Raw genomic sequence first — 244,351 nt, forward strand, 5'->3', positions numbered from 1 at the left:
TCATTTAAAATCGCTGTCTTATATTACACTCAGCGGGTGATTAACAATTTATCTAATTGCTCCCGATGCCAGACATTCAGGTCACCTTCTGCATCGTTTCAATGGAACGCCCTCGGGTTTGCTGTAGTCTCTGTTTGCAGATCAGGATTAATTTCTCACTTTACCAAATGCTCACAGCAAACTTCAGTGTCATTTCTGTGGCATGTTTTGCCCTTGACTTAGAGTCACTTACGAGCAGCTGTGTCTCCCCTCGCGTCTCTGCCTGGAGGGCCGGGCTCCTTGCCACACTGACTTCCCACGCCCGACCTGTAGCCCAGTCCCTTCTGTTTGAGGAAGGTTTACCGGGCTTTGTCCCACAGGTTTGCACATGGTCGATTCTCACATAATGTGTATTGAATAGCAAACTATTTCTACAGATGGAGCCCCAAGGGAGAACCTGGCGGCTACCTGCCTGTCATCTGTGCTAGAGGCGGCGCAGGCCCGGGTCAAGACTCACAAGATCTACGACCTTGTAACTTAGCTCCTCAAGCCTCTGTCCCCTTACGATGGAGGTTAGTACACGCCTAATAAGGTACAAAAGAGGTTAATTATGGTGCCTTCCCCACGGGGTTGTGAAGACGATTCAACACAGCAGGAGTCAAATGGCCCAGCGGCTGGGGTGCCATTGACGTCAGCTCTCAGTGCTGTTATCGGTTATTGTTTTCTGAATAAAATAAATGAAAATTTTTAAGTAAGTGCTAAGCTCTTAGTGGGTACCAAGTTGAATTGAATTAAATAATTTCTCACTTAGTATAAGAGAGAGAAAAAGAGAAGAACAGAAATGTCTTACTGATACAGTTTCCTGAGCCTTCGCAGGGCCCGACCGTCCAAGACCATTGGCCAGGTGTCCGGTGAGCGAGTCTGAGAGGCTTTCCCAGGACCCAGGGGTGTGACGATGACACAGCTCTTGGTGACCGTACAGTGTGCTTTGTCTGAGAGGCTCGGGCTGGAACTGTGTTCCTTGTGTATGTGACTCTGGTTTCCAGATGGAGAAATTGCACCATGGGGAACCATTCTAAAGCACTGACACCGTATTGCAGGCCACAGGAGGGAGCGCATCACCTGCGAGCCAGCCCCAGGTCACTCTAGAATATTGATAGGTGTCCCGCGGTGTCTGCCCAAAGCCACCACCCTTCTCCTCCGGCTGCTGCTGCATCTCCCTATCTGTGTCCGTGACACTTTGAGCGAGGATGCCCTCCGCAGCGGGGCTCCCACACTCCAGAAGGACGGGAGCACCTGGTGAGATGTTTAAAGGCATCTTCCCTGGCCCCCACAGACACTGACTCAGAGGAAACAGAGACCAAGGATCAGAATTCTCAAGCTGCCTGGGAGGCTCTGGTTTATTTGATTCTCAGACCACACATTGAGAGAACGTTTCAGTGGGTGCTACAAAGGTTCTCCGAGTGAGAGAGGTGACATTGTGTTCCTTGATTCCGTCCTCTCATCGCTAAGCGGCACCCTCTCTTTAAACTCCACTAATGCCACGATGTGAGGATACCTCTGGGTTTGAAAAGCCCATGTTCCAATAAAACCGCCCGTCACAGCTCTGGAAAAGTACCGGCTTCCGTCACCCCCTTCGTTCATCCTAGAAATTTCAGAGCTCTGCAAGATACACGATTATTTTATTTAAGACTTCAGATAATTCTTGTTGCCAAAATGTTTTGAGATTGGCAAATTGCTATATGAGCTCTCAGTGGTGTTATTGTACTAGATTTCCCGACAATAAAAATAGGGCTTTTCATGTCATCACTTATAGTAAGTACAGCTAATATTAAGTATAATAAAAAGGGACTTTCTTTTCTCAGAAAGAAAAATGTTACTCAAGACCTGCTCAGGGAGGGGACTGAAAAATAAAAGAACGATGCTTTTCAACATGTGTACTTACTATTAATTGCATTTTCAGCCTTTGACACGTCGCTAATTGAAGGTTCGTTTTATTTTCCATGATTAACTTCAGCAGTTTTTATCAATTACTTCTAACCAGCATGACAAAATCGATTATTCATTTGTTTGGAATTATTCATTTTATTTGAATGAAATGGCATTACAATCACCTCGCTGCCTTGTGTCAAATGTGTTATAAGAACACCACGTGCTTCAGAGGTACGCCTCACTTGCACACGCGTTTTAATACCTGTGTGGATGTGTATACACATACACAAACACGGAACAAGAGAGCGCTATTTAGTGGAACGAGTTTCACGCTGGATTTATTTCCTGTGCCTATGATCTTCTCATGAGTTCATCTTGGGCCAATCACTGAAGCAATCTGAACCTCGGCTTTCATCAGAAAGAAAATAAGGAGTGTGTATTTTCAAAGGTGAGAGGGCTCTAGGTAAAAACAGAGATTTTCCCAAGCGCTGCTTTGGGGTCCCTTTACCAGGGTACGTCTGGAGGAGAGAGTCAGCCCCCCAACCCCACCCAAGACTTCCCTGCGGTTTTGAGGGTACAGGACACCGACAGTGAGGCTGGAGTAACGGCAGCCACCTGTGAGGATCTGCAAGGGCTCAGGAAGGATTAAGAGAATAGGCTCAGGGGGCAGCAGCCAAACCCCAGCAATGCCCACACGCGCTGATGCCCACACGCGCTGGCCAAGTCTGGGGCGCCCGGCGGAGCTGGGAGCTGCAGGAGCACACGTGAGATTCCACACCTGAGGGCAGGTGAGGAAGGGTCAGTGTGCCCGGTCAGGGGACCACAAACATTTTACACTTCCCTTGACTCTGCTCAGAGAAGAAGTAGGGTGTTCATATCTTTAAGTCTTAGATGACAAAACAGAATTGCAAGGCATTGAATGACTTACATAGAGGTATATGTACGTTGTAGTATAAATGATGATCGCAGAACTTGTGTTCTAAATTACAATTTAAACACAGCCCTATATGCAAGATAAAGCCAGCGCGTAGCTACTGCTACACACCTATTAGAATGGCTGGAAGTGAAAAGATTGATGAGGCCAGAGGTGGAAGAGGATGTGAGGAAGTGGAACTCTCGTACACAGCTGGTGGAATGCAAGATGGTGCCAAAACATCGGAAACCAGCTTGTCAGTTACTTTACTAATGCCACCTTCCGACCACCTGTCTCCTCCCGGCACTTCCCCCAAAAGAATGAAGGGCTTGTACACAAACATTCATAGCAGCTTTATTTGGAAGAGACCCAAACCGTAAACAACCCTGGTACCCATCAACAGTTGGACGGGTAAATAAACCATGGCACTCATGCAACGTTACTCAGTGATAAAATGTGTGCTGCCGTCCACAGCGAAGTGGAGAAATCCACAATAATTATGCCGGTTGATAGAAGCCAGACCAAAAAAGAAGACACGTTGCGTGGTTCTATTTACATAAAATTCTAGAAATGAGGAAACTTCGGGGTGTGACAGACATGTTCATTTTCTTGATTGTGGTGACAGTTTCACAGGTACATTCATAGGTCAAAACATCCAGTTGCACAGCTGAAATAAGGGCAGTTTATTGTATGTGAACTCTACCTCATTACAGCTTCTAGGCGAGAATAAAAAGCCCTGGACAACAACGAACTCTCCTGTAACTTTGTCAGTATGATTTCGGAATGTTTGGTCTCGTGAAATACTTGTAAGATTTCCAGAGATTCCTGGGACCATTGTAACTCTTTCTTCCTGGGTTCACCATTGGATCAATTCTTGAGGCTTCTTACCTGACTCGTCACCTTGAAATATCAGTGATGTGTGAGAGGGTCATGAGTGAAAATCCAGGCACATAGTTAAATGCCCAGAGGAGAAGGGCCGACCTACCTCTTTGAAGGGACCAGGACAAATTCAGGGCCAGAAGGCAGTGCAGAAAAAACTGGAGCTAATAGAATTTAATTCTCTGTCGAGCAAGCTATTGAGACAAGCTTGGGCTATGAAATCATAATTCATAAGAACCTGTCCTGCATCACCTTCAGGGCTGCGTGGACCATCAGGCACTCAGGAGAAAGGCGAGAGGAGGTGCTGGTCACAGGGATCCAGGAGGGTCTGTGCAAGTTCACGGCACACGGCCGGGTTCAAGAGGCTGGTGCGGGGAGCCCAGAGAACCCAGCCAACTCCTCCAGGTACCCCGATCCCAGTCAAAGCGGTGGACACACAGGGTAAGTATTCAGTAAAATGTAAGCGCATTCATGAGCGATCCCAGATGATAAGGAGGTGAAACCACTTTTGCTGTAAATCATAACCGCCAAGCACAGTCTCAGCAGGGGCCTGTGTTCTTATACAATATTCTTTTTATTTGGTGTCATCATCAGAGACAACATTGCAACAGGTAGGACAGGACCTGACCTTGTAGATCTTGTAGAACTTGTGTCTTCTGGAAAGATTGCCCAAGTGGGAGGTAGGAGACTGACATTAGCTAGATGCACCATCTTAAAATGAGTCACGTATTCTTTCCAGGGCTTCGTGTCCTCGTCTTTTAAAAGGGGGTAATGAAACAAACAGTGTCTATCTCAGAAGATTTTATAGGTTAAAGGAGGATACAAATATAATGAAAACTAGTCTGAAAAAGTTTAAGGACCACATAAATGTAAGATATAGGTAGTCAAAATCTTTACATCCGATAATAAAGAACACTTCTTTACATAGAATTTGCTGAGTTGAACTAATATCTATATGCCAATTGGAAACATGAAATTAGTAGACATCAGTGGTTTTATTCTGGCAGGTACGTTTCAAACTCTTTCATCCAATTAAGGAATAATGAAATAGCTTAACACATACTCACTAACTTGAAATTTCCCCACTATTGTTTTGGGAGTTTATTTCTAAGCAAAGTTCTGATTTCTTTTCAGGAAGGAATTTCTTTCACTTGCCACATCAAGAGAGTGAAAAATGCCTGCAGAGCAAGTGCACCTTGTGAAAAAGGGTTTGAGCAGTGGGGACACTGAGCCACGTGGTTTCAACCTGCGATGCCCATGACTCATCTCGCAAGCCCGCCTCATGGCGTCAGAGCCCCTCTGGCTTTGGACTTACGGGCAAAGCAAGGGACTTGGGCTCTAGTCCTGGTTCTAGCACCACCCACTTGTGTGATCCTGCGAAAACGACTTCCATTCTCTGAGGCCTCACTGATAGCAGGAGGTGTAAACAGGAGACCAGTCCTCATGTCTGTGAGCCTGTGATGTGACTGGGAAGAATCACGTTAGAGTTTCTCCCCTTTAGCACATGTGCTTTGAGTCTAAAGACATGCGGCTGCAGGATGTACCACCGCCAGTGGATGGAAACTGCAGACTCAGATTTCTGTTGAACACAAATCCTTGTGCTTGGGAAATTAAGTCTGTTTGAGCATAGACTGGGGTAGGAGATGTCTGCTCCCGATGGCTTTGCAAGCGGCCTCTTTGAGGGGGTGCCCTAACCCCTAGGCTCCAAACACACATCAGTGGTAGACAAAGCAAAATCAGAAAAGTTGCCTTGAGACGGCATTTCTCAAAATCAAGAAAACATTTCCCTGGATCAGAAGCAGAACCCAAACAGAGCCAGTCGTACCAGGCGCTGATCCTCAGGCAGGTGACACAGACAGAAATGCTTCATCCAGCGAGCGGGACCAAGCCGGCCCGCGTGCTATGGGAAAGGGCAGCCTAGTCAGTGTTTCCCACGCTCACGGCCGACAAGCCACTGTACCCGGTCCACGGCTATGGAGCTGCTGCTTGATGCCCCAACCTGGTCCAGGTCACTCGTTCGTTCCGTGACCGCATCCGCCTCCAGCGTCATGTGCACTGGGAGCTGGGGGAAGGGATGCGGGGCGAAGGGGGAGGATGCCTCACAGAACTGCTCACCCTGGTGAGAGGAGTGAGCACAGAGAGGAAACAGGCAGACCAAAGCTCCCCGCCACCCTCCCCAAGGATAAAGGCAACGATAATTGCCTCCACCCTTGCCCGACTCAGCCAGTTTTAAACAAATAGTCAGAGGGATGCTGGTAAAATGTGTGCATTTCTCTGTTAGAATTTTCCCTGGCTCCCATTTCTTTCGGCAGAAAACCACAGCTTCTCTCGTGGACCGCACGTGCCTCCGTGGCCTGGGCCTGCTCATCGCCGCTCCCGCCCCATCTCCTGCGTCCTTCTCTCCTCCCCCATTCCGAGTGAGGCCAGACTCTCCTGCACCCCTCCCCTCTACGTGCTGCGCTCACCTTCATACTCTGCATTAAAGGTGTGCTTCCAGGAAGGGCACGTTAGCATCCCTGGGAGCTCTGAGGCCCCGCCCAGACCTACTGAACCTGAGTCTGCATTGAGCAAGGCCCCCGGGGACCTGCAGGCACACTGAGGTCTGAGAAGCACGATTCCAGCAGGCAACATAATTTACTTCTTTGCGATACTTGTTGTTTACGGAGCTAACGCCCTGTACTGGAATGTTGGTTCCACAGGTTAGAGATTTGGGTCTGTTTTATTCATGAAAACTCTCAGAGGCAAAAACAGGGCCTGGCACAAACGTGAGGTGAGTGAGGGTTTTCCTATAAATATTTGGAAATGCATTTCTTTCCACATTACCTGTAGGAGCCAGGGATCAGATTAGTAGTTTTAGATTCAAGTCTGGTGGAGAACAGTGTAAAGTTAAGAATTTATTTTTTTACTTCTGGGCATTCAAAACTATCAACTCACTGAAGAATATGTTCAAAGAATAAAGCACGAGGAGGGGTCGGGAGGGAACAAATGTGAAACTGTTTAAGACCGTAGAAATGTACGGAAAAAAAAGAAGCCGAGAAACACAGACAGCCTGTAGCATCTGTCCTTGACGTGTCACCGGTGTCTGCAGCTGCTGTTCCCTTGGTGGGGCAGCGGGAGGAACCCCTCGCCCTCACCTGTCTGCGCAGTGAGCCCAGCGGAGCCAGAGTCTCTGGGGTCCCCTTGTTCCATATCCTGGGAATCCACCCTGCCGTCATCCTGTGAGACCCTCACGCTCATTTCTAGGAAAACAAGCGCCAGGCGGACACCACTTCTTTCCCTTTCCTGGTCTGTGGTCCTGATTCCTTCCTCGATCAACCCTACATTTCAACTGCATGCACCAAAAACTCATCTGTGTTAAACCCTGGAAGTTTCCCCGAGGTGTTGTGCGTGTGTATGCGTGTGTGTGTGTGCGTGTGTGCTGACCCCATGGCAGGCACTGAGTCCTGGCCTCCCAGTGCCGTGGCCGGGCACATCCCGCGTGCACACACACAGACACACACACGACGGCCTGTGGTGTCCCTTTCCTGTGAACACACTCCAGCCTCAAGCTGGGCCAGGGGTGGCGGCCTGACACCCGTGTGTCTCCTCTTGGCCCCAGCCACAGCCTTACTGTCCCTCCTTAGACTTTGGGTCCTCACTGGAAACTGTGTCAATGGGTGTGTTTAGCAGACAGAAGCCCCAGAGGTCCAGCCCTCCACTTGGGGATGAGACCCAAACCAAGGAAGGCAGACGTACAGGGACCTACTAGGTGCTCACGCTGTGGGCTAGGCTGCCCAGAGTGCTCTGCTGTGCCACCCTAGTTTTGCGGGCTGTTCAGTGATGTTATTTGGAGAAAAGTTTTCAGAGCTAACGAACTTGGGAAGCACTGAGTTAAATCAAGTTGTATGTGTGTCTTTTACTCAGTGCCTCTCAGAGTCTTATGCAAATGTGCCTAGGAATTTCCAAAGAAGACGATATAATGTCAGGCAGCTCCCGTACTTATATGGCCATGCACCCCCTTTTTATAAAGAATTATATTTTGTGCAGATCCAAACTACAATGAGAGATGCCTGTCACACTAGTCAGAATGGCCATCATTGAAAAGCCTACATATAGGGCTTCCCTGGTGGCGCAGTGGTTGAGAGTCCGCCTGCCGACACAGGGGACGTGGGTTCATGCCCCGGTCCGGGAAGATCCCACATGCCGCAGAGAGGCTGGGCCCGTGAGCCATGGCCGCTGAGCCTGCGCGTCCGGAGCCTGTGCTCTGCAACGGGAGAGACCACAGCAGTGAGAGGCCCGTGTACCGCAAAAAAAAAAAAAAAAAAAAAAAAAGCCTACATATAATAAATGCTGGAGAGGGTGTGGAAAAAAGGGAACCCCCCTGCTCTGTTGGTGGGAATGTAAATTGGTACAGCCACTATGGCGAACAGTATGGAGGTTCCTTAAAAAATTGAAAATAGAGAGCTACCATATGATCCTGCGATCCACTCACGGGCATATATCCAGAGAAAACTCTAATTCAAAAACATACATGCACCCTTATGTTCATAGAGACTATCTCTCTGGGACTATCTCTATTGGCAATAGCTAAGACATGGAAGCAACCTAGGTGTCCACCAACAGATGAATGGATAAAGAAGACGTGGTACATATACACAATGGAGTATTACTCAGCCATAAAAAAGAATGAAATATTGCCATTTGCAGCAACATGGATGGACCTAGAGATGATCCTACTGAGTGAAGTAAGTCAGACAGAGACAAACGCCATATGACATCACTTATACGTGGAATCTAAAATACGACACAAATGAACTTACCTACAAAACAGAAGCAGACTCGCAGATATAGAAAAGAAACCTATGTTTACCAAAGGAGAAAGAGGGAAGGGGTAAATCAGGAATTTAGGATGAGCAGATACAAGCTACTAAATGTAAAGTGGATAAACAACAAGGACCTACTGTACAGCAAAGGGATCTATATTCAGTATCCTGTAATAAACCGTAATGGAAAAGGGAATATGTGTATATGTATGATTGATTCACTTTGTTGTACACCAAAAACTAACACAACATTATAAATCAGCTATACTTCAATTAAAAAAAAAAAAGAAGTGTATTTTGGAAAATACCTCACAAGTGCAGGCCTCAGAACCACTGGCCACGTGGCCCGGCCCATCATTTCACAGAAGCGGACCTGGGGCCTGAGAGAGGTGAAGCCACCTGCTCCAGCGTCCCACTGGAGTGTCTTTTACACTATCTCAGCCGGAGTAAAAGACAAATTATTGTTCAGGTGTTTAGTTGACCATTAATTCACCTCAACCAGTGATCTTCATAGAGAGACAGACTTGAGGGCAAAAACAAGAATGTGAGAAAAGGGGCTTTCAGGTAACGAGCTTTGTAACAGCCAAATATATGCTGTGATTCTAATCCCAGTGGAGAAATACATTAGAGAAAAAATCTTCACATATATTGTACTATCAAGTTTGAGGGTTATGCTTGTTATCAAGATAAATAAAATTGAGGAAACAGAAAAAAGTAATAAACACAATTATTAATTGTAAATTTTCTCTAAGAGTTATGATTCAGTCTAAAGCATAATTATAATCTTTACCAACCTCCTAAGAGTTGATAAAATTTAGAGTAAATCGTATAATAATTTGGTTTATTATCCTGATATTTCTTAAAGCAAGATATAATATTTTGACCGTCGTACATGCGCTGACAGGACGGTTTTTAATCCCACCACTTTTACACTTAATGGTAAAAAATTAAAATGTTGAATCATCTCCCGGCTACTGTAGAGCACAGAGAACCCTGTAGTATGTAACATCCTAAACGGGAAAAGAATTTGCAAAAGAATAGATACAGGCATATGTAGAAGTGAATCCCTTTGCTGTACACCCAAAACTAACACAACATTGTTAATCAACTGTGCTCCAATATAAAATAAAAAGTTAAAAAGAATTTAAAAAATCATCTCCTGGCCAAATTATCAGAAGTTCAGAATTAGTGGAAACTGTACTCTATGTACACCTACTGTGGGAAGACGGAGGCCACAGTTTTTTGTGTGGGGTCCCTACTATATGAACAATACGAGTCACTCAAAGCCAGCCTGCTGGCATCATTCGGCTGCCCGATTTCATGTGATGCCATGAAAGAAGTTGGGTACCAGCCGGTGAGAGACTACTGGGTGACCCTCCAGGATGACCCTGCTGTGCGAGACCCAGAGCTCTGGGCATCTGGTCAACCCTAGGCAGAGGATGGAGGGTAGTGGGCTGGAGAGACTGTCCCAAAGGTAGAAATGATGTCTGGCATCCACGCAGTCTCAGACCAGGCTCAGGGTACCCTGCCATCCCCAGCCTCCACAGGCGGGAGCCAGCTTGCCTGGATCAAAGGGTGGTACTGACTTTCTACATCAAGGATGTAAAGGAAATGAATACATAAAAATTCAATATACTCACAACTTTCCAGGACTATCTCTCTGGGCAGTAATTAAACTTGGAATTGAAAATCAAAAGAGACAGGACTTCCATTCCTGTCAGACCTTCATTTTGAATCTCTTTGATGTGAACCACTTGCATTTCCTGCCTCATTCATCACTGCAATGCTTCCTAAGAACTCCCTGTGCCGCATTGCCGAAGACATGTTTCTAACGGAAGGTAAGGCACCAACTGGCCTTTTTCCGTCTCCGCAGGAAGTTTTTAAAGCATGTCTTTCAGTTAGGCACAGAAGTGAACCAAGCTCTGAGGATCCATTTTTCCACCCGTGGTGACATTAAGGACCATGGTGATTGGAGCCTGATGGACAGCATCTGGCATCTATGCTCGAGGGTAGGCGGGTACCCAGGCCACAGGCCTGTACAGTCACCCTCGTCCTTCGCACGACCACACCGGCGTCTGTGGGCCCTGCAGCGAGTTCTGAATAATGCAGGACGTGGACAGGGCTGCGCCCTCCGGCCACACAGCAAAGAGGAAGCATGATGAAACTCGGTGCCTGGCCCTAAAATTCCTCCCCGGTGTCCCCACAGTGCCAAGCAGCTGTCCCCAAGGCTGACTTCCTGTGGGTGGAGCACCGTCTGGCAGCCAGCCTGACCCGGCAGGCAGCAGGCCCAGAGCATCTGTGTGTATTTCGGTACCAAATGTACAGGGCGATCCCTCCCATAAAAACAAACATTGGCTGTTGTGTCACCCGTCTTCAGAACAGGATCAGACCCCAGGACCCCAGGCTCTGCCACACTAAGGTTCCAGGTCAGCGGGGTGGCCGGAGCGTCTTCCGTCAGGTGTGTTTGCTGGTTTTTCCTAGTTCCTTGCGGTCCATCATTTATGTCTGTCTCCCTGGATCCCAGGGGCGTTCCTGTTGGCCGTCCCTGCCCCGTCCTGGTCCCTGGCCTTGCCGACTGTGAGGGTTTGCTGGGAAGGCTGCTCTGGCAGTAAAACCAGCAAGCCCGGCAGCAGCCTCTCCTGTATCCCTGTCTGCCTTTGTGGAGACCAGCGTCATCCAAGTCACCCCGAGACAGCGTATCTGAATCAGTCCCATGGAGGCCGCAGGTCGCCTTGAAACGCTGTGTTTCTAAATCCCATTCGATGTGAGCAGCTGACACATGTCAGCAAAGCCTACCAAGAAAATAGGAAAACTTCTAGATGTTTCCCTGAGCAAGAAGCCTCATCCCCAGGCTGCTTCTAGAGAGCTATTCCCTGTGAGTAGGACGGAAAACCCCTGGAGAGAAAATCTGCATTGCGGACCATAACCTGGTACCTCTCTCAAGCCTGCGCTCACCTCTCTCCCCTAGTGAGGCCTAGCCTGACCTCCCCTCCACTGCCCCCAGCACACGCACACTGGACGCCCCGCCCCAGCCCCTCCCCGCTCTGCTTCGTCCTTGTAGCACTTATCTCCTTAAAAATGTCCCTATTTACCAAGCCCGTCGTTTACCGTTTGCTAAGGTGAGGGGGCAGGAGTCTGCTTTGTCCCCTGATGTATCACCACAACCCACAACCCCATCTGCCCCTAAGAAGATGCTGGTGGATATTGGTGCCATGGCTCTCACACGGAGAAAAAGTGAAATTAGATTGTGATGGGGTTTTTAACTGGTTAAGACGTTCTACGTCCAGATTTTTGAAAATAAAATACCCAACAGAAGCGCGGGATCTTATCCTATTTTATCCTAGTTTAATGAACAATTTACTTATTCAGACTCCATATTGTGCAGACTCTATTCTGGATACAAGGAAATAGAGAGGAAATGGTGTGTGTGCGTGTGCGTGCGTGCGCGTGTGTGTGTGTGTGTGTGTAGGGGATGGAGATGAAACCAGAGGGCAGATCCAGAAGATGGGTCCCTTCGTACCAGCCATAAGCCTGAGGCCGTTCTCCTAGAGCTCACCCTAATCCTTCAGAGCCGAGGTCTCGTCCCCCGCTACTGATGATGTGAAAACCTCCCATGGGGTCTGGAATTGCCCCAGAGCTGGAATCACCACGTACCACGCATTATTTGGTCCATAAAAATGAATCTCTGCGGGCAGGACATTTCACAAAACTTATTGAAGGTGACCGCTGCCTTGGGCAAGTGTCCTGGGGCCACTTCCTCAGGCGTGGCGTGGCCACTGGGGTTAAGGTTTTGTACATCAAAGCCCGTCATCAAGAGAGACACCCTCAACCTTCCCTAAATGACAGTTAGTCTCCTAAAAGAGGACACCAACGCCAGCTTCCATTTGTTTAAAGCAACGATAACGGAACCAGGAAGTTATTTAGGGCTCAAATGCTTTCACCCCTTTCCTCCTCATTTAGCTGTTCCACGTGCAGGGTGAGAAGGAACCTATGATACGGTGAGACGAGTCCAGATTTTAGAAGCAGGGGCCTGTCCCATGACTCTACCACCACACCAGCTGTTACCTAGAGCAGGTCACTTAACGTCTCTGGTTCTCTCATCTCTGAGATGAGGTTGCCTGGAGCTCACCCATGAGTTTTGCTTCTCCTACAGCGAGTCCCTCAGCCTCAGTCTCCTCATCTGTAAAATGGGAACAGAGCCTTCTTCACACAGCATAATGCTGGCCTGGAGCAGGCACACAGCTATCTGTGTTTCCCTTTCCCACTTCCCATCCTTGCTTTTCCCAGTGTGACGGTTCCCTCCCTCCGCTTCCTGCCTGTCGGAAGCCTCCTAATGGAAACTCTGCAGGGGGTGGAAAAATACTGAGGAAAACTACACGCAAGCCTCCCCCCACTCTGCATTCCCAGAGGCTGGGATTCAGGAGAAAAATCCCTGGGGACCTATTCATAGAGACATCCACCCCCCAGTGAGCTCCTTCCGCAACCCCTGGCTGCGTCATCGAAGCCCCATGGCAGCCTCACCCTCCAGACGGATGCTTGTCCCCTCTCCTGTGGGTTCAGGGAGGCTGCGCAAACCTTCAGTTATGGGGTCCGGATTCTGACCCAGGCATGCTTGACTCCAAAGCCCACGTTCTTTCTTTGGCTCCCCAGCTACACAGCAAAGGTGGCTCTGCCTTTAAGCCAGGCCTCCAAATAAAAGAGCCCCCTCTACCACTGGGCCGGCTGCTGGAAGGTGCCCTCTGACCCTGTGCGGGTCCCATAGGGGATGGGCAGCCTCCCCCCACCAGCTGCCTGGCTGTCTCCCAAACACCTGGCAGGGGCAGCAGCAGCGTTTGGGAACCGGTTGGAAATGCAAATTCTCAGCCCCATCCCAGACCTGCCGAATCAGAACCTCTGGGATAGGCCCCAATCTGTCTTCACAACCCCCCAGGGGGTTCTGAGGGGCTGGGGTTCTGAGGGGCTCAGGTCTGAGAACCACAGGTGCATGACACCAGGCCCTGTGTAACTTAGCGCCAGGCTGTCGGAACAGGGACTTGAGCTCCAAAGCCTGACATTCTGAAACACCTCGGACCCCCCACCTTGGTGGGGAGCCCTGACCATCGGCCTACAGCATGCATGGGGTTAGGGGGGCACAGGGGCCTGAGGACAAGGTTCTGTTCCCAGCAAGAAAAGACGTTGCCTCCCCCAAATCAGTGCCCAGCCAGACGGACCAGCCAAGCGAGGCCCAGTCCCTGGGGGAGGGTCAAACATGGGGCGCTCGTGGGCAAACGCCAAATGCAGAGGACCAGAGAGGCTCTAGGTGAGGGCTGAGAAGGCTCAAGGTGAGAGCAGAGTGGAGGTGTCTAGAGGGGCCACAAGCACAGCTGGAGAGAGACCCCGGCCACCTGCTGCTTAGGAGGTAGACGCAGGGCACACGGGGTGCCCGGAGATGAGGTGGACCTCAGCTAGGCAGGCAGGACACTTGCCAAGCTGGCTCAAGGCAGGAATGAGTGGCCAGGTGTCTCCTTGATTATTCTCCTGTCCAGTCCTTCCCTGGTCCGAGGTCAGCACACAGGTGGGGATGGGCAGGGCTGGGCAGGGGTGGAGGTGGAGGTGAGGGACGAGCCCCTTTGTCAGAATTCCTCAAACCGGGGCGATAATCAGAAATGTCACTTTCAGTGGACATAGCTGCTGGGATAATGAAACGCATCATATTTGCTGTGAGGTGTAATGTTCAGATCAAACAATAAAACACACACGAGCGTTTTTATTTCTCAACGTAACGCAGTGAAAGAAACCGTATTTTTAGCCGATGCTCGTCATAAGCTGGAGGTCAACCAAACCCTCTCTATGCTTTTCTGGAATCACGTGATTCAGTCCATGTCTCAGGCCAAGGCAGGGGAAGGAGTGGTGACAACCCTGGGGTTAGGAGAGGAGGACGGTGCCGAAACCAACTGGAAAGCTTTTATCTGGGACTACCAATTCTTTGTCATTTCCCCCTTACAAAATGTGTCACCATGCAACGTGAGATTAGAGCAAAATTACAGATTACAATGAGAACATGGTCCAGGCAAGGAGTTTCTCGCTGGCAATACTCTTTTTCATTTTATGAAAAATGAAAAATTTTCATTTTATGAAAAAAAGCCCTATATTAAGAAATTAAATTATTTTAATATTTGGTACCTCATGGGTATGTTAAATATCATTTATTAAAATGCTTTTAACTCAGGAAATGTTCAAATGAAACGTGAGGCCCCGTGCAAATCAAATTTAGATCATTAATTCTGACGTTAGTGGAGAAGCATTGCCAGGGAGACGGCGCTACGGAACGTTTTTATCACAATAAGCACAGCATCTGCCGGTGGGGGCAAGGAGGCCAAGAGAAGAGGCAGAAGACGGTCGGTAGAGGGGACGCAAGGGGGAGGCCTCCGGGCACAGGGAAAGCGGGGGCGCTGACTGGAGTGAGGAAGGTCTGAAGCCCCTTAGCATCCTGAGTGACTCAAGGATGGTCCTGGGTGCCTAGAATGTTCCTGGAGGGGGGGGGGGCGGGGGCACTGCAGGGGACGAGGCTGGACGAGCAGAGAGCTGGCCTCCTCCCTCCTCTGAAGTGCTGCCCCCCAAACCACGGTCCACCCTCAGCCGGACCATCCTTCATCCCTACGTCCCTCCTCACGTCACGTCGAGGGTAACATCCTGCAGAAGGCTGAATGGCCACTGACCTGGTCCAGACCTCTCTCCCGCCCTGTCTCCACCCACCCGCTCCTTGGCTGCAGCCTCCCTGACTCCTCGAAGGACCAAAGACCACTGCAGGCCTCCTGTCCCCAGAAGCGCCTGGCCTGCAGCCTCCCTTCTCCCCTCCCGCTGTGTGCTCTTCGCCCCGCCCCCCCACCCCCCCACCCCCGCCCTGTGCCTCGCTCCTCCCATTAGGGCGTGAAGTCCGTCTCTGCGGACCGAGTGCAGGAACCCGCCCTCGAGAGGCGCCTCTTCACCCCCCAGGGTCACAGCAGGTGCTCAGTCTGCGGTGAAGGAAGGAGCGGAGAAACAGCGGAAGCCCGTTTGGTCCAGTCCCGGGCTCTCCATCCTGCCACCCCGCAACCGGCCCATTACCACAGCCTGTCCTTCTGAGGCAGCTGTCGCCTCCATGACGAGCTTTGCTTCTGGGGTCAGAAGCCCGAGATTCAGACCTTCTGGTCGCACCTGCTACAGGTGGCCTTGGGCTGTGAGTTCCTTCCAAAGTCATCTCGTCATCTGTAAAATGGGATCGCAACTTCACTCACCCAGCTGTGGGGATTCCAGGAAACGCACTCAGCCACGTGGACAAGAAACACTGACATTTATTGAGAATTCGCTGTTTGCCAGGAACTATTGTGAATTTTCTGAACGTATCGTCCCATTTAATTCCCACAGCAACCTAACTTCCCCAGTGGGGAAACTGAGGCTCACAGTCACGGCAGCACGCGGGGGACAAGCACGAGCCCAGCGTCCGCTCTGCCCTCGGAGCCCTGAGCCCACGCGCTGTTTACAGAGTCAGGGAGCTTCTCAGAATAACCGCAAAATAGGAGAATCAGCCACACCCAGAGGAGTTTCCCGCTTCGCTTCTCACGTCAAGGAGGTGTCCAGCTCCCTGGACATCCGAAAGATTGTGGACACAGCTTGCGGGGTCTCCGAGAACATGCTCTCCCCCTAAGAGCTGAGGGGACAGCAGTGACTTCCCTACGCTCTAATCAGCCTCGGGGAGCTGGTTTGCTCCTCAGAAAAGGCCAAGGAGGGACTCGGCCAGGCCACCAGGAATGCCTTCCAAGGGAGGCTGTCCTAGTGCTTTTCTAGGACCTGCCTCTTCCCAACAAGAGGGCCCAGACTTCAACCCGCCATGTCCCTGCTGAGTGACCATGTGGGTGACTGGGAGTGAGAGGGAACTCTACTCAATATTCTGTAATGACCTATATGGGAAAAGAATCTAAAATGAGTGGATATAGGTGTACGTATAACTGATTCGCTTTGCTGTACAGCAGAAACTAAGACAACATTGTAAATCAACTCTACTCCAATAAAATTTTTTAAAAATATGATACAAATGAACTTATTCACAAAACGGAAACAGACTCACAGACAGAGAAAAAATTTATGGCTACCGAAGGGGAAAGGAGGGGATAACTTGGGAGTTTGGGATTAAAATATACACACTACTATATACAAAATAGGTAAACAACAAAGACCTACTGTAGAGCACAGGGAACTATACTCAGTATTTTGTACTAACCTATAACGGAAGAGAATGTAAAAAGAATATTTATATACATATGTATAACTGAATCACTTTGCTGTACATCTGAAACTAATGCAACATTGTAAATCAACTATATTTCAATAAAAATTTTAAAAGGAATTTGTATTGCTCAGACTTGTCTTTTAAGCCTATTCTGGGAGGTAAAACATGAATCAGTGTATGTTCATCTTTTCTAAAACATTAAACACTGAGACCTCATTTACCAAAAGTTATCCTTGCATATATAACTCCCAGTCACTTCTCATATAAAGTTTTATTAAACTCTGTAATTCAGTGCCATTTTCTCTTGAAGGAAGATTTATGTTTTTGTAGGCTGTGACGGATAAGGTAGTAGTTAAGCGACCCTGACATCGCACGGTGCATTTATGACCTCGGGCAAATTACTTTACTCCCTTAGTCTTGGGTCTCCATCACCATGAAATATGGAAGAAACAAAATAAGTCCACCTCACAGCACGGTGTAGGGCATGTTAGAAGCACACAATAGATGGTAGCTGTCATTATTTTAACTTCAGCTTTATTTTTCTGTGAATTGGAAAACAGTGCAAAAAATTATGGGGAAGTTTTTATACCAAAATTTTCTTATACCTAAAAATACTTTTTTCTTCTGGTCTTGGGAATTAAGAACTCATGGAGAGCAAATAAGTTAGGAGAGGAGACAGCTTCTTCTTTCAAGTCTATGAATAAACCAATCCTTAGTTAACGGCTGTTGAATTTAGAATTTTCACTCTTCCCAAGGAGTCCAACTTCAGTTTTCTGAGAATACAAAAGGCAAGGCTCACTATAAATCCATGTGGGATGACATGAGATGTAAATGTGAGGATTATTCTCTGATGATGCCTTATCTTTCTGATGGTTCTTGAACAGAATCAGTGTCTATTACGGTCCTTAGGGAGGAAATAATCAGCTAGAACCCATCCAGATCTTCCCCCAGACATTGAATTGTATTCTATTTAGGCTCAAGCCTTACTTCATTAATGTAAATGAAAACCATTGAAAAAACTCAAAAAGATATTCTTCAGGGTTTATTATGCTCATTAGGAGATATTTCTGATTATGCCTCAACTTCAGGAGTAGTTTGATTCCAGCTTCTGTTGAGTGCCCAGCATCTGTCATCCACAGACCTCTCTGGGTACCTCCTACCTAGACAGACCTGTGCCACATACTGGGCACGAAAAGACGAGTCTGAATCAGCCCCTCAGAGCGGGGTGATGGCAGTCAGGCTCCGGGGCGACCCTCCAGGAAGCTGCCTCCTGGCATTCGCGTCTTTGTGTGCTCCTTCCCTCACTCTTCAGGGTGGGTCTGTGCGACCAAAAGTGCAGAAGCGATGGTGAGTCCCCCGGAGTCCAGGGTATTAAAGTCATTGGCCCTGCCTTGCTCTCGTGGACCCCTCACTCATGGAAGGGGCTGCACGTTGTGCTGTGGAGACCCCCCACTCCGTCAGGAACGGGGAGGATCTGAGGCTGTGGCATCTCCCGCCACAGCCCAGGGACTGAGCTTGGAAGCAGCTTCTCCAGCCTCAGTCACGCCTTCAGATGAGACAGTCTTGCTGACGGCTTGACTGCAAACTCTTGAGAGACCCTGGGCCAGACTCTCTTTGGAGAGAGAGAGAACTTTAAGTACTGATAACTTTCCTTCCCCAGAGCAGCTTCCATGGGTTTCTTTTTGCAAATACATTTTAAGGCATCCTTTTCTGGCCCTGCCTCCACGGCATATAGAATGAGACCATGATTATAAACCCGAGAAACAAAAACTGTTTAAAAATGAGTGCTTGAAAACAAAACGACATCTGTCCCTCTGCCTATGCCCCGTGGGGAAGGAGGGTGGATACAAGGTCACAATAGCACAGTTATGAAAATTTTGCTTTTTTACTGAAGGAACGTTTGACCGTGGAAAACAAATTACAAATTTCATCCCAAATCATTAAAACTATTAACTCTGAGCAATGAAAAACATTTTTTAATTAAAAAGAAAACAACCTGCCCAAGGAGGACCACGTTGAGTAGCCTTCTCAAGAGCTCCAATCCGAGGCCCCTCTAAACAGCAGAGGATAGTAGGTTCTCATGAGCTGCCCGTGGCTCGGGTGGAGAAGGATGCTGAGACCACTTGTGGTTCCTGGCCTCTGCAGTGGCAGAACAGCTCCTCCACCGAGAGGCAGAGGCTGCCGTACGGACACCTGCTTGGGCTGCTCTGGTGGCATCACCCCTGCCCCATGTGACCTACAACTTCTAACCTGCCATGGGAAACGGAATGACCATGTCTGCAACTAAAATGAGGGCGGGCAGGCTCCGGGTGAGGCCCTCCCGTGGGTGAAATTCTTTGGTGCTTCCACATCTGTACTCTCTGGGGCCCGGAAATCCAGACAGGATTCCCACTTGTGCTGGAGCAGCCTTGACAGTGACGTTCACACAGGCAGGGCTGTTTGTACACACAGCAGCGGTCCCTGAGAGCTCAGACAGTCTTCTCTGCACTGGTGACCGATCCTTCCCCCCCACCTGCCTGTCCACCTGCTGTTCGATACATGGGCAGCTGACGCCAGGACCTCAGCCACGGAAGTCTACGACATCCTGGCGTTAGCAGTGAGATCTGGTAAGATCTAGGCCTGCCTCGGCATCACACTGTACAAAGTTATTTAATAAAAAGGCAGGGCTTCCCTGGTGGCGCAGTGGTTGAGAGTCCTCCTGCCAATGCAGGGGGCACGGGTTCGTGCCCTGGTCCGGGAAGATCCCACATGCCGTGGAGCGGCTGGGCCCGTGAGCCATGGCCGCTGAGCCTGTGCTCCGCAGCGGGAGAGGCCACAACAGTGAGAGGCCCGCATACTGCAAAAAAAAAAAAAAAAAAAAAAAGGCAAAATTTCGCATTCATCCATTTGACAAATATCTGGTGACCACCTACTGTGTGCAAATGCTTGAAGAGTGGGGACAAAATGAGACTGGAGCCCTTCCCAGAAAAATGTCAAGATCAGCGTGAACTTCAATATTAGAAATGAAAAAAATAAACAACCAGATAAAAGCAGATGAGACTCTGTTCCTTACACAGCCACACTCCACCCGTCCTGGTCTTTGGTCGCTAACACAGACGTTGCGTCTGTGTGTCCTGGGGGCCTTAGTCTCCTCTAAACCCACCTGCAGGAGCAAAGGGGAGAGGCACCAGCCCCTGCTGACAGGAGCAGGGAGTGTTCACTTCTTTTTGGACCTCAAGTTTTGTTTTATAAAACACACATGTACATACACATACTCACCACGTCTCTGAATAGCAGCTAAATCTATAAGCCTGCTCCATTTGGGAAAAACCAAAAAAATGCCAGGTTCACTGGAGTTTGCAGATTACAGAGCAGGGCTAAAATAGCTGCTTTCACCACTAGAGCAAAACTCGATGGGCCACCTGTGCTGTTCCCACAATGGAAGCCTTTAGCTTTCCAACAGCATACGAGTCTAGCGCCTGCAAGCTTCAAGTGTGTTGCCAGAGGCTGCAGGCTGCCTTCAAGGCTGGGAAATATCTCTAAATACAGTTACCTGTGCTCTGCTGAGCAGGGAACGGTCACAGACAGAGGGACTGTGGAATTCAACATCAACATGTTTTTAATGATGAGGATAAAGCAGAGACCACATTACAGGGAACAGGGGAACCTGCAAATTTCAGTACCGTGGAAATTAGATACCGTAAAAATATAGGATTGATAGCTAGAGTATAATGAGAGGAGATGGGCTTTCTCAGAACATAGCAAGAGGAGACGGGCTTTGAAATTTGCATGCGTCACCTTCCCTAGCCCGATTAATGTTGATGGAGGAGTTTGTGAAGGAGAACCACGGGTCTAGATGGTACCAGTTGCAATGGAGATGCAGATTCTAGAGCTGTGTGGACAGGGTGGAAATCCTGACGCCACTACTTACTAACTGGGTGACATTTAAAAATGACATAATTTCTCCATGACTCACGTTCCCCTGTAAAATGGGCATACTCGTCGTGTTAATCTATTAGCGTGCTGGGAGAGGTAAACAATGCAGCTCCCGGCGAACACAATACTTTTTTGTCTCCTACGGTAGAATCAGAGTCCTCCCCATTCTCCCACGTCCTGCCCCTCACCTGGAAAGACCCTGCAGAAGACTGTGTTTCCAAAGACAGCTACACCATGTGTCCCCTTCCAAATGCTCTTTTGCACGGTGACTACATTACTAATTATTCCAGACAACCAAATCGCTTTTCTAGACATTGTTTTGCAAAGCCACTATCATTCCAACTTGGGATGCCAGGAATACACTCACCCTGGTGCAGCCTTGACAATAAATCCAGGACTCCCGCTGCCCGCCCGGGAACCCAGAGTGGGGGTGTAGGGGGAGAGGGGTGACCAGGTGTCCTAGGAGTTGCCAAGAGGGGAGGGGATTTGCACGGCTTTGGGCAGCTGTTCCCAGGTGGCAGGAATTTGTTCTGAGTGCCTCTAGAGGATTTGGGGGAGTCGATATGAAGTAAGTACAGTAACCAAATGTAGGGTAGAAAAACCATAGCAGGAAAAATTAAGATGTGTATACTTTTGAGATGGTGTCTGACAGTCCATCAGGACTGTGTATCTAGTGACGGGGCTTATTTCTAACAGTAGCCACAGTGTATCCCACCAAGCGATGGCTGCAGGTCCGTGTGGAGGAAGGTGAAATCATCTTACTCTGTTTAGTGATGCCATCCTTCCTGTGGGTGTTCCCTAGACAAGTCCGTGCCTCGACTGGGTCCCCCTCCCTGCCCCGGCACGACTCCACCTTGAGTGTCCCAACCTCCACCTGAGACGCAGTGGAACGGCTGAGCTGGCCCTGCTAGGAATGATGGTTCCTGTTGCGTAATCAGAAATACATTTAGGTACAACTTAGCTTCTGAAGGCCATGTGTTGCCTGTGGGAATCTGCACCACGATTGTCCGTGGCCATTTCTAACTCAAGAGCCACTGACTGGGAGAGCTTTGTGATACAGCTGCCAGCGACCCGGTGAAGCTGGGAGGGGAGCCGGCAGCAGCGTCCCGACGTGGCCGGGGAGGGGACGGTGTTGTCACTCAGCTCATGAAGTAGTGATCGGGCTGCCATTACTTCCCAATGGCTCTGTGTGGACCGGCCAGCAACTTAATTTAAATGGCCGTTGTGCCTTTAAATTTAAATCTCATACTTGGCATGAATTATTAAGCAGAACTTCTTTCCAGGTCCTGGTTTTCCTGGTCTTCCTCCTTCTCCCCCTTTTCCTCTTCTTCTTCGAGTATTTTATTTTTATCTTCGTGTGCATAGCTCCATATCTGGCTATGGATCCCTGCTGAATGAAGGAACGAGTAACCTTGGTGGGACGCAAGGTGTTTGAATAATCTACCTTCATTTAACAGATAAGGAAATGGAAACAGATTTCATGATTTCAGTCATTAAAAGGTATTTAAATATACAGAAAGGTACCTTTACTCTTAAAAATTTGGGGGAGACTTCTGAGAACGATAATGATATTGCCTATAATTTTTAAAAAAGAAAAGAAAAAAACCTCCCCAAGGGAATCTTAAGAGTTATAACTACACTGGACCTGAGGAAATCTTCTGTGTCATTTTCACCAACTTGAAGAGCTATCAGCGGGCTTGAAGACAGTTTGGGTGGAACTAAACGCCGTCCTTATTCACTGAAAGACAACGATGTAATACGTGGAATGAATCTGCTGGGGGATGGGCTGGGGAGGGGGCAGGGAGCCACTGGGACCCCTCAAAGTCTCTCAAGCGAAGTCTCTCCTCGATTCCAGAACGTTCTCCGGTTAGCACCTTCCCTGGGTGGAAATTACACGTTAACCCACCCTGGGTGCTGAGGGTGCCCTACCAGCCCCGACTGTGACTTATAAATACAATCACACAAAGGCAAGTCACTAGACTCTGGAGGAAGATGAGGAAGAGCACGAATGGCTCCCAGTTAAAAAGATGCAGGAAACAGAAGAGAATCTTTTATAGATTCTGATTCGTGTTCACAGTGACGTCCAAGAGGATAAAACCACCACCAAAGGCTCCCGTGGAAAAGAACCCCCTAGAGACGTGGCAAATAGTTGTAGAAAGAAAACAATAATTAAAGAAGTACAATATTTAATCCAGGAACCGAGCAGCAGAAAGAACACTGTTGAAAATACAATTCTGGAGTTGATAGAGGAGCTGAAGAAGGTGCCCCCCAGGATAAAAAGGCAAAGGGGTAGAAACCGTGAAGGGGAGACAGGATAAGAGCTCCGAGGATACGTCTCACAGAGTCAGTATCGATCTCTTTGAAAGCAGCAGCAGAAACAAAAAATATACGCAACGAGCAAAGCAAGTATTCAGAAATACTGGACAATTGACAGTAAAAACTTTGATTTCGGGCTTCCCTGGTGGCGCAGTGGTTGAGAATCCGCCTGCCGATCCAGGAGACACGGGTTCAGGCCCTGGTCTGGGAAGATCCCACATGCTGCGGAGCAGCTAAGCCAGTACGCAACAACTACTGAGCCTGTGCTCTAGAGTCCGTGTGCCACAGCTACTGAAGCCCATGTGCCTGGAGCCCGTGCTCTGCAACGAGAGAGGCCATCGCAGTGAGAAGCCCGTGCACTGCAACGAAGAGTAGCCCCCGCTCACCGCAACTAGAGAAAGCCCGTGCACAGCAACAAAAGACCCAACACAGCCTAAATAAATAAATAAATAATAAAATAAATAAATTTATAAAAAAAAAAAAAAAAAAAAAAAAAACTTTGATTTCCTTTGAGATGGCCCTACCCAACCAAAACTCGATGTTCCATGCTCACAGGCCAGTGAAGATAATCTGAATTACCCACAGGGCTTTCTCCCAAACACCTGGGCATTCCATCCTAAAGAAACGTGTTGGGACAGCTCTGCTCCACAACAGTTAGCTCTGTGTGCCAGGCCCAGTCTCTCCTTCCACGTGACACGGAGAGGAAATCAGCGGCGCCTGAAACCCAAGCCATAGACCAACCGCGCCCTGAGCAAGCAGCCTGTAGGAAGAAGCCCGCATCCCCCGAGAACAAGCCGTGGTCTCACCACGGGTCAGCCTTTATCCAGATTCACAAAAATTCACTATACTGAACAAGACCCTTGACATCAGTCCGAAGCAGCTGCACTTGGGTTACTTTCCCCTGATGAGTAGATGCTTTTCTTACGTGACAAAAGTGTTCACCAAAACGCACTTTCAAATAAAGAGCGGTACACCCTCCAAAATCCTTTTCTTCTCCTTCCTAAAACATTGAAACTACTGCAACTGCCACTCTTCACCTTTACAGGTAATGTTCACAATTCATGAGTTTTAAACTATTTTTGGATCTGTCTCTTTTCCAAATTTTTTTGGAAGTATAGTTGATTTACAGTGTTGTGAGTTTTAAAGTATTTTTAAAGGAATGAATGGGAGAGGGAGAAATATGAAGAAGATTCCAGATTACTTGACAAAAACCAGGCGATAAGAGAGGGAAAGGGGAAGTAAATGCACGTTCAAAATCTTGACTATGTGAAGGCTGGTGGTTATGAATAATGTCTAACTCTTGGCTTTGAGAGAGGAAGGTAGGATAAAATATGTTTGTAATAAGTTAAGGGTAACCATGATTGGGATAGCATTTAGATGTAATTTTTCACACCCACTAGAGGAGAGACGAAGACATAAAATGATCAAACAAGGAAGAGGCAGGAAAGGTGGAAAAAAAGGAAGCAACAAGACATCACGATGAACATAAAACATAAAATAAGATGGCAGCCATAAAAAGAAACGAAATTGAGCTATTTGTAATGAGGTGGATGGACCTAGAGTCTGTCATACAGAGTGAAGTAAGTCAGAAAGAGAAAGACAAATACCGTATGCTAACACATATATATGGAATCTAAAAACAAACAAAAAAAAGGTTCTGAAGAACCTAGGGGCAGGACAGGAATAATGATGCAGACTAGAGAATGGACTTGAGGACACAGGGAGGGGGAAGGGTGAGCTGGGACGAAGTGAGAGAGTGGCACGGACATATATACACTACCAAACGTAAAACAGATAGCTAGTGGGAAGCAGCCGCATAGCACAGGGAGATCAGCTCGGTGCTTTGTGACCACCTAGAGGGTTGAGTTAGGGAGGGTGGGAGGGAGACGCAAGAGGGAGGGGATATGGGGACATATGTATATGTACAACTGATTCACTTTGTTATAAAGCAGAAACTAACACACCATTGTAAAGCAATTATACCAATAAAGATGTAAAAAATAAATAATAAATAAGATGGCAGGAGAAAGATTGAATGTATCATTAACACAGTAAATAATGTGCATGGATAAAATTATTCTCCGTGCTCTGTCTTACATTTGAGAAGAAAAGAACAGATTAAGTGAAATAGAAAAAAATCAGCTAACTGTTATTTTTAAGGTGCATGCCGACAACAAATGATAAAGGAAAAAGGTAGAAATAAAGAATCAGGAAAGTGCTAACAATGACAAATGGCAAAAATATTAACACGATACAAAGTACACTTTAAGGTCAAAACATCAAATAAGGCACAGAGGGATTTTAGTGATGAAAGATACTATCCCTAAAGAAATTGTAACAGCCATAAACATTGACACACTAAACTACATTGCATGGAAATACTTGAAACAAAAAAAATTTTAGGAATTCAAGGGTATTTTGACAGGATCACGATGAGCTTTAAGATTTTATATCAAAAGCTAACGAATCTGGTAGAAAAATGCGTAACATGGTTAGAGCACCTGAATTACATAAGCTTTATTTAATACAAACGCTATTTTTGTATAAAACAGAAAATCTTTTTTAAATGCTCATGGACTGTTTACAAAAATTGTTTAGAGACTGTTCCATAAAGAAAATCTTGACAAATTCGTATTTTGTCCCCCTTTCCAGAATTCATGTTGACGTCCTAACCCTCAGTACCTCGGAATGTGACTGTTTGGATACAGGGCCTTTAGGAGTTAATTAAAGTTAAACGAGGTCGTTAGGGTGGGCTTTAATCCATTCTGACGGGTGTCCCTAGAAGAAGAGGAGATTTATACACATGAAGAGTCTCCAGAGGGATGACCCTGTGAGGACACAGGCAGGAGGTGGTGTCCACAGCCCAGGAGAGAGGCTTCGGGAGGACCAGCCCCGTGACACCTTGATCTGGGACGTCCAGCCCCAGGGGCCTGGTCTTTGGTGACGTGAGGCTCTCCCTGAACCAGGGGGGTCTGATGTAAGGATACGTGTAGTTCACACGACTCTGCCCCCTTAGAAAGCCATCCACTCCCCAGCACCCAAGCGGAAGCAAAGAGATGAGATCCAGCGACGGAAGAAGGCGGTCTGCGGAGCTCAGGGAGCCCAGCGCTCTGTACAGCGCACTTCACGGCCCCCGTCAGGGCTTTTCTACAGCAAGTTTGTCTACGTGCGATTGGAGCCCAACGGGCTACTTTAGAGCTCAATCTTTACCTCAGCTGTCACTCGACAGGACAGAGAAATGCACAGAAATGTCCCCAGAAACAGAAATAAACGTGCGTGTGTGTGTGTGTGTGCGTGTGTGTGTGCACGCATGCGTGCGTGTGTTCACTGTGTGGGCTGGGAGTTCCCAGCCCCACAACTCAACCCTCCTATTTGGAGATTCCTCCCCCGACCCCCTAATTTACATCCAACAGCAAAAGAAGCAACAAAAAATTGCCGTCAAAACATTGCCGTCAAAATATTACCGTCAATAACTGAGCAAGACGGGAGCTGGCCCTCCTGCCAGTGCTGAGCTGTCCATAGCGTCTGCCTGCAGGGGTCCACACGGCCGGGGTCTACACAGCCAGGGTCAACACGGCTGGGGTCCACCTCAGCCAGGGTCCACACGGCTGGGGTCCACACAGCCAGGGTCTACACGGCCGGGGTCCACCTCAGCCAGGGTCTACACGGCCGGGGTCCACACGGCCGGCATCCACACAGCCAGGGTCCACACGGCCAGGGTCCACCTCAGCCAGGGTCTATACAGCCAGGGTCTACATGGCCGGGGTCCACCTCAGCCAGGGTCCACACAGCCGGCATCCACACAACCAGGGTCCACACAGCTGGGGTCTACACGGCCGGGATCCACACGACCAGGGTCCACCTCAGCCAGGGTCTATACAGCCAGGGTCTACACAGCCGGGGTCCACCTCAGCCAGGGTCTACACGGCCAGGGTCCACACGGCCGGCGTCCACACAGCCAGGGTCCACACGGCCAGGGTCCACCTCAGCGACACACAGACCTGGCCCCTGAGGGCCACCTGTGGGCTCTTGCCCCTCCCCAAGGATGCTGACCGACAGGGAGGCGAGGAGATGAGAGTTGGGCCAGGAGCCCAGGAGGGAAGTGACAGGAGTGTCACCGACATGGCAGCGAGCCAGGGGATTGGCTTGAAGGACCTTCTGCTATTTCTGTCCCCTCAGAGCTGTCTTGCATTGTGCAGAAGAGGCGCCTTTGTTTTCCCCCTACAGGGCCGAGCCCTGGGTTAGCTGGTGGGACTGGTGTGATGCGGGGTGTGGCTTCGGCCCAGAGAAGACGAGGTGCTTTGGGTAAAGGAGGGAACACAGAGCATGGTGGGCTCTTGCTTCTGCTGCCTATCTCGGTCTCCGAAAAGCACTCCCAGCCTAGCTGCCACGGCCCACCTCGGGGTGGCCACATCTACCTGTGGGACAGCCGGGCAGGGCAGAGACGGCCCTGGGTGGCCCCAGTGTCAGAGGGGCACGGATCCTGCCTGGACGGACACCCACGGGCCAGCCGCAGGCCTGTCGTGGCCACTTGCAAGGATCCCACAGCAGAGCCCAGGGGAGCAGGTGAGGGGCCTGGATGCAGAGAGAGCTCTGGGGCCTGCAGCCGTGGCAGGTGAGGCTCCCTCTGCCAGGGGGACACCAGTGGGAGGCCGGAGGAGACCAACCCCAGCACAGCGTCCACTGCAAATGCCAGAGGACAGCCCCAGTGGGGGCGTGGGACGTCCTCCAGCGGATGACGCGGCCCAGGAGGGCCAGGTGAATGGCCAAGGTCATTGACGGCCCCCATTTTCTACCTGTTGGACAAGGAGAGAGGCAGGAAGGGGGAGGGAAGTCAGTCTGAAAGCCTGGGCATACCTGCCCAGAGAAAGAGGATTATCCCAAGAAATTGTTCACATTTTCAGATCAAAACTGGAATCACACTGGACGTTAATTTCCATTTTTAATTTAAAGATATAGCTTAATTTTAAATGTCTCCCCTGCTAACCAGCGGGTAGAGCTCAGAAGGAAGACCAGATTAGATGTAGATACAGACATGAGCCTAATTTTCCCAGCACCACTGAGCTGCAGCGTGAGGTGAAGGTCTAGTACGATACCCAGACCTTTACCTCTGGGAAGCAGGCGGGGTCCCAGGGAATGGAGGCATGAGGGCGCGGGGGCTGAGGGATGTCTTCCCTCCTACTTTGTACACCTTTTACTCTTAAAATAATTGTTCAGATCCGGAGACGCATAAAAAGAAACGCCTGGCAAACGCTTGGAAAGGCAATTTCTCTCTTTCATACGTTTCCCCCATTCCACACTTCCTGGGGTCCCAGGACCGTTTCCTTTCACAGGCCTGTAATTAACAACCAATGCTCAGCTTCTAGCTTTTCTCTCAATAATCAGTCGGACAACAAACTGAAACTTCAGTTTTCTTTTCTTTCTTTCTTTTTAATCTTTAAAGTCTCCTTTTTATTTGAAAGTTTGTTTCTTTTAAAGTTCCTTTTGCACAAGGAACTCCAGTTTTCCCTTCTTTTCCACCGCATTTCCTAAGATCTACCCACCACTCTTCACTGGCAGCGAGTGACCACAGAGAAAAGCAGGGGGGTATTCCTGTGTTTGCTCCACCCAGTATTTTGCTCCTGGCAATTGTTTACGACAGGAGAAACCTATTTAAAATATATTTGGGGGCTTCCCTGGTGGCGCAGTGGTTGAGAGTCCGTCCGCCTGCCGATGCAGGGGACGCGGGTTCCTGCCCCGGTCCAGGAGGATCCCACATGCTGCAGAGCAACTGACCCCATGCGCCACAACTACTGAGCCTGCGCTCTAGAGCCCGCAAGCCACAACTACTGAGCCTACGTGTCACAACTACTGAAGCCCGCGCGCCTAGAGCCCCGTGCTCCACAACAAGAGAAGCCACCGCAATGAGAGGCACGCACACCGTGACGAAGAGCAGCCCCCGCTCGCCATAACTAGAGAAAGCCCGCGTGCAGCAGTGAAGACCCAACGCAGTCAAAAATAAAATAAATAAATAAATATTTGGGGTAAAGGACAAAAATAAACAAGCAGGCCCCCCGGGCTCCCTGCCCGCCTCGCCCTCCTGTCTTGGGTTTGGGCTTTGAGCCTGTGCGCTGCTCACCACTGCCCCCCGGGGTTGGGGGGGGCGAGTCTGGGAATTCCTGGGAATCACACAAGTCAAGGTGAGCATGCCCCACCCCCCACACCTTGGGCTCCTGAGGGGCTAGGGAACCCGTGTCCCTCTGAGGAGGGGGTGGGAAGGGAGCGGAGGGAAGGTGAGGGGAAGGAGGAGAAGGAAATCTTCATTTAGCGCCGTCTACCTTGTATGTGCGTGCCAGGTGTCACCCCAGGTAAGTGTTTTCACACAATGTATCTCAATTAATTTTTTAAGGTGGATTTTATTTTTTTATTTATTCCTTAACAGCTCTACTGAGGTTTATCCCAAACTTTTACATCCCATCCCCAGATCAGATAAAGAAATGAGATTCAAATTTTTTTTAAGAAGGCAATGAGGTTCAGAGAAGTTGAGCAACTTCCCCACTGTCACACAGCTTTTAAGCCAGGAGCAGGGATTTGATGCAGTTCCCTGACTCCACCACTTCCGCCACCAGAGAGGGAAGCCTGACAGCTGCCTGCCTGGAACTCTTGTCCATAATCTGTACACTTTACTTCCTGAAAACAGTGGCCTGAAATAGCAAAGATCAAAGGGCACTCCTCCCGGGCTGTGTGTCCCCTGCATGTGTGTTTCCCGTCTGGCTGTACTGTCCCAGCAGCCCCCAGCCAGCATTCGTTTGGGGGCCTGCCCTGCTTTGGGGTCCCCTTCAGCAATCATGGCTTTGCGGCCACTCGCCTGGAGAACGTGAAACAAACACGCTTGCTTACCCTCTGCATCCACGTGGTCGTGAATGCCCACGTCCTGCCAGTGCCAGCCTGGCTGCATCCTCGGCACTGCCCGTGGCCTTGGACCCTCGGCACACCCTCAGGTAGGGTCCTGGAGACCCTCTGGACCATAGGGTTTCCCACTCTTGTCTGGAAACTCATGGATACCTTTGGGGGACCATGTCACCCACCAGTCGTTCAGATGGGGGCTTGGGGTGATTCCACCTCCGTCCGAATGCCTCACTGATTCATTTATTCACCCACCCAGCACTTTGAACCCGTTATTCATCTAGCACAGATTCATGGAGCCCCCATAATACACCTAGGTGCGCGTATCGATCTCTGCTCTCCGTAGATACTGCTCCAAGGCCAAGGGTTAGACGTCAAGGAGGTGACAGATATAGAAAAGTATAAAACAAAATATTTCCTGGAAGAGTCCAGAAAAGACTTTTACGCTGTAACACTCTACACACACTCCGTGGTGAGGGTGAGGCGCGTTCTTCTCGCTCCTGCCTTTGCAACGAGGACCGAACAGGAGTGCAGACCAAGACTCGAGGTCAGAGCGAGTCATCCAGTCCAGCCCCTCCGTGCAGGCCGTACAAGCTCCCCCGCGGCCAATGGCAACGTCGGGGATGTGGAGTCCCCAGGGGCACCTAGAATGGTGGTCTTCAGCATAGCCCCTGCTCTGAAGCCTCCACTAAATATCACCTGCCACCCTCCACAGCGACAAGCGGAGCTCAGGAGCCCTGCTTTTTACCGTAGTTGTGAAAACCACACATTGAAAATAAGGAAAGGTAATTAACATGACCCCTGAGCTCAAAGGCTGGGTCTCTTTCTACAACTATGGTCTGGATCAGGTGCTAATACTGTAACCAACTCCCCTGATACGGGGATGTGCCACCCGTGCCCGGGAGGGAGTGGGAAATAGTAACAACAGCTGACTTTGCGGGCTCCCTACCGCGTACCGGTCCCTGCGTCCTCGGCATCCGTTCCTTCCCTCGTGATCCTCTGAGCTTAGAAGCCACTGCTACTCCCGTGTTAGACAGGGGGAGCCTGAGGCACGGAGAGGTGCGTTAACTTGCCTCCGGTCCCATAGCAGAGCCAGGATTCTAACCCAGGCTGTCTAGCACCGGAATCTATGTGCCTCTAAGAAAGAAAAAGAGAAAGAGAGCACTTAATTCCCAGCTTTAGGCCCCTGTAAGACGCTCGCGTGCCCCAGTGACCTGTGAGGTTAGGTTAATGACAGAATAAGAGGGTTTATTCTGCAATTCAACCCATCTTCCTGACCTAAGAACTCGAAGAGTAGTCACTTTTCTTTAAATTTGTTTCCACACTCAAATGGGGCCATCTTCTTTTGATATTAAACTTGGGTCTTTTATTCTGAATAATAAATGATAATCTCTTAGAATCATACAACCTGAGATATGGTTTCATCCTCCCACCCCCAAGAAGTACCTTGTGGTTACTGATTGTACAGACCCCGCTGCCTGCGTCCTCTCTTGGGCCTCGGAGGGCCGGGCAGTTTCTGGAGACAGTGGTGGGCATACATTTTGGGATATTCCACACTAAAGTGAAGAAGAGAAACTCTTTGGAATACTTCAGTAACTCCCTTCAAGGCTCTCCTGGATGTCTACTTTTTAATTGATTGTATCTGAAAAGAAACATGATGGTGAAGGTAGTAAATATACAGCCTAATCCTCCGAGATGGGAAACAGAGCTGAGCCCCGCCCTCCCTCAGTGGCCTGGCTTCCCCAAAGCTCTGGGCGGGGGGACCCATCGCGTCGCCGCCATGGGAACCCCAGTGGCCTCCGCTACGATGCGCCACCTTAGGGAGGGGACAGGGCACAGGGGCGTCAGCACACCTCCACCGAGCTAACTGCCTCCCTAATCCTCGTTGCGACGCAGAGGTTCAGACAGACGGTATGAAGCTTAGGTATTTCTAACTAAAACAAAATGAAGACTGTAAATTTTAGGTCGCTACGTGTGGAGTCTGCTGGTAGAATTGGGACCTGACGTGACAGAGGGACACAAACCCACCAAGTTCACAGACACAGAGCAGGATGGGGGCCGTGAGGCTTGTCTCTGGGCCTCTGCCAGCCTCCTGTCCCCGCAAGTACTGAAGATAACATGACTTAACCCTGGACGTTCCTAAGCCGTGGCTGCTTTGGAGCTGGGCTACCGTTCGGAAGTTGCCATTTGACGGGAAGAACCGATTCTCAGGCCTCAGATTCATAACCTTTCTCAACTGAATCCCCCCCGAGGACAGAGACACCCATTTTCCCGGGTGGCCCTTGGCTGAGTCCCCTCCAGGAACTGCCCACCACTTGACTGAGGTCACACCACCGTCGTGGGGCGGCCACAGGCTACGGCTGGTCACACGTGCAACAGCTCCCGAGGGCCATCCGGCTCCACAGTCCCCGTGGCAACTAAGCGTCCTGTGGTGATGGACACTCCTTGCCAAACTCTGCCAGACTCCTCCGAGCCCTCTTCCCAGCCTGGCCTCGGCCTTGGCCTGAAAAGACATGAACAAACAGTAACATCATTTATAACAGCGCAAGGCTGCATCCCCAGGGGACATGAGGCCCCCTCCAAGTGCCTGCCTCAGAAAACTCAAGCCCGCCAAAGAACTGATGCTCTGTTCCAGCCACACCTGAAGATGCATCCCGTCTCCCGGCCTCTGCGGGAACCTAACTTCTATAAGCGCCAATTAGCGACCCCAGGTGGTGTCACTTGGACCCACCCTCCCCGTGCAGATTTTCACTCCCCGACTCTGCTGAGCCCTACCACCCCTCCTTGTCTCCTACGTCTCCATGTGAAGCGCCATCCCTCTGTCCGCCTCTGTACAAAGTCGTGTTCATGCTCGACCCTTCACCCTGTGGCAATACTTATTCCTGATTAAAGGCCGTCCTTCCCACTTGAACTCGAGCCTGACTTTGTGTATCTTTGACAGTCACTGTGACAACTCAGTTTAGCCTCCCCTGAGCTGCCAGCCTCCCCGCTCTTGCCTGAGTACGTAATCCTCAGCATCCTGCCCTCACGGTCACCACCCCATCTCTCCACCCGGAATTCTCCAGGGCCCCTTTGATCCGAAATCCAAGTTTAGCTCCAGGCCAACTCTTGTCGCCTCCCCGGCCTCAAACCCACATATTCCTCATCTGAGAAATAGCTGATCATCCACGTAGACTCCCTAGCGTCCACTATTTCAGCTCCTAAGTAACTCAGGTGGAGGTGCCTAGCCCCACCTGCTCTGCAACACTGCTCTGGTTGAGGTACCATCTTCTCCGCCTGCCCCACATCCTCCCTGGTGCTTTCGCTGCAGCGTTAGTGGAGAGACATCTGATGATGTCACTTCTCCCTGTAGCCCTGGGGACAAAGTTCAACCTCGGTTCCCTGGCTCCCGAGACCCTGTGTGGTTCAACCCCCCCACCCTTCTCTCCCGCTCACCCCTCACCCCTGGCCCCAGAATCTGATGCTTCAGGAATCAATGCTTATTTTCTGTTGCTCAGATTCACACCATTTCCTCTTCACTGGGATGGTCCCTTTCCTCCTCTCCAGCTCTCCTCCCTGGACAGCCTGGCCAATGTGTGCTCTTCCTTCCAGCCACAGCTCTGAGGCCACTTCCTCCAGGAAGTCTTCCCTGATCTCTCAAGTCTGGGTGGAGAGTCCTCTGCTCTTGTCACCCCTTAGATAACCCCACTCAGGGCTTTTCATACAGGGTGTCCTGGCCTGTTCATTTCCCTGTATCCTCCACTAGACATGCCTGTAAACTGCATGAAGAGAGGATTTGACTTTGATTCACTATGATACGTCCATGAAAACCTCAATAATAGGCAGTCAACAAAAATCTGCCAAATGAATCTGCCCATTGGGAGGACTCAATCAGGTAATTCAAAAAGAGAGTGTGTCTGGGGCTTCCCTGATGGTGCAGTGGTTGAGGGTCCACCTGCCGATGCAGGGGATACGGGTTCGTGCCCCGGTCCGGGAAGATCCCACATGACGCGGAGCAGCTGGGCCCGTGAGCCATGGCCGCTGAGCCTGCGTGTCCGGAGCCTGTGCTCCGCAAGGGGAGAGGCCACAACAGTGAGAGGCCCACGTACCGCAAAAAAAAAAAAAAAAAGAGCATGTGTCTGAAAGAACCTGCCCCCACTTAAGACCCTGCAGGCCAAATCCGGCCCATGGCTTGTGTTTGTAAATAAAGCTTTATTGGCACATGGCCATACCCATCAGTTTACTATTGTCTGTGGCTGCTTTCCTGCTACAACGGCAGAGTTGAGCTGTTGTGACAGAGGCCATCTGGCCCACGAAGACTAAAATTTTACTATCTAGCCCTTCATGGAAAAAACTTGCCTCTCCCTGGTCTAGGTCTCAGCATAAATAAGCCTGATTCCAAAATGAGAAAAAATGTTTATTAGCCAGGGCTCTGCGTGGGGATCGAAGCACCATCCAGTTAATTCACCACCCTAGCAAGGGCTTCCTTTATCTGTATTATCCAGATAATCTTATCAACCACCCCCTTCCTAAGATCCTTGGCAATAAATCTCTCCCCTACATAGTTAATTAACTCTTTCAGGCTCTGCAATGGCATTGAGAAGCCCCTTGTCTGGGGTCTAATTGCTCTCTGGGGGCCATAAAAGGTTTAATTCACCCTTAAAAAGTAGAAAACTTTGACCTGATTCATTGTCAGCAAGTTCTGAATCACCAGGCCAGCTGTGTGGACTCACAGATTCAAAGCTAGTTCCTTAACTAGTGGCCCCTGGAGGCCTCTGGAACCTGTGGTGAACTCACAGCTGAGGGCGGGTTAAGAGCAGTTAACCTCATACCTGGGGCCCCAGGACCAGGTGCCCCGGGTGCGTCCTGTTTCTAGATTCACACCCACGCCTGACATAGAACCACAAGGAGGGCGCGTGTTCCCAGCCAGAGCCCTGGGTAGATGTCCAAGTTTCCCCCCCGAGAAGTCCTGCCCTCTTCAGTTTTGCTTTGTCATGTGAGCAAAGCCCTCTTCAGCCGGGCAGTGACCTCTGAGTCCAGAAGGATTGATTAGCAAATAGCCTCTGCAATGAGGTCAGTAAATGTCACAGGCAAAGAGGAGCAAAGGACGGCGCCCCCTCGAGGCTTTGTGGAGCAAGCGTCCTGTTGATGCAAAGATAAAGGAGACCCCGTGTGACCCCTGTGAGAAAAAGGGCACACACTGAGGTACGGTTTCATTGTTACTGACACTCAGGAAGACAGAGTTTCCCAAGCCCGAGGGACGAGCATCAGCCCCTACAGCAGAGCAGGTTACCTCGGGGTTCTTGGTGGGGAGGGAGAATTCATGTCCAAGCGCCAGCTCTTTCCTGTAAGGATGTTTTTTGTTTCTTTGTTTGTTTTACTATTTGTCTGTTTCGTATTTCCCAAGGCTATTCTTATTTTTTTGCAGTTGGTGTTTTTTCCCATGGATGGGCTCAGATAATCGAAATAGTAATTAAAATACTATTTCTGGGAATAACAAAATGTCAGGGGGCAGGAAAGCACATGTGGTCCCTTTAGCAAGTAGACAGCATCCTCTCACTCAAATGGAAAGAAATGCTCAGTTAGGGCCCCCGCTGTGTGAAATGTGTTATAGGTGTCACCTCCTGGGGTCCCGTGAGCTGCCTGATGGTGGCACACACACCCATAATACAGATGAGAAAACCGAGGCCCAGGTAAGTGAGGTGCACAAGGTAACTTCCTCAGGCTGGGCTCCCTCCCGAGCAGAGCCTGAGACAGACTTGGGTGCAAGTAGGTGACTTGGGCATCGGAGCCCAGGAATTCGGGCAGGGGACTGGGTAGGGAAGGAGGAAGTGAATGGAAGCTCATGTTGTTAACTGTTGAACTGCAGGCAGGATGCCTCCCAGAACCAAAAGGGGGAAGTGTGTCCTCTCCAGGGCAGAGAGCAAGGAGGCCTGCAGGACATGCCCAAGGCAAAATTTATCAGATGGTCCTGAGCTGTGACCTTTGGGCTAAGGGTGGGATTTGAGACCACAGGTGCGTGTTCTCGTAGCAGACAAGGAAGAATCAAGTCTGGCGTCTCTGTCTGGAGAGCACCCTTCATACCACCTTCCCACGCTGCAGGCCCTGGTCAGCAGAGTAGCACTTGGGCTGCCAAGAGGACAGGGGCCTTGCCGGGCGTGGGCTGGCCGGCCGCCTACCTCCTTGCTACCTCACTTCCCTGTGTCGTGAGGAAAGAGGCACACGGCCCTGCTGGCCTGGTGAAGGCAGCCCGCCTGGATGAAGCCAGACACACAGCAGCCCAAAGCCACGTGAGGTCCTGCGGGCTGAGCCCTGCGAGGCCCCGGAGAGCGCGATTCCCGTGCGGCCTGAGTGCCTGGTGCCCCCGCAGGTGTGCAGAGAGCGCTGGGTAATAGTGCACAGTGGTCCGCACCCAGCACTTCCAGTGTCACCTGCTGTCAGGTGCCCTGGGCTACCTGCTCTCCAATGGGCCCGTTAGCCAGCTGACCACACGCTTGCACCTTTGAGATCCTCAGCGCATCCTTGCGTCTCGTTGGCCCCGGCTCCCCTTAGAGGCTGGTGCCCCCGTTCACCTCCCATGTGCTGAGGAGACCTGGTCACTTCTGAATGAAGGCCAAGTGACCACCTAACGCAGAGAGGGACCCTCCGCAGAGGACGGTGAGGGTTTCCAGGCCCGGCAGGGTTGAGTCAGCTCCTCGTGGGGAGAAGCCGCCGCCCCCTCGTCACAGCCAGCATTGGAAATGGGCTCTGTTGTCGCAAAGCAGGGAGGGGGCGGGGAGTCAGGGGACAGAGCCCTGCTCTCCAGCGGCTGCACTTTCCTGCAACCCTGGTCTGAGACCACAGACCACATGCCCTCTTCTCTCAGAAACACGATCAAGATGGTCCAGGACCCAACCAGGATTTCATAGGAACTTGAAAATTGTGCCCCGAATGCCAAGTTTTGTACTTTGAGTAAAAGACGTTCCTAAGAGATTTTTCTGAAAGAGAAAATTAAAAGCTCCTGCTAAAAACACTTCTGTGCTTTTTGGTTTTTCCTGCAAAATTGCAGCTGAGCAATCTATGTGAGCTCGCTGGTAGGGAACAAATGTGCACTTAATGGAAGCCTAGAATTTGTGGGACTCGACTCCACAGTCCATCCAAACCTTCTCCTGGACACTCATGCCTCACAGATGAGCTAGTCATCCTAAAAATATTCAGAGAAACTGTGGATATTCATTTTCATGTAAAAGGATATTCACTCACCATTCCTCGAAGGCCTGGCACTGCCCTGAGCAAAGGTGAAGAGACCCAAGCCGTACCTTTAGGGGCTCACATCTGAGGGGCAGGAGGACGGGGGACAAACAGTATATAATAGTTACACCACAGTGGGGCAAGTACTATAACTGAAGAGAGTTTTGTTGTAAGTGAAGCACAGAGGAAGGGCTGTGCTAATGCCACCTGGGAAAATCAGGAAAAGAAGGAATCACAGAGGGGACATTTCAGTTGGGTCTTGAAGGATGAGTATGAGTTTTCCAACAGGTGGGGTGGAAGGGGGCATGCCAAGCAGAGCAGGAAGTAGAGGCAAAAGTTTAGAGGTTTAAAGCATTGTGGCATATTCAGAGGGATTAAATAGTTCTCTGTGACTGAAGTATGGGGTACAGGAGGCAAGGGGTGAGAAATCAGGCTGCTGCATAAGCTGAGGCTGGAAACGTCTGCTGGGACCCCACTACGATGATAGCTTTGGGATGCTTCTCCCGGGGACACTGCCGGCTGTGTTAATTATTATATGGAGACCAGGATTACACTAAATGAAGTGCAGCTTCTACCTCACCTCCCTAACAATAAAAAGAGGCAGAGATTTAAAAAGCAAGGGACTCTTTGCTCCAAATATCTTCTCTACCAACCTGACCCAAGACCGGAAATGTCACCATCTGAGGCCAACCCTTGGGGTCAGAAAGCTTTTTGGTCTTTGATATCCTTAATAAAAATGCAAATATCCTGGAGGAGAAAGTACCTGAACCTTTGAGGTTTATTCTGCGTTTTCCTGATCACTGATCTGTGAGTATCTTGTTTTGTTATTGGCCATTCATGGTTCCACTTCTGTGAAATGCCTCTTCGGTGCACTTCCTAATTTTTCCGTTGGGTTGTTTCTCATTGACCTGTAGTCCTTCTGTGTGTCCTCTGGTTGCTAATCCACTTCAGTTACACGAGTGGCCAACGTCTTCCCCCAGACCGGTGGCTCATCTTTCATGAACACCTGTATCTCTCCATTAACACCTCACCTGGGATCATGGACTTTTGTGCCTGACCGATGCTCAAGAGCTAGCTTAGGGCTCAAGACAGAGTCCGTGGCCGGGAGGGAAAGGCAGGCCTGGCAGAGAGAGGATAAAGCCTGATGCAGCCCTGCTCGCCGCTTCGGGGCCTGGCATCTGTTCGCTCTCTGCCAGGCTCAGCTCCTCTGCCCGGAGGCTCGAGCCTCGGGAAGCTTTTCTGATCTCTAAATGCACCGTGCTCTCGCTGCCCCAGGGTTTCCCATGCCGCTCCCTGTGCCAGAGCCCCTTTCCGACTCCTCCCCCAGCCCCCACTCTGCCGGAAGGTCCTACTGGTCCATCAGTCCTCCTCCAAGTCTCACCCCAACCCGGTTAGAGTCCCTCCCATGGGCCCCTGGAGGAAACTAACTCACCCCTGCAGAGACTCTCACTTTTATTCACTGCACGTTGATCTCCCCACATGGATTCTTCACTTTCGTGGGCAACGCCTTCTACCTCTTCTGCACCCCACACCATCTAACATAGGACTCCACACGTGATAACTAGCTAATAAATTTCTCTAAAGAACAGAATGGGGGCTTCCCTGGTGGCGCAGTGGTTGGGAATCCGCCTGCCAATGCAGGGGACACGGGTTCGAGCCCTGGTCTGGGAGGATCCCACGTGCCGCGGAGCAACTGGGCCCGTGAGCCACAACTACTGAGCCTGCGCGTCTGGAGCCTGTGCTCCGCAACGGGAGAGGCCGCGACAGTGAGAGGCCCGCGCACAGCAATGAAGAGCGGCCCCTGCTCGCCGCAACTAGAGAAAGCCCGCGCACAGAAACGAAGAACCAACAAGGCCAAAAATAAATAAATAAATAAATTTATTAAAAAAAAAAAAAGAAGAAGAGAATGACTCAATAAAGGTAATTTGGAATGTAATGATACTTTTTCATTAGGCTTCTCTGATCACTGGCTTAAATCAACATTTGCATTGTAAGTCCAGCAATTTTTATAAAGACCCAAGATAGTTTCAGTGGAAGTTAGAACTTTCACCATCCCTATTTGACCCTGGAGGTGGCCTTCCGTCAGGGATGACCTGGGTGGTGCAGTGACAGAAACAGCCCAGACCGAGTCGTCATTGGAGGAGAGCTACCCTGGACCTACACTGGACTTGGATGTGATTGCAAGATGAACCGCTGTGGTGTTAAGCCTTTACAGCAACCAGGGCTCACTTAATTTCCCTGGCCAAAAAAAAGTCTCGTTTTGGAATTGCCTTTGAAATTTACTTGGAATATTGTCAGTGTTATCAAATCATCATCCTTTGAATATGAATGAATTCGCTGATACAAGTCAGTTCCACAAGTGTGTACTGAGCACCTCGTGTGTTTGGGAGGGAATGACGGGGCCAGAAAGACACCTCTGCACCAGCTACACCTGGAAGGCCAGTGGAGGGCGTGGCCAGGAAGCCACGGAGGAGAGGGCTGGAGTTTCAAGCCCTAAAGCTGTTTCCTTGGAAAACACCGTATGGAAAAGAGAGCCGTTCAAATCACAGTGTCGAATAGCCTTATTCCCTGCTCGAGGGGTCCTGCTCCCCTGGCTTTGGGTGGGCGCCCACCCAACAGGCCGTGCAGCCTGCAAGGGAACTTGATGGCTTGAGACCCTTCCCATCCCAGGAGGGACGTCTGCAGGTTGAGTTGTTCAGACATGGCATTGTTGTGTGGCCACTGACCACTGTGGTGCCTCTGTTTCCCCACGGATGACCCAAAGAAGAGGATAGACCGCTTTCTGCTGTATCATCGGGCCACACGAGGATAGGGAGGGAGTGTCAGGCGAGGGCTCTGGGCTCAGAAGGCTTGTTGTGATGAATAAATCATGGCAAGTATCGACGCGTGACTGATGATGGCTGGGTTCTCAGTACTCCCCAAACTGCTTTTTCAGAAAATTCCACCCCCAAAGGTCATATTTAGTAAGAGCGAAAAGATAAAACTCATGGAGAAATGGGGGGATATGAAGACTGCTTCATTGGGATAAATAAAACAGTTTACACAAATAGAACAACCCAATGATGAGTGACCTGAGATCCTAAGATCCTGGCAGCACGGCCAGCCCTGACAACTAGGGTCACTTGGGGAGGCCGTGCAGACTGGCCCAGCTCTCTGTCTCACAAAGTACCCTGCGTGGTGGTGAGATCTATAACTTTGCTATAACAGATCTCATAATTCCATTCTGGACACCACGCACAAATGCTATTACCCTACCCTCTCCTTGGAGGCGGGTAGGCTGAGCTTTTCTGGGATCCAGTTTCATTGTTCCACCTAATATATAAGAAAGGATCAGACTGACTCTGAGATACCTTCCAGCTCAAGCCTTCTAAAATTCCAGTCCTAAAGCTCATAACTTTCCCTTATTATCTCCTTTCAACCTCACAACTAGCCCTGGCACTAGTTCTTTTCATTCCCATCTTACAGATGAGGAAACTATGGCACAGAGAGGTTAAGTAAGCTAAGAGAAGACCACACAGCATTTAAATAGCAGAGCCAAAAATTCAAACCTGTGTCCTTCTGACCCCGGGATCTAAATTCTTAGCTATTCTGCTGAATACTGGCTGTCATGGTTCATCTGATGCATCAACCTGACTGGGTTACAAGTCGCCCAGATACCTGGTTAAATGTTATTCTGGGTATTTCTGCGAGGGTGTTTCCAGAAGCGGTTGGCGTTTGAATCCATAAACTGAGTAAAGCAGATTGTCCTCCTCGGTGTGGGTGGGCCGCATCCAATCCACTGAAGGCCTGAAGAGAAAAAATGGGGGGAAGGGGGTGTTCTCTCTCTCTGCCTGACTGTTCAGCTGGAACATGGATCTTCTCCTGTCCTGGGCTTCAGAATGGGACTCACACGATTGATTTCTCTGGTTCTTGGGCCGTTGAGTTTATGGGACTTCTCGGCCTCCATCATCAGATGAGCTAATTTCTCATAATAAACCTCTCTGTAGGTGATAGAAAGAAGGAAGGAAGGAGGGAGGGAGGAAGGAAGGAAAGAGAGAGAGAGAGAAAGAAACAGAGGCAAGGAAAGAAAGAAAGGAAGGAAGGAAGGAGGAAAAAGGTATAGAGAAAAACAGACAAATAGATATAGGTATAGATATGGATAAAGATGTAGATATAGAGACATAGATCCTGTTGGCTCTGTTTCTCTGGAGAGGCCTCATGTGCTGCCGCTCAAACAGATGTCATCCCTGGGGGTCCTTTTCCTCTTGGCCAAGTCCCTAGGATGAGGGTGATGGGATTAGAAGTCTGAGTAACAATGCCTTCATCTATCTACCCAGTCGCATTCGTCGCTATTATTATTATATTAGCTGCTATTATGTCAAACATCATCTCAACGTAAGTTCACTATTAAAAATGAGATGGCTTTACAGAATTTCCCTTTCCAATTTTCAATAAAAATAAGAAAAAACAATTTAAGTTGGCAAAAAAAAAAAAAAAAAAAAGAGAATTTCCCAACAGCACCAAGGAGGAAAAGAGTATAACCAGAAAAAGTACATTTAAAAAGCTGGAAGCCAAGGAAGGGCGGATTCCGGAGTGGAGCACAGGGCATAGACCCAGCGCGGCCAGTCTTCACAGCCCCCGTCCTGGAAGCCACACTGGAGGGTCCACCAAGCTGAGAGGAGGGCTGTCTCTCTCCTCTGAGCGGGTGGAATCAGTGGTGAGAGAGAAACGGGTAAAATAAGGAGGAGGGTGAGCGAGGGCTGCAGCCAGGCTGCAGGAGAGCACGCTGCCCGAATCCCGGGGTGTTTCCCCATGCGAACAGGCTGCATTCTGCTGTGAGGTGGAGCAGGTCCTGGTTCAAGAAGGAATGTCCAGACAGTCCAACAAATGTACCGATCATGTCAATCCAAGTCCTTCCCTCCACCCATGCAATTCTCCAACAGAAAGAGAAACAGACTTCCAAACTGCTCGTAGAGTAAAATAACCTAGTCTCAGAGAAGGAAGGAGTCATGTCAAGTCACTGCTTTAATTCGGGGCAAACAGAATGTCTGGAGGGAGCTCCTCAAGCAGGTGTCAGATGAAAAGGACCCGCTGAGCAGCTATGCCAGCATCCAGCACAGAGGGCGGGAGGGAAGGGGAGGGAAGCCCTGGCAGCTAGCAGCGTGCTCGGTACATAGCTGCTGCTAATGTTTGCTAAATTGGACTCTTTTGTTGCTAATTATGTACGGTGTTGTACCAGATAACACACAACAAAGCCAGTGCCTGTATGCCCTCTGGAATCTTGTACCCTTGGAGGTACATGGTGTCCAGTTTCCAAGGACTACATTGTTTCATTTCTCTTTTGCACCCAACAGTCTGACTCCGGGAGGTTAATTCCAGACAGAGCTGACGGGGAGAGGGCACATCTGTCCACAGCTGGGCTGAACCCTGTGCAGAAAAGGAAAATGAATTCCCTTCTTCTTCTCTGGAGTGTATATCATGTCCCCTGACCTAAAGTCGTGTTCTCTGGCAACATAGTGATTTCATCCTTGGACCAGAGAATCTGCTTGTAAAAAGCCAGGGGTGACAGCCGCCAGCTCCTGGGGCTCAGCCCCTTCCGTGCAGAGGCATCCTTGCTCTGTTGAATGCCGCCTGGCTCAGAAATAAGCAGACGCTGCTGCTGACAGATGCCGCCAGGCACGCTGGACATCCACAGCCTGTGACCTGCCGTGATGTCCACTGTCCGCCCTCCCCTCCCACGCCAGCTCACCTCCAACCTGCTTGCAAGGCAGCACAGGGGACTCAGGTTTAGCACGGAGCTGGCCTTAGCTATTACTAACAGGCCCTTGGGAAGGAAAGCCGGGGCTGCATGCCTCATGCCTTTTGATCTGCATCCATCGGGTGTGAATGGCTCTCTCCCTCCCTCCCTACCCCAGTGCGGTCGATATTCTGCTCACTTACAGATCCGGGACCTGACAGGCTGTGTCTGCCGTCCCTGTGCTGACTCATCCACCAAGCCCATCAGGACCCAAGTGCTCCCTTCTGCCTGAAAAGTCACTCGCTGGGATGTCCAGCTCTGGCCCATCTTTGCTCCGATCCCCACAATGTCACGTCTGTCATCCCCCAGAGAGGTGTTAACGCAGCAGGCACGGAGGTTGCAGAACTCTGGTGGAAGGTGGGCAGGAAACAGCTGTGTCCCTCGTGAGTATCAGGACCATTTGCTCAGGAGAGGGAAGCACAGACACTGGTGACCAAGGCTGAGGGCTGGAGCCGATACACACTCTACAAGTATCTTGATCCCAGGGTGGGATTTTGTGTCCAGGTTTGGTTTGATTCCCTCATTTTGTAAGCTCACTAAGAAGAACCGCGGGGAGGGTGGAGAAAAGTACATACTCATTTAAACTCTCCCCTAGTTTTCAAGTGACAGGTTCCAAGCTGGCTGGGCCTCGGAGATCACTGTGCCCAGTGCTCTCTCCAGGGAGGAGAAGACAGATGGATGCCCGGATGGGCCATGGCTTCCCCAAGGTCCCGCGGGCGGACAGCGTCCTGTCCCAGTCCAGGGCTATTCTTTTGCCTCCTTGAAGAGTGGTCCCTGCACGTAACCATGCGAATTCGTGATGCTGTCAAGTGCTTTACTTTGCAATGTCCGAGGTGTGAACCAGTCAGCCGACAGTGATCCCAGCGGAGACCTGTTTGGGAAGGGAGAGCTCACTTCCTTCCACACGTTGGCTGTGGGTGGTCACACTGCAGCCAGGGTGCCCCGGGCAGGGCCGGGGACGGTGGCAGGAGCTTCATCGTGGAGGACTCCCTGGGGATTACGGGAGCGGAGGCTCTTATCCGACTCCCAGTTATGGTCCAGGGGCAGAGGACAGACACACCGGCCGCAGTGGAGATTTTGAACGAAGGAAATGAGCAACCTGGCCTCCTGCATCTTTAGGCCGCAGAGCACCGTGACCTCTTCTGAAAGGTTCTCTGTCTGTGGGACTCGCTGCAGGAAGGCCGTGCTCGGCTGCTACTACTCCTGCTCCCTCGGTTTGCAGAGAAGTTGGGGGGAAGGGGGACGATAGGGAGTAAAGGAGAGATACAGGGTAGCCTGTGGGGAGGGGAGGGGGAGGGGAGGGGGAGGGAGGGAATGGGGAAGGGGGACGATAGGGAGTAAGGAGAGATACAGGGTAGCCTGTGGGGAGGTAACGGGAGGGAGGGGAGGGGGAGGGAGGGAATGGGGAGGGACGGTGGGGGTGAAGGGGATGAGGCGGTGGGGAGGGAGGGGGGATGGGGAGGGAGGGGAGAGGGAAGGGAGGGGAGGGGGAGGGAGGGAATGGGGAGGGGGATGGGAAGAGAGCGGGGACGATGGGAAGCGGGGAACTTCCCTCAGCAGGCCTGGCTGTTGCACTGTGACCCTGAAGAAACAACAGGCTTAATCCAGCTGAAGTGTGGGGTTTCAGGGGACACTGGCTCACAAACTAAGGGGAGAAGGTGGGTGTCAGGGGCCCACAAAGCCAAACTGCTCCTTCAGGGTGAGCCAGCCCAGGTTCTCTCAAAGGAGAATGCGGATAGGCTATTTGGTGGATCCGTGAGCAGGAAGTAATAACTTGGGGGAGGAAACGGAAGACCTCCCAGGTACTGTCTTTAAGGTGTGCAATTGCGGGACCGTGGACCTCAGAGCTGAGAGCCACCCGCCTTAGAGGCCGTCCACCCATCTGGGCATCCCGGGTAAGACTCTGCTCCATCCTCCTCCTTCCAGCAGTTCCGAGACAGCGGGTCTCCTTGCGGATGGATCCCCATTTCATCTGGGGGAGCTCTAATTGTTAGAACGGCATCCTCGTACGGAGCGGGATGGGCTGCCCCGCGTCTTCTAGCCCGTATTCTAGTCCTTGCATGCAATTCTCAGAAGTCAGATTATTCCACTGCTGTGACAGAGACTCTGTGTGTGTGTGTGTGTGTGTGTGTGTGTGTGTGTGTGTGCGCACACACGGGGAAGGGGAACTCCCACATCGTTTAGACGTATAATCTTGGCAATCCCAGAGAGCTAGCAAGCAAGTCAGTGATTTATCCAGTTAGAGGCTATCAATGACTAATTCTAAATCGTTTCATAGTCTGTTTGAATTTACAAATCTTGAATTTCACACCAGGGAAACAAGTTCATCCAACTCTTAAATGCTAACATTGGAAATATTAAATCAAGCTCAGAAGAGCGACTCACACCCGTGTGGATTGTCCTCTGCTCAGACACGAGCTCGGCTACATCACAGCGTGTCTGCTGAACTCTTTAGTTGAACATCATTTACCCTGTTAATTCACTCTTGATACAGAAGTCCCACCAGAGCTCAGACTTGGGCTGGCGTGCGGGGAGGACGGGGCTGGCGTGCGAAGGCCCGGCTCCCGTGTCAACCTTGTAAAGAGCACTTGGTGCTTCTCAGACCTACAGACACAGGCCACTGCCGGGACGCGCCAGACGCCCAGCTGTGACTTGTCCCACATGGTCACGGAGCATCACCGTCGCGTCTGGCTCCACCGTCTGAGGCTCGGCACACGGGTCAGGGACCAGAACCTCCGCCAGGCGTGCCCCTCTCCATCCTGGCCGACTCTGCCTTTCCTGGCCGCTCCTCAGGGGGCGCAGCAGAAAGCCCTCCTCTTTCCCACCGGGAAGCAGGGTCAGCTGGAGGCTCCTGTGGGCCCCAAGAAAGCTGACGTTTCAGTGAAATTGAATGTGATTCCCCGTCTATTCTGAGGCAGAGCTGAGAGCTGCTTCCAGCCGCCCTCCCATCCGCCACTCCAGGCAAAGCTCAAACTCGACACCAGCTCTCTCGGAGCCATTGAAAGGAGGCAGACGGAGCAGAGTCTTACCCGGGAGGCCCAGATGCGTGGATGGCCCCTAAGTCCTGAGGGTAGGTTTCTCCCGCGTTCGGTCATTTCTTGGACTGTGTTAGTGGTCATCTCATGTCAGGCTTCCCAGAAGCAGGGCCCGAGGCCAGGGCTGTGTGCATGTGATCTACTCCGGCAGGTCCCCTGGGAAAACTGATGGAGGGGTGCAGGCAGCAGGGCAGGAAACGGGGGGTGGCCCATCCATTCCCTCCATAGAGGCATTCTAGAGGGAAAATTACAACTTGGAGTTCGTCTTCCGTCAAAGCAAGGGCCTGGGCTTTCAAACTCCTTCACCAGTTTGTTACTAAGGAGCGGCCCCAGGGAGGGACACCCAGGCCCCTGCGGACCCCTGCACGGGGAGCAAAGGCTCTGGTCGCCCAAGGCCCATCCTGCAGCAGGACTGCCGTCGGAAGCAAAGCACAGGGACCCAGGACACCCCAGCTTGAGAACTCAGGAAGCCTAAGAGGGGCCATGGGGACCTGGGTGGGGCACCCACCAGGCCCACTGCGGTGGTCCATGCCGAGTGGCACTCTGGGCCACTGCTGCCCAGCTGGGCCGCTCCTTAACCTGCTGCCGCCAAGGATGGGGGATAATAACTTAGTGGAACCCAGTTACAATCCGGCACCAGCAGGTAACCAAGATGGGCCTCGTTCCTAACGTCTCGCTGTCTCTGCCACGCACACACACACACACACACACACACACACACACACACACACACAGCAGAGATGCTCACACATGCTCCAGCTGCCTTCCAAGCACAACCCTAGAGCAGTCAGCAAAGCTGGATCCCATTTCCCAAGACTCTGGCCCGGGTGGGAGGCCCCTTCCCCTCCCCCGCTCCCGGGTCCCACATCCTCATGCAAGCCTCACCCCTCCCCCCGCCCACACTGCTCCTTCGGGCTCCCACCTCTTAGCGCTTCTGGGACTGTCTGAGAAAGAACTTCTGTTTCCTGAGCCCTGTGTCCTCTGTCACTGACCCTAAGCCTTCCTCTGCATCCACAGGATTTATCTGTGAGTCCTTTCCTGGAGCAGCACATCTGTGTACAAACCTCTCGCGGGTTTCTGGAGGCTGGGTTCCCAGCCGCCAAGGACTCTGGCTCCCCGGGGCCCTTGTCCATGCTTTGTAAGGCCTGGAGCTATCCAAGCTCAGCGATTATCGTTGTTTCTCCCAGTTTTACTGTGGCCGGAGCCTGGCAGCCGCCTGGCACCTCACCACCCCTACCCAGCAGCATCTGATGCTGGGCCTTGTGGAGATGCCGCAGAGAAGAGCGTTAGCACCGCGGTCTAGAAGCCAACCTCCAGCACTGAGTTGTAAGAATAGTACCAAGAATTCCTAGGCATTCTTCACCCAGTTATCGATTATTAACGTTTTGCCACATTTACTTTATTACTCCTCTCTACATCTATATGTAGACTATTATTACTTTTTTTTTTTTTTTTTTTTTTTTTTTGCGGTACACGGGTCTCTCACTGTTGTGGCCTCTCCCGTTGCGGAGCACAGGCTCCAGACGCACAGGCTCAGCGGCCATGGCTCACGGGCCCAGTCGCTCCGCGGCATGTGGGATCTTCCCGGACCGGCGCACGAACCCGCGTCCCCTGCATCGGCAGGCGGACTCTCAACCACTGCGCCACCAGGGAAGCCCTAGACTATTATTTTTTGTGAACAATTTGAAAGTTCGTAGCAGACACTCTCTACCCCAAAATATTTCATCATGCATTATGTAAGAACAGGAGAGTTCCCTGACATAACCACAGTACAATGATCAGGTCAGGTGATTTGACATTGAAACAACACTATGATCTAACCTACCCTGCGGATTCTGTTTTCAGTGGTCCCCTCATGTCCTTGATGGGTATGTTTTTCCTGATCCAAGATCCACACAGGACCACACGGTGACTGGAGTTGCCACGTCCCCTTCATCTCTTTTTTTTTTTTTTTTTTTTTTTTGCGGTACGCGGGCCTCTCACTGTTGTGGCCTCTCCCGTTGCGGAGCACAGGCTCCGGACACACAGGCCCAGCGGCCATGGCTCACGGGCCCAGCCGCTCCGCGGCACGTGGGATCTTCCCGGACTGGGGCACGGACCCGTGTCCCCAGCATCGGCAGGCGGACTCTCAACCGCTGCGCCACCAGGGAAGCCCTCCCTTCATCTCTTTTAATCTAGACCAGGTCCTCATCATTTCTTTGTCCTTAAAGATACAGATTCTTTTCAGCTTTGACGTATAAGTAACAGGGCTGATATTGGTGAGGAGTACAGGCCCCTCCTTTAGGGAGCACTCCCAATTCGATTTGCATATACGTGTTCTCATGATTGGTTGCGGGTTTTGCATTTTGGCAGGAATACTGCCTGAGAGATGTGTTCTCAATTCATCCCGCAGGAGGGACCAGATGTCAGCTTGTCCCATCACTGCAAACGAGAGCTTTCCTCACCTGGCAAGGTCATGTCTGTCAGGTTTCTTTCTTTGCTTGTTGGCGGTGCCAAAACCCAGGAACAACCAGGTCTCTTGACAAATCATTGTTTCAAAGCAGAAATCAACTATGTTCTAAAGATGTGAGTCCTCAGTTAATAAGTGTATAAATTTAACGTAATCTCCCTAAATGTCCTAACAAGTTTCCTTCCTTCAGAAGTAGACAAGCAAATCCACTGAAAATAAACAAGCAAGGTAGCCTAGGAAAACCCTGAAATAGAAGGAAAATGAGGAGGGATTGGTCTTCCCGGTTCTTAAAGCCCATCACAAGGCCTTGGTGATTAATACAGAATACGAAGGGACAGCCCAGTGGAACACAAGAGAAAGTCCAGAAATAGAGCCAAGTGCACATGGGACATTAATATATGACCAGTGTGGGTAAAGGTGGATTTTGTGATGAGCAGCGTAAGGACACGTGGATAGTTGGAGAAGTGGGACCCACGCCACACGTAGTACATCCAGAGAGACTCCACCGGGACAAAGTTGTAAATGGAAAGGTAAGACCCCGCAAGTGCTGCTGAGGGGGTCTGGAAGTGGGTCCCGCCTCTTCTCCCCCGACACCCGCCCCACAGAGCTCGGACCACTCACCCCTCATTCTGTGCCCTGGACGGCTGCCCACATGGACGCTGCCAGCAGGCTTCTCCCAACAGCCACGACCAGACAGGAGGGAAGCAGGGACATGAGGGCAGGGTGTTCCGTTCCTGGTTTCCTCCGCAGACGAGGGCCCCTCTCTAGGAGGCCTGGCATACACAACTCTCTCCTTCCAGGCTGCATAACTCCTCCGTCCCCTCATCCCCAGGGGCCCAGGGGTGATGCATCTCGGTTGCTGCTGGGCCCCCATTCTCGCACTGCCCCTGAGACGCCCCTAAAACTTGCCCAGGCCCTTGTCAGTAGTCCCTTTGTACGTAACCCCCGCCTTAAAATCATCCTAATTTGAGTGTGCCATGTCATTCCTGTTGGAACTTTGACAGAATAACATCGGAGTCGGTTGACATATCAAACCATGTCTCAAAATCCAGCAGCCAAAAAGCAGAGATTAACAATTGCAAATGTAAACAACAGCAGTGTCCACAGAGAAACCAAAACCAAAGCACAACACAGAGTGGGGAAAAAGGGCAAAAACTAGGGGAAATATTTGTACCTCACGACACAGAAAAGTGTTTTTCTCCAAAATACATGAAGAGCTCTCAGAGATGAAAGCAAGAAAGACCACAGGACCGACAGAAAAATGGGCCGAGGTCATGGGCGGTTCACAGAATAAGAAATACACGTGGTCCGAAAGACACGCAAGCATCACAGTCAGAGACATGAGCAGTAAAGCTACACAAGGATATAAGTTTTCCTCGATCAGATTGGAAAAAAGACAAAAGTTCGACAAAACACTCTGTTGTCCGGGAGCCAGGGAGGCCAACACTGTTCTCCTTTCTCTGTGGGTCTACTCAACTGCCCATATGAGGGTCACGGCCAGCAAGATGTCAGATGGACTTTCCCCTGACTCAGTGACCCACTCCTGGGGCTACAGCTGACGGGTGGGCACGGACCTCTGCAAGGTGACTCCCAGAAGGCGTTGTCCGTGATTCTGAAACACGTGGAAACCGCCGAGTGGCCGGATCTGAGGACCTGGCTAAGTAAACCGGTGACTTACCCAACCCGGTGGAACCGCCTGTCCCTGTGGGAAGGAATGAGGAAGCCCCCTGGGAACTAAAATCATAGTATTTCCCGGACACATCGCTGAGTAATGACAGAGTAAGTGCAAAGTATGGTATAATTTGGTGTGCCAACTTTGGGGTAAGAAAGTAGGAAACAAGAACACGCATTTCTAAGTTCCTGTTTTTGCAAAGAGAAAGGAGCCCAAAGGCACCAGGAAGCAGGGCTGGGGAGTGTGGTGTCAGGCGGGTAGGAGGGAGACATCTCAACGCCGGCCCTCCCTTCTGCTTTCCTTTATGACTGCAGTGCTTGTTCCAAAGGATGGAGAGTAAAAAATACCAGGATGAAGGGGAGGCGGAGAAATGGACCATGCTGCTGAGCCTGAGGGCAAAAGGAGCCCTCCTCCGGACGGGTGCCGGGTCGCAGCCTCGGCGGCCAGGGGTGAGAAGCATGGGATTCGCATAAAGCAGACCTCGGGTTGAACCTTGGCGTTTCTGCCTTCCCGCTTCACAAAGGCCTGACCTCTCTGAGCTGCAGGGGGCATATGCCAGGGAGACGGGGGTCTTCTCAGCACTGATGTCACAGTGTCATGAGGATGGATTAGGTCACTGCCATCCTTAGAAAGTGCTGGCTCATAGGAAATACAAGACGTTGCTGTTCGCATAGCTTTTAGGCAGGTATGTTGAAAGGTAAGAATTTAATGGCCCACGTCAACTCTTTGTACCAAGAATTCTCCCTGGAAAATGAAATTACCGTCTTTGAAATAAATGCCGAGACTCTTCTGTTTTGAGATGCGTAGCTGAGGGCTCCTTGCTCAGCTTTGGTTCCATCATTTAACAAGTACGTCCAGGAGGCGAGAGGCGGGGGCACACGCCACGCTGCCCCACCCCCGCCCCAGGATCCCCTCCTCACTCACCCTCTCCTCCTGTCTCGTGTCCCTTCTCCCCCATCGGCCTCCCTTCCCCTTGGCCTCGGCAGTCACAAACGACCCGAAAGCTAAAACCAGGGGTGACTTCAGGAGACGATCCGTTGAAGCCACTCACATCGCAGACGCACAAACCAGGGTCCAGCAAGTCAGGGTCCGCCCCTGGCCACCGCCACCGGGGTCGCAGACCAGGACCGGAGCCAGCTTCCCGTAACGGGCCCTCTGCATTCGGCTCCTGGACGCCAGCTTACCCTAGAGACCCCAGGCCCTATATGGGAGGGAAGCAACATCTCTTCACTTCTCATCTGCGTTTAGAAAGCAACCGGGTCAGGAGTCACGTCCTCATTTGGGGTTTAAGTGAGATCAATGCTCCATGCCTGCAACTCAGTGGCAGCCGTGAGTGTCAGAGCAGTAGAGACGGAACCCATCACAGAGAGGCCCCGAGGTCCTGCCCACACGTGGAAGGGTGTGGGCAGCGGGGGCCCCGCGGGAGCCCCTGGCGTCGTGGCCCAATCTACCCAAGTCTTCCTCCACGTACCGTCTCCTCTCCGGAGAGGCCTGGCTGCTGCCCCTCGAATCCTCAGCCTGGCAGCCGCGGAACAAGAACCAAGCTCTAGAACGAGGACAGAGCGAAGCCCAGGAAGGGCGAACACCTGTCGGACGGTGATCCCCTGCCAGATGCTGTGTAGGGGGCGAGGGGTCCACAAACAGACAGAGAACGGTGGCAGGACACAGAGCTCAGGTGTGCAGGAGGGGCCGCACCGTCACTCTTCCTCAATCTCATCTCTTCCTCGAGTCTCCGTTCTGCTTGGAGGCTGAACCCTCCACTCCCAGGATCACTCGCTCATTTCACAGGAAACGCAGTCCGTGCTGGGGGGCGCCGCGCCTCCCCCACAAGCGGGCCTCTGAGGCCACACTCTGCCCGCTCGCAAGTGCACTGCCTCTCCCTGCGGGTCCTGGGCGTCAGACTCAACCCCAGCGTCCCCTCCCTGGCTCGGCCACACACTCTGTTTTCCTTCTCCAGCGCCAAGGCCCCTGGGGCTTCTGACTCTCGCAGGCTTCTTTCCTCTTGGGGCTCGTGAAGAGATTGCACTTCCCATCCCCTGGACGCTGGGGGACCCTGGGGCATGTCGATGAAGTGCGAGCAGACCTGATGTCCGTCACTTCCAGGTGGAGACTTAGAAGAGCCCGGGGGCCGGTCACCCCCTTGCTATACCTCGGTCGTCAGAAATGCTTCACGCGGTGGCGTTTGCATCCCTCCGGGTCTTCGGGTGACGACCGGGTGAAGCAGACACATCCCCTCTCAGGGGGGACATGCAGTCTGAGCACAGCTAGCCCATCCTGACCGACGCGGGGGGAATGAAGGCTTAGGGCCAGCAGATAAGGGGGGTTCTCGGGGGCCCTGTGCAGCCAGCACGCTTGGCTGTCACCTGCCCTCTGCTGCTGCCACAGTCCACACCGCAGTGGGCTGGGGTCTTCTCTACAAGGCTTGCTGTGACCCCAGATTTCTCCTGGGAGTGGGGCACGAGGCCCTCCTACTCTCAAATTCCCAAACTTCTTGGAGGCGTCTATTTTCATTTCCCACCGGAGGTCTGGCCCACAGAGTGGAAAGTCGACCGTAGTGCTGCCTCTAGCTAGCCCGCCCTCCCCGGGCCCTGCCCTGGACGCTGGTCTAGTTCCGAGGCCAGGACGCTGCTGGCCGTCCGCCCCTCCGTGGCACTGTTTATGGCCTCCGCTTCACGCCTGGATGCTTCAGCGCCTAAACTCTTCAGTTCTGCAGCTCACGCTCTTGCAGACCAAAAGCTCTCTTCTCAGCAAGACCATCGCCTCTGAGTTTCCTTTTTCTTTTTAAAGATTATCAAAGTGATACAGCTACACAATTAAAATCAAACAGAACCACAAGTCTCGTGATGAAACACGGCACCTCTAACGTTTCTATTCCACTGTTTATGGCAGTAATTCTAAATGTTACCATTAGACCATTACTTTTTTTAAAAATAAATTTATTTATTTATTTTTTGGGTGTTGGGTCTTCGTTTCTGTGCGAGGGCTTTCTCTAGTCGCGGCGAGCGGGGGCCACTCTTCATCACGGTGCGCGGGCCTCTCACTGTCGCAGCCCCTCTTGTTGCGGAGCACAGGCTCCAGACGCGCAGGCTCAGTAGTTGTGGCTCACGGGCCTAGTTGCTCCGCGGCATGTGTGTTCTTCCCAGACCAGGGCTCGAACCTGTGTCCTCTGCATTGTCAGGCAGATTCTCAACCACTGCGCCACCAGGGAAGCCCAAGACCATTACTTGTTGATTTATTGATTTTAGACGTTATCCATTGACTTCCTGTCATGAAAAATGCGGGCTTTGTCCCCGGCATCACCTGGCCTGCAGTGCCTCCCATCATGGGACAGATCGGTAGCCTGCACTTACCTCATGAAAACCAGGAACACGTGATTTCATTCATTCCTTACACATCTTTCAAACTATTGCCCCTGGATCTAATAATAGTTGTCATTTGGGGGTTAATCATTTTTGTTTGCTTTGTTAATTCCCCCTCCAACAGCATGGTGAAAATCCTCTGAATACTATTGTTTGCCTACGTGGCCAAACACAGCAGGCATCTAATTGACCAGCTCGTTTTCCTAGGATCCGTTCCTCCTAAACCCTCACTTCCGGTCCTCCATGGCAGTCCACACGGGATCACGTCAGCCTCCGCGCCCCTGCCAGCCTCAGCCTGGATGCTGTCTGCCTCTGTCTGGTTTTAGATGCTTTGTTCTCTGGAGCCCATGCCTTCCTCATTCTCTGTTTTGGTAGCACAGCCTCTAATAACTCACAAGAAAGGGTGTGTGAGATGTCAATATTTTTAGACTGTGAATATCTGATAAATGCCTTTATTCTACCCTCCCTCTGGACGGATGCTTGGGTACCTTGAGAATCACGTCTCCCTGGTCCTCTGGCTTCCATTACGGCTTTTGAGAAGCCCTCCTAAAATTTGCATACTCTTGTCTTTGTATGTGACCTTTTTTTTTCCCCCCTCTCTGGAAGATTTTAGGGTCTTCTTTTCCTCCTCGCATTTTAATATCTCAACAAGGTGCCTTAATGTGGGTGTCTTTCCATTCATGGTGTGGGTCACTTTTTGGACCTTTCAGTTTAGAAATGTATATATTTCGTGGTTGAGCTGTACACTTACAATTTGTGTACTTTGTTACAGCCCAATAAAAATCTTAAGAACAGGAGAAGAAGAGTCTGTCTGGGAGCTCAGAAGCTGAAATGGGAACTCTTTAGCATGTGTTCCCTCCCTGTGTCAATTCGTGCCTCTGGAGGCAAGGACCCAGGCCATGAGGAATTATGTTCACCAAGGAGCATGTGTGTGGGAGAAACGGCCCCGTGTCCCAGAACTTTGTCTCACCTCTCTGTCCTGGCTCATTGAGGCCTTACGGTTGCCTGTGAAGTAGGTGTGATTATCCCCATTTTACTGATGAGAACGTTTAAGTAACTTCCCTGAGATCCCACTAACTCACACTTGAACCTGATGTGGAGTCTTGCTGACCCCACTGCTCACCTTCTTAATCGTGGTGCTCGAGGACCTCCCTGGGGAAGCATCCAAGGGCAGGGAGGAAGAAGAGAGAACAGATCACCAGCTGCTGCCAGGAAACGCCTGTGCACCTCCATCAAGCCTGGACTCCAGATTGTCTGCTTTTTATTTTCTCTCTTTCTCTCCCTTAGGGAGACGGTGAGCGTCCCAGGTAGACTCAGATAAAAATCCAAGCTCCCTGAGGCCAGAGAACCGTATTTTCAGATGCTTTGTTTCCTCCGTAGAATCCAGCAAAGATTAGTGATGTGTAGAACGTATTCTGCAACACATTCTTAGGGGACATTTTAATCATTCTCTTTCCCACGTGATTCTAAGGTTAGAGTTCATTGGCTCTGAGCACATCCCCATAAGCTCGGAGGCAGAGAATACCCTGTTGGCCCCTTTCCTTTTTAAAGATGGGTTTCTTTTTTTTTTAACTGCAGTATAGTTGATTTACAACGTTGTGCCTATCTCTGCTGTACAGCAAAGTGACTCAGTTATACACATACGTACATTCTTTCTTTTTATATTCTTTTCCATGATGGTTTATCACAGGATATCGACTATAGTTCCCCGTACTCCCCGTCCAGCCCTCCCTCCCCTGCTTCCCCTTGGCAACCACAAATCTGTTGTCTACGTCTGTGAGTCTGTTTCAAAAACAGATTTCTTTTGAGGGTGACCCGGGCTTCCTTCATAGAAACATGAAGCGTAAGAAACAAACAACTGGGTCCCTGTAGGTTTTCCCCAGCAGACTGGGAATCTTTCTAGCTGATCCCAGCTAATCTGCCCATTTCTCTTCCAGTTCAATGTTGCAAAGGTAAATGAAGCACTTTGGTTTCTCTGGTAACACAAAGTCTCAATGAAGAGGACTACTCCACTGCTGGGATAGAAGTCTGCAGAGAACAGAGGTAAATATTTCCCTGACAAATGAAATCTTCAACTGGATTTTCTTTCCGCAAGTATATTTGCTGGCTTTGCAACATGGTGATTAATACATTAAACCAATTAAAGTCTGGGTAACTATTCACATTTGCTTGCATATGTGTTTTAGAAGCGCACACACAGAATTAGTCTGAACCAAAGGTGTAATTTATTTGCCTGCCATCTGAGTCACCACGTTCCCTCAGGGTATCTTTGAACTCCTTCTTTCTAAATCTCTTTGGAAACACAACAATGCAAGGCAATTATACTCCAATGAATATGCTTTAAAAAAATCTCTGTGGAGTATTTTTTTTTAAAAAACGTGATTTATTCAGACATAGAAAACAAACTTATGGTTACCAAAGCTGAAAGGGAGGGGGGGATAAATTAGGAGTTTGGGATTAGCAGATACAAACTACCATACATAAAATAGATAAACAACAAGGAACTACTGTAGAGCACAGGGAACTATATTCAATATCCTGTAATAAACCATAATGGAAAAGAATCTGAAAAAATACATATATATGCACATATATATGTATAACTGAATCACTTTTGCTGTATACCCGAAACACTCTAAATTAAAGGTACTTTAATAAAAATAAATAAGTAAAAGACAAAATACCCAGGCTGCCCAGCCCAGAACCCACCCTGTTCCATATTCTCTATTTCAGAATTTGCTCACGTGACAGGAAACGCTCAGACCACGTGCTCTGTGCCTTTACAGCTCTGAGTCAGTGCGCAGCGGTGACTGCTGTTAGCGTGGCTGCTTTATCACAGAAATCCGAAACGGCCACCCTCCCTAGAAGTGCCTGTCAATACTGGACGGTTGAGGCCGGGAGACTGGATAGACTGTTTCCACACACCTTTCAAAGCTCTTAACTTCTATGGCTTTTACAGCAATGGGCAATGTTTTACCTACAGTTCAAAAGAAGTTTTCTTCTTCAACGTTTATGTAGCTTTCAGCCTCGAGCTGAAAGAGCATCAGAGATGTACACAATTATTAGAACCCAGGGACGAGGCCACAGTTTTTTTCCACACCAACAACCCTTCTGGAATATTCGTGAAGCTCTATGGTGTGTGGCCAAGAAGACAGCAGAACTGAAGCTGCGGGTGGGCTACCACTGAGCACGTGACAGGGGGTGAGTTACCCCACCTGGGCCTCAGCTTCTGCAGGTGTGAGACGGGGAAACACCTGTTTGGCCCTCAGGAAGCTGTGTTTGGTTTCGAGTGATGTCATGCCTGGTGGAAGCCTTTGTAGGGTGTGAGGCTGTCCAGACACGGAACGCTGTCATGTGACCTTCTATTACTGCTTTTGCCTGGTCTCCACAGAAAGGTCTGCAAAGGGACCCATCGTGGTGCAGGAAGAGCATGTCAGAGCGCCTGGAATGCTTTACTCCCAAGCTTTATATTTCATTTCTTCTTTGGGCGCGTTTGTGGAGCGGGGCGCTGTGCGTCTGAGGGAACCCTGTCTGGCTCTGTTCCAACCTCCTGGCTTGGCTTCCTTATCTGCCGAGGCTGGAAAGCTCCATATCCACACCTCCCAGGCCCCTGTGCTTCCAGCAGCGATGTCTGTGCATCAGCCGCGTTTCAAGCTGCTGTCAACTGGATGCTGTCACGTCTGTCCTACACACGTGTCCCAGACAGGCACCCGGTGATGTGCCTGAGTCACCTGGCCCGGGCCTCCTGCCTTCCTTGTCACCCTTTCCCCGCCCCCCCCTCCCCCAGAGTGCACACCCACCCCTCCTCTGTGGGCTCTCACAGTCCGGCCACTGGGAAAGTCACCAGAGGGAGGGCTCCACCCACCAGCGCTGGGGAAGTTTCCCTCGGGCAGCCAGGCCGACGGTGGAGGGGAAACGGCCCTGGGTCCAGGGAGAGAAGCCCCTTCATCTTGCAAAGGGCATCACTCTGGTCCAATCAAGAGGGAGAACCACACAGCCATTTGAAACAGGCGCACTTTCATAAAAAGAACCATTAACTGTAACAGGGGAAGGGAGTAATGAGGGATTGGCTAGGAAGAAGTAAAGGGAGCCCCAGAAAGTATAGGAAAAGCAGATACAAAGAGCAGCGATGACCCCCAGGGCTGACAGGGGGCCAGGAAGCAGCTCATACCCCACCTGGGGCTGAGACCTGCTCCCCGCTGGCCAGGTCCCAGCTGTGGCTCGGCCAGTGGCCGAGAAGGTGCTGGGGTGCTTCACCGGTGGAATTTGCTGGTAGTCTGTCCTCTAAGGTGCCCCGGAAGGCTGATCATGGGAGTGTCTCACTGGAGTTACTCCATGTGAAACCTCCAGGAGTGGGTGTTGGGGACTTGGCTGACCTTTGGCGCTGCTGGCTGCAGGGCCGGCCCAAGCCCCCGGTCACGGAGCAGCTCAAAGGAGGGAGGGTTTGGTGCAATGATTCGGTCTCGGTAACAGTCTACCCGTTTGGCCCTTTGGCTTCCATATTCCCTTTCACACACACTTGAACTTGTGCAGAACTCTGTGTCCACCTAGCGAGACGCAGCTGTTCTTCACGCGAGTGAGGAAGCCCTCACTCCCCCCACCGAACAAGGAGGTACACGGCCCTGGGAGCCATTGTACCCACGGCCAGACAAGTTCATTTCTACTCAAGTCACAATCCCGCTAACTATTCTGTCACCTGAAACCTAAACAGTAAAGTTGACCTGTATATGGAATAATAATGAGGGAAAGAGGGGAAGAAAATGGTTGTGTAAAGGCACACACATCCAAGCAAGGAGAAAGTAGGCAAGGCTCTCAGTCCTCCTGTAACTGGCCAGGGTGGGGATTGCGCCAAGAGACCCAGTGAGAGCTTCCTGAGCCCACGACCTCTTGTCTGCGGCGGGGCCTGGAGCTCCTTCGCCCGGCCGCACTGCAGTGTTTTTCTAGAAGTCGTCTCTCGGGCTCTGCATCTTGTTCTTCCAGATCTTTGTGAGTATCTAGTTTCTCGTGTTAAATCCCTTCTGTTGAACTTTCTCTCATCTGCAGCTAAACCCTGTGCATCACATTTTGTAATTAACATATTTGTACAATAGTGTAAATATAAATATATTTGAGACACCTGCTTAGTTTCTTTCAACTAATGGATACATACGATTTAAGAGTTTTTAGAGACTTGTGCTAGAGAGCGTGCAATGGTTCCTGGCTGGCATAGCGAGTTTTGTGGAACTCCTGGAGCATGGTATTGGCCATGGAAAATGACCCAAGCTCAAATTTGCTGTAGGCAGATGAAGCGTGTATCACAGCCCTCTGCCACGGCCATGAGTGATGGGTCAGATCCTTAGGTGTGACCAGGTGTTTGAAGAAGTTGCCCTCATAGGGAAAAATACCTTGAAATGGCTTTTTCTCTTTCAATTCACCCCCGGATAAAATCTCTCTTTCCCATGCCGAGATTATACATCTCAGACATGTCTTAACCTTTCTGATTTCAGTGAATGGTCTTCTGGTACAAAAAGTCTGGTGGGATCTAAATCAAGTCTTTTGTGTCAATTTCAGTCTTTTGCAGGAGGAAGGAAAGAGAAAAGGAAGGAAGGAGGAAAGGAAAGGGAAAAGGAAAAGAGAGAGAGAGAAAAGCAAAAGAAAACAGAGACACAAGGCACCTGGCACTAGAGCAGGCCAGCTTCCTAGAGTTTCACTACCTCACCACCCAGACCCCTTTTTTCTCTCCCACAAACATGGCCTCCATCCAGGAAGCCTTTCCCAGCAGAGATCTATTGTTTCAGGCTAGCTCTGTGTGGAAAACAAATAATTTAAGGGCACCATAAAAGCTTATTGATTATCAATGGTCCACTCTGCGGTAGGTACTTAGACAAGGGGAAAAATGGAAACTAAAAATAAGCCCCAAGTTTACTTCTGCAGAGAGAAACGGACCAAATACCAATACGGCACCTTCCCAGCCCAGACCTTTTCTTGCGCTCATTAAAATTCAAAAGCAGGGACCCAAGTGTGTCCTGGAGGGGACATCCCAGCCTCCCCTGACCTCTCTAGCCTCCTCTCGACCTCCAGCAAGGGGCTGCCGGGGGAAGAAGGGACAGACAGGAAGGCAGTGGTTCTAAGCTTGAGCATCAGAACTCGATGGAGGGCTTGCAGGGTCCACCCCAGAGATCTGGACCGGCATCAATGCCCCGCATCTGGAACCGGCTCCCAGGTGATGCCGACGTTGCTGGCCCAGGGACCACTCTTTGAGAACCAGTGGTTTTGAGGTGGTAAAGCAGAGCGGTGAAGAACACAGACTCTGAAAGTCAGACTGCCTCGGTCCAAATTCTAGCTCCACCCTCACTGTGGGATCTGGGAAAATTACATCCTGAGCCTCAGTTTCCCCATCTCTAAAACAGGCATCACGGCAGTATGTGCTTCACAGGGTCATCAGGAGAACTGAGTTAATAGAGATAAAGCACTTAGCACGGCACCTGACCCAGGCACAAGTAGGAGCTCATACAAACTTTTAATTCAGACGATCACTGTTTGTCCTGTGACCCCATCTGGCCCCGAGCGTCCTGCGAGCGTCCTGTGTGTGAACCCTCATCTTCCTCAGCCCCTCCAGTGTCTGGGCCCCAGTTTCCTCTCCCATAAAATGAGAGGGTGCGTTAGTTGACTTTCAAGGTTCCTCTTCATAGAAAGATAAAGCAACTTCTGAGGCTTACAGGAAGCCCTCTAAATGTTCCCGGACCGTGACTACCCCCGGGCATACCTTCTTTTTTAATTTTCATGGGTTACAAGCACGCGAGTCCCGCTCAGCTTAGCGTGACAGAGCTGATCGTGGGTGAACTTGCCCTTGTGTGTTTCTTCTCTTTCTCGGGGTGTCACGGCCTCCCTGCTTGGTCACGGCCGAGGGGAAAGGAGGGAGCTGAGCCGGGGGCTGCACCCCTGCTCATGTGTTCCTTGGGGCAGCCCTGCAAGGTGGTGGCCTTGTCCCATTTTCCAGATGAGGAAACCAAGCTCAGGAAGGTGATGAAACCTGCCCAAGGTGACCCAGCCGGCGGGCGACGACGCTGGGACCTGTGAGCCTCACTCAGAGGCCGGTGTGAGGTGCTGGGGCTGGAGAGGTGGGAGTGCAGACACACACAGACCAATAAACCGGAGCCTCAGGGGGTCCAAGGAAACAGAGTGGGCCTCTCGGCGCGGCTGCCCAGCCGGGTCCCAGGTCTACCTGACACGGCCCCAGAATCACCCGTTCTGGGCTGGGTAACGCACCCCCATCTCTGCCCCAGAGCTGCACGGGCGGGCAGGACAGGGGTGACCAGCTGCCCTTCCCTCCGCCCAGCTCCTCCCCCACTCGAGGCTGGGAAGCCCCTCCGCCTCTCCTACCCGCCCCTCTGCCCGCAGGTGAGGTTCCTCACCTCTGAAGGCCTGGCCGTCACCTCTGCGGGGCCCCTGAGCCCTGCTCCCACCCCGCAGTGACCACCATCCCAGCGCCAACAGGTTTCTACCTTGGCCCCTGGGACTTAAAGCACCGTTTCCCTCCACTACCTGAGCCCCTATCGTGGGCTGAATTGTGTCCCCCTGCCCCCAGATTCACATATTGAAGCCTTATCCCCAGGAGGTAATTAAGGTTAGATGAGGTCATATGGGTGGGCCCTAGTCTACCATGATAGGTGTCTTTATAAGAAGAAGAGATAAAGACACAGATGCAGGGAGACGACATCTACCAGCCAAAGAGAGAGCCCTCAGGAGAAACCCCCCTGTGACACCTTCATCTTGCACTTCCAGCCTTCAGACTGTGAGGGAATGAGCTGTTGTTTAAGGCCCCAGCCAGTGGGGTCTTCATTACCTCAGCCCTAGCAGACAATGCACCTCGCCTTCCCAGCCCTGCAGCCCCGCCCCCCCAACAAAGTCATGAACACCTTGGCATCTTAGGGATTGACTGCTACTCATCCCAGAGCCCCTCACACCCAGGGAGGCCCCGGTTCTTAGGAGGCCTTGGTGGACAGGTGTGCATGGAATCAGCGGATGGGTGCCTGATACCTCGTCATAAAGCCCCTTGGCTGCCCCTCACCCAATACACGAGATGCCCTGCCCAGAGCTGTGCTTAAAAAACAACAGGCACAGGGACTGGCTGGAAACCCACAGGTGTGTCTTGCGCTGAAGGATGCTTTAAGGAGCTGGCCCTGCCCCCAGTGGCTGGCCTGGCTGTCCAAACCCTGAGGTCATGGTAACATGAAACAAAGCAAGGCCACTTCGTAACTTCACCTAAGCACAGACAAAAACAAGGTCACTGTGACACCCACAAAAACCCTGTGCCGGCTACAGTGAGGAACTGCTGCTTGGCCGATTATAGCGTTATCTTCAGTCCCCCCTCCTTAGGAAGGCTGATCGAGATGCCCGGACAAAGAAACGCTCCCACTCTTGCGACAGCATCTAACCTCCAGTCTAGACCAATGGCAGCTTCCTAGACGCCCCCAGTCACCCACCTCCTGCAGCAGGTCCCTTCCGGCCCCCTCCCCAAGATACCCGCTGTTCCCGTGGTGACATTCCCCCTCGGGGCAGCTGGTCACGACCCCGCCTGTCCAAGCACAGATGTGCCCAGAGGTCTCGGCCTGCAGCTCCTGGACAGGGCTGTGCCCTGGCTGTAGTTTGATGGGATAGAATATGCTGACCGCCAGATCTGGGGGAAGGGGTGTCGGGAGGAAGGTGCAGTGGGGACCTAAAGCCTGAGAAGAGGTTTGGCAGTTTGCAAAGGGGAGAGGAGGCTGCAGACTCAGCTCGGCTGCCGCCCTGCAGGCATCACTAGCCTCTCCTCCCCCTTTTCCAGAAAAGCCTCGGGAACGTCCATGTTATTTGTTGAGCTCTTCAAGTTGGGTTTGGGTTTGGGACCGAGCGGCGCTGATCTCTCAGTAACTGGCTGGAGAGACTGGGCTGTGAGGGACCCTCAGGAGAGGCCGGGCGACCCCAAGGGGAATTGCTGACCATCCTCCGTGGTTCCTTGAGTCCCGGAAACGCAAGGCAGCGGTTCTCAACCCTCCCAGCGCCTTAGAATCACCCAGCGAGCTCAGGAAAGGTCCTCACGGCGCCACCTCTGGGCCCAGGTGAGCTGGCGTAGGCTGGGCCTCCCAGGTGTTTCCACCCTCACCTTCGGGAATCCTTTCTGCAGGTCCTGGAGCCACATTTCAACAGGTGCGCTTGTTTAAAAGCTTGTTTAAAAACCTTAATTGTGAGGATTTCAACCACCAGTTTCAATGGTGGGAAAATATTTGTGGACAGACGTGTGTCTTTTGCTCTCTAAGTAACAACAGGATGAGGTCATTTTGGGGCTTTGTAAGATCTTACCAGAAAGTATGGGGGGTGGAGCCGTGGGCCGTGGTGTCTGTTCCCTTAGTTAGGACAGAGAAACGCATCGAGTCGTGCTCCAGGTGAGACCCGGCTCCCACCCCGTGCAAGACCTGTAGCACCCTCAGGGGACAGCAGAGAGGCACTCTGGTGTCGCTGGTGCTTTAGCAGAAAAAGGGTGCCTGCAAGGGGGCCTTCCAGCCCCGGTCCTTTGGGCGCAAGACCCACTAGGACATTCCCAAGACCCGGTGCTTGAAAATCCTCAGATACATCTACTTGAGCATCAGCCTCTGATGGCCTCCCGTGCCGGCAGCGAGGGCAAGAAGCCTGGGATCTGGTAAATGGGAGAATGGCATTTCCACGATTCTGTAAAGTGCTTTTTAATCAAATAGGATTTGAAAAAACAAAGCAAAGATGAAATGTGCCCCCATTCAACAGTTTTACTTTCCTCTCTGTCGAGGTGTGGCAGGTGAGCACAGGGCCCGAGCACCTTGCTGTCGGGAACACGCATCACACGCCGTGTTGTACCTGCCTGCTGACTGCGGTCCCCTCCCTCCACTGTGAGCCCCTCCTGTCCATCAGAGCATCTCATGGTCTAGCACCAGGCCTGGCACACGGCAACATCTCAGGTGTGAGACGAGATACAAGTCCCCAGGAGGGCTGGGGGTCTGGTCTATAGGGTTCGCTCTCTCCCAGCACCTGGCACAGAGCAGCTAAAGCCACAGGGGACGGAGGAACATCAGGGCACTGCGGAAGCAAAAGTCAGGTTCTCACCACCGAGAGGCGCGCCCGTGATTTTTCAGGCTTTCATTTACCCAGATTGATGCAGCTTTAGCAGGAGGGGGCATGGGGAGGACGACAGTGGGGAGAGAATGAGGGAGGATGGGAAGGGCGAGTGGTGGTGCCCATGGGAGGCTGGGCATCTTCGACCTGGACCTTCACTCCCCCCTGGAGACAGACCGACCCCAGCAGCCCCTGCACCACTGAGGTCTGAGAGTCGCCATCCGAGCTGCCCTCCTGCAGAGGCTGCTTCTCCAGGGATGACAGATGTGTCCTCTTGGCGGCTCCCCTGTCTCACGCATTTCAGCTCCTTCCCACGCAGCCTGCAGTGCTCCCAGCCTTGCCCTCAGGTGACCTGAGAGCTGCCGTCTCCCTAACCAGGAGCCCCAGCTCATTGTTGCCACTGGCAGACACCCCGGGCCAGGACTGCACATCCTAAATAGCTTTAAAATAGCAGAGGTGAGGGCTTCCCTGGTGGTGCAGTGGTTGAGAGTCCGCCTGCCGATGCAGGGGACGCGGGTTCGTGCCCCGGTCCGGGAAGATCCCACATGCTGCGGAGCGGCTGGGCCCGTGAGCCATGGCCGCTGAGCCTGCGCGTCCGGAGCCTGTGCTCCGCGACGGGAGAGGCCACAGCAGTGAGAGGCCCGCGTACTGAAAATAAAAAAATAGCGGAGGTGATATGCTGGAAACTGACTAATAACTTGCTGTTTGCTCAGCTCAGCTGCCTAAGTTGAAATCTATTCCTCTCAATTGACTGGTACCTGTGGAACACCTTCTGGGAGTTTGGGGCAAAAGAAGCACAAAGTGGTCCATGTCGGGAAGCAGCTTCCTCCCTACCTGGGGAGGCTCCAGGGACGCTGAGGACGGCAGCTAGGGCTTCAAGGTGTGACGTGGATGCTGAAGGTGACAGCAGTGGAGGCGTGGGGGGCAGGCATCAGGTGGGGGAAGGTAGATGGAGCACAGAAAGGGGGGCACAGGGGCGGGGGTGACTGTGGGAGCAGAAGATGGAGGGGCCAAGGGCCTGGACAGGGGCGCGTGCTGGGACCACTGGTGGACAGGGAAACCAGCTGCCAGCAGACGTGGAGAGGCAGGTGACTGAGAGAAATCCACCTGCTCAGCAGGCAGAATAGAATCCGGACCAGAGGCTGCAGGGACACTGAGGCGAGAGGAGCAGGGCAGGCACGAGGCGTCGCAGGCTGGGCGGGGGCAGCAGGATGGGGGCAGGAGAGAAGGGCAACTCCCAGGGAAGACAGCAGGACGTGGTGACAGGCTGCATGCAGAGGGTGAAGGAACGAGAGCCTTTCAGGAACCAGGAGGTGAGAGATGTACAAAGTTCAGGGCACCTTTTAGGGGCATGGGAATTCACTGGAGAGTTTTCTTCTTTCTTTGTTTTAAAAATATTTTTATTAGTTTTTAAAACTGTGAAACATACATAACATGAAATTTACCATGTATGTGGCCAGCGCAGCACGTCACATTCGCAAGCGCATTCCCAGTGATGTATAACTGTCACCACCATCCATCTCCCAAAATGATGCTCTGTCCCCATTAAACACTGACTCCCCATTCCCGCCCTCTCAGCCCCTGGCGCCCCTCATTCTGCTTTCTGTCTTGGTGAATCTGACGACTGCTGGAACCTCATGTAAGTGGAATCATCCAGTATTTGTCCTTTTGTGTCTGGCTTATTTCACTGGACATAATGTCCTCAAGGTCCATCCATATTGTGGCCTGTGTCAGAATTTCCTTCCTTTTTTTGGCTGGATCATATTCCATTGTATGTATGGACCACATCTGTTTATCCATCATCCATCAATGGACACTTGGGTTGCTTCCACCTCTGGGCTATTGTGAAGGATGCTGGTATGAACACGGGTATGCAAATATCTGTTCCAGCCCCTGCTTTTAATTTCTCTCTCTCCTCTCAAGTTTTACTCTAGGTGAACCAAGCCACTCCTTCACTCGGCTTAGAAATCTCCTCAGCTAAATATCGAAGTTCATCACTTGCAAGTTCCACCTTCCACTCAACCCTAGAACACAGTCCAGCCAAGTTCCTTGTCACTGTTAACCAGTTGCCAAAAACACACTCCTTGTTTCCATGTGAGCCTCCTAAGAATGGCCTTTATCATCCACGTTTCTACCAATATTCTGAACAAATGAAGTTTGTTCCCCGGTTCCATCCAGGCAGCACGTCCCACGGGCCTCGCAGTGGCTGTGACTTTCTGGAATGAGCGTCTGACTCAGTCCGGCCACCTCTGCTCCCATCCTGGCCCTGCCTGCTCGGAAAGCCGTTTAACCACGATGGGTCTCAGTGTTGTCGTTGGGGTGTGGGGATGGCGGGACGTAACCTTTTCCCAGGCTTGTTGCAAGGGTGAAACGCACCACGAGTGTGGAGGCATTTCAGTGCCCGCACACCTAAGGGATTCCTGGTCATGCTTCCGGGCCCCTACGTGGCTAGACAGTCAAACCACCAAAGCCCACATCTGTGCTCATCTGTACTGGCCTCTTGCCTGATAGTAAGTGAGGGAGGAGTGGCATTCTCTTTCGGGGCGGGGGATCTTTTTGAGAACAGAGACCAAGGATGGTGAATACTGGGTTCCAGAGGGGTCTCGGCTGTGTCAAGTCTCCGCCTGAGAGGGCGATGGTGTCCATCAAGGGCGTCGGGGGGAAGAGGCCAGACTTAGCCCAGATTCCCCGGGGCTCTGCTGGCTAGTCACCAGGCTCTTGCTTTTCAATTTTCTAGGCTCTCAGGAACCCCACCACCACCCTCCAGTGTGGGGGTTTGTTGTCCACAGGTACAGAATCATGATGGCACAAGGTGGTTACCACCACTTAATGATTAAACCAAAACCGACTGCCGTGTCCGTCCTCAGTATCCGCAGAAATGAGCAGAGGGCCTCACGTCAAGTGAGTGTTTGATGAGTGAATCCCCGCTAACAGGCGCAAAGCACCGCCAGCCTTCACACCACCAGCATCCGTGCCCTGAGTTACAAAGCAAAGAGCACAGGAGACCGCCACGCCTCAGCCAAGACAAAGGCCAAGATCATTAAACCCATAACCAGTTACAAGCAGACTTGCCTGTGTTCCTCACTGCTCTGTGCTCTAATGGCCCTTCTTCACCCCTGCTGAGCGCTCCCCACGTGGCACCATAATGACATAATTCTGCTTTGTCCCTCTCCCTAGACAGGGAAGCCCTTGTGGCCCAGGAGCCCTTATTAGTCTGTGTTGCCAAAGCCTGGCGCACCCTCTCCAGACCTTAGAGGAGCAAGGAGGGTGTTGTCAAGCTTCCAGAGCGGGAGGTGTCAGCGACGTTTTCCTCTTCTCATTCCTTCCTCCCGAGTCTCATCACCTAAGGGTACCAGAGCTGCCCTGCTTGGTTTATTTTGGTCTTTGTGTCTGCAAATGCATACATTAGCTGCCTTTTGAAAAATAGGTGGCTATTCCAAAGGCTGGAATTAGATGTTGTTTTGGATGTTTGCAGAGTGAATTGTGGGATTAGAAAAATGCCTTTATCCGGAACAGAAATTGTGATGCTTCCTATTTTTTAATGTAAAACATGAAGTAAACATAATTCACCGTCACTTTTAATGTCCTGGTGCATCTCAGAGCCCCATTTAAGATAAATGATTTTCAAATGCCTGACGAGTCTGGTTTGAAAGCCTCTGTGGAATTGATGTACTATAACGTACTCAGATCATTTTAAATCCAGGCCCTGCTTTGATATTTGCCTCTCGTTGCCATCATGGATGGAAAACGTAGACACCAGGACCAGAAGAGGGTTCTGCTGAGGAGGGGTGTGGGTGGGATGAGGGAGAAGCGGGAAGGGAGAGCGTATCTTTGCAAAGCCACGAGGCACATACGTCAACATTTGTAAAATCACGGTGGTACGGGCTTATATTATTCCCTGTACTTTTCTGAATGTTTGAAACATTTCAGAGAGAGAGAGAGTGAGAGAGAGACTCTTCCAGGGGTCTGGAGCGAGGCCACCCTGAGCCCCTCTCCGAGCCCCAGACAGCCGGAGCTACTCAAAGTGGGGTCGACCAGCAGCTTCGCAGAAACGCAGATTCTCAGGTCCCGCCCAGAGTCTGCATTTTAACGAACCCCAGATGATTCCTAGACACATGAAAATGCTCCTGCTGCCTCTTCTCTCCTGCCCTGCCCATCACCTCCCAACCTCCCAAAGCTCGGAAGTAGTTCAAGGATATTTTAAGATTTCCTTGAACCCCGCCTAGGTCAGGAGTTCTGTGGTGCCCTACACCTGCTTTTCTCAAAACATCTGGCACTATCACCAGCTGCTACCTGGACTGTGAACTCCCCACTGGTCCCTTCAGCCTTTGGGCAGTTGTCCTGTCACAGTATATGGCATGTGGCGTTAGGTTCAACGAGTGTTTTATGAATGAACAAGAATACACAGTTTTAGATACACCCGTCAGGCCATCAACCAAACTGCAAATGGTTCATCCAGGGAAGGGAATTGCCTGGTTCTAGAACACATTAATGCGTGGAATTAATGTCTTACCATTTTGTTTGGTGCTAAATCTAAAATAAATTAACTCACTTTAAAATTATCCGCATTTTTTTTAAAGTGCACCGTTAAAATTTAGTAGCAAAGTGCGATTTTTTTATGGCACATCTCAGTAAACTGACATTAAAAAGACCTCCACTTCGGGAACCCAATCTTTCGAGATGTCTTGGCCCCATTTGAAAGCCTGAGGAAAGATGGGAACTTCTCCCCAGATAAATGCACACAATTGGCCTATAATTCCGGGTTCACCGACCCCAAGTAAAGAGCTCTTGCCCTAAGTCGACAAGGCCAGGTCCATCGCCCTCACCTGGCGCCGTCCTGGAGTTTCCCACTGTCGTTGGAACAAGACGTGTCCGTGGACATCCCCCCAAGTGACACTGTGGGCAGACACCTCGTTTCTCTGGCTGGGAAAATAACACAGGCAACACACTGCAAATCATGACCACCTTAAAAGCTCTTCCCATCGCTGGCTGATAAAGGGATGCTTTGAAGGGTTTTACGTTTGGTTTAATCCCACAGTTTCCCCCTATAGGTCTAGGAGACAGGAAGTTGCCATGGAATCAACATTTACTGGACAGAGGCCACCACGGGGACCAGACAGTATTTTTTCAAGTGGCTTTTTTTCTTTAGAGACATCAAAGGGGGCTTGGAAGCCGTCAGCAAGGCAGTGGAAATATTTGATTCTATTCACAAGCACCATCTAACCGGCACGTGGTCTATGCGTAATAAACAAGTAACACCCGAAAGAATAGAGAGATGGGAGGGGCCGTCGCTGAGGCTCTGATGATGTAAGGAGCCCAGATCCTAAGGTCTCGCCACTCCAAGTTGTGCTCATTTCCCACAAAGAAAAGTCCAATGCCGCCCCTCTAAGCGAGAAACCTCCAGTTCCTTCAGAAAGTCATTTCCCCTGACGTTCAGTCATTGCACCTGTACTTTAGTAGGATGAGAACAACACTGAACAATTGAACGATAATTCAATAAGAATTGCCTAGTATTGAATAAGAATAATAACATCACATGGAGAAACCTGAACGAACTTTTTGGCCAGCCCAACAGCATCATGGGTATTTGCGCCGCATTTAACTTTGCAAAGCTCTTTCACTTTGTGTCGATCCAGCAACTTAACTATGTTGCCAGAAAGAAAGAGGAACTTCTTCTTCCCATCAGTCCCACAGCCCCTGACACGTCCACACAGCCCGCGACAAGCGCCCACAGAAACCAAGACCCGCGCGGCTGTGAGCTGGGGTTGAGCCTCAGAGCCTCTTTATTGCCTTATTAGTATCTCCGAGGTCTGTGACAGAAGTCAGCTCTTCCAGGACTCTGAGTGCTGAGGTCAGAGGTTGATTGAAAAAGCTTTGAAAAGGTTTAGAAATCTCAAGCAGGGCAGAGTTCATAAGAGAGGCCGGCCTTTCCAGAAGAATTGCCTTTCTCTGCGGGCTTTGTAAAACGAAGCTCAGGAGATAAAGCGAAACGTTGGGTGAGTAGCATTTTTATTGGGGATTTTAATTTAAGCATTGCATTGATGTTTTTGAAAGAAGCCAACTTCCTCAAAATAACAGGGGAAGATGGTGGCAGTTACTTAATGGCTGGTTGACCAAACTCATTGGCATGATCAGGAGAGTCGAGGGGATCCTGGTTGGGACAGCTGACCTGCCTGGTTTCATTCATCCCCTCATTCCCCATTTACTGAGCCCCTACGAGGTTCAAACGATGAAGGATACACAGTCGAATCTTCAGAGAGCTTCAGGTTTCAGGAAGCAGCTCAGAGAGAACTTTTTTTTTTTTTTTTTTGCGGTACGCGGGCCTCTCACTGCTGCGGCCTCTCCCGTTGCGGAGCACAGGCTCCGGACGCGCAGGCTCAGCGGCCATGGCTCACGGGCCCAGCCGCTCCGCGGCAGGTGGGATCCTCCCAGACCGGGGCACTAACCCGTGTCCCCCGCATCGGCAGGCGGACTCCCAACCACCCTAGCAGACCCTTGATGAAGGTGGTTTGTGCGGAAGCTTGCCAGTCAGGATCAGCAGGACGTCACACCTGAGGTCTCATTAGGTGGGGACGTGAACGGTGCCTGTCACACGTGTTCTCCTTTGAAAGGGGAAAAACTGAAGATCGGAGAAGAGAGACCCCAGAGGAATCCTTTCATCTGCCCAGTTGGAAAGCTGGGCTGAGTGAGAGCAGCTAAGAAACTGCCTTTTTGTGCTCAAGGGATGATTTAAATTCTTCTCCACCTCCTCCCGGGGTTTGGACACGGTGTCACCCTCATTAAATGAAAATGTGAGGGATAAACGCTCAGCAAAGATCAAAAGGGAGCGTGGTGCTTTCGAGTGAGGACCGAGCAGACGGGGAGGCCTTCAGTGGCAAGGCCGAGCCTGTCACCATCACCGTCGCTGGGGAAAGGCCTCCCCTCCCTGACAGCCTCCTGGGCCTCAGAAGAAATTCACGACCGTCAGAGCCACGTAGGACCACACAGGAAACTCTCTCCCTGCTTCATAGTCAAAGTCATTTCAAGCTCCACGGTATGCTTCTCAGGTTAATCACTCTACTTGGTTTCAATGGACTTTCAGCCACTTAAACTCAAGAGTGGAAAAAAGTTTTTCACAATTGAGAAAATTCAAAGAATGTGTTCTTCCAAATGCAATTTCAGGAAATGAGGCTGAACGTTTCTAACAGTAGCAGCACCTTCCTCTCGGGTCCATTGTTCTCTGGGAAGAGGAGAGACTCGTGTGCTCATGTTCTGATCATTTAAAAACACGTGTCTAAATGGGACCTAATTAAATTCAAAAGCTTTTGCACAGCAAAGGAAACCATAAACAAAGCGAAAAGACAACCCACAGCATGGGAGAAAATGCTGTGTGACCTACAAGGGATTAACCTCCAAAATTTACAAACAGCTTATGTGGCTCAATACCAAAATAACAGAAAACCCAATCAAAAAATGGGCAGAAGACCTAAACAGACATTTCTCAAAAGAAGACATACAGATGGCCAAGAGGCACAAGAAAAGATGCTCAACATCGCTAATTATTAGAGAAATGCGAATCGAAACTACAGTGAGGTATCACCTCACACCAATCAGAATGGCCGTCATCAAAAAGTCCACAAACAATAAATGCTGGAGAGGGTGTGGAGAAGAGGGAACCTTCCTACACTGCTGGTGGGAATGTAAGTTGGTGCAGCCACTATGGAAAAGAGATGGAAGTTCTTTACGAAACTAAAAATAGAGCTAGCATATGACCCAGCAATCCTACTCCTGGGCATATATCCAGAGAAAAACGTGCTTCGAAAGGATACGTGCGTCCCAGTGTTCACTGCAGCACTATTTACAATAGCCAAGTCATGGAAGCAACCTAAGTGTCTACCGACAGAGGAATGGATAAAGAAGATGTGGCACATATACACACACACACACACACACACACACACACACACACACACACACAATGGAATATTACTCAGCCATAAAAAAGAACAAAACAATGCCATTTGCAGCAACATGGGTGGACCTGGAGATTATCATACTAAGTGAAGTAAGTCAGACAGAGAAAGACAAATATCATATAATATCGCTTATATGTGGAATCAAAAAAAATGATACACATGAACTTATTTACAAAACAGAAATAGACTCACGGACTTAGAGAATGAATTTATGGTTACTGGGGGGAAGGGTGTGGGGGGAGGGATAGACTGGGAGATTGGGATTGACATGTACGCACTGCTATATTTTAAATAGATAACCAATAAGGACCTACTGCATAGCACAGGGAACGCTGCTCGGTACTCTGTATAACTTAAATAGGAAAAGAATTTGAAAAAGAATAGATACATATATATGTATAACCAAATCACTTTGCTGTACACCTGAAACTAACACAACATTATTAATCAACTATACTACAATACAAAATGAAAAAATTTTTAAATAAAATAAAATGAAAATATCTGTTTCTATATGTAAAAGTCTCATCTGATGCAAGGCATTAAGGTCATTTTTTTTAATGAACTAGGTGGGGAAAAAGGTAAAAACATAAAATAGAATTGTAGGCAATGGAGCTTAGATTCTCATTTTTGGGATCTTTTCTGCAGAAAGAGCCCTCCAGCATCTTGAGGGCGATCCCCGGTTCCCTTGACCGCTCAGACTAGCTCAGGCTCCAGCCCAAGAGGGCAAATCCCTCCAGAGCCTCCAGGGAAGGGTGAGGGATTGAAGGAGTTCACCTGTGCTTCTGTTTAGTTCCGTGTCCAACAGCGGGATTTTCTGAGCATCCCACACACAGAAGACAGAGGGGAAGACACAAAATTTTGTACTCCAGAGCCTTTTCAGTGGGAGAACGTTTCTGAACCCAAAACAAGGGGGAATCAGGCACGTTTCTAAGAAGTCTTCACCGTCCAGAGCTCTATTTTGCTCACTGACTAAGGGTTGATGCTGAAATGACTAGATAAATGATTCCTGAGAGATTAAGGGCTCAGAGATGTCCCTCAGGGAGGGCGGTGGGTGACAGTGCTGGCCTGAGGAGCTGTACTTACTACAGGGCATTTTCCTGTAGGGGAGCAATTTGGGGCTTCCCAAGGTCACCAGGAACAAAGGCAGGGGTCAAGGAGGCCCCTGGTATGACTTTCTGTTGAGAGGACAGGAGCGGAGCAGGGCAGGAGCTGAGTGCAGTGGGCTGGCGTCCTGAGTCTGGCAGGGGAACAGTCTTGAGTTTTGGGGTCCTGGTTTGCGCACCATGTGACCTTGGGCAAGTTACTCAACACCTCTGAAGCCTGCTGTCCTCACCTCCACGGTGGCCTTCACAGGTGTGCAGGTACTTCAGGCGAGGCAGCACACGGGGAAGGGTGTCTCTTGAGTTTGTTAGGAGCGTGTCCTATCTCTGCTTCTGTCAAAGAGGCAGAGCCATGTGCTTGCAGCAGGACAGGGTGGACTGGGTGCGGCGGGGCCAGGACCAGGCTTTAGCTCCACCAGGGGATAAAATCGGGACCAGGGAAGCCTGGCCGGAGCTGCTGCTGGGCGGGGTGGGGAGGTGGATGTGACACTGGACAGCGGGGTGTGGCTGTCCTCCACACTTGGTGATGTGGTTTAGCCCCATCGACAAGATAGAGGACCGGGTGGCCTGCCCCTGGGCAAAGAGGCCAGCGGAGATTTGGGACTTTACCCAGAGTCATCCGCTACCAGGAAGTCTGACCGCAGGCAGCAAACTCCAGCTCTGTGTCTATCGGGCCCGGCTGCAGAATTATTTAGCAGAGCTAATGGAATGAACTGTCCTGGGGATTCCAACCTCTTCTTCTCTCTGTTTGATTGATGTTGGATCCGACCCCAGTTTATGGGGACGATGCACAATCCGACAAGCTCCTTCTGGCTGTCTCGAGGGGTTGGGGTCAAGATGACCACTTCTGACGGCAGCTAAATAATCCTGGATATTGTACAATCGTTCACTCGTCCAAGTTCCCCGCTCACATGATCTCATGTGTCCCTCGCAACAGCCCCATGTGACAGGTGATTGGCAGGTAAGGCAGGTGTTATGATTATTCCCACTTTACTGATGAGGAAAGTAAGGCTCACAGAGGTGATGAGACCAGTTCAAGGTCACACAGCCGGAAGGTGTGAGGTCCGGAGAAAACGTCAGGAGGTCTGACTTCAGGTGCTCTGCTTTCTCCATAACAGAATCCTGCCAAGCGTTTGGGGGGCTTGAAACTTTTATGCTCCTTGACTTAGGCTTTGACGCCTGGAAGCAGACCCTGGAATGAGGACGCAGGCAAGGGGGCGGGGGCCTCACTGCCTCCAACTCACCTGTCCCAGGTGAGGGGAAACTGAATTCCCAAGACTGCCTGCTGACTTGGTCCATGGGTTCCAGGCGTCCAAGAGCAACGCTTTGAGGAAAAGCCTCCACGGGGGTTATGGGGATATATGTATATGTATGGCTGATTCACTTTGTTATACAGCAGAAACTAACACACCATTGTAAAGAAATTATACTCCAATAAAGATGTTAAAAAAAAAAAAGTCTGCACTGGGGGCTGATGGGATGAACATCCCTTAAAGCCAGCCTCCTTTCCCCAACCCCAAGCCCTCCCAACAAAACTAGTTACAAGAGCCCTGTGGGGTCTAGGCAAAGCATCCCTCTAGCCAGGAGGCCTTGGAAGGTCCTGCAGCTCAATCACGTGATGATGGCCACATGAGTAGCACTCCCCCACCTGCTTTAGGGGAAAGTGGAGTTTAGTACCTGGGAGTCACTGGTGTTCTGTGAGTGGTAGTTCCCTCTAATTTATTTGATGAGTTATCCTGAAAAGTGGAGGATTCTCTCCTGACAACTTGTAACTAATGTCTCATCCATTTTCTTTCTCAGATTAAGGAGCCTGAGTGACATCAATATATTTAAAAATCTACAGTTTGTACAACGTTTCTAACAAGCACAGAAACGGCCATCGTTGTTTCTGCTTCTGGTAACTGCGCCTGGGAATTCTGCTACTCCCCCCTCAGGCCTGCAGTTCAGACCAGGCTAAGGCCACCTCCACGCATGTGACCAAGCCTGGCCAGAGCATCACAGCCTGGGTGCCATGGTGATAGGCTCAAAAAGAGCACGGGACCCGCCAGCAACAGTCAGAGCTGACAAGACCGGCTGGGATGTTGTTGGGATATTTTAGAGAAGAGCTGCCTCTTTCTGTGGGAGCTGCCGGGGTGAGTGAGCAGGGGGCACGCCATGTGGAGCCTGAGAACGAAGGTGACAGAGAAGAAAGCAACCTGGGGGTGGAGACAGAGCAGGATTCAGCCATGTCTAAAGCCATGTCACCCTTGGTCTTTTCGGCTACATAAGCTAGTAAAGTCTCTTTTTTTTTTTGCATAAGTCAGTTTGCCTTGGGTGTATAGTTTTCATATGAAAAAATACTAACGCACTCACAGTATTGGTCATTTCCTGTCGATGTCTTGCTATGTAAGCAAGTATGAGACCCTGATGTGCTGCCTAAAATGAGTCCATTTCCAGACACTGACGTGTAAAGTATTCACTTCAGCTCAGACGTACCGACCGGCATATGCAGTGCCATCTCCCCATTGTCACTTGTGTCCTCAAAGAATACGAGCATTATTCTAATATGAGAACGTAAGCTGTTCCATGCCAGCTCGGATGACGCTCTACCCAGCCTGGGTTCTTTGTTCAAATAGTGGCTATAAGGACACTTTTTGTGAGTTAATGACCCAAAGGGTATCATTTTCAAAAAGTAAGATATGACTTATCATATAACCCACCAATGCTGCTCCTAGATACTTACCCAGGAGAAATGAAAATGTGTCTACACAAAGCACTGCATCTGAGGGTTCAGAGCAGCTTTATTCCAAGTGGCCCCAACTGGACACAACCCAAACGCCCATGAACAGAGCAATGGGTAACAAGTCCTGGGGTATTCATACAATGGAACACCCCTCAGCAGTAAATACAAAGGAATAAAGTACCGATACGGGAGACATGCGTGAGTCTCCTAAGTGTTATGCTGAGGGAAAGAAGCTGGACACACGACAGCCTGTGCCTGGTTCCATTTACTCGAAGCTGAGAATAGGAAAGACTCACCTGCGGTGAGAGAAGCGGGCCAGTCACTGTCTAGGGAGGCGAGGGGGGCAGGGACTGTCTGCAAAGAGGCTCAGCAGGGCTTTTCTGGGTGACGTCTGTATCTTGATGGGGGTGAGGGCTTCACAGGCGTATACATCCCTGGCCTGTACGTTTAAAATGTGTGTATGTAAAGTATACCTCAATAAAGCCATTTTCTAAAGTGAGGTATTTCCTTAGGATTTTCTTAACGTCCTTTCAAAACTCCTAATGTTGATATTTAAAATAGTCTTTTTTTAAAAATAAAATTTTATTTATTTATTTTTGGCTGCATCGGGTCTTCATTGCTGTATGCGGGCTTTCTCTAGTTGCGACAAGCGGGGGCTACCCTTCCTTGGGGTGTGCGGGCTTCTCAGTGCGGTGGCTTCTCTTGTTGTGGAGTGCACGCTCTAGGAACGTGGGCTCAGTAGTTGTGGCATGCGGGCTTCAGTAGTTGTGGCTCGCGGGCTCAGTAGTTGTGGCTCGTGGGCTTAGTTGCTCTGCGGTATGTGGCATCTTCCCCGATCAGGGCTCAAACCCGTGACCCCTGCATTGGCAGATGGATTCTTAACCACTGCGCCAGGGAAGGCCTAAAATAGTCTTTTGGGAAGTGCAGTTTTTTCCTCCCCACGCTCTTCTCTACTGTGTCTTTCTCACCTGTGAGTCTCCTCTGCTGCTCAAACACGTCACCTCTGGTCACCACGTGTGGGAGGTTTTCTCCCACATCAAGCAAGTCTCTGAACACCAGCTGGGGGTCCTACACTTTAATTCAATTCAGACACTATTGACCCAGAGTTATCTTCGGATCCCACCGATTAGGGCTCCGTCCCGCAAGACGGCACCCCTCCCCACACTGCCGATGCCAGTTCCAGCCCAGGCCGCCCGTCACCTGTGCTTCTGACCCACCAGCTACAGCAGTGGCCCCCAACCCCTGCACGGGCTGGTTGTTAGGAAGCAGGCCGCACAGCAGGAGGTGAGTGGAGGGGGAGTGAGCAAAGCTTCACCTGCCGCTCCCCATCGCTCCCCATTGCTCCCCATCAATCCCCGTCGCTCCCCGTCGCTCCCCGTCACTCCCTGTCACACCCCATTGCTCCCCAATCGCTCCCCGTCGCTCCCCATCACTCCCCGTTGCTCCCCATCGCTTGCATTACCGCCTGAACCATCTCCCCACCGCAGCCCCAGTCTGTGGAAAGACTGTCTTCCACAAAACCGGTCCCTGGTGCCAAAAAGGGTGGGGACCGCTGAGATACAGAGCACAGGTTGCAATGACCTCCTTCTTGAGTTTGATTAACTTGCTAGAGGGGCTCACAGATGTGGAAACTCTTATGTACCTTTACCAGTTTATTAAAGGATATAGTAAAGGACACAGATGAAGAAATGCACAGGGCGAGGTCTGGGAGGGTCCTGACTGCAGGAGCCTCTGTCCCCCTGGAGTTGGGGTGCGTCACCCCCCTCCGTGTGGCTGTGCTCACCCACCTGGAAGCTCTCTGAACCCCACACTAGTGGGATTTTACCTACAGAGGCTTCCTCACGTGGGCATAATGGGTCATTAACTCCACTTCCGGCCCCTTTTCCCTCTCTAGAGAAACACGGAGGGTGGCTGGACATTCCAAGCATCTCATCATGGCACGGTGTTTCTGAAGACCCAGAGTCACCTCATTAGAACAAAAGACACTCCTATCACCCAGGAAATTACCAGGGTTTCAGGAGTCCTGTGTCAGGAGCTAGGGGCAGAGACCCATAGATATATTTCTTATTATTTCACAAAGAGTATCGTCAAATTTTATTCTATAAATACCATAATTAAATCATAAGATGGAAATGCCATGGGGTCCCTAAACCTTCGCAAACGTGTAATTCTCCCTGCACCTCGGTGCCTTCCTTCCTGCTGTCCCTTCGGCTGTTCCCTCTTCTCTTTCTGGCAAAATCCTATCTATCACTCCACTCTTCATCCATTCCAAAAATATTTACTGAGTGCCAAGCCCTGTGACAGGCAGGGGGGCTCCTGAGGCATATAAATCAGGGCTCTGTCCTTTAGGGACATACACTAGAAAATGGAGTTTTACTTGAATGCCCTTAGATTTATATTCCCAGCATTTTCTGGTTGATGGAGACACTCTTGTCAGAGGCCATTAACCTGGAGGCTACGGCCGCTCTATTCTGTTCGCTAAAAGCGGCTTCTTATTCCACACACATGAATTTTGCAGCCTCCCTGAAGGCTTTATGTTAACTTTAAAGAAATGGAATCTTTGAAGAGGTTAACAAGGCCGCAGGAAAAAACACTGAAAAATTAAAGGAAAACTTGGGTATAAGTGCATTTCTGGGTCAATGATCAAAACTTGATAAAAGATGGAAATGTAAACTAGAATGAAACAGGGGAATTTGAGCAGTTAGTCGTCATGACCCTCAGACTGGGGTCAAGGCTCACCCTCCACGCCGCCGGCCTTTCAGACAGACCGGAGACTGGACCACAGCAGGCAGGTTTAGTGCTGTTGGCGTCTTTAACATTTTGGAGTAGTTAAAAAAATCACTTACTAAAACAAGCTTTTCATTAAAATTCATTTTTCTTTTTTGTTTTTCTTCTGCTCCCCCATCGACTTTGAGTTCCGAACCGTGAAATCTTTACTTGATTAAAAATATCATCACAAATTGTAAATCAACTCTACGTCAGTAAAATTTTTAAAAATGTATTATCGCAAAGATAGAACCTATTCAGAGGGAAATTACTGATTTAGAGCTTAAAATGAAATCGTGTTTGGAAAGAGTGTTAAATCACCTTTTTTAAAAAACTAAAATTTTTATTTTAGAATATTTTTAGGCTTATAGAAAAAGATTACAAGGATAGTACAGAGAGGTTCCATATACCCTATGCCTAATGTCCCCGTTATTAACATCTGACATTAGTCTGGTATATTTGTCACAACGAGTGAGCCAATACTGATACATTTTTATTCATTAAAGTCTATAGTTCACTCGGATTTTCTTAGTGTTGACAGATGTCCTTTTTCTGTTCCAGGATCCCATCCCACTTGATCTTCACATCTCCTTGGGCTCCTCTGGGCTGTGACGGTTTCTCACACTTGCCTTGCTTTTGATGAGCTGGGCAGTTTTCAGTTCTGGTCAGGTATTTTGTAGAACTTCTCAGCTGGGATTCGCCTGGTGTTTTCCTCCTGGTTAGTGTGGGGCTATGGGTTTGGGGGAGGAAGATCCCAGAGGTAAAGGCCCTCCTCATCACACCAGGTCAAGGCTACATGCTCTCAAGATGACTTGTCCCTGTCGATGTTGTCCTCTTTGGAAGGAAACACTGTAGGCAGCCCACACTTCATGAGCGTTGAGTTAATGCTCCACCTTCTCAAGGGTCATGTACCTACACACAGTATCTACAGTTCTTCCACGGGGGAGATTTTTCCCTTCTTCCCCATTTCTTTCCTTCTTTATTCAATCATTTGTTTATATTAGCATGGATCTGGGGATAGTTCTTTCATACTTTGGGTTATTAACCGACACGAATCAGGAGCTTATCCCTTTGACACAGCCTCACGGTTGTTATGTTAATTTCTCCCGTACAGCAAAGTGATTCAGATCTATATCTATCGTGTATCTTCTTTTTCATATTCTTTTCCATTATGGTTATCACAGGATATTGACTATAGTTCCCTGTGCTCTACAGCAGGACCTTGTTGTTTACTCATCCTGTGTATAATAGTTTGCCTCTGCTGCTCCCAAACTCCTATTCCTTCCCTCCCCATCCCCTCCCCCTTGGCCACCACAAGTCTGTTCTCTATATCTGTGAGTCTGTTTTTGCTTCATAGATATGTTGATTTGTATCGTATTTTAGATTCTACATATTAATGATATCACAATGAACATTCTTAACGACGATAAGGCAAACGTGACATCTGTGACTTTTAGCAAACAAAAGCCAACCTCCAATGCTAGATCAATTTGTTATACTGACTGTTTTTAAACTCAATAAGAGTTCAAAATTAAATTCTAACCAAGCTTTTAATTCGGCCCTATCAATCACATTTACAATTGAATAGCTTTTTGCATAGAACTCTTATCTTCACTTGAAATATGTTAATTCTTTTCACTTGGTCTTTTTGATCAGGAAGAATGAATTGGCTTGTACTCCACATTTTCTCAAGATATTACCTGTGGTTCTTTTTTTTTTTTTTTTTTGGATAGATTTTGTGACATTTTTATTACTTCTTCAACAGAACAAAAACAGCTTTTGCATTTTCATTTATGATAGGCTTTGTAAATGTCAAATTCCTTGTTAGTCAAAGTTAACATTCCCAAAGTCAAAGAATGATGTAAATAGTGTTCAAGTAGAGTTTGAAGTAATTTCGCATCACTTTCTCCCATCCTCTGAAAATCAAGATAACCTACTTTTCAAATAGCTAACTGAAAGAAAGAAATCAAACTGCAGTAAAAAAAAAAAAAAGGACGTGATATTTTTAAATATATCTATCCATATTTCAAGTATAAAGAAGAAACATGAGCATACAGGTAAAAAAAGCAATGTGAAATCCATTTGCCATGATTGCTTTGTACATTTTAAGTTAATTAACCATGACACCAATTCCTTGAAACTAACTCTTACAGAATTATGGAGGATTTAAAATTAGATTTCTGTCAACTTTAGAAGTAAGCTAAATATCTTTTTTCCTCCTGCTATCTCCAAGGAAATAAAACTGTTCAAGTACATCGGTGATTTGGTTGTACCTTTTATTTCTTCTTGTTACTTTCTCAATTTTAAGAAAATTACAAACAGACAGATTATTTAACATGCTTTCAAAGGAAGAGAAATGGAGATCAGTGAGTTCGGGATACTAACATAAATTTAGGGTCACAGTCTCAGATGTTCTCCGGGGCCAGACAAGTGACGTGTACTCACATCCCTGTGTGCCCAGCAGAAACAAGGCGAGCTGGAGAACTCCTGTCCTTCCATTGCCCTCCAAGGAAACACGGCATGACAAGGGCCAGGGCTTCTGCGATGTACTTAAAACAAGTTCAATCTCCCGATTTTCAAATGTTGGCAGTTATTTTTCTGGAAGCATCGTGTGTAGTCTGTGAGCTGCTCTTGGCCTACAAACCGTCCATCTGCAGACTGATAACTGCCCACAAGAACTTCACATTGGGAGCTAATCCACCAACCACAATAACTTCCACTAAGACATAGAATTGTCAAGATCCTTTGAATTCTCCTGCTGGCTGATCTGAGCACTATATTTGAGAGACTAAACAAACATGAAAAGGTTGCTTGGTGACTTAAGAAGCAAAGTAAACAGAGATGGAGGATCCCAACAGATTATATGACTCGGTGATAGTAACTGGATATACTCATTTATTCAGCAAATACATATTGCCTTGAGTGTGTCAGGCACCAGAAATACAGCTGAGTACAGGAGCAGTCTAGAGGTAGGAGGCAGTAGATAAATAAGTAAACAAGAAAACTAGCACTTGGTGAAAACTACAGTGCAGGAAAGTAGACTAGGTAATGTGATAGCAGGTGCCTGAGTGGCTGCTGTATAGGAGCCAGTGAACCCGGCAGCCATCAGAGTTTCCAATTCTTTCTCTTTGCTCTTTTGGTTCTAGGTCCCTCCGTGAGGTCACTTTTTGTGGTCTGTCTTAATAAATTATAGACCAGCTTAATTGCTACCTTTTAATCTTCCTGACTAGATTTGGGGGGCATATTGATCCAAGAGGGATTTAGGGAAACCCCTAATCTAATCAGCAGTTTAATTACGATGCCTGGGTCAGCGCTGCAGCTGACTGATCGCAAACACCTTATGTGGCTTCCTTTTAGCTTGAATTTTAAAGGGAACCATTTCGAGTGTGTCCCCAAGTCTTCGGAATGTACCATTTGAGGATTTTTATCACCTTTTTGAGACAAGAACTAGTAACAGCTTGGCAATGAAACTCCCCCGCCCCAGGGCTAGGGCTTCTCCCACCTAAAAATGCATATTGACAAATATCTTTTAAAACTCTTTCCTATGATTTTTTCGCTGGTTTTTTGCTTGCTTTGTTGAGGTTTTGTTGGTGTTGCTCCCCCTGCCTTTTGAAACGGAGAAATCCTGGAGTGCAAAGTCAGAAGATCTGGTTCCAAGCCAGAAGTTTGGCTCTGCTGCGGGCAACGCCCTAACCCTATAGCTTCATCTTGAAGACCCACCTCTTGGGGGTCCCACGAGGACTGAGTGAGAGTGTGTATCAGAAAGCCAACCCTGCAAAGTTCAATCTTTACTGAAATACTGAACACTAACAAGTGCTTAGTGTTAAAATACGGGCAGGTTTTGGGACCCATCCCTCGGAGGTTTGGTGTTTCCTTTGCCCCTGCGTATCTAATCTCCCCTTCTCAGCCACACCAGAGTCCACGACCTCCCCCGCCCCCAAGGCCCGGTGCGCTGGAAGGCGTTTAAAGAAATCTCTCTCTGGTGTGCAAGTATTTTTTTAAATTGTAAGTACGTGTTGCCCGTAACAAAAAAGAACTGCAGGTTAAAAATGTAAGCAAATAATGGAAATGCAGGAGTACGTTCAGTATATGCAGCTTACAGTGTATTCTTTTGGAAAGCAAAAGCATTTCTCCCACTTCCCCCCCCTCCCCAAACAAGGCTGGAAATGGATTGCTCTATCAGAGACACCCATTAATAAACTTCTCAGAACGTCAAGGGTCCTATCACTGGACACGCCTGGTGAAGGGGCCCGCCGGCCCGGGCGCAGTAGGAAACACGCGAACGCGGCCGGTTGCCGCAGGGCGGGGTTGTTCTCACGGCGCTGCCCAACGCGGTCTGCGCGGGACTGCGGGAGAGGAGGGGGGTCCGGCCTCCGCGTGTGCGCCTGTGCTCTCCGCCGGAGACCGGAATGCATCTTGGGGAGGGGGTTGGGAACACCAGCACCGTTCACGGTCATGTACATATAACTCGGTGTTGGCAATATATCCTTCCGGCCTCGTGCTTACATAGCATTCCTTTAGGAGTGGGACGAGAAATGGCGATTTGGGAGTGGGTGCCGCGGACGGTCGCGGGTGACCCGACGCTGCGGGTCACACACGACCTGAAATTGGCAAATGCGCCCCCTCGACTCGAAAATCAACCGTGTCAGCACCTCGAAACAGCGCAAGAGGGTTGCTCCCGAACGCTGGCGACCCTTGGCCTCGGGACCTGGCGTGGGGTGCGGGCAGCTGGTGGCGGGCACTTGGGAAGAGAACAGAGGTCACCGAGAGCCGGCACCGCGGGAGCCGAGCCTGAGGACCACCCGGCCACCCGCTCAGCGCGCGCCGCCCCCTCCGGGCCGCCAGCCTCACGAGCCCGCAGTCGTGGCGCCTCCTCCACTCCCTGCCGGGGGCGGAGCGGAGCCTGGCGGGGATCCTCGCGCCCTGCGGCCGGGCATCCCGTGTCTCCGCCCCTCCCCGGCTGCTGCGGCGGTGGCGGCGGCGGCGCGGCGGGCCGGAGGGGGCGCTCGCGCGCAGGAGCCGGCGCAGCAGGTGCCGCGTTACCTCCACCGCGCGGGGGGAGAGGGGGCGGGCCGGGACGCGGGAGGCGGAGGGAGGCCGCGGAGCCGAGCCGGGGAGCGCGGCCGGCGCGGCAGGCTGGCATCGAGCTCGCGGCTTCCGGGAGGCGCTGGGGTCGGATAAATACATCCCGGGCGCGCGGGGAGCGCGGAGCCGCCCGTGCCGTGCTCCGCAGGGCTCCCGCCGGCCGACTCAGGCACAGGCACAGGCGCGGCGCCGCTCCTCCTCCTGCTCGCGCGTCGGGCGCGGAGCCGCGGAGAGCGGCGGGCTCGGCCGCCGGCGCCCGGGCCTCTGAGCCGATGAGCGGCGGCGGCTGAGGGCCGCGGCCTCTGCCCGCCCTCCGCCCGGCGCCCGCCGGGGCCGCAGCCCGGGCGCGGGTGGCCGGCCATGGGGGCGCAGTGACGCGCGCGGCAGCCGAGAGTCCCTGCGAGCGGCGGGCCCTCCTCGGCGGCGGCGGCGGCGCCGGGCCCGCGCGCTCTGCCCGGGGCCCCGCGGGAGCCTCCGCTGCGCTCTATGCGCCTCTGCGCGCGCCGCGAACCCGGGCCATGGCGATAGACCGGCGGCGCGAGGCGGCGGGCGGCGTCCCTGGGCGGCTGCCGCCCGCGGCCGAGGAGAACGGCGCCCTGCCGCCCGGGGACGCGGCCGCCTCGGCGCCCCTCGGGGGACGCGCGGGCCCGGGCGGCGGCGGCGACATCCAGCCGCTGCCCGCCCCGCACGCCGCCGGCGGCCCGCACCCGAGCCTCCTGTTGCTGGACTACGACGGGTCGGTGCTGCCCTTCCTCGGGGGCCTGGGCGGCAGCTACCAGAAGACCCTTGTGCTGCTCACCTGGATCCCGGCGCTCTTCATCGGCTTCAGCCAGTTCTCGGACTCCTTCCTCTTGGACCAACCCAACTTCTGGTGCCGCGGGGACGGCAAGGGCGCCGAGCCGGCGGGGGTCACGGCCACGGCCCGGGGGGGCGGCGGCGACCTGGCCAACTGGACCAGCCCCCCGACCACTCCCTTCTCCACCGCCGCCTGGGGGACGGCGGGACCCCTCGGCAACGGCAGCGGCGCGGAAGGGGGCGACGCGCCGCCCCTGCCGTCCCCTCCGGACAAGGGGGACAACGCCTCCAACTGCGACTGCCACGCGTGGGACTACGGCCTCCGCACAGGCCTGGTACAAAACGTGGTCAGCAAGGTAAGGGCCGCGACCGCCCCGGCCCCGCGTCCCGCTCCCGAGCGTTGTGCCCTCCGCGGTCCTCGCGCCCTTCCCCGCGCCCTCGTGCAGACCCGGGTCCCCGCAGTGGTGCGAGCCCGCGTGTCCTCGCACCTCACGCGGGCTTGCTGTCCTTCCATCCCCCAAACAGATGTGTTTGCCCGGGTGTGAAGCCGGGCTCCGGCAGCCCTCTGCGGTGGCCCTGCCTACCTACGCCAAGGGGCACCTTAGCCTTCCGAGTTGGCACCCAAACTCCTGTCCCAAAGCACACACGGAAGGGGCGCCCCTCCCTCTGCAAAGGCTGGAGCTTCCCTCCCCGACCCTCGAGCTGTCGCCTTATTCAGGCAGGGGTGGCCCGCGGAGGGCAAGGCCTGATGGGTCACCAGCTGGCCCTGGAGGACGCCCCTCTCAAGGTCTGCCCGCTGGAGCTCGGCCCCAGGCTCTGCCCTTTGCAGGGCCAGCTGTCCCCAAGTCTCCCACAAAGAAATAGCCTCCGCCAGATTAGTTCCTATTCCCAGGTGTTCTTCTGGGCACACCTCAGCCATCCAGCGCTGGCTTTGGAAACAGACTAAAGCTGACTAAAGAGCTCAAACTGTAGCCAGAGAAGCAAACAGCTTTCGAAGATTCCCTTTCCCCGAGCTCAGTCCTCCCCGGAGGTCGGCGTATTTCACGTTGGACTTCGCCACCCCAGTGTTCCCTCAGGTGTCTTCTCGGGACTGTAGCAAACACCATTGGAGTATAGGAAGGATGCTAAGAATTTGTGGTGTTTCGGGACCACCCCTGCTGTCACACAGTAGCCCTTTTGTCCAGGCGTTGAGGTCAGATCCTGGCCAGCTTTACCTGGACATCTGACTTGCTCCAGCCCAGGGGGGCCCTCTAGCAGAGGTGCTGCATCCTGGGAAATGGAGTCGGAGTGTTTGCCAGAGATATGTGGCCGTCATAGAGATGGAGAAGGGGCAGTACTAGAAAATCGATGCCTAAGACATCTACAGTTTTCTGGTTCTTAACATACAAGAGAGATTGTATGCCAGTGTGTCAAACAACTTGTGTTATTGTGCCCCTTCTGTGTTTCAAATAACTAATTTGCCTTTCAAAGTAAATGTAGACCTTTCTCCCACTTCTGAGCAGTTCTGGGCAGAGTTTGAAACGCTTTGTTTAAACGCAAGACTGAAATTTGACAGTTTATAATAATCTATGTGCATGTATCTCCCCCCCGCCCCAAACGTGTGTTAGTGAACAGTTGTGCCGCATGGATGTGTAAGATGAAACTCTTACATCATCATAACCCTTGTCTTCAGCTTGTACCAGCCTGGCGAGAAATGAGCTGTCCTCCGGGAACTGTCTGGCTTAGCTGTTAGTGGGGAGATCCTTCTAGCTTGGTTCACCTTGATCCCGCCGGTCAGCCTGTCCTTTGCCAAGGCGTTTCTGTGACTGTTCCCCATCCATGGAGGTCAATATCTGGTTGTCATTTACCGGCACGGAAGACTTAAGAACAGTGACTATTTTAATACTGTTTGTATGTCTGTGAAAGTAAGCATTTGCAACTTGTCAAATACTTTGAACCTCTTTCTAGAGTACAGGAGGAATGATGTAGATCGAAGCAGATGTGTGTAGAGGGTGCTCTGTTCTGGGGGTCACAGGGGAGGCCAACTTGGAAGTTAGCCTCCAAGGAGGTGGGTCAGAGTATCATTGTCTCAGTGGTGGGGACCCTGCCGTGGATGGTGGGAGTAGAAAACTAGAGAACAGTTCATGAAAGCAGGCTATGGAGGCGCCTTGGAGAGCCGGACAGGTATTCCAGGTGAGCACTCGAGGGGGTCAAAAATGGCACGAGGGTGTGCAGCATGGTTTGGGGTGCGTCAGTTATGTACAGCTGACAAGGCAGTCCGGGAGGTGAACGCTTGGGGGCAATAGGTAGAGACGCATTTTCCTGTAAGATAAAGACTAAAAAGGACATATTGATTTTCACGCACAAATAAGATCTAAATAAAGGACTGTTCTGTTCCATAACCAATGCTTTCAAGAGCTTTTTAAGCACATTTTGGCTCGTACTGAGGCCAGCTTTCTCCTCTGATGGCGGTGTCCGCTGGGTCCTGTATCAGATGTACAGACGTGGAATGCATATTGTGATGGGTGCTGATTCCAGAGGTCAGGTGCCTGTCAGCTTGGCTTGCAAGTGGAAGCAGAAGTGGCAGGCTTCTCCTTCTGTCAGTGGATGAAAATTCAGGTCTGAGAAGTTGCCTTTTGTACCAACCTCCCCCACTGAGCGCCGCGATCTTCCCACTCACAAAAGCCCCGTGCGATGTCTTTATCATCAGACTTCAGCAGGTGTGTGCCTCCCTGCGCTAGAGGGCCAGTTCTCTCCTCAGGTATTAGATGGGGAGGGGGATACAGAAGAACCACCAGGCACATATTACATTATATTAAATATATGTTTTCGATGTATATCATTAATATCTATATCATATCTTGTATAGTCTAGTATACAGGCTATAATAGCGTTTACACACGTGAAACTACCAAGGCAGATAGAGTCCCAGCTTGTTATAGTTAAAAGGGGTCTTGGAACTGACAAGAGTCTCTCCCCTCCTGGGTGGCATCCCCGGCGTGGCTGTGCCTTGCACAGAACCCCGTTAGCTGGTTAGTCTTCCTTGCAGAGAGTCGTGCTTTTTGGTGGACACAACTCGGGTCATCTCATGCCTGTTTGTGCAGCTCTCTCCTCCGAATGATTCTTTTTCCTTCATATAATATGTGCTCAGATACCTGAGGATACCCAAGGACTGGTTTCTTCCCTGGCTAAGAAATCTCCAGCTCCTTCAGTCCTTCCATACGGGACAGAATTCACCATTCTGATGGGTCCACGTGGCATATGTATCTCTTAAGCATGGCACCCAGAACACAATAGGCACGGCCTGCGTGTTCTGATCAGAAGAGAAGACATTGGACACTTCACTAATGAAGCTTACAGTCGATCATTAAGGCTTTCAGTAGACGTGTCATCTGTCTACCTCGGGGCCTCGATGGGATCCCGTTATGTCAGGGCTTTCTCAGCCTGTGCTCGTGTGATGTGGGGCACCGTGTAGGTTCCATCTTGCTAGTTTGGGGTTATTAGATCTCTCCTGTTAGGATCTTTTTTATTTCTAGTTTTTGCCTTGGTCCCTGGTATTTGTTAACCAGAATTTGCGATGCCTTCGGAATAGTAATAATGATGATGATGTCCGATGCCACCACCTTTCTTTTGTGCTGCCCTGTAAAGTTTTCAAAACATTTTCACCTGTTATTTCCTTTGATTAAGAATGTTGAGCCGTACAAGGCAGTCTTAACACTGAGTGTTGTCTTGGATTTTAAGTCAGTTCACCAGCCTTGAGTGGACCAGAAAGTTGGTCTTCAACTTCCAAATGCCGTTCATTGCTCTGCGTTTTATCCCCAGCCGCGTAGAGAGATCATCAGTGCTTAACATAACTCTGCTGACTTTAAAATACTCCTCCCAGTAATTTGCATGGTTTATCTTATCCTGCAGTGTTCAGAGTGAACCCCTGTTGGTTTCTAGTGCTCTCCACTTCCTTGAATAACCCCTAGAATTTTGCCTACCCTCAACGTTAGCAACACTCTCTTTCTGTACGTGAAATTTAAGATGTTTATCTCCAGTCTTCTAATATTTTTTCTGTTCGCCAAGAATTCTCACAGATTGCTGGCCTTTATCCTGTAAGTAACCTGAGAGTTGTTTAAATATACCCCAGGAAGTAATTTGAATTCTTTTTCTGGGGCTCAAGATTAGAAGTTATTTAAAGTGACTCAGTACAATTTAATTAGGGTGAAAAATAATTACAATGTCATCACAACAGGAATATCTTTAGAAATAACTCACCGGTAGGTCATCCTAGTGTGATTTTATTTCGTGTGTCTACTATATACAACACAACAGTGAACATCTTTGTGCGTGACTGTGTTTAGAAACTTACTGAAATAGACAATGCATCACATGGGACCAAAAGCAAACAGTAAAAGTAACATTTCTGGCCATCTCTGCCTCCAGTTTCCCTCTTTGGAAGCAGCCATGGTTACCAGTTCCTTATGTATCCTTCCAGAAATATTCCAAGTATATTTTCATTTATATATTTTTCTCTCACAAGCTGTTCGTATACACTGTTTCAGACCTTTTGTTCACCTGTGTTGGGGATGGGTGCGTATCAGTACAGGGAGCCCCTCACTCTTTTCTGTGTAATAATTTAACAAGTCACCTTCCAAGGGGGCATTTCGGTTGTTTCCAGTCTTTGTTATTACATAATATATAATGAAACTCCCCCACACATGAAACTTTTAGAAGTGGAGGGTCAAACTGGGCTGCATTTTAATTCTGACAGATGTTGTCAAAGTGCTCTCCATAGAGATCTTATTGCCCTTTCACACTTCCATCCATAAGGTGTGAGGCCCCACTCCCACACCCTCCCTGACCCAGGGGGCTGTCATACTTTTAAATGTCTCCTCGTTTGACGTGTGAGAATACCTGAGGATACCCAAGGATCATTTGCATTCTCTTGTTAGGAGGGAGGTTAAATATCTCTGAAGTCTTTTGAGCCATTTGTGTTTCCTTTTCTTTGGACTGTCTCTTCGCATCCTTTGCCTTCTTGTGTGTATATTTGCGGGGGGGGGGGGGCGTTATTTTCTTACTGATTTATAGGAGTACTTTATGCATAAAGTAAATGAAGCATTTTGGATGTTTTGTAAGTGGTTTTCCCTGGTGTGTTGTCTTTTGATTTTGTTTATGGTATTTTTGTCACGCAGAAACTTCTGGTTTGGATAGAGTCAAGTGAATCTTTTATGGTTTCTGGGTTTTGTGGTAGATTTAGGACTTCTATAATCCTGGACTATTAGGGGAAAAACACATTTTCTTCGAATATTTTTAGGATCTCAGTACCTTTTTGATTTGGTGTTGTGGGTGTCAGATTTGCTTCTCTTGAGGCATTAGGATGAATTGCTAGGAAGGGAAATAAATGTTAGGTCGGTGGGTATAACAGCATTTCTCACAGGCTTCGACTTGCTCATGACGAGGTCCTAAGCACAGGATCTGGTGTGGTCCTCACTGATGGAGACGCCGGAAGCTGCACGGTTGCCAAGCAGCTCTTCCATCTTTTGGGGGACAGTGTTCGTCCCCAGGTCTCAGCTTTCCTTCATCTTCTTGCTCTGGACCAGCTGCAAAACCTCTCGTCTTTAGCATTGTTTTGCAAGTGTCAGTTCATTCTGGCCTTCAGTCCCAGGCAGGATCGAGTCAAAAATTGATGTCATTTAAAAACACGTTGGGCACCAAATGTCAGTCCCGGTGCGGGAGCCGCTGGGCCACACATTCAGGATGCGGGGCTGGCGGCTGGGAGCCGGCCACGGCCACGGTGAGAGCGTTTACACCGTGGAAATCTGCAAACACTGCACACCTGGGTCTGTTTTTCTTCCGAGAAACAGTTGTTAGGCAATCATCACGCCACTGAGTGCGGCCCTGGGCCACTCCTCTGTTTTTTCCTAACCTCTCCTTCCCTCCCTCCCCCCTTTCTCAGACGTGAGTGCGGATTCTGGGCCAGGCCTCGTGCCTCGTGTGGGGAATGAAGCGCTAGGCGGAAATAGCACAGCACCCACCGAGCTGATGGACTAACAAGCGAGGCGCACCTTAACTAATCATCATCACTTTTTAATTACAAACTGAGTTAAGTGAGTGGAAAGAATGGGAAATGAGAGAGAACAGAGAGCCTGGCCCAGACAGACTGGCCTCAGCGATGAGACCGACGCCTGAGGAGGAGAGAGGCAGAGGAGGGGGTGGGTGTGTGTGCCTTTCCCTCTGAGAGGGAGTGGCATCTGCAGGGCCTTGTGGCCTGTGGGAGCCTGGGGCTGACGGGTGCAGGATGGCTGGGAGCACGGAGATGGGGTGACTCATAGCCATGAGACGCTGAACTCAGCCAGCCGAGGGATGGGTAGGGAACGGGGGCGCCCAGGGAGAGAGCCTGTGGGGTGAGGAGAGGGCTGGCGCTGACCCTGCTTGGGGCCACAGACGGGCAGGGGGGAAGCCAGGCCCGCTGCTGCCGGAAGGAGGCCGCTGGCCCGAGGCGGGGGCCTACGGAGGAGCCGTGGAGAAGCCCACTGGCCGGCAGGTTCGGACCAGGCCTTGGGCAAGTGGGTCTGACCCTGTTCCCGGGCTGTTGATTGGCGAAGCACCGGCCCTGGAGGGTTCTAGCATCTTCTCTTGCCCTCTGGCTCAAAAGGGGAGGGTGCTAATTAAATTTCCACAGGGCCGAAGGACCCTGAAATGGGAAGCCATCGGCTAGAACTGACTTCATTCAGCCAGCTTCACCTGTGCCCAGCACCCAGTGTAGGTAAAAGTGTGCCCTGGGCACAGCGAGCTGTGGTGTTATCTTCGAGTCCAAAGTTCAGTTCAGGGAGGAGAACGAGGCTGGGGGTCATTGACGTGTCCAGAGCCGTAGCTGTAGGGTTAGAATGGCTCACCTGCTCACCCTGCAGGGTGTTCTTGCCTCCGCCCCAGGGGCCCCGCCCGGCGGGGGGGGGGGGCTGCCCTTTCTCTTCACCGTTACTGGCCAATCAGAGACGGCCCTGCTCCTGCCTGAGGAGGGGCGTGGCTGTGTGCTGTTACCTGCGGCTTCCGCGGTGGGCTGTGCAGACCTCTCGGGCAGTTTCCCTAATCTTTGCTCCCTCTGCCTCTGAGCCCACTTCCTGGAACCCTTTTCTCCGTCCTTCTACTTGCTGGTCCCTGTTCATTCTTCGGGTCCGCACGCAGTGCCCCCAGCACTGGCTGTGCGTCTGTCCCCGCTCTACCCACCGAGTCCTCAGCAGAAGTGTCTGAGCGCACCTGCGCTGGTGTCACGAGAAGAGCGGAGCTCTCTAGCTTGGCAGGTGTGGGCTATGACCCGTTCATCTGCAGGCGCCTCGCGGGTAAAGTGGGCTCAGGGCTCCCTCCCCTCCCCTCCAGGAGACGCTTGGAAATCTCAGATTCCTCTCCTCCTCTTCTGTGGGGTAAGGACCGGCTGAACGAGTCAGGTCAGAAATGCTTAGATGAGGAGGACCTGATAAGCCACATCTGGAAGGGTGGTTAATTCCATGCCGTTCCGAGGTGTCTCTCGCCTTCGCCCAGAAACTGATGACGTGGGAAGCCGGGTGTGCCCTTCAGACGGGACGCCCCAATGCAGGTGGTCTGAGGCGTCCCGCCAAGGTGGACCTCCAGGGGGTTTGTCTGAAAGACCCTTGAAGGGGTCGGCTGGTTTTCAGAGTTCTCATGTGAAAACAGAGCAGGCCTCTGGCCGCAGGGCTCAGGGATCTGAAAAGGAAAGGGGCTTCCTGGCCGGCGGGGGCCCCAGGATGAGGTGGGGTGCTCTGTCATTTGCGGCTCCACCTCCACCAAGGTCGTGGGCCAGACATCTGAGTCCGTGTCCTTCGATGGAGGACCGTCTACCAAGTTAGAAGTCTGGGTTAGCTGTGCTGGGGGGGAAGCGGATCGGAGAGAAAGTGGAATTGTAAAGCGGGGCAGAGGGTAACCCGAGCGTTGACCGCAGGCATCAGGGAGCTGCCTTCAGGGCAGGTGCAAACGGGGGAAGGGCCAGGCTGTGTAGAGAGGCCCCTGCCCACCTGGAGTGTTGTCCCTGCTGGGTCTGTAGGAGGCATTGACCCTGACCTCCGTGGTCCACAGACTTGGCTCTGCGGTCTCTGCTTCTCCCAGCGTTTACCCAGCGCAGGTCATTACATACAGGCTGACCCCCCCGCGAGACAAGTGGCCTAGAGATTCACAAGCCTGCCTTTCTGGGAAAGGGGGCAGGGTTATGGGCTGATTTAAGTGGATTTCCCCTACAACAAGTCGTTGCTGAAATAGAACACCGCCCGCGGGCTCTCAGGTCATCACTTGCACCATATGATGTGCCGTCAAACCCTCTCTTCTTAGGACTCATTTGGTTGCAAGTAATGAAAACAAATTCCAAATTACATTAATTCACAAAAATAGAAAAGAAATTGACTGGAAAGATGCAGGGATGGCTCAGGAAACCTAGGCCGGGATCTGAGACCAGAAAGTGGGACAGGGGTTGTTTCAGAGCCCTCGTGGAACCCACATCAGTTTCTCCTGAGATCAGCTTCCCTCCCGCCTCCGGACTGGCTTTTGCTCACCTGGTCCCTGGTCCGGCGGAGGCCAGCACCCCTCCGTCCAACACCAGATTCCTGGGCGCAGTTCCGGTGTCCAGCTGGGGCAGGGCAGGCGGGTTTCAGAGCACAGGGTGCAGTTACCCAGGGCGGGGAGACCCCTGCAGACCATGGGGCGGAGGTCAGCAGTAGCTGTTTTTCACTGGGGGGTGGAAGAGACTAGAGATGGATCTTTTTGGCAGTTAATGGAGGATAAATGAATATTGATGATTTAACCCTTAAATGCTTTAGACAAAGGACTCTTTTTCTTCTCAGAGACTCAGGCTGAAACTTACCCGGCCCCTTACGCTTCGTGTAGAGTTGGCAGGGACACCCCCCTGAGGCTTCTTTTCTGGAAATAGGTATAGATGCCCTCAGCTGTTAGCTCCAGAGCAGAGGGGGCTTGGAGCGAGCCCCTGCGCAGACGCTGAAACACGCGGCAAAGCATTGCCTCGCCCCCTGCCCCACGCAGGGCAGGTCTCCTGGTCTCTCCAAACCTTTCTTCTAGTCAGGACCAGCCACGAAACTTGTGGGGCCCCAGTGCAAGATGAACATGCAGGGCCCCTTGTTCGTAAACGATTCCCAAGACCCACACGGCAGCCGCAGAGCATTAAGCCACATGCGGCCCTTCTGAGCTGGGCCCTGCTCCTGGGGACCGCCCCCACTGCCTGTCACTGTTCACAGAGCCGGTGTCACCACCGCAAAGTTCATCAAGTGTTCCCCGCGCCTTTCTGCATCTTCTTCCCCATTTCACGTCCTTCTGCTTCTCCACTCCTTTGCTGTGTCTTTTTCTCGGTTCCTTGCAGCGAAAGTATAACTCACGTTTGCAGGGCCTGTTTTGCAGAGGTACAGCCCTAACCGGTTTAGTTCTGGGTGCATAGTTAGCTTAGGGCCTGCAGTGGCACCAAGGAGCCAGGAGGCTCCTTACATTGGAAACCCTGCTCCAGAAATGAGACAGTTTTCTTATCTGAGCAGTGAACCCATAGCTGAGTCACAGGAGCCTGTGGGAAGGAATGTCAAGTCATAAGAATGCGGGTTAAGTGTTTATCAGCCTTCTTTTTTTTTTTTTTTAAAGTGGGGAAGAGGGTCAGTCTTTGTATCACTTAATCCTGCTAGCATGACAGTCACACTTTATTTCTTAGTGTCATTTAAAGAGTAAGTGTAGGGCTTCCCTGGCGGTGCAGTGGTGAGGAATCCGCCTGTCATTGCAGGGGACACGGGTTCGAGCCCTGGTCTGGGAAGATCCCACGTGCCACAGAGCAACTAAGACCGTGCGCCACAACTACTGAGCCCTTGTGCCACAACTACTGAGCCTGTGCTCTAGAGCCCACGAGCCACAACTCCTGAGCCCACGTGCCACAACTACTGAAGCCCAGGCACCTAGAGCCCATGCTCCGCAACAAGAGAAGCCACCGCAATGAGAAGCCTGTGCACCGCAACCAAGAGTAGCCCCCGCTCGCCGCAACTAGAGAGAGCCCGCGCGTGGCAATGAAGACTCAGTGCAGCCAAAACTAAAAATTAAAAAAAATAAAGAATAAGTGCAAAGGAGACAGTGCGCTGTAACCCAGCCACAAGCCTCCAGGGGTCGTGTTACATTAAGGATGCTTAGGCGCCCAGCCCCACAATCTGCACCACAGACCGTTTCCTCCCAGATTAGATTAAAAGCTGCTTTTTCTGTGTGTTTAAAAGATGCTTTACAAATTGGGCACCGTTGGTTGCTTCACCCTGAGGAGCTCCACTGTTCCCAGATGGGTACACACGAGCATCTGCAGCAAACACAAAGTTCCTGTCCAACTTAAAAAAATTTTTGTGCAACTGTGGTAAAGTATACATAACATAAAACTGACCATTTTAACCACTTGTAAGTGCACAGCTCAGCGGCATTAAGTACCTTCTCAGTGTTGTGCAACCATCACCTCCATCCTTTCCAGAACTTCTTCATCTTCCCAAACTGAACCTCTGTCCCCATTAAACACTAACTCCCCTTCTTCCCCACCCCGGCCCCCGGCCCCCACCATCTAGTTTCTGTCTCTGTGAGCTTGACTACTTTCAACCCCTCCTGTAAGTGAAACCATTTTCTGTCCTTTGTGACCGGCATAGTTCACTGAGCATCTTGTCCTCAAGGTTCATCCACGCTGTAGCCCGTGTCAGGATTTCCTTCCTTTTTAAGACTGAACAGTAATAGTCCATTGTGTTTATACCACTTTTGTTTGTCCATCATCCGTCAGTGGACACTTGGGTGGCCCCCTCCTTGAGGTGCTCGTGACAGCGCTGCTGTGGACACGGCTGCTGCCCCACGTTTTGAAGACAGTTACATACAGCCCCTCCCCGCCGTCTGTGTCGGGCCTGCCCCTGCTTCTGCTCTCGCGACATCTGCTCCGTGGCAGGCCTTGCTCCGCCCTGGGTAGTGACCCAGGTGGACAGAAGCTCGTCTGTGCCCAGAGAAGGAGCTCCTGGTACAGCCGAGACCAGTGTCAGATGGAGGGTTCTGGGCGTGGTGTGAGGCGGGAGCTGAGGCATGGGGCACAGAGGTGAACACACCTGGGGAGGTCTGTGCTCACCGTCCGGGGTGGGGGGGCAGGGGAGCAGCGCTCACGCCCAGCTGTCCACGCCGTGTCCTCGGGGTCCCCCAGCCCTTCCATCCATCCTCCGCCCTTGAAAACCATGGCCGTGGCCCTTCCCAGGGCTTCTGACCGAGGGCCTGTCCCTCTCGACGTGTCTGCCCTTGGGAGGTGCCAGCGCTGCGTGGTCCCCACCGCACCCGGGCCTCGGGGTCTCAGTGCCACAGCTGAGTCAGGCTGGTGATACCAGATCCGCAGAGGGCTTCAGGGACGTCAGGCGACCTGTCTGTGGCCTTAGCGGTGACCGTTCAGTCCTCAGCTCTCTCAGGACGGGTGCACTGCCTGGATTTCCCGTGTCTCCTAGCTACTCTCCTCCTGGTCTCCTGCGAGAGTCCTTTTCGTCGCTCACCCGTTAAGGTCGTTCCCGGGTGTCTTAGCTCCTTATGGGCCGAGAAACAAGCCCCACAGATGGGGCGGCTAAAGGAACACCCATTTAGTCCCTCACAGTCTGGGGGCTGGATGTCCAAGATCAAGGTGGCAGCGGGGCTGGTTCCTCCGAAGCCCCTCCCCTGGGCTTGTAGACACCACCTGTTCCCTGTGTCCTCACACGGTCGTCCCTCTGTGTCTGTGTCCTCATCCCCCCCTTACAAGGACAGCCCTGTTCAATCAGGGTCTACCTCAGTGCCCTCATTTTGAGTGAATTACCCCTGTAAGGGCCCATCTCCAAATAGTCACATCTGAGGAGCTGGGGGTCAGAACTTCAACACAGGAGAGTCTTTTTTGGGGGGGTGAGGGGACACAGTTCAGCCCGTAACAGCTGAGTTCCAGCACACAGCCTGAGGAGGGCGGCCCCAGAGCCCTGCCTGTGCCTGGTATGTCCCCAAGGCCCCAGGCCTGCGTGTTCCATCACCAGCAGGACTGGCCGTGTCCTCTGGTCTCTGATCTCCTCCACCCGCCTCGCCTCAGATCCCAGTGCTTTTGTCCTAAGTCGTAGCCGACTGGCTCTTTCGATTCCCCTGCTCAGTCTTCGCTGCGCTCCCTAGCCTTCAGGGCGGAGTTGGGCCTGGTTGGCGGGTTTTCACGGCCGCCGCCTGCCTCTCCTGCCACTGTCCCCACCGCCCAGCACCAGGACCCTGTGCTCTGGCCCCGACTCTTCCTCAGGCAGCCTCAGCCTTTGCACATGGTGTCCTCCAGCCTGGAGTCCACCTGCTGGTCACCCCGCCCCTTCTCCAGGCCTTTCGCTGTGCCTCCGTTCCAGGCCCAGCTATGCGCCCTGGGTGCCTGGCCCTGGTAGATGCTCGCCACGGTGAAGGTGGCTGGGGGCTGTGGCCCTGCCAGTGTGGGGTGTTAGCCGAGTTGATTCTAGGACGGCAAGAGTAGAAAGGGGAGGACAGAATCACAGGTCAACTCAGGCCTGAAGTCCAGGTTCAAGGAGCTGTTGAGGACCATAAAGGGTGATGTGATGTATCTCGAGTAGCAGCTCATCAAACTGGAATTCAGCCTGGGCTCTGGAGCACATTATGTCGGTTTTTTTGCGGTACGCGGGCCTCTCACTGTTGTGGTCTCTCCCGTTGCGGAGCACAGGCTCCGGACGCGCAGGCTCAGGGACCATGGCTCACGGGCCCAGCCGCTCCGCGGCATGTGGGATCTTCCCGGACCGGGGCACGAACCCACGTCCCCTGCATCGGCAGGTGGACTCTCAACCACTGCACTACCAGGGAAGCCCCACATTATGTCTTTAAGCCAGTGTTTTTCAGAACTTTTAGTCACAGAGTCTTTTCTTCTAATGGAAGCTGTGTATCGACAGAATTGGTCTTTCTGGATCTACAACTGGGGGCAGAGGTGGTGTCTGGAAAACCTAGACTCGCTTGGGGAACTTTGGGAAATACCTGTAGGACCCAGGCACCAGCTGCTTAAAAAAGTTCTAGGACATCCCCACGTGGTGCGGCTCTTCCCCAGCGGACATGTGGCCGTGTCTGGAAACACTGTGGTTGTTACGCAGAGGAGGGGTGCTGCTGACATCTGGTGAGCAGGGACCAGGGATGCTGCTGTACGTGGTACGAAGCATGGGACCGCCACCCCCAGCAGCGAAGGGTGATCCAGCCCCAAATGTCCGGAGCGCCAGGTCTGAGACGTCCTGGTCTAAGCTAGTGTGGACGTTCGTTGTGTTTCCTGACCCCACCCAACAGATGGCCATGGCTTAGCCCGTCTGAGACCGACGCTCCCCTGTAAGACGGGCAGGAGCTGCAGAGTTGCCAGGAATGACCACTCAGTTGGGCGCCCTGCCCCGTGGAAGAAGGGTCTGCGAGCACACGCGTGCAGTCAGCCGAGCCTCAGCCCGCCCGCGGCCAGGCTCCTGGGGCAGGCACGTTATGAAGCACCCGCCCGTGCGTTCTACCTGTAGATGGATGTTGCTGACGACCCTGTCACTTGTTCAATAGGCCCTTTGAGCCTCTGCCTAGAATAATGGTTCATTACTTGAAAGGGAAACATTTATTTGCAAGTAAAAGGTATTTATTTTCTAAATGGCTCTAATTCGGACTAGCCTTTTCCATAATTCCCATTAAGGTGGTTTGATAGCGTTTTCAGGGGCAGGCAACGAGAGCTGCCCCGTGGGACACAGACACCAAGCGCTCGCGGCCGGAACAGAGCGCGAGCACGTTTACAGTATCAGAGTAACTGAGCAGGGCGACCCCCCTCGGCGCAGGCGGTGAACCTGCAGTGGTCCTAGTGTGACAGCCCCCATGACACGTGTCCCTCCGGAAGTCAGCCTGTTGGGGGGCGGTCACTGCAGCAGCTGGCCTGGGGCCTGTCAACTCACCGGAGCCGACCCCGGGCCCCATCTGCCCGTCTTCCCCAACCAGCAAGATCTTTCCCTCCTTAGATGCTCACAGCGCCATCTGTCTGTCCCCACCTCACTCTCCTCTTTCTAAGGGGTCTGTGCTCGGCATCCTTGGGGTCCCTAGGAAAGAACCCTCCAAGGCTGCGAGCGGGGAGACCTCACCGAGTGTTCTGGGGCCGGGGAGTGTCTTAGCTGGCTCTCAGAAGTAACGTTCAAATGGGAAATAAAGATGCCTTGACCAGCGGTCACCCAGTGAGAGGCAGAGAAAAGTGAGAAGGTGACGTGTCTTGTTGGGGCCTGTGCACAGCCTGGAAGCTTCTGGAGCTGTCGCATGGTGGGCCTGTGATCAAACCTTCTAGGTTCCAGGGTAGGGTTTTGTGTTATTTCATTGTAAAAGGAGATTTATTTTTAATCTTTCTTTCTGGGAAGTCCCAGAAGAAGCTGCTTTTCAAAAATGGATATCATCAGGGTTATGAGAGTATTTGGGGTTTTTTTTTTGTTTTTGTGTGTCTGCTGATAACAGGTTTGAATTGAATTGAATTGTGGTTTAAGTATAAGCAGTGGTTTCTCTCCTTAGTTTCTCACCTGCCATCCTGCTTTTCCCCATTTGTAACTCTAGTCCTCTTTTGACTAGAGTTTTGACTAGGGTCTCAGACACGTGATTAAAGGGAGGGTGGCGAAAAAAGAAAAATTAGAGCCTTGGTTGTGGGTCTCGCTCCAGCAGCAGTTTGGGGGAAACTGAAATGACCTGAGCAGGCAGGGGTGACCAGAATTTAAAGGCTCAGTTTATGACACCAAGAGTAGGTTTCTCTGTCTCCAAAAGGCAATTTCCCCCGTCGAGGGGGAGGCCATGATCCACAGTCTGATGGAATCTGTGCATAGAGCAGAGGTGGTGGCCTAATCTCATCTGGTTCCCATTCACGTGGGGAGGAGACCACAGGAGGAAAGTCCAGAGGGTATGTCATTCAGATGTTTGCTGGGCAGCTCTGTTTGCAGAGTGCCGTGTTGAGAGCCTGTGAGGCATGCCCTGAGGATCGGGTGGTCCTGGGAGACCGGGGAGAAGGAGGGCAGCTGGGCAGGGGGGGAGCCTGAGCAGGGGGTGGCAGTGGGGTGGGGTGGAGTGTGTGTGTCGGGGGTCAGTCCTGGGTGGCAGGAAGTGGGAAGGAGCTCTTGTTTAAACCAGGAGGAGATAAGGCACAGAGCTGTGAAGGTTTGAAACCTTGGGCATCAGTAGGGATGCTGTCCGCTGCAAACAGCAGAAAACCTCAGATCACAGTGAGTTCTGAAATATGCAGGGAAACTTAAGACATTTCCGGAAGTCAGGGATGGGCCGGGCCCCAGTCCACAGTCTTTTCTGCGTCTCTTCCTGGCCTTCGTCAGTGGTGGTTCATCCTGACACTGTGTAGTGAGAGGCTAATACTACCTGGGCTGCCGTAACAGAGCACCACAGACTGGGTCTGAAACAGCAGGATTTGTTCATCACGGTCTGGAGGCTGGAGGTCCAAGGTCAAGGTGTTGGCAGGGCTGGTTCTCCCGAGGCCTCTCTTGGCTTGTAGATGCCGCCTCCTGCCTGTGTCCTCACAGGGTCATCTCTATTTGTGTCTGTGTCCTGATCTCCTCCTCTTCTAAAGACACCGGTCGTATTGGGTTGTGTCCCACACTAACGACCTGTTTTAACTTAATCACCTCTTGAAAGCCTTGTGTCCAAATTCAGCCACATCTGAGGTGCCGGAGGTCAGGGCTTCAACAGATGGCTTTTGAGGGGACACGATCCAGCCCGTGGCCAAGTGCTGAAGTCCTCGTGTTGGCAAGGTGAACGCACCCTGACGGTGGCTCTCTGAGGCTCCAGCCCCCTCCTGGCCTGGGAAAGAGGGAAGGACAGCGTCTCCTTGCAGCTTGGAGCGTGGGTCCTTCTCTCTCACCTGCATCCCTCAGGTCGCATACCTGCCCGGGACCAACAGCACCCACCAGGGGTGCCCTGTGTGCACCAGGGACGCCCCTTCCCCGAGTCACGTGGGGCGGGCATCTACACAAAGCTGGGTTCAAGACGAGTGGGATCGGGGAGAAGAGGGGCTGTGTGCAGAGGACCCCGCACTGTCTCTGGCAGGTGAGCAGAGGGTGGGAGGTTTGTGAGCCAGGTCGTGGCAACATGTCCCAGCCGTGGGCTGGCCACTCTGGTGGGCCACTCACTTCTCCCTCCTGTCATCAGCATCTGATAGGTGAGGGACCCAAGGCTTAGAGGCCAAGGGGCTTGGCCAGGGACGCGGCGTTCCTAATCGACGAAGCTGTCATCCCAAACACGTCAGTCCCGCTCCACCACCTGTGCTCCCTCCATAACACCAGCACCCCTCCGCTCCCCCCCCCCCGCCCCGTTTCCAGAAGACAGACCGTGTGCCGGCGGAGAGGAGGTCCGGGGCCACCAGCGTCTGTGCTGTGCGTGATGGCACCCGGCCACAAGGGGTGGGCAAGGGGCAGACCAGACTCACTCGCGTATCAGGTGACAGGAGGGGGCGGGCACGGAGCCTCAGAAAGTCCAGGGCGGCAGCAGGCTTGACTCCCCGCGGGGGCCCTGAGGGAGGGTCTGTCCAGGCCTCTGGAGCGGCCTTGGTCCCTGGCGTCCTGGGCTGGGATGCACCCGTCCAGTCCTGCATCTCCACCTGGCCTCCCCACATGTCTTCACGTCATTGTCCCTCTACCTGTGTCTCTGCTTCCACGTTTGCCCATTTCCTAAGGACACCAGTCATGCTGGATGAGGACCCACCCTGATGATGTCATTTAGCTTCCTCTGCTCTGTGAGGACCCTTCCTCCCACAGTCACGTCCTGAGCCGCCGGGCTGAGGAGTCACTTCGCCAGCTCTTACTGGGGGGACGCGGCTCAGCCCACAGTGGGGTCCTTTCAGGAAGACAGAGCTGCTTATCCCTGCAACACGGGTGATTCTGTCCTTCACGTCAGTTTTGCAAGAAGAGTGCTTTTCCAGCCCCTTTGGTCTGTTGTAGAATGATGGATCTGCAAGCAGGTGGCTGCAGTGGTTGGAATCCAGGTGGTGACAGAGGGGGCAGGTAACAGGTGGCTGCAGATGGTGGCGGGAGTGCCTGTGGCGCTTTCACGGTGAGGGAGAAGGGGGAGGGAAGGAGGGGAAGGGGCCCTGGAATAAACAGCACCTGTGCGAGTCGCTCACTCTGCCCTGAGCTCTTGGCCTGGAGATCGTCTCCTTGAGCAGAAGGGAAAGTACAAACAAACGCTTTCCCTCCTGGAGGGTCATCCAGCCCTCTGGGCTCTGCCACAACCCCTGCGTCTCCTTCCCCTTCGCCGCCTGTCACCAGAGAGCTGCCGGAGCGGGGAGGACACGGAAGCCCCGTCAGCTCTGGGTGCTGCTTCCTCATCTTTGGGGACCCGTTTAAAACAATTTCCCAGATTTTTTTAAACGGAGATACAATTAACATACGGTAAAATGGGCAGATTTTAAGTGTATAGTTCAGTGGGTTTGGACCCATTTATCTGCCCCTTAACCACCACCTGAATTAAGCCGCAGTGCGTTCCCCCGCCGTGGAGAACTGCCCCCTGCGCGCCTCCCATCGCCTCCCGCCCCCGCCAGCAGCCGGCGTGTTACTTTCCCTCAGCACAGCTGGGTGCCGCCTGGTGCAGAACGTGGCAGACGTGGACACGTGCAGGACGAGGCCTGCGCGTCTGCCGCTCGCACCTGCGCACGCGTGAGCTCCGCCCACGTTCCCACCTCCGTCAGTCGTCGCTCCTGGTCCGCCCTCCACCGCTCGCGTCACCGCGTTCGGGTTCTCCCCTCACCTGCCACTGGACTTTGGGGTGTTTTCCTGTTAGTGGCCGATACACGTAGACTGCCATGACAGTGAAATTCAGAACTTCGCAAGCCCTGCCTACTCGTTACCTTGCAGTTCTAAGACGTCCAAGTTGACAGAATCGGAGCAGCTAGTGGGAGGTCTTGACTTACTCATAATCAGGGTAGGTTTCCCTCTTTCCCTTCTCTTCCTGGGGGTCGGAAGCAGGAGCGCGGAGTGCCTGTGGGGGAGCAGCTGTGGCCTCCAAGCCGCAGGAATCCAGATGCAGTTTCCAGGGCCCAAGGGTGATGAGGAGGCCCCCGAGGAGTGGGGCTGGGGGCGGGGATGCGTGTGGGCGGGGATGCACGTGGGCGGAGGGAGCTACACCTGGACAGGCCGCGGCCATGACCCTAGCGCGGGTACCAGGAGTGCTGTGGTTTTCCACCGCAGCCCCAGGGGGCTTGGAACAGCAGGACCTCCTGCCACATGTGGGACCCCAGCCGGGAGCCCCGCATGCCTCCTGGCTCAGGAAGACCTTGGTAAGCCTGGTGAGGGCTGACGGCTCTGGGGTTAAAGGAGCTTGGGAGCAAGAGGCCAAACGAAACAGACGGTGCGTCTGCCATCTCCCAGCCACGGCTGAACACAGAGCGGCGGCCCCGTGTGTAGGGACATTTGTAGGAAAGGGCAAGGGGAATTCTCTTCGCATGGACCTGCCCAGGGGAAGGAGGGGGCTAGGGGAGTGTTTCCCAGCAGGGCTGGGGCGTGGGAAGGGAATCATCCCTACCAACCTCTCCCCTCCGCCTACAGACTTCAAAGGAAGCAACGAAGTGCAGGCAGACGGTTCCCACCATTTTTGAACCTCCAAAAACATGGCGTTTTCCCCAGGGTTTTCACGTTTGTCCGTGTTTGCGTGCCGCTGGGCATTTCGTCGGGCAGAGTGTTTGCATCCGTGCCTGCGCGTCGTCCAAGGTGAACTGCGCTCGTGTTGAAGCGGGTGAAGCCACCACTGATGCACTTGTGTTGAGACGGCAGTTTAGGGACTGCAGGCTCCGCCATGTTCATCAGAGAGAATGCGTTTATCCTGATGGCTGTTGAAGTTACTGAGCCGAAGGGGAAGGCGAGAGGCGGCTTTCTTGGGCCTGGGTGGGTGGTGTTCTGAACGGCACTTGAGCCCAGTAGCCAGGAAGCTCGGTTCCTTTAGGTTTTGTAAACGCAGCCCCATGATTTGAAAAAAAAAAACAAAAGACCTTGTGAAAAATGATTTTACACCTGGCTTTTTCACAGTCTCGACTTGACCGCAAGCACCGCGTGGTTGTGAGAACCGGGGCTGGTCCAGCAGTGACACGGTCTCGTGCTCGGGGGCTGTGCTGACTGCAGCAGGGCGGGGGGAAGCCGCTAGGCTCGGGCAGGAGAGCTGGGTCTCCATGCTGGGCTCTTCACCACTTTTCCACTCAGACCTCCGGCTCCTGGACCCTAATTTCCGAGGTGGAGATGCCGCTTAATGCGTAGGCTTTGCAGGGATGAAAAGGGAACGACCCACACGCAGCCTCCGTCTCCACAGGGTGAGACCCGTGCTTCATCCGAGCCCTTTTCTTGAGGAGCCCCCATCGGGGCTGGGAGGGTAACTGCTCTGACGCATCGTGCCAATCGCCGCAGTTTCCCAGCCGTTAACTCAGCATGTTTAAAACAAGACGTCTGGAAGGTCTCAGGACAAAATTACGATCAGCCCTGGCAAATGAGCCTTCATGGCATGCGGCAGCCACCTGAGCCGCGGCCGCGCGTGGGGACCCTGCCTTCTCACCTTAAAACATCTGGGCAGCTGGTCTCAGCTAAGAGGTAAAGCAGCTCCTACCAAGGTACACGTGATGATAGAGCTAATCCTTCTCCTTGGGGCCCATCCATATCCTGCAGCCTGTTCATCGGTGGCAGATGTGCGGCCTGCACGCTCGTGCCCACCCATCGGTGCGTCTGTAGAAAGGCTGGAGCCTGCTTGGTCGGCGCCGCACCCCCTGGTCACTCTCTCCCTTTCTCTCCTCCCCCCTCCCCTGAACAGCGGGCTCGGGGATTTGGTCCCCTTCCTCTGAAAGGCTGCCAGGCTGGATCAGGGTGTTTCTAACAAGAGCAGCATCAAGGAAGAGCCAACATGAGGTTTGATTTCAGTTGACATTTGAACTCCATTTAAAGGTTGGTTTTGATGCGTTCCCCTCTGTAACGTGGGGTGCAGGGCCTCCGGGTCTGCCCCTGCCCCGCTTTCTCCACTCACCTCCTTACCTCCTGCCCGGCCGAGAGGGAGAGTCCTAACTGAACAGAGCCCCAGGCCCTTTGATGTGCTCTCACAGCGCCTTAAGTTCAGCTGTATTTCATTTCTTACTCACGGCCTGTTTTCCACCCTTAGACTCTCGACAGCAAGGACAGCACTTTGCACTGTTATTTCCTGGGGTCTGGCACACAATAGTGACCAGTAAACAGCCATTAAATATGGAAGCTGTGCCACCCTCTGAATACACAGATGAGTCCCCGATGGGCCTGGACCAGGGTGCTGGCCGCGGGTGGGGATGCACAGGGAGGAACCTGTTTGCGTAAGGACAGAACCTAAGCACTGGGAGCCTGGCTTGAGCATCGTGGGAAGTGAAGCCCAGGGGAGGGAGCAGGCGACTGTGAGGGACACAGGACTGTCACGCTTCCTCCTCTCATGTCTCCCCACAAGGAATGGTCTGGGCCTCGGAGAAGCTTGTCCTGAGGCTCTAACCCATAAGGCTGAGAATCCGTAAGCTGGAAGTGGCTGCCCTAGGGCTTCCTGCTCTTCAAGGGGGCATCCTCTGTGTGTGAGTTAAACAGAACCCTGACTAGTCACAGCTTGGGTTTATCACTGTTAGAACAGGAACACAATTTTGTCTCACTTTTTTTTTTGGTAAGATATGTATGAAATAAAACACCGTTTTAACCATGTTTAAGTATGTAGTTCACTAGCGTTAAGTGCATTCACGTTGTGGAGCCATCACCACCATCCGTTTCCAGAACTTTTTCATCGTCCCAAACTGAAACTCTGTCCCCATTGAACACTAACTGCCCATCCCCCCTCCCTCTGTCCCAGCATCCACCCTTCTACTTTCTGTCTCTGTGAATCCGACGGCTCCAGCAACCTCTTATAAGTGGAATCAGACAGTACTTGTCCTTTCGTGACGGGCTTATTGCTTTGAGTGTAATGTCCTCAAGCTCATCCATGGTGTAGCCTGTGTCAGAATTTCCCTCCTCTTTAGGGCTGAATAATATTCCATTCTGTGTACACACCACATTTTGTGTATCCATTCATGTGTCTATGGACCCTTGGGTTGCTTCAACTTTTTGGCCATTGTGAATAATGCTGCTTTGCACAGGGACGTACAGATGTGTGTTTGTGTCCCTGCTTTCACTGCTGTTGGGTACGTAGACTGTGTCTTGAAGAGGCCGTAGGCACCACTGGACTTGGGCTGACTGGGCACCCTCCTGCGGGAGGGGCAGCAGTGTCCAGTGCGGGCACCCTCCTGCGGGAGGGGCGGCAGTGTCCAGTGTGGGCACATGTCCTTTCAGGGAGGGTGAATTGTACACAGTGATTGCTCTTTGCTGTCATTGAGCTTCTACATGTCAGCTCCTAAGAGTATTGCATGTTTGTCCATCTGTTACTAGTTAGCCGTTATAATCTCTTCCAAAGACAGAGAAACATAGTTATTGTTTTTATGTTCTCTGATCAAAGGTAGAAAACAAATTCCTCTGTGTACTTTGAATATCCTTTGACACATATGCATAGCAGCCCTCCTCCCCTCGTGTAGATGCCGGGGTAACCAAAGTGTCTTACCCCAGGCTCAAAATCCCAGAATTGTCATATTATCATTTGCGTGGTGATCGTCTATTAGGTCGTAGGGCAAACAAAATATGCATGGCAACATCTCTTATTCTGCAGTTCAAAATATGCCCTTCAAAGTGTGTGTGTGGGATGTCCAAGGCCTCCTGAGTTTGGGAAGTGCAGCCACAGAGCCCCCTGTGCAGGATCCATGGTGTGCAGTAACAGTAAAGGCTCTGAGAAGTCCTGCAAGGTAGACTCCATCTTCCCTCTGACTGTTACTGCAGACGAACACCTGTTGGTGCCCTTTCACGCACCTTCAGAAAATGCCTCAGCTGCTGACTTAGAAGTGAATGCGTATTAAAGATGCAGCCCCACAGGGGAGCACAGCCCAGCTGAAGGTTTCATTTATGGACCGTTCCCTCCTCTCTGCTTCCTGTGTGCCTTGGAGAGAGGGGAAGGAGTGGGGAGGGCCCAGTGGGTGGCCTTGATGGCCTGCGACAAGCTTTGTAAAATCCGCTCTCGAATCAGTGGTTGATGGAGGGTTCACTTGGCAGTCTGTGAAGCGTACCTTTCCAGAGCATGCCTTAGGCTGGGATGGAATTCAGCTGCCCTGGCTTGATTAGCAGGGCCACACCCACCAAGGCCCGAACGCGATGCAGTTAATACCGTTGCAGGAAAGAGCCTGGTCTCCAGAGGTTCACGGAAGGGGCTGCCGCACAAGTTCCTGCGTGCTGTACTTCCAAACGCATCCATAGCAGAAGACACCGTCCCAGGCCCGTCCCCAGTATTAAAGCCCGTGGGCTTCTGACCGGGCTGGCGGGTGAGCAGGCTGAGAACATCCACGCAGCCGTGGGGGCCCTGTGAGGGAGGCCACCTGAGGCCCAGTCTGGCCACTCGCAGCCGCTTCGGCCTGAGGGGTCTCTGCCCCCTCCTTCCCCTTCCAGCTGAGTCTGTTCTCCGCTTCCCTTTGCCACCCAGCCCGGCCCGATGTGGGTCCCTGGGGTCTGTCCTCAGGACAACTGGCTCACGGCAGTGGGTGGCACCCCTCGAGGAGCTGTTTCTGGCTTTGGCTTAAGGATGCTTTGAGTTTTATTCGAGAAAAATCTTGGAGAACTGTCTGTCTTCTGTTAACTTGTCCCTCGGGATGTCGGAGGCCCCTGGAGTGGATGGCAGGGGTCCTTTCTCGGGCCTGTATCTGCATGTCCTTGTCCCGCTGAGCCCCGGGCAGCTGGAAACAAACTGCACTGTCACCTTTGGCTGTCACATTGCCAATTCTGCTCAATGTTTTGGGGAGATTAATAGTTGGTTCAAGGGAAAAAAACGTAAACACCCTTTTGGGTGTGATAGTGTCGCTAGCTTTTGAGAACCAACCTCCTTTTTCTCCTTTGGGTCAGAAACAGTATATTTAATGACTGTCTGTGGGACGTCTGGGACGTGGGGCTAATGTTGTCCTGTCTGCAGCTGATGAGATCGACGCGAAGGGCATCACGTCCGAGCTCTGGGGAAGGACGTGAAAGGCGTGTAGACCCCGTGTGGAAGGGTGCTGGCTTCCCGTCCAGTCCCTCCCCACTGTGGGCACAACTGTGCCCTGGGGGCATCTTCTGTGCTTGCCTCTCCCACTTTCTATTCTGTGCAGAGAGGATGTACAGCTGTGCAGAGAGGATGTACAGCTAGGAAATACCCCTTCATTTGGATCAGTTAGGGTCAGTCTCGGTGAATAACGCAGACTCTCTAGCAAAACTCTTTTTGAAAGTAGTTTTATTAGCTCTCCTTCAGGTGTTACTCACCCACAGACATAAGCCCCAAAGGAGCTGCTTAAGTGACAGAATTAATGAGCAATAATCACCAGCACCTGCCTTATATTAGTTTTGACTCATAACAAACCTATATTGCAAGTTTTATGACTCCTATATCATAGATGTTGCAACTGAGGCCCCGAGGGGTGAGGTAACTCACCCGGGTCACGTGACTAGAATGGAAACTCGGGTCCATCAGCTGAAAATCTGTGCTCTCACCTCCGTGCGGCTGTTGCCTTCCGGCCCAGCCCAGCCCACCCCACCCTCCATGTGGGTCTCTGAATTCCAGGCCTCCTGCAGGCTCTTGTTTATCTGATGACGCTCTTCTGCGGAGAGCCTGGTAAGCTATAGCCCAGCCCAATAACAGCAAAGGAAAAGGCCAAATTGGTAAAAATTCCCCAACTAGTGTTCTACTAGACCTTTTGTGAGTCCAGCAGCTGAGGGTTCTGTGTACCTTGTTTTAGCAGGCTGGTGTCGGCTGTCTTTGTGGAAAAGGTGACCATTTAGACTCACATGTGTGCTGGCTTCTAACTTGAGTCAGACACAGCAAACAACATCCTTGTTTGAAGAGGCCGTTTTGCCTAATATTATTCACGTCCTTTCAAGATGGTGAGACCGATGTTGAAACAGGGAGAAAACTGGTTTAGCTTCTCAACTGCCCTGATTTATTATTAAAAAAAAAAAAAAAAAAAGTGACTGTTGGACAAGAAGGCCAAGAGTTGGTCTCAATTAGAACGTTGAGATAATTTTTAAAAATTCTTTATGTTGTAAGGGCTTTGGACCAGAGTGAACGTGGTGCCGACAGATGAACGTGAGGTTGGGAGCTGGACCACACACCTCTGTCCTGCTCGGCAGTGATGGGCTTGGGCGGTTTGCATCAGGGCCACCTGTGAGGAAGTGAGATCTTCCACAGCAGCCTGAGCTGGGGTCCAGCAGCCCCAGGATTTTTTTTTTTTGCGGCATGCAAGATCCTAGGTCCCGGACCAGGGATCGAACCCATGCCCTCTGCAGTGGAAACAAGGAGTGCTCTGGACCGCCAGGGAAGTCCCCAAGATTTTTTTATTTTGAGCAAGTTACGTCATTTCTCTAGGCTTCAGGCTTCTCATTTCTAAAATTAGGAGGTTGACCTTGACTTTTCCCAGTATTTCGGTACTAAAATTCTATGAAAAATAAGATACTGGGATATTATTTTTAATAGATGCCTTTGAGTACATACCTGCTGTTCGCAGGGACTTTACCAGCTGTTTTTGTTTAGTCGTCGTGACAGTGAAGTAACGGCAAAGGTTGTCCTGCTCCCACAGTAACGCTTTGCTTCCTCGTACCTGAGGTCTTCTGAATACCAGGCAAGACACATGCTGCAACCGAGAACAGTTTTGTATAAACCACAGAATTGTTTCTATTTGCATGAACAAGGGCTGCTTCTTTGAGTTTATTGAGGTGGGGAAAGAACATGAGTTTTAATCAGACATGGGTTGATAATCTTCTGCTGAAAAACCACTTGACTTTGGACTAGTTGCTTCCCCTCTGCCTCAGCTTCCTCATCTGTAAAGTGGACTCAGTGGTCATAAGCCCGTGTTAGAGGGCTGTCTCGATGCCGGATAAGATGCTTAGTCAAAGCAGCCAGCAGAGCACAAGACCATGGCAGGCGCTTAACAAATGTTGAGACGATACTTAATTTATGTAACCGATTTGTTCTATTAAGAGAGAATTATTCATTGTTTGAAATAAATGTCTCATACCCTGTATTCTGTGGGCTTTTATAATGAAACTAGAATTCTCTTCCCCTTGGGGAAAATTACTAATGGTGAAAAGTGTGGCGGAAACACTTAAAAACTATATTGCCCGTATAAATGTTGTATAATACGTAATTACGTATTAATTATTTAAATCCTGTTTGAAGAAATAATCACGGAGAGAAAGAGAGTTGAGAAGGTGCATGGCACAGGGAACACAAGCAAACGCAGAGCACGTCCACTTCCGGAGTGGCAGCTCCACGTGCTGTCCTGCCCCATCCCAGCCATCAGCTTAGAGACTGAGGACGTGGTCCCTTTCTTCAGGGACTCACGGTCGAGTGCCGAGGTCGGCAGACTTTCCCTGTGAAGGGCTGAATAGTGGACATTTTCCGCTTTGCAGGCCGTGTGTTCTGTGTTGTCACCCCTGTGCTCGGCACAGGCACTTGTGCGCTAGCAGAGACGGGCCCCCATCGAACTCGACGTGCAGAACAGGGGGCAGGGCCACATCAGGCCTGCGGGCTGTAGTTTGCCAACCCCTGAGCTGGTGCAAGAAAGATTTGTAAGCAGCAGGCAATTATGTTATGTTCTGACAAATAGTCTGGGTGTTTATCCTGAGTACAGGTTGTCACAGGAGTACAGAACAGGGGTACTAGGAAGAGGAGAGCTTCTCAATTGACTTGATTAAATATATGGAAACGTGTTCTTTGTATCTTTCTAATTTTCTACCCCTTGTAATTAATTGTGTGCTTACAAAACCACTGTATGCCCATCGAAAGGAATAACGCCAGGAGTACGTACAGAAAGGCTGCCATTCTCCAACCCGCAGGTGATCTACAATGTTGAATAATTTTGGTTGAAATGAGTTTTATCCATTGAGCCAGGAAAATCGGGGTGTGCATGGATATCGCAGGACAGGCAAAGGGCCCTGCGGCTTTTGGGGAGCTGGGGGTCCCCTGGCGTGGCTGGACCCTGGCAGGGCAGAGAGGTGAGGGATGACTCGGCCCAGAGGCACTTCTCAGGGCTGAGAGAAGTCAGGGTCACAGCTGCCAGGCAGTGGGGAGGGACAAGGCATTTGTCTCCGCAGGTAAAAGATAATTTTCCTTCTGCCTCTTGAGTTCTTCTCGATTGATCACCTGGTCATCACATTCTTCTCGTTCCAAGGATTCCCTGACCCTGCTGTCCAAAGGTCTCCACACGTCGCTCCTTTCCAGGATTAGTGGGGCTCGTTTAAATGTTAAAGTCCAGTTTTGTTCCCACGCAATACTAAAAGATCTCTTCTAGTAACACATGTAGCAACTGTTTCATTTCTCGCTAAGAATCTTTCAGTTACTTAATATCAATTACGTGTGAGAAGCCGGTGTGTTGAATTCACTTAAGGCCTGAATAGTTCCCTGGGGTTGAATGTTCAGGGCAGTGGAGTTTTTTGTTTTTGTGTTTTTTCTCTCTTTCTGGCTTTGCAATAGTCCTCTTTAATGTATAGGGTTTACTATCAATTTCCCTTCTTAGAGGTAGTAAAATAGGCATTGCAGGATTTGGAAAGACTCTCCAAGGTTTCGGTTGATAGAAGGTCGTTGCTTATTTACCGTCTCTGCTGCCTGTGGATCATAGATTCAGCATCCCCCAGTGCCATAGTGGGCATTATGGCCCACTCATAAGGACGTTTGCTAACGTAAACCTCTGCTTAGGACTGTACAGTGTTCCTTGTTTCCTTTCAGAAAAAGTAAAGGAAAATTGAGTGCCTCGTGTTACCTCGCAGAGATGATCCTACATCCACTACTCAGGGCCTGTTTAGGTGGTTAATTTTCTGTTTCCTTTTTAAGGTAGCTTCTTAAATTTTTATTTATTTTTTAAATTGAAGTGTAGGTGATTTACAATGTTGTGTTAGTTTCAGGTGTACAGCAAAGTGATTCAGTTATACATAATATATAGGTATATATCATTATATTCTTTCATTCTTTTCCATTATAGTTTTTTACAAGGTATTGAATATAGTTCCCTGTGCTATAAGAAAGAGGTTTTATACTTCCAGCCCTTTAAAAATGGTCAAATTCAGTAAGAACCGGGAAAGCCCCCAAAGGCGACAGGTTGAAGCAGTTGTCACATCCATCTCTCTTCCTCCACACCAAGGTGGTACTACAGCCAAAGTACAGCAGGCGTAAGAGTCGTCACTGGAAGAAAAACAGAACAAGACCGATCACTGAGTAAGGGTTAGGGTGAGTCTAAAATTACTACACTAGTCCAAAACGGGGCTACGCGAGGTTGAAGAAGTTCACCAGCTTTGACAGTGTGGTCTTGGACCGGTTTCCTTTGCACGAGGAGAGAGCAGGTTTGCTGGTCTCTTCCATGGAGCACCCACAGGCTCACAGTAGGTTTTTGGTTCAACTGTTTCCCTCAACGTGCTGTGTTTGGGTTTTTGGCACCAAGTTGGTTGGGGAAAAAGAAAGTGGAGGAGCCATTTGAGCAGCAATTAATGAAAAACAGGGAAACAAAACTAAAAAAAAAACCCAAAAACCTCCCAGTGTATCTGGCAAGGTCATTCATTATGTCATTTAAGGAAGCTCGAGAGAGTGCCAGCCCTAACTGGCAGTTATGTTGGCTGCTGTGAATCTCCTAAAATTGGAGGATGAACTTAGAGGCAAAAAGCAGAGAACAATTTGGGGTTTTCAGAATATGCAGTATTTCTTGAATTTTGATAGCATCTTTAGGGAAAAAAAATCCAAATACTACTAGATTAAAAAGAACAGAAACAGGGCTTCCCTGGTGGTGCAGTTGTTAAGAATCCGCCTGCCAATGCAGGGGACACACATTCGAGCCCTGGTCCGGGAAGATCCCACATGCCGCGGAGCAACTAAGCCCGTGCGCCACAACTACTGAGCCTGCGCTCTAGAGCCTGCGAGCCACAACTACTGAGCCTGCGTGCCACAACTACTGAGCCTGCGCTCTAGAGCCTGCGAGCCACAACTACTGAGCCCACGTGCCACCACTACTGAGCCTGTGCTCCAGAGCCTGCGAGCCACAACTCCTGAAGCCCGGGCGCCTAGAGCCTGTGCTCTGTAACAAGAGAAGCCACCACAATGAAAAGCCCGTGCACCACAATGAAGAGTAGCCCCCGCTCACCGCAACTAGAGAAAGCCCGCGCACAGCAACGAAGACCCAATGCAGCCAAAAATAAATAAATAAAATAAATCCATTAAAAAAAAAAAACTGAATAACACAGACCTGCATAGGCTGCATCAGTGTTGAGCAGCTGATTGTAGCTAATGTGCTTCGTGGGTCCAGCTTATGTGGCCAGCCTTCCAGGGTGTGTGTGTGTGTCGGCGGGGGCGGGGAGGGGTGTTCTTGCCACTTCTCTTGTCTCCAGTTAAGAAACACAGAGCAGGGCAAATCCTCGGTGTATCAAACAGTGGTTCATGAGGGTCTGCTGAAATACCACTGTAGGGGGAAAAAAGGTTGCAGAAGAATGCTGACCCTGCATTTCTCTAAATTCCTCCAGTTCCGTCAGGAATTCTGTTTTATTTAAGCTTTTGAAGTTTTAAGCAGTGTTATCCCCTTAGCATTCTGAGCGGAAACTTTTCCGTTTATCTCTACTGACTCAGGATTAGAACAGACATGCGTAGTGACTGGGAAAACCCTCGTGGTTTCTAGTGGAACAGCCTCAGATGGGCATCTCCAGCACAAAAGATGAAACTTGGGGGAAATTTTTCACTTAGTTTCCTAAAAAATGTTTTTGGCTTTAGTCAATGAACAATAACATCAGTAATCTTCAGGCTCCGAAGATGTAGTTTGTTTCTAGTCATTTTGCAAACAAGCTTCCGCTAGGCCTGAGTGTTTAGATTGTGTTAAAATGCATATTCCTGAAAAGGTGAAAAGTTTTTTTTCTTTTTAGTCATTTGGCCTCACCCTAACTACTATCGCTTCCACCTACCACTGTGGGTGGGAGTTTATATTACTTTTACCTCTACTTTTTTTCTTTCATTATAAGGCTTATAGATTAACTGTAGGAAGTTTGGAAAAGTCAAGAAAAGTATAAAATCGAAAATAAAACTCAACTCTCCAGAGATAGTCACTTTAAATATTTTGGAATATCTTCTTCTGATTTCCCCTGTGGACCCAAATATCTCCTCTATTCATGGTTTTTTTATTCTGAGCCTTTCTCATACCGTTATGTCATGAGCATTTTCCTCAATCATGTGCTTTCAAAAGCAAACATTTTCATGATGTATAGCCTTGCTGATGTCAGGCAGGTTCCCATGTCTTACAAGTTACAAACACTGAGCATCGTTGCACCAGGACATCTGTGGGCATCAGTCATAGTCTCCTTGGGGAAAACTTCCAAGAAAGGGAATTGCTGGCATAAAGAGTGTTCACGATTTCAAGTCACGGGACGCATGTTGCCAGACGGCCTTGCAGAAGCGCAGTGCTTCGTTTACACGCCCAGCACAGATTTGGTCCTCTTGGCTTCTCCTGCATTTTTGGGAAACTTAAAAAAAAATTTTTTTTGAAAATAAAATATTGAGTGTTGATTTTAATTAGTGGAATCGAGCATTTCCCAGGTGTTTTTTTAACCATTTGTTTCATATTTTGTTAATTTGCCGGGTGCTTTACCCATTCCTAGTAGGAGTATCGTCTATATTGTTATGGAAATACTTACTAAGGATAGTAACCCTTTGGCTGTTTTAGGGGAGGAGAAAACCTTTTTCCTCTACCCTCCTAGGCTCTGTGGCTGGGGCCCTGGGAACTAGACTGAAGGCAGCTGAACAAGAGGGAACCAGGTTCATTGCCAAGTGCAGCCGGGCACACAGGAGCGCTTGGTGACCAGTAACTCAAAGGGGTGGTCAGAGCTTGGGCTCATATCTTAACAGAAGGACAGTCCGTTTGTACAGAAGTGAGGAGACAGAAGAAAAGGGGTTGAGGCTTTTAGGGGTGGCAAACTTGGGAAGGAAATATATGGGGGAACTAACGGAAGATGAGGGTTGTTTCAGTGAGGTTGTTTTTAATTTTTATCTTATATTGAAGTACAGTTGATTTGCAATGTTGTGTTAGTTTCAGGTGTACAGCAAAGGGATTCAGTTATACATATTTTTCAAATTCTTTTCCCATTTAGGTTATTACAGAATATTGAGTTCCCTGTGCTATATAGTAGGTCCTTGCTGATGATCTGTTTTATATATAGTAGTGTGTACGTGTTAATCCCAGACTCCTAATTTGTCAGTGAGGCTGTTTGCAGACGCATCTGGGTGCCAACTTTGTCTTCACGGCCATAGGACTTCCCCGGGGAGGGGGTTTATGGCCTTCATTTCTCAGAAGCCTCTGCTTTTAGGCAGATAGGGACGCTCTGAGAAGGCTTCTTTCTGAATCTGCTGATTTTCATTTGCTCCAGCTCAAAATCATCCTTAGGCCAAAGTGGCATGTTTTGGGGGTGACCCATTCTGATCCCCCTTCCCAAATATTTTACAAATTTATCTCTTTATAATTTTGTTTATGTTTGTTTTTTGCGGTACGCGGGCCTCTCACTGCTGTGGCCTCTCCCGTTGCGGAGCACAGGCTCCGGACGCGCAGGCTCAGCGGCCATGGCTCACGGGCCCAGCCGCTCTGTGGCACGTGGGATCTTCCTGTACCAGGGCACGAACCCGTGTCCGCTGCATCGGCAGGCGGACTCTCAACCACTGCGCCACCAGGGAAGCCCTTGTTTATGGTATTTTTGATGCAGGGAGGTTTTAAATAATAAGTAAAATGAATAATAATTAAGGAGTAACAGATAAACTGTTATAAAATCCATCATCTTTTCCTTAGGTGGTTGTTTTCCTCTTAGATTTTCTCCTTAGGGAGTCTCTCTCCACTTCAAAATTGGATAAGTAGTCTGTTTTCTTCAGTTTTCTTACATTCTTGTTTTGCATTTGACTTTATCATGGTATCTTCATTATTGCTGAAAATAAGATGATCTTCCTCATCTCCCATTTATTTTCCATCTTCTTTAGAAACTTCACTAGTTTCCTTGATGAGTATTTCTCCCCTCTGGCAAGTCAAGCAATTAGATGATTCCCTTGAAAATAGTATAAAGTTTACTTCTTTTAGCTTATCTTTAAAATATATAGGTAGGAGAACAGTCTCCCAGGTTTTCTGTAGCCGCTGCCTTTTTGTTTGCAAAGCAGAACATGTGGAGCTAAGGTTGAGATCACGTTCTAGGGTCAGTTCCCTCACGTGGGGCATTACGTGGCGTCACAGCGGCCCATCCCCGGTCCTGGAAGGACGGCAAGGGAAGCAGGCGTCAGACTGTGAAGTGGGGCCATGCCGTCTCCGCTTTCGCGGTCTTGTTAAACCTGCTGACAGAGTGCTTGTCATCGTTGTGCAGGGAATGGATTTGAGGGGTTAACGTTAGTTCAGTGGGGAGGCCCCCTGTCCTCTTGCCCTGCACACTCCTTCCCAGGGAGATCTGGTCATAAAGTCAGTGCTTGCCGAGTTGCAGAAGCAGCTGAGAGCTGAGCCTCCTGAAGGGTGCCTGGAGCAGCTCCCTAGAATGGCCTGTCCAGGGACTGGGTCACAGCTAGGAGGCGGGGGATTCAGGAGGTCCCTGTCCAACCCAGGCTCTGGGATCACACCTCGGCCACTTGCAGACCAAGTCCTGCCTGATGTGACCACCGAATGAATGTCCCACCTATTCCTGGCTTAACGCTCTTCCTAATCCAAGTTACCCTGGAAATTAGACCTCGGCTGTGCGCTGGAAGTTAAGTGCAGACGACGGGCAGAACCTCAGTTACGTGTGAGAGCTCAGCAGTAAGGGAGCCTGGAAGTGGTGTTTTCCAGCCCACACTGCAGGAACCCGCACCAAAAGGGTGACGAGCGAGCCTCATCACGAGTCCCCATAAATCAGGTTGTCCATAACAGAGGTGGAGTGGGGGGTGGGTGCCAGGTACGCTAGGAAGGAGCGCCCTCCGGCATCGGTGATCCATGGGTGTGAGAAGAGGGAGGTGACAGGTGATGATGTCAGAGACAGAACCTGTGCCACTGAGTCCTGGCTGTGCACAAGTCAGGTTTCTTAACGTCCCTTAGCCTTTGCTTAGTGAAATGACCGATTGCCGTGTCTTATCTATAGTGGGACAGATTTCGAAAGCGAGGTGATCTCAGATCTCATACTTCTGAAATTCTTCTGGAGGTTGTAGGACATCTGAGCATATTTTATTTTCATCAGAAGTGGGGCGATCGGACAAGGGATGCCCGTCCCCGTGGATTCCCAGCCCTACCTCACCTTATTTATGGAGTGGACCTCAAGGGGCCTCTAGGCTTTAGGGGTGTCCAGCAGACCCCAAGCAGGAGGGACTTTATCCTGGGGAGCCCGCTGGAGTCTGGAGTAGTTTTCTTGTTGACTCAGAGATGCTGTCTGCTCCGGTGCCTGGTTGAGGGGTTACGGTGGCCGCCTTGTCCTGTGTCCTCCCCCCACCCCGCCCCCCAGGCTGAGGACAGCGGGGCCAGCGACACTGCTAACCAGGCTGCCTTTCCCTCCTGGCCGTGGGAGCGGTTCTGTCTCCCTCAGCTGTTTCAGTTTTCCACTCCCGCCTTGTTAATTGATAGCGATTGCACTGAACATCTGACTCTAGGTAGCAACTGAATTGGGTCATGGCTGCCCAAGGCCAGGGCGAGTTATTGTTCAGGGGCCTGAACCCACAGCAGTGTTGGCAATCTGCTCCCTGCCAGATGCTTTTATGAAAATCTCTTTTGTCTCCTGGGCGTCTAATACAAGCAGAATGTGCTCCTTGGCATCACTTAACCTCAAATAAGCTCATCAGTGAGCAGTCTGGGTAGAGACGGGAGTGACTGATTCTTGGCCACAGAGCCAGCAGCTGGTCCCCCTTCCTCCCCTCCCCCTCCCCCCTGGCAGCAACCTGGGGCCGGGTGTGTCCTTCTCCTGCCAAGCACGTGCCAGGCTGAGGTGCAGGAAGGTGTGATGTGATTGGGATTGTAACCGTTATAGGTGTTGTAAGCATCTCCTCGCCCGGAGGAGCCAGATGGGCTGGTAGATGTAGCTCTTAGCCTTGGAAATCAATTACTTTGTGGGCAGAGTCCTGTGCTAGGCAGAGTGGAGAGAAAACAATTCAGAAACAGCCTCAGAATGTAATAAACCAGGCTGGGGAGACAGAATACACACACACTGGTACTTCCGTGAGTGTTGGTTTTCCAGGCTGGCCTCCGCAAGCCCCCTTAGCTCACGCTCTAGTTTCTGACCCGGCATTTGCTGCTCAAAGCACTGAGCAGCCCTGCTGTGCGTGTTTCACGCGGCCTTTGGCCTCACCCTGCTCTTGGGGGTTGACTGTTGGAGCCCTGGCCCAGGCCTGGGAAGCGCATTCACTGTGTTCAAAACAGCAGGGAAATGACAGGCCAGGGCGGCATCGTTGTCATCTGGGCGGCTTGTCAAACTGCTGGCTGTGCTTCCTCCAGAACTTCCCGTTCGGGGTCTGGCCTGGGCCCGAGAATGTGCATTTCTGACGCCTTCCCAGGTGATGCCGATGCTGCCGGTCCCTGGGCAGACATAGGGGATGTCATCCCTGTAAAGAACACCTGTATCTGAATTGTTAATAATGAGATTACGTGCAGCTAGCAGTGCCGGCCCTGGATGTGTCCCAGGGAGTCCAGGGAATGACGTGTCGGGCGGCTGCCTTCCTGCTCTGTCCAGGCTGGCTGGCCCCTCCCTCCGCAGTGGCTGGTGCAGAAGCTCGGCTTGTCCCAAAGCCCGTTGAAGCCAAGACCCCATTTGTTTGCCCCTCGGGCCCAGACGTCAGTTGCTTGTGGATTGAGGGCCGTGTTTCCACTTGGACACACGTCACTTCGAGGGAACAGACGTGCATTTCTCTCTCGCTTCTGCGAAAGGAGGAAGGAAAAATTGGAGGGTTAATTTTATTTGTTTTTCTAAATAATACAGCTTAATTGTAAAGATAGTCTAAATGTTGTATTCACCAGTTGATTGGCTTTCTCTCCAAGTGGAGAGAAAGTGGCTTTAGGATGTAATATGGGAGAACACAGGGACGCTGATGAGGAAGAAAAGTAAGAATGCTTAGTTAAAATTGCTATTTCAGTGTTCACTGCTAACCCTCTTTATTTTTAAGGCGACTTATAAAGTTTGGGGAGTTTTTTGGGATGTAAACACAGAGGTTGCTTTCAGTTTCCTCGTGTTACTGTGATACCCCATGCAAAAAGCTGGCAGGGGCTTTCCACCTGCAGGGCCGTGTGACAGCTGTGCCAGTGATGGGGGACTCCCGGCCTGTGCTGGCAGGATGGAGGAAAGACTCATCCGCAGATGTCATGGTGGGGGGGGATGTCATGGGGGGGGGGATGTGAGACCCTGTGGACTTTTATCCTCTGTCCCGGGCTAAAACATTACACCGCCTTCTGTGGGCAGATTTATATTTCTCATTGTTGGATTCTCAAAAACATTGAAGAGACTCTTAGCGGTATGTGTGACACAGCCTGTAAAGGGTGTCATGACCCTGAGCGCAGTTATGTGTTGCCCTTATGATTGACAGGTGGCCTCTGTGTGTGTTTCTCTCTGATCTGTTTTCTATTTGCCCCTCTCTAGTGGGATCTTGTGTGTGATAATGCCTGGAAGGTCCATGTCGCTAAGTTCTCCTTACTGGTTGGATTAATCTTTGGCTACCTGATAACTGGATGCATTGCTGACTGGTAAGTACCCACATGCCCGCCACACAAACCTGGGAGCCGCAGCGAGCCTCTGCTACCTAACGGGGCGCGGTCTGTGTGAGCTCACCGTGACCGAGGCTCTCCTCTGCCCTGGTGCCGGTGCCAGAGCAGAAGGCTGTAGCTGCCACCTGCAGAATTCAGAATGAAGGGAATTGGCCGGTGCACAGAGCAGACCCTTTTGAAGTGAGAATCTAAATTCATTGCAATTCCCCGGCTGCTAGAATCTAGCAAAACCAGCTCGCAGCCTGCAAGCCCATGTCCTCCTGACCATCAGAGTGCAGTTAGGAAGAGCCTGGGGACGTGGCTTCGGGGCTTTATGGGCTGGGCCCTGAGCGGGTGGATATACAAGAGGCGTCAAAAGATGGGGAGAGGACACGGCGGACCCTCTTCACCCCTGAGAACTGGACGGTGGGGCTGTGCCCATGAGCTCCCTGAATGCCACACAGATCTTAGAGAGGGACAGTCCTTGTAGTTGGCTTGGCCAGCAGATGCCTGTGTGGGTCCACAGGGAGCTAGACCTTGAAAAGTGGACAGCATGTGGGTAATGGCTGGGCAGTGCAGGCAGAGGGGCGGTGACCAGAGGCGAGAATGAATACGCTTTACTTGGGTGGGTTAGGGGCCAGGTGTGTGGTTCAGGGTGAAGCGACAGGTTGTTCGGAGGGCGATGGGGGTAGTCATGGTAATAATAACAGCGACAATGGTAGCACCCCTTGCTTACTGGCTGCCTGCCGTGGCCGGGCACCGTGCTGAGTGTCTCGGTGGATTAGAATATCCCGTCCTCACAGCACCCCGTTAGGAAGGCACTCTTATTACCCCTGTCTCATGGTGGAGAAACGGAAGCACGGACGTTTAAGTAAAATCCCCAGGTTCACTCAGCTTTTAGGTCGGAGAGCCAGGATTTGAGACTAAGCTGGTGGTGGCCCCAGAGCCTGGCTCCACGGGTGTAGACAGCTGGCCGGTGGTACTCCAGAGAGCACCTGCGGGGACAGAGCGGCGGGGGAGCCCAGGGAGGCCCCTTTCAGGTTCTAGAACTTTCTTCCCCAAGGCTAGCGCCTATTTTGGGAGTTCCTTGCATTAATGTGAAGTGTGATTTCCTGAGTGTTCAGAATTTGCTTAATCATCGTTTGGAAGTGCTTCTTAAGGACATACTCCCTGGAGACGGCAACAGAGACGCTGTCAGTGATCTCTGGAAACCCACAGCCCGCCCTCGCATGCGGTTTGGTGGTGGCTTTTCTTGGGGAGTGGAGGCGGGGAAAGGGCGAGGGTTTGGGGTTTTTTTTTTTTTTAAACCAAATCCTTGAGCTTAAACGTCTTCAGAGTGAGCTATACTGACCTAAAAGATGCTCTAATCCCAATGTTTTAACCACAAAGACTTTTGTTTCCTAGAAACCTGCATTGAAATAGGTGGGGAAGGCTATAGTAATATAACCACGTCACTTCTTTCTAAAAGCACGGACTTGACGGAGGTTTTAGTGTCCCGACTCCTGAGAGATTTAATAGGGGAAGTAAATATGGACCTCGACCAACAGATCTGTGATGGTTTAAATTGTTTAGACGGGGTTTTGTGGTTTCTTCCTTCTTGCCCATCCACGCCGTTTGGCCTCCCTGACCACACACCAGGCCTGGGGACAGAAGACAGGACAGTCTGGGGTCTCCCTTGGCGAGCAGCCAGTCTGGTGCCGTGGCCGCTTCGCCAGGGTCGCCGTGGGTGGGCAAGGGGCACCGGGGAGTCAGGGCGGGCAGCTTGTGCTGGGGCTTTCTGCACGTGTTGAGTGGGCCTCAGTTCCAGTTTGAAAGTTTGGTGTTTTCCACCCTTGCCTGATTTATTTTTGGCATTTTACTCCCTGCTAGAGCCTTGCTTCAAAGGAGATAAACACATGTAGAGGGAAGCCCAGATTTCACAGCCCTTGGCACCGTTTCACGGCTGAGTAGGGAAGTTGATCAAGTCCTAGGTTAAGCTAAGACTGCAGTCAACGTCTAAGAAAACTTTAAAAAGTGACTGTTTTCCACACACATTCTATCTGGGACCGGACAGTATGTACGGTCGCGTGTTAGTTCACATGGAAGAGGGGGACCGGCCCGGTCAGTGGCTCTTGCCCGATGACCTCGTTCCCCCGCCTTCCCTGGGTCTTTGGCTGGACATCCTGCATGTCTCGTCCAGCCGGCCCCGGGAGGCTGCCTTTACGGGCTGCACCGCAGGCCCCCTTGTCCTCTGGCTCCCAGCTGAGCCTGGCCAGCGGGGCAGAGGCCGGGGAGCACAGGCTGGAGATGTGAGGGAGGGGACAGCAAGGTGGCGGCATTTCCCTCCCCTGCTTGGTCTCTGTAGAGTTGCCATCGTTCGGGGCCCCCCTGCCTGCGCCCCGTCTCTGAGCTCCGGACTGTCCTTGCTCCCCACTCCCTGCTGTCGGCAGCCCCAGCCTTCTCTCCCAGCTTGCCCCCCGCTTTGTAAATAATCCCTCCGTTAAAATCTCCTCCGAGTCCTCCATTTGAGCGGGACATCTGTGTCCTGTTGAGACCCTGTCGTATTTCTCTGGGGCCGCTGTCACGGTTACCAGGCTCTTGGTGGCTTGGCTGAGCTGACTCGCGGTCCTGTAGTTCGCGCCAGGCTGAACCCAGGGTGCCCGCAGGGCTGCAGGACCCCCTGGAGGTGCTAGGAGAGAATTCACTGCCTTGCTTTCTCCACCTTCTCGCGTTCCTTGGCTCCTGGCCCACTTCTAGTTTCCGAGCCCGAGATGGCTGGTCAGGTCCTTCTCACAAGGTCATCTCTCTGGTTCCCTGCAGCCAGGACAGGCTCTATGGGTCCTTAGATTGGACCCACCTGGACAGTCACCTCACCTCAGGCCCTTGACCTTCGTCACGTCTATACAGCCCCTTTTGCCTTGAGAGGTGACACAGTCACAGGGTCTGAGGATTAGGACCGGGGCCCCCCCGAGGCCGTCATTCTGCGCATCACAGATTTGGGGGTGCAATTTTACCAGTCAGCCGGTGGGGGAGGGCCCCAGCTCTGGGGCAGCCGGTGCGCACGTGAACTCCAGTGCTTTCTAAATCACTTGCACGTGTCTATACCCGACGGCCCTTCCTGAAGAAAGCACAAGGCTCGTTTGACGGAGCCTCGTCTTCCTCAAGATTCCATCCTTCCTCAGGGAGCCTGGATTCGGGGCCGCGGGGCTCTGACCCTAAGGTCCATGTTGGCCCCACAGTTCCTAATACTGATTTTCACTTAATGATTTTAACAACCATTTGGGAGGGAAAGATTTAGAATCATTTCTACAAGTTAAAAAAAAAAAAGCCAGGATCTTTCCTAAAGTGTCAGGACAGGGCAGACCATGTCTGGTGGGCGACAGGGACGCAGGACGCGGGAAGGGGACCCACGAGCTGCTGGGTGCCCTGTCCGTCATCCCTGTTAGCGGTCCCAACACACTGCGATGCAGGACGGTTATCCCCGTGTTACAGAGAAGGGAAGTCGAGGCAAACAAAACTGGGTAAGTTAGACTTTGTTTTCCTTCATTTTAGGAGACCAGCTAAGCCATGCTTAGATTTATTTCTGTAAAGGGGTTGGGTTTGGACCAAACTACCTATAGAGTCTTTGCTGATGAGGGCTTAGTGACCCCAGCGCAAGTCAAGGGAGGTCATGGCTGAAAGCTCGATAAGAAGGTTGACTTACGTTGCATTGAGCTCACAGCCTTGCCCTCCTTTCTCTAAACCAAAGCGACTGACGGGGCTGCTCAGAAACCTAAGGAATTCTGAATGAAATGGTGTCCTGTAGTTCCCGCCCCCAGAGTTTCTGGAAATTCCATCCATCTCCTGCACAGGGCAAGGCCGTGCACTACTGAGTATTGCTTTTTTAAAAAGCAGCTTTATTGAGAGATAATTTACATACCATAAAGCTCCCCCATTTTAAGTACCCAATTCAGTGAGTTTTAGTATATTTACAGGGTTATGCAGTCACACCACATGCCGAGTCTACAACATTGCCATCTCCTGCCCGTTTGTGGTCACCGCCATTCTCACCCCAGCCCTAGACAACCACGAATCTACTCTCCATTTCTCTCCATTTGCCCTTTCTGGGCACTTTGCTCTTAGGTAGGTGCCTTGTCCTAAGTCTAGGTGTTTGGGGTACCAGGCGTGGACTTCGTTCCCTTGGCGAATGGAGTCCAGTTGCTCTGTGAGCCTTCCTTCCAGTTCGCTCTGGCTGTGTCACATTCATCTGTGTGGTGGAGGGTTCTGCTTTACTTGGGACACATGGCAGGTTAGCTTGGGAGGGATGGAGAATGAGGGCCTCCCCATCCCAGTGGGCCACCGCTACCCAGAGCCCCCACCCCGGGCCACGCCTAGAAGCACATCGCCCCCTAGTGGTCACCGAGCTCTCACCGGCTGGCGCTGTGGCCCGCCAGCCCAGGGTGTGCGCTGCTGTTTCCCGAGGTGCAGAGGATGGGCCCCTGGGGGCTTCACTTTCAGGTCCACACCCGTTGTGTACAGGTCAGGCTACCTTAGTTTAGCCTGTGGTCCCTTCAGTTTCCTTCTCATCATACAGTTGAAACCAGTCGGCAGCCGGCTGGGCCCTGGGCTCCACCAGGCCCCGGGTGAGGTCGGGCCAGACTAGTTAACAGCCCAGAGAAACGGCTTGAAGCCGCTTGCCTGGGGTCTGTGTTTGACCCTGGAGCCAGTTCCAAAGGTCAGCAGCTTCTCAAGACGTTGAATGTTGGGCTTGTCAAGGTTGGTGTTTGGGGAAGGTATCATTGATTGTGTTGAATTATCCCCCATGCACTCGGGAACAGACTCGCCAACAGGACTTGGTTCCCGTCTCTCTGGTCTGTTGTGCGGTGCTGTTGACCTGTGTTCCCTAATCTACAAGTCAAGCGGGTGCGTGCATATCCCCCGGGGGCCTTCTACCCCTGGGCCTCCCCAGGTGGGTCCAGGAGGGATACAGACTCAGTACGGTGCTCATCCGGCACCCAGCGAGCACGGCGGTCCCAGGGATGCCGTGGCGTCCGGCCGGCGGCCCCACCCGGCGGTGGCGGCTAACCGTGTCCCTGTCCGCGTGCAGGTCCGGCCGGCGGCCCGTGCTGCTCTTCTCCGTCATCTTCATCCTCGTCTTTGGACTGACCGTGGCGCTGTCTGTGAACGTGACCATGTTCAGCACGCTCAGGTTCTTTGAAGGATTCTGCCTGGCTGGAGTGATTCTCACCCTGTACGCGCTACGTAAGTAGGAGCCTTCACGGCGGGTCTTGAAGAAGCGAGGGGACGTGTGGCCGCTGCGTGCAGGGTTCGGGAAGGGTGTCTGCGCGCTGCGATTCAGGGAGGCCGGGGGCGGGCTGTGGAGGCAGCAGCTTCTGGAGGTGCGGACCACAGGCCTCATCTGCTGTGAAAGCACTCGTTTCCACGTTGTGTCTCTAACCCTCCCTTCAGCCCGAGCTCAGGCTCAGGGCCCGTCGGTGGGCGTGGGGGGCTGCATTGTGGCCCGGAGAAGTGGGGATCGGCCCGCAGTGGGCGTGGACGGGCTTCTGCTTTCCCCCGGGATGTTCTGTGCTCACGTTCCGTGCACTGCCAATCCTGGATGTATCCGGGCGTCCCTGCACTCGGTTCCGGAAGAGCATAGCAAGTGCCTGCTCCAGTGTGTTCCGATGGGCTCCTCAAGAGTTTTTCTTATCTTTTTTTCTTTAAGACTGTGCCAGGTCCAGGCTTCCCACCTCCCCACGTGGCTTAAGTGGTCTGGGCTTGAACCCTAAGCACTGGTGCTGGGAGAGCAAACGGCAGTCTCTTTAGGGTGAAGAAAATTTCCATCGTGTCTGTGACCCTTTTAACTCTCCTGTCAAGGATGGTTGTCTCCCTTCTTTGTAGTTGGTGGTTTCTAGCACAGGGCCACAACCCCACAAGAAGAAGGAAGTTTTAGGCATTTACTTATTTTCTAGTTTTATACTTTTTAATCACAGTGTGGAAAGAACTGTTAGGACTAATGTGAGATGATTTATGACATGTTTTCTTTTTCTTTCCCTTTGACAACGTAGGCAGGATAGACTAGGTAGCAGTTTCCAGTGGGGTCAATAAGGATAGCTCTGATTATCTTAAAGTATGGCTCTCTTAGTTTAGTCTATGATCCCTTTAAATAACACTTTTAGATGGCCTGGATTTTGTTCCCTTATTATAGAGAACAGAACTATAGTCGATTATAATGTAGCTTTATAACCACAGAATAAAAGGGCTACAGAGGTGTTCTCCTAAAGTACTGTTGACAGTTTTGTTATCTCCTTCCGACACTGAATTGAACTGTGGTTTCTTAGAAATCACCATTTCCAGGTTATTTGCATTTATTTTGGAACCCTTGCTCTTGGGGGTTCTTAAGGAATGCCCGTGTTCCAGGGCAGTGGGTCGAGGTGATGGCTATTCGGAGGGTTTGTTTCTTTGAACAAACATCATGGGCGTGGGGGTGGGGGGGGTGGGCTTGAGCGCTTCCATTCAAGGTGCCTGGGCCGTTCTCCATCCCTGCCCACCCGTCCGTCTGTGCAGAGGAGCGGCTCTCGCACTCATTCTGGAGGAGGCTGCGGGCCCTGCGCTCACGCCCTCTGGTCCCACGTTTGTTCAGGCGCGTGGGCGTCTGCTCTCCAGGCCGCCATCCCCGCGGGGCTCTGGTTCCCACAGGAGGACACCCGTCCTTTGCTTCCTCGAGGACGCTGTTCCCGGGGACGGCTCTGCACACTGGCAGAATGGAACAGCCACGCTTCAGGAACTTAGCAGAGAAATAACCTCCATCTCACCACCCCGGTACTTAACCACATTCAGTGGAGAGAACGTTCACGGAAAAGAGCCTTAAAGCAAAGCTGACATATCGGTTTTATCTTGCATGCCAACTGCTGACAGAGACCTCAGAGGACCTGGGAGGACCCTTGGGGCCCAGCGGGAGAGGAGCCTGACCTGTTAGCCGTGCCGGCCTGTGATAAGGAAGGAGGGCAGGGGGTGGCCGGCACTGGCCGTCTCTGCAGACTCCCCTGAACTCAGCCTGACCTGGAGAGAATTTCCCTCCAATGGCATCATTTCAGCCTCACGCAGAATCGCCATTGTCCCTGTGAAATCTGTTGCCGTATGTACTGTGAAAAATGAAGCTAAGGCTGTCTTTTCATGAGATTGCACAGTGAGCTCTTTATAGTAGGAAGTTCTCTTCATACTTCAGGACCGTACGAAGAGCATATGCTCGTCCCGGGAGACGGCGTTGCTGTTCTCTCACCGGCACAGATCGTGTAACCCAGGCATCTGCAAACTTTTTTCTGTAAAGCGACAGGTAGTAAATATTTTATTCTGTTGCAGCTACTCAGATCTGCCATCATATCCTGAGAGCAGCCATAAATAATATGTAAATGATTAGGTGTGGCCGTGTTCCAGTAGGACTTTGTTTACAGAGGCAGATGGTGGCCAGATTTGACCAGTGGGCCGTCGTATTTTAGCCACTGATACGTGATGCTCTCTCTTTCCAGTGACGCTGGGAAGCTTGGAAAGCTTAGAATCTGATCTAGCGTGTGTGTGGGCTTGACGAGCTGAGCTTTAAATGCTGGCCCCTCTCCTAGTTTTATTTGAAATTTTCTGCTTTCGTTTCTCCTTTGTCCCATATTCCTATCTCCATAATTTAAGTATTATTTTATTATATGGATTTCTGCGCACAGTCTTACGTTTTCTCGGAAACGAAGCAAGGCGTAAATAAATAGCTATGTTTTCTTAGATTGGGATTATGAGTCAAACGTCATGACAGATACCGCTGCAATGAAAATTTCCAGATATCCACCAGTGGCCCGTTGTCCGAGTTAATACTATATCTGATACAGCAAAATTAAAATAAAGCAAAACGATATAAATGATTACTTGGAGTTCATTGAGATAATATTTAAACAGCATGAATCAGGAAAGCTAAGTTTGGGAAGGGAGACTCAAAAAAGGAAATAAAGTTGTAACGGGCACACAGCGTTGGGGTGGGTGTGCTGCGTGCCGGGCTGGGGTAGCCCCTCTCTCTGGCAGTCTTGGGAGAAGACGGGCTGGTGACGAGAATTTAAGAGACCAGCTCTCAGTCTGTAGGGCAGGTGACTCTGAATGTCCTCATCAGTGTGCTTGCTAGCGTTTCATACACAAGTAGTACATATGCTTAGTGAATGCTTGGGAATTCGTCTTGCTTAAAGGAAATTCTTCATAACCCTGGTCACAGAGTCGAAGTATTTCTTGACTCTAGAGAAGAGTTTTTACATTGGGGAAGTTGATTATTTGGAAGGTACGTTTTTTACGGTCCTGACGTTTTCTCCCCCTTCAACTGGCAGGTTTTTAGCTTACTTAATGCGTCTGCTGGAAAGGTCTGCATTTTCTCAGAAGAGACCTGGATATCGTCCTTTTTTCAGCCTTGCAGGTTCTTGGCATCGTAAGAAGGGAGAGTCATGATTTTTGCCGATTTCGTTTCTTGCGGAGCTTGCCACGAAGGTGGACTCTTCATTTTGAGACATGCTGCTGACGTGTGAAAGTTTTTGTGCTGTTACGTGCAAGGCTGCTTAAGGTTTTTCCTGTTTTGGAATTTGTCTAAGGTGCATTCCAGTTAAAGACTCTCTCCTTGAAACTTTAGTTTCCTTCGGCTCACCAAAGGGAGATGTGGTTGTGTAATTAGGACTAGGACATAAACCAGAGACTGTTGGCATCTTCCCAGGAGTCTGTACCTGTAAGCATGTTGGCAGGAACCAGAGACAGCGAGCTATGCTGAATGGTTAGTGGCAGCTACAGACGAGCTTCCTGCCGCCTCTGAGGCCTCACAAGACACTGAAATAATTAAACATACTTGGGCCACCCTGGTGGCTTCATTGTAGCCCTTGAGCTCTGGACCCGGAAAAAAAAAAAAAAAAAAAAGGTAGAAAGTCTTGACTTAGCTGGGCCAGCAGCAGGGAACCACAGACAAAGAAAAGAAGCGAGCATCACATTTCCTTATTCGTTTATGAAAAAGTCTTGTCAGAGACTAAAGAAATAGACGCTTTTCAAAACGGGCAGATGTGATTTGTTGTGATGTGAATTCTTTTTCCAACAAGGATTCGTGACCTCACAGACAGGGTGATGCAGCTTTTGTAAAGATGTGTCCTTGTTTAAAAGAAGCCCCGAGAGGTTATAGCTTTTTGAGTTGACTTGATATCAGATGTAATAACTCCTGGGGGAGAGGAATGTTTTTAGCATACTTTTTTGAGTTTCTCTCCTCATTTGATCTCTGTCTTCCCCTCCCCACTTTTAGCAACCTCCCCCGACCCTGAGCGCAAGTAAGGAGCCCTGCTCTCTGCCAGCAGAGACCATACCATACTGACGGTGGGTGAATGAACGTTACTTTTTTGTTTTTGTTTTTTGGCCTAGCAACACTTAGGCCAAAAAACAAAACAATTGTTTTGTTTTGTTTGAACAGTTTCCTTGAAAAATTAAAAGCTTCATGTTCTCATTATAATAACCCTCCTCAAACCCATACAGCATACATAATTGGGCGAATTTTACACATAAGGAGTGACCAGAAATCTCACAGGTGACTAAGTTATGGATTACTTTGCAAAATGAGGAGCCACATCTTAACTGGTAAATAATCTCTGAAGAACCTTGAGTTTGCTCTGCGTGGGGTGATGTTCTGCTTCTCACTAGCTCGTGAGATAGATGATGGATCTGGACTCAGGCTGAGTAATTTCCGTCGTGCTGGGTGACTTTCTTCCTCGCGATTGCCTGTATTTCTATAATTTGATGTTCTTCTGAACTAATATTCCTTGGGGCGTATTTCAGTCGACAGGGTTTTTGAGCATCAGAGCTGTGCTGTACGTTAAGAAGACAGTCCACTGAACTGTGGCAGCAGGGACTGAGTCATTGAGCTGTGTGGTCAAGTATAAGTGACCCCAGCTGGCTGGCGAGCAAGTATTGACACTGTGTTTGGGTGAGGGGACAGTTTCAGTGTAAGTGACCCCAGCTGGCTGATAGCAAATATTGCCACTGTGTTGGGACAGTTTCCGTATACGTGACCCCAGCTGGCTGGTGAGCAAATATTTGCACTGCTTTGGGGTGAGGGGACAGTTTCAGTATAAGTGACCCCAGCTGGCTGATGAGCAAATATTTGCACTGCTTTGGGGTGAAGGGACAGTTTCTTGTGAACGTGTGCTTGGCCATCGTCATCGGTCACCTCTTTCTTCCCCCACCTGCCCCATCTTCAGATGCCTGGGCCTTCCCTGCGGCCACCCTGGGAGCCACAGCCCCGTTCTGGTGGGACCAGCTCTACCTACAGGGCTTTGTCCACCAAGGAAGTGAGTCAGAGTTTACCCAAAGCCTTTGGCGAACATTTATTTTTAAACAGAAGAGTTTTGGTTTGATCCGCGTTCAAAACCGCATGGTTGGGAAATCAGAACGGACTTAGGTTTCCCCATCTGTCTTTTTCTTCATGGGAAACACTAACCCACAGACAGACTGTGACAGGGAAGGGAGCAGATGTATAAGGGAAAGGTAACAAGGCCTTTGTCCCCTCACCTGCCTTCCCCGTCACACCTCGCAGGAACCCCAGCACTCTCGGGATGCCGTGAGAGGGCAGGGGTTCCCGGCAGCTTAGGCCCATCCTCCCGAGGGGTTGAGGTGGCAGCAGCTGGGGCCCTGCGGCTGGTCTGAGACTGGAGAGGCGGGTTGTCCAGAAGGGAACCAGGAAACGCCGCCGAGGACTAGTATTTCTAAAAGCAGTGCCAGTTCTTCAAATAAAAACGATGAAACCTCTCTCCCCCTTCTCACATATTAGCCGCAACTTGGATTTATATGGAGACTTTTCTCTGAAGAAAGAGCAAATGTCTGTGTGGCTCTAGGGCATGTGAAGATACATTGTATCACCTGCACGTCAAAGGTGGAAATATGAGGGCAGAGGAAGGGTACGGGACTCGTGGCATCCCTGAGGCCCGGACGCCCAGTCTTCTGCTGGAAGTTGGGACAGAGGTGCGTGTAAGTGGGCGTCAAGTGCGTATTCTTTTGGGTGTTTTGAATTTGGTGAAGAGAGTCCTGTCTCAAAATCAGTGGAAAAAGTAGAAAATATTTAGATATCTGGCGTTCTAAGATTAGAGGGTTTGGATGCCTTTTCCCCTACAGTGGAGGATGTTATTCAAGCTATGTCCATCCCTGAGGCCTGGGTGTTTCCCAGACTGGGGTTCTGGTGATGCGTGAGGGCTTCGTTAGAAACCAGCTCCTCACACACTAAAAGGGGAAGGAGAGAGACGTGGAAATCAGGAGATCCAGGTGTAGTGTGAGCTCCACGGTGGACCGACCCTGTGCCAACAGGCTGCTTTATCTCTAAGCTTCTGTCTGCCTCTCTCTCAAGTCAGGGCACGGGTTTCAAAGTGTGTGCCGTGGAACCATTTGTGGAGAAAATGGGTAGAAAACAAAAAGAAATGGATTCTAGGTGTTAACATTGACCACTGCTGTCAAGATAAGACAACGACAAAACCAAGTGGAAACCACCACTGCCCCTGTGCTTTCTTGCTTAAGCTTTCCATGGCTTTTCATTCTAAGCTCAACCAGGAGCCTCCCCCGGTGCTGAGGGTTTCATAGCCCTCAGCAGGGGCCGGGAAGGACAGGAAACCGGGGATGCTTGGCCCCGAATGGTGTCCTTCTCCAGCCCGCGCCGGCAGCCTGAGTCGTTGCTCTCTGGAGGCTGCGGTGCTGAGGGGCTGAGATCAGAGGTGGCGTGGGAGGTGAGTGGGGGCAGGACTAGTGGTTGACCGCTTCCCTGTGGTTCTCGGCCCTGCCTTCCAGGCCGCAGCTCCACCAGCCGCTCCACCAGCTGCCCGCCCCTGCCCCCAGAACCAGGTGGACTCACAGGTCTGTTCCAGGAATCCCGTTAGATGCCGCAGGATTTTCTTTTCTCGTCTGGAAAGACAGGAAGGGACACAGTGCTGGAAGCTGTGCTGACTGGAAGAGGGGGTTGAGGAGAAGTAGGAGAGCGACGTTGGACGCACTTCGTTTTGTTTTTTGCTCTTGAAACAAAAGAGAGAGGAAATGAACGTCACCTGGAAAGCAAGTGAAAAAGACCAGGCTTCTTTAAAAACATCCAAACGGACCTAGTGGGTGATGAAATCATGACTGGTTTGCCAAGACTCCCGTTGGCAAAAAAACCCATAGCCTTGGCTGAGAGAATAGGGAGAAACGTAACTCCCGTGACGCTGAGCCCTGAAGGCTTGCTGTCAGCGACCGTGTGGCTCTGTGTCACGCCAGAGCAGTTGGGCTTCAGAGGGTCTCGGTTCTGTTTTTGGAGGCTCTCGTGAAAACCGGGCTGCTTTCTCCTTCGCTCAGTGCGTTCAGCAAGCATTCGAGGGCTTACTGGGTGCCAGGGGACCGTGATTAGCTTGAGCCCTTACCGGGTACCTAAGTCAGGGGCTGAGCGCGCAAAGGTAGACACACCTTCCTGCCCACCAGGACTCAGAGTTCAGTGAGGGAGATGCAGGGCCAGGCCCCGGCTGCACTGAGAGTGTCGGAAAGCAAGCCCGAGCTGTGAATTTGGTAGGGTCAGGGACAGTAGGTGTTAGCTCTTTGCAGTGGATACTCAGAGGCCAGAGGAGCCTAGAGCATTCTGGGTACTGTGGTTGATCAGGGACGAGCTGGAGCCTAGTGCATTCTGGGTACTGTGGGTGATCAGGGACCAGCTGGAGCCTAGTGCATTCTGGGTACTGTGGGTGATCAGGGACCAGCTGGAGCCTAGTGCATTCTGGGTACTGTGGGTGATCAGGGACCAGCTGGAGTCTAGTGCATCCTGGCAAATGTGAGTGATTAGGGGCCGGGTGGAGCCTAGGGCATCCTGGGTAATGTGAATGGTTAGGGACCAGCTGGAGCCTAGTGCGTTCTGGGTAATATGAGTGATTAGGGACCAGCTAGAGCCTAGAGCATCCTGGCTAATGTGGGTTATTAGGGGCTGGGTGTAGCCCAGAGGCTGAATCATGAATAGTGAAGCCTGGGAAGGAGGCTGGGACAATGCACAAAAGAACTGTCCTCCGTGACCTTGGGACAGTGCCAGGCTACTGCAGGGTCTCAAGCAGAAAGGTACCAATTTAGATGCACGTTTTGGGGGGACTGCTCAGGTTGGGGCAGTGGAGAGCAGATCAAGGAAGCAGTCCAAGCTGAAAGCTGCAGGTGGTTGCAGCATCTGGGTGAGGAAGGAGAACCTGGAAGAGTGTGGCCACGGGCAAGGGGAGAGACTTTGGGGAGGTGGGACCTGAGCTTAGGTGATTGGAGAAGGGAGCGCAGAGGACCTGGTGACCAGCTTGGGCACCTGGACAGGTTTTCCTCCAAATGGTGGGGTGAGGAATGCAGCCCAGGCTTTCAGATTCCTAATCCTGTAGATTTCGAAGCCACGGGCCCCTCCCCTCCTCTGGCAGGTTTGCTGGGGGAAGATGACAGCTTCAGTTTCAGATATGATGAGTTGGGGTTGCCTTAGGGGCATCTGGGTGATTGATTTAGCAGGTGATCCGGCTGTTCAGAAGTTCAGGAGCAAGGTCCACATGTCCTCAGCATCAAGGCAGCAGTTAGAGGCCCCGGCATAGCTGAGTTTGCCCAGAGCCTGTGTAACATGAGAAATAAGTGGGTGGAGGAAGAGGAAGCAGTGAGGGAGGTGGGAAGGAGTAGCGTGAGTGGTCAGTGGAAAGTCAGAATAACCTCTGATAACCAGGGCGCTAAGGAGGGGCCGATGAGCGTGTCCAGTGATGCAAGACGAGGATTGAGAAACAGCCCTGGCATGGAGCCGTGGTTGCCCAGTAGGTCAGAGGTAACTGGGGCAAAAGCAATTTCCATTTAGTGATTAATGTAATCTAAATCATTTCAAGCATAGGTTTTAATTTCTGTCTTCCCCAGAGGGATACGTCTTGTCCTCATGTCAAGTATTTTAGAAAGAAACTTTTTTGGTAAAATGTATGTAACATAAAATTTACCATCACAACCATTCTTAAGCGTACAAGTCAGTGGCTTAAGTGCATCCACATTGCTGTGCAAGAAAATAACAAATAAGTGTTGATTATAACTGGGTAGAAAAAACTGAGTTTAGAAGGCAAGTCAGTAATGAGTCTTTTCTTGAAGTCACCTGAAGCAGCGCATTCTTTTGGCTCAGTAGCTGGGAATTCAGAACTGCGGGTGAACTAGAGATGCAGTTTTGTCTCCCAAGGGATGTCATGTTGCTCACGCCGAAAGCGGGGTCTGCACGCTCACTGTGCACCCACCCTCCTTCTCGTCCACAGGCACGCATGTGTGTGTCACACATCAGCAGCTGTGAAGATGCTGGGGAGGGTTTGGTGTTGGATGGGAGCCAAGCCCCGCCGCTCACCCAGTGTGATCTTGGGCGAGGTGCTTAAAGACCCCAAATCCGTTTCTCACCGTGAAGGGTGGTGCGGGGAGTTGAGAGGATGAACGTAATCGCCGTCGGTAAACCACGAAGATCCAGAGAAGTGTGCGTGGGCGTGTGTGTTCGTGCGCGTGCTTCTGTGTGTGTCACGGCCACCGCTCTGCTGAAAGCAGAAGTCCTGTGCTGGGATCATCGAGCCTTTCCTCTTCCAAAGGGCCTCATCCAAGGGCTTCCCTGAGCTCACAGCAAACTCGGAGCACTTAGCTGGAGGGGAATGTTGCACTGGGGCTGGCTACTCGCTGGGGGTCACGGAGGAGAGTCACTGTGGTGGGGACAGGCGGGGGTAAGAATCTACTTCATAACTGTTTCTCCAGCAGCTGGCTTAATAAACTACCTCTCCTGCGACATCCATCCAGAGCCCCACAGGCTGCATTTTTAAACTCCGAACCACTTCAGGGGCAGGAGGAGATAATAAACTAAAGGAAAGGTTCTCCTGGACAAATCACATGAGGGGCCCTCGGCTCTTCTGTTGGACCCCAGTACCTGGGTACCCGTCACTCCCAGAACACTCCCTTCATTGCTGAGAAAGACACAAGGAAATGGAACAGTGGCAGCTGTTTTCAAGATCTGTCTCACACACATTTTTTAAATTTCATACTAACTATATAAGGTAGATCCTACTAAGACCCCCATTTTACAGCTAAGGAAACTGAGACCTCTAATCCCCGGGCGAGTGGGACCTTTCAGGAGGAGCTAGCATTGACTGGACTTTACAGTGTGCCTTGATGCTGTGCTGAAAGCAGTATCAATAGTTCAGTTACTCCACCCCTTAACCCTATGATTTGGGCACCACTGTTATCCCCACTTTACAAATGGGGGCCTGAGGTGTAGGGGAGGTAACTGGCCCAGGACCACAGACCCAGAGATGGAGGAGCCAGGACTGGACCCCAGGTCTCGGTGGCTCCAGTGCCCATGTTGGTAACTGCCATGTCGTTCTAACAGCCCTAATATCATTTTAAATGTGTACAAATATCCCATAAGGAGTTTGCATTAGTTCTTACAACTTCTAAATGACCATAACACCAAAATGTTAACGACCTCCAATTCCAAAACCAATAGGATGCAAATTAATGGCACTTGGATGTGACGGGTGAGGGTCTTTTCCTGAGACAGAATCACCCGTTCAGCCTTGTCGGGTTGAGGAGCAGAAAGACGTGGCTTCAGATTCAGTCTCGCATTTAATCTATTTTGGCATTTGGACTTGAAAAATCCCAGCGTCCGGGATGCCCGTTCATATAACTTTGCTGTCTAAGATGGTGTTAACAGCTTTGAGGCTTTGCCCGCATGGAATACTCATCCTTCATATCCACCACGCCTCGGCCCCTCGATGGCCCTGCTGACTTGTCTGCTTCTCTCGACCATAAAGTGAGATCTGTGGCATTATTAAAATATTAACTAAACAGGCGCTTAGTCCACTGCTGACGGGGGCTGAGCCGGGAAGCCATCACCACGTCCTGTGTCCTGGCGCTCCTGTCCTGAGGAGCATGGCCTTTCCAGGGACGGCCTCAGCCTGGTCGCGTCCTGGGATGCTGAACACAGTGGTGGCTCCCATCTCCTGCTGCTTTGTTCAAACCAGGGTTAAGCCTGCCTCTGTGCAGCCAGCCATGGTGACCTTCGACCTTTGGAATGTAAATCTAGACACGAACGTCATCTGAAATCTCAGGTCCCTGCTGGGTTCCGGGTTGCTCAGCCAGACAGTCAGGGTGGTGCTTGTAAAAGGATTTTCACTGACGTGAGAACATGAAATTTAAAGGTTCCTGCAGACCGCCAAGAACACGTCCTCAGGTGGCCAGAGACAGGCCTCCCCCCACTCAGGAACCCGCGTTCTAGAGTCTAGAGTGCAGCCCCAGCTGGTGACCCTGTCCCTATCCTATCCCTGCCGCCCTCAGCTCCTCCCACCCCCATCCCCGGGCGGATGGCTTGGCTCCGGCCTGCCCCCCCGCGCTCCCCACCCCTTTCCCCGGCCGGCTGCCTCTCTGGCCTCACCCAGCATCCTGAGGACCGGGCACCTTCCCAAGCGATACCTCTGTCCTCCCACCCAGGAGCCTGGCCGGCGAGCGTGCCCTCTCCACAGGAAGTCACCATGGGGGGCTGGGAAGGTTTTCCCAAAGGGCTGGGGCCTCCGAGGGACGTGGGTGCCGGGTGCGGTGTCCCGGCTGCACTCTGTAGGCGGAGGACGGCCGTCACCCGCTTTTTGAGAAAGTGTGTGCTCCGTTCCGTGTTTCGGGGAGATAGCTGTGGGGGCCTTGCCCTCTCATCCCGTGGTGGCTGGCAAGTAGCAAGAGTTTGTGCCGTTCTAGTTCTCGCTAGTTCTAATGAGTTTGAACCAGAATGTCCTCTTTATCACAGAAGGTGTCCCTGCAGAAAGTTCAGTGGAGGGCCCATCGTTCAGATCTCTCTTTCCCATGAATGAAATTTACCAAAGCCATTCCTCTTCTTGGCGCTTTTATCACAGAAAAGATGGTCTCCTCCGGAATCATCCTTCAGCATCCGTCCTCGTGTTTCACCCTGCTCCCGGCGCTGCGGGCTCCCAGCCACGGGTGGGGATTGTTATTGCAACTTTGACGTGAGCCTGGAGTCGTCGGGGTGTCGGTTTGTTCTGGGGTACTCGGATCTCTCTCTTTAAGAGGGTGTAATTGAATCACAGCACACGCCACCCCGGGGGTTTAAGGCTGACATCCCGGGAGGGGATCGCGGTGCCCAAACCTTGTTTTTCCTTTGTGATCGTCACCCAAAAACCCGGTGCTGGTCTCTGACCCGTTCGTTTATTTTCCGTTTCCCTTGTGGGGTCACTGTAGGGTCTAATTTCATGTTCTCTCCAGGGGATAATTGTTCCTTTGCTGTTTTTCCAGGCTCTTCTTTTTGGCATTTTCCCCATCTACCTTGTGGCAGTAGGAGCGAGTGTTTGCACAGCTGCCTTTTCTGTCCCATCACCGCTGCTTTGGCACCTCTGTGGGGCTGGGGGGTCAGCAGGGCGGGAGCGGCTGCTGTCTGCTCTCAGCGGACGAAAGAGCATCGCTTAAGGCTCCCATCCTTCCTCAGGGCTGATGAGACAGCTGAGAATAAAAGAAGAGTTGAAACCTCCGGATAGTTACCTTCTGAAAAGCTACACAGACCTCCGACCTCTTCAAATATTGGGAATGATTGTGAACAGTTTATAAACATGAACCTGAAGGATTTGGGTGAAGGAGCGTGGTGGTTACACGTTTAAGTTATAGAAGAAGAAATAAAATGGGGAAACACACGCCTTTATTTTCTCTCCCATTCTCTCTCACACGTCAGGCTGTGAGACAAAGCAGTTCCATCATCATCAACTCTCTCTCAAGAGGTTTAGACCAGAGCTTTCCGAGAGACCTTGCAGCAGGGCTGGGAGCGTGCTCTGTCTACGTTGCCCGGTGCTCTGACCCCACCACATGTGGCGGTTGAGCAGTGACATGTGACCGGGGACTGGGGCACTGAATCTGTAAATTTAGTTAATTTTCGTTAATTAAATATAAGTAACCGCGTGTGGCTAGCAGCTGCTGTTGTGGTCGGCGCTGCTGGAAGCGTGGTGTCGAATCATCTCGGGGTGGTTGACGTCACCAGCGCTGACCTCCCTACCGGGTTCCACACCCCTCCACGCAGCTGCCTGGTGGGAGTTCCACTTGGTCTTGAAAGCGTCTCAGGGCTAGTGTGGCTGAGACAGAGCTCTCGTCCGCCCTCAGCCTCACAGCCACGGGCCCCGCGTCTTCCCAGCCTCAGTCCAGAACCGCCACACGCGGGGCAGCTCCAGCCGAGGGTCTGCGTCGCTTCCTCCCCTCTCCCCCTTGATCAGCTGCTGAGGCCCTCGATTCCCTCCACCCCCCCACAGCCCCCGAGGCAGAGCCTTGCCATTTCTTGCCCTCAGTAGCTTCCTGAGCCGTCTTCCTACCTCCTGCTCATGCCATGCAACTAATTCTTCACTTACAACCAGGGTGATACCTACACATCCAGAGCCAGGCCTTGTGCTCATCTACTTCAGACCCTCTGGGTTAGTTAGCAGTGGCTTCACTGTGGAAGCCTGAAACCCAGGATGACAGGGATTTAAACAAAGTAGCTGTTTATTTCTCCCGTCACTGTAGTCAACCAGGTGGGCGTGGACGATCTCCTGAGCCTGGGGCCCGGACCCTCCCTGTCTGCTAATCCTGCCATCACGTCCACGTTCCAGCCAGCACGGAGGTGGAAAAGAGGAGGCGGGAACGCTCTTCCCGTTAAGGTCACTGCTCAGGGGTCGTGGGTACCACGTCTTACATCCCCGTAGTAACCTGCCCACACCCAGCTACAGGGGGTCTGGGAAACACTGTCTCATCTCGGACAGCCGCAAGCCTGCAGGAGACCGGTGGGGTGCTGGGGGATGACCCGTGGTCCGTGCCACACCCTGCAGTGGCTTTCACTGTGCAGTCCAAGGTCCTCACTGCAGCCTGTGAGGTCCCATGACCTCACTCTGCATTCCAGCCAAACTGACCTCCTTTCCGTTCTCCACGTGCCAGGCTCTCCCGGGTTCCTCGGGTCGTTCTTCGACCCTCTCCCTTTGCCGGAGATGCTCCATCCCCGACCTCTGCAGACCTGGCCGTGTTCTGTCACCATGATTCTGCTCATGTGGCATCTGCAAAACTTGCTCACACCATCCACCCCACCGTCAGCCAAATTATTCCTTTAGGACCGCCTGCCTTTTTTTTAAGCATCTACCACCCCCGGGAAATATATTTATTTATCTGAATCTCCATGAATACCCCCCGCCCCGCCCCTGGCTCTGGAATAGACTCCACAGAGCATGACCTTCCCATTCTTCTCCCCTGTATCTCCGGTACCTGGGGTGGTACCTGGCACAGAAAGGGAGTCTACCTACGAGCTGGGTGAGTGAATGATTTCATGGGACGTGATGAAAATCTGTGCAGCGCCGTCGCAGAGTAGACGTGTAAAATATTACAGCCGGAAAGGCTGCAGGTCTCTCGGTCCTGTCCCCACCTCTTAGAGATGAGGGGAAAGCACGCGTGATGTCACGCAGGCGGTTGTGGACAGCACAGGTAATAGCTGGGATTTCTCATGAAGCCTCGCGAGCTAGACAGATGTGGACTGGATGCCAGAAGAGTTGGCTGGGCTCAGAACTGACGGCTCAACCCTGCGCTACCACGACTGATGGATGGACTCCCAGCAGAACAAGGTCTCAGTGACCCTGTGTGCGAATGAAGTCTGAGCACAAAACGAGGGGCTGGCCAGCAGGAGCGAGGACGCAGGTCACCATCCTCCTTGTCTTCACCGCGATAGCTTGACTGCCCGCGAGTCACTGCTGTCGCCGTCACCGTAGCTCCATGGCAGGGAGGGGGGATCGCAGCCCATCCTGTATCCTCTGCCCGTGGTAGATACTCAGTAAGAACCAAGAGATGGGAAGAGATCTCATGGGGGGTTTTAGTGAGTCTGTAAAGAGTCAGGGTGTCGCTTCTCCATCCACACAGCTCACCAGATGCGCTCAAAGAGCGGACCCGGCATCGGCAGTAAATGGTCTGGTTCCCTCGCGCTGGGCATGCGGGGCCCTTAGGCCGGACTCTAGCATCGGTGTCGGTGTCCTTGGCTCCTCTGCCGTCCGGCCGTGGTTTCACAGGTAGCCAGTGTTTTAGCTAAGCTCTCAGGACCTGAAACTAATGTTTACGAAATAAAGCAGAGCCGCACAGACTCTGTACCTTCCCTTAGGGTCTAGTGATGCACACCAGACTCGGGGATGCCAAGGGTCCTACGTGGGATGCAGGCCGGCCCCCGGTTTCCACCCGGTCTTTCATAGATGAGACAGATGGGTAGTGAAATGGGGCCAGGGTGGCCGCAGGGGATACACTTAGCCCGGGCCCCTCCTAGGAGATCGTAAACGTGCAGGGAACGCTGAGTGTGCCCAGAGCTCGGGGCCCCGCGGAGCATTAGGTTTACTTCCGGCTCCCAGCTCCTCCCATGGGAGAGCCTGCCGGAGAGGTCATTGCAGACGTGGGTAGATCCTTGGCCCGCACATGAAGGGTTTGTACTAGGACTCGACGAGGCTCTGGGCACGGCAGGAGGAGGACGGGGCAGGTAGGGGACCCAGGGTGTGCCTGGATCGCTCTGCATTCTTACGTTGTGGGTGAGTCTTCAGAACTCGGATCAGTGCACTCTGTGATTTGAGGCCAGTTACTTGAGAGGCTGAGTGTATGTAAAACGTCTGGGGGGTCATGCCTTTTTCTTCTTCAGGATCACTGGATGAGAGGTTTAGCTTAGGCCAGTAGGTGTGAAAAGAGCCATATTCCCTCATGCCTGACGTGACTCCTAGCTGGCGGCTGTTCCAGATGACGCAGCAGACAGATGGTGGCAGCTGGCCTGGTGACACTGTGCCGGGGAGGGGGGCGCTGTTCATTTCATCCAAAACGGGGCCTTTTTTGAAACACAGCATTGTGATGTCCCTTTGATATATGGCCCACCAGAGCTGGCTGAATATTATTTTTTTAGGACAAGTGACATCAGGTTTGCAAGTTAGTTAAAAAAGGCACATGCCGAGGGCGAATCTTTAAAACTGGCTCCAGCAAAGCAGACCCTGCCGGCAGGCGTGGGGTGGGTTTCGCGCAGCCGGTGACAACCTGAAATGCAGGCGTCGCACCCTCTCCCCTCGTGCCGGATCTGCGGGACGTGATTGCGATGCCTTCACAAGCCAGGAAGAAGCACCTTGTCCTGGGTGTCTGCCGCACAGGCCCCTGGCCGGGTGACCGTGCAGGGGCTCCATCCCCCCGATGAGTTTAGACCTTTGTGGGCCTGGATGAGGCTGTGATTGCAGGAAAACAGCCTGAAAAGGGGGAGAAGGGGGCCGTCAGGGAGCAGCAGATGAAAGACGCCAGCCGGCTCTGTCTAGACATTTACCCTGCCCACCACCTTCTGTCCCTCCTCAGAGAGGCTTCCCTGACAGTTCACACAGAATTCACCAGCTTCTTTCTCTTAGCACACCCTGATTCTTGGCGTTCACTTTTTTAAAAAACTGTTTAGTTGTGGTATGAAACACATAATATAAAATTTACCGTCTTAACCATTTCTAAGCCATTGTGTTGTGTTACGTACACTCACGCCGTTGTGCAGCGATCACCACCATCCGTCTCCCGCTGACACTCTGTCCCTGTTAAACAGTCTCCCCTCCCCCAGCCCCGCCACCCGCTTTCTACCCTCTGTTTCCGTGCACCTGACCCCTCTGGGGACCCCACAGCAGTGGCATCACCCGCTACTTGTCCTTTCGTGTCTGGCTTATTTCACTGAGCATAATGTCCTCAAGGTGTATCCGTGTTGTGATATGTGTCTGAATTTCCTTCGTAAGCCTGAGGAGTATTCCATCGTCTGTCTGGACTGTGTGTAGTTTGTCCATCCACGGACACCTGGGTCGCTGGCACCTTCTGGCTCCTGTGAATACTGCTGCAGGGAACATGGGTGTGCAAATATCTCTTCGAGACCCTGCTTTCAGTTCTTTTGGGGGTGTGCCCAGAAGTGGGATCGCTGCATCATACGGACTCACTGTTTTCATCCGCAAGACGAAAGTGTAGGCTGTGGCCCGCTCCGAGCCCCAGGCTGTCTCCAGCGTTGCGTGGCCTGGCCACCGGAGAGCAGACCCCAGGGGGCGGGTGTGAGCAGCGGTGCCCGTCTCCTCTGGGCACGAGGAGCAGGCTGTCTCGGAAGAACCACCAGCCTCCCGTGGCCACTTTATTTGGAGCCCCTCCCCCGACTCTCCAAACAAGCAAACTTTTCCAGGGGGGACGGGGAAGAACGAGTTACAAATGCCCACTTAGCAAGCTCATAGCTGTGGGCTTTGTTTACGGTTTCCGTGGAAAAAGTGGGTTTTTCTTCTTCCTTCTGTCTCTGGGGCTGAGGCTTGTCTGCCGTCCTGCAGGGCCTCCTTGGGGCCGCCACCCCACTGCATCCCTTTCTGCTTCCCTCTCATCTTCCCTCTGGTCCATTTCTGAACGCCTGGGGAGCTCTCCGAGCCCTGGTGGCATCAGTGTTGTGTTTCTTGCTGACGTCCAGCCAGGTCATTTAATAAATCCATTTGCCAGGTAATTAAAGACCTAGGAGGAGTGTGGAAAGATGCTGTTTTTAAGCCTGTTGAGATCTCCTCTTGTGTCCAGCAGGGACTGATGTCTAATGGGGAGTTTGAGACCCGCGTCATTCAGAGCGCGATGCACTTGACGTGGCAGCCTCCTGCTTGAATTCAGAGCTGGGGCGCTCGTCGCGGTGTCTCGGTGGCCCTAATGGATTATTCTGTGGATGTTCTTCGGAGAAGGTGAGCTAGAAATAATCGGTGACCAAGTCTGCCCTCATGACATCCCAGCTGTAATGCATCTCTCTGTCCTGGTAACAGAGGGTTCTCTGGGGAATACTTTGTTTTGAGGACAGGGGTTTTTGGTTGGGGGCAAGTAGCAGGCACGTGTGTTTGGTACCATAATGGGGAGGACACAGACGTCCTAGTCTCTGGTCAGCACTTGTACCCTCAGAGGTCATCCCTGAGGAAGCCAGAGACTTTTAAGGGACCAAGATGATTAGGGCCACAGTGAGGGGCAGGTTGAGTCTGTAATATTAAATCAGCAGCTGCGCAGTTGAGTTAAGACATCCATGTTTCGGAATGTTTTGCTTTTTACTGTGGTAAAATATATGTAATGTAAAATTTACCTTTTCAGACCTTTTTAAGTGTACGACTCAGAGGCGTTAATTATATTCATATTACTAGCATCACCACCATCCATCTCAGAATAGTCTTCGTCTTGCAGAACAGAAACTCTGTCCCCATTTAGCACTAACTCTCCATCCCCCTCCTCCCAGACCCTCACACCCACATTCTACCTCCTGTCTCTATGGATCTGACAGCCCTAGGGCCTCATAAGTGGAATCATCTAGCTCTTGTCTTCGGGGCCTTATTTCACTGAGCGTCGTGTTGTCGAGGTTCATCCATGTTGTAGCCTGGGTCGGGATTACCGTCCTTTTTAAGGCTGAATCATATTCCATCGTACGGATGCAGCACACCTCGTTTATCCATTCACCCGTCGATGGTCATCTGGGCTGCTTCCACTTCTGGACTGTTGTGGATAATGCTGCTGTGAACATGTGTGCACAGATGTCTGTTCAAATTCCTGCCTCCAGTTCTTTTAGTTATATACTCTGGAGTCGCTGGATCATATAGTTTTTTTTTTTTTTTTTTTTATGTTTATTTATCTATTTTTGGCTGTGTTAGGTCTTCGTCTCTGCGCGAGGGCCCTCTCTAGCTGCGGCGAGCGGGGGCCACTCTTCATCGCGGTGCGCGGGCCCCTCACTATCGCAGCCTCTCTTGTTGCGGAGCACAGGCTCCAGACGCGCAGGCTCAGTAGTTGCGGCTCACGGGCCCAGCCGCTCCGTGGCATGTGGGATCCCCCCAGACCAGGGCTCGAACCCGTGTCCCCCGCACTAGCAGGCAGACCCTCAACCACTGCACCACCAGGGAAGCCCCGGATCATATAGTTTTGAGGACTCTTAAAGTCGCTGTATTCTTCGGAGACTATCTGGTCTAACTTCCTACAAGCATAGTAAGAGTTTATGCTGACATTGTTTCCAAGTAGAATTAACAGGAGGCAAAAAATACGGTTATTATTTAGTGATTAAGTTACAAGTTTGAAGTAGTTGCTGGGGTAATGAAACCAGAGAGAGTGCTGTTTTTACATTTTATTTTCTTTGTAGCATTTAACATAATAATAATAGTTATTATTATATATGCGTGTTTCTTCTTGCCACTAGAGAAATGTGCTTTTGAACTGATTTTCCTACCGATAAGATTTTTTAATATTTACAGCATTCGTAGTTCCACTTACCTGTTCTTTTAAAGAATTAAGAAGCATTTAGATAGAATGCTTGTTTGAAGTGGGTCTGGGAGATTCAAATCTATTTTCGTGAAGTTGACATGTGTTAGGAGATTCTTTGTTTTAGAGAGGGAGCGTCCGCTTTGCCAGGATTCACCGCTGGGATGCCTTTATCGTTGTCATCTCTTCCGGTGCACTGATGTTCAATTCAGCGTGTGCAGAATACTGGTTTACACGGCGTATGTGTTTCCACTCGTAACAGTCCATAGTTGATACCCATCAGCTGTGTTACGAAGGGCCTTGTGGTTTTGACCTGACACCTTAGTTGTGTTTGTGTAACTGGTGGTGCTGTCAGTGACGGACAGGGACCAGCATCGCTCTCAACCCAGCAGGAGCCCAAGGGGACGTCAGGACGGCAGAACAAACTGATGTTGCCCCAGCACGAAGAGTCTTTTTAGGAGACGGCCCTGACGTGTCTTTTTACTCCGTGGCTCCAGTCCTCCAGAGGCTCACGTTGCTTCGGGAGCAAAGTGCCTGGTTTTCACGGCGGCCTGTGAGGCTTCTCAGTGCGGCCTGGGGACACCCCCAGCCCTGCTCCCCCGCTGCCCCCTCCTCTGCTGCTTCAGTTCCTTGAACACTTTGTGGTCTGTAGCACCTCTGGACTTCTGCACAGGTGCTCTTTGCTGGAACAGCCTTCTATGACTTCTTCTCAGGGTGAAGTGTGCTCAAGTCCTCAGGAGACAGAGGCGCCCTTTTTTCCAGAGATTTCTCGCGGCATCCCCCTCCCATGTGAGTTGGGGGCCTTCCTCACTCATCACAGTGAGTCTGCTTTCAAAAGTCAGCTTGATTAAATACTGGACAGACATATAAACGGCGGCAGGTCAGGTGTGAGGGCTTCTGACACCAGGCACGTTTGAGGATTACGACCATCGCTTTGAAACGCCCCGTGTGTCCCTGCCCAGCCACCAGGTCACTCCTGGCCTCCCAGTCACCACGAGCCTGGCTTCTGTGTTTCTCCTTCCCTTGCTTTTCTTCATGATTTTGCCTCGTCTGCTGGGGTCCGCGAACAGTCTGTCGTTTAGCTTTTCGGCTTAAGTGCAGTCTTGCAGCCCGTGTTCTCCTGGACGTTCTTGTTTTCACTCGGCCTCCCCCAGGTGCGTGTGTGTGGCTCTTTACAGCTGTAATGCGCTCATTTCACTGCCGTGTGAATAGCCCGCTGCTGTGTGACCCCCTAATTGATTTTTCATGGATCTCTGTTCTTCTCTTTCCCTTCTGCCCCATCTTTATCCCAACACACAACTTTAAACTCCCACAGGGCAGAGATTGCGTTTATCTCACTCGCTGTTACGTCCCAGTATCCAGCACGTAAGAAAGTATTTAGTAAAGGAAAGCCACGCCCTTGGTCAGAGGGTCTGCCGGGGGCAGTCACGGGCCACCGTACCATCCTTGTGGGTCCAAAGCTCTTTCCTCCCTGCCCCTTCTCCTGCCGCAACCCTAGAGCAGGGCTCAGCACACTTTCTGTAAAGGGCCAGATGGGAAATGTTTTAGGCTCTCTGGGCCGTAGGGTTTCTCGCGTAACTACGCTGCCGTCGTGGCACAGAGCAGCCACAGACGATGCGTAAACAGCTGGGTGTTGCAGTAAAACCTTATTTACAAAAACAGCCATTGGGCTGAATTGGCCCACCAGCTATTTGCTGACCTCTGCTCTGGAGGACTTTGCTGGTTAGAGAGGAGGACAGTGCGAGGAAGCCCCCCCGATCACACCGTGTCTTCTGGGGGACCCTCCCCTCTAGTCCAGGCAAGGACAAGCAGAGTGGGCCGCGGCCAGAAGGTGAGGTGATTGGTTCCCGTCCGGGTGGAAAGATAGCGGTTTCCAGACCGGGACCGTAGCACACCTTCCAGTCAGCCTGCTGTGTGTGCGTGTGGAGCCTTGAAGACAAAGCCTGCTGGGCCTCTGAGGTGCAGGAGGGGACAGGGTTTGGACGGCCACCTCCCCGTCCTTCCCGCGACCCTTCCTTCCCCGATTCACCGCCAGCACCTGCGGCGGGAGCCTGGCTGGCTGTGCGTGCGGACGACAGGGGGCCAGGCGTACAGAATGCGTCCGGTGGCGGGGAAGCATCGCCTTATCGTTGTTGAATTGAGCAGAACGGCTTCTGTGAAGAGTTCCAGGTACAAGTGGGGGATCGACCTTGACCAAGCTGTTTTCCTGACCCCGACCTGGCCCCTTGTGTTCACGCCGTCAAGGCAGACCTGGGAGAACGTTGCAGAGAAAGAGGGTCGGCTCGGACAGACAGATTCTAATCCTGGGTCAGTCTTGGTCTTTTCCTTATTTAATGGGGATGCTTACGCCCACCTCCCAGGTTACGTTAGGAATGTGACTTTCTCTTTGTGGAGCGAATTTGTTCGAAACTAACGTGGCCGAAGGGGGTTAGGTGATGAGAAGAAAAAGAACAGGGGCACCAGTGCCTGTTGCACGCGCCCCTTCACCCCTCACTCCACAGCACAGCGACCGGGGTGGGGGTGGGGAAGGAGCCGTCACCCTCCCCGCTTGCGAGACGGTCGCTTGGCCAGAAAGGGAAGAACTGAGGCTGAGACGCAGTGAGTCTGGCTGGGGAGCCCGTGCTCTTCACCCTGACGCTGCCTCTCGTGGCATTGAGGCTGACGCGGTGCGCTGGGCTGCTGTCACGCTGCTGAGGTCCTGAAGCCGCCGCAGGGCAGCCCATCTGCTCTCCTACGGTCCGTGGTGCCCAGCCTTTGGCACAGTAGACAGAAGCCGCCCAGTGGGAGATGCTGGGAAAGAGCGGGGTGTGAAACTGAAGGGTCTGAGCCCTCGTGGTGATCCCGGGGCTGAGGTTAGTGGCCGGGTCGGCACTGCTAAGCCACCTCCCGCGATGCAGTGACAACCACGGCAGGGACTCACGTCAGTCCCCGTCATGGTCCTGGGGCTGCGACGAGGCAGGGCGAGGGGTCTAGACACATCTCAGGACGCAAAGCGCCCAGGAAGTCGGGCCGGCCTCTTCACGTGTGATGTGTGTTTGAAGCATTTTCCAACAATCAGCTCCACACAACAAGGTGTGGACATCGTTGGTGCCTTTGGCCAATATTTCCCTAGAGGTTGGGCAGGTCCCCGTGTCTGGTTCTGGCCCATGAGCTGGGAGCAGAAGTGACGTGTCCCTCCTCGGCCGGAGCATTTAATTACCTGCGAGAGACTCGGGGGCCTCTAACTCATAACCACTCTTTCCACCTGACCCCCAAGTGACAGGGACAACCCGCCTCCACCAGCCCTCACTGGGCAGGTAGTGTGCGCAGGAAATGACCTTCTGAGCTTTTAAGCGTCTGAAATTATTCAGAGTTTTCTGTTCCTGCAGCGTGATGTAGCCCACGATAACACACCACCCACTGCGGGTTTCTCTCCATGCAGACACCCTGCTTGTGCCACGTTTGTGTGTGTGTGTGTGTGTGTGTATGTCAATGAGTTAGGACAAGCAGGAAAGAATGTTAGTGTTGAATTTGGGTCGAGTTTTGTAAAGAACAGATAAGACGTTCCAAAAATAGGGTCCAGTTCCACAGGACTTGGTATGTGTTGGTAAACCCAGCAAAACGTCTCGTGTAGTGATGATGTCAGGACACGTTTGCTTCACGGGTCAGGCTGTTGTCAGGGCCCCAGAGGTGTAGAAATCGGCCACCGCCTTGAGTGTTCTTCCTACCAATTCCCGTTACTGTGGTTGGAACTAGTTCCTCGTAGGAAGACCCTCTCCTCACTTCTTAGCCTGCGGTGTCAGACGTTCCAGGAGAGCAGGCTGATGCGGTGTTGAACAGTGTCATCCCTGTGTGCTCGAACGGATCCCCGTCCACCTGAGACTCGTCTAAATGTCTCCAAAACCTGCTTAACTTGCTTGAGTTGGGACAACGCGTTCGCCCTGTCGGCCTGTACGCTTTGTGCGTTCGCACGTCAGTTGCTGCTCCGGCCAGGACGTGTTTTCTGTGAAGTGTCTTCAGCAGCCAGCGTTGGGGTTCTGTTCTCTGCACCCCTCCCCTTCTCCCTCGTCGTGTGCGTCACGTTTTCTCGTGCTCACACATAGGTGTTCCCTCTCTGTCCCTCCACCAGACCCCCTGCCCCCCGACAAGCATTTAAACTGATCCTGTTCTAAGATCCCTGACCCTGGGGAGACACATGTTTTTCATCATCCCTGGTGAACAGAATTGTAGGAACGCCTGGAAGCACTCCAGCGGGGCCCGGAGGGGGTCGGGGCCCTGAGCCCACCCAGCCGCGGTCTTCAGTTTGAACCGCATGGTCTCTGCTTTCAGCTCCACGGGTGTCGGTTTCCAGCTCGTATTCAGGCCGACACGGAGCAGGGGTAGAATTAGTGGGAGAAATTTAGTCCTGAGGGAAGGGAAAGATGGCAGCATTCCAGCGCCCACAGGTGTGTTTGCGACCGTGTCACATAAGCTGGAATTTCCAACGCCAGGTGGAAACGGGTCCACCCTCCCCTCCCCTCCCCCATCCCCAGGCCCTGCAGGTACAACACCTCGGACTTGCTGTGCGGTGTTCTTCATTTCACCAACAGCGTCCCACAGCGTGAAAACTAAATTTCATCCTTGACAATGGGAAACGTGCCCTGAACCTTCTCAGGGAGCATTTGGTGATTTTTAACATTTTATAGATTATCATTAGAAAGGTGGGTCTTTCTCTCCAGGAGCTTCCCATCTGGTCGGTTGTAAGACTTTTGCAAGATGAAGGAGCGTGTTTAGGGGACAGGGACCGCGTCCCTGCAGCAGAGAAGAGGTGCATTTCGATTCCGGCTCTTGTCTGCTCTGCGCGCCAGAGCACGGGGCTCGTGTCTGGGCAGGCCGGGTGCAGGGAGGCTCTCCAGGGAGCTTGTGAGGGAGACCCACATCCCGGAGAAAACGGGGCTGCCCCAGACCGGCTGGTCCTAAGAAGACAGGCCTGCTTGGGCTGCGTCTGAGCACCCAGACCCCAGTCCAGCTCGTCCATCGTATGAAAATCTACACTGTGAGAGGTTAAAACACCCAAGGCCAGGCAGGTGGTGTCTGAACCAGAGTCAGAACTCACACCTCGTGAGTCGCAGTCGAACCCCCTCAGACAGGGAGGGGGTCGTGGTTGTCAGGGAGTATCCAGGAAAGACAGGAAAGGGCAGCTTTTCTTTTTTTTAATATAAACCTATTTATTTTATTTATTTATTTATTTTTGGCTGTGTTGGGTCTTCGTTTCTGTGCGAGGGCTCTCTCCAGTTGCGGCGAGCGGGGGCCACTCTTCATCGCGGTGTGCTGGCCTCTCTTGTTGCAGAGCACAGGCTCCGGACGCGCAGGCTCAGCGGCCATGGCTCACAGGCCCAGCCGCTCCGTGGCATGTGGGATCCTCCCAGACCAGGGCTCGAACCCGCGTCCCCTGCATCGGCAGGCGGACTTTCAACCACTGCGCCACCAGGGAAGCCCCGTCCTTCTGTCTCTTGCTGGCCCACACGGTTCATGTGCGTCCCGTTGGTTTTTGTCTAAATGACCCAACACAACGTGCACACGGTGGCCTGTGCCTGCACACGCTGAACTGCATCTGACAGACACCAGGATATCTGTGATGCAAGGGAATGAATTACAGATGAATGCCGGTGGCTGAAAGTCACCGGAAGTTCAGGAGAAAGGATAGCAGCATGTGCATTGAGAGACGGGGGACCTTCCCGTGGGAGGGGGGCCTGAGACAGAGTATTTAGTGCCAGGGAGACGAGAGGGCACGTTCTATAGCGAGAGGATGTGGGGCTGCGAGGGGCGAGCAGGGGTGGCAGAGGGTGGCGGGGCTGGGAGGGCCTCGAACCCGGCCGGAGAGGCAGGCGTCAGAGGAGAGCCATGGCAGGGTTCTCTTGGCACCATGACGTGGTCTTGGCCTTGCCGTGGCTCAGTGACTTGCTTGAATCACACAGTGACATGAAGAGGGCGAGGAGGAGGCGCTGGGAGTCCAGCCTCTGGTCCGGCCTCTCACTAGCCTCTCGCTCTGAAATGACGGCACAACGAGCGTTTGTGTTCTGAAGCCCGTGTTAGCATTGACCACCGCGCTCCCACTGGCACCGTTGTTTAATAAAATCTGCAGGATCTTTATGACCCCAAATGCAATGTGCTTTCCAAAGAATTATATACCGCTACGAAATATTCTAATGCCTGCTAGAAAGGGAACGGAAACACGCATGGCACTAAATGAATTTATTTCTACTATTAAAATTCCTAGTGTGTCAGCCACGTTAAAGGCAAATCCAAGTAAACAGATGAGGCGTGTGGTTTCCTCAGGGGGGAATATTTTAATAAGAATAGAGACAGTTGATAGACATTTGTATCTGCGTCTCTTCTTTCCGCCCCATTAAACCAGAAATTGGTCTTTGCCAGTAGTGACCCAGTATATGTGTACAAGGCACGATAATTCACCGGCAGGGCCAATTGCAGAATTGCTTACCCTGTCATATTTGCTACCAGCCTTGTATATTCAGTATACAACCGTATACTATACACATTAGAGGCTAAAGTCTCCCTCCCTGGATAGAGAGACTGTGCACGAAGCAGCGAAGCACATCTGTAGAAGATAGGTTCTACAGTAGGACTGAGCAGCTTCTCCCCAGAACTTCTCTCTGTGCCCACGGCCGTGGCCTTGGCACTTGCCGTGGGCTCACGTCGGTCCCCGGGCAGTAACGCTCACTGTAGGGCACAGCCACCTGGCAGGTGAATGGTTTAGTTAGACGCATAACTGCTCAAAAATGGAAAAGCGATTAGCTCCCCGAGGGTCACTGGCTGATGCTCTATTTCAAAACACAGAGTGTGCTCAGATACAATCCTGAGACTTAATCGGCTTTGACCGCAATTGTAGAAGCAGTATTTTGACGGGTGGTTTGTTTGAAGCTGGGGGGTGCTGGAGGGTTAACTGGTGACCAGCGTGGATAAAGCCGCCGTCAGCAAGTCTGTCTTCTCCTGGGCTTGCTTCTCGTTTTTCCCTGCTTTTTTTTTCCTTGTAGCTTATTGTCATTTAGAGTCTCACCTCTAGTAGCTGCTGAGGTTATTTTTTCCTTTAAACATACTTTCCTGTGTGAAGTAAAGAATGTCTTTTATTTTTTCTCTGGACTTCCTTACCCCTGTCAGTATCACCGTCATTCACCCAGCTTTCTGCGCTCGCTCCCGGGCCATCATGAATACCCCACCGCTGTTAGCGAGATACCAGAGTCCATCAATCCTCTCTTTAGAAATGGTGCTTAAAACCCACAGCTACCACCAGTTCCAGTCCAAGTCTGTTAGGATCCTAAAGGTTCAAGTGGGAAAGGCTGAGACTCTCAACACCGCCCGTCAGCTCCGAGAAGTCGCACTGGCCGAGGTCTTACACGTCTAAGCAGCAGATCTGCTGTGGAACCCACCTCCGGTCTTGGGCTCCGGCTGCATTTCTCGCGTGTTCACATTGCGTGGAGATGCTTTCTGCAGCTTCTCAGTTCCTCCGCCTCCCCAAAGCTCTGGCCCATCCCTCCCTCTGCCCCCAGATAACTCTTACCAACTCTCACTGGCTGCCCTCTGCTGTTTGACCCGGGCTTTCCATTTAAGTGTCGTCACAGTTTGATTTCACCCAGTTTCACCTGGACGCATCCTTTATTCTGGCCTGTCGTCTCTCAGGCCTCTCACCTTCCCATGGTCATTGCCGGGTCCACCTCTTGGCCTGCTCTGCTGCTGCCCCGTGAACACCTGCTTTCCCTTCTGACTGTTGGGAACTTAGCATTTGAGATCCGAACGTCCGCGTGTGCCCCGAAACCTAGGTCACAGTTCTAGTGTGCGCTGACCCCCAGTCCCGAGTGGTGACTCCCTCCCGTCTGTCTGCACCTGAATGTTTGCCGCGTGCAAAGCATGGTGCCCTGGTGGGACCCAGAGTCACACCAGGCACGGACTGGCCACGCAGCTCAGAGGGTAGTGCAGGCAGTAAAACACGCACACAGGTCATTCAGAGGCTGGGGGGAATATAACGAATACTGTTTTCTAAAGGGGTGGGTGAAGTTGGGCCAGGTGATACCGGTTCAGATTTACGTCCATGTCCAGAGACAGTTCTGTGTCGTGGCGAGAACTTGGATTCTGAAGCCAGAGGACGTGTTGCCAGTGACCAGTGTGTGACCCAGGGCGGCTCTCAGCATTTTTGTGGTCAGCTTCCTCACTGTAAAGGTGGAGATAATAAAGGTGCCTCCCCCTGGGGTTGCTGAGGATGGACTGAGTTAACATGGGAAGTGGTCATGGCAGGTCCCAGTAAGTGCAAGCTCTCGTCACCTCTGTCGTCACCGTCGCCATCTCCTACCCGAAGGACAGATCACGAGGTCACCTCTCCCAGAGAAGCGTGCAAGGGGTGCTTGGTCAATGGAGCAGAACACAGATACTCTCTACCTGGCTTCTCACGACCTTTGCTTCAGGGCCGGCACAGGCAGCGGCCTCCGTCCAGCACCTGGTACGGCGCTCTTTCAGAAGGATGGTGTTTTGAAATGAAACAGCTGAGAGTGGCTGTGCCGGAACCCCCAGCCCACCCCCGGAACTGAGGATTTACAGAACTCAGCATCTCAGCTTCTAGTTTGGCTGTGATTTACTGCAGGAAAGGATACAGAGCAAATTCAGCACAGGGCAAAGTCCAGAAGAGGCCAGGCCCGAGCTCCAGCATCCGCTTCCAGTGGAGCCACATGGCCGCTACTTCACTCCCCAGCTATGGGCTGTGACGACACATGCGAGATGATGTCACCAGGAGCTCATCAGAGACCCAGCACCCAGGGATTTGATTGGAGCTGCTCACATCGGCCCCCTCTGCCTGGCACGGACCAGCCTCAAGGCTCTCGGAAGGAAGCAGGTGCTCAGTGTGAACCACCCTGAATGCACAGTGTAGGTCCCAAGGGCCATGCTTGTCAGTCAGGAAACCAAGGGACGACTCCTGAAGTCCCAGGTCCTGGACATTATGTCACATCCTCTTAGCCTTGCGCCCACCCTCCCCTGAACGGGGCAGGATTCCCAGTGCAGCCGTCAGGAGGGTCCTGCAGCCGAGATGCTGGTGCCCCTTGCCATTTTTATTCTACATCTGAGGCTCCCGTTTCCTGTTACTTCCTGCTGCAGTCATGCCCTGCATTGAAGCACCAGAGGGACACCAATGGCTGGCCTGTGTGTCCTCTCTGACCGACGACAAGGTTCGTCTGTGCCCGACTCCTGGACCTTGCCGTTTCCTACTCAAAGTTCCAGCTGTTTCAGCTTCTGCTGGGCATTCGTGCCCAAGAGGCAGAGCTCAGACTCTGGACTGGGCTGCCCGTGTTCAGTCCCAGCTGTTTGAGCACAGGCTAGGACCTCTCCTCAGTTTCCTGTCCTGTAAAATGGGGATAGGAGTACCTGCCTGCAAGGATGGCTGTGGGCCTAAAGGAGATACCACATTTCATTGGTTCTAAAATGCAGTCGTGCCCCGCAACACCACTGCTACACACACGTTTTAGCATTTGTGAAACCAAGACGCATCTTACAGTCGATGCTGTGTCAGAGGTTAACTGGCAGCTTTTTCTGTGTTGGTGGTCCATTCAGTAATGGTGCGTCTTAAAATCGATGGCCTCGTAGATTAGATAAAATACTATAAAAAGCACACAGCACTTAACACCGTGCTGGCAGGAAGCTTAGCCGTTATTGCTGTGATCAACAAGGCTACCTCTCCAGGAAGGAGATCACCTGGCATTCGTCTAGTGCTTTCTACGTTTAGGTATCTAATTGTTAGAGCCCACGAGGCAAGGCTCGCGACATCCAGGCAACTCACCTTCCCTCACAGAGCAAGGAAGGGGCAGAGCCATGAGTCTGCAAGCCACGGCCACTGGCCACGCTCGGCAAGCTGTCCATTTTATATGGTTGGTGAGCTGTGAATGGTTTTTCTATTTTTTAGAAGTCGCAAAACATCAGAAGAAGATGCATATTGGGTGGCATGTGAAAACTGTAAGAAATCGAAGTTCCTGTGTCCATCAGAAGAGTTCTGTTGGACCCGGCCCTGCCCACACGGTTCTGTGCGGGCTGGTGGCTTTTGCACCGTGGCGCCAGCATTGGGTGGTCCTGACAGATACCATGTGGCCTGCGGCACCTAAAGCACTCGCCATTTGGCTGTTGGTGGGAAACGCTGCCGACGCCTGCTCTGGTTCTTGGCCCGCCGACCTGGGTCTGTTGGAGGAGAATCTCGTTCATCTTTGTCTTCCACGCTTGGCAGCCACTCAGCCGGCAGCGGCTAAGTCGAATTTCTGTAATCGCTCCTGAGTCTTGAGCGTAGATCTTCAGTCGCGCTGGTAACCAAGGCACCAGATAAACCTCAGAATAAAATGCTCATCGGCTCAAGGAGAGAAAACCAGTTATGGAAACTCTCCAAGACACTTTTCCAAATAAGTTCATTTTTGTGTTGCCGCATCTCTTAGAGAGTAAATGAAATAAAGCGATTCCCTTCTAACAAGGCCACGTTCCTGGGAGCCGCGGAATGGGTAAAAAAGCCCCAGGGAGGAGCTGTTTTCAGGAAATCGAACACTTGGTTCCGTGCTGTCAGCCCTTGAGAAGCCTGCCATGTGGCTGTAGGACTGAGTGCAGGTGGTGGGGTGTCAGTGGTCAGGAGACCCTTCAGCAGGTGGGCGGAGAAGTGAGTCCACGATGTCCTGCTTTGAAGGCCCTGCTGGTTTCAAGAGGTCGATGGAGTTATTGACACTCAAGCAGGATCGATGTTACCTCCCCATTAAATGTGTACGAGGCGGGCAAGAGGAGGCACCATCAAGGTCATTGGGGAACTTGCTCAACCTGGAGTTTGAGCCCGAGGTCGGGCAGGTGGGCCCACGGCCCGGTGAGCGAGGAGCTCCACGGCCTTGACCCCAGGAAGGAGCCTCCTGTGGCCGCAGGGGCCGCAGGTCTGGACCAGCACGGCTGGCCGATGCCCTGGGCAGCGTGCCCACCCCGATGCGGCTTTCTCTCTAGTCAGGGTGCCGTGGAGAGAGCCCACTCTTTACGCCGTGCAGAGCAAGCTTCATGGAATGAGAACCAAGAGCGGGGCCCCCTGCCCTCGGGTGTCCGCACCCACCCCCCTCTGCCCCTTGTAAGACTCGGGGTTCCTCAAGGACCAACTCGGGATTCTTCAAAATGTGTTTAAGCATTTAAATTGTCTTACTACATGATTTCCATTAAAGTCACTTCCCAAAAGAGCTTAATTTTAAAAAGACTTGTTGCATTCCTAGGTGTGGTTATAACAACCTTTAGTTCTGTAAAGAAAGTCAATGGAAAAGTTTAGGGGAAATCATTCCCAGCCAAGGCATCCTTAAAAATGGAAGCATAGATCCCATAAAATGAAGTTCAGTGGTGTACACTAGTCCATTGCCCTAATAATCATCCTAACCAAATTGGAGCTATTTTCTTACAATTTGCGTCTTCCTCCTGAAACAAAAGTGTGACGTTGACAAATATTAATTGTTAATATGATTTGTATTAATATTAATACAAATATTGTGTACCATAGGCTGAGTTTTTCTTTTTTTTCTCTTGAATTTGGAGTTGTACCTGTATGTGATGGAAATTTTCACGAGAAAAAAAGTTGTGTTTAAAATATAATATCTTAAAAACCATTTCTAATATCGAAGCAATAGTGTTTCAACACACAGATATTTGAAGTATGAAGCATTTCAACAGTCTTTGGGTTAAAATGCTTGTGTAGACTGGTCCAAGGCCCCTAAAAAATGTGGCCTCAAATTGAGGACCTAAACATATGTTCACACCGTTATTTCTTTAAAAAAATTTTTTTTTAATCGGGGTATAGTTGCTTTACAATGTTGTGTTAGTTTCTACTGTACAGCGAAGTGGAGTTCCCTGTGCTGTACAGCAGGTTCTTATTATACGTTATCTATTTTATACATATTAGTGTATATATGTCAATCGTTATTTCTTTTTTAACTGAAGTACAGTTGATTTACAATGTTGTGTTAATTTCTGCTATACAGCAAAGTGATTCAGTTATACACACATATATATTCTTTTTTATCTTTTTTTCCATTACGGTTTATCACAGGGTATTGAATATAGTTCCCTGTGCTATACAGTAGGACCTTACTGTTTATCCATTCTATATGTAATAGTTTGCATCTGCTAATCCCAAACTCCCCCTCCACCCCTCTCCCACCCTCCCCCCCCCCCCCCCCCCCGGCAGCCACAAGTCTGTTCTCCATGTCTGTGAGCCTGTTTCTGTTTCATAGATAGGTTCATTTGTTTACACCATTATTCCCAATAAGCAAGTTACACATGAACTTTTGGGAAACATTCATGAGGTGGATCTATCACTTTGAAGACAGAGTTGCAGGAAGATTGCAGGGAGATGATAGCGATTTTCAAAGCGCTTGGGCTACGGTCCCTTTCATCTTTTCGTTGTTGTGGTTCTTTTATTTTTAATTAGGGTCCCTGCAGGGTGTGAAGCAGGGATTCACATGTTTTTTCAGTTCTCTTCTGCCTGGAATGTCCCCATCTGTCTTCAGAAGAAATGCTTGAAGGAGACTGGAGGAATTATCAGCTAGGCTAAATTATTCATGGGAATATTAAGAAGGAAAAGGTATTTTCCTACCAAAAAAAAAAATGTAAACCTCCCACTTTAAGTGACAGTCAGAATTAGGTTAAAAATAGAGCATCTCTGGGAAAGACCACAGAATTTTAATTAGCTCCTCTCTCTGAGCAGTTCTCACGTGTCAGCAGGTTGGTCCCGGGAAAGACCACAGAATTTTAATTAGCTCCTCTCTCTGAGCAGTTCTCACGTGTCAGCAGGTTGGTCCCGGGGCGGCCAGGACTTCTGTACTGAACACATGGTTTTCCAGTAGTTTAAGTAAAAATAGGAACCGGTACGCAGGCTAATAAGCCAACTGGCTGCGGAGCCCACCTCGGGAGCAGCGCACGGGGCGATGGAAGGGCCCCTCGTCCACTCCGCGTTTCCGACAGCTCTTGTTCTCCCTCCTGACTCACCCCTTCCACGACCAGTAACCCCCCATTCTGTGGCAGTCCTTTCGCATAACGTATTCCGTTGGAGGATGTTTTAATTTCCCTGAAATCTTACAGATGAGATTGCCCATCCTTGCCTTTTTTCCACTTCTAATCGCTCTGACCCACTTTATGTTGAAATGTGGCCAATTTGACAGAAATGAAAGCTCCTTTTAAAGCAGCGCTTCTGAGTCATCTGAATCTTTTTTGGGTCAGAGACCCCTTCGAGAATCTGATGAAAACTGGGGGTTCTTCCCCTGGAAAAATGCACATTTTACACCCACATACCCATACAATCTTACAAAACTACAGAACATTCACAGCTACCCCCAGACACATCTGTGCCTCCCAGGCCGAAGATTACACGGCTCTGGTTGGACGTGAGGGGCAGGGGCCCTGGGGGAGCCTGACTTGCATCGCCAACGCTGGGATTGTATGGCAGACGCATCACGGGAAGGGCCAGGGCAGAAAGAATATTCCCACGGTGTGGGTCTAGCAAGCACTTTGTCATAGAGAACCAAGGATTCAATTTTTGGTCAAAACCCCCTGTTCCAGAAAATACCTTGTGTCCAAACGGGAGGGGCGTTAAGTGGTTGCGACTTTTGACCCCAGGAGGCCTCCCGCCTCTGCCCTTCACCCTCGGTCACCTTGACCTTGCTGGAACCCCGGGAGGGCCATCCACCTGTTCTGAGTGATGGGCCTCTCAGGGTGTCCGTGACAACGCAGAGAGCTAGAAGCGTCTGGATGAGGCCAAGACAGCATCATAGGACTTGGCGTCGGAACAAATGTGAACAGCCCAGGGAGAGAGGTGCAGGGGCTGCCCCGTCCTCAGCAGGAGGAAAGGGGGTCTCTCGTTTGAGCCCCACTCGAGGTCACTGGGACACGGGGCGGGCGAGGGTTTCTGATCTCCTTCACATCACATGACTAATCTTTCACAGTTAACGAACAGTCAGGAGTCGCCCAACGCTAGCAGACGTCCACCTGGGCTCACTCTCGGCCCATCTGCCCCCGCAGCCTGCGACTTTGGGTGACCTGGTTCGCCTCCTGGGCCCCAGCCTCCTCTCCAGGGAGGTGCTGACGCGCGGGTTTCCTCTCGGAGCTGCTGTGAGCCAGGTGGTAAAGCCATGCGGTGCGCGCTGGGCCCCTCTCTCCGCTCTCACGGAGCCGTCGGCAGGCGCTGCAGAGGCCTGCCCACCACCACCGCCCCCGCCCCGAGGACAGCCCTGCAGGCGCCATCGGGCCTGGCTCACTGATGCCAGAGATGATGGTGGGCGGAGACAGCCGCTTTCAGAGACGACCCGCGAGCCACCTGCCCGACCCTCGCCTCTCATCTCAGGACGGTTTAGGGCATTTCCTCTGAGCACTGCGTGTGCTTTCTCCGAAGCTGTGCTCTCATCAGGAGTTCACGGGGTGGGTGAACGACGGCCGCGCTCACCTGTGCGTGGGGTCCACACACCTGCTCCTGCCTGAGACTCGGGAGCAGCCCCTGCCCCTTCCTTGTAGGGCGAATGGCTGCATCATTGGAAAGTCTCGGCCAAGTTTTATTTTTGCACAGAGGATGGGGTGGGAGACAGAGGCCACCGGACTCTCCTAGATCTCCCCTCCCGTCGCTAGGACCCCTCAGCCGGAGGTCCACGGTGGCTTCTGCTGCGAGGAGCCCTGTAACTTAGTGATAAAACTCATAGTTGGGCTGGCTGTTTCGCTTGTGAGTTCTGTGGACGTCAGCAGTTGTATAGAGCCTGTGGAAGGGTTCTTCCACGTGAGATATCCTGAGTACCAAATGACTCAGGAAAAGTTACTCTTTATGTATTACTGGTGGTAGTAATAACAAAAGAATAAGTTATTTGCTGAGGCAGGAACTACACTAGACAGTTAACACACATTAACCCTTCCCCACATGATACTGTGAGTTAAACATTTACCACAAGTTCCCAGAGCAACTGGGATGGAAGACCCAAACCCCAGAGTTTTGGAAATGGAACCAGTGACAGGCAGGGTCACCACCCCCTCTCGGGACCTTGGCCCGTGTGACCTCTCAGCCGCTGACCTTGAGACACCTGCATCACTGTGACGGGCGGGTCCTCACCTGGCCATTAGGATGCTGGTTGGGGTGACCCAAGGGGTGTGAGCTTAGGAGAGAGGACAGGATTCGGGATGAAGTAGCCGTTGGCACAGACTTGACTCATCCAGCCTTTTAAAAAGATAAAAGATGACGTAGGAGCCTTCAAGCTCTCTACAAAGGGAGAGCTTGGGGGACCCCACACCCCTCCCTCAGAGCACCAGCGGGCACCTTGTTTTGGTAGAAGATGTGTTTGGTCAGAGGGTGTTTTGCGAGATGCAGTCACCAGGCTTCTTTGGGAGGAAGCCCTGATCTAGATCACAGCTGGTTCAGCCTGAGGTCGCTTGAGCAGTTGAACTTGGGGTAAGTATGAGATGCATAGCAGTAGGAAGTCCACGAACTACGGAAGTGTGGGACGTGGGATGCCGTCCGTGGCCTGGAGGGAGGGCCCAGCCTCGTGCCCCTCTGCTGCCCACCTGCACTCCCTCTTACTGACCCGCTGCTTCTGCCCACACCCGGCTCGCGACGCCCCCTCCCCCCATCCCAGGGAAGCCTGTGGTCTCCGCTAGAGGATGCACTCGTAGGGGTCCCTGCGCCTCTGTCCCGTGTCGTCATGGAGGGCTCAGCTCCTTTCCTTAGGAACTGGGGTGGTGTCTGGGCTTAGGTGGCAGTGGACACAGGGCTAAGTGGAAACGTGCGGGTGGGTGTGCGGGATGAGGTGGTCAGGGTTGACCCCGGGAGGTGAAAAGGCCCTGAGGTGACCTCTGTCTGCTGCTGAGTAGGTGCCTGACAGCTGACTGTCAGGGTGCGGTTCTCTATTTTAAGCCACACAGGATCCTTGCCCTGAGGATGGTCATGTAGCAAGCTCCCAGAGTCACTTCCACCTCGTGGTGACGGAGTATATCTGATCCCCCTGAAGGGAGAGGGGACAGCGGGGACCCTGGTGGGTGGGGCAGCTGGGCACAGACCGGGCACAGAGCTCCAAAGGCAAATATGCCTCCTTTCCATTTTTTGTTTGTTTGTTTGGAAGGGGATTTTTTATTGTGGTAAAAGACCATAACGTAAAATTTACCATTTTAACAGTTTTTAAGTGTACAATTCATTGGCAGTAAGTTCGCTCATGTTGTTGTACTACTGTCCGCCTCCAGAAGCTTTTCATCTTGCAAAACTGAAACTCTGTCCCTTTAAATACCAAATCCCCCATCCCCTTCCTCCCAGCCCCTGGCAGCTGCCCCTCTGCTTTCTGTCTCTGTGGATTTGATGACTCCAGGGACCTCATTTGAGTGGAATCAGACAGGATTTGTCCTTCTGTGACTCTGGCATAATGTCCTCGGGGTTCCTCCATGTTGGAACATGTGTCAGAATCTCCTCTCTTCTGAAGATGGAGTCATACTCCATTGCGTGTGTAGACCACATTGTGTTTATCCATTCGCCCATCAGTGGGAATGTGGATCATTTCCACCTTCTGGCTGTTGTGAATAATACTGCTGTGAACATGAGTATACAGGTAGCTTTTTGAGTCTCAGCTTCCAGTTATTTTGGGTCTACGTCCAGAAGTGGAGCTTCTGGGCCATGTGGTAATTCCATGTTTAACTTTTTGAGGAACCTCCCTACTGTTTTCCACAGCGGCTGCACCATTTTACGTTCCCACAAGCAGTGCACAGGGTTCCTGTTTCTCCACATTCTTGCCATCCTAGTGAGTGTGATGTGGCATCTCATGGTCGTTTGTATCGTTCCCCTAACGGTTGGTGACGTTACGCGTCTTTAACCTGCCTCTGCGTCGTCTTTGGTTTTCATTTTGTTTTAAACCTGCACTCAGGATCCTTATTCAGGTGGACGCTTATGTGCGTGGCCCTGAGAAGAACCGTTTGGCGATGAGGCTTCCGCAGGTGTGCCTTCCGGCTTGTCCCCAGCTCAGGTGGGTCTCGGTTGGCGCGTTCCTCACCTCCCGTTCTCGGCGCCCAGCCTCTTCTCAGTTGAGACAGTCAGTGATTCTGGAGGCAGCCTGTCTGGTCTCTGGCCCGTCTCTGCGGCACTGAATGAGTCGAGCTTCCCTCTTGGCAGTCATGTAATCCGCACTCCCTGCCCTCCCGCGGGCGCACAGGGGTGGGCGTGGGGAGGAGGGGCGGCAAACCCACTGTGGAGACGGGACAGGTGGTAGAGACCTGGCCAGGGGGACGGAGAGCAGAGGCCGCCCGGCACGCGTGGCCCAAGGGCAGCCAGGGCCTCCGGTGACTCGGTGCCGTCCCCCAGACAGACGCCTGCCTGTCTCCTGGGGCTCCTCCCTGCAGCTTCCGCGCAGAGCTGTGGCTCCTCCTGGCGGTGGTGCAACAGACCCCCCTGGGGACTTCGGATCCTGATGTCCAAGCTGGCCCTCGGCCTCTCCTGCGCACACCCTCTTTCCTTGGGGAGCTGCCTCCGCTGGGCCCTCCTCTCAGCCCCTCCTCCCCGTCACCCACAAGGCGGGACGATCCTACTTACTCCGCTTTGTACCAAGTTCTCCCCAGGGCTCCCTCCCCCCGCCACCCCGCGTACACGCAGTTGCCTGATCTCATAGTGCCGTGCGTCCTTCGTCAGTCAGCCTGTCGGCCCCTTAAGGCCGACTTACCCATCCTGCGTCTCCCCTGGCAGAGCGCTTCTGCGTGGCCTCTACTGAACAAGCAGACGGGGTGCATTTCTTGTGCACTGCTAGCCTTCTGTGCTCTGTGATCCACCATTATTCAGGGTTTTCTCCAGGTCAGGAGCCGGACATGGGACTTTGAATAAGAACACAGTCCTAATCTCAAGGAGCTTTTAATGTGGTAACCGGAAAGGTTGATTCTGAATTTTTATTTATGATTCATGTTGGGATTTTTTTTTGCGGTACGCGGGCCTCTCACTGCTGTGGCCTCTCCCGTTGCGGAGCACGGGCTCCGGACGCGCAGGCTCAGCGGCCATGGCTCACGGGCCCAGGCGCTCTGCGGCACGTGGGATCCTCCCGGACCGGGGCACGAACCCGCATCCCCTGCATCGGCAGGCGGACTCTCAACCACTGGGCCACCAGCGAAGCCCCCGATTCACGTTTTTTGATATCTAGAAAGAAGTAAACAGCACAGCATATGGAGTTCAGTTTTTGAAGTGGTGAAGGTCCGTGACTGATGCCGAGAACAGGGGGCTGGGAACACACACCCACTCGGGGGCGGGGGGGGTCACCTCCTCATGCTGCTTGACCAGGGGAGTGGTCCCCGTGCTGTCACCTGCTTGACCTAAGAAAGCCATCTGGATAATCATTAACCCAGACTTTCCGAGGAGGCCGAGGAGAGTCCTCCAGCTGGTGGTTTGCACTGGGGGTTTTGCCGTGCTTTTGACCTTTGCTTAAGGTAAGGAAGGGTTTGTTTGCCAAAAACAATGATAAATATTCCCCTGGGCTTTAAATGCCACTGGACTTTTGAGACTCAGGGAATGTGGTGTGGGCTCTGCACGAGGTGTGAGCGTTCCGTGCAGTGCCTGCCTCGCTTCTTGGTTTTTGTCCCGTTTTGGTTGTCTCCTCCAGGCTGTGTTGCTGGGCCGTCTGCTTGCAGACTGTGTGTGGTCCAGGCTGCGGTAGTCTCCGGGCTGGCCACGGTGGTGGGAATCTAGAAGCCTGTACTTCTGGTCCATCCCTCTGTCGATGAACCCACCTTTGAAGATGCCATTTCCCATCTCAGAAATGGGTGGAATACCCAACATCCTTATTTATAGGATTTACTGAGGGCTTATGAGGTCGCTCCTCTAAAAATGCTCTGAAGGGCCCAGGTGTAACCGTGCACCTTACTGCGGGGTGGCTGTTGATATCACGGGCCCAGTTTCAACACCCAGCGGGCCAAGCCACCTGGTCCTCACTGCTGAGCAGAGGAGGACAGAGATAACACGGTTACCGCGCAGCTCCAGACTGGGGGAGAAATGTCCTACGTGGATGGGGTCCCTGCCAGCGGGTTTGGTTCTCACATAACTGCGCTGAAGCGTGCCCAGTGGAACGGAGAGGCTGACGGAGGGCAGAGCGTGGCGGTTCCATTTAGGGTAGGCTGTATTTTCAGCAGCAGGTGAGGGAGTGAGAGGCTGTCAGGATCCCTCTTCCAAGGTTTCCCTTCCTGAGAAGCTGCTGGTGTCTCCAAGACAGGGCCATGACCCTTGACCTTCCTGCGGGTCGGCTAAAGCTGTGCTTTAGGACCAGCTCCATCAGCTGCTGCGTTGCTCACCATTTCCCTCTGAACGTTCCAGGAGCCCGAGGGCCAGCTCCCGAGGGCTGGCACGTGTGGGAGAGGCACTCAGAGGAGGGTGTGTGCTTCGATTTCTTTTATCCACGGTCACTGGGAAATATTCCTGACGTCGCACAGGTACGCACCCCCTTCCCAGACTCGGCAACAAAGCATCATCGTGCAAACTAGTTTGTGTAGGATGGATGAGCAGCGGTGTCCTGCTGCCAAGCACAGGGCACTCTATCTATGCCGTGTCCTGGGATAAGCCCTAATGGAAACGCCGGAAAAGAACACTTTAAATAAGTGGAATCCTATGTATTTGTTCTTCTGAACTTCCTTTTTTCCTCTTTTAAAACTCAGCACTGTGTTTGGGAGGTCCCCCCGCATTGACAGGGTGGAGGGAACGAACTGGAGCCATGTCGGCCTTGATGGCTGGGTTGCTGAGGACTGAACTTGGGCCTTGACTTAAGAAATAGCAGTTGGATGCAGTGGAGGAGCCACAAAATCCTGTGCTGCTGTTTCTTATGCATTGAAATGAAATTCCGGAAGGCACAGGAAGGCTGGACGGGGCAGCTAGCGACCGAGCCTGCAGCCTGGGAGCGGGGGCCCAGATCAGACCCCATCCGTAGTGTCACCGACGTGACCTCGCTCGGGCCTCTGCCTTCCCTCGGCCTGCGGCCCCTGCCCCGTTTCTTCCTGTTGTACACATGGTGAGAAGGAAAGATGGCCGTGTTGCCAAGAATAAGTCATGGAGAATCTGAACAGGAAACTTGGCGTCCCCTTATTTTTAAGTTCAAAGGCATCTTACCAGGCACAGGGGGTTCATCTCTTTCCTCTGAAACTCTTACTTCTGATTTTCAGCTTGAAGATGAGGACATTGGTGGTATCAGGGCCTCTATTCATCTTGTTTTATTTCCACAACGTAAAGGTGAAGAGATGCGAATCAGGATTTGCGGGGGAGATCCCTTGTTGTTTTTTTTTTTTTTTTTGGCAGTACGCGGGCCTCTCACTGTTTTGGCCTCTCCCGTTGCGGAGCACAGGCTCCGGACGCGCAGGCTCAGCGGCCATGGCTCACGGGCCCAGCGGCTCCGCGGCATGTGGGATCCTCCCGGACCGGGGCACGAACCCGCGTCCCCTGCATCGGCAGGCAGACTGCCAACCACTGCGCCACCAGGGAAGCCCGGAGATCCCTCTTCTGATTGGTGAGGGCAGTAATGACGCAGAAGGGGTGGAGGACGGGCACCACAGACAAGGATGTGGACACTCCCATGTCCTGCAGGCAGAGGCGTTATTTTTTTTCTTGTTTTAAACTCAATAATAGAAGAAGCCTCAGTATTTTTCCTGTTTCCTATTTAAAGGAAAGGGTGCAACACAAAGGCATCCGAATGCATCATGCTTTTAGGGACAGAATCAGTGCTGTGACCTGTGACCCTCAGCTCATTGCTTTTCTATGATCCCATCTTACCTGTGGAGGCCATGACATTGAATTAGATTCCGCGACCACGGTGACTTGGCCCAGGGTGGCCCCTTCCCACTATAGATGTGGACTAGTGACTCGAGTGATTGGTGGCACGTGCGACAGAAAGCTGGGCAACCCCTCCAACTCCTCCTTTCCCCCCGACACTCGTAATGGAGCATCTGCTGAAAAACACAGACCGAGTTTCCGTTCCTCCACCAACGAATGGTCCATCCATCACTTACTGAGTGCTTGCTGGATGCGGGGCTCTAAAAATGAGGGGACGGTGTATGGCCACCGAGGCTCAGGGTCTCGGGAATGACCGTGGCGTCTGGCCACACGCGGGACTCGCATGATAGAGACACAGAGCAAATACACTGCGGGTGCAGGACAGGCAAGCTCCCAGCCTCTCCGGAATTTTATTCCCTCCCCCGACCCGCCCTCCTGTGAAGGCAGGAGAAGGGGGTCTCTGAGGGCCTCACTTGGCAGCTTCCAGGCAAATGTGCGTCACTCATTGAATTTACCAGGGAGGGTCTTGGGGGCAGTGTCTTTGCCATCTGGTGCCCTGACTGCCGCCGGGGGAGGGTCCGGTCCATCGGCAGGCTGAGTGGTCTGTGTGTCTCTGGCCTGGAATTCTCCCTGAGCCTTTTCACGCAGCTCTTCTTGGCCGCGCCAACTCTAAGGGAAAACTACCTGTGATCGTCATCGAAATCCCCACGAGCCAACCAAGTGTGCCAGGGAGGTTTACCTGGCACTGGAAGGTGGCTTTGCTCCCTGTCACCCCAGACAACAGAGCAGCGCATCCAGTGAGCCTGCCCCAGGAATGGTGTGTTCCCCAGCGTCTCCCTTGAAAAAGCAAAGCAGCCAACCCACAGGAGATCGGGAAAAATCCATGGCTGGGGCTTGGAGCCTCTGCATGTGTCACGTTCAGGAGTAAGCTGGGGTCCCAGGGAACGTCCGCCAGTGGAGGAGAGGGTCTGCTCTGCTGAGCAGGGCCTGGGGCTCCCTGAGCCAGGGCCCTTGGGAACCTTCACATTTGGGTGGCCGCAGCAGGGACAGAGAACCGTGTCAGAGCTTCAGTAAAGGGTGAAGAGGCACAGCCTTTCCCCCCGAACCCCGGGAAAGCAGCGATTGACCAATTTGGTGATTTAGTGACAAAAATCCCAGTTGCTCTAGTCTTCTGTTTTCAGTTGAACCTTTTTCCTGTTGTGTAACTCTACGTGATCTTACAGAGGGTGTAAACCCCTAAGCAGAGCTGCGTGATGTTTTCAAGCCCAGCACAGAGGGTCTCTTTCGGGTGTGATCCAGGCCCCGAGGCCGGATGACGAGAGATCTCAGGAGACGCTGGAGGTGGTTTAAACTGGTCTGCTCCGGGGGAGGGTGGAATTGGGAACTGGGGGAAGTGGAGGCAGAGACACCTCCTAATCGGGGTTCTGGGCGCGCTGGCAGACGGCGCTTCTCTTTCGCGTTCAGGCGCTGGAGGCCAGGTGAGGACCCCAGTTCTGTGCCTTGTGTAGCCTCTGTCGTCGAGTCTCCAGGAAGATGAAAGCGTGTTCTTTTCAACGGAAGCAGTTTCTCTGTAGATTAAGCAGAGCAGTGGCGAGGCCTCACATCACCTGACGTCTTCTGGGACCAGTCAGTATTTGTACGCTGATTATATTTATTTCCACCTTCGTGTTTAAGTAAAACGTTCCTTCCTGCCCCTCGGCCGCCGAGTTCCATTGGAACAAAGCTAATCACCAGCGCTGGCTCTGTTGGCAGGAAGGTGGGGCGTCTCCCCGACGTCTGCCGCCCTCAGCCTGTCACAGGCCAGGCCCGAGTGCCCCCAGACTGCTGGTCAAGCTCAGGCTCAGCAGACCACCCCCTCAGAAGCCTAGTTTCTGTAAGTACCTGTTCGCACACCAATCGTTCTCGGAGCATGAACTTGCCGCTTAGACCTCTGCAGTCTCACGCGATGTGAGAATGTGATGAAAGCACCCAGGGGATTCCCTTTTCCGTGATTCAGGGGGGTCCCCGTAGAGGTTTCTTATGTAAAGGTGGAGAAATGAGAATGAGATGGAGGCGAAGATCGGAGCCTCTGGAAGTTAACTCCTCAGAGCAGCTTTTCTTTCCCTTTTGTTGTCAACCATGGTTACAGCTGAAGCGCGGCGCTCTCTCACGCTGTGTGTGTGTGGTGTGTATGTGGTGTGTGTATATGTACATGCGTGTGGTCTGTGAGTGACTGTGGTGTGTATTTGTGTGTAGTATGCCAGTGCGTGTAGCGTGTGCGAGCGTGGGCCGTGCGTGGTGTGTGTGAGTGGTGAGTCGCGTGTGTGAGTGTGGGCTGTGTGTGCTGTGTGCGAGTGAGGCTCCCACCCTCCCGTCCCCACCTGCCCTCTCCGTGGTCCCCCAGGACTGGCCGTGCCCTCTGCTCGGTCGCCCACCTGCCAGCAGCCCTGCCCGGCGCGGGGGAGGCCTGGGATGCCTTTGTTGTGGCTCAGTTTCAGAGTTGGGTGCTGCCAGCCCGGCCTGGGGCGCCACAGCCCTGAGCGCCCCCGCCCCCCCCACCCTCTCGCGGGCCACGGCCACAGGGAGCCGCGCGGCGCGGGGGCCCCGCCGTGCGCAGGTGCCCGCCGGCCTCGGCACCTTGGACCCGCGCGGCGGCACGCGTGGCTGATGAGCAGCCTCGAGCCTGGGTCTCCGGCTCACTTTGCACGGAACCACCGAGTCCCCTTGGCCACCGGTTTGGTTCCAAATGGCAGCAGCGTGGCCTCCCCAAAGCCAGCTGCTGTGGGCAGCGGCGGGGGGACGAGAGGGGCTGCCAAGCCTTCAAAGTGGCCAATGGCACGTTCCTAGGCCAAGGCCAGGAGGGGCACAGGAGAGAGGCTTCTGGAGCTTCTGGGGTGCGGGGACGGGGGCAGCAGTGGGAGCCACAAAGGGACCCTTTGTTCGGCTGAAGTGACTCCCCGCCGCCTCTGACTGTGCAGACGCGGCCGAGTGCCCCTCGCGGCCATATCCTCAGGCAAAGCCCAGGGTCGTAGCTCAGCAGCCCCCCAAGCCCTCCCACCCCCACGCCGTCAGCCAGGATCAGTCCCCTCTTCCTCTTACTTTTCCTTCTCCCTCCTTTGTGCACCCCGAGCGGCTAAATCCACGTCCTCGGACGATGCTGGACAAAGGCCTGCAGGCTGCAGGGCTGGCGGGAACTTTCTTTCCTCTGCAGCATGGGCCTCACAGAAGCTGGGCCCCCCTGCACTCACTCTTTCCTGCGATTCTATACACATGGCGTCAGCCTTGGCCACGTCTTTGTTGGCAGCCGTTCCAAGGGAACTTTTATCCACAGTGGTTTCTTGAATGTTAAGAGAAATTTGTTCTCATCAGCCTGGTGTATCCTCTCGTGGAGGAAATGCAGGCTCGTGATTTAAGTTCCAAAAGGGATGGTTTTTAAAACCATCCTCCTCTCCCACCACAAATTAAACACCTCAGTAAGAGAAGAGCATTAAAAATTAAAATGCTCTTGGACGACTGGCTCACTGCCCTCGGGGTACGTGGTGAAGGGCCCTCCTCCGACACCCAGAGAAACTCCACTGCTGCCTCCCTGAGGTGACAGTAGCTCAGCCTTCTTAAGGACTCTGTTCTCGTAATAAAAATCGCTGCGCTCTTCAAGCGATATTACTGACCATTCTGCTCCCAATGGAAGTAAAGGTAAAATACCCTGTGACCCTGGCAACGCACTTGGCACCTCGATCTCATGGTCCGGTCTGCACCTATCAAAGCTTCAGAGCACAAGCCAGCAAACTTCTTCTGTAAAGGGTCAGAAACCCAGTCTTCGGGGTCCTGCGGGCCATCAGTCTGTGCACCAGTGTGAGAGCAGCTGGGCAGGCTGGGAGTGAGCGAACATGGCTGTGTCACAGCGCGGCGTTGTCGGCAGACTCAGATTCAGTTCACATACATTCCACACGAGACATGCCCTTCTTCCTCTGGTTGTTCTGAACCCTTTGAAAATGTAAAAACCGTTTGTAGTTCACAGGCTAAATGCAAACAGGCGGCAGGTTGTACAAAACCAGGCAGCGGGCAGGGTGCGGCCCGGGGTCACTGTTCTCGGAGGCCCTTGTGCACTTGTTTCTAAAGCGAGCTGAACCCTACCCTAAAGCAGCGTTTGGAAAACTACAGTTCGTAACGCGTTAGGGGGGTTACCAAGTCCATTGGGCAGATCCTTCCCAGCATTTTAAAAGGAAAAGAGTAGGATTTAGTGCAACACACATAATAAGGGTTAAATACTGTGTCGTAAACCTTCTGTTGTGTGTGTGTGTGTGTGTGTGTGTGTGTGTGTGTGTGTGTACGGGGTCACGATGCTGCCGAGTACTTGGACAGAATTTTATATCAACCGTGGCCCTCCCCATTCCCCGGACTTTTGCGTACCCCGAGGGACACAAAACCTTGGAATCAGTGGAGTGCTGATGTCGGGGGACGGAGGGGAGTGTGGTCCCCCTCCTTCCTGTACCCCAGAAATCAGGATGCCCGCATACATCTCTCTCCTAGGTCTGTAGCCTAAGAGACAGAAGCAACAAGCAGTATCCATCCTTAAGGTAATAGGTTGTTTGGGGCGCTAACTGCTAAACGTGAACCTCCTGCTTTCGTGTTTTGCGTATTTCAGTAATCCGGCTTCATCTCTCCTCTCTTCTGTCTCCCCAGACTGAGTGGTATTTAAAGCATTGGTCGGGTATTCAGTATTCTTCGCCAAACAGAAACACAATCCTGCATGGGAAGAGGGGTGATACATTTTAATCTGATAAAAACAAGTCATGCCAACCATGGCTGTTTGCCAGGCCGTGAGGCGGCGGAGGTGGAGAAAGGAAGGAATATTGGGCGCTCTAATAATTCAGGGCCCACAGGGGATGCCCTGTGGGTGATCCACAGCCTGGAGAAGGTTCCAGAAACTCCAGGGCCGCGGGGCTGCCCTGGGCCTTTGGCTTTGCCTGTTGGTGGTCAGTTGGGCTGAAAAGTCTTCGGGAGGTGTTGATAGTGATGGGGCGGGGGGAGAGACAGACCCTTAGGTTCCTGCCCTGGACCAGTTCTAGAAACTGGGGTGGGGAGGGGAAGGTGGGGATGGAAAGACGCTGGGGTTCCCATGGAACAGCCCGTGCTTCCTTGTGGTTGAAGGCCGGCTCCCTGGAGGGCCGGGGATCTCCCAGCTCTGCGGCCGTAGGGTGCCCCTGGCCCTGTGAGTGGGCTGCTCCCACGCTGAGCTGTCAGAGGAAAGGCTCACCGTCACGTTCCCTTGTTCTCCTGCTCAGATGGTGCTTTGTGGCTTCCTTGTTTACCCAGAGGGAGAAACGTTTACTCTTCTGAAGAGTTAATGAAAGATTAGCTTCTCTTTCCAGGGTGATGATGAGGGCTGAGGTGACGAGGCGATGAGGGCTGAGGGGACTTGATCCCTTCCTGCCTGGAACAGAGGGTCTGAATTTCGCAAACACCCTCTGTCTGGCCTCAAGGGGCAGCTCCAGGAGGTCAGCCAGGGGTTGTCCCCTCACGGCTGTAAGGTCCAGTGAGTCTGTGCAGGTGGAAGGTCTGAACCGTTTTCTCCCTGGATAGTCTCCCAGTGGATCTGAGGGGGTGACCATGGCTGTGTTGAGGGGCTGACCTCAGGTGTGGGGAGCAGGACAGGGCACCACGCCCAGCTCGGCGTCCGGAACGGGGTGGACGCCCAGTGGCGATGGCTGAGTTGCTCTGGGCAGGACGGCAGGACGCGTCATGCCGTCACCAGGGCCTGTGTCCCACATGCGCACGCGGAGACGCACAGGCAGGGCCAGGAACCAGGCAGTGGCCTCGCTAAATCAAGAACCCAGAGAGAGAGGAAGATGTGAATGTGCAGGCTGCAGTGGTCACTTCAAGCAGGGGCCACAAACCAGCCGAAGCGCGTCCCTGCCTGTGGGAGAAGATGGGGAATAGAACCTCTGCCCCGGGGAGGGTGGCAGGTGGGCTTTGGTTCGGGGCCAGGGCCCCGCAAGCTGGGGGGGTTGTACTAGGCAGTGGTCAGAAGCCAGCTCATGCCCTGCCCTGCCCACTTCCCTGCTCCCACGGCACAGAGAACCTGTCACGTGCAGGCCCTGAGGAGGGGACACGGTATTAAAGACGACAGAGGTGTGGGCTCCTTCCCCCTGGAGCCTCAGGTCCAGGCACATATCGTACAGACGATCAGATTTGTGTGTCCCCACTTGAGACAGTGCTGTGAAGGGGGCATCAGGTGACGTGAGAGAGCCGGGAGCCTTGACGTACACGAGGGAGCAGAGAGAGCGCAGCCTGAGGACACGTCACGCATGCGGGACCGGGAGGCTTAGCCAGGGAAGGACAGGAGAGCGGCCAGGCAGAGGCACCAGGCTGGGGAGGGCTGGCCTGTCGGGTGGACAGAAGGGCTGGTGGCCGCGGCCTGAGCGGGGCAGGACAGGCCCTGCAGGCCCTCCTGGGCCATCTCCTGGGTAAAGCAGGAGCCCCAGGTGGAGGTGAGAGGAAGAATGAGATCATCCCAGACTTGGTCCTAAAGAGGCGACTTTGGCTGAAGTGCAGCTGGGAAACTGGGAGGTGGGGAGGTCCCGAGGAGGCCCCTGTGGCTGCCCAGGCGGAGAGGGGGAAGGGACGGACTGGGGGTAGGGAGAGGTGGAGAGACGGTGGCCAGGCTGGGAGAGTGAGGATGGTGTCGAGAAGAATCACCAGGTTCCCATCCTGAGCCTGAGTGAGAGCAGATTCCGCTGGTGAGAAGGAGATGCTGGGAGAGAAGCAGCTTAGGAGATGCAAGGCCGGAGACCCGAGGCACCTAGGAGTTCCTGCAGGGCTGGGCCCTGCCTCTATGGGAGGGGAGCCCGGGGCAGCTCAGCCCTTGGGGGACAGCACCCAGATCCGTCAGTCCACCGGGATCATCCAGGGCTGCTCTGGGTCAGGGACACGAGGAGTGTGAGAAGGGACCGGGCCCTCGAGACCATTCATGTCCCTTTGGGGGGACAGTGTAACTGCACAAAGTGGGAAGCGACTAGAGAGTGGACAGGTACATGAATTAATGGGGTCAGACCTCATGCAGCCTCAAAACCTCTCATTTGGGGGACTGTTTAACGACTTGCGGTAATGTTTACAGTGTCCTACAAAATAAGGAAAGCAAGCAGATAGCCAATTTTGTTGTTTAAATTAATTCTCTAAAAGAATTGGAGGAAATACATTGGAATCTGAACGCCGGGCACTTGGATTATCGGTGATTCACTTAATGTATACTTTTCTGTGTCTTCAGAATTTCTCCCAGTGTCTGTGTCTTTAAGGTTGAAGGTTAAGATGTGCTAGTTCCCCCCCAGGTCCCGGGACTCCAGGCTGGATCATGGAAGCCGGGCTATGTTCGTCCTGGGCGTCAGCAAGGGCAGAATATTTCCAGTTGGGAGGGTTGGGGGAAGCAGGGGATGCTCTTGTGAGCCGTGTGGTGGGAGATTTGGAGAGCGTGATGGAGGGGGCCCTGCCTGAGCCTGAGCAGGAGGGATGGAAGAGGGTAGGACAGGACAGTCGGATCTCAGAGGGTCTGCAGGAAGGGAAGCTTCCCGGACCCACAGACTGAGTTCAGGTAGGGGGACCCGCAGCCGGGGGCTGGGGTCGAGGGATGTGTAATTAACAGACGTAAGAAGTCAGGGGCATGGCTAACTTTGGGGTGGGGTGGCCCGTGATGAGTTTAGCCCCAGATGAACCGTAGTGGGTTTTAGATGTGGCAGAAACTGGCCGGCAGGGAAGCAGAGGTGGGACTTCGCTCGGAGGGCAGTGCTGGCGGGTCAGGTGGCATCCTTCACGCACAGGAGGGGAGCTGTGTCCTGTGACGCAGGGGAGCCCGTCTCTGGCTCTGAGCAGCTAGAGCAGGAGAAAGTTTCAGTGGTTCCAGGCTGAACAGCCCGTGAATTGTAAGTGGAAAATTTTCAATGCTGAAGGAGAAGCCAGCTTCATTACCCAACTCCTGGGGGCAGAACGGTTTGCACACAACAGTAGAAACGTACTCTGCGTTCAGCTGCTCTGACCTGGGAGCTCACACCTCACCCCGGGATACTCACAAGTCCTGCGTCTTGTCCTGCAAAAGGCACCGTGTGTGTAGGACAGTAGGCTATGTGTTCTTCCCTTATGACTTAAAAGTGGGTCCTTCCCCTCTGAGAACTGTTTTCTTTGGCTGAATGAAGGTGGGCTGTACGAAGAAACACACGTCTTGGCATTCGAAACTCCCTAGCCACTGAACACCTCTGTGTGCTAATTCCCCCAGTGTCGGAGCCCGGAGTCCACTGGACTCGAGGATATAACCGAAGTGATGCTAAGTGAAAGTGTGTACAGCGTCCCGGTGCAGCCAGATGTCCTTCGCGTTGGGACACATGCGCATATATTTATTGCAGGCTGAGCAGTGCACCTTTTGTGAAACACTGGATGATAAACAGCTGTTTTCTTTGTATAAAGGAAGCTTGCTCGGTGTGGGGTTTGCTCATTTCCTAATATTAAGGTTTATTGAATGACTTACCCAGGGCGGTGGCTACTTCTTTCTCTCTAGCTCCCGAACTGCCAGGAGCACAGCGTTCCTGTGCGTTTAACGTCTCGGTTTCAAGGTGTCAGCAGGGGAGGGGTGTAAGAAGCCTGTCTCTGCAGTTACAGGGGCAGAAAGGGGATATTGAAGGGTTTCGTTGGAGACATTTGTGCCTGAGGATCACGAATTTTAACACGCTTAAAGTTTGAAATTGGTTCTTTCAAGACATGCTCTCCACTTCTACCTCCAGGAAGAGGATCTTTATGCATCTGTCTGTACATTCAAATCAGTTCCCTTTAGCCTTCAGCGGATCTCCAGACGTCCTGGAATTGCTCTCAGCTGTCCCGGAAGCTTAGAACCCGTGCCGCCTGGTCCAGAGCCAGGGTCCTCACCGCGTGGTTGCCGGACACCGACGTGGGGCTCCTTTTTAACTTTCAGTAGAGCATTCACTGGGCTCGTTGAAGGGGCCCGCTGGGGCTTCCACTGTGTCTGTTGTGTTTTCTTATCTTCACTCAAAAAGAAGTGGGGAAATACGGTAAATGTAAAGATTTGACCAAGCCAAGTGTTTGGGCACACAAGTGTTTTCTAGTATTTCTTATACTTTTCCAATATACTTGAAATATTTCACAATTTAAAAATAATCTTTTAAGTTCAGTTGCCCCCTCCTTCCTCCTTACATATTCTTGAGAATGTTGGCAAAGTGTCTTTATTTCGACACTTTGACATCAGATTCTAGATCTGTGCTGTCCAGTAGAACATGTGAAATGTGGCTAGCCTAACTCAACAACCGAATTTTTTATTCTATTTAACTTTAATTAAGTTTAAATTTAAGAAGCCTTAGGTGGTTACCGTTTTGGTCAGGTACAATTCTGGAAGAAAAAGCTGTAGAAACCAGAATATTCCTCGAATGCTGTCAGAGACTGGGCTGAACACTCCAATTTGTGTTCCCATTCCTTAGCAAAAATCTCCTTTAAAGTGAATGAATCCAGCATAAAATTTAGTGAAGGAAATAATACCCTGAATACTTATAGAATGTAGTTTTCTTCTTCTGCCATCTCGTCCCCTCCACCTGTCCTTTTCCAAATAAGATGTTTTTCTTCCTTCTTGCGTGGGAGAGCTGCTCGCTGGTCGGCACGAGTGTTTGACAATGATGAGCTCTTTGCTGGGCCTGACTCCACGCGGGTCCCCGAGGTCATCCATCAGTGTCGTGATGTTTGGAAGCAGACGGACAATTCAGGAGCAAGCTATGGGCCCTTAGACGTTTGGCTGGTTGCTGAGTGTTGCATTATGTCTCAGCAGACACGGGAGTGGGCCCTCATTGATAAGCTTAGCCAGTCTGGTTAGCGGTCTTGGTGATAAATTGAGCGAGTCTTACTGAAAAGAGGTGAACAATAGGAAGACAGCATCTCAATGTGTGCGTGTTTGGAGGGCAGGGCTGTCTGCTTTGTTCTTAAAGGATACGTACACCTGAGGTTTAGAATCCAGAAAGTCTGGATTCAAGGTCCAGGTACTGTAAACCACGTGACCCGAGACCTGTTTGGTCACCAGCCTCTTGGGGCCACCCTGTAAAATGGGAACAGGACAAGAATGTGGTGAGGAATAGAGGCCGTGATGCAGGTGACTGTGTTTCCTAGGGAAAGGGTCCAGAATGTGCCACGTGGCATAAGGAGCCCTTTGGGCTGTTTGAGAGTTGACAGAAGCAGGAAGAGGCTTTCTCTGCACTCCTCTTACTGCCTAAAAGCAGATCTTCTGAAAGAATTCAACTCCCATGCATCCCCTTTTATGGAAAGCTTCCTATCCTGGGGTGGGGGGAGGGGGAGGCGCGGGTAGTGACTCCTGTCACCAGAGATGAGAAATTGCATAAACAGACTTTACTAAAGCAAACCTTACTTTCCAATAGTTTCTTTCATCTACGTAGTTGGCATTCATTTCTCACTATTTATTGCCCCTTGAAATCCTAACTCCTTCCTCATGCTGAGGTGGTGTATAAGCCCCAAATTCTAACTGCTTCTCTGAGCCACTTTCTTTGTGAGCCCCCCCGCGTCCATACTTCCACAGTCAGCAGTGAACTTTGTCCTTTCTCTTGCCAATCTGCCTGTTGTCAGTTTAATTCACGGGCCCCCAGGAAGCACACCCACAAGGGTAGGGAAAAGGTTTGCCCGCCCCTGCAACACTAACAGGTGAAGGTGTTATTTGCCTGATGGTAGTTTGAGACCGATGAAGAACCGCATCAGTTTGGCTGGAGCCTGATGACAGAGGTGCATCAGCATCTCCTGGACGCCCTGCTAAACTCTGGCTTCTACCAGGGAAGCATCTGATTCTGTAGGTTTGGACAGGGGAGGGTGATGCAGAGGGTTACGGGAACCGCACTCTGCGGAGCACTGCTCTTGGGGACCTCCGCGTTTAGAAGGACCACAGGCGTGGGGATGACCCAGCATGCCTCGTTCATAGTTTCTGGGGCTCTGCTTCATTCTGCATTTCAGTTTTAGTAGTCGGTTGCCTAAATGAATTGAGATGTTCTTTTCAGTTTTGCTTTATCTCGATGCATGAGCTATACAGCGACTCTGGAGGAGTTGAGCTATGTTAAGGAGATTCATATCCTTAAAATATCACGCTGTGATGGCTTTAATTTGAAATTCAGTGTCCCATCTTAAAATGCTGATTGAACGTAAGTTTTCACACAGACATACCCAGCATTTAAACCCATATTATTTACCTGGAGGAATCAAATGCTCGGTCAGGTGTTACAAAACTTGGGTTACCTTCTTAACTCTCTTGGGCAGGTTGCTTCCTCTGTCCATGACTCAAAATACATTTAATCACTTGGACCCTAGAATTTGTTCAGGAAATGAGAGAAGTACGTGGAGATTTAAGTTATATAATTTTTTTAATCTATTAACATTTCTTTGAAGGAACTTACATTATTTATTCTGTGTAAAGCCCATCACTCGAATTTTGATTTTTCCCAAACCAGGAATGGAGTCAGTCCTCACTAGTAATTAATTCCAAGCACAGCCCTACCCTGGCAGGAAAGCTTTGGTCGTGATAGATGATAAGTGAATAGTTCATTTGTTTTCTGCCCCTTTGCCTCTGTATCTTCTGTCAGCTTTGTCAAAGGTGGTGGCCCAGCATGACTCAGAGGTGCTGGCTAAACATGTACCCCAGACTCTGGGGTTGTTTTGTGTGACAGCATTTACATTTGATTGTCACCTGATACCACAGCAGTGACTGCCAGTGACTGCAGCTTCACATCCAAAGTGGGGTGACTTCTGTGCTTTTATGTTCTGGACCAAAGAAAGGGGGAGAGGGAGAGAGCAAACAAAACAAAACCCCCTTGGAAGTTTCCTGGAGGTCTGACAGTCATTATACTAACAGTGAGCTAGCTTCAGGTGTGTCCTCAAAGCTTGGCCTTGAAACAGACTCTTACACCACATAAAAAGTAGGCTTTTGGAATCAAACCTTTTAAACAAACAAAAAAAATTATAATTCAGTGGCAGAACTTTTCCAAACTTTAAATCCCTTGTACCTGACAAGCCTCCTCTCAACTTGAGAGGAGGGATGCTGTCTGGGAAACTCTTCCCACTGCAGCTCACAAGGGCCCCCGGGACAGGTCGGGCTCTAGAGAGCCTCGACCTGAGGGTCCTGCTCTTTATAAAGCGCTGTCTGTCCTGAACACGCCTCCTTCAGAACCAAGAACTAGAGGGAGCCGTACAGTCCCTGACTTCACAGCAGGCTGTTTTGAACGGTATGAAATGGTCAGAGGTGTGGGTGTGATGCAAACGTCTGCGTTCACGGGGGGCATGAAAGGTGGGGCTCCCGGCCGTTCACCGTTACCCTTAAAGAAGGAACGTAGTGTGAAGACACTGCTTTTTTTTTTTTTTTTTTGTGGACTTTCAACCACTGCGCCACCAGGGAGGCCCAACACTGCTCTTTTAAATAGAATTACTTAGAACCTATAGTGCCTCCAGGGCCGCTTTTCCAAATGCTAAGTGTGTCCCTTCCAAATGGAGCCCATCAAAACCCACAGACAGATCTCTTGGGACCTCTCCCATCCTCGCATTCCAGGGCTGTCCTTTCCCCGTGGCCCATCCATTTCCACGAGGCCTGTGCTCTGTTGCTTGCACATTTGCTGCGACAATTGTCTTCTCCCTTTTCACGTGGGGCCTGGAAAATCCTTGCTCGCCTTTACACAACGGATCATGTAGAAAGGCCCTTCCTCTGTTTACTGTGGCTAGCATTCCCGGCACTCTGGAGGTTGCCATTCTCATGCAAAAAGTCCCCAACTTTCACAAGAGTCATAAACTTCTACAGAAGTTCATTTGTTTCGTGGTTACCTGGAACTAAAGGGGCGTTCTGCGAGAGCCTCTGCTGTGGCCATGAGCGTCTCCCGCAGCCCCGGGGCCGTTGGACCGAGTCCCTGAGCTGTTACTCAGATGTGCTGTGTCAGGCGCTGGGGCAGACGAGCCCGGCAGCTCACCTCCTGTCACCCGTCCTTCCCGCGGGGACCTGTCACCCTGTCCCGTGACAGCATGAGTGTGTTAAGTACTCAGCTCGAGACCACGAGGCAGGTACTTGGGAAATGGGAAAGTCCAGCCCATTTCAGCGCTTCTGCTCTTCCCGTTGCCGCCTCTGGGCTACCTATCTTGAATGAAGCTGTTTCCGTGGGAAAGGAGCGGCCGGCAGGTGGATTCTTGCGGATACAGTCCTTTTTAATTTTGTACAACTGCAGATGGAGGCTGGCCTCGGGGTAGATATTCCTCAAGGTCATGAGCTGGAAAGCTGAGACTTCGCCCCAGGAGGGACGGGGCCAGGGCTTGGGAACCCGGCTGCACCTGGCGAGTGATGGTCAGTGTCTGTCCCTACCAAAGCCTGTGAGCATGGTGCCAGGTTATCACATTGAGGGGGAGGCAGGGGGAGGGGAGGGCTGGGGAAGGAATGCCGGGTTCATTTTTATCAAAATCAGGGCAATTTTTTTTTTTTTTTTTTTTTTTTGCGGTACACGGGCCTCTCACTGCTGTGGCCTCTCCCGTTGCGGAGCACAGGCTCCGGACGCGCAGGCTCAGCGGCCATGGCTCACGGGCCCAGCTGCTCCACGGCACGTGGGATCTTCCCGCACCGGGGCACGAACCCGTGTCCCCTGCATCGGCAGGCGGACTCCCAACCACTGCGCCACCAGGGAAGCCCCTTAGTGCAGCATTTTTTGAGCATCTGCTGGGTGCTGGACGCAGTGCTGGACGTCGAGGAGACGGGTAGGAGCAGGCTAGGTTGCTGCCAGTGGCCTCTCTCTCCCCGTGAACGAAGCCAGCAGGCCGGCAGTGCGTGGCGGACCCTGGCCCCCGCCGGGTTCCGTGCGACCCAGACAGAGATTTTCTTCTAATTGAATTTGAAGGGCTTTAAGCAGAGCCAGCGAGCCGTGATTCGCTGCAGGTCCACCCCTCATCCCAGGCCGGTTTGGCACGTTTCTTACCTGCCTGGCATTGGACTCTGCCAGCCCCGGTGGGTGTTCCCTGAGTTTCCTCTCATCTGAATCAAGCTGAGAGTTGAACTTCTTTGCAGCTCCAGGTCTTTTAAGCCCCTGCCTGCCTGGCCCTGGGGGCGCTGGAAGAGCTATTTTCCTCAGTGGGAAAGAAAGTCACACATATGGTGATGGGGAAAAAAGCAAGCACGTAGTCTCCCCGAGGCCTGCAGGCCAACACGTGTTCTAGGCCGCAGTGTAGCCTTGAGCTGTGTTAGTTTTAATACGCTGATGCTGCGAAGGGGACATTAATATGGGATCTCAGGGCTACGATGTGTAGAACTCTCCCTACGGTGTTCCCAGCGCTGGGTTTCGGAGCGTGGTACCTGAACAAGCAGCACCTCCGTCACCTGGGAACTTGTTAGCAGCACAGGTTCTGGAACCCTGACCCAGACCCCCCCCGAATCAGCATCTCGAGGCTGGGGCCCAGGAATGCGTATTCTGTTGTCTTTAAAATTTAATGATAAAATAGTGCTACCTCCTAGGGTTATTGGAAGGATTGAATGATGTGATATTTGTCAGGTCCGCTGTAGGGCTTGTTACCACGGGGTGCCGGATGCAGCCCCAGGTACAGATTCAGCAGGTCTGGAGCAGGGCCCTAGAATTTGTCTTTCCAGCACGGTCCCAGGTGCCACCGCTGCTGGTTTGGGACCACACTTGAGAAACTTGAGAACCACGGTCCAGAGACACTGTCCCCTGTGTGGTGAGTCATCAGGAAGAACTTGGGGAGATGAGACAGGGTAGGGATGGCTGTTTTGTGTGGCGTGGCCGGGCAGAGCTTCCCTGATCCGGTGACACGTGGGCGGAGGGAGCGTGGGACATTCTGGGGAGGGTGTTACAGGCACAGGGACAGACAGCAGGTGCAGCAAGGAGGCCAGTGGGTGACGGGCAGGGGAAGTGGCAGATGAGGTCGGAGGGGGAAGGGGCTGGAGAACACGTCAGGCCTCAAGTCACTGTGAAGGCCTGCTTTTGCTCTGAGCACAGTGGGAGCTCTCAGAGGTGACGTGACCTGTGAAGTTAGCCATCGCCTGGTGTGACTGTGGTTCCGTAGTGCTGCCTCTTCTGAATGGCCCTCCCTGGTGAATAAGAGTTCTTCGGTACAAGTATAACTCAAGGCGGAAAACTACGCGCGGTGAACGACGGAATTAGAAAATCTTGCACCCCTGATGAAATCACTGATGTGGGCCTTGCCCGTCAGGGGGTGTCGAAGCCAGGAGGAAGGCGTTGGTGAGCGGCTCCGGATGGGAGGCTGAGACACCACCACGTGAGTCTCTTGGTCAAGCTCAGCATCTTCCAAAGTAGCTGCCCCTCCTGGGGGGCTGCAGCAGGAAGCGCGGGCCCACCGCGAGCCGTTCTTAGCGAAAATGTTGCACCTGAGTCCGGCTGGACCTTCAGGTCTAACTTACTGTTCAGAGATTAAAACAGCGAATGAAGGAACAAGTCAGCACCCCCGGGAAGTAGGTGTTCAGACAAAACCAGAGCCCTCTGGCCTCTTCAACAAGACGGCGCCCTGGGAAAGGGGATGGGGAGGGGCTTTTCTAGATTGAAGGAGACTTAGAGCCGAGCGTATGAATTTCGTTTGTACCTGCTGTTTTAAACATACACCCATAAAGAGATTTGGGGGGTAATTGAATAATCAGAGCATAGACTGGAGAATAAATAACATGAAAGAATTATCATAGATTTTGTCAGATGTATTGGTCTTTATGTAAGAAAATATCCTTTTTATAGAGAGACGTCTGTGGGCTTAGAAGTGAAATGACATGATTTCAAGAATTTGATTTAGGACTTCCCTGGTGGCGCAGTGGTTGAGGGTCCGCCTGCCGATGCAGGGGACGCGGGTTCGTGCCCCGGTCCGGGAAGATCCCACATGCCGCGGAGCGGCTGGGCCCGTGAGCCGTGGCCGCTGAGCCTGCGCGTCCGGAGCCTGTGCTCCGCAACGGGAGAGGCCACAGCAGTGAGAGGCCCGCGTGCCGCAAAAAAAAAAAGAGAGAATTTGATTTTAAATACTACAGGAAACAGTGAAAGAAAAGTGGCAGAAGAACCAAGAGAAGCAAAATATTGATCATCGCTGACCCCACACATGGTCTTTGGGGATTCATTACACGATTCTGTCTTCTTGGTGAATGTATGAACTTTCAAAAGCTTTTAAAAATGCAGACATAAGAGAGACGGGAAGGTACGCAGAAGAGGCAAATGAGAAAAAAGGAAGACCTTGTTTAGAAAGACTAATTGCTAAGAATTCCTCCCTGTTTAGGACGCGTATGCTGAAGAGTGAAGTACATTTACCAGTAATGATACTGTGACCTCATGTTGAGATATATTCTGTTTACCACAAACCCAACCCCTGCTTTCCTGACTGCTCTTCAAGCTCATAAAACAACAACAATGCCGACAGTGCTGTTGAAGAGAAATAAAAGTTGGGTGGTCCTCCCTGCCCGCCGACACCTGGGGAGCTGTGTGCTACGAATGTGAGGCAGAGTTGGCAGTAACTTAGGACTGTTCTCTTGGGCCACCTTCCTCTGAGGGTTCAAATCTGCCGTCTCTGAGGACTCTGCTTGGATGCGTCATCTAACGATGCAGACGTGATTGGTCAGTAAGTGCGATTTTGACCCATAGGATGGATGGTACCAAAGAAAATGAGGATTGAGGAGTGTCTCTTTGGCACTGGCGGCTGGAAACCTGTGTTCTGGACCCGAAAGTCACCCTCTCTCTGTAACTGCTCCTTCACTCAGCCTGAATGAAGGTGCTCAGTAGATGCAAAGTGCAAGGATTTCGGTGGGCTTGAGGCTGTTCTGATGCTTCAAGTCCCTTCTCTCGCTGGATTTTTCCTCTCACCAAACGCTGGGAGACCGAAAGCGGGATTAATGCAAATTCTTACGCGTGCACTGCTGCACACTAGGCACTGTTTTTAAACAGAAGCGCTTGCTAAGCGGAAGCGTCAGTGAGCGTTTACATCCTTTGTCCTCGTTCTGAGTAATTACAATGCTCGTTTAGAAGAAACATAAGGTGATAGAAAGAATTCGTTATCTGGAGAGGACACTGGGCTCAATGGCTCCTTCTGCGTAGCTGGGCTTTGTGGGCAGTGTTCTCCCCAGTAGCGCTCAGCGTGTGAGTCTGTGAACCACAGTGGGCTCCCGTGTCAGACCAGCTTCTGCAGATTTACTAACCAGTCTCAGCTACCGTGACGCTCATTGATTCCGTCGTAGAAATCTAAGGAAAGAGGAGCACAGGTAAAGCCACTGAACCAGACAGGAAGAGTCCATCATGAGCTTCTTCAGGTGACAGATACCTGCGTCCCCGCTGTGTGCCAGGCACCATCCCAGGCTCTGAGGAAGGGCAGTGAGCAAAGCCGAGGAGGCCTGACCTCCAGGACCTTAGATTCCGGTGGGCGCAGCCAAGAGGCCAGACCCACCAGGGACTCCTGTGGGAGACCTGCCTGCAGCCAGGCGGGTGGAGGCACCGGGGGATGGGGGCCCTAGCTTCAGTTCCTACTCGGTTCCCTCCTTAGCTGTGTGACCTTGGACAAGTCACGTAATCACTCCGCGCTTTCGGGTCCTCTTGTGGGAAACGAGCATTAAAAACAGTACCTCCATCGGAGAGTTATGCAGATTGAGTGAGTTTAATGGATGAAAAATGCCCACCGACGTGTTTAGCCACAGTGAGGGGGAGCTGTGCCTTAGCCCAGCGCCGCAGACCTGATGGGTAACCCAGCAGGCAGGTGATGTGGTTCTTCTGCATTTGAGCATTAGATGTTTGAGTCTGTATGTCTGGCAGGCACTGGGATGTGAATGGTAGGAGATCTTTACGTTTCCATATTTTTTTATCTTCTTCTCTCTAAATGGAGGTGGTTTTAACCGTTCCGCTGGGTTGGCAGGTCCTAAATTGAGAGGAAAAGGAAGTATTCCACGGGGAAGGTAAGACACGGAGCTGTTGTGATAACAGCAGCCTTTTACAGTCACGCCCTCAGATGCTATTTGAGTCTCCATGAGTGGCGATTTCAGGCCACTTTTTGCTATAATAAGGAACTGCAGAATCACATGTCACAGGTCTATTTTCCGGGGTTCTGGGGGCCCCGTGTCCTCAGCCAAGGCAGTCATTAGAGAGTGGTGTGTCCCCTTCCGGGCCAGCTTGGTGAGGGCAGGGAGCAGGGAAGAGGAGGGAGGCCGGCGGGTGTCGGGGGAGCGGCCAGTGAACGCACCCCCCTTGCTGGGGAGGAGCCCGGGCACGGGGGGGCATCAGCAGCCCGGAGGCTGGGCCGGGCCAGGCTGGAGGGAGCCGGTGCCCGAGGTGGGGGGCGGCGATGCCACCCCCTTCCATTTGGCGGGGCCCCTTCCTCCTGCTTCGGGCAGTTTCTCCCCAGCGGCCCCTCAGCTCCTCGGCTGATGACAGAGGTTCTTGGGCGGATAGGGAGGGGCTCCGCGTGGAAGGACGTGAGTCTGGCCCAGTGGCCCCTGAGTGGCCTGTGCTGGGGCCGCGGGGCTGCGAGGGGCCCGGCGGCCCTTGGTGGGCTTGCCCCGTCGTGGGAATGGCCGAGCCGCTCGGCGGAGCCCTGGGCTTTGATGGATTTCTCACTCCCCGGCGGATCCAGAAGCATGTTTAGTTCTGGTGCTTGAACACAGTTTGGGGGAGACTGTCCTTTCCTGAGCCCGTCTCCCTCCTCCAGCGAGTTGAGTGCCCCCAACCCCTGTCCCAGGTTGGGTGACGTCTGGGTCCAGCCACAGTGACCCGGGTGGCGCCCCAGGGAAACCGCAGGGGCTGGTGCTTCTCGAGAAGTCGTGGGGACAGGAGCAGGGCTTGAAATCCTGCTGGGCTCGCTGGGAGCGCGTGCTGGCATCTGCGTGCAGGCTGGTTTCTTGCCAGTCCAGACTCCCCGTTTCTTTCCTGGGGACCTGGTGCAGGAGTTCGTGAGGGTGGGGGGAGGTGGGTGTGGGCTTCACAGCCCGAAGGGGAGGCAGAGGCAGCGAGAGAGGGACCGTCACCCAGAGGAGACTGTTCTTTCCACGCAGCCTCGTCAGCATCCCCTGGAGAGCAGAGGCCGCTGACGTCCAAGAATCCTGTCACAGGGGCTTGTACGCCTATCGTTTTGTCGGTTCCGACCGAGTTTTGCCTAAAACCCAGGATCGTTCAGGTCCCGCATGGGAGCACTTACTTTAGTGGCGTTAGTCTCTGGGGGACGTGAGCCCACCCGGAGCCGGACCCAGACGGCCTGAGCCTGAGGTCTGTAGGGACGACAGCCTTGAATGGCGGTTGGATGTGCGTCACCTCATGGCCGAGGAATGTTATCTACTTTGTAGGCCAGGAAGGAGCAGCACAGAGAGGCTGAGCGACTTCAGCCGACGGGAAGGGGCGGGGAAGGGGTCCCACGCCTGCCGTGCGCCCACACTGGCGCCCCAGCCTCTCCCCTGCAGGGCCCACTTCCTCCTCGTTCTACGCGGATGCTGTCAGCCAGCTGCATGTGTTCCCTCCTTACGGCCGACTGCCATCCAGAAAAACCCTGGAGACTCATTTCAGAGCAGCTGGGAGCACTTCGAGATCCCAAGAAAACGTAGGCTCCCGGGCCTGCGGCAAGCATACACAGCTTTTTAAAAATGCATTTAAGAAAGGATAAGGGTTGAGCGCCCCTGTGCGCAGAGCTGGGATCAGACCTTCCTCGGGTAGAACCGTCTACCTGCAGTCCCCACCCCCTCCCAGATGCGGGGACTTAGGACGTTCACGCTCTGATGTATTCCTTCCTCTCCTCACTTCAGAAGAGCTGACTTCTCATCATCCAAAAGGAGCATGTGATTAAAGGCAAACCCAAAGTGCCTGAGGTTCTTTGATAATTGCTTTTTCTTTTTTAAACATCCTTACAGCCACCTTCAGAACATAGTTGATTTCAGGCAGTTCGGAACGGATTCCTGGTGAGTCAAGGCAAAAGGGTCATTGTAAGTGTCATACCCGTGTCCTTACATCAAATGGCTGTGTTTTTCCATTGCCTCAGCAGGAATACTAAAATACTGTAGATCTGCTGGAATGCTCTACGTTCTTCTACCCGATGAGATAAAGCAAAATCTCTGCTAGGATTCCTAGCGAAACAGAAGCCCTGGAGAGGTCGGGAAATGATTTTACTTATTCCGCTCTCATAGACGTGTGCCTGGGAGACAAAAGCACTTCTCCTGCTGTGGGTGATGCCCACGGTTTGGGAGAATCACGGTGAGCCAGTGCTTGTCAGGGAGGCATCTGGGGCTCTTGTTAAAACGCAGGTGTGATCCTGGGGGCCTAGGCGGGGCCTGAGGCCCTGTGTGTCTGACAAGCTCCCAGGTGACGCTGATGCTTCCCGGCCGGGTAGCTGGGAGTTAGAGGATCGCTCGGGCCACTTACGGGCGAGGAAGGAGAGACCCTGTGGAAGGAGAACCACGACAAGGTCATCGTCGTCTGAGCAGTGGTCACGGGGAGGGACGAGGGAGGAGGAGCCAGACTGTGGAACCCTCTGCCTGTCGAGGGGCGATGCTGCTTTGTCGCCCACAAACCTCGCCCCGGGCTTGGGAAGTGGCCTGTGATCCTCGGTGTGACGGCACGTGGTGTAGACTGACGTGTGGGATTAGACGTCCCAAAGGGGGCCTGGGGGAACTGAACGACAGCGGCAGATATTTTCATACTTAAGGGCCAGGTGGAGAAGAGGAGAACCGCCGGCCCCGCGCAGGGCCTGTCGAAACAGCGAACCCGAGGACGTGAAGCCATTATGCTGTCTTGACGCTCCCTCTCTGAGTGGCCAAGTGCTAAATTTCCTCATCCGATCCTAACCTGTGCCGAGCCTCAGGGCATCACACTCGCCCTGGCTGATGCCGAGTTCTGGTTTCCATAGCAGTGCATCCCCTGCTTGTGCTTATTTAATACGGGAAAACTAAAGCCTGCAACTGGTAGTCTTTTCTAAAAGACCCCGATCTCTTTATTATTTGCAAGAGCGGAAATGCCAGGTGGGCAGGGGGGGAAGGGATAGTTAGGGAGTTTGGGATCGACTATATATATATATATATATATATATATATATATATATTTTTTTTTTTTTTTTTTTGCGGTACGCGGGCCTCTCACTGCCGTGGCCTCTCCCGTTGCAGAGCACAGGCTCCGGACGCGCAGGCTCAGCGGCCATGGCTCACGGGCCCAGCCGCTCCACGGCATGTGGGATCTTCCCGGACCGGGGCACGAACCCGTGTCCCCTGCATCGGCAGGCGGACTCTCAACCACTGCGCCACCAGGGAAGCCCGGGATCGACTATATTTAAAACGGATAACCAACAAGGACCTACTGTATAGCACAGGGAGCTCTGCTCAATGTTACGTGGCAGCCTGGATGGGAGGGGAGTTAGGGAGAGAATGGATACGTGTATATGTATGGCTGAGTCCCTTTGCTGTGCACCTGAAACTATCACAGCATTGTTAATCGGCTACACTCCAATATAAAATAAAAAGTTAAAAAAAAAAAAAAAGGAACGCCAGATGTGGGGTAAATACCTGAGTCCCGCTAGGAAGTGATCCTTTACGTGAACCTGGCCTGGGCGCTGAAAGGAACAGCAGCACAGTAAATGGCCAGGAGAGAAGCGTTTGATCCTATTTTCTTAATTAAATAGCAGAAGTTCTTTATTAGCAAGGCCAGGTTTCTCTGTCGCGCACAGGTGGCTGGGATGCTGACCTGCTTGTCTGCGGCAGGGCAGGGGTGGAGATGCGGGCGACTGTTATTTCTTCCTTACAGATGAGCTGGTGTAGCTGTTGGCTGGCGTAGTGCGTGATCCTTGTTAATGCCGATTCCATCCTGTGGCCAGATGTAACCTGCCTGTTCCGCCCCCTCTCATCTGCTTCCCTTCTTACTGCCTTTTGACCTCTGACCTCTGCTCTGGCCTTTGGACAACCAGCAGATGGGCTGTAGCCACTGATCTACGAACAGTCTCTGGATACAGAGACGTGAGAAGTATTCCCTCCTGAGGGTCTAATTCTTTTTTAAAAAAATCATTTTAATTACGCTTTTTTTTAAAAAAAATGAAAAAAAAAGCAAGCTTTAGGGAATCCTGCAAATGGTTGAGGAAGAATAGCAAACAAATTACAGGCTCTATAGGGGGAAAATATATAAAACCCAGATGCATTTTCTAGTATTGGGGACTTTTATTACAGGAATTCATGTAGTGGGTGTGCACTGGTTGTCACTTGGGTGCTACAATTTAAGGTTTTGTGACCATCTTTTTTTGCGCAAGGTCAAATTAAGAGCATAGATTCTTGCAAACAGGAGGAACCGTGTCCTTGACATTTATTGAAGGCAGACACCGGTGTTTTTGCAGCTATGAAGGTGAATCAGACCTGCCCCTACTGGCAGAGCCGTCATCTGAAGGGGATGCGTGGGATGCCCAGGTCACGGGGGCAGCAGAATTCTGAGAGGGAGCGGGGGCTTGGGTGAGATCCGCCCTACGTGATCCAGTCTGCTTCATGGTTTGGCTTCTGTCTTGTTCAGAAGATGGGTTGGGTGCGACTGACCTGTCTTGGTCTCACATGTGAGTGGGTTGCCTGGAACTCAGAGCTCGGGGAGCAGTGGGACGGAAGGAGGGGTGGTGAGGCGGGGGGAGCTGGGCTGGGCTTCCTGTGCCCTGTGCGGAGGTTGGGAGGGCCGCGTGGTCCAGCAGCGGAGACGGAAGGAAGGGCGGCAGAGGGAGCTCAGAGACGCCGAGAGAGCAGAAGGTATGGGGGCCGCGTGTGACGCACGTGCTCTGTCTCCCCGCGAGGCAGCGTCTCCTAGTTCCTGGGTCGGCCGCTCTCCATCACAGCGTTCTTCGGCCACGACTTGCTCTGTGACCCTGAGCAACGATCTCGCTCCCTGTGCAGGGGGAGCCTCAGCTCGTCCAGCTGCACAAACGAGCATCTCATCCTTGACGCACCACCTTGCAGCCCTTGGCCAGATGGGAAGCATGCTGGCCCGGCGCTCACGGCTCTCTTGTCCCTTCTGTGTTCCAGGCATAGAGCTCTGCCCCCCAGGAAAGCGGTTCCTGATCACAATGGTGGCGAGCTTCGTGGCCACGGCGGGGCAGCTCCTCATGCCCGGGCTGGCCGCCCTGTGCCGGGACTGGCAGGTGCTGCAGGCCCTCATCATCTGCCCCTTCCTGCCCATGCTGCTCTACTGGTCGTGAGTATCCTCCCTGCCACCCCCCGGGCCACCTGCGTCGCGTCCCAGGGCCGCGCCCCGGACTCGGGCCCCACGGTCCCCAGACGTCCCGCCAGTTTCAGCTTGTGGCATATTTAATGAGGGAGTTTTCCTCTCTTTTTAAAAAAATTTCCTGTTCTAAACGTTTCATCTTGGCAAACGTTCTGACATACACAGAAGTAGACGGAGGAGTGGGGCGAGGCCTAGGCGCCCCTGCCCGGCTCCAGCCACCTACCCTCCACGGTCTGGCTGAACACACACTTGCTGGGTGTTCGACATGACTTTTCATGACTGGGTTTGCAAAGGGCGGGGTCTCGTGTTGGGAGGGGAAATGTGTTTGGAGGTGTTCGGGAGAGATTTAGCAGAGCCACTGTCCGCTGTCTCCTCTGGGCTAGGGATGGGCAAACGCCGGCCTGCGGGCCAACTCTGGCCCACTGTCCGTTTCTGTAAATAAAGTTTTGTTGGGACACGGCTGTGCTCACGTGTTTCCACATGTATCATCCGTGACCACTTTCATGCCACGATGGCAGAGCTGAGCAGATAACAACCAAGACACTGTGGCCCTACAAAGCCGAGAACATTTAGTCTCTGGTCCTTTGCAGAAGTTTGTCCACCCCTGCTCTGGACGAGCCCACTAGGCCTTTTAGAACTGTGTGTAACTTTTAGTGTTTGGCTTGCTGACTTTAGGGAAAAAACAACTGAACACAATGGCCTGGCCTGGGGGTATGACCTGGGCAACCAGATGCTTTTAAACTCCTCAGGGGATTAATGTTTAGCCAAGGTTGAAAAACACCGCTCTCCGATAGAGAGATGTTTACCCGAAAAATGAGCGTTGTACCCTTTCTGTAAAAACCTCTTTTCTTTCTTTCTTTCCCTCCCATCCCCATTCTGTGCCAGACTCTCCCGCCAGCCCGCACTGGGTACAAGGTACTGGAGAGGAGGTTTTACCCGCGGCACTGTGTTTGTGTTATTTGGTCACTAATGAAAACCCGATCTGTGGCCAGAAGTCAGTTGTGTCTTAGCTTTAAGTGCTCGCCCTAGCGGACACGGCTATTAACGGGGCTTCCTTTCCTAAGGTGCGGGGAAGGGGAAGAAAGCGCGACCTTGCAGCTTAACAGGCTGGCCCCGCCCTCACCCTGGCAGCGGACCCCCCAGCAGAGAAATCACATGAGCCAGACTCACCTGTCTTTTGCTCAAGAGCCGGGTTCTCGCTCACAGTGTCCTCAGAGCCTCGGCAGTGGTGGGGAGGCTACAAGGACAGATGAGAAAAAGGCCACCTGCCAGGAAAAGCGTCCCCACCCGAGGCTGGACGGCACCTGTTCCGCAGGAGCCCGCGTGTTTGGGGACATCCTGCTCTTTCCTGCGGGGTCTTAAGAGGCAAAGAACAAAGTCGTTCCCCAAAGCAGGATGGAGTGGGCAGCCCATCCTCATATCCTTGAGGAGGCTCTTCCCGGTCCTTCCCTTGCTGCGTCCAGAGCTGGGCTTTGCTTGGTTTGGAATTTCAGGACATTTCCTTATTTAACACTTGTTTGTATCGTGTTTGTGTCAGAGGCAAATGGCAAGCACTGTGTTAATAGTGGATCATTCGGTCTGGGCATTTCATGGCCCCATTGTACAGATGGCAAAGCTGAGGACACCCAGCTGACCCTTGAGTCCGGAGTTGTGCTGTCTCCAGCTCTGCAGTCAGGAATCCCCCCACCCCACTCCTCTGGCTTCCTGGGCTTCACTGCGCCCAAGGGCAATGGTGCTGTCTGCCAGCCCCTGGAGACACAGCCTCTTGGAGACTCACACACCTGTAAGGATAGGCAGTGTTGTCTCCATCACCTCCAGGCTTTGAGGCTCAGCCCAGGCTCTGCTCCCACCTGTCCCAGGTAGAAGGAAACCTGACAGAGAGAAAAAGGCAGAGGAAGGGTTTCCTGGAGCAGGTCTGGGGGCCTGGCCCATGTGGGAAAGCATTAGGGGTTTTGTTTATCTTATTTTTTTATTTTAAATTTTAAAAATATATCAAGGTTTAGTGTTAGGCAAGGTAAAAATGTTCATTTATTTAAATCCATTGTAAAACATAAAAAATAATTCTTTGAAACACACAAATGTAAAAATATGACCTATGGTGAAAAGGGTACCCAGGGTACTCTGGTAAGTGAGAAGTGTGTGTGGACAGACAGATGGACAGCGTCCGCAGGCACCAGGCACCCCAGTATGGGGCAGACCTGCTCCACCCACCCGTGTACTTGTCCCTTGTGTTATTACGTAAGGCCCCTGACGCATGTCCGGCCTGCAGTAGCGCTTGCGGAGATCAGCTACTGCTCTTACTGTTACTATATCCCCGCCTTCCCAGTGTGGAAGCCTGCGTGTATCTGGGGCCAGTCGAGGGAATCGGCGGTAAGAGGTGTGTCCCACCTCTGCCTGTAGTCGTGAGTGGCTCCAGGGGCATCACTGGCTTTTAAAGGCCATTGAGGTGCCCCCTCTTTCTCACCCCCTAATGAGCACCCTTCCTCCCCTCTGCTACGGTAGAAGATTTCTCGCAGAAGGCTTTGTGGTTTGACAGGGTGAACTGGCCTCTGGGGAGGGCAGTGAGCTGTAGCGGCCAGCACGACCGGCTATTGGTGACAAAATGTTGAAAGTCACTCTTTCCTTTAAGAGCAAGTATTTATCGCATGTGCCCTGGGTGCCCGGCAGCCTGCTTGGTGCTTTGGAGCAGGCCTGAGGAACAGGTGTGTTAACAGGGCCATAAAGCAGAACACACGACATGAAGTCCCCGGGACGCAGGGTCAGGTCAGCAGCACAAAGGAAAGGGGTGCAGGTGAAGGATCTTCTGGTCTGCATGGAAGCTGGGAGCATCCAGACACATCAGGTAAGAAGTGACATTGACCAAATACGGACACAGCGCTGACCTCCAGCACAGGAAAGGGGGTGCTGGGGCAGAGACCCAGGACAGCATTCACGCTGGAGTGACACAGAGGGCACCACAGGGCAGCTGAACCAGAAAGGGGCCCAGGGGCCTGGGTTAACCCTGCACGGGGCCCAGGGCTGAGATCTCAGGCCGCTTCTGCACTTAGAACGGAGCCCCCGGGACGAAGCTGGGCCTCAGAGCATCAGTGATAACAGATCTCTGCGCAGAACAGGGCCTCAGCTCCAAAGCTGGACAGCTGCCCCGGGCCGTGGGCGGGAAGGACTCACCCTCAAGACATCAGCGCCTTGGAGTCTGCACCACACATGGCTACATGTTCCTTTCCAAATTCCAACTGCTCTCCAAGGCTGACAGAAGAACCAGGGGAGCTCGCTGGAACCTCAGGGTCAGAAATGAAACCTCCGTGGGGCATCACCGGAGCCGAGACTCACGTGGAAGAGAATTCTCACCAAGGATGAGCCCACCGAGCCCGGGAACCCACTACCACGGGCAAAAACTATACTTCAGGGAGTTTGCGTCTCAGGAATTCTGCAAAACAGACCAGTGTGAAAGAGAAGCGGATTCACCTCATTTATTATGAGTAGTTACCACTTAGGCACATGGCGTGCCGTTCTAGACACGACGGATTCTGGGAACTGCCGTGCACGTCACCGAACCTCTGCCCACTGAGACGTACTTGATGGGCTGATGGGGGGCCCACAGCCCATAAATCGTAAGTCAGCCAATAGCATGCTTTCAAATAACCAGCACTAGGAAGAAATGGAATAAAGCAGCGGGATGCAGAGGAACAGGTGGGGTCGGGGTCTCTGAGGAAGTGACTTTTGGGCTGAGACTACATGGCCGGCACACGGTGACAGCCAGGGTAAAAGCTGGCTCCGCTTGGCTTTTTGTGGAAGAGGAAGGCGGTGGTCAGTGTGGCCAGAGCCCGAGTGGCCGGTTGGGGCGGAAGATGATCTTGGACACAGAGGTGGGTCGGACGTGGGGGGCCTTGGGCGCCGAGCTTCCTCTGCCACCTGAAAACACGCCAGCGGCCGAAGCGGGGCAGGGCTGTGCCCTGGGAGCCTCGCTCTGTCTGCTGTGGGAGTGGCCGCAGGGCAGGGCGGGTGCCGATGCAGCGCTGGCTGCGGGTCACCTGATGGGGTCTGGTTCCAGGTGTGTTCTGCAGGTAGCCCTGGGAGGTCTCGTTTGTGGATCTGCTGGGGCACAGGTGGGTAGGAGGGCGAACGGCCCGGGCTTGGGAGGCATTTCCGGGACGTGATGGAGCTGTTCCGGCCACCCTCCCGAAACACCGGTGCGTGCCGTCACCTGCCTTAGAGCATCACTGTGGGTGCCGAGTACCTGTGATAGTTTGTGAGGACGAGCACATGCACGACCGCTTTGGGCCTGGCACGTGTTGGGCACGGTCACGACACCGAGGCCTCTCCCCAGGCGGCGCCTGCCAGGTGTCGGGTGCGACGTGCCCGCGCCCCTGCCTGGTGGAGCAGCTCGCCGAGGAGGGCCACCTCACGTGCCTCCTTCGAGGCAGGTGCACCGTCAGGTATGGCGATTTGAACACATCTTAAAGTTTTCAGGACACGCTTTTCCCGAGATGAGCTGCAGGTTTCTGTGCGCGAGGCTGTATCGACCTGATGTTTTCGGATTAGGTACGAGCTGGTGGTTGGTGGGATTATTCCTGTTCTTAGCTGGGGAAACCAGGACATCAAAAAGCTGCACCAAAGACACAGGTGTGGCGAGTCATTAAAAACTGGTTTCTGAATGTCAGTGGTTCTCAGAGTGTGGCCACCGGGCCAGCATCACCACCACCACCACCACCTGGGAACTTGTTAGCGACACCAGGGCTCAGACCCCACCCCAGGCTGACTGAGTCACAGTGTCTGCGGGTAGTTTAAGAAGCCTTCCAGGGGTGCTGGTGATGGCTCAGGTCCCAGAGGGCTGCTGTACACCAGGCTGTCCAGTGAGAAGGAAAAGGCAGATATCTGCTTATGGGATACGGGACCTGGTCCACTTCCAATAAAGCAAAAGATGTTGTCGAGTGAAAGGAGACGTGGGTCGGCTGGGGTAACACAACCTTCTTAAAAGAAGCGGTTCCTGGTTCTGCAAGGACGTGACACGGTTGCCGTCCTTGAGGGTCTGCGAGATGCCACACGGGACCTAGCTGCCCAGTCCAGCCCCACCGTGAGTCATCTCAGACGGCAGACGGCAGAAGTCATGGGCATTCCTGGAACTGACAGACGAAGACAAAAAACCCTCAGTACTGAGTCCAGTGATTTTTATCTGCACTGTGAGAACATAAACCCACATGCATGTATGTCTGGGAGTCTTCAGCTGTGGCCCGTGATGGAAGTTGCTGGGAGGGAAAGGTCCCACCTTGCTTACCTGTGTGTCCCTCACCCCGGCAGGGAGCCTGGGTGTGGTTTTCCTTCACATTCCCCAGACTCCCAGCCAAGTCCCTGGGTAGGACAGGGTCTCATCTGAGACTTACCTGGTGTGTGTGTTGCGTGAACTGCCTCGAAGTTTCAAAACGTGTGAAGATGCTGAATTATTAACCGGGTGCTGTTGGCAGTCAGCGTGATCGTGGGAAACGTTCGGGAGAACGAGAAGAAGAAAATGAACGTGGGAATAATAAGGAAGTTAGAGAAAGATCAAGCTGCGCTGGTAACATTGGAGAATAAGCCACGGTATCCGTTCCTCCAATGGGAGATAAACCTTGAAACCCAGGACGTTCGACTGGGCTGACCTCGGGACTCACCGGTAGAGGAGAGACAATTAAAACCCTCGGGAAAATGCTATGTGCTAAAAGCGATCTTAATTTTAGAAATTTCAAGAAACAAGCCATTATATTGGGTTGGCCAAAAAGTTCGTTCGGTTTTTTTCTGTTAAGATGTTATGGAAAAACCCACACAAACTTTTTGGCCAAGCCAATAAAACATTGAAGGGGCCTCATGTCAGATAAATATCCAGAAAAAAAAATTACTAACAATTCCAATAGATAAGCGCCCCTAAATGTTACTTGGCTCTTTTAAATAGCATCGGAAATATTCTGGCCAAAATAAGACTAATTTTTAACGTATCTTGAGGGTTTGCTCTGAGTCAGACCCTCTGAAGGAGGTTCCACGGCGCATGGAGAAATCGAGGCACAGAGATTGGTACCAGCACTGGTCTGAGGTCAAAGCCGGTAGAGGCCACTCCAGAGCCAGCGTGAGGACGAGTATATACGTGCATCCCTGCAGCTGCCGGCCTTTGTCTCTCGCCTATACACTTGAGGGACAAAACACTTTCCTCCATCAAAAACAGTTTTATTTCAGTACGGGGTCAAAATAACACTATGCAAACAGGCAAAACAAGGGCCGCAGGGCGTCCTGCACACCAGGAGGGAGGCTGGAATCAGTTACACCATCACCAAAGGTTAAGCCTCACAGGACGATGTTTTCCTTCCAGGAAGCGGAAGAAGTGAGAAGTGAGTCATGAAAGGCGTGTAGCCTCTGGGAGCTTGAATGAATCTGCAGTAATTATTTGTACAGGTTATCAGATAGTTCATTTGGGGAGAACTTCAGGAAACTTAGAGCAAAAAAAATTTTTTTAGCCAAATCCTGTTTGTCTACAAATTATCTAGATGGGGGAAGACTAGGTAGTACTGACAAAGGCAAACATAGACATAAAAATGATAGCCCGTATGTCAGTCATAAGCATAGGATATGAGCAATTAAAAGTGAGATCAAAATGTTCTCTAAATTGGCGGCCAGAGGCAACCCCATTTTTGCCTTCTGAGTGGGCAGAGATTATGTAAAGTACTAGGAACCCCTGCAGTCAACTGAAATGTTTCCAAGTAGATGCGGAGAGAGGCGCTCCCACAGGGTCTGGTCTCCGCTCTGAAGGCCAGCGTCACTGACCCCAGAGCCACACCATGGTCCACGCGGACCCCGTGCCTGACACGTGCTCCAATGTTCCACCCCACTCCCCTGCCCACCCCTGGGAGGCTGGGGGTCGCTTAAGGCCAGCTTGAGGATCTCTGAGCCTCGAGACCAGGCAGGGTTCAGGCAGCGTGCGTGCGAGCCTGTGTGTTCAAGTGTGCACGCGTGTGTGCGTGTGGTGGGAGCAATGAGGTCGAGCTGTTGGCCGCTGGCAGAAATTGCGGAAATGGCCGCCTGGTGACAGGTGTCTAGTGAGAGCTGCCAAGTGTTTGCCCGGCTGGCAGCTGGCAGAAGTCCATGTGGATGGACAGAGAGAGAGGGGCCAGGTTCCGGAGCCGGGTCTGAGGTCAGGGCAGGACCAGCAGGGGCCCCCCGATGGTGAGTGGCGTTTATCGGTTATCATCCTGTCGGGACGATACTGCAGCCACAGGTAGGGGGAAGCTGGGCCCCCGGGGAGGGTCTGTGGAGCCCCCTGTAACCGGTTGCTGATTCAGAGGTGCCGACAAAATTCCAGTTAGAAGCAGAACCACACAAGGCCTTCTGCCCACTTATCTCCTCGAATTGCTTTTCAACATCTCATTTTAATTTTATCATTTGCAAAAATGCCAAATTAATTCCCCTACCGTGTTACGTTTTAAAGGCCCTGTGTGCCCTATGCTGTCTTCAGCCGATCGTTCTGCACGTGGATAAGTTAGTAAAAGAAGCAGAAGGAAGAGAGTCGAAGGAGAGAGAAAGTGGAAGAAACCAACCCAGATGAATTCCAGATGGTCCCGTCTCTAGTGGGAACTGAGGAACATTTTAAATTGATCGCGGCCGTCATACACTGTTGTACGTTCCGAGTTGCGTAGCCTTTGAAAGGCCAGCTGCGAAGGCATTTTAGGAGCCAGCTCCGTTCGTCCCGGCAACACCTAGAGCAGCGTTAGGGCATTGGTTCAAGCGCACTGCGTGAGCAGCATGTCCTTTAGCTTTCAGAAGGGGCCTCGGTTACCATCAGCCCCGTGAAATAAACTAGGGAGAGAATGTTGGAGCTGGGGGGAGGCCTTGGTGTGACTCCACACGCCCCACGCCCACCCCGCTCTACAGATGGGGAAACAGAGGCCCGGAGGTTTAGGTGACTTGCCCAAGGTCACGAAACTGGTCTATAAACCGGCCTCCTGATATAGTCCCTCCACAATTTTGCTGTAGTGGAAGAACTCTAGAGCTCAGGCGTGTATCATTTTGAAAAACGAGATGCAGTGTTCCAAATCTATGTGACAGATAAGCTAGTGCGGTGGCCATTTAATTATGAAAGAATTCCTTGTTCTACAAAGATTTACAAGAAGAGTTGATTTGTCTTAGGAAGACTTTAGGGTTTAACCATCCTAAGAGCCAAATTTTCTTTAATTTCATACTTGTCCCTTCTCCCTAATTTACTAAATCTAACTCAAGTCATGAATTTGACTTTTTTTAAAGGAGCTAATTCATATCCATTTGCTCTGCCCTGAACTGAAACCACTTACCTTTTTTTTTTTTTTTAACACCAAACAGAACTAAAGTTTAAAAAAAAAAAATGCAACTGAAAGCTTGTCCACTGGAACCAAGTGTCTATTTTTGTAAGAGCTTTTTTTTTTTTTTTTTTTTTTTTTGCGGTACGCGGGCCATTCACCGTTCTGGCCTCTCGTGTTGCGGAGCGCGGGCTCTGGACACACAGGCTCAGTGGCCATGGCTCACGGGCCCAGCCGCTCCACGGCATGTGGGATCTTCCCAGACCGGGGCACGAACCCGTGTCCCCTGCATCGGCAGGTGGACTCTCAACCACTGCGCCACCAGGGAAGCCCTGTAAGAGCTTTTGAATGATAGTCCCCCAACTGGTGTTTAATTCAGTTCCAGTCTCTGAATTTTTTCATTTTGAAAATCTTTACAGAATGTCGTAAGTTTGATACTTGGTAATACCCCAAAGCATTAACAGCTAGAATCACCTCTTTAAATCAAAGCACCCTTAGAACAACTGTCTAAGACTCTTTTCACACACACGTTCAGGGATACTTCATCTCTGCAAAGCCTTTCATGGCTGTGCTCCTCCAACTTCACTTATGTCCTTCCCTCTATGTTTTCTAACCTGTTTGATAGAAGACGCTCCCTGTAAGGCATTTATTAATTTACACGTTTTTCCCCCCGGCAGGCGGATCATGTTCAGTACACATTTATCCCATGAGTGCAGTGATGTCACATCACCACTACGAGAGCATACCTGTCGACAGGTGTGTCACCCAAAACTAACTACATCAGAAACACAGACAAAACAACTTGAGGGTAAAATTAATTTCAAAGAGTGTTAGCAGTTAGCCTTACTTCCTGTCCATACTTACTTTGTGAGTAAATGTTCCAGTTCGGTGATTTGAAGAGAGAGACATTGACTGTAGAGCATTGCCAAGCGCAGGTGTTACATGGGTTTGCTCGAAGGCAGCCTGCGTGGAATCGTCGTCTGTGTCAGGTCCTCCAGTGGGGTAGAAGGAATACACTTGCTTTTATTGTTAAACGTTAAGGAGAAAATATCAACTTCATAGTATTATGAAAGGATCGCAGTATCGCATTTTAATTTCTGATTCTTCTGAGAGACCATACAACGCTAGTAGAACAGATCCAGGAATGCAGGTCAGACGCACTTGAGACGGAGCCAGATAACAGAAAGGCAGGAAGTAAGACAAAGATGGGAAAGCAGATCAGAAGCAACACGTTACTATTAAATCATAAAGCGTCGAGGTCTGGAACGCATGTGGTGAGTCAGAGGCCTAAGGAGGGGAAGCCGGCAGGTCCTCCTGTTGGAATGGCTTCTGATGCTCAGCTTGGAGGAACAACCCAAGGGCATCGATCAGAAAACAAGGAAAGGACTTCCCTGGTGGCGCAGTGGTTAGGAATCCGCCTGCCAATGCAGGGGACACGAGTTCGAGCCCTGGTCCCGGAAGATCCCACATGCGCGGAGCAACTAAGCCCATGCGCCGCAACTACTGAGCCTGCACTCTAGAGCCCGCGAGCCACAACTACTGAGCCCACGCGCCTAGAGTCCGTGCTCCACAACAAGAGAAGCCACCACAATGAGAAGCCCGTGCACTGCAACAAAGAATAGCCCCCGCTCGCTGCAACTAGAGAAAGACCGCACACAGCAAAGACCCAACACAGCCAAAAATAAATTATTTTAAAGAAAGGTTTTTCCTTTAAAGAAAAAGAAAGGAAACGGGGAAAGCTTTCTCTCTTGATACAGTAACATCATTTACATTGGTACCATTGAAACAGTAGTTCCACATAAATAAACTTTCCATATAATTCTTTAAGAATTGATACTTTATTGTAGTTATTTAGGGTGGGCATCTTTCTTTTTTTTTTCTTTTTCTTTTTTTTTTTTTGCGGTACGCGGGCCTCTCACTGTTGTGGCCTCTCCCGTTGCAGAGCACAGGCTCTGGACACGCAGGCTCAGCGGCCATGGCTCACGGGCCCAGCCGCTCCGCGGCACGTGGGATCCTCCTGGACCGGGGCACGAACCCGCGTCCCCTGCATCGGCAGGCGGACTCCCAACCACTGCGCCACCAGGGAAGCCCCCAGGGTGGGCATCTTTCTAAAATATTTTTTCCTGCTTTTTAAGTAGTACTGTAAGCCTGAGGTGGGAAAAGTGACGCTGCCCTAGGGATTCGAAGGCCAGGTCCCAGACCTTTGAATCAGTGCCACCGGGGAAAGGCTAAGTGCAAATCAGAGACCCCCTCGGGCTTCAAGTTCAGATGCGTGACTCTGCCTTCTTCTGTGAGTGGTTCAGGGGTCTTCATCACGTCAACAGACATGCGTGCGCTGCAGAAGTGTGACCCTGCAGCAGGGTCTGTGGTGTGGGGTGCAGTCTGATGCCCCCGGGCAAGGCCGGGAGGCCTGTGCCTTCCCAGTTGGGCGTTTCCTGCTGCCCCTGCCCAGCCTCTCTGCCCCTCACCGCCTCCCCGACCCCCATCGCCGCCTGGGACCTCCTGACCCAGGACTCGGTTGTCTGAGTGAGGCCTGGGGGTTCTCCTCTGAAGAAAGCCTGGGTTTGCAGTGCATCCTCCGTAACCTCCCTGGCGTTCAGTCAAAGCCTCTTCCTTAAATTTCTGGTTCTTGGCTTTCATGGAATAACTGAGGCCACGGGGTTCATGGCCTGTAGATCCAGGCGGAGTTTGGATGTTCTCGGGATGCGCTGGGAAACGAGGTGGCCCAGGTAGGACTGACCTGCCTTGGTGTCCCCAGTGCACAGGTAGGATGTGAGCGTGGCTTCCTCCCAGGATCTCGGGGTGGACACCACCGTGCACACCCCCGGGGTGACGGTCTCCGGACCACCACGGGGGCAGTTGTGTGCCCACCTGGAAGGAAGGGGATTTCTGAGAGCGTAACAGGCATTTTCCACTGAAGGTAGGGGCAGTGTGACAGCAGAGGGAGCACCTTGAGATAAACGGGGCTCCAGTGGCTGGAAGGATGCGCACCCACAGGGCAGGGGTCAGCTCGGGGCGGGGAGGGCAGTGCAGGGGCGCCAGGACTGGGGCAGGTCGTCGGCGGAGGGAGGCGGAGTTCTCTGGAATCTTTTAGTTTTTAAGTAGACAATGGGTTTATCTGTGATTTGCTTAATTAAAAATTAACTTCGTGGCTGAAGTCTTTAAGCACAGCTTCCTCACCTGTGACTCATGCCTGCTGCGGGGAAGGGGTGGCACTGTCCACCTGCAGCCCCGCCACCGCCCCTGGGGATGCTGACGTGTCCACCGGACGCTCACACTTCTGCAGGGAAGTGTCTGCATCTCAGGAGAGCGATGCCCGAGGCTGACGCTCGTACCCAGTAGGTCCCGTTCTGCCTCAGGGAGTTCAGGTCTTTTCCCAAGTGAGTTAAATGAAGAGGTTTTAGGTTTCAGAATCTTCTGGATTCTGGAATTGTGAATGAGGGATCCTGGACCTTCTAACCATCCTGAATGTATTTCGGAGGCCTCAGGACCATGTGCCTTGGGGCGAGAGGTCCGTCAACCTGTGACCATCCTCAGGGAGGGGGTGGGACTTCTGCCCAGGGCTCTGCGTTTGCCCTTCCTGTGCCCCTCGCTTGCCACCAGGGGCTCAGGACTTGAACTGGACGAGAGGAGACTTTTAGTTTTGCCCACACCCTCCCGCAGAAGCCCTGGAGCCATTGAACCCCTGGCTTGGAGGGATCACAGCCTGAAAGTCTCCCGAGTTCAAATCCAGCTCTGCCCCTTTAATAGCTACATAATCCGGGCAGCGTAGTTGAACCTGCTCTGCCTCAGTTTTCCCATCTGTGGAAGAGGGGTGATAATAGTTCTGCCACACTGTGCGCTTGAGAGGACCAGATACTTGCAGCTTTCAAACACTCCTGTCTTTCCACCCACTCTGGGGACCAGTGCCTGTCCCCGTAGCCATCGCCGCTTCTGGCAGCAACGGCAAAGCTCCCTCCTAGAGGTGCCGCTGTGGCTTTTACGCACATTGCTGTGTTCGCAGAGGTCATCCTCAAGGTCGCTTTTTCTTAGCATCCACACGTGAGGGTCCACCAGCAGACGTGGGCTCCAGCTGCCTACTGTGCTCTTTTATTTTTGTTGAAAATGTTGGGTATTTCTGAGGCTCAGCTACACTCCTGCCAGATCCTGGGCCACTGGCCAGTTTCTTAATTTTCGTGGTGTTACTACATTACGTGCCTGTCAGCAGACATTTCGTTAAATTCCCATAATGGGGCCACGCTGCACAGTCTCCACGCTAGAACCGCCGTCTCTGGGCTTTCTCATCGGCTGACACTTCAGCGAGTTCTTTAAGACCTTGTAGCAGGTTTAAATACCCAGAGGGCACTGTGGCATCTGGAAGGGCTGAGGAGGTGGCGCTGGAACAGTATCTCCCAAACCCCAGTCATGGGAGCGATGTCTCCGCACGCGGGGCTGGTTTCTTTGCTGCATCCCCCGGGGTTAAGGATGTGGGGTCCTGAGTCAGACTGCCTGGGGTCAAATCCAGCTCTGCATTTCACCGCCCAGGAATCTGGAACACATCCTCGAGTGCTTTGCTTGAGTTTCCCCATCTGTGAAGTGGGGATAATGTTACTACAACATAATGAGCTGGAAAGACGTAAATTCATGGGAAACGCGCAGAAGGGTGAGTGTAGGCCAGGCAGGCGTGGAGGAGGCGGCCTGCGGTGCTGTCCGCCAGCAGAGACAGGACGTGTGGCTAACAGAGCCCTGGTCGCTGTGCCCAGGTCTCCTGGGAGAGACCTGTTTCTTTACTCGGGTTCATTCCAGTCCGAGGGCTGCTGCCCCTCCATAACCTCAGGTCCTCCCCTCCCTGGGCCCTGCCTCTCTCCTCTCCTTCTCTTTCCTCCTCTTGGATCCAGGATTCTGGTTGTACCAGTTTGCAGTAACAGACTGTGTTTTCTCAAAATGACTAAATAAAATTAAAAGTCAATGAAACAAGATTGCAACCCCGCCACTACCCCCCTCTCAAAACTGGTATGTTTGGAAATGTTATGTATATATATGAGATATGTCTGTCTGTCTTACTGGCTATCATAGGTAAGGAAAAATCCTGATAGAAATCACAAAATATTTATAATCAAATCACAGCAAGAACTACTTATCAAAACTTGTGAAATGTTGCTAAAGTGATACTTAGGTGAAATTTTGAAGTCTGAAATGCATATATTAGAAAAGAAGAATTAATGTTAATGACCTATGTGTCTATCTTAAGAAATGAGAAAGTGACACTAAACCCAAATAAATCAGAAAGATGGATGGAGATAACATAGGTGAGAGCTATAGGGGCGGGCATCTGTGTCAGGTTATTTCATTATAAAGAAAAGATCTGATAAAATACGGCAAGATGTTAATATCTATATAACATTGATGTCTGTTATATGTGAGTGTTTCTGTTTGCTTGAATTATATTCAAAATTATAAAAACTAGAGGCTAGTAAAGCAAACATTAACTTTTATTATTTAAAAAAAAAAACAGTGCTTACAGTTTGAAACCTGTGTTTTATCAGCTTTCCAATATGGGCTCCTGCGCGAAAGACACGAGACTTTCTGAGCCCGTCTTAATGCTCCGGCCGTACCTCACCAGGGTGGGCCCCCAGCTCACCTGCACCTTTGTGCAACCACGTGGGACGGTGGCTTTTTGACCCTTGGTGACAACCCAGGTCTCCCAGCGTAGATTAACACTCTGATCAGACCGTCCCAGTGTACCACTGAAGTCAGCTGTTTCTGCAAAATACATCATGAACACTTAGAAACTTGATTTTTGTTCAGACAGGTAAGGGAGTGACAGCCGTTACATCATTAGTGATGTGACTCTGAGATAAAAACTTAGCACTGAGAGCTTTTGCAGCTTCTGCCTTACTTTGATTAGAGGCTCCCCAGAGCTGGTGGGGCAGGTGTCGGGTAGTAGCAAAGATAACTTCTTATCATCATCAGTCACGATTCCTTGACACTCTGTAACTGACATGAAACACAGGGACGCCTGGAGCGCTGCGCCCGCAGAGGCTGTGCTGTCATCCCCAACCTTGACTTCCAGCTTTTGCTTCTCCCACACAGGGGTGCCACCTGCTTCAAAATCGGGTCCCGAGGGAACACAGCCTCCGTCCTTGGGCACATGGCAGTGGCTGGTTTCTCAAGAGACCTTGTGACCTGCAAAGTCTAAAATATCCACTATTTGGACTTTTACAGAAAAAGCAAGCTGACCCACTGCTCCAGACAGGCACATGGTTCTTGGTGGACTTGCAAATCTCCTTATAAATGTAAAATTACAAAACGCATTGATAAGACACTGGTTTGGTTTGGGGTTTTTTTCCAACGGGACTTCTCACCGTATTTCATCCTAAACACGAACAAACCAGCAAGGAGTCTGTCGCTCATTACACTTGAAAACCACCACCCACCTCAGGGAGGCGTTCTGGGCAGTTAGCAGCAAGGTGAAACTAACTCTACAGCTGAGCCCTGGGGAGTCAGGCTCCAGACGCTCAAAACAGAAAGTGCCCGTCAGGTTGCTAGGATGGGGGGCATTTTTTTTAAACTTAAAATCATTCTATGAACATTAGTTTTTTGAGACAAAAATATCACAAAAGCAGCCCTTCCATGAATTGCTGGAACGTGGTTTAGTGATCCAGCGTCTGGTGAAAAGTATACACCGATTTCTTGACACAGCTGGGAGGATACTTCTCCTTTCTGCCTCATTTTAAACATTGCAACTTCTACGCTTTCTGAGAGAAAGCCAGAAACACCCAGGGCCACGGTCTTCTCTCGCCTGCTTGGGCCAAGAGAGAGTCCTGAGCACCCGCCAGCCTCCACCGCTCACAGACGGGTACCCAGTCCGGCCCGGCTGGACGCTCCCGGCCCCCGACAGAGCTGTGTCTTGATGCCTCACCCGACGGGAAGAGCCTCACCCACTCCCTGTCTCTTTGCAGGATCTTCCCAGAGTCCCTGCGGTGGCTCATGGCCACCCACCAGTTTGCGTCGGCAAAGAAGCTGATCCTGCGCTTCACACAGAAGAACCGCATGAACCCCGAGAGCGACATCAAAGGCGTGATGCCTGGTGAGCACGTGTTCCCTTCAGACCCACAGCCCCGCCAGACTTGGGGGACCCGCCACCCATCCCGCCGGGACCGGGAGTCACCCCACATCACCCCTGCTGCCTTCGTTGCCCAGCCAGCTGTCCAGCTTCCTGTGGCGGTCGGTCCTCAGCTAGACCAGGAACATGGCCAAGGCCAAACGCAGAGGGGGCGTGCCCCGCCCCTCGGGGTAACCTTGAGGGCTGAACCACGTGGGGCACACAGCCTTGCCCGCCTGCGGTTTGGTGCCGGCCATCCTGGCCAGGGGGCGCTGGCCTTCGCTCCCTGTCTCTCCCAAACAGGACCTGCAGAGAGCTGCTGTGTTGTCTGTGTCTGTCAGGACCTATTGGTTGGGCCTCTGAGGAAGCAGAACACTTCAGATCCATAGAATCCCTATTTGTCAGGAATGTCAGCACAAAAGCTAGATCAGATCCATGAGAGCACCAGGAGGGTGTTAAAATACAGACTCCTGGGCCCCTCCCGGCACCCAGAGATTCTCATCCAGTAGATCTTGGAAGGAACCCTGAACATTGTGTGTTTAATAAGCACTAGAAGTGATTTATTGTGACCTGCGAAGTCTAAAATATTGACTATTTGGACTTTCACAGGAAAAGCAAGCATCTAGTATCAATATTAGAAGTGTATTGATATTATCTTAAATCTTTCCACAGCAGTTCTGTGCAAGGTACTGTAATTATCCCCATTTGCAGACGAGGAAACTGAGGCACAGAGAGGTTGAGTATCTTGCCAGAGGTCACACAGCTAGTGAGTAGTAGCGCTGGGACTTGAGCCCAGGAAGCCCAGCAGAAGCAGCTTCCCTGTGCTGCTTCCGAGAGGGAGATGGACGTGCTGGCCTGGCGGGCGGGGGGGTGAGGGGTGCGTGGACCTCGCTCCTTTCAGGCCACGTTTGCCCCTTTTGGAGCGTCTGGCTCTTGTCCCCAAACTTGTCCAGGCCTATCCATTAGCAGATCAGCGCTCTTAAGTCAAAGTGCTTTGTTTCTGGCATTTCCCTAATTAAATCACCACACTCCACTTCTTTCAGGTTAAAATATTGTCTGGGAGAAGCTTGTTTTCTCCATCGTAATGACGCTGATTCATTTCCCTCCTGTTTTTAGAAAGTGGTATCCTCGCTCAGGAGCCGGGCTGGTGCTGGGCTCTGTGCTGGGGGGCAGGCAGCAGCACGCATGACCCCCCTGACTGGGGGCTGGGGTGGCATGCACTCACGCCCCGGGGCACGTGGCTCTCGCCCGCCTCTGGGTCTCTGCTCCCTCCCAGCTGTCAGGCGCACGGTGACAGTGACGGTGACATGATGGCACCAGGGCAAAGCTGGAGAAGGGCGGGTGTCTGTTTCCTCGGAAGTGGCCCCTTGCACCTCCCTGGGCTGGACCGGTTTGCCTGCTTGAATGCTGTGTGCCAGCATCTTATCTAGGCCACTGACCAGCATCCCGTCCCCAGCCCAGGCTCTCACCCGCCCCGACTCCATCCTCCCTGCTGCCCCGCCCTCAGCCCTGCCTCGGGGGCTGAGACGCCATACAGGCGTTTGACCCTCATCAGAACCTTTCCGATGGATCAGATCGCCCCTGCTGTACATACGGGAAAGGGGCCCCAGGAGGCTGAGGGTTGGAGGCACGGCTTCCCTGCTCCCGGCATTCCCTCCGCATGGAAGGAGCCCCCGAGGAAGAGTGAACCGGCTTCCCTTTTCCTCCTTGGACGTGAGCCAGGTGCAGAGAGGGGGTCCCCGGCCTCAGGCCCTCTCCGGGCAGCCTGACCGCAGGGAAGCAGCCGAGTCTGGCGTCTCCAGGTCAGGCAGCGAGTCTGGGGGGTACGAGGCCCCCATCAGGCCCACAGGGGCTTTACCCGAGCCCTTCTCGGGAACCGAGCGGGGATCCCGCCCCACGTGCCTCACTCTGTCTTGTCCGTCCGTCCGGAACCCGAGGTGAGAAGCGGGTCCCTGTATCGGGCCACCTCACAGTCCCCAGCGTCAGGTGACTTGCACCAGTCACACCCCAGCAGGAGATGAAGCTAAGGCGGCCCCAGGCAGCCGAGCCCGGCACCCTGCCTCTGACCCGCCGCACCTACTTCTGCTCCTGCAAGAGGCCTCGGGCCGGCTGGAGCCTCGCGCGTTGAGAGGGAATTTCTGGGGTCAGCAGGTGTCCCCGCAGGCCCAGGAAGGAGTCTCTGCAGTGGGTGGGGAGAGGCCAGGACGGTCTGGGTCGGCCGGAGCGCAGGGCCAGGAAGGCCTCATGGCTTCTTGCGTGTCTGTGGTGGTGTCGAGAGGCTGGGGATGCAGGTAACAGAGAGAACATACCAGCAGCCCCGGAGAGGCGAGTGTAATTCCACTCAGAACAATGCAGTTACCTCTGTAGACCACAGTCAGCTTGGGCTCCAGAGTTTAAAGCTTTAGAAACAGAAAGAAAAAAGGTCATAATTACAGTTACTACAGCTTCTTAACATCTATTTCATACACTAGAAAGTATCAGGAATTAAGTTTTAGCTGCGTTACAAAAAAAAAAAAAAATTTAAACCTATATAGCCGTGCGAATGGGCATTTAGTTTTTCTTCCTGGAAGATTTCCATGGTGGGCAAGTGTGGCTGTGACAAATGGGTTCCTGACCAGTTTCACAACAGTGAAGATACTCAGATCGCTGGATCAACGCTATGTGTTTGTTAACCATGCTTCCATGCTCTTTAGAAGTTTTCTAGCGTTCTGACCACGGGGAAAGGATGTCTGTAAATCAGGTGAGCCTGTTTTCGCAGAGGGGATAATAAAGGCCAGGAGGATGTCAGGAGCTGAGCGTCCATGGATGGACGTTCTGGCTGGTGCACAGGCCCACAGCTCTGTGCCTGAGTATTGACTCGGAAGAAAGTTCTGGAAACTGAGGGAGCGTGGTGTCCCTCGGACGTGGGACAGGTGTCGCCTTCTCCCGTGTGTGCCCCAGCTGGTGGCACTGATCCAGACTTTTTTTAAATAAAAATCTCCTAAACCGTTCCAGCTGTAACTAGTGAGGTTGGTGACCCTCTCGCCATTGGATGGCAGGAAAGAGGTAGGACGTCCAGGGGTGAGAGTACCCCCTAAGCAGTACAGGGAGGGGGACACACCTCGGAGCCCCCCCGAGGAGGCTGCAGCTCCTGGGCCCCTCTTGAGGCAACCCCGCTCCCTCCGGGCCTTCCCACCCCACTGCGTGCTTCATTTTTAGTAAACTTGTTTTGAATTCCTCTTAGGTTTATAGTAAAGTTACAAAGAGAGCACAGAATTTTGAAAAAGCCCCAGTCGGTCTCCCTGTTGTAACATCGCACGTCCCCTGCACCTGTTATGACTGGGAAACTGCCGTCGCTGCACTGCAGTCAGCCCAGCTGCAGCCTGGACCGGACGTCACCCCCGGTGACCCTGCCGTAGGATCCCACCCAGGGCTGCCTGCTCTCACCTCCCAGCCGCCTGTGGTCGGTGCGCTGTCAGTCTTTCCTTGCATCCCCTGACCTCGGCAGTCTTGATTGGTTAAGTCTCCCTTTTCTTCTCTGGCCCCTGAGAAGGGGTCCCCTCCCCCGAGGGCACGGCCGGCCAGGGGAGCAGGGACAGACCCGGAGGCTGAATGTGCGGCATTTCTGCTCACAGATGCCGGGAGACGGGGAGGCTGGGGCGTCTCCTCGTTGGATCTTCCCTGTTGAACCGGCGGCCCCAGGACCGCAGCAGACCCCTCGACCTCGTTGGCGTGGGCCTGGCGTCTGCTCAGAGCTGGTCTGGGCCCCCCGAGAAGCTGGGTCTCGCGACCAAGGTGTAGCTGGTCACGTCACCTGAGCCGAGACGCCGTCTGTCTGGCTCAGCGCACGCATATGCACACGTGTTCATTCAGTCACTCACTTCTCCTCCTCATATGTGGGCCGTGCAGGGGCAGGTGCAGAGGAAGCAGCCTCAGCCTGTTTGGCCCCCAGAGTTGGTTTGGGGACCAGAGCAGTGCACGCATCTCCTGGTCCCTGAGCAGAGGGTTCAGACTCTGTAAGGAAGAGGACCCCTGCCCAAGCCCGACCAGGGCCTCCGCGCCCGCCAGCGGCCTCCGCAGCCCTTCCAAGTGGACAGAGCCCACGCAGGTGGCTGCTGTGTGTGTCCTGCCGCCTCCCTGCGGGCCCCGTGGGCAGCTGCACCTGCCAAGTCAGTGCCTCTGTGGCGAGTTTTCTCCCCTGAGAGCCAGGCCCTGCCCCTGCCTTAAAGAGAAACACTCTCCTTCTTCTGACCCCCGAATCCGCGCATCGGGCCGTCGGGGGGGCTGCCTGGCCGAGCGTGGCTCACGGGTCCCCCCTCCCTGCAGAGCTGGAGAAGGAGCTTTCCCGGAGGCCCAAGAAGGTCTGCATCGTGAAGGTGGTGGGAACCCGGAACCTGTGGAAGAACATCGTGGTGCTGTGCGTGAACTCGTGAGTCATGGGCGCAGGTGGGCTCGGGCCTGGGGCGGGGGAGAGGCGGCAGGGCCGGGGTAAGCCTGAGCAACCCCGTCAGAGCTTCTCAACAGCTGTCTGACGGGCTACGGGTGCCGGCAGACGCGGACCCCCAGCCTCGGGGCAGCCCGGCATCTCCCCCTGCTTGCCACTCGGGCCGCACAGACGTGTCCCGGGGGACGGGGCTGCCGGGGAGCAGGCTCACGTCCAGGGCCGTCCTGGGAGTGGGGCTCTCTGGCCATGCACCTCCCGGGAGGCACCTCCCCCCGAGGCACAGTGACGGGGGGCTCGGGGGCCCCCACGTGTGGGCCTCCAGGCACCATCACGGGCGAGGGGAGACCAGGCTGCTGAGTGTCCTAGCTCCCTGCGTGGAGCCAGCGCCTTCAGAGGCCCGACCCCAGGGTCACGGCGGGTGGTGATGGGCCGGCCCGGCCCTGGGTATGACCTCCACACGTGGCCAGAGGCCCTCCCACCTAGCTGACCACATCCAGCCCGGCGCCCCAGGTTTGCACCTGCACCCTCGTGGCTCACGCCGTTTCCTGCCAGCACTGTCCCGGGTTCAGTGTGCACTGGCAAGCCTGTGCTGCTGGCTCACAGCTCAGTAACCCTGCCCTTCCCTGCTTGCCCAGGTCATCTAGGCAGTAGGGGGTTAGAGGTCACTGGGGGAGGGGAGCTTGCACCCTTCGGTGCACAGTCTCAGGACGGCCGTCGTCGGTAGAGAGCAAGGCCCAGGGGCGGGCCTCTGGCCCCACATCCCACAGCTAGCTGCTCCTGTCCAAGCAGCTCCATTTAATCAGCTCTCAGGATTGGGGTTCCAGGTTAAATAATTTGGGGGAGGATACAAAACATCCCAGCACCAAAGCAGTGGAAGAGCCCAGATCTAACGGACTCCTCGTCCTGCAGCCGAGGCCCAGGCAGGGGAAGGGGCAGCCGCGCCGCGCGCCTGGTCGGGGCCGAGCCCTCAGGCCCGTCTCTGCACAGAGTCAGCTCCAGCCCGGCCACCCGCCGCCCAGTCTCAGGCAGACGCTGGCTGGGCCAGTGGGACCGTTTACAGTGGGGTCACTTCTCCAACTTTTATTTTGGAAAAAACACAAATGGTGACATAGACAAGATGGGGAGTTTCCACCTTAATGATTCTTGTTTTGGGGGAGGGCGAGCCAGTCTCTCTGGCTTTGCTGTGGTCGGAGGACGTCCTTCCACCAGAACAACAAGGTGGGAGACCCGCCCTGAGACCAGGAGCCCCGCCGAACTCACACCTGTTAGGCCGTCCAACGTGGCCCAGGGGAGCCGGGTCTGCCTGTCCCCAAGGGGAAACGCATGGGTTTGGAGGAGGGCGGCTCCCACCTGCAGGACCGGGTCTGTAGTTGACCTTGATGCGTCCTCAAGGTCTGCTGAAAGCACGGAGGTGGGAGGCTGGGAGACAAGGGCGTTTCAGCTCAGGGACAGAGGCAGGCGCTCGCAGCCCTGCTCCCACGGGGCACGTCCACCGGGGCCTCAGAGCCCCGCTGCCCCGTGCTCCCAGGGAACACAACACGTCTTTATTCCTGTTCCCAGCGTGGACATCCGCCTGAGCGGCTGGGACACACGTTTCCCTGCGGGTTTTTGTGACCCTGTGGGGCAGGAGGGGGCTGAACCCAGGGCGGGGGACAGTAAATTAAGCGTTGAACGGCCTCCAAGACCAGATGTCCTCACCGGCCTGACCCTTCCTGCCCCTCCAGGACACATGAGCCGCGAGTAGCAGCGAGGGGTGGCGGGGGAGCCAGTTCTCGGGGCGGGTCCCCGAGTTTCCAGAACCCCGGGAGAGGCAGAGGTGTAGACGGGCGGTGCGTCCTAGCGGCTGTGCTCACCCGCTGTGCTGCCTGTCGGCCCGCCTGGAAGGTGGCTCTGATGGGCCCCCTCGGTGCCCACGATGCGGGCTCAAACGCAGGGACCCTGGGGGCGCCTGCCTCACGCCTGGATTTCATGAGAGACAGCGTTTGAGCCGAGGGTCTCCCTGCTTTTATGCCCGCACCCTCCGTAAGGCCACGGCAGGGCGGTGACCACGCACATCCCCTCCCTGACGTCCTCTCTGACGTGCATTCCCCGCCACCTTCCGAGTGGCTGCTCTGCCCCTGGACGCGACGCAGGGTGTCCCGCACCCGCTGGGAGGTGGTGGCCTCAGGCACTGTGTCCCCGCAGGCTGACCGGCTTCGGGATCCACCACTGCTTCGCACGCAGCATGGTGGGCCACGAGGTGAAGGTGCCACTGCTCGAGAACTTCTACGCCGACTACTACACGGCGGCCGGCATCGCCCTGGCGTCCTGCCTGGCCGTGTGCCCGGTGGTGCGGCTCCTGGGGCGCCGGGGAGGCCTGCTGCTCTTCGTGATCCTCACGGCCCTGGCCTCGCTCCTGCAGCTCGGGCTGCTCAACCGTGAGTGGGCCCAGGCCCCGGGCGGGCGGTGGGCAGGGCCTGGCGTGCACTCCAGAGCCCTGGGTGGGTGGGCAGCCCGAGGCGTCCTCCAGAATCCACAGCTGCAGGGGGCTGCTTTGGGAAGGACGAGCTCACACTGGAACACGTGCGTGGGGTGCCCCCTCCTCCCATGCGACCCCAGGGCTTCCCGCTGCCCCGGGGCTCCCTGGTAGCCAGGCCCTCACAGTGCTGGTGGGCGTGGTGACCCCACTGGGGGCCACGCTCTCCCGCTGTGATCCATCACGTGAGAAGGAATGAAGGACTTTTTCCTCATGTGAAATCAAGGGCGAGATAGATACATTTTGACACCCTTGCACTGGGACACTGCTTTTCGGTGCTGTTTCCAAGTTCATCAGCTGCTCTCGGGGCCGGAGAGTTTCTCAGTAAACGTTAAAAGTAATTTAAAGAAAAGCTAGCCAGTCCGTGTCGCCCACCCAACTCTACGAGGCACGCTCAGTGCAGCTCCTGGTGAACAAAAGCCCTCGCCCGCCACGGGGACGAGCCGCAGGGTATCTGACAGCCTGGGAGTGAGCCGGGCAGCCGAGCCTTCTCGCCCAGCACCATCCCCCCCAGTGGACTCAGGCACCACGGGGACCACGTGGCTCTGATGGCTGCCCTCGCCCCTGAGCTGTCAGAGCTCGGTCAGCGCTGCTGGGCAAGTCAGAAGCCTGCAGTAGTGTTTCAGGTCTGCGTGATGTCCAGGTGGGGAGGGAGAATCCAGAACAGGAGGAGGAGAAAGAAAACCGAGGACTCTCTCAGCCTTGTGCAAACTGGATTCTAGAATAGCCAGTGTCAGACTCAGCAGCTTTCTGACTTGGGCAAGTTCACGTGCGGTCCGCATCTTGCCGGGAGACTGGTCTCATTTTCAGCTGTGACGACATGGGGTCTGTCCCCCGGTGGGGCCGCCCAAGCTGCCCTTTGGGGAGTCTTCTGCAGCTCCCGCCGGTTGGGCGGACGTGCAGGGGCACGGCAGCCCCGGGGCTCCCAGCCACCCTTCTTAGTCCCTGAGCAGGGATGCCCAGGAGACCAGGCACCGTGGGGACCAGGCTGGGAGGGCACGGCGATGCTGTCTGCCGGGTCTGCCCGCAGCACTTGGTGCCCCGAGCACAGACCAGCAGTGACTTGAGTGACTTTGGACATGGCGAGATTCCCCGCTTTGGCTTGAGGGTGGGTGCTGCGCGCGGGCCCCTGCTCTCAGGAGCTGGCGTCCTCCCCAGGTCACGAGGCCAGAGGGGCCCAGCCCTCCCTTCCGAACAGAAGGAGCTCCATTTGGTCAAATGCCAGCCCTGATGCCCTGGACACGCCCCAACGTCTGCGCCACGTCCCTCCTGCTCTCTGGCCCTGGTGGCGTCAGCTGGGCTGGCCGCAAGGCCACCCCTGCTGGTCCCGGACGGGGTGTGCTTAGAAACCAGTCGCGTGCACGCGGTGGTGACTTCCGTCCGACCTGCTCTCTTTCTCCCCTCCCTGCCCGCCCTCCTCCTCGTGTGCCGCCGTTCCTGCGGTCCAGTGATCGGGAAGTACAGCCAGCATCCGGACTCAGGTGAGCCAGCCGAACGCACGTGCGGCACCGTGTCGTCTATTTTACTGCGCCTGCAGGGCGTTTTCACAAAGACTCACAGACCTGTGGTTTCCCTTTCCTCTCTCTCCCCTCCCCCTTTCACCCCAAGAGTTGCAGCTGAAGTTGGCCGTAGGTTGGACACTACACTCACCCACTTATCCTCTCTGCCCCTCGCGCCTCTAGAAAGTCAGGCCGCCCGCCCCCCGCCCGCTTTGTGCCCGGCTTGCATGCTGCCCTCGCCCCTGCCCCTGGCACGTGGCCAGCACAGCCCAGCAGCCTCCACTGTGACGCAGGGCCTTGGGGACAGGCCTGGGCTGGGCCACACGGCCCTGGGGGCCCTGGGGGCCCGGCTGACCACGCTGCCAGGGGAAGCAGCCGTCCCCGCCTGTGAGCGACACGAGCCTGCTACTCTCGGCCTCTGGGACGGCATAGCCTCTGCCCGCACGCGACGCTGCTGTGCGCTCGTGCCTGGCCTGACCGAGCCCGTGCCGCCAGGGCTCCCAGCGCGGCCTTGTGGGGAACTGGGCTGCGCCCCAGATGTGGGGCCCCAGCATCTTGCTGTGCCCGCCTAGCGCCGCCTGGGTGTGAGGTCAGACCCGGTGCCACTGGCAAGATGCTCCAGTTGGTCCAGCCCGCTCCCTCCAGGCCCATAAGTTCTCCTCTTGGGGTTGAGTTCTCGTTCCCCTCAGTCAAGCCTGGGCTGCCCTGTCCCTTGTATTGGACGGGTCAGGCCTGAGGCCAGGATGGCCAGGCTCTCTGGAACCAGAGACCTTTCTCTGGAGCTGAGCCGGAAGGCTGGACGGGAGGGCGCTGCCATAGCGTCGGGGAGACCACCAGCCTCCCTCCCTGCCGGCCGCTCTAGGCTACGGCATCCGGCAGAGTCAGCCTGAGTCCCACATTTTAGACCCGCAGGGACTCCCGGGGGACCCGACAGAGGCTCCTGCCAGAAGGGCTCTGACCTCCCACCCCGGGACATGCTGCATCTCCCGGGTCTGCATCTCACACCGGGCAGAGGGGAGGAGGGAAGACTCTTCTTCGGCCCCAGGCCTCCCTCCGCCCCCCTCACCACCCCCCTGGTTCTCCCCCAGGAATGAGTGACAGCGTCAAAGACAAGTTCTCCATCACCTTCTCCATCGTGGGCATGTTCGCCTCCCATGCGGTGGGGAGCCTCAGCGTGTTCTTCTGTGCAGAGATCACTCCCACAGTAATAAGGTGCGTGGCGGGCTGCCCGTGCAGAGGCGCGTTTCTTCTGAGGACACGGGGGGCCGGGCTTCGCGTCTGGCAGGGCTCCCGGTGAATGAGCCACCAGCTCTGCTCCGGCCTCCGGACGAGCTGCGGCCCATGCTGGGCGTCAGCTCCCGGACCGCTGTTCCGCCCTGACCCCCAGGGAACCCAGAGTGAGGTGAGGGCTGGACCCTGGGTCCCGTCCAGGCAGGTGGAGGGACGGGGAACGTTGGGGGCGCAAGCAGCGTGGCAGGGCCTGGAACAGGAGTGGAGTGGGGAGGCCACAGAATTCATGCCTGTGCTCTGCTCCAGCCCAAACGCTGTCTGTTTCACAAAGTAGATAGAAAGGGCGTTGGTTTTCTACTGGCCTGAGAGGCCAGTGTCTCCAGCCCAAAGAAGGGCCTCGGAGAGAAAGCCCAACAAGTTACATCACTGAATTGTTTAACAAGTATTTGTTAAGAAGCCGCCGTGTGTCCGGCAGAGGCCGAGTGTGCAACCCGGCCCCCAGGAGTCCGTGATGGGTCTGTTTCCTGAAAGGCAGGGTGACGTGCACTCAGCGGCCTTTGCTTTCCTGGTGAGGGGAGGGGGGGTCTGCTCCGTCCGGCACCGTCCCGGGCAGCGGTACACGGGCGGGCACACCCTCTGGTGCTGTCGAGGTTACAGCGACACGGAAGGGTTTCCTTTTGTAGGGCATCACCTCCCTGCCGTCACGCTGTCTTCCCGGTAGCAACTGTTGTGACTTCCGGTCAAGCTCCCGACTTGGCGTGGGAACGTCATCAGCTTGCCCAGCGTGCACGCTCTGCTTGCTAAAGTGTAATTGGGAGTGTGGCAGTTAATCGGCTGTGGGATACCGCCCGGAAGCCAGCATGATGGCACCCTTCCATCCCCCCTTTCCCACGTGGGCGACAAGCAGGGGCCAGTCCCATTCAGGCAGGACGCCCGGGACTGACCATCTGGCCCCTGGTGCCGGGCTCTGGGAGGAGGCCCACGTCTGCAGGCGTCACGCTGACGCGGCATCTTCACTGGCCTCGCTCTGATTCGTCCTCCTGGATTCTTACTCACACACGCCAAGCCTGAAGGCTGTCCCATGCCCAGGGAATAAAATGGCAGGGAGTGTGCATTTAAGGAAAAGCAAGCAATGCAAGTAACTCACCCTGGGCCAACCCTCTGCTTAACCTGACACGGGAAGTGAGCCTGGAGCTTATTCCCTGCGGGACGTGGCAAAGCGCCCGAGGCGGAGAGCAGCCCCTCGGTGTCTTTCTTTACCCGGTTAATGTCCTTCCTTTACCAAAGAGCCCAGCAAGGAGGACTCTTTCAGGAGACCGGAAGTCGAGGTCAGGCTTGGATCTTTCTCTGGGGGTGACCACCCTCCCCTTCAGCAGTCGGCAGACCTCGTTAATCATCATTAGATTTTGCTGAAAAGAGCTAAACAAGCTAAACTGAAGGAAACGCAGTATCCTTTTCCTCTCTGAGGCAAACCTGCAAAGATTATTTTGGGGATAGAAAATGTTCTCGGGGTCAGCTTGCCAGGATGACAAACTAGAAAACATGTCCACTTGACCCTAGGTGATGCGTCTATAGTTGCAGAGGAAGGAGGTGAGGTCCGGGGGGGTCTCCTGGTGGGGACGGAAGGCTCTCTGGTGTTCCCGGTGAGTCACTCTCCCTGCTGGACAACCCTCGTCCCGGCCCTTCCTTGCGTGCCCACCGAGGGACAGTCCCACGGAGTCGCTGGGAGGAAATGGACTTCCTGCCTCCCCCGACTTCTCACGGGTGAGCCAGGAGGAGCTGGGAGGGCCACTCAGGTCTGCGAGCTTCACGTTGCCTAGTGCAAAACTAGCCTTTTCTACAACACGGTGTTAAAAACGCCCCCTCTGAACGAGAACAGTAGCGAAGGTTAGGGTTGGCTAACAAGGAGCGAAGAGCAGGGTAAGAACTCCTTTGCACGGAGCCTGGGGGACGCTGGCTGTCCACGCGTGACAGCTGTCTGGCGCGCCCACCCAGACGCTGACGGCGCCCTCCCCGTGGCCGGCAGCTACAGAGGTGCTTCTCAGCATCCTCCCCTTGGGCCTCGGCGGTGTAGGCGCAGCTGGTGGCTTTGGTGTGGCAGGCCCAGTGTCACCTGGAAGCTGCAGGAGGGTCCCTGAGGCCTCGCTGTCTCCGTGTGCCCTCGCAAAGCGGGGCGGGGGGTGGGGCAGGCGCTGGTGGCAGGGACGCATCCCTCACGTCCCGACACCTCATCAGGCTCCCGGAGCACCGGGCCCCGGCTGAGGGGTATTTCTTGCTTTTTTATTGAGATATAGTTGATTTACAATATTATGTTTCAGGTGTACAACATAGTGACTCACAATTTTTGAAGGTTAATATATAGCAATTTAAAGGTAAATTATAAAATACTGGCTGTAGTCCCCGTGTTGTACAGTACATCCTTGTGGCTTGTTTCATACCTAATAGTTCGTACCTCTCACCCCCTACCCCCATGTCGCCCCTCCCTGCTTCCCGCTCCCCACTGGTAACCACTAACTAGTTTGTGAGTCTGTTTCCTTTTTGTTATCTTCCCTAGTTTGTTGTATTTTTTAGATTCCAAACGTAAGTGATGTCATACAGTATTTGTCTTTCCCTGACTTGTTTCTCTTAGCATAATGCCCTCCAAGCCCATCCATGTTGCAAATGGCAAAGTTCCATTCTTTTTGATGGCTAATATTCCACTGCATATGTATACCGCATCTTGTCAGCGGACCTTTAGGTTGCTTCCGTGTCTTGGCTATTGTAATACTGCTACGAACACAGAGGTGCATGTATCTTTTTGAATTAGTATTTTCAGGTTTTTTTGGATATATACCCAAAAGTGGAATTACTGGATCATATGGTAGTTCTATTTTTAGTTTTCTGAGAAACCTCCATACTGGTCTCCATAGCGGCCGCACCATTTCACATTCCCAGCAGCAGTGCGCGAGGGTTCTCTTTTCTCCGTGTCCCCTCGTCAGCGTGTTACCTGTGTTCTTTTTGGTGATGGCCATTCTGACAGGTGTGAGGTGATGCCTCACTGTGGTTCTGATTTGCATTTCCTGATGACTGGCGATGTTGAACATCTTTTCATGTGCCTGTTGCCCACCTGCACTTCTTCTTTGGAAAAACGCCTATTCGGTTCTAGTGCCATTGTTTCCGTCGGGCTTTTGTTTTTGATGTTGAGTTGTATGAGCTGTTACATATTTTGGATGCCGACCCCTTATTGATCGTATCATGTGCAAATAGGGTCTGCCATGCAGCAGGTTGTCTTTTCATTTTGTCCGCGGTTTCCTTTACTGTGTAAAATCTTTGCAAACTTAAATGAGGTCCCATTAAATGAGGTCCCGTTTGTTTCTTTTTGTTTCCTTTGCCTGAGCAGAGGAGCCACTTCACCGCCTGACACCTCCTCACCCGCTCCCAGGCTGCCCACCCCCTCCTCCGGCTGAGCTCTTCCCGCCCCTCAGGTGCCCACCCCTTCCTCCAAGCGTCTTCCTTCCGGAGACCTTCCTTCTGGCTCCTCCCTGTGCCCACCCGCAATGGACCCCACCTGATGTCACTGCTCCAGACATGCCTCAGGAACGGGCACCAGGAAGAGAGATGGCCTGTGTGTCACGTGACACGTGGGGTCGTTTAGCTTGTTTTAAAATTTGCATCACATATATATAAATGTTTATAACACATGCTCAATGAGTGACGGCAGGCCGAGGGGGTGATGGGTAATCCTCACCGTTAAACAGCAGGAGGGGGACAGACAGGACAGGGGACAGCCAAAGCACACGGGTCGCATCCCCCCCCCCGCCCCGAGCCCCCGACTCGGGCCTTTAGCAGGCAGGGAACCTGTGTTCCTCCGTGGCCTTGGGCACGTCCTTCAGCTGGGCTCATCTCTGCCCCAAAACAGGACTAGTCATGGCGGCCTTCTCATGGGGGGACTGGTGGGGGACAGACTGTACACAGAGGGTCTGGCCACGGTAAGTGACAACTGGTGGTGTTCATTATTCCTACCTGAATGTTCTTGGCAGTGACATTTCTGTAAAGATCGGTGGAAATGTCTCTCCGTCCCTGACTTCACAGGAAGGTGGTCAAGACGAGTAACACAGAGAAGGAAGTGGAGAAAAGGAGGTTTGTTTTCTGTGTTCTAGACGCTGGTATTAACATGGTTAAAAGAATGATTTGAAGATTCTTTGTTGTTGTTTTTGGTTTTCTTTTTTTCCTTTATTTTTATTTTTTTCTGAAGATTCCAGAAGTTTTGTCAAGCTTGCTGCTTCTAAGAAGTCTGCCTGTGTACCTATCTTTCTATCCTCAAAGTAACTTAGATATTATTACTAGTAAAATAAAGACAACCAGTAAAAGCCTTTGAGCTCCGAAAGCACTAGAAGGCAACCTTGCTCCAGGTTCTCCTTTATCTAAATCGAGGCGGCTGCCACTCTCCTGTTTAAACATGAGCGTGTGCTGCCCTCTCGTGACAACCTGGAGAAAAGCAGAAAACGTACAGAGTCAGCACTTGCGGGGAGAAAGATGGAAGTTTTAGCACCTTAGAACCAAGCACGTAACGATCCCATTCTCTAAACTGAGATTTCTAAAAGAAACACAGATCCAAAAATGGAATACCAGATTCTGCCACAGTTGTTCCTAACCTTACTAATTTCAAGGTCTCCTTGATAGAAAACCAACAGAAAATTGCTTTTGTGGAAAAAAATACGTAAGGCTATTTGCATATTGTTAGTGTATAGAAATGCAACAGATTTCTGTATATTAATTTTATATCTTGCAACTTTACCAAATTCATTGATGAGCTCCGTAGTTTTCTGGTGACATCTTTAGGATTTTCTGTACGTATTTATAGTATCATGTCATCCACAAACAGTGACGGTTTTACTTCTTCCTTTCCAATTTGGATTCTTTTTATTTCTTTTTCTTCTCTGAGTGCTGCGGCTAGGATTTCCAAGACTATATTGAATAAAAGTTGCAAGACTGGGTATCTTTGTCTCGTTCCTGATCTTACAGGAAGTGCTTTCAGCTTTCCATTGTTGAGTATGATGCTAGCTGTGGGTTTGTCATATATGGCCTTTACTATGTTGAGGTATGTTCCCTCTATGCCCACTTTCCTGGAGAGTTCTTATTCCCTCTATGCCCACTTTCCTGGAGAGTTCTTATCATAAATCGGTGTTGAGTTTCGTCAAAAGTTTTTTCTGCATCTACGGAGATAATCATATGATTTTTATTCTTCAATCTGTCAATGTGGTGTATCACACTGACTTGCAGATATTGAAAAACCCTTGCATCCCTGGGATAAGTCGCACTTAATCGTGGTGTATGATCCTTTTAATATATTGTTGGATTTGGTTTGCTAATGTTTTGCTGAGGATTTTTGCATCTATGTTATTAATCAGCAGCCTATAACTTTGTGATGTTTTTGTCTGGTTTTGGTATCAGGGTGATGGTGGCCTCATAGAAAGAATTCGGAAGTGTTCCTTCCTCTGCAGTTTTTTTGGAATAGTTTGAGGAGGATAGGGGTTAGCTCTTCTCTAAATGTTTGGTAGAATTCACCTGTGAAGCCATCTAGTCCTGCACTTTTTTTGTGTTTTGGGAGTTTTTAAATTACCGATTCAGTTTCATCACTGGTAACTGATCTGTTCGTATTTTCTATTTCTTCCTGGTTCAGTCTTGGGAGGTTGTACCTAAGGCTTTGCCCGTTTCTTCTGGGTCGACTATTATTATATAGTTGTTCACAGCAGTCTCTTACGGTCCTTTGTATGTCTGTGGTGTCCGCTGAAACTTCTTTTATCATTTATATTTCATTGATTTGGGCCCTCTCCCTTCTTTTCTTGATGAGTCTGGCTAAAGGTTTATCAATTTTGTTTAGCCTTTCAAAGAACCGGCTTTTAGTTTCGTTGATCTTTTCTATTGTTTTTTTAGTCTCTATTTCATTTATTTTTGCTCTGATTTTTAAGATTTCATTCCTTCTACTAACTCTGGGTTTTGTTTGTTCTTTCTCTAGTTCCTCTAGGAGTACGGTTAGGTTGTTCATTTGAAATTTTTCTTATTTCCCAAGGTAAGCTTGTATCCCTGTGAACTTACCTCTTAGAACTGCTTTTGCTGTGTCCCATAGGTTTTGAATTGTTCTGTTTTCTTTTTCATTTGTGTCTAGGTATTTTTTTGTTTCCTCTTTAATTTCTTCAGTGATCCACTGGTTGTTTACTTGCATATTGTTTAGCCTCCATGTGCTTGTGTTTTCTGCAGTTCTTTTCTTGTAGTTGACTTCTAGTATCATAGTTTTGTGGTCAGAAAAGCTGCCGGATATGATTTCAGTCTTATTAAATTTCCTGAGGCTTGTTTTATGGCCTAGCATGTGATCTGTCCTGGACAATGTTCCATATGCACTTGGAAAGAATGTGTACTCTGCTGCTTTCAAATGGAATGCTCTCTTTATATATATATATATATATATATATCAGTTAAGTGCATCTGGTCTCGTGTGTCATTCAGGGTGTTTTCTTACTGGATGATCTGTCCATTGATGTGAGTGGGCTGTTGAAGTCCCCTATTATTGTGTTACTGTCAGTTTCTCCCTCTGTGTCTGTTAACATCTGCCTTATATATTTGAGGTGCTTCTGTGTTGGGTACATGTATATTTACAATGGTTATATCTTCTTTTTGGATTGATCATTTTATCCATAATGTGGTGTTTTTCTTTGTTTCTTGTAACCATCTTTATTTTAAAGTCTATTTTGTCTGATATGAGTATTGCTACTCCAGCTTTCTTTTGATTTCCATTTGCATGGAATATCTTTTTCCATTCCCTTTCAGTCTGTGTCTGTCCCTAGGTCTGAAGTGGGTCTCTTGTAGACAGTATATATACGGGTCTTGTTTTTGTATTCATTTAGTGAGCCTGTGTCTTTTGGTTGGAGCACTAAGTCCATTTACACTCAAGGTAATTATCGATATGTATGTTCCGACTGCCATTTTGTTCATTGTTTTGAATTTGATTTTGGAGGTCTTCTTTTGTTTTCTTCTCTTGTGATTTGACGACTATCTTTAGTTTTACGTTTGGATTCCTTTTTCATGGGTGTATCTATTACAGATTTTTGACTTGCGGTTGCCATGAGGTTTTTATGCAGCAGTCTGTGAAACGTGACTGTTTCAAGGTGCTGATCTCTTAATTTTAAAACTCTGCATTCGGGACTTCCCTGGTGGCACAGTGGTTGGGAATCCGTCTGCCAATGCAGGGGACACGGGTTTGAGCCCTGGTCCAGGAAGATCCCACGTGCCGCGGAGCAACTAAGCCCTCGCACCACAACTGCTGAGCCCACAAGCCTAGAGCCCGTGCTCCGCAGCAAGAGAAGCCACCACAATGAGCCTGTGCACCGCAACGAAGAATAGCCCCGGCTCACTGCAACTAGAGAAAGCCCGTGCAGCAACGAAGACCCAATGCGGCCAAAAGTAAATTTTTAAGAAACAAAAACAAAACAAAGAAAGCCTGCCTTGTCCTCTTCTCCCCTCGCGATGACTGTTTTGACATCGTATTTTCCATCTAACTGTTCTGTCCGTCCCTTAACTGCTTATTGTGGATATAGACGATTTTACCATTTCTGTCTTTTAACCCCCCCACTAGCTTTGTTTGTGGATGACTTCCTACCTTTACTGTATGTTGGCCCTTACCACTTAGTTTTTTCATTTCATAGTTTTCTTGTTTCTAGTCGTAGCTATTTATTTTTCTTTTAGAGAAGTCCCTTTAACGTTTGCTGTAAAGCTGGTTTGGTGGTGCTGAACTCTTAAGTTTTGCTTGTCTGTAAAGCTTTGATCTCCATCAAACCGGAACGAGAGCCTTGCTGAGTGGAGTATTCTTGGTTGTAGGTTTTGTCCCTTGATCATTAAAACAGATCATGCCATTCCCTTCTGGCCTGCAGTTTCCACTAAAAAGCAGCTGATAGCCTTACGGGAGTTCCCTTGTATGTTATTTGTTGCTTTTCTCTTGCTGCCTTTAATATTCTATTTTTATTTTCTGGTATTTCAATTGCAGTGAGTCTTGGAGTGGTCCTCTTTGGGTTGATCCTGTTTGGGACCTCTGTGCCTCCTGGACCTTGATGTCTGTTTCCTTTCCCAGGTTAAATAAGTCTTCAGTGGTTACGTCTTCAAATGTGTTCCGTGCCCCTTGCTCTCCCTTCTGGGACCCGTGTAATGCAAGCATTAAGTGTGCTTGGTGTTGTCCCAGAGTCTCTTACCCTGGCCTCGCTTCTCTTCATTCTTTCTTCTGTTCAGCGGCAGTGACTCCCACTGCTGTGTCTTCAGCTCACTGATCCGTTCCTCTGTATCACTTAGTCTGCTGCTGACGCCTTCATTTCAGTTACTGTAGTCTTCATCTCTGTGTGGTTGTTCTTTATATTTTCTGACTCTTTGTTAAAAGCTTTTACCTCCTTGCTCTGTGCATCCGTTCTCCTCCCGAGTTCTTCATTATTCTGGACTCTTTCCTGGGTAGACGGCCTGTCTCCACTTCACTTAGTTGTTCTCCTGGGGGTTTATTTTGTTCCTTCGTCTGCAGCATGTTTCTGAGCCACCTCGTCTTGTCTGAGTTGCTGTTTGTATATTACGTACATGGTAGGTTATGTTTCTCGACCTCAGAAGTGGCCTCCTCTGTAGGAGACATTATGCATCCCAGCAGCACACCCCCCCTCATCACCGGAGCTGTATGCTCTAGGGGTGCCCCCTGTGAGGGCTGCGTGGTTCCTTCTGTTTTGGAGGGCTATGTGGGTGGTCTGGTGGGCTTGGTGGGCTTAGTTGGCACCCGGTCTGGTTGACTGCCAAGCTCTGCCTTGTGTGGAGGCCACTGGTTGCTGGGGCCTGGTCAGGAGGTGGCTGACTGCAGAATCCCCAGGGACCCTGGGGCTAGTGCCGGGTCACTGATGGGTGACATCAGGGTCCAGGTGACTCTGGAGCTGGTGACCCCCTACTGGTGGGTGAAGCCAGGTCCTGGGGTGAGTGCCAGAGAGCTGGTGTAAGATCACTGGTGGCTGGGGCCAGTTCCTAGCACAGTTGGGTATGGGGTCCGAGGTGTCCAGAAGCTGCACTGGCCAGCTGGGAGCGGCCGAGGTCTGCAAGCTGCAGGATCGTGGGTTTCTTGCTTCTGGTTTCTGCCCCGTGGTGGCGAGACTGGTCTAGAGGCTCGTGCAGGCTTCCTAGCAGCAGAGGCCGGCACCTGTCAGCTGGTGGGTGGAGCGGAATCTTGGCCCTCTGGTGGGCAGGGCCACGTCCAGAGGTGGCCGGCTGTGTGCTCAGGAAGTCTCTAAGCAGCCTGTCCGCCGAGGGGTGGGGCTGTGTTCCCACCCTGCTGGTTGTCCCAGCACTGGCACCTACAAGCGGTTGGGTGGGACCGGGTCTCGGAGCTCATGAGCCAAGACGGTGGTCGCTGGCACCAGCGTCACCGTGGTAGAAAGCTCCCAAATATGTCTGCCACCAGCATCTATGTCCCCAGGGTGAGCTGCAGTTGCCCCCTTGCCTGTCCGAGAGACTCTCCAAGTCCAGCAGGTACGTCTGGCCCAGGCTCCTATCTTTCAAGTTACTGCTCTGCCCTTGGTCCCAGTGCACGTGGGATTTTGTGTACTCCCTGTAACACTGGAGTCTCTGTTTCCCCCAGTCCTCTGGGACCCCTGAAAGCCCCCCATCCCCGGCCTTCAAAGCTACACGTCCTGGGGGCCCATTTTCCTGGTATAGGACCCGCGGGCTACGGAGCCCGACGTGCCGCTCAGAACTGTCTCCTGTGGGAGAACCTCCGCGACGTGCTTGCTCTCCAGCGTGTGGGTCGCCCACCCGGTGGGGGTCACGAGCCTAGATCATCTCACACGTCTGCTCCTCCTACCTGTCTCATTGTGGCTCCTCCCGTGTCTTCAGTCGTAGATCTTTTCTGGCAGGCTCTGGTCCTTTTTGTCAATGGCTGCTCCGCGTGCAACTGTGAGTCCAGCGTGCCCACGGGAAGAGGCGATCTGGGGGGGTCTTTCCGCTCCACCTCAACGTGTCCTTAATGCCTTCTTTAACCCCCAGCCACCCTCCCCGCTTCTAAATGAAGAGCGAGCCTCGGAAAAACAGCGTAAATTGATACAGCGTTGAGAAACAAAATGTTATGTTATTCACGGCAAGTGAGGCCGGTTGTCCCCTTTTATTACAGTCACCTTTCAAATGAACGAAGTAAGAAGTTTTGGGCTGGCGAGGAAAATGTTCACTGAATAGCGGGGGCAGCGGGGGCAGCGGATGCAGGAGTTGAAGGGGGCTGGGGGGAGCTGGCCGTGCGCCGGGGCCGGGGCCCCGTGCCTGTGGGCCCGACCCGCCGCCTACCCGTGCGTTCCCCGCAGGTGCGGCGGCCTGGGGCTGGTGCTGGCCAGCGCGGGCTTCGGCATGCTGACGGCGCCCATCATCGAGCTACACAACCAGAAGGGCTACTTCCTGCACCACGTCATCTTCGCCTGCTGCACGCTCCTCTGTATCATCTGCCTCCTGCTGCTGCCCGAGAGCCGGGACCAGAGCCTGCCCGAGAGCATCCCCGACGGCGAGCACTACACGCGCCAGCCCCTGCTGCCGCCCAGGCGCGGGGAGCGGCCCCTGCTGCTGACCAACGCCGAGCTCAAGGACTACTCGGGCCTGCACGACGCGGCCGCCGCGGGCGACGGGCTGCCGGACCGCGCCACGGCCAACGGCGGGCGGCCCATGTAGCAGGGCCCTGGGGGCGGACCGGGCTGGCCGTGGCCACGGGCGGGCCCACGCTGCTGAGGCCGCGTGGGGACCCCCGAGGAGCCCCCGTGTGAGGAAGAGGACTTTGCAAACGACCCTTCAAAGACTTTCCTTTCTGCCATGAAACGTTTGTATTTATTTTGGTCATTTTTAAAAGGAGCACTTTATTCCCTTCCTTTCACGGATCTCGAATGCAGCCACCTCCTCGGGAAGAGGGACGCGGTAGCCGAGGACACGCTGTAAGGACCGCACAGCCCGGGCTCCCCGGGAGGTCGGCTGTGCCCTCCGAGCCAGCTGTCCCCGAGGCCGTGCGCAGAGACCAACCAGTCACTGGAGCACTCCCACAGCTGTGCTTTATTCAGACGGAAATGTAAATGGTTAGGGTTTCGCTAGAGTCTGTGTAAGGTTTTCTCTGTAAGGTAAGAGCTTCTGCTCCACGTGCTGGGGGAAAGCAGCTCACAGTATCATTAAAACCAGCTTAGTCTTTCCCGCGAGATCATCCTTTTATACTTGATGCTGGAAGCTCTTTGGGGGAAAAGCTTAACCATTCACCAGATCCTGATTAGTGGCGGTATCGCCACAGTCTTCCGAGGCAGGTCTGCCCAGCTCAGCTCCCGAGCGGCAGACGCATCACATCGGAGACAAGTTACTGTTATCACCCCTCCTCCAGTTCAGCTCCAGCAGGAAAGTCCCCTCTTGCAGTCAGCTTTTCTGCCAGCACGACATGAACACGGCTACTTCCTGAACTAAAACCCGACAGGAAAATAACTAAATAGGCAACTAAGGCAGCCCCCCAGGAGGGAGCGGTGCTCTTGCAAACACGGCCCGTCAGCCACATCCCGAGCACACACGGCGCAGAAATCACCAGCTTGGAGGCCTTGGCTCCGCTGGCCGCCGGCGGAGACCCCAGAGCCCTCTGCTTCCGTCGGCACGGAGCTTGGGCCTGCAGCAGGCCCCTCACTGGGGAGCTCCGCTGACAGCAGCCTACGAGAACATCAAGACCAACTGAGAGAAGCAATAACTCACCAAAGCTCGAGCCCCACCCGACTCTAAGGGTTTTCGCTGTGTTCCTCACTTCGTCCCCCTGCCTTTCCAGGTCAGGCTCTCTGCACCTGTCTGGAGCCGTTTCAGAGGAAACGCAGGAGATGCTGAGAAACAGCCCTTGCTGGCCAGGCAGGCACTGCCTTGTGGCAGTCCCGGGACAGCCTGGGCTCTTCCTGGAAGGGTCCACCTCCCCACGGTGCCTCTGCCATGGGCTCTTCTTCCAGGGAAGGCATGGCCCTGGGTCTGTGGGAAGCAGCGAGGGGACTCCCAGCCCATGGCTGCCCAGACTCCGAGGCCCAGGAGAGAGGTGGAGTGCGTCCCCACTCGCCTCCTGTCCCCTCCAGTCTGTCTTGCCATCCCCCCATGGTGCCCCTACAAGCTAGCAGCCACGGGGAGGAGCCGCTGGCTCCGTGAGAACGCCGTGAGGAGGTGAGCAGACTCACAGGCCTCTGTGGTGCCAGCAGCTACACCGCCTGGTCCCAGGGCCACCAGCCCAGCCCCTCATGGCCCTGCCTCGTGTCTTGAGTCACATCCGTTCTGTGTTTCAGCGTCCGTCGCATTCACCTTAATCTACAAGGCCTTTCTTCACACCTGTGCAGCTCGAGTGCCAAACCTGGGAAGCGCCTTAGCCTCTCAGCACGCCGGCCGCAGGGTCCCCGGTCCAGGGTGGGACATGCAGCGCAGGGCTGGTGGGGTCCCTGGGCCACACCTGCCAGGTGTCTGCACCCATCACCCCAGCTCCAGGACACCTTGCAGCCAGGCCGCTCGCCAGACCCCAGGCCGTGTGTGCCCTCCCACTGGCCGTGTAGACCTTTAGGGATCGTGCTCAAGCCGAAAGGGGCAGCCGGCACCTCCAGGAAGGCGGGCACAGCACCCCCAGACCCCTGTTCCAAAGTCCGAGGTCCGTCTTAAGTGACAACAGTAGACGCTGGTCCCACGGAGCCCAGCACTGTGACCGCAGCGGTCAGGACCCGCCCGTAGACTAGAAGAGAAGCTGGCTGTGAGGGCGGGGCTCCCGGGACCAAAGCCCAGCGGCGTGAGGGAGGGGATGGCGCGGCAGGTGTGAGCGAGGAGGAGGTTCCTGGCTCCTCCGTGCCCCCTCCTGCGGCCCTGGGTCAGGCTGGTCCCCTGAGGGACAGCTGTGAGCATGGCCAAAGCAGAAAAGCTTCCTGTGGGCCGAGGCCCGTGAGACCCCACACCACGCGGGCGAGGCAGCCCCAAGCCCAGCCGGGGCCAGTCCTGCCTTGCTCCGTGAGACCCCCATGCTCACGCGTGGACCCCATGGCCCAGGTCCCTCCGTGCTTAGTGGAGAGACGCTTCTCAGGCGCCTGCCGCTGCACGTCCGCCGCCCGGCTCACCCAGCCCGCTGCCCAGGAAGGTCCAGCTCCTCCTCTGGCATCACGCCGCACCCTCAGTCCCAGCCCCCCGGGAGCCGGGACCCCCTTCCAACGAGTCAGGCACAAACGTGATCCTCCTGCCTTCTGTTCCTGTCTGGAAACCAGTAACAACTCACCCGATACTCTGCCTGTTAGCACCCAAAACACACAGTAAAAGTTTTAAATGTTTTCTGAAAGACTATGTGACCACTTGCGACTAGGGGCACGGGGGCTGGCAAGCTGGTCCGGCCACAGAACAGCAGGAGAAAGAAACCACCCAGAGGAAGTACTGCCCGCAAATACCACTTCCTGGCGCCACACGAGGGCGGCTGAGGCGCCGCAAAAGGACAAGCCCCTGGGCCACAGGGTGGTGGTGACGTGGTGCGGCCTGTGTGCCGCTGGGGGTGCCCTGGTGGCCCAGCAGCCCCGGGCCAGAGGTTTCCGTGTAGAACCATGTGGCCTGCGTACAGATGGGACGCCTGGAGGTGCCTGCTCCCAGCACAAACCTGCACCCAGTCCTGGCCTGTCCTTCCACGTTCCTGTCTGCATGACGTCACAGCTGTTGTACCCTGGGGGGAGATTTGTATGTAAATGTACAGAAATAAAAACGTTGCCCCATTAACAAACTTCCTCTGGAATGTCTTCCCTACCTCATCTGATGGTATCCAGTGAAGGGCATTTCGTGACCACTGGCTACGAGTAATAAACTCTGTTGATTCAGGTCTCGCTGTGTCCCTACTTTAGCGCCTGTGTAAGCCCAGCCTCGGCTCTGCCCCCGGGGGACCGCGGGGGGCTTCTCTGCCTGCAGATTCCCCATCGTAAAGGCGGGCAGAGGCAGAGGAAACATCAAACTGCCGTTCGTAGACCCCGAGAAATGGGGGGCAACAGAGATTTCAGAGTTCTTTTCTCTTGTGTGTGGATGTCCAGCTAATCTAATCCGTGGCCTGAAGGTTCCTAGAGAGGAAACGATTCTCACACTGTGATTCAGTCAGGAGAGACTGAGAACCCAGAGCTCTCTTTAATGTAGTATTTTTTAACAAGAAAGCAATATTTCTTTAATAAAGTATTTATACCAAACTCTCCTCTCCATAGCCCTGATTTGCGTTACCTGCTTTTCCTAGAAAGGTGCCCGCTGTGCTTCCAAACCACAACCGGCCGGGGCCTTGCAGGTCAGCGTCCTGAGCCCCAGACCTGGTCCCCGGAAGGGCCTTTCCATCCTGGCCAAAGTGTCACCGCTCTGGCTGCCCGCACTGGCTCGACACAGGGCTTGCCACCCATCGCGTGAACCGTGTCACAGGGCCCGAAACCATCCGCCTCTCCTGACAAAAGGGGTCCACGTGGACCCCAAAGATCAGAGAGTCCTCCGCCTGTAGTTCTCGGCCTTGGCTGTGCTGAGAAGCAAGTGGGGGGCCTTCCAACCCCACAAAACCTGGGCCTCCGGCTGCCTGAGTCTGGGGAAGGGAACCTGTAAAAGCTCTGCCAGCAATTCGACCAGAAGACAAGTTAAGAGCCACTGACCTGAGCAACACCGGCTTCTGGAAAGGAGTGCACGTACCAGAAAGGCTGGACTCCACCTGAAGCGGCAGGAAAAGGCCAAGGATTAAGAGGACACAGCAGGGGCCTGCGACTTGGAGGAAAGAGGGGACGGAAGGACAGACAGGGCAGCAGGAAGCCCAGGGAGGGGCTGACACACTCGGATCCATTCAACAAAAAGGGTAAAACCGTGACCCCCGTCCTAGGGGCCACGGCACCGGGGTTTGCAAAGCATTTCCAGCAATAACCCAGCCAGGTGAGACCGTCCCACTTCACAGGTGAGGAAACAGCACCCAGAGAAGTGAGACTCGGGAAGTGGCGGGACGTGAGGACACACGACAGAAGGACCTCACAGGCCTCGGGCCTCAGGCCCCGGTCGTGACAAGATGGTCCTGACGGAGTCGTGACTGATCTCCCCTCCGTCCCACAACAGCCCCGAACCCCTCCCCCCAGGACCGCAAGGAACCTTCCCTGCCCTTCTCCTGCCTCCTCCTGCAGGTGCAGCCCTGCGGCCCAACTCCAGTGACGGCGGGAAGACCAACCCTTTAAAAACAAACGTCACGCGTGACCCTGCTGACGGCTGGCGAGACCCCACGCGTTTATTCAGACGTCTGTCCGGGCACGCGCATCTGCGTCCTTGCTGCCGCCTCGGCTAGAACTTCTCGGGAAAGGCCTCCATTTCCTCCTTGATCCTGTTTTCTACCAGCAACGTGAAGCTGCTGTCGGTGTTTGGAAGGTTATAGCTGACAAACACCTGTTTGCTGGTCTTCCTGGCTGAAACGAGAGAAAGCACACGGACGCGTGCAACCCACTGCGGGGAAAGGCCTGGAAGGGGAAGGCGGGCCTCCAGGGAGAGAAACAAGCTGACACCTGTGGTGTCACGGGCAGTTGCTGCAGACCAGACTACAGGCACCGAACAGCGGTTCTGAAAGCCCGGTCCCCGTGGCCACAGCGCCGGGACCTCGTGGGAGATGCAGACCCTCGGCCCGCCCAGACCCACCGAGTCTGCTCTCAGACTCTACCGTCTGAGTCCCACCACTCTGCATACGGGGCTGGGGGTTGTGCTGCTTTCTAGAAAGCACAGATAATGTGCCAGTATTTAAAACACTAAGGTCCTGGGACTTCCCTGGCGGTCCAGTGGTTAGGACTCCACGCCTCCACCGCCGAGGGCCTGGGTTCAATCCCCAGTCGGGGAACTAAGATCCCGCGAGCAGCAGGGCACGGCCCAAAAAATCTATCTATACTTCAGAACCGCCCCCTCCAGCAACTCCCCTGCCCACAGAGGGGAGCCGGCGTTCCTACACACGCACGATTGCTCAACGCGACGCGAGAGACGTGTTTTAGCTCCTTTCTGCGGCACCGTTCATGGCTGACGTGAGCTGCTCCAACCGCCAAAAGCACGCGCAGTTACACACCCATAACCTGAAGGCAGAACAGGTCCCGAGGACGAGCCAGGCGGTACCGGTCCCCTCTTCCCCTTCCAGTGAAATAGCTCCTCCCTGGGCCCCATCCCACAGGGGACGGGTGCAAGCCCCTCCTCCCCCCACCGAAGTCAGGGGCTACGTCAGTCCCATCGGCAAAGGCAAAGAGGTAGGGACGGGGGAGAGCTGGGGCAGTCGAGCCACAGCTGCTCAGCCTGCCTGCATTAGGCGGCAGGAAAGTCCCCGGCCCCGGGGGCCACTGATTCCAGTCCCTCCACGAGCCAAGAACCATCCCGCCTGCACAGTCCACCCGGCAGCCCCACCCTGCGCCCCAGAGCCACACAGGGCAGGGGGTCCCCATCCACACCAAAGCCCCCGGCGCCCCCAGGCCGTTCACCTCTTCCACACAAGACACTGTCTCGGGGCACCTGTCTCTTCTCGGCCCCCTCCAGACAACTAACGACGGTTAATAACGCATTTTCAACTGCTGGTGACCTCCCTGCGGAACGGGCCTCTGTGGCCTCAGCACACGCGTCGCCTGTCCCCCTGGAGTGCTGGCATCTCACCACGTGTGCCCGTCCCTGCTGGGCGGTGGCCGAGGGCTGCCGGGCTTGCCGATACGGGAGGGTGGGAGCCTCCATTAACGTCTGACTTTGGTTAAGTTAGAAAGAATGTATTTTTTGGTCTGTGTTGTTTCAAATTATGCAGATTATAAATCGACGTAAGCCACGTGAGAGAATGTTAAAAAGAGTGCCAACGTTTGCACAAAATGCCCCAAAAAAGAAAAAGAAGCCTAGTTTTGGCACACAAACTGCTTCCAGGCCTCATCTCAAGGACACCGGGAGCCCATCTCCCTTCACTGGAATAACCAGGTGATTCGTGGCTCATCAAACGAGCTCCCGCCGCCCTCCTCTCCTGGACTCAGTCCACACTGGGGGGACCCACCGGTCCCAGCTCCACAAACCAGCAGCCTCCCTCCCTCCTCCACCAGGCCCGGCACACAGGGCCTGCCTGCTGGGGTTGCGTCACCCCAAAACGCTGGCAAATACGCAGTGAAGCAAAGGGGCATCAGGTCTTCCACCTGCTCTCCGTGGGTCACAAAAAACCAGCAGCTCAAACGCAGAGCAGGAATGATAGCGCCTGGGAGTCCGGGCGAAGGCTAGGCAGGAATCCTTTATATCTCTCCTGTGGCTTTCCTGTAAATTTTAAATTGCTTCCTCATAAAAAGTTACCAAAATAACTTACTAGCCAGGCTGCTCTCGCTTCAGGCTAAAGGACAAGTGTGGTGGACGTCCCCGAGACGCAGCCGCCAGGTCTCTGCCCCGTCTCGTGCGACCTGTGGGCCACCTGTGCCAGCCCTGGCCCTCGACACACTGGCAGTGCCTCCACCAGCGCGTGGCCGTGCTGTCCGCATGCGTGCGTCCCGGAGCGACTGACACACACGTCCCCACTCCCCGGAGATGAGGCTGACAGGACCATCGACACAACTGCAAAATAAGCTCCTCGAATCGGGGCCCGGCCTCATCGCCACCCTGCAGCCGGGACCCAGGGCTCCGCACATGGCCAGGACACTGTGAACACCAAGGCCAGACGGGAGGCAAGGCGGCCCTGCCGGTCGAGGTCCCCGGCGCCTGGGACCACCCGGCAGTCATGGGTACCAGCTGGGGGCACCTTTACCTGAACCACCTGGGCATCCTACAGGACACGTGTTTTGGGTGCAGGGGGGCTGGAGCCCTCAACCTCAGGGCCCTGCCTGACACCCTTTCGGGCCGCCCTAGGCCAGGCCGTCACCCTTCTGAGCTCTAAGCGACATCACCTGCGGCGAAGGGCGGTCCCTCCTGCTCCACGGGGCCCCACCGAACCCCTGGAGGCTACCTGGAGCCGCCACCCACTAGGCACCATGGGCATCACTCGCCCTCTCCTCCCACGAGGAGGAGGAGATCACCTGTCACTGGTCGGCCCGGACGGCAGCCAGGGCGACACGGGAGCCCGTGGGCAGCACAAGCCCCGAGCAGTGCTGGTACCAGGTCAGCTCCTGAGAAGCCCAGTGTACAAGGCCTTCCTTCCCACAGAGACCGGGGGTCCGCCTCCCAGACAGAGTCTTCCTCCTCCAGCGACTCGCCTCCCGGCTCCGCTGAACAACGAGGTCCCACCCAGGCACTCGGGCAGCTAAGCTACAGGACCTACCTAAGCGCTGGGCGAGGCCGGTGGACGTCGTGTCGGACATGTCCCCAAGGAGGGCAGTGGACACAGGGATGGGGTCCTGCAAGGAAAACAAAGAGCAGTCCTGCCCCAGCTGCAAGGCCCAACGCTCCTGGATCACCTGAGCACCCAGCGTCCCATGGCCCCCCTTCCTGTCCCAGGCCGGCCTCCCCCTGCAGTGGGCCCGTGTCGCCCTAGCTGTGCAGCCTCTCCTGGCAGCAGGCAGGCCTGCCCGGTGAAAGGCTGGAGCAGCCCAGAGGGGCGAGTGGGGCACAGACAGGGGGACAGGGGCGCCCCAGCAGCTGACGGGGCCTGCAGGTCAGTGCGGGCTCTGGACTCTCGGAAGGTCTGAGCAGAGGGATGACGATACTGACGGCAGCCCAGGGGGGACTGGCCGTAAGGCAGCGCAGAGGGCTAAGCCACGACCTCCAAAAGGTACGTCCAGGTCCTAACCCCTGGCACCTGTGCAGGTGACTTTATTTGGAAATAGGGCCTTTGCAGATGTAATTGAGATGTAAATTAAGGTGAGAAGGACCCTCCATCTAGTAGGACTGGTGTCTTCAGAAGGGAAGAGACAGGCACACAGAGAAGGCCTGTGCACTGGCAGCAGGACTGGGGGTGACGAGGCTGCCAGGAGCACCGGAAGCCCAGAGACGGGACGACTTCTCCCCCAGAGAAGACGGGGTGGGGGGGGGGACTTCTCCCCCACAGCCTCCGGGAGGAACCAGCCCTGCTGACACCTTGATTCAGACTCTGGCCTCCAGATCTGGGAGGGAATCAGCCCGTTGTTTTCAGCCACCCAGCCTGTGGCACTTTGCAACAGCAGCTCTGAGAAACCTATAACGTGGCCAAGGGGGCCTCAGCCGCCACGAGAGATGCAGCTTGGCCCAGGCAGCAGGTGAGAAGAGGCTGGATTCTGCAGGTTCTGCTGACAGCAGTGCCTGCTGCTTCACTGACACTGGGCGCGTGGAGCGTGGGAGAGGGGATCCAAAGATGACCCCAAGGTTGGGACGGAGCTGCTGTAACAGAAAGGGGCTGGCTGCTGGAGGAGCAGGGCCGGAGCCTGGAATGCCGAGGGACAGCTGCCTGTTACACTCGCCAGCGAGACGGGGGAGGGGAGGGGAGGGGAGGGACGGGAAAGAAATCTGGGCCGGAAGTGTAAATAAATGTGGTCAACAGGGAGCCGGCAAGAAAAACAGGGACAGATGCCACCCCCCAGGGCGAGTGTGAGCGGACAGCAGACGTCCCACGAGGGAGCCCTGACACTCCAACCAGAAATGGAGGACGACCAGCCGAGCGGCGGGACGCAGCTCTCCCCGGGTGGGCAGCGCAACCCTCTTCGACCCCGGTCCCGGGGAGCCCCAAGCTCCCCTCCCCGACCCGGGACAGCCCTGGGGGGCCGCCGAATCCGCGGTCTCCCCGGCGGGCACTTGGTGGGCACGGGGCGGGCGCCTGAGGCCCTCAGTCACCGTCCGGCCCCCACCGGCCCGGCCTCCGAGACCCCATCCCTCCCCCGCATGCCCAGCCCCCTCCGCCCCCTCCCGGACCCCGCGCCGCTACCTCCCCCCCGGCCCCTCCACCCACCCACAGCCCTCCGGCCGCACTCACGTAGCGGGTACACATGGCCACGGAGAGGTTGCGCAGGTGCGGCGTGGCCCCCACCCACAGGAAAAGCGAGTCCGTCAGCCGCATGACGTGGAAGTGGACGAGCTGCTCCCACAGCCTCGCGCTGAAGTTGTGCAGGGAGACGTCCCCCCGCGCAGCAGCCCCCGGCCCCTCCATGCCGCCCGGAGGCCCCGCCGCACGCGCCCGACCCGCTCCAGCCGCGCCGCCGCCAGACCCGAGCAGGCGAGCGCCGAGAGGTCGAGCGCGCCTTCCTTTTCTATCCCGAGGTGGGGCGGGGCCTGGGGCGGGGGCTCGAGAGCGGGCGGGGGGCGGATCCCGGTGTGGGCGGGGCTTTCCGGGGAAGGGCGAGGCCCAGGTGGGACGCCGGAGGGGCGGGTCCCGAGAGTGGGCGGGGCGGGGGCGGGCCGGCGTCCTTGCGGACAGCAGTGTAGACTTGTGGGAGCGTCTTACCGGGTGGAGACGCGCAGCCCAGCAGAGGGCAGCGCTGTTCAGTCGGTGCCGCAAGCGCTCAAAGCCACCTCCTCCGCGTGCTCGAGCTAGCCGTGAGGATGGCAGCGATACTGGGGAAAGCCCTAGAAAGGAAGATTGCATGGACTGAGTTAGGGGGGTGGGTTGGCACGCCTTTGGACCCAGACCCCTGAGCTGATGCCCTGTACAAGCGTGGGCCTTGGCTAAACCGTTCAACCCCTGAGCCTCAGTCTCCCCATCTGCAAAGTGGAAGTAAGAACGGGCGCCTCTCAGAGGCGTGGGAAGCAGGTGAAAGGGGGCCACTGTCACCCCTGCTGGGGACCTTGACTTGTAGTCACTCCGGGACACTCGGAGTCGACAGAGGAAGGCTGCAGTGCGTTGAGAGACAGTGTTTGTGGTAAACGCACACAGCGCCCATTTTTGTCAGATTCTCTTACAACTGACTGTTGGGTTTTATGTCAGAACTATCAGAGCTATGCTTTTTAAATCTCTAATAGATCTAAGTTGACTAAATTGACATTTAAGAAAGTATTGTTAAAAGTTTGTTCCCTTTGCTAATTATCAATGATTCAATTAGGTACTTAATTTTCAGGTCAATAGTTTCTAACAGCTTTATTAAGGTATAATTAACCTACAATAACTGCACTATTTAAAGTATACGAATTGAGCTTGTGACACGTGTGTAACTCACGAAACCATCCCCACAACGAAGAGAATGTACATGTCCATCACCCCCAGAGGCTTCCTCAAGCCCCTTGTAACCCCTCCTGCCTCCCCCAAACACTGTGCTGTACTTGGTCACTAGTTTGCATTTTCTAGAGCTTTATGTAAATAGACTGTACAGTAGGTATAATTTTGGGCCTGCCTTTTCACTCATCACAGTTATTTTGAGATTCATCCAGGTTGTTGCATGTGTCATTTGTTCCTTTGCATTGGTGGCCAGCGTTCTGCCGGGTGGACGCACCACTGCTTGTTTATCCCTCACGCACTGATGCCCATTTGGGCTGTCTTCAGTCTGGGGATATTGCAGTCAAGCTGCCATGAACATGTCTGTACAAGTCTCTATGAACACATGCTTTCATTTCTTGTAGTTAAAGACCTAGGAGTAGAATGGTTGTACCATGTGTAACTTTTCAAGAACCTGACAAGCTGTTTCCACAGTGACTGTGCCCTTGTATGTTCCCCTCAGCAGAGTAGGAGTCCATTTTAGCCATTCTAAGGACTACTTCAACATGGTTTTAATTTGCATTTTAATTTGCATTTCCTTAATTATTAATGAACCTCAGTTTACACTTCACACCATACGCAAGCGTGAACTCAAAATGCTTCAGAGACCTAAACATGAAACCTAAAACTGTAAAACTTCCAGAAGAAAACGTAGGAGAAAACCTTTGTGACCTTTAAACAGACGAAGATCTCACAATAAAACACCAAAAGCATGATCCATAAAAAAATAAGTCGATGAACTGGACTGACGGAGCAGGCGATGTCACCCACACATCAACTCTAACACCCTCTAATGCTTTGTTCCCTTAGAAGACAAACACCATTTTTAAAACAGAGAGTTTCTCTCTAAAGAGCCTTGAAGAGCTGTCTGGGGAAACTAAGGCAACAAGCTAACACCCTGTTGCCCCCTGTTCTCCCCGACACCTGCCCAGCACAAGTGGGAGCACGCTCCTCTCTGCTCCTCCGGCGGGCTCAGATGACCGCTGCGGAAGCCACGTGACCCAGCAGGCAGGGCTCACAACCTCCAGGCCCCCCATCATCAGCTGCCCCTCGACACACTGTCCTGTGGTCCCCAGACTGCATCCTCTCATTTACCTTGAGGACTTTTCTCCTCAAGTCCTAACCCTACCCAAGCCCACATTCAGCCGATGCCCCAGCTTCTGAGTTTACAAAGAAAACAGAGGTCATCGGGCTCGATTTCCCCAAATCCTTGTCCCTCCTCTCGAACCCTTACCTTCATGTGACCCCACTCTTACCTCCTTCTCCCCCTCATTAAGCAGGAGATGCCCCTCCCCTTGTCCCAGGCTGATCTCTTCCCCTGGGCTCTGACCCTCTCCTCCTTCACGTCCTCAGGAACCCACTCCATCAACCACGCTGGCTTCTCCAAAGACTCTGGGATGTGCCACCCAGACCCCTTTGAGAAAGGACTGGTTGTCCCAGCTGCTGGCAACGCCATTAGCAGAGAGCCTTCCACTGGGGCCTCCTGCCGCGTCTGCACGCCCTCCCCAGGGCGGCCCACCCCCAGTGACTGGCAGGGGCAGCTGTGTAAAGGCCAGGCCTTTTCAGCCCAACGCAGGACAGCTGTGATGGGCCCTTTTCGCTCCACAGTGCCCACGGAGTCAGCTCAGGGTGTAAGGTGGGGGTGATACAAGGCTAGTAGTCACCCTACACCGTCACGAGACATGGGGAATGGACGATCATCAGTCACCCTGATCTCAGGTGGTCCCTTTGCTCAGTCTCCGGGAACCAGATAACTGAAGACGTGACCAGGTCCCCGGCAACACACTGTGAGCCCCAGCCCTCCCCCAAAGGGACCAGTGCCCATTTACTCAGGTAATGGTACACTCGGGAAAGAGGAAGACCCAGGCATTTCAGGGGTCAGAGCCGGCACTGAGATATGGGGACCAGAAGCGTCATCACTGCCCTGCTGCGTGTGCGGGGCCTACAGGGACCAGACAATAAACAGACTGCTGGCCTAGGGTCCACATTCGCCTGGTCCCTGAACATGTAATTGGGGTGGACGCGCTCAGAAGTTGGCACACCCCCGTACTGGGTCCTTGGCCTGGGGTAGGAGCTACCGTAGCGGAGGACGCCGGGGGGAGCCTGGGATACTGCCCCTCCTCAGCCAGGCAGTACTGCATCCAGAGGAGGGTGGAGCATCGTGGATCCAAAGGATGCAGTGGCGGTGGTCCTCATCCCTCTCTACTTCACCAGCTGAGGCTGGGAGACGGCGATAGACCACCATGAACTCGACCAAGAAGCGGTCCCTACTGCAGCTGCCTCGGCAGCTGTGGTGTCTTTGCCAGAGCAGAATAATAAGTCTTCAGGTGCATGGTAGGTGGACCAGGACTGGGGAAACGCGTTCTTTTCTCTTCTGATCAGAAAAGAGGAGCAGAAACAGTTTGCATCGACGTGGATGACAATATTCGTTTATATGAACGGTACTCATAGCCCAAGGCTGTGTTAGCTCTCCACCCGCTGACAAAATGTAGCGTGAAGAGCTCTACACTGTCTATAGACATTCCACGTAATATCACACTGATGCATTACATCATTGTCACCTCTGTGTCACCAATGCCCCGTCGTCCTCAGCTCACACTTATGGCTGTAGGCAGGATCCCATAAAAATAGCTGAAGAACGGGGTAAAAGCCTGAGCTTGGCTGTTGGATGGGTCAGTGCAAGCCACAGATGGATGCAGTTGCATTACAGATTCACTCCGGCAGTGCACCTGGTCATCTGTGTGTTGACAGAGCAGTAGCCCAAGGTTAGAGTATATACAGACTCATGGGCGATGGCCAGGGGCCTGGCTGGGCTGGTCAAGGACCTGTAGGAAGAAAGACTGGAAGATGGAGGGCGAGGAAGTCTGGGGAGGAGGCATGTGGGCGGACTGTCCACGAAGTGCGGAGATCACCGTAGCACGCGCTGTCACCCGGCAGACAACGTCCACCACAGGCGACAAGTTTGTCAACTAAGTGACAAGAGGACCCCATCCCTTGATGTTGGTTGGCCCCGTCTGCCACCACCCAGGGCTGGCACGAAGGGCCAAGAACAAAAAAGCCACGGTAGCAGAGATGGAGGTTCTGCAAGAGCCAGCAGCACAATCGCACCTCCCAAGGTCGATCCTGCAGCTGGCCGGGAGGCCCAGGCCCCAGCTCCTCTCTCGCGCTGCTCCCCAGGGGTGGGAGCAGGGTGGCGGTGACGGGCTCCCTCCACCCAGAGGTGCCAGCGGTTTGTTCTCATGGGGGCCACATTCCAGGTACAGGTTTGCCCTCCTGTCCGCAGGGCCTCAGAGACTGCCACCATCCAAGTGCTCACAGAGCGTGTCCTCTGCGTGGCATTCCACGTAACCTCACTGAGACAGTGGAAGAGGTGGGAGGGTGGGCCCAGACCCACGGGAGCCGCTGGTCACATCACCCTCTACCACCCACAAGCTGCCGCCCACCGAAGGAAGAGACGCTCAGAGACGGTGTGGATGGGGAGCCATCCCCCAGGCCCCCCCGACACACAACCGAACCGAAGTGCTTCCCATGGTGCCACGTCCCCAAGAGGAAGAACTCATGGGCCAAGGAGGCCAGGGGTGGCAGCAGGAACAACCGCACTCACCATCCTCCCAAAAATCCATCTAGGGGCCGGTGCTCCCCAAACCCTCACTCACCGCAGGATCAGAGCCCCCAGGGGACATGGCAGACGTCCGCTAAGCCGTTGCTACGTGTGGCTATCAGTAGCACTTTGGGCTCCTTGTGTCCAGAGCCCCGCAAGTCTCGAAGCGGAGGCAGCATCCCAGCAGGGAGGTGCACCCTGATGTCAGGAGGAGGTTAGGGCTACTGTCACCCCTGGGGGAGGGAGGAAAGTGTCCTGCTCCTGGGTGACCTACTTGCGAGTCATTTGGTATCCCCTGCCCAGCTGTGGCTGTAAGTGGACCAAAAAGCACCTCTGGCCTAAGGGCAGATCCCCCTTCCAGGAAAGAACTGTCACTGGGCCCTGGGGTCTGGGACCTTCAAGTGTCACCCCCTCTTGATTACCTCAGCTGCCGAGAGCCTCCTCACCCAAAGGTCTTTCCCGGGGGCTCTGCAGCCATTTTAGCTCCGGAGCCCCCCATGGGGCTGTTGCCAAGCTGGGTCCTTGGACCCTTTAATCTCTTAATCAATAGACATTGATAAGAGGCCAGACGGGAAATTCAGGCAAGGCTTTATTGGACTCTCTCTACGGCGCAAGTTAAGGAAACAAGAAACAGGTGTCCTTGCTCGCCCCCAAGTGGGCGAGGAGGCGAGCGGCCCCCGAAGCGGGCTAAAGGGTGGAGCTGGACCAGCGGGTCTGGCCGGAGGCGTGTCTTAGCGGCACCCCCTTGCTGATGCCGTGTGCGGGGGGCACGCGCAGGACCCTGCCCTTGCTCCCAGCACCTCAGAAGCGGCGGCCGGTTTGTGGTCTCTTTGTATCTCGTTGTCCATAATTTGCCCCAGCTGCGTATGCGTGCAGTTACCTTGAGGCCCTTATACTTTCTGTTCTGTTGCTCAAGGAGACGTTTGTCCAGGTGCCACGTCTGCAGCAAAGGGTCCCAGTTCCCAGGGTCAGCTGAGCCTTTGGGGTCTGCACCTTCCTGCGCCCTTTGCCAGTCCCATCCTCTCCCTCCTTCCATGGGTGTGGATTCCCAGCGTCCTCTCTCATCCACATTCAGACTAAGCTCTCTGAATTTGCTCTCTGCAGAACCCAGCCCGGGACAGCTCCTTCCGGGGCCGCTCTCATCTCACTCGGCACTCTCCCTGGGCAGTCACATCCACGGACCTGGTCTAGCTCATCACCCACTCTCCAAAGTGTTCACAGCCTCACGCTTCTTCGAGCCGCACACATGCCTCCTGGCCAGCACCTCCTAACTGCGCCCAAGCAGCTGGACCCATCGTCTCCGCCATCCGCTGCCCCCGCCCCCAGCCCTCTCCCTCCTGTCGTCCCGACGTTGGTGAATGCACACCTGTCCCTCCCTTTCCCCACACAAAACTCAAGAATCCTCTATTTCTGCAAACCGTGCAGACGTCACCCACGCCCCCTCCGGCCCTCACCCTGCACGCCCTGCCCTGCGTCCTGGCACAGACCCTGCCCGTCTGTCGCCTGGGCTGCTGCTGTAGCATTCCGACTGGCTTCCCTGCCGCCTGCTTCGCCGGCTCCCAATTTGTCTTTCTCACCGAACGAACGAGTGAATGAATGGAGAGATGGACTGAGTGACTAAACCTGCCCACGTCACCGCCCAATTGTTCTTCAGCGGTGTTCAGCCCTAACAGCTTTGCAGACATCAAGGCCCCTCGCTTCCTGACTTGACGCCCCGCTGACACCAAGCTCCACGAGGCGGCCAGGACCCACCACCTCCGTTTGCCCTGTGCCCCACTGCACGCCGTACCCCTGCCCGCCCCAGCTTTCCTGCAGGGGTAACCCCGGAGGTTTGCCCCGACTCTGCCCCTTAAGGAAGCCTTCCCCGCCTCGGGCAGACGGGCTGCAGCTTCTCCTGGCCTGCCTTTTTACCGCCCACAGAGCAATCGTTTCATGCAGTGGCCTTGTTCACGCCCATCTTCCTTCTCAGGAAGCTCCTTAAGGGCAGCTACGGGGTCTCTCATCTTCCGAGCGGTAGCCAGCAGGGGCCCTGCGTGTCACAGGCAAAGCAAATATTGATTCAGTGGTTGACTGAGTGAGGAAATGCTGGAAGAATAAACAGAGAACTTCTCAAGGCTGCAGGCCCCAGGCCTGGCCCGCTGCTCATTAGCCCTGGGCCCCTCTGCTAGGTCTGTTACCTGAGCTGTAAATGGAGAAGATTGGCTTGGATTATCTCTAGGGCGCCTTCTAGGGCTAATACCCTGTGAAGATCAGATAAGAATGCAGAACGGTAACCAGATCCTTCCATTCCAACGCGAGCAGGAGGGTGTAATTCCACAGGGGACCACGGGGTGGCAGGTGGGAAGGAGGTGGGCTCCATGCAGAGCGGCCTTGGCTTTGCAAAGCGATGGGGAGGGCCTGAGTTCCTACCCTCAACTCATGGAACTCTGTCAGGGCCAGGCTTTTCTCTAAACTCTGCAATTTTAGAACACTCAGATGAAACAGCAGGTCCTGTTTCCCAGGCAGCCACGGCCCACAGATGCAAAGGCACAGCAGGAGGCTGTGAAAGAGGCCAGCCTACCAGCTGTCTGCTTGAAGAGAGGAAGGGGCCCCGGTGTTTCGACTCATCCCTCTCTTCTTTCTGCCACCCGTTTGGGTTGTGAGCTTTGGTGTGAATTTCATTCACCAAGAACCAAGAACTACAGGGTTTAGATGATGGATAAGAGAACTGCCCATGGGGAGGACACCTGTCAGCTCCCTACCAAGTGAGGAAAGGTGAGTCCTGGGTTCGTGATGTGCCCACCTGGAGAAGCAGCTGCCCCCGGGCACGTGCCCAGTCAGTCACAAGAGCATCGAGGATGTTTACAGCCTCACAGGGTTCTCTCACGAGATCCTTGGGCCTTTAATCCAAAATCAATCCCAAACTCTGTCATATGCCATGGTTGGTAACGTGGTATTTGGGTTAGTAATAGAGCAGGTTATGCTGTGGTAACATTTTAGCCCTGAAATGGCGGTGCCGTGATGTAACAAACTCTATCCTCAGCTCATCGTGTACTTCTAGCTTGGGACGCAGGCAAGGGGGTAAGAGGTAGGGTGGGGTCTCTGCTGCATGTGGTCCTTCAAGGACCCGGACTGCTCCTTGGGTCACAGCTGCAGGGGTGGGCCCAACCTCTCGATGCTCCAACTTAGAAGTGACACATCACACCCTCTCGTAGCCCATTAACCAGAAATAGTCACCCGTCACTGCCTACCTGCCGGGGGTAGAGGGGTTACGAGCTGTGGGGGGCAGATGGAGTGTTTGATGAGCACCACTGTCCCTGCCACAGTGACAAAACAGATCACGACTTACTGAGAGCCTCTGTGTCTGCCAACCAGCATTGTCCAGATTTTCCAGAGGCCTGAGGTCAGGAGGCGAGGCCCAAAGCTGTGTCTACCACCCCAAGTGCTTGAACTCAGTCACCGTCTGCCCCGAAGAGCACATGATACCCGCACCCTGCTTCAGATCTGTTCCCCCACCAAAGCCACGAACCTCCTCCAAGTCCTCCGTCCTGTGCCTGTGGGTAAAGATTAGCCCTCCTCTCACACTGGCCCTGCCTAACCTCCAGGACACCACCCAGAAGTTTGTATCTCTCTCCTGCATCCTCGATTCCACACCCCCTTTCCAGACTACTCCCGTCAGGGTGTAGACACGTCCTTCAAACCTATTTTTGTCTCCCCATTGACTCTGATCACCCCCACCCCTGCAATTCCTCACCCTTTCTTTCCTGAACTCACTCCACTGGGCTGCTCTTCCTGTCACTGAGCTGCTCCCACTGAGGCCAGCAAGAGCCCGCTGTGTCAGAGCCATAGCCCGGCACCATCTCTTCCCAGCCTGGGCTGCCGTGGCTTCCAGGCCGTCTCCCCCTAGTTCTGGGTCACAGTCCCAGCCTCCTCTGTTCTGGGGTCTACCCTCTCCCCTAGCTGCTCTCCCTCTCGCCCCCCAGCCCATAGCTTACGAACCTCCTACACACTGACTTCTCCCAAATTTGTGTCTCTGGAGCCGGCCTCCTTCCTGAGCTCCAACCCTATAAGGTCGGCTGCCCACCCAGCATCTCCATCTGAATGTGCCTAGAGACCTCTAACTTCACAAGTTAGAGGAAGCCTGCCGCCCACCCCGGCTGTCTCCCCGCTCCGAACGCGGCCCCTGTTTCATAGGTGTTCAGGCATCTTCCTCATCAACAAATCCTACCAGCTCTGTGCATCACCTCCACCGTTGCCTGCTGTCTGGACTCAGGCGCTAACCTTCTAAGTGGTCCCCCTGCCCCACCCTCATCCCCTTACCATGTATTCTCAATGTAACAGAGTGAGTCCTTTAAAGTGGCTTTCCTCTTACCTCATTTTCGAAATAGGAGGATTAGATTCTCCAAACAAAATTGCCTAATATGAACAGTCTGTTTCCAGGGAAGTCTTCCAGAATGTTCACCTTCCTGGGGGCTATCAGAACTGTTCCTATTTCTTTTTTAATTTCCCCTGTCAGTCCTCGAATCCCCCAAAAGCTATATTCCCAATGCATCCACCTCTTCCCTGGCCTCCCCCCACGCAGTCTCCACCAGTGCAGACAAAATATTTGTGCTGGCAGCAGCTGTCCCAGAGCTTTCCGTAGCTCACGAAAGAAACCTTGCCCAAGCTCTGATGTCATCAGCCTCTGGCACCAAAGGAAAATTAGATAATCCTATCACTTTGCTCCAGAGGGAAACAAACCTTAAAGTGGACAGAAACAAGTTGAGCTGTCACTGTGATCACAGACAGAATCATCCACCCTGAGACTTTTTTGTAACCCCTTGAAAGATGTCAATACAGTTTATCAGCTATGCTTCAGTACAGCCCTGCCTGCCCGCCCCTGAGGTTAACCTGCTCAGCCCCTGCCGCAGACCGGCCTCCCACGCCCTCACTCCACGCCGGACTTGGCAGGAGCCCCGATTCCACCCTAGGACGAAGCAGGTCTGGTCCCTGCCTCTGGCTGACCCATGAGTGACGAATAAGAAGGTTCCCCCCAGTCCGGCTTGCCAGGGGAGCAGCCGCCTGGGTGCCCACAGTCCCCGGGAAGGACGACACGAGCCTAGGATTTAGGGGAGCAGAGCAGGAAAGGGGGTTCCAACAAGGACAACACTCGAGTTTTCAAACAAGGAAGTGAACCCCAGGATAGACAGGGGACCCAGAAGGCACTTGGTCACTGCGGGCGGAGCATGGCCTCTATGGGCACCACCGGGGGCCCCCGCCACCCTCAGGGGGCGGGGCTGAATGCCGCCGGGAGCCAGGGTGGAGGGGATGCACAGGCTGCGGGGTGTCGGGAGGAGCCTGCCCCACGCGGCCCTCCCACGGCAGCTCCCACGGCTGGACATCTGCTGTGGCCCTGAAGGTGGACAGTGGGACTGCGGCCTCTCATCCCGGACCTCAGAATTCCCCACAATCCCAGTGTTTAATATTTCAGTGAAGTTAAGTGTTGGTCTCAATGTGATTTTATTTTATGACTCAGCACTTTTCAGATAAGCCAGCTCACACACGGAGGGGGACCCTTTTCACGGATGGCGTGTACCCCCTGGGGCGGGGAAATGCGGTCGTCATGCGTGTGACTGTGTTGGGGGGTGACTCGAAGGCTCCGGGGCGCAGGTGGGGTCGGTGGCACTATGGGACTCACAAGGAAGCAGAGACACAGCTGTCAGCGGAAGATGGAGCTTACATCCCTGTGTCCAGTGCCGGACCCGCCTCTGGGCGCAGCCCCTGAGGCTTTCGCAGAATCCTCGGCCACACTTCAGAGCTGAGCCCGCGATCAGCAGACACGGAGGACAGGGAACAAAAGCCTGCATGCGCGCGCGCGTGCGTGCGCGTGCGTGTGTGTGTGTGCGTGCGTGTGTGTGTGCGTGCGTGTGTGTGTGCGCGCGTGTCTCCGGCTGAAAGGATCATGTGATGCAGAAATCCATCCACAGAGGCCCTGCCGTGGGAGGGGCAGATGGGGCTGGCTGCTCAGCACGTTGGGGGGTGTCTCAAGAATGTCAAAGCCCCTTCCCCGCCTTGGTGCCAGGGCGCTGCGTGAGTCACGGCCCGTGGGCCAGCCCCTCGGCCCCAAGCCCCCTCATAGTGTGTAGACGGGTCTGTTCTTGGCACAAAGGAGACCTCTTTCGCCCAGAACATGGCTGCTGGGCGGGTCCGTTTCTGGTGTTTTCTTCCTGGCCCTGAAGACGAGCCCAGCGACCCAATAAAGAAAGACGCGGCCCATGAAAGCATCTGTATTTCAAGGAGAGCGGGGAGCGAAGCCAAGGGAAAAAATGAAAAGCTCCAGTGACAAAACGCCCATTCATGGGTTCACTCGGCAAACATTTACTGAGGCCATCTGTGCTCCAGGCCCCGCGCTGAGTGCCGGGGGCACAAAGATGCCCTTGAGCGCGCGCCCCAGCCCCGGCTGCCCACCCCGCTCCCCGGGCCGAGAGCAGAGGGAGGGCGGCACCCCCCCATCCACGCACCGGGTCCCAGGACCGGGAGCGCGGGTGTGTGAACGCGCATCGCACCGGGATGAATGGACCTCACAGTGAGGGGCGCAGACGGATCCAAAGCTGATGGATTCCTGGTGCCACGGGTCAGGACCGCGGTTACTCTCCGGGGCGAGGGACGGGGACCACCAAGGGGCTCTGGAAGGGGTGCAGCGTCCACTAGGACAGTCGTGGGGCCGTGCACTGTGCTCTGAGCACTTTCTGAGTCGATCCTTGAATAGCTTAAGAATCTGTGTGTCTCTACAGATGTTTGTATCCTGACTCAGAGAGCAGGGGGCCTTTAAAGGCAGCTATTCTACATACTACCTCTGCACAGAGCCAATCTAAAGGGTACTGGTCCCTTCCGTGTTCACCCCAAACTTCATCACATTTCCACCAGAAAGGTCTTTATCTCAGTCCATAAAAGCCAGCAATTAAGCCCACATGCTAACGATGGCCCCTGGCTTGCACAGAGGGGAGCTCCCAAGCAGTTTTTCACTTACTCATGCCTATGTTTATCCTACAGGCAATTATTGAGCGACTACTGTGTGCCAGGCACCAGGGAACAAAAAAAAAAAATGAGGAAGGCAAAGCTCTTTCTAGTGAAAGAAATGGAAAAGCTACAGTGCCGCTCAGCACGGGCTGGGCTGAAGGCAAACAGAGTGACCTGGGCGGTTCACCCAGCACAGACTGAGCCCTTAGGAGGGCTTCCTGAAAGAGGTCGAATGCAGTGGGAGGGTGCAGAGGAGTCAGATGGACCAGGTGGGAGGGCTGGGCTGGGCACAGGCACCAAGTGGGGGGAAGTGCAGGGCGCTCAGAAGGTGGGGTCAGCACTGAGGACACAGCTGGGGGCACAGGACAGAGCGGGCTCAGAGCCTGTTAAATGAAGAGGGAGAAAGATGAGCTGAGAAAGGGCAGCGAGACAGAGGAAAAGGGAGGGTTAAATTCAGCAAGATCCCCCCAATGAAAAGCCTCATCTGAGCATCCGGACACCCACTTAGAGTGGTGACCTGGCCTTAAAAAGGGAGGACATTCCGACACAGGCTACAACACGGAGGAACCTTGAGGACATTGTGCTCCAGTGAATAAGCCAGACACAAAAGGACAAATACTTAATGGTTCCACTGCTATGAGGTCCCTAGAGGGGTCAGACTCAGAGAGACAGCAAGTAGATGGCGGGGCAGGGACTGAGCGGGAGGAATGGGGAGTTAGGGTTTAATGGGGAGAGAGTTTCCGTTTTGCAAGATG

General features: G+C 52.9%; 2 protein-coding genes across 2 annotated transcripts; one reads left to right on the top strand and one right to left on the bottom strand.

Annotated features, from left to right (window-relative positions):
- The first annotated feature begins 83,622 nt into the window (after positions 1–83,622).
- Positions 83,623–222,603, top strand: SLC22A23 (solute carrier family 22 member 23). The gene is made up of 10 exons (XM_065885664.1): positions 83,623–84,255; positions 118,552–118,655; positions 123,721–123,875; positions 186,659–186,827; positions 202,093–202,220; positions 206,541–206,643; positions 208,843–209,075; positions 210,622–210,654; positions 211,761–211,884; positions 222,246–222,603. Exons 1-10 carry the CDS (start codon positions 83,623–83,625, stop codon positions 222,601–222,603), a joined length of 2,040 nt encoding a protein of 679 aa, XP_065741736.1.
- A 4,623-nt stretch (positions 222,604–227,226) lies between these two features.
- On the bottom strand, positions 227,227–231,979 carry PSMG4 (proteasome assembly chaperone 4). The gene is made up of 3 exons (XM_065886310.1): positions 231,806–231,979; positions 230,183–230,258; positions 227,227–227,348 (listed from the first exon to the last, which is right to left on the bottom strand). The coding sequence occupies exons 1-3, from the start codon at positions 231,977–231,979 to the stop codon at positions 227,227–227,229; spliced, it is 372 nt and encodes a 123-aa protein (XP_065742382.1).
- Positions 231,980–244,351: the final 12,372 nt, after the last annotated feature.

This window comes from Phocoena phocoena, chromosome 10 (genome assembly GCF_963924675.1).
Source record: "Phocoena phocoena chromosome 10, mPhoPho1.1, whole genome shotgun sequence".
In the NCBI taxonomy this organism is placed as follows: domain Eukaryota; kingdom Metazoa; phylum Chordata; class Mammalia; order Artiodactyla; family Phocoenidae; genus Phocoena; species Phocoena phocoena.

Bases quoted from the DNA above. Each gene is read 5' to 3' on its own strand.
- SLC22A23 (XM_065885664.1), top strand. From the start codon at position 83,623: ATGGCGATAGACCGGCGGCGCGAGGCGGCGGGCGGCGTCCCTGGGCGG. The intron at 123,876-186,658 runs GTAAGTAGGAGC...TCTGTGTTCCAG, and splicing joins TCTCACCCTGTACGCGCTAC to GCATAGAGCTCTGCCCCCCA. The intron at 210,655-211,760 runs GTGAGCCAGCCG...GTTCTCCCCCAG, and splicing joins CAGCCAGCATCCGGACTCAG to GAATGAGTGACAGCGTCAAA.
- PSMG4 (XM_065886310.1), bottom strand. From the start codon at position 231,979: ATGGAGGGGCCGGGGGCTGCTGCGCGGGGGGACGTCTCCCTGCACAAC. The intron at 230,259-231,805 runs GTGAGTGCGGCC...TTTTCCTTGCAG, and splicing joins TGGCCATGTGTACCCGCTAC to GACCCCATCCCTGTGTCCAC. The intron at 227,349-230,182 runs GTAGGTCCTGTA...CTCTCGTTTCAG, and splicing joins CGGCCTCGCCCAGCGCTTAG to CCAGGAAGACCAGCAAACAG.